The 256637-nt window shown below is 50.6% G+C and overlaps 8 protein-coding genes and 2 long non-coding RNA genes across 22 annotated transcripts in view; 7 read left to right on the forward strand and 3 right to left on the reverse strand.

Annotated features, from left to right (window-relative positions):
- LOC129197330 (acidic leucine-rich nuclear phosphoprotein 32 family member B) overlaps positions 1-2452 on the reverse strand; it is an 8165-nt gene extending 5713 nt beyond the window's left edge. The window contains exon 1 of the mRNA XM_054805660.1: positions 2297-2452. Within this exon, the coding sequence (XP_054661635.1) occupies positions 2297-2350 (54 nt within the window). The 5' untranslated portion in view covers positions 2351-2452. The remainder of the gene's footprint in view (positions 1-2296) is intronic.
- Positions 2453-14200: 11748 nt separating this feature from the next.
- Positions 14201-26675, forward strand: ACER1 (alkaline ceramidase 1). Its single transcript, XM_054805542.1, has 7 exons — positions 14201-14623; positions 16589-16692; positions 23090-23204; positions 23571-23709; positions 24820-24957; positions 25543-25680; positions 26507-26675. The coding sequence occupies exons 2-7, from the start codon at positions 16600-16602 to the stop codon at positions 26673-26675; spliced, it is 792 nt and encodes a 263-aa protein (XP_054661517.1). The 5' UTR covers positions 14201-14623; positions 16589-16599.
- A 13336-nt stretch (positions 26676-40011) lies between these two features.
- Positions 40012-74907, forward strand: MLLT1 (MLLT1 super elongation complex subunit). Of its 2 annotated transcripts, none has more exons than XM_054805503.1 (12): positions 40012-40147; positions 43188-43368; positions 46096-46178; positions 54973-55116; positions 56724-56849; positions 61223-61768; positions 65502-65589; positions 66397-66508; positions 67783-67882; positions 68108-68179; positions 69853-69924; positions 70442-74907. In XM_054805503.1, the coding sequence occupies exons 1-12, from the start codon at positions 40136-40138 to the stop codon at positions 70568-70570; spliced, it is 1665 nt and encodes a 554-aa protein (XP_054661478.1). In that variant the 5' UTR covers positions 40012-40135; the 3' UTR covers positions 70571-74907. The 2 variants fall into 2 exon arrangements, with proteins under 2 accessions (XP_054661478.1, XP_054661477.1); XM_054805502.1 differs by having other exon boundaries at positions 61223-61767; positions 65492-65589.
- A 656-nt stretch (positions 74908-75563) lies between these two features.
- Positions 75564-93589, reverse strand: ACSBG2 (acyl-CoA synthetase bubblegum family member 2). 3 transcript variants are annotated; one of them, XM_054805552.1, is made up of 15 exons: positions 93452-93589; positions 88726-88855; positions 86186-86250; positions 85385-85626; positions 84279-84367; positions 83578-83698; positions 83028-83108; positions 82367-82516; positions 81994-82170; positions 81214-81395; positions 80716-80949; positions 79824-80041; positions 78754-78893; positions 77570-77816; positions 75564-77170 (listed from the first exon to the last, which is right to left on the reverse strand). In XM_054805552.1, the coding sequence occupies exons 2-15, from the start codon at positions 88848-88850 to the stop codon at positions 77055-77057; spliced, it is 2187 nt and encodes a 728-aa protein (XP_054661527.1). In that variant the 5' UTR covers positions 88851-88855; positions 93452-93589; the 3' UTR covers positions 75564-77054. The 3 variants fall into 3 exon arrangements, with proteins under 3 accessions (XP_054661527.1, XP_054661528.1, XP_054661526.1); XM_054805553.1 differs by lacking the exon at positions 93452-93589 and adding an exon at positions 93086-93201; XM_054805551.1 differs by lacking the exon at positions 93452-93589 and adding an exon at positions 89231-89314.
- A 1246-nt stretch (positions 93590-94835) lies between these two features.
- Positions 94836-104497, forward strand: LOC129197278 (uncharacterized). Of its 2 annotated transcripts, XR_008574286.1 has the most exons (4): positions 94836-94959; positions 96506-96587; positions 102877-102976; positions 104357-104497. It is a non-coding gene; the product is annotated as an uncharacterized LOC129197278 (long non-coding RNA). The 2 variants fall into 2 exon arrangements; XR_008574285.1 differs by having other exon boundaries at positions 102877-104497.
- Positions 104498-106367: 1870 nt separating this feature from the next.
- On the forward strand, positions 106368-165511 carry RFX2 (regulatory factor X2). 6 transcript variants are annotated; one of them, XM_054805580.1, is made up of 18 exons: positions 106368-106472; positions 136778-136890; positions 139525-139614; positions 140595-140674; positions 141280-141544; positions 145784-145858; positions 151464-151645; positions 153926-154045; positions 154804-154919; positions 155689-155807; positions 156131-156243; positions 158308-158459; positions 159356-159453; positions 160103-160252; positions 160813-161021; positions 161364-161517; positions 163198-163240; positions 163395-165511. In XM_054805580.1, exons 2-18 carry the CDS (start codon positions 136786-136788, stop codon positions 163502-163504), a joined length of 2181 nt encoding a protein of 726 aa, XP_054661555.1. In that variant the 5' UTR covers positions 106368-106472; positions 136778-136785; the 3' UTR covers positions 163505-165511. The 6 variants fall into 6 exon arrangements, with proteins under 6 accessions (XP_054661555.1, XP_054661559.1, XP_054661558.1 ...); XM_054805584.1 differs by having other exon boundaries at positions 141280-141370; XM_054805581.1 differs by having other exon boundaries at positions 106422-106472; positions 136781-136890.
- A 2303-nt stretch (positions 165512-167814) lies between these two features.
- Positions 167815-170004, forward strand: LOC129197468 (la-related protein 6-like). The gene is made up of 3 exons (XM_054805965.1): positions 167815-167978; positions 168249-168456; positions 169003-170004. The coding sequence occupies exons 1-3, from the start codon at positions 167815-167817 to the stop codon at positions 170002-170004; spliced, it is 1374 nt and encodes a 457-aa protein (XP_054661940.1).
- A 3477-nt stretch (positions 170005-173481) lies between these two features.
- Positions 173482-181016, reverse strand: DUS3L (dihydrouridine synthase 3 like). Of its 2 annotated transcripts, none has more exons than XM_054805809.1 (13): positions 180958-181016; positions 179832-180141; positions 178781-179341; positions 178091-178132; positions 177840-177992; positions 177627-177743; positions 177208-177273; positions 177010-177120; positions 176652-176748; positions 176016-176091; positions 175515-175703; positions 175301-175429; positions 173482-173673 (listed from the first exon to the last, which is right to left on the reverse strand). In XM_054805809.1, the coding sequence occupies exons 1-13, from the start codon at positions 180999-181001 to the stop codon at positions 173601-173603; spliced, it is 1968 nt and encodes a 655-aa protein (XP_054661784.1). In that variant the 5' UTR covers positions 181002-181016; the 3' UTR covers positions 173482-173600. The 2 variants fall into 2 exon arrangements, with proteins under 2 accessions (XP_054661784.1, XP_054661785.1); XM_054805810.1 differs by lacking the exon at positions 180958-181016 and adding an exon at positions 180883-180940.
- Positions 181017-181973: 957 nt separating this feature from the next.
- Positions 181974-205219, forward strand: LOC129197257 (uncharacterized). The gene is made up of 5 exons (XR_008574284.1): positions 181974-182311; positions 186019-186151; positions 200082-200302; positions 203302-203428; positions 204054-205219. It is a non-coding gene; the product is annotated as an uncharacterized LOC129197257 (long non-coding RNA).
- A 21363-nt stretch (positions 205220-226582) lies between these two features.
- NRTN (neurturin) lies at positions 226583-250910 on the forward strand. Of its 3 annotated transcripts, none has more exons than XM_054805512.1 (3): positions 226583-226848; positions 244024-244182; positions 245759-250910. In XM_054805512.1, exons 2-3 carry the CDS (start codon positions 244035-244037, stop codon positions 246205-246207), a joined length of 597 nt encoding a protein of 198 aa, XP_054661487.1. In that variant the 5' UTR covers positions 226583-226848; positions 244024-244034; the 3' UTR covers positions 246208-250910. The 3 variants fall into 3 exon arrangements, with proteins under 3 accessions (XP_054661487.1, XP_054661486.1, XP_054661488.1); XM_054805511.1 differs by having other exon boundaries at positions 226709-226848; positions 243933-244182; XM_054805513.1 differs by lacking the exon at positions 226583-226848 and adding an exon at positions 227474-227635 and having other exon boundaries at positions 243933-244182.
- The last annotated feature ends 5727 nt before the right edge of the window (positions 250911-256637 follow it).

Here is a 256637-nt window from a genome sequence, read left to right on the forward strand (position 1 = left end):
ACACCCAGCAGCTGTCAGCACACCCGGCTAAGTCTCACCTCGAGGCTGTCAAGCCGCCATCAGGCAGACTGACCGACATTTCAAAGCAGCAGGCGTGTGTCGGACGGTCCTCCTTACTTGGATTCAAAATCTTAAAGCCAAGTAACTTTTGCGAGGGCGCAAGCTGAGAATCCCTCATGGTGGTGAAGGCTTCACCCATTAAGGGCAAGCCGTGCAACACACGACCCTGCAGCTCCAACCAAGATCTACCTTCTCCACTAAGAAGCACTAAGCGGTTGAACCATGAGGTTGCATCAAAACATTTCATGCACAAGACATCAAAAAGCTTTCAGAAAGTCACACTTCAGGCTTCGCTAACAAGAGGCCAAACAAGGTCATCTGGTCTGGTTTTGTCCCCTTCAACTTTCTCCCCCACACCACTGGGGTGCTGGAAAACCTGCCTCCAGAGGATTTTTCCTTGTGACAGTCTCCACGAAGAGGTGACACATCTGCCTTGGCAGGTCTCTAAGCAGATGAGCTCAACCTCAGGCTCATAGTGCAGGACCACTGATGACATCTAATATTTTGCCCAGCACAGACTACACACACAGAAGCCATCGCTACCCGCTAATTCAGCACAGAAATCAACCTCCCCTGTGGCCACAGGACCGTGAAACATCAGCTCAGAACTGTCCCCCCCCCCAGGCAGCTGGAGGGTAAGCATACCTGGCACTCCCCTCTCCCCTAAAGCCAGGTGAGCCCTCAAGCCCCAGCTCTCACAGGCCACTTCCAAAACTTGCTTTTACCCCACACATACTTCACAGCAAGACACAAAAATCAGCCTTGGCCAGAAGGCTCGTGATGCTCTCCAAATTCCTCCTTCGCAGCACTCCCACTTCACCTCTCTCGCTCAGATCAGCCAAGTATTAGGGAATCATTTTAAAATCACTTCGCTTTACCAGCAGCAGTTTCGGGGCTGCCACGCCACCTTGGCGGCATGAGCTCCGAAGAAATTAACGCTTAAAAGAGGCATCGCTGATCAGGACTCTGAGTTGAGCAGCAAACAGGCTCAGCCAGGAGTTTCGTCGCTGAGATTTTGCTCCCAGCACCCCAGAGGAGCCTCAAGCAGGCTCTGACCCTGCTCAGCTCTGCAGCGTGCCGGTCGCTCCAGTCCCTGGTGTCAAACTAGAGGAGCCCCGCAGCTCGCAGCCTCACAGGGACGCTTCTGCTCCTCAAACCGCTCTCATCCTGCAAATCCCTTTACCATCCGCAAAGCGTCTTTAATCTCTACCAAAAGCTCCCCTTAAAACCCATTTTCCTCACGCTCCCGGCTTGGTTTTAAGCTGCCCACGGCAGCACGCTGCCACGACACGGCGGACCCGTCCCCGAGCCGAGTGACAGTCACCAGCTATCTCCCTGCGCGGCGGGAGCGGGGCCGCCCGCCTTTCCGAGGGGCAGCCCGCTCCGGGAGCTCAGCCCTGAGGGAACGTGCGAAGCCGCGGGCCCGGCCCCATGGCGGCCGGCTGAGGGGAGCAGGCGGCTCCGTTTCCACCGCCGGGCCGGACGGCGAGTTGAGGGGAAACGGCAGCGGCGGGGCCCGGGGACCCTAAAGCCCCTTCCCCCGGCGAGGGGGTGCCGCAGCCCCGCTCTTCGTGCCCGCGCCCCGGTACCCTGTTCCCCGCCCCGGGGCTCCGGGGGAGGCGGGAGGCCCCGCTCGGCCTCGCACCGCCGGAACACCCGGTGCCCGCCAGGCGCTGAGGCGGCTCTGACAGCGCGGCAGCCGGAGTCTCCCGGGGCGGGGGCGAGCCCCGGGCCCGGCCCGTCGCCCCCGGCCCGAGCAGGCCCCGCGGGGAGCCCAGGCCCCCGGCGGGGCGGGCCGGGGCAGGCCCAGGCGGCCGCTAACATGGCCGAGCCGCCATGGCTGCGCGGGGCCGCACCGGCCTTGCCCGGCGGCCTCAGCGCGGCCAGAGACGGCGCGGCGCGGCCCAGCCCAGCCCAGCCCGGCCGCCCCCGCTCCGCCGCCCCCCGCCCTCTGCTTCGGGACGGGCCGGGCCCGGCCGCCGCCACCGCCCCGGGCCGGGCCCCGCCGCGCACGTGCGCGCCGCCATGCCGGGAGGGGATGGGGGGAGGGCAGCCCCGCCGCCGTGCTCCGCACCCCCCAACCGCCTTCCTCCCCCCCCCCGCCTCAACCCGGCCCCCCCCCCCCCCCTCGCCGCTCAGGACCCCCGGGCGACCCCCTCTCCCCCCCCCCCACCGCCGCCCCGGCAGCACGTGCCCGCCCGGTCCTCCCCGCCAACGCGCTCTAGGGCCGCGGTACCTCGCCCGGCTTCTTGTTGCGCAGCTCCAGCGTCAGCCGCTTCTTCATCTCCATCCTCCCGCCGCCCCGAGCCGAGCTCCCCGCGCCGCTCCGAGCTCCCCGCTCCGCTCCGTCCCGCCGCCCCGCCCCGCTCCGCTCCCGCCGCCTCCCGCCCGAGCCCGCGCGCGCCGCCGCCGCCCCGGCAGAGGAAGGCGCCAACGGCAACAAAGGCGGCGCGCGCCGCGCCCCCTGCCGGCCGCGCGCAGCGCCGCGCCCCCCCCCCCCCCCCCCACCACCACCGGCAGCGCCCCCTGTCGGCCCCGCCGCGGCAGCGCTGAGCCCGGGGACGCCGCGAGCTGGGGGGGTCCCGCGGGGCAGAGCCCGGGGCCGGGGGACAGACACCACGGTCCCGTCCCCGAGAACCACGTCCCCATCCCCAGCACCACGGTCCCATCCGCAGGCACCACGGTCCCATCCCTGGCACCACGGTCCCATTCCCAGCACCACGGTCCTGTCCCCTGGCACCATGTTCGTCCCCATCCCCAGACACCACGGTCCCATCCCCAGGCACCACGGTCCCATCCGCAGGCACCACAGTCCCATTCCCAGACACCACGTCACCATCCCCAGTACCACGTCCCCATCCCCAGGCACCAAATTCCCATCCCCAGGCACCACGTCCCCATCCCCAGGCACCACGTTCTCATTCCCAGCACCACGGTCCTATCCCCTGGCACCATGTTCGTCCCCATCCCCAGACACCGCGTCCCCGTCTCCAGACACCACGGTCCCATCCCCATGCCAGGCCTCCTCTTTCGGCTGCTGCCGAGGCTACGCCTGCCACCGGTGCCGCAGCCGGGGAGCCTGATAAAGCCGGGGTGTTGGTCAGGCTTTCTGATAACCAGGGGAACTCCCTCATTACTCCGAGGGTTACGACGATGTTTTTCCCTTCCCTCATCTGACGGGCAGCCCGCAGAGGCCAACGGCTCGCCCTGGCCAGGGCCGTGCTCCGGGTGCGAACACCGTGAGCCGGGAATCCTGCCGTCATGAGATGGGCGAGGTGAGGGTGAGCGGGGCGGCCGCAGCCTGTGAGTTCACGGCTGCGGGAGCGCCTGGCCCAGGAGGTGCTGTCGGGCCCAGCTGCGTCTAAAGGGTGCGATGGAGCTGGCGGGACTCGCTGCGCGGGGCTCGGGAAGGTCCCCCGCCGTGACACGGTGCCACCGTTCCCGAGGATCTCGCGCAGGAGGAGGATTCCTGCAGGATGTGGGCGCTGCTGGCCATGACTTCGTTAAAAATTATCTTAAAAAATATCCAGAGAAATCTCTCTGATCAATGACCAAGCCTCCGAGTAAACAGGAACACGAGGGCTCGCAGGACCAGCCTCATCGTCCCTCATTGTCCCCTTTGGCAGCAGGCCACTGGCCTGCCTTGTATGGGAGGAAATGGCTTTCTGGGACATTGCTGTTAATTTTTGCCAGTTGGCTCTAACGTGAACCTTATTTTATTAGGAGAAGCAGCAGAGGGGTTTAAGCTCCAAAGGGGCCAAACCCGGGGTCTGTTAGGGTTTTTTTAAGAGCAGTTAAGGGACATCTACATGAAGCAAAACTGCATTTAACATCGGTGCGTTTTTTGCGTCTCTGTGATCTCCCCCACTCCCTCCCCGATCCCGGCTCAGCTTCTGCAGCACAGCTGCATGCCAGAGAGCTGCCGGTGCTCCGCCGTGGGGCGAGCAGCCCGCGGCGCACCTCACCCGTCACCCCTCTCCTCCGCGTGCACCTAAGGAGCTCCCCAAAAAACGCCCAGCACCGAGGCCGTGCGGAGGTGGGCAGCCCTGGGGTGGGGGCTCTAAGAGCAGCCCCGGGTCCGGCCACAAGGCCCACAGCATCCTCTTACTGCCCTATCCGGACATCACATCCCCACGGGTGAAGCAGCGAGTGGGTTGTAGAATCACCGAATCATTTAGGTTGGAAAAGACCTTTAAGATCCCGGGAATCCGACCGTAACAGGGTCCCTCCTTTGCAGGCTGAACCCAGGTTCATCTGGCCTTTTTATGCTTCCTCGAGACCTGCCCGGGAGGGATGAGCAGGTCCCAGCACCCGAGGGGTCCCCGGATCTCCCCCCTCCGAGGCACCCCCCACCCCACCCCCCCCGGCTGGCAGGTTCTGCAGGGCAGAGCAGCTGGGAGATGAGCGGAGAGGTCCCCCCTTTGCTGATCTGCATTTGTTTTAAGGTCTCTTTCATGAGGCTCGTTTCCTGTTCTTTGTAGAAAACAATGCTCCCCCCCCTCCCCGCCCGTCCCAGGGTGGCTTTATCTCCCCTCCCGTGGGCTGCACTCCCTCGGGAACTGAGCTTCACGTTTGTCCTAAAACACAAAACCCTGCTCTGATTTAACCGAATCGATTTTAAAGCTGCGTCTGGTATTTGATGTCTGCTAGATGCATTTAAACCGATCTAGATTTTCTATGGTCGGGCAGATTAACGTGAAGCCGGTAATTTACTGCGCGAGTGACGGCAACTGGAAGGCTGGACGGTAAATGCTGACCCGGGTTAAAAAAAATCAGGGCTGCAGCTTTATCACTCAAGCTGGAGCACAGATGCTCGGAATAACGTATTATCTGTCCGTTATACAACACAATATTATCTGCCTGCGTTTTGCACTGCTTTAACTGCTTCGTTCCTCCTGAGAGCAAATCCTGTGTAAAAGGGCCCTCGCTGCCTGCGCCGCAAGGATCTTCTCACCACACTGTACTTTCCCGTCCCCAAAACAGCGACAAGCTTCCCCCCCTGATCTCCTGGCGGCTGTAAATCCCCAGCAGTGGGTCCTGCTGGGACATACTGGGATCCAGCTGCAGGAGAGCGATGGGGTCACCAAATCAGCAGCACCGGCTTCTCCTGCGCAAACCCCCAACGAGAGCTGGTGCCTGCACCGCTGAGCTGTCCCACCAAGGGGACTTGCTCCAGAGAATTTCAGGGCGGTTTGGGGATATCCAGTGATGGGTGGAAGATGCGGTCAGGCAATTTCACTGAAGATTTACAAGCCAATAAGGCATCGACTACGAGACCAAAAAAAACAGTGCCCACCTGCACCTCAACGACCCCCCCCCCCCCCAAGGAGGCGGCGCAGGAGGTGCACACAGTCCTCGGTAGCCTTCGGAAGAAATTCCCAGGATTTTTGTTTGTTCGTTTCGCTGGTGGAAATCGGGAATCTAAAACTTGCGGGGCCTGACGTGCTGGGCCCCCGGGCACCTCCTCTCCCCTCCGCTTCCCCGCCGGACCGTGCCCCGCCGGCTCTCGCCGCTGCAGAACCGCTCCGGTGCCGGCAGAGGGAAGCATCCCCCCGGCGATGAGGGCAGCGGTGCCCCGGCAGCCCGGCCAGAGCCCCCGGGGGGGGGGGGCTGGAGCCGGGCCCTGCAGGGTCCTGGGGAGCACCCGGGGCGGGGGGGGGCAGCGGGACCAGGGGCAAACACCTCTGCGGAAGGAGAACCTGAGCGTGGCTGGAGCTCCCGAGGTGCAGCCGGGCAAAGTGGTTCTGATCCGGGGTAAAGGCAGCGCTGGTGCCTCCCACCTGGGCTTTGCAACCTCTGTTCACGCCATGGCCAGACAGCTTTCCGTATTTTTGGGCAAAACGGAGGTGCCCAAAGGGTTTGGATGTCACCAACCTCCCTCCAAGCGTCTAGCAGAAGTGCCTGAGACAGGAGTTTCCCAAAAGGCAGGAGGGAGAAGGAGGCACTTCCAGAAAGAGCTGGCAGGGTTTGCCTCTGACCTGAACAGTCTTCCTGAGAGTGCGCAGGATTGGCACCCAAGCAGAGAACGATGCGTGGGGCTGGCACTCCAGTTTACGCGCAGTGTTTCCCCAGCGTAGGATAAAGTCACGATTCTCTCATACTTGCGGTGGCGATCCTCTTAACGGTGCGGCGGGGATATCGGCCTGTCTCCCTTGAGCTTTCTGCACCACTGGGTCCTTGCAAGCTGTGTGGTTTGCACCTTAATATTTGATCAGCCGGTCAGGGGTTGAAAAAGAAAATCCAGCCATTTTCCCTGGAACTTACCTGTCGTGTCCCGTCCCTCACGACAGTCTGTACTGGTTTAAAACACCCAGGCAGCAGTCAGGTTCCTTCGGACTCTCTGAATATGGCGTTCACTATCCCAGTCCAGGGGCTCCTCAGCCCGGGATGGTTTGTTCTCCCTGCTCTGCAGTAATTAGCTTTGCTCTGCAGTAATTAGCTGGGGATACTGGCATCTTTACACAGCGTACCCGTAGAACAACACCCAGCTCCTATCTCAAAGCAGATCTAGAGGCGCCTTGCAGATCGCTATTCGAACTTTCCAGTAGGGAAGCTGAGCCGCGTAGCGGGGAAGGTGTTTCTCCACCATCGCGCTGTAGAGACCCAGTGGCCTTCGGACCAACAAATACGCTCAGCATCATTTCCATCGCAATCAGCGCCTTGGAAATGCAGGGTGGGAATGGGTCCGGCTACCGCCCCAGGGAGAAGAGAGAGAGGCAGGGGGGTTGTACCTGGGTGGGATTTGGGGAGATGGGGCTGCCTTCGGCCAGGCGGGCACTGTCCCCGCCTCACCCCGCACGAGGAGTTAGCACCTCCGAGCTGCCCCAGCAGCTCCTGGCTGTTTGCAGTGCTTAGTAAAAAAAAAGAAGGAGCATGGCGGATAATTACTGGTTTTACCAACTCTGCAATGTCTCCCAGGTGGACCAAGCACCAACAACGCCAGGAACTATCGTCACGGCTATTACCGCTTCGTGCTGCCGCAGGATTTTGGATCCCCTATAAAGGAGCCAAGACCCAGAGAGACCACAGAGAAAAACCTGTCCCGAAGAGCTTACAAAAGGCATGTGGCGCCGGCGGGAAATGGACTTCAGGTGCCTCAGGCCCCAAGATGCACCCCTGATGTTAGGGGTAAGTAACGCCGTGTCTGTTGGGACGGACACCGCCCCGGAACCCTGTGAAACACCCTTCATACCCCGCCAAGAGCTGCGGCGGACACTTCAGTCCACGAGGACTTGCGACACGCAAGCAAACAGGCATGAGGTCTGCATGTAGGATTCTCAAATGCCACCACTTTTTGGTTTAGATCTCAAAAATGCACGGTTGAAACAATACCCGCCTCCTCCTTCGGAATATCACCAAGGTCATGTCCTGTCCCTGCACCATTTCCCAGCCACCTGGATTATGCTTTTACCGCTTCAGGTCTCAGCCAGCTCATGATATTTCTGTGCAGCGTGGGCACCGATGGGTGAACCCTGAGGTCTTTCCCTTCCCTAGCCCAGGCTTACACACCTCGCTACCCACCCCCTAAACTCCGATGCTGCAAAACTTCCTGCTTCCAGGCTTAAAAATCCTGCCCCTCCACCGATTTGTCTTGTCTGGAGAATTTCTGTGAACGGGTAGGGAAAAATCAGGATTTCCCAGTTTGTTATCACACTGCCGCTCAGTCAGAGCTGCACTTGCCCCTAATTTGCAAAGTTTGTGCTAATATTCTGGTTCCTCGCAGGAGTAACATCGCATAAGAGCATCCCCGGACAAACCGGAGTTCCTCCTCATCACCTCCGCAATGGCAGAGCATGAGGAGGGCTGCTCTGCTCCGCTCACTCTCTGCAGTGAGATTTCAGGACAATGAAAGTAGGATTTGGGAAACACTGCTCTGGGAAACAGTGTCCCGCAGGTGCCACGGGGAGAGGCACGCTGCGGGTGGGATGGCTCCGTCTCCCGGTTCCCATCCCAGTTTCCCGGTCTCAACAACGGGGCTGTGCTGGGGAGATAGGCAAGGACCTAGCCTGGAGGCCGGGTTCCCAGAGCAGCCGCCTCCTCCTCCTCCATCCCCGACCGTTGTGCAACCCTCTCGCCCTCCCTGCGAAGGGTGTGAGCAGAAACCCTCACAGGCGGGTGCCGCTCGGGGTGCAGCCGAGCTTGGGAAACAGCTCCGCACCAGCACCAAAGCACTGGAGAGCCCTGCGGGCTCCCTGGCTCGCACCATGCCGTGCAACACGTGCTCCGGCCTCGTGCGCCCCAGCTGCGGCTGAACGACGGCACGGCGTTGGCCCCTCACACGCCCTGCATGCCTTCGGAGATGGGATGGGGCGGCCAGATCAGGCCGGAGGGAGGCAGGGCTGATTTTACACCTCAGAGCTATTTCAGAACCAAACTCAGCCCTGATGCAAGCAGGAAGTCAAGTGAATTGCACCAACCCAGGGTAATTCTGGGCCCTTCAGATTTACCTCTGAGTTGGCTGCAGACTCTTAAACTCTCAGGACTAGTCGGTGGTATTATTTAGAGATGGTTCTCAGTCCCTCTGTGTTCCCAGGGAAAGCTGGAAATTAAAAAAGCAAACAACATAGTCAAGAAACGGGGAGTTATTAAAGGAATAAAGGCAATGTCTATGCTGGTGAGGGTCGGCATGGGAAGGGATGGATGTTCAATGGAAGGTGCGTTCCCAACCAGCTTCTCCCCAGAGTTTGGCCCGTCAGTTGCCGGTGTTTGGTGGCTGCCAGCAGTGTCCCTGTGGCAGCCACTTGCCAACAGATCAGCGCTGGCACAACCCATGGCACAACCCATGGCACAATTCACGGCACAACTCATGGCACAACCCACTGCACAACCCATGGCACAACCCATGGCACAACCCATGGCACAACTCATGGCACAACCCATGGCACAACTCATGGCACAACCCATGGCACAACCCATGGCACAACCCATGGCACAACCCATGGCAAACGGCATCAGGAGCTTCCTACAGGGTGTGCACAGAGGGGGAGCCATCTTCAGGGACGCATCCAGCTCTGCATTAAGGCCACCAAGAGCGGGATCTGCAGGACAGCGGTGTGGTCATGACGTGAACGTGTTTTATGTTGCAGGCAGCTGGGCTCACGCCACCGCCTGGGCACAGGCACACACAGAGGCCGTTAAATAGCTCGCAGGAAGACACAAGCGTTGCTCGTTATCTGTCGGGGCTGAGCATGCTCTCTGCTATGGGGGGATCTCATTGCTTTTGGAAGTAAGAGGGAGGTTTGTGCCAGGCGGTGGTTGCAGGGAGGGTGGAGGGGGTTTTTCTCGTGGTCTCGGAGCCCAGGCACCAATCTGAGAATGAGGAGAGTGGGACGTGGCCCCTGCACACATTCCTGACAGATCTGCTGCTAGTGGCATTTCTGTGCCCTTCTCGGGCTTTGCTATTTCAGGTGACAAACTCTTCCAAGAGGTTTATCTAGTGGTGCTTCAAAGTGTCACCGTGTCCTCGTTATAACAAGCCCTCTTCTCTGCCCGTGAGGCACTCACATCAAATTCCTGTTTTCAAAATAATGCACAGAGAGACCGTGTTAAATATTGGTCTCCCTTTATTTTTGTAGGCAGACAGAGGTTTCAAAGCATCTGGGATGGGATGTGCTGCTTTGAATTGAGATGGGAAACTAGACAAGGCACAGGAATGTTCACTGGGAACAACTGGGGTGGGACAGGGAGGCTGTGGGAAGATGCACCGAAGGGGCCTGGAGGATGGGAGCAGGGATTAACTACCTGTGATTTCCCACTCCAGAAGTGATCCAGCTGGAGGACACCCAATGCAGCCACCAGGCAGCAAAGAGGCAAAAGGAGGTATTTTTTTCACCGAGCACATAATTAAACTGGACCTCATTGCCATAGGATATGACTTCAAGACATAACCTTTAAAAGCTTGAGATAAGCGTATGCAGGATGGGTCTGTTCCGACCGGTTAAACATGATGGTCCAGGACCTCCAGCTAAGGAAGTATTAAGTCACTGACCACCAGAAGACGGGGCAGGATTATTTCCTGCTTGCCTTCCTTCTTATATTCCTTCCAACAGACTGATACCGCCACGGACAGGGTCAGAGGCAAACCTGTGATCTGCCCTCTTAGGTGCTTACAGAGTTTTAACGAAGGCGTTCATTCCTCAGGCCTTACCCCGTCCTTCGCCACGGAGCTTCTCCCTTCCCAAACCAGAGACGGCAGCTCCTGCTTTCTGCCCAGTGGGGAGCAGAGAGTAAAGAGGGGCCTGGGGGGGCGGGGGGCTCCCCCTTGAGTACTCAGAGACAGCCCTGGATGAAGAAGCCTCTGGTTCCCAGGGCTTATTGCAGGCTCTGCTACTAAGTCTCTCGCAGACCTTGCACAAACCGTCGCTGTTTCCTGCCAAAGCTTTGCGCCACTCTGAGAAAGGATTGCGACGGTAGATAACCACGTCTACCTGGGGGCAAAGCAGTGCCAACTTCTGCCGGCTGCGACGGAAAGCTGCAGGCTCAGCCCAAGCCAAGAGGAACTTTCTCTTCGCTTCCTTCCATTTTCGCATCTCTTCATAGTTGAGATTCCCGCAAGTCAGAAAGGGTGAAAAGCTGCTAGATGCAGGGGTTTGATTTGGGAAGAGGTGCCTCCCTGCGTCTGCTGAATTCCAAACCTTCCGAGACTTGAGGCAGCCTTCGCTGTGCCTGTGGCCCGCACCTAAGTGGGACAGCACCGGTTGTGCTGTTACAGCCCTGCCAAGAATAAGGTGATTTTTTTTTTTTTCTCTCCCCTGAAGTTTATATTTTCATCTACAAGAAGGGGAGAGTGAGAAAAGTCCCTGCGCACCCAGCAGCTCCTGCTGAGTTACGTAAGCCAAAGTCTCTGCAGCGTACACACGACTGCGCCGAGAGGCGCGCGTGACAGATGACAGCGCTGAGAGAACTTCCTTTAATTATTACTGTTACTGCTGTTACTATTAGCAATTAAGGCATTTGTTTTAAACCCGTCCGTATTTCAAAACAAGCATGGGGTGGTCAGATTGGCAAAGAATATTGGGTTGACTGGTCCGGCATCTTGCCTAGAGTAAAGATAACAGAGTGCCTGGGTGATTGCTCAATGATGATAGATTGGCGGGGGAATTTCTCCTGGACCCTGAGACAAAGCCTCTGGGGCCTGGCAAGGTTTGTGCTCTGCTCCTCTGGAGGCTGACTTGCACAAGTACCGGGGCCACGATGTTGTAAAGAGCAGGTGTTTCAGACGTTTGAGGCTTTAAAGCCACACCTCGCGTGGGGTGCGATCTGTCTTTGCTGTTGCTACCGATGCTTTTTGGTTGCCTGGAGCCCCTGCCCTACCTGGTGAAGAAACGCAGATATTTACAGCTCTGCAGACGTGAATAAGAACGGGTACATTGCTCCCGGTGGGCTATAGAGCAGCAATGGAGACGAATGCTTTCATCTGGCTGCGTAAAGCACATTCAGCTTTAACACGTCTCCTGCTGCTGTTGTTATTTCTTCCAGACCGCAATTTGCTAAACAGCTTCCAAACCAAGCAGAGGACACGATTCCTGCTCTGTGGAGCCATGAGTGACGGGGATTAGCTAACTGTTCAGCGTTAGCAAGGCTCCCAGGTCATCTGCCCGTGTTTTTATATCTGGAAGCATGAAATTGCAGCCCTGGAGCTGAAGTCATGTACCAAAAGCAAAGAGCTGGGCAGCAGGATGGAGCCCGTCCGGGTTGCTCCAGGGCCTTCCTGGACACAGGCAGAGTGATGCAGAGGGCACCGGTGATCCGAAACGCCAAGGTTCCCTTCCCGACTCACTGCGAGAACAGAGCTAAGTCATTTAGTCTCCTTCCACCCCGGGGCTCTGACTCACGCTTGCTGAGCAAACAGCAGCGGGGATGTGGGATGCCAGCGCTCCCACCTCACCCTCCCTGTCCGGCTGTTTGTTACTGCCCCTCTGCCGAGAGCCGCAGCCCCACGCCAGCCAAGGCAATAAATAAAGACGCGTGCCTTTGAGCCACAGATTCTCCAAATGGGCTCCAAAAAACCGACTCCCCCATCATCAGCAGTTCCGTCCGAGGTGCCATAGGACAAGGGAGGGGAGGACCAGCCTCAAGTTAAGCAACTGGCTTCTCCCACATTTGCCTGCCAGGGTCCCCACTTCCCTGTTTTGGGGGGACCGGCAGCAGAACTGCTTCCTCACCACGGCGTGTGAGCACAAAATGCTTGCAGTTGGGTCCTGAGGCTGCGGGCTCAGCTCCTGTGAAAGCCCTCACCCTTTCCACTGCCTGCTCTCAGCTGTCTCGGTGCAATACCCTCGGACTCTGCTGCCCACCCGAGGGACAACAGAGGGGCAGAGGAGCCGGGATGAGGCTCTCCAGACTAAGCAAGTGCCGTACCACAAAGCCTGGGATGTTGCCTGGGATGTGGGATCGTACAAGATGGCATCAGTCCCAGGGAGCGGGAAGGGAACAGCTAAGGGAAGAGGACGAGGAACAAATGTGGTCCATGAGATTTCCCTGCAGATCCTGGTGCAGAAGTGACACAGCTGAACGAGCCAAGATGCCACGTGTTAGAAGAAAGGTGGAGGGGAGGCAGCAAGTCTCAGCGAGGAGATGAGGACTTTGGGTGAAGCTTTGAGAGAAAGAAGTCTCAATTACAGGGAGGATTCGGGGACTCTCTCTGTAACTTTCACACGAGGCCCAGAAAGCTTCACCCCTAGGCACCCCCATCTCCCCAGCCCACCCCCAAGTCAGCATCCTCAGCATCCCAGGCCCTTGTGACCACAGGCAGGAGGATGTAACCATTAGGAGGAGCCGGGAAGGAGGACTCACCGGGAAATCAGCCTCTCTCTTTATGACCTGAATGCTACTTATTGATGAATCAGGGAAGATGCGGATTTGTGACATCCTCCCCAGTTATTCACTGTGTGGCACAGGATATACCAGTGATTCTTGGGTGCGTTGCTCATGACAAGGATGCCAGAGGTTTTGGGATGGGAAAACTCATTCTTTTCAAAGATATTCATATATATTTCATATATGTGATTGCATCACGTGTGTGGGCAACGATCTGTCTTATTTTCAAATCCACCTCTGCCACCTTCCCTGGCTGACGCTGTTCCTCACCTGCCTCTCTTTGCAGCGGGATGGGCAAGCCACCACTTGCTTCTCACTGAGATCCCCTGGGGAACCAGGCACCTTTTTTCAGCATGTGAACTCAGCCTCCCATTCCTACAGTCCGTTCAGGAGTTGTAAGCGAATAAGAAGCAAATTCACCCCAGACTTCCTCAACGCGGACACCGCAGTGCAGCCATCCCAGGAGTGAGAGCAGCTCGCTGGGGATCGCCTCTGAGCTTCTGCTTCAAGCCGCATCGTCTGTCCTCGAAAGACACCCAGCCTTGACTTAGTTGCACGTAACGGAGGCTCCACCATGTTGTAATATAAGCAGCTTCAGCGGTTAATTACCCTCTCATTTCAAAATGCATGTGGATTTGTGAGGCTTTTGTAAGCCCTGATATCTTTAGGAGGTGTTGCACAGCTCAGGTCTCCCAGGTATGCTCCTTTTTATAGAAGTATCAAAATAAATGGCCAAGCTTCCCAAAGAGCCAGTCCCCAGGGCAAATCTGAAGTGGCACAGCAAAGGCTGCTGTTTGATCCCTACTCTTCAGGGACATGGACATGGGACAGGGACACCTTGGATCTCAGTCTGACCCTGCCCTGTGATGCTGAATGTGGTGACTCCCCTGCTCCAACAGGAAGAACCGACCAAATAATAAGCTTTTATGTTTAAGAAAGCAACACATTTCTTCTTTTCCCAACCCTACATGGAGGAAAAAAATGTTGATTTTGAGGAAAAGTTTAATTGCTGCCAATTTTCTTGACATTTTGAATGGGATTCAGGAGGAAAATGTTTGCAAAGCAGTCACCCTAAAGGCTCCTATTCAGCCAGTTCTTTAACTAAGTAACAAAGTAAACTAGCTAGAAGTGTGATTTGATAATAAATTTATTGTTGATAATAAAACAGTAGTTGGGGAAAAGTTGAAAAGTGGCTCAAATTTAACCCCTGAAAACAAGGCAGCATCAGCTTGCTGCGTGCTTTTTGGTGAAAACTGTTTTATTATTTTTTAACCACCTCTGCAAGGGAGGCTGTATGGATCAGTCCCTCCCCTGGGAAAAACAAGGTTAGGATCGGGGTGTGTGCGCCTGCGCGGGTAACCTGCCTAGGGGCACACCGATGATTTCAGACTGCATTTCTACCCACTCTTCCAACCTTTCCAGCTCACGCTTCTCTGCCCTCCCTCTCTGCCCCTGCCCATTTGGGTGCACAGATATAAACCCTCCAGCCAATATGTTTCCTTTGGGGGACTGGAAGGTTTGCCTGGAGGGTTCGCATGGCTCCTGTCTCATCCCAACGCTTTCCCTAGAGACGGAGCAAGGGTATTTCCTGGCGGCTGCTCCCGGTGAGCTCACACCGTGGGCACTCCTTCAGAGCTAGAGCGGCAGGGCAGGTTACTGCTCCAGCTTTGCTAGAAACCTCGGAGCTCCCGACGCTTCGCCTCACCGCGTGGAAGTGGTGCTGGTCCGTCTCAGGGGAACACAGGTAAGCCAGGCTAGGATGAGAGGTGCGCAGCAAGTCAGCGGCCGCTGGGCACTCTGGTCACTGCTTTGATTTTTCTGTTGCCTTTTTCTTCTCTCTTGTGTCTCCTCCATCCCTTCACCATCTCTCGACTGAGGTCTGCTCGGCTAGGAGATGGGATTTACCATCTTGGGTCTGATTCTTTTTTTTACCCTTCGCGACCACCTGCATCGCTGCAAAAGCGTAATGCGGAGCACCAGGGATGAGGAGAGAATCCCTGTGGTGCGAATGAGCACATGGAAACCCAAGATCTTGAAGAGTCAGACCTCAAACCAATCTGCCTGCCATCTATTTTATTTTTCTTCTGTAGCTGTGATCTCACCTGCTGTGGGGAACCTGCTAGCCTGGATTAAAGGGAGGGCATCATTAACCTGCAACTGTAAGAGAATGGTGGAGGTTTATCCACAAGTCAGTTTATCTGGTTGGAGCAGGAGGTTACAGAAGAGCTTGTCTGTATTAGAGTCACACTCCTGTGTTTTCTCCCTTTGAACTTCTTCTTGGGAAGAGAAGCAGAGGAAGCTGTGGTAGCTTCACACCACTGCACACCTACAGTAACTGGCTGACCTCGGCGGGGTTGCTCAGCTGACGCTGTGTAGACAGGGACTTGACTGTTTCTTCGCAAGAACACGATCAGCTGATGGGTGGCTTTGAGATAAACTTCCCTTCCTTGCGTTAGACAGCTGAAAGGATTTTCAAAGAAAAGCAAGGTCTGTTTTCCACCCCTTACTACCAGTGCCTCGGGAGCTCAGAGATGCTGCTGAAGTGTTTGGTGTCACCCCGGTACCTGCTCATTCTGCAGAGCTAGAGAAGCACAGCCGGATGGGTTAGTTCAACACTGCAATAAAGTCCAGGGACTTAACTGCTTAGCTCCAGGGAATTTCTGTGGCTCTCTTGTACCAAATACTCAGCTGCTAGGGTTTGGATGGTGCTTCCAAACACCTCTAAAGTTGGCATCCATCTATCAGCTTCTAAAATAGCTCCAAAGTCTTAAGGATCTGAAACAAAATACACCCAACAGAAAACTTGATCAGAACTTTTACTTTTTCAGATGAATAAAAGAGGGCTGAGAAATGATGCTCGCACTGAGGATAGGAAAGTCTTTAGCGTGGGGAAGAAAAACAGAGAAAAGGTTAGATTGTTTTTAGATTCCCACTTGTAACTGCAGCTTCTGCCACTATCAGCGGCCAGGCTGGGGACCTGGCAGTGAGGAGCCCACTCAAGGTGTGAAGCTCTGGTGCCTTTCACTGGGAAACGAGGACAGAGCTTGCACGAGAGCACATTCAAAGTGAAATCACTGCCGCTGCAGAGACGCCTCCCCGTGCCTTTGCTCTGTGCCCCCAGGACTCTGGTCTGTGCTGGTGCTCCGGGGCTGAGCTTGCATAAGGTGAGCTCCAGCCCTCAGGAAGATGCTGAGAAACGACTACGGAGAACAGAGCCAATGAGCAGTAAACCCTGTGGAGTTGTCCACTCCCAAAAGGTAGCTCACAGCCCACGAAGTACAGGGAAGTCCTCTTGACGGAAAGATCTGAGTCATAAAGAAAGCGAAGAGAAGGGAGAAGACAGGGTGACAAGGACAGGGCTGAAATGGGGAAGCACCGCGACCCCCGATGAGAGGTGTTAATGCCATGGACGGGGCTGCGGCAACCATTCCCAAGCTCAGAGTTCAAGAACATTTCCTAGGGCGATTTGTCACTCCTGCGTCGTGGGGAGAGAGGAGGAAATATTCTGCGACATGACGCATGCTGGGAAAAGGATGAGTCTTTCATAGGAGGGTAAGGATGCTGTGCCTGAGCAGGCTGGTGCAACGCGAGCACGCGTGTGTGTGCAAGAGGCAGGCAGGCAGGGTGTGCTTTTCCGCTTTCCCTTGAGGTGTGCAGCACACTCCTTCCCCACGTGCAAAACTAACCCGCTCCTCTCCCTTTTGCAAAGGTGGCCCGACAATGCCGAGCATATTTTCCTACCAGAGCGCCGAAGTCGACTGGTGCGAAGGCAACTTTGAGCGCTCGACGATCATTGCGGAGTACTACAACACCGTGAGTGCGGGCGCATCCGAAGGGCAGGCTGGGGCGCGAAGGCAGCCGGCTCCGGGCACCCAGGAGCTGCTTTTGGGAGACGAGATGGGACAACCTTATTTTCCTTCCTCCTGCTCCCTCCTTTGAACTTCCTGGTGTTGGATGGTGCTGGTATGGGGAACATTTTCTGAGTTTCAGGTAAATCGCGGGACTTTTACCGCTTACAACAGCCAGTTGCTCACAAAGCGAGCTGGGGTCAGGGGTACTTCTGGCACGTGTGGGGCTGAGTTCCCAGTGAGAAAACTCTGGCGCTGCTCCTTAGCCCAGATTTGTGAGATCCTGTTATACCAGTCCTGCAGCTCTCCTGCCAACTGGGGTAAGTCCCACACAGGGCTCATATATTCCAGCTAAATGTACAGGAGTGGCAAAATAAGAGACAGCACTTGCATGAACCGTGTCAGGCAGGTTGGGAATCCGGAACTCAAGAGAGAGGAAAGCTGATGCATGAGCCAGTTTCACCTCCTGTGATCTTTTATAATTCAGGCTCCATCCAGCGCCAGTCCCTTGACTGCAGCCTCCTGGCTTAAGCATGGCTAGAAGCATCCGTATCTGTCTGCAGAGGACTCGGTAGACAACCGGTCTTTGCAAGCGTGTCCGTCTACCTCAGTGCAATTACAGGCTAGCAGGGGTGTAAGGCATGTGGATTTACAACCTTCCAAAGGCCTTGTTTACAACTTTTGGCAATTACCATCTAACACTAGAAGTTCTTGTTCTCATGGAAATGTCTCTTCCTCTTTTTTTTTAACAGCATTTCCTGCTTTTAATAAATTGCCTATAATAACGATAATTCTTTCACCCGAGTCCCACAGCTCCCTGGCTGTAATTGCCCCACCAGGGTCTCAGAGGAGGGATGCTCAGGCTGTATATAGTCGCTTCTCTTTGAGACAGTGAACAAACAAAGATCTGCCAGTCCAGACCAAATCCTGCTTCCCTCTGGCACCCAACTGACTGTTGCCTGTTTACTGGCACTGCATCCCTGTCGGATGGGCTCAGAGCTGCGGAGCAAGGCATAACGAGCAAGGAGGTACGGAAATCACTTATGCTCGGATCAGCATTTCAAATGTAGCTGGAGATGCCAATGCCTCTGTGTTTTGAAGTGTCACTGGCAACACTGGAGAGGGGCTGATTTTCACGAAGAGCAGGAAGTCTGAAAGTTATGTTTTTAATCAGAATTCATTCTGGAAGATAAATTTGCCTAACCTCCTAGTTTAGTACATAGGCAGCATTTTTCAAATGTGTTGTTGGAGCTGAGACCCCATTATCACAAGGATCCTGATTTACACCCAGACTGTCAAAGGCTCAGGATCCTTAACACACCAAGAAGTATCTCAGGAGCTCTCCAAAAGCACTTACGTGTCTAACTTCTCTGCGGCACACTGCTAGACACCAGTTGGTGTGGCCAGATGCCTAACTCTGTTTCTTAGGACCCAAAGCCCTCTAATTCCCATAAAATGTTAACTCTTAGCTGCCTAGGTTGCTTTGTGGCACAGGTTTCTAAATTATGTGGCTATTCCTGAAAATCTTACCCAGGTGCCCAGTTCTGGACTGAGGTCCCTGCTAGCCACAGCCATCTCCTGTGTTTCCGTACTCCACCACCTTCGAGGCACCGGGCTTGTCGGCATGAATTTTCACTGGGCAGGACTGAAACACAGCTTTCCTCCAGGAGAGGAAAACTCCAACGCATGTTTCAGCACAAACGGAAACTAGTGCAATACCAAGGAACACAGAGAGATGTGGGCAGAGCAAACCCCGCAGGATTTTTTCCAGTGATTAAACTAGCCCTTGTTTCCATATGTGAACACAGGGCACCTCTTTCCCGGCAGAGAAAGAGCTTTTTTTGGTCCCTGCACTGATCTCCTTCTTGCCAGGCTTGCTTTTACCAGTCCACGGGGCTCAGCAGAGTGCCCGTGCAGGCAGAGGGTACCGCTTACGCAGTTTCTGTCTTTAAGATGCAATTCCTGTTTAGAGAAAGCAGCAGAGATCTAAACCTGCCTTGACAGCTGCCTGCATCAGTGCTGCATGTAATGTCCTGTCCAAAGAAGGGGAGACAAAAGAGCAAACCCTCCTAAGAAATGCTGCTGTCTCAGCATCCGACAACAGCCCCAAAGGCTGCACCACGCTCGGGGCCAGACCTCATAACTAAAACTGGGCAGGAGCATCACTTAGATGGGCATCACCCCTCCGTCAGCCTGCACCCGCTGGCTGGCATTGCCTGGCTCTCAGCCCTTGCAGCAGCACCAGGGGACCCTCTTCATGCTCTGGGCTCTCCCGCAGGATCAGGCTCCTTGTGATGTGCCTTACAGTGGGGACTATAGAAATCGGACCAGACTGAGATCCCCCGCTTTCCCTCCTGGCTGGCAGGATGTTGCAGATCCAGCCGGGGTTCAGGGCACTATCTCAGATGTGATCCTAACAGCCTGGATCTCTTTCTCTTCTCTCCTCCATTCATTTGTTCCCCATATTCAGATTGGTTCCTCCCTGCGGCAAGCCTTACGGGCCTTATCTCCCAGGCCTGCCCTGAGATAATTATATCAATATTGACTTCAGCGTTAGTTTGCCAGCGTTTTAGACTAGCTGGGAATCCAGCCAGCTCCCACCCAAGACTCCTGCACCACTAAATCAGCAGGGCTTCCTCATGGAGCATCCTTTTCAACGTCTTCTTCCCAACACTGCCCGGGGCTCAAGCGGGGTAGTTTTGTGCCAGCAGCAGCAACGTGCTGCTGAGAATTCCTCTGTGCCAGCCTCACTCTCTCTCAGGTCTGCTTGGGTTGGATGCTTTTTATTAGAAATAAGCACCAAGGGTATGAGCAAAGAATGTAAACAGTACCTTTAAGTACCTAATAATACGTGGTGACTCGTGATTGGATGCGGTTCAGCAGCAAAGCGCTAACTATTTATAGTGACTCAGTGACCCAGAAATTTATTGTCTTCTGGCTGTTCTTAGGATAACAGTATTGTGCGGCATGAGGGTCATCAGTCAGGGAGTTGTCTTTCTACCCTCAGTTCTTTCCTGAAATCTGAAATGACTGATCCAGGATGCTGGCAATGACACCCAAATCCTCAGCAGTCTCTCTGGCAAAGCAGCAGGAGTTTTGACACTGCCGTATATCCAGAGCTCCCAGATGCTTCATCGTGATCGGTGGAGATAAGCTCAACTGCAGGTGCAAATTACCTAGATACGCCCAGAGAAGCACTCACTTTCAGAGTGTGTCAGAGCCGTGGCGTGCGCCCTGGCCCTCCGCACGGGCTCAGTGACCCTGCGGCATTGCAGACACATCGCTTTCTCGCCCGCCCGGAAAGTCCCGTGCAGGAGTACGGCAGCTCCTTGCCCCGCGCTCTGCAAACACTAGACAAACAGCTGTTTCCTACCCCAAAGCACTGGCGTGACATTGTGATGTCAGGACACGCAGCATCATCTTCTGCTACACAGGTCTGGCTATTAGGAACTTGCTATACGGGTCTGGAGAGCCTCCGAGGTATTCCATTCTGTCTTTGACCCTGTGGGCTCTTCTGTCAGCTAAAGCTGGTTCGCTGGCCTTTAAGTGAATGAATGCATTCCAATGAGTCTTGCAGAAATCTCCTTTCACTGCAGAAAATGACTGTCTTGAGTAAAGACTAGCACATGCCTCGGCTGCTATTGCGCTGTTGCCGTGCTCACGGAGCCAGGCAGAGCTCTGCAAACCAGCGTCTCCCATCTCAGTTCCTACTGGAGGCTCGTTCTCACCCTGTCGTGGATGGAGATGAAACAAGTTCTCTGTAGGTCTCTCCCTCCATCTTAGGCTGCAAAGGGCCGAGTTGCAGAAGCCCTGGGGCCTTTCCCATGATCCTGCTGATGCACCAGGATTAGAGCCATGTCTCGCTTTTCTCCTAGTGAAAGAAGTAAATACCAATATAGGTGGGCTTGGTGTAGGCACCTGGAGTGATAACTCACACTTGTTAGGAAGTGGGATGTTGCTGTGAGCTCACACAGTGGAAAACCACAGGGCTGAGTCACTCTCACAGGTCAAATCTCATCTCAGCTCCATCACCACTCTCTTATCTCCCTGGCATCCCGGGCAGAGGGAGCTGGTGCCTCCTGGCCGGTACAACCCAGGTAGCTATAAGTAGGAGCCATGCTGGTGGGACTCAGAGTGAGCAGAGACTCTGGAAAAAACTTCCTAATGGGAGTAGTGGGAGCAAAACCCTCCTAACCACATCTGAGACGGAGCGTGCCACATCCTAGAGGGAAGATGTAAGACAGCACTTACAAATCAGGGCTTGGATCCAACGACTGATGAAGACCCTGTGTCCCCCACAGATGCGGTTTTTGTAGCTGCTCTCCCCTAAGCTCTGAGTTTGGCTGCTCTGCAAGGAATCACTCTATCTTTTCGACCCTATTGGCACGGTTCCCCTGATTATCCCTCCCCTCTGATATCTGATCTTGCACATCTCATACTGAATTAATGAAGCGATAACGTTGCTATCGTGTAATTAATGGCACTGTCGCAATGCCCACTGCAGCAGGGATTCAGACCTCTCTATATGCAATCTCAAAGTCTTGCATTTCCTCACTTTGACGTGCATGCTGATGCTTGCATACTGTTGCCTTTTCTACGAGACTCTTCTCTCTCCTTGCTACCCCTGCTTGTCTTCCAAAAGCCTCTTTAACCATTTCACAGGAAAAGAAATGTTTGCAATACAGTTGTTACTTTAACACCCAGGTTGGTTTCTCGATCGTTTCCGAACAGTTTGACCTCAAGTGTGCAAGTGGGACCAGCACTTCTCTTTTCATAGCTGGAATGGGAGCAGGCCTGGATTTGGCTCTAAGCACCTATAGAAAACCGATACATCTGGCCTGAGAATTGCTGTTAATAGGAGCATCAACTCGTTTCATGAAAGCCTTAGTAAAATTCAAGATTAATCTCCAGGTATTGAAGGGAATAGAGACCTTACATTAAGCGTGAATTGTGTTTCCCTCTGCAATATGAGAGGGCGTGTTTCATATACATGACAACATCCCGGTGATTTGCAGCCCTGTTACCAGAAACTCGGATCCCATGGGACATCGCAAGCCAAGCGTCGATTTTGCAGTTTACCTGGTGCGTGTAAGGGCTGCTGAGGGGTGAGACTCCAGCTGGGGAGGTCAGATTCCAGGCTTGGGGTCTGGGTCAGCATCTAGCTGGACAATGAAAGGAAAAGGATTGACGGGATGAGATAAAAGTCACCGTGGTGGCTTACCAAATGGCATATTGGCAGATGGCTCTGCCCTGCTCTTCCAAAGCCCCAAAGAGCTGTCTGGCAGGTAATACGTAGCACCACAGTCCCAACTTTTCATAAGCAAGAAAGACTTTCCCTGGGGAGGCTGTGCTTCCCCGCGATATCCCTTTACCGAGTTTGCAATATCAGGTGAAAAAGCCAGGGTAAGACCCATAGAGGGTAAGGATTATTTCAAACTTCACTCCTCCGCAGCTGCAGGGTGGAGTGGGCTTGACCCAGCAGACAGGTCCAGGCTTTGGGCACTCGCTGCTCCTCCCCAGCACCCACATTTTACCCATCAGCATCTGCCATTTCCCGAAGCACTGGCACCTTCAACCGCCCCGGACAGCAGCAACAGGCTGAGCCCCAGTACCATCCCCTCCTCCGCAGGCAAATCAAAGGCTGTCAATGAAGCGATTTTGCAGAGTTGGAAATCAGGGCAGAATAATTTCACGGTATTCATTTGCCAGTCATGTTTAAAGGAAGTTTATGACTTCATTTAATTACTAGTGTCCAGAGTACCTTTCCCCCCCCAGGCCAGGTGGCTTCACACATGACTCTACAGGATGTCACCTCAATTCTGTTCCCACCTACCAACGTCCTGCTTGTCCTGCTGCTCTCCACCGCACCCACTCCCAGTTAACGATGGTTTTCCTGCCTGTGGCTTGCTGTGGTAGCCCAGCTCCTCACACCCACCCAGCCCCTCACAGGGGGCTGGCTGCAGGCCAGAAGGTGCAGGAGCCATCTGGGGAGTTTTTGGCAGGTCTGGGTTGACCTGAGAGGGAGATGGCTGCAAACAGAAGAGCTTTGGCAGCTTGCTTGAAGAAACTGGGCAACTGAAGCTAAACCATCACCCAAAAGGGGCACACCAGCTTACCCTGGGCTTGCTGGCCCAGATGTCTGCAGCCATTGCTGTCACAGCAATAGCTGTCCTTCCAGTTCCAGCCTCGCTTCTCGAGAAACGCCTCTGCCCTCTCCCTGTGCCAAGAGTGATACCTGCCTCCACGCAATGCTTTCCACTAGCGATCAGTATCCTCTTTGCACATGGAGATACTGAGGCACGTGTTGGGATGGGACTTGCCCAAGATCATGCAATAAGCTAAATGTGCCTCTTGTTTTTCAGATCAGCAATGTAAGCTTCTTTGTCCTTTCTCCTGCTCTGGTCTACCTGAACCGGCAGTACTGTCAGCAACGCGCCTTGCCCTTGTATTTTGTCTCTGGCCTGCTCTTCTGCGTAGGTGGGTGCCCAGGTTGTGAGAAGATCAGACAGGTTGCCAGAGTACCCAACTGTTCATTCATGATACCTTTGGCTTTAGAGGCTGGTTCTTAGTGGCCAAAGCACAGGGGCAAGCCGGGGTGGGAAACCAGCCACGTCTGTTTGAAGCCCTGCAGCGCGTGGTTCCTGCTGGCCGTGGATGCACAGCTTCCAGCCCAGTAAATCCCTGTGGTGCTGTGTGGACTGACTCACTGAAGTCTCCATTAACGCCAAGGTCCATGCCCTGCTCTTCAGGAACAGTGCGTCTTTAGGAATGGCCCCCAGGAACTTCCAAGGGCTTGTGCGAGGATGGAGCTTTGCTGACACAAGCTGTCCTTGCTCCTTGCAGGTATCTTCTCCATGTACTTTCACATGACCCTGAGCTATGTGGGACAACTCTTGGATGAGCTCTCCATCCTCTGGACGCTGGCTGTGGCATATTCCTTTTGGTACCCAAAGGTTTACTTCCCCAGGTGCATCAAGAGCAGGTATGACTCAGAGGGACATACGGTTGCAGGCTCTGAGGGGAGGGATGGGACATTGGCATCGATGCTCCGCTGCAAGGGGTCAGCATTGAAGTTACTGCAGTTTGCTTTGGGATCAGACCCTCCATCACTCAACGGTGGATGTGCTGACAGAGGAAGAGTAAAAAACTCTCCCAGGGGAAAGGGTTGTGCTGGGCTCCTGTCGACTGGAGCATGGAGCTGTTTGTCTTTGCTAAACTGCGGAGGAAAATTTGCATGGAGAATTTCAGAATTAATTAGGAAATTAAATGTTCCTGAGCGCTGACATTCAATTACCCATGCTGTCAAACTGTCATAGCATCCCCTGCCATCCACAGAGAGCTTTCCCTGAAGGCTGATGGGGTTTCCCGTAGGACAAGCCGGTGCAAGTTAACACCCCACATTTCAAAGGTTGTTTGCAGAAGGGCTGGGGGAGCTCAGCAGAAAGGATGGGGAGACGGGGTGAGCATGGATCAGCAGAAACAGGAACCCAGCAGGGCTTTGCTCAAAGGATGGTCCCACCCTGGCAGGTTTGCTGGAGCCCTCTGAGCCAGCCCTGTTAGAAGCCTTGCAAAGGCTTGCTCCAAGTCTGCTCTTCCCATGCCAAAGACGAGGTCACCAGGAGTTCACTGTGGAGGCATGGTTGGGGGAGTGGGGAAGGGACTTGGGAAGGGATTTGCATGTGAAAGGCCCCTCGGCCCTATTGTTGTTCGGTCAGCCCAAATCTGCATGTTTGCACGGCTCAAGCCCCTGCCTGCCACTGCTGGGACTCCCGCTTTGCAGCCCTTCCCTGTGCAAAGCTCCTGATGCCTCTCCATGCTCTGGCATCACCATCAAAGGCACAAGTTACCTTCCGGGCTGTGGTCCCCGCTCTGTCATGGACTAACTGGGGGACTTTTGGCAGATTACAGATGTAGAGTTACCTCAGCCTTCCTGCCAGGACCACTGCAGAGACTGAGGTCAGCCATGTGCAAACAGATTGGAGGTGCTGGAGAAAGATTCCCTCTCTCAGTCAATGAGCAGGACCTCTCCCATCCTTATCCTTCCATACTGTGAACCTAGGGGGCACTGACATTCACTCCCAACTCCCTTTAGGAAGCATTTCTTCTGGTTGAGTGGTGTCACCACCGTGATCAGTACCTTGATGTCCTTCATCAAACCAGCCTTCAATGCCTACGCGCTCAACTGCATCGCCTTCCACCTCCTGTACCTGACGTGGTGTGAGCTGAAAAAGTAAGGAGGGGGCTGAGAGGAGTTATCTTCAGGTCCATTGCACGCTCCTGGCAGGCTCACACGTGGCAGAGTCTCTGTGCACAACAGTGAATGGAGCCCAAGACTTGTCAGTCACATACTGGACAATCAGTTCTGCAAAGATTTGGGGGGGACCCAGGAAGAGGCACAGGCAGGACTGTGGGCACTGGGGTACAAAAAAGGCATCTGGCCCAGGTGCTATGCAGAATGGGGACAATCCATGGGACAAGTGCATCTTCTCTGCCCCAGTTGCCATCTCTGCAGCTCTTTCCCCTTTGTGGGGGATTTGGGAAGCAGTGTGGGGTTGGGAGAACCCCCCCAGGATCTGGGGAGAAAGACAGGAATGCCCTGGCATCTCCTAGTATCATCCTCATCCACAGAAGGTCAGAAACCCCCCTAGAGAGCCACACTTCTCCAGTTCTTGTGATCTGATGAATACCCTCCGGAAGAAACTTGCTGGGTTTTGCTCTTTCGCATTAGCACTTGCAAACAGGAACCAGCCCTCTTTAAAACTCTCTTTCCTTCCAACACAATACTCCGCTCCCTCTCCCTCACTGTGTCTTCCAGGTGCAATGACAAAAGGGTTCACCGGATGGCTGCAGCCATGGTCGTGTGGTGGGTACTGGCCATCAGCAGCTGGATAAGCGATAGGTGGCTCTGCGGGCTCTGGCAGGCGATCAACTTCCCCTACTTCCACAGCTTCTGGTAAGGGCTCCAGCACAGAGGCAGGAACCCCAGCCCAAACATTTCAGGAGCTGAAGGGCCACAGCTAAGGGGAGATGGCAGCAGGGATGTGACACTCGTTGAGGGAGCAGTCACATCTCTGGCCAACCCTCTCCCCCTTTCCTCTGTCGCTATTGATGCTGCTCCTCACCCTGGCTCCAGCCCGAGGATTTGGTCCTAGTCACTGCTTAATATCCCTTACCTCCTCTGTGCTAGCCAAACGGTGTTTTGCAAGTGAAATTGTTCGAAAAGTCCCTCCAGGTAAGCATCTTGCTTTCAAAGGGCTGCATCTGCTCCCAGGAAGCTGCATGAAGTGCTATGTTTTTGGAGTTATTTTAATAGCCAAACTGAAAGACAGCGATTTGCTTGGGCAAGACATTTAGTGCTTGCCCGAGTGTGGCTGTAAGCGCTGCCCACAGGGCACATTCTCAGATTCACCCTCACAAATCGCTGGGATGACCGGGACAGATACCCAGTGCTGCCGGGCTAGGCCAGGCAGGGTGGAATGGGTGGTTTGGTTTGGGGCTTAAGTCCCCTAGATCAGCCCATCCCCTCTGCGCAAGGAATTGCCCCCATGCCAGCTTACAGAGCTCTTCCAGGATTTCCCCACAGGCACAAACCCTGCAGGACCCAGCACTCCCTGCAGCCCTCGTGGATCACGGGATTGGGACCTTTGCCTGCCACTGCCGTACCCCTGGGCTCCAGCCTCACGGTGGCAATGCCCGCTGCACACTGCTACAAGGTGCAGGAGGAGCAGATGGAGTTACCCCTGTCCAACACACGCTGGCTTTTTTTGTTTCCTTGCCAGGCATGTGCTGATAGCCATGTCCCTCCTATACTGCTGCCCACTGGTCATCTACTTTGACGTCAACTACGAGATGCCGTCGTTCAAGCCAAAGCTCGGATATTGGCCCAGCGACTCTTGGCCTGTTGTGGTGCCTTACATTACTCTGGAGGAACCCCACAAGCAGTGCTAGAGCCGGTTGCCCTCAGGCATCCCTCGGGCACGGGGTGCGTGATGCACACGTGTGCGTCTGTGTGGGGAACACCTCGGCTGCGCGCCTGTTCCTCGGACAAGGGCAATGTGGCTAGTGGAAGGGGCAGGGAGCAGCTGAGGCCTCGTGACGCCGGGCATGAAGCAGGGTGGGAGCCCACAGGTGCCTTGGAAGATTCTGCCCAGACTGGCGTCCAGGGAACCAAAGATCTCCTCCTCTAGCAGATCCCCACTGAGAAGGGGAGGGAGACGGTGCTTCTTCTGTGTCTTCTGCGTTAGTCAAGCGGCGGCACCCCTTGCTGACAAGGGCACAGCGGAGAACACAGAAGCCAAACTGGTGACAGCTGGGTTTGTTGGGGCTGCTCTGATTATTATTATTAATTTTATTTATTGATGTATGTGGTCTTGCTCAGGAGAGCTGTGCATTAAAGCTATGGACACTGACTTACACCGAGCTCCTTTCTTTCCTCTGACTGTACCACGTCCCCCATTATCTGCAGTCACTCCCGCAGACAGGATGGCCAAAGCTCTCTCTGACATGGAGAAACCTGTTTATAAAGAGAAATCCTCCAGAGTGACAGCCCAAAAGAGTCTCTGCTGACCCAGGTCCTGGGGTGCTCTACCCCAGGCTCTCCCCCTTCTTCAACCGCCAGCGGCCCTCGTTCCCCCCCACCAGCTCTGACAGTCTCCAATGTGTAACTTGGAGACTTCTCTGCTTACTGAAAAGGCTGGCTGGTGGCAGAGAGTGAGGTAAGGAGTCCATACGTTAGATAAACACGTCGGTACCTTTGCAAGAACAAAGAGAAGATGTAAAGCCTCGGAGAACGACCGCTGCTGTGCCGCGGGTACAGAGCGATGCCTTCCAGGTTCTCCCCACAGTGTAACAGCAAAAAAGTTGCTCTCACGGCCACAGGACATGTCCTGTTCTCGGAGTGATGAGTTGAACCATGTCGTGGGTCTGGGTCCTCACACAACCAGTGGGGACTGTCTCTGGAGAGCACCAAGAGGCTGGCAGAGCGGCTGAGGTCGGCTCCCTGCAACACAGCCAGTACAAGGTAATGTCACTCCAGGGACCACGGGCTTTTTGGGCCCTGTGAGTAAAGCAAAAGCAGAAGCACTCTGGGCTTAACCTCTGAGGCAGAAGATGCTGCACAGCGTGCCACGCAAAGCCCGTGCCGTGGCCCTCCCGTGGCCGCTGCTGCCTCGTGGGTCCCTCTGCAATGGTCCCCAGAGCCACTAGATGGCAAATTTGGCTCATGAACCCCGAGCAATATTTCATCTTGGGAAAGGGATGCCTTGCACAAGGACCGAACCCCCAGGCCGGGTCCCCCTGCCTTCTCCATCCCCCCGCACCGGGGTCAGATGCCTCTCTGCCAGCACGGCCACCGATGAGACACCCGCACAAGGTGCAGGACAAGGGGGACTCGGAGCTGCAGCCTTTGTACGCCCTTGTCTCCCCGTGCCGGTGCCCATCTCCTCCTCTGTTTGCCCCTTTGTCTCTCCCGCATGCCATCACTCTTGCCTCTCTCCCCATCACCCCTTCTCCTTTTTGCTGACCCTCCCCGTTTCACTCCCTCTTGCTCTCCCCCCCCCCGCCTCACCCCTTCCCCGGCCCATCACATTCTTCTACAGCCTATTAATAACTTCTGGGCAATTGCACCGGGTCCCCGCTGGGCTCAGCCCCTCCGTCGGCGCGGCCCTGCGCAGCCACTGAGCACGCCGGCAGCAAGTTCAAAAGTGCAGCGGGGCTTTCACAGCCCCTCTCCCCGTCAGGGGGTGGAGGAGGCTGCTCGCAAAGAAAGGCCGCGTTGCCAGGGAGCCTGGCACAGGAAAAGGGGGTCACCTTCACCTCCGAGGGGACCGCCGGAGATGGACAGGCGCCAACAACCCTGTGGACCGGAGATGCTGAGAGAGTCACGAAGGGATGGAGGCTGGGGCGTGGGCGAGGAGGGCTAATTGGCCGCCTCCGGTCGCGGAGATGGTGTGATGCTCGGCGGAGAAACTCAGCGGCAAAATCTCCCGTGCCGTATGGTAATAAGGGAGGTGTCGCGGGCGCCGCTGCCTTGAGAACAATGTTGCTGCAGTTGAGTGACTGTAACAGGCCCTGATGACAGCCGGGGCCGCGTTAAAAATGCCTATTCAAGCAGATCAAGACACTGAGAGGCCTCGTGGGGATCTGAAACCCTCAGGGATTTCTGGATGAAGCCAGAAGCTGAATCCCCAGCCCTGGGAACCTGGGGGGAAAAAAAAAAAAAAAGAAAAAAAAAAGAAAAGAAAGAGAGAAAAGAAACCCACAAAGCAGCTTTAAAAGGACCGCGGCGCCCGAGGCAGGGCCTCCTGCTCCAAGCGGGGCTGTAGCCTGAGAGAGCGAAGCAGCCCTGACACCAGTGCGTGATGCTGCTCTGGGTGTCCCCGGGGCCGCACGGGGTTATGTGAGCCTGGGGTCGGACCTCTGAAAGGTCCCTGAGCTGCTGGGGATGGTCCCTCCTTCCTGCCAGCGAGCCATGGCTCCAGCTTGCGGGGTGCAGCCTGCACCGCGGCGCTGGCAAACACCCCCACAAAAACGAGCGGGGCTGTCAAAGGGACGAGCCAGGGCATTTTCACCTTGAGCTGGAAGGGGTTCTGCAGGGATGACCAGCACGCTGAACTGGTAAAGCTGGGAGCCCTCAAAGGGCGAAAGGCAGCAGTGGCCCCTTCTCGACTGCCCAGGCCATGGGGAGCTCTGACGGTACCTTCTGCGCCGGGACCCTTGGCCGCGTGAGCACCGCTGCGGGTGTAACTGGCCAGCTCGCTCCGCAGAGCAACACAGGAAAACAGGCAGGAAGAGCCGCAAACCCCACGCTCAGGGATCTGAGTTAGGCCTGGTCAAAATTAAACGTTTCCTTATTTTTGCCAGATGAGGCTTAACCCGGATCATTTCCCTGATTTGGTTCGCCATGTGGCTGCCTAAACCACAAGAAAAGAGGCAAGAGAAGGAGCTGGAATGAGGAAGAGGATAGAGGCTGCTGCTTTCAACTGATGCCAGATTAAAGAGGTTATGAAACAATGGCATCGGTTGACTCTATTTGGTGCGATTGCAACACAAATGAAATAATAATGTTGATAACGCACCAGACCTGCAGCATCAAGGATTAACACTTACCTGTTCTGCTGCACCGAATTGCCTCCTGCTGTTACAGGTTTACACTGCAGGATTTGGCTCACGGACTGGAAACTTTTCAAGGCAGAGTGATTTATCTGTAAAGGCCATTGCACATTCATAGACCTGCATAAATAATGCAAAAGTAATTAATAATAACCCAGTCTCTGCTCTTAACAATGCCAGGAGAAGAAATTGCTTCACTGGAGTGTCTCTTACGCCTTTTGCAAAAGATCTGTATTTGTTAACTGTCTCAAAGAGAAAGGAAGATAATAGTTTTGAACACAGAATGGATTTTGCTAGGTCCCGGGATTTTATTGCCAGTCTGGCAATCTTTACGATTGATTTAAAGATCCCTCTGCTGGAGTCATGTTAAAACAACATTGATTCAGCTTTGATTTTTTTTTTTTTTTTTTTAATTTCCTAGCTCTGCAGTCAAAAGTTTGAAACCATGAACACAAAGGGCTAAGAAACCCAGGAAGGAAAGGGACAAGCTCCAAGAATTATTACCTCTAAAAGTCTTGCCCTTTCAACTCAAAGTGCTACTTTTGAGGTTTAACACAGCATTTCCAACTCAGGGGCTGGCAATTCTGTTACACCCACCTCACAACTGCTAGGAAAGCTGTTTCATCTTTTTTTTTTTTTCCCCCCACTCTTTTACCTACATCCTTGCTATCCACTTTTCATATAAGACAAAATTAGCTGTAGGGACATAAACAAATGCCAGGATTTTCCAGATATCGATGGCTGTTCCGGACAGATGAAAGGTTTCAGGTCCTGATTAGCCGAAAGTTGTATTTTGGCGAATACTCTGTCACCGTGTTTGCAGCAGTCAGGGTCCTGAGATCCCCTGCCTATGTCTTTCTGTGTTAGCTCACACGGTGGCTGCACACATAATCAGGGCCGGTTTTGACCAGCGATCATAGCGGAGACGTGGGTAAAAGTCGCTTCTCAGTAAGGAGAAGCACGGCCGTTACAGGGCCAAATAAACCAGTTGACAAAAAAACAATTTTTCATCAAATGATCAGCTGATCTCTTCAGCTGTTTCTATAAAACCCCATGATTTGGTTCCACTTGGTAAGACATTCTCACTGCTGTTTTCAGAAGAAAAACAAGGAGTTCGCATATGTCTGACAAAGTGGTTCAAATAACTTCAATTCTCTAGTAATGGCTGCTATCAAAATACCTAAAATGGAAGGATTAATTTTTCTGTGCCTTCACATTACAGCTCAGAACGTGGTTTCAATTAGGACTGTTCTCCACTTTTTACATATTCACTTTCTATGAACATTCAGCCACTTGGATCCCAATTCATGAGCTCACTTAAGCACATGTTTTCTTATAAATGTGTTTAAACATAAAACTGAATCATGTTGTTCTCCTGAAATAGCGCACTTAGTTTCAGTGTCTCAAACATTTAACAAAAGGCAAAGATTTATCTGAAATGCTGGAGTATTCACCAAAAGCAACATTCAGTTGTGCGTCAGGTTATAAAATTCACAATCTGCAATCGATGCTGCATTGATTTAGATAGGCTTTCCATAACAGACCAGCTGTCTCAGTTCACTAAAATGCTTAAGCATATGTTTAATTTTAAGAATATGAATAATTCCATTTATATCAATGGCACTTGCTTACACTTAAGAATATATTTTGCTGGGCTGGAGCCAGAAATAGTGCCATGTAATGCCAATAAAGTGCAAACTGCAATATTTCTCTAAGTGCTTTCTGGGATCAATTTAAAAACTAATCAATGAAGAACTGTAATGTGAAAATGCAAAAATTAATATATGTGAGATTTTGCTGTTTACTATCCTAATATTGCCAAGTATTAACATCCACCAGAGCGCTGCCAAGTGAAATCAAAACCAAATCTGTGAAACAGAGCAAAAATGGCAACAAGTTGAATTTGTTATTCATCATGAATCATCCTATCAGACTTAAAGATTTACTCATGTAACATTGAATAACATTTGCCATCCTTACAGAAAGACATACATATAGATTAAAGTCAGGGTCTGACCCCATTTGTACCATGCCCAGTGCATACGAACTCTGTTCAGCCCAGAGAGCCGGTCCAGTCCGGAGTGGATGCTTGAAAGAGAGAACAGGATCCGGTATGTAACAGCAGAAAAGTGCCTTGAATGAGGATGATTTTAATGATCAAAATATCAGAGAGCAAAGGGTCACTAAAAACATGATTTTCCTCTCCCGCTTACTGTGACTTACCTTCCACAAAACTCTGCGAATTGCTCTGTCATGAGGAACGGATGAAAATTTCCAGGCACCAAACACTTTAGCTATTTGTATTTGTTCTCCTGAATTTACTCATCACGAGTCTAACAGTACTGACGTTGCCAGTGACCTACATGGACCTGGGACATACCCCTTATTCCCCTACCATGGCATCATCATATAAACAGCTATATATCCATATGCAAATGATTGCTGTTTTCAAGCTGTTCACGAGCGACCTTATACACTGCCCATACGGTACAGGAATATGTTTTCCACATATGTCAGATGTTTCATGACACATTTCACGCATCTATTTAAAATAGATTTCGTAGCGTATAAAAATGCACAGGCAACGGAAGAAAATGGCCCGCATCTGCAGTGTTTACATAATGCATTTCAAAATTGTATTAAATGTGTCCAAATTGATTGTATTCTTCATCTATCTAAAATATTGATGGCATATCAAATGGCTGTGTAATGAATTCACTCATGAGCATGTATTACACACCTTATTTTGATGCCTGAGTAACAAAGGGAAAGAACTTGTTACAGCTCTGCCTCCACAGTGTAGCTACAGAGACAATTCTCAATTCTCCCTGTGTTGGTCAAAATGGTATTTTTTGTGTGCGTGTGTGTGTGTGTGTCGCTTTATATTCCAACCTGGCTCTCTTGAAACTGCCCTGGCTGGGCCTTTATGCAACAAAATCAAACTCCAAGGCACTTGAGACATGCTGCAATGCTAAGATATGACCCTGCTGCAATCAGATGCATTTTTGTCTCACAGGTAGCGATATCAGCAATAACGATTAAGTTTCAGTGGGACAAATTTCAGCATGGTAGGGCCAGCCAAATTCCCTGAGTCACAGGCAAGTTTGCATAGCCCATGCTGCAGCATGGGAGATTATCTGAACTGCTATCGTACCTGAGCGAGCTAGATTATGGTTTGCATACATTTACATATGTGGCAACCCCGCCTCCAGTTGCTGTATAGACAGGTGAAAGCTCATTTCCTATCATCCCAGCAAAACAGCTTAGTTTTGCTGGAATCTGTCATGAGAACAGCTGACCCAGAATCCACAGAAAATCAGAAATTCACACTAATTTGAATGTTACAGGCTCTGAAACATTGCTCCGCCAGCTCTGGGATGTCTGACAATCTGCTCTGAGTATAGAGAGGATCGAATCACCAGGCTGGGTATATGCTGGTGTTGGAAACGGCCAGTTGCTCTGAAAACGACCAAGCTGACTTACTGGGGCTGGAAATAGCAGAAACATCAGTCCCAAGAGGAGAAGGCACCACACAACGTGAGCCAGAGCTCAAGATGCTCAGAAACACAGCAAGTATGAGTGTGCGGCCACTGCACTGCTACATTAGAGCCCTAGGAAACTCCAAACACTGGGAATGCCCTGGAAGATGTTATATCTCACAGTATATTTATCTGGGATAGCAATTCCTGCTTGCTTTTTGGACCCTTCTATCCAGAAAACAATTCAGAGCAGGCTTTATGGTGCTGGTCAGACTCCTCTACTGAACTCCTCCTGCCACGTCTTATTTTTCAAGCTATTTTTTTCCCCCATCTGGTATTTTTCAGTGGTCTAAAGTTTATCCTGTCTAGGGTGACAGTCACCAGTGGAAGGCGGCCTCTCTCTGAGCATGCAGATGAGCACCTTTCCATGACTTTGGCATCAACCAAAAGAAGCCCCATGCAAAGCAGACACAAATTTCAGCAGTGAATCTCATTCCCTCCTATTATACCATGATTGTGTTTGCTCCAATGGGCACATAAGGTGCCTGGGCCCGTCTTCTCCAGCCTGCACTTCTGCCAGCAGCTCGTATTCAGTGTTGGACAAATCCAGCCTGTGAAACGCTCTTCGTGGCAGGTCCAGCCGGCTGGCGGGTTTGGCACAACACAGACCGTTACATCACTTGGCCAAACCTGACCTCTCTCTGTAGAGTACAAGAGAAAGGTACCGTGATCCGACGGCCGCTCAATAACCAGGCGAAACGAATTGATAGGTGTCAATTCAGCCTGCAGTGGACCAGTAGCTACATAATAATGCCAAGCTCACCTTCGGTGTTAATGAGGCCCCTTCATTAACAGCCTTGAGCAGAAGGGTCAGGGACTGAATAGAGACAGACTCCTTTCTCACCCAGAAAGCTGGTCCTTCTCATTCAGAATTGAAGCACGTTGGCGGGGCAGTTTGAGGACGCTTGTGCTGCCCATGTTGCATCTGCAAGGGACATGACGTATTTGTGACTATTCATCTAGCTCTTTTCACCAGCACTAAATACACAGAAAGAATAAAATAAATTCTCATTGTGTTCCCGCTTACTAAGAAAATTTTCCCTCTTCCTTCTGGTTTGGAGGGTTATTGTACGTTAAAAGCCTTTTGCATTTTTCAGTAGCTATAGTACGCTGTAATTTAGATTTTCCTCAGGCACAAAAGAACTTAGTTAAGCTAAACTGTATTACAGTGTGGGTTGGTTTTTTTTTTTTCTACTAAGTCCTTCATTAATAAGAGAACTAAAGAATTTCCAAGCTGTCTGTAATTTTTCCCAGATGCAGCTAGTAGTTGCTAGGAGTATCTTTTTGGCAATCAGTTTTTGGCTATTAACAATCCGGACTTTCGCTATACTACCCTGGTGTTAAATATGCGCCACGAAGACTGGAGCGTGGAGCGTGAATTGGAGAAGGAGGGGAAGGCAGAGAACAGGCAAAGCAAAATCATTTTTAGAAGAATAAATATTACTAGGATTAACAGCTGATTTGAACGAACACGCTTCCCTGCAGAGATCCCAGTGCTGATTAGCAAACCAGGAGCGCTGCTACACCAGAACAAGCATCGCTGCAGAACTGACTCTCTCCCTCTCACTCACAGCTTCTCTCTCCATCGCTACCTGTTCTGTTTTCTCCCTGGCAGCTGACACGGCCAAGTCCTGCAGTGAGCTTGTGCCATGAACTAAAGACAACAAAGGCCACAGACAATAATACACAAACCAAAGGAACACCCAGCTCCCCTCAGTGCCGCCAGAGAAACCAAATGCTCTCTTGACTTCGGGTTCAGGACATTTTCTGAGGCTGTACCTAAGGACTGTTGTTTGCAAAGCTGTGGTAAGTACCAGGAGAAAGATACCTGCCCCTTATTATCTAAAATATCATCAGTTCTTTGTTTCGACTGCAGGTATATTCATCTTGGAAACACCACAGAGTATTTGGCTTATTGAATGTGCTTCATGAAAGTAGACAAAGATCACTATAACTGTTTTGCAGCTGATAAGAGAAGGCGGTGAAGTGATTTACACGTGCCCAGGAGAGAACTTAGGGGTCTTTCCACTCAGGTTGCATACAGGCACAAAGTGGAGGCATATATTTTCTCAGAGAAACCCCGCTCAAATGCAAGATTTGTGTCTTGATCTTTAAGTCTGTGGGACTATTAAAAGATCATCATTTTTCTACACCGCCTGACTCTTTAAGTGCTGGAGACAGCCTTGCTTGTTGGCTGGCCAGTGTCCATGCCCCTCAAAGCACAGACTGACCCCAAAACTTGCGGGCAGTTCAGACTGAAAAAAGGGAAGATGCAACTAAATCAGTAATGAGAAGATAATAACGAATGACGACAAACAGTGAAACAAACGTGTTTCTCCCGGGATAGGAAGGGCAAGCCACAAACACACAGGCGCGTGCATATAAATTAACGATAGGGCCTTACAGCGGACGTACAGCCAACCATCCCAATGAGCGATGCTAAGGCTACAGGGAAGTACTTTTGCTGCAAAAGGCTGGCGAGGAAGCAATTTGGGCACCTTGGCTTGCACGGCAATTGGGATTGTCACGGGGGGGGTGTGCTCAGGGGTCAATGTTGTGTTCCCTGCAGAGAGGGGGAGCCGAGGAGGGAGGAGAGGTGCCTCAAGGAGCAGTTCTGACGGCTGTTGCCTGCTCCCCAGACAGAGCCTCGGAGAAGCTGGAGGAAGCCTCTGTGGCGGTTCAGTGCCTGCCAACCAGTCCTCTCCAAGGAGGGGTCTGTGGATGCCTGAGCGTGGGCTGTGCTGTCCCAACTCGCACATGATGCGACTTTCCCCACCAAAGCGCTGGGACTCATCTCCTCCCAAACACCGCAGTCATCGCCTCCGTCGCTCACGCTCCCCAAGACCAGCCAGGTTTGGCCAGTGAAGCAGCCATGGTGGGTAAGGCAGGAAAGAGAAAGGTTGCATTGTACCTTCCCAGGACTGTACCTTAGCCTGTGCTAGGGGAAACACCTCAGAAATCTTTCCCATCCCTGGGTTTACCTGGGCAAGGCAGGGTCAAGTGCAGTGCAAAGTCTTTTTTCCACTTTATTTTCCACCATCCCCAACTCTCAGGGGACAGAACCAGTCCTCGGCATAGTCCCCTACCGTGGGCCAAGCCAGATTAAACACACACCTTTCAGTCCAAGACAAGGATCTTTGAAACAAGGCTCTGGAAAGAAAAATAAAAAGCCCAAACAACAATTAGGGAGAGCTGTCATGTTTCATTTGCATATCTGAATATGCAAATAAGATCTGTTTCTTATCCATTGGCACTGGCCCTACTGTAGATGGCAGCAACACAGCAGATCTCTGCCAGCATAGAGTGCCACAAAGAAAGACGCTAATTGGATTTGCAGACGCTTATTGCAAAACCCAGAAGTTGCTGGAATAGATATAAAGAAACAGGAGCTCAGCCCACGGCTGCCTTGGGTGCGAAGGCGCTCAGCTGACAGCTCGTTAGCTTGAGACGTCCCTGCAGAATTAGAAGTTTGGAGGAGCCTGGATGGCTGCTGGCTCCACCATCCCCAGCACTACCCGGCACCTGAAACTCCCAACGCGATCCCATAGAGCCTGGCAAATTTTCTGCCCTTGGCTGTGGTGGGGTTTGGTGGGGTTTTTTTTTTTGGAGCTTGAAAATAAAATCGGGGGAAAGCTTGATCAGTCGCTGGGGCTGGAAACTGTTCAGAACCGGGAACTGCTAGTGGGGCAAAAGCTGGTCATAGGAATTTCTCTCCTTGAGTATTTTCGCAGTTGGATGTAAAGAGCTACCCTAGCACATTTTAAATTAATCCATTCACGGTACTTGTCCCAGCGCAGAGCCCTGAGGTGCTGGCTTGGAGCAGGTGTCAATACAACGATGTGCTTACTCTGAATGCGGCACCTCAACTTCTTCAATGTAGCTTAATGGCCATGTCGGACTGCCCACTTGAGGTGCTGGGGAAGCTGAGGCAAAAATAAAGGCAGAGAAATACTGTCATCGATGGGAATTAAAATATAAAGCAAATTCTAATGATGTTTCAGAGGAAGTAACAAAGGGAACAGTTCAGCATCTTGTGTGTCTGAGCAACATCTCCAGCACAAGGAGGAAACTCAACAGAGCAAGAGTGGAGTCAAACTTGGGAAAGATGGAGACACTTCCAGAAAAGATTCAGGCCTGGGAGCGTGTAACCACCAAGGACTGTGATGAGGCTGTGAGTGAATAGCTAGGATTGGGAGTTAGAAAATAAAAGATTTAGACCTAAGAGTCACGTGCATGGGAATAATGTCCACAATTAAAGATACCAGTGAGAACTCCCAGAGAAAGAGGCCCTGTCTCAAGGGAGAAGAAAGGGGACTGTCCGAGGAGATGTCTCTTGGGACTGCATCAGACAGAAACATGGAAAATTAAAACTGGAGCACCTAAAAGGATCCAAATCGGGCTCTTTTCTGTTGTTGTTGTTGTTAACTGAAGCGATTAAGCATTTTGCTTTACTAATATCCTCTATCAGGTTGATGAGGTAAACTGGCTCTTTAGAATGATTTGGGAACCGATTAATCCTTGCCTGTGGCTATCAGTTAGCAGCACACACAGCGTTATTGGCTAACACACATTTTTCTGCTGCCTTACAGAGATCAACAAACTATTTCAAACAAGAAACTCGCACGAAGAAAAATTCTGCCTCGCATCTGAAAGAAAATTCGCTCAGAAACAGTCACAAATTGCACTTTGTAACGACAGTCCCGCGTTAATTTAAGGCTCACAAAATCGAGCGCAATAACTTGTCATTTAGAGCCTTAAGAAAAGGTAAACAAAACCCCGCTTTTCAGATGCAAATGTCACGCTCGGAGTCAGCAGCGGTGCTGAGAAAACCGCGTTTGCAGGGCGGGCGGCTTTTAATGATGCCTCCGCCGCAGCCAGCAGCTCCTTTCTCAGCCAGGACAGTGACCTCCGGGCTCGTCACCCAGCTGAGCCCGGGGCCGATAACCACCGAAGGAATCCCTGGGTGCATTTGCATTGTAAATACCACCACCACCACCCCCCCCCCCCCCGGTACAGACCAGAAAACGAGATATTGTTTCCCCTGCCGCGAACACCCCTCTCCCCCGTCGTCTCCATCGCGGCACGGAAGGCGCCGCTGGGCGGGCAGGGCGGGCGGCCCGCGGGGCCCGGGCCGGAGGGCGGCGGCGGCGGCGGCCGCGGCGGGGAGGTGGGGGAGAACCGGGCGGCAGGGGGGAAGAAGGGGGGGGGAACGCGGGAGAAACAGCGGGAGAATGAGGGGAAGGTGAGGGACAAAGAGGGAAAATGAGAGAAACCGAGGGAACGGGAACTGAGAGAAAATGAGGGGGAAATGAGGGAAACGGAGGGAAAATTAGGGAGACTGAGGGGGGGAATTGAAAATGAGGGGGACTGAGGGGGACTGAGGGGGAAATGAGGGGCACTGAAGGAAAAACGTGGGAGAATGGGGGGGGGAATCGAAAGTGGGGGAGAATGAGGGAGACTTGAAGGGGAAAATTGAAAACGAGAGGAAAATGTAGGAGGCTGAGGGGGAAAATGTGGGAGACTGAGGGGGGAATTGAAAATGAGGGGGAAATGAGAGAAACAGAGGGAAAATGAGGGGGAAATTAGGGAAACCGAGGGCGAAAATTGAAACTGAGAGAAAATGAGGGCAAAACGAGGGAGAGCAAGGGAAAAATGATGGAGACAAGGGAGCATGAAGGAGAGTGAGGGGACGTGGGAGAAAATGGGAGAAACTGAGGAGAAATGAGGGATAAAGAGAAAAAAAGGAGAGGCATTGAGGGAAAATGGACAGCGAGGGGGAAAATGAGACCGAGGGGAAATGAAGGGGGAAGAGATGGAGGGAAATGAGAAGGAAGGAGAGGGGCTGAAGGAGAACAAGGAGAACCGAGGGCCAGCAGAGCCGCGGCTTCCTCCACAGCCAGGGCTCAGCCCTGCCCAGCCATTCTGGAGTGTCCGCTGTACTGAGAGCTGTGGTTTCCCTTGTTCTCAGCTCATTTGTGTAGGAAATTAATAAACGGGTGAGATTCGCTGCCGCCAGCGGCGGGGAAGCGTGGGCCGAGGGAGGGAAAAGGGGCGGGTTGGTACAGCGGGGCGCACAACAAGGCCCAAGCGCTTGATGCCGGTGCCGGTGCCGGTTGGCGGCCGTGCTGCGGCCGTCCTGGGAGGCTGGGGATGGGCCTGGGAAAGGCGCCCGGGAACGGAGCGCGGGCCCGGGCACGCCACAGGACAGGAACGCGCCGCAGCGCCGCGCCCGCCGCGGGGAAGGGGGGGGGGGGGCACAAGGGGGGCAGCGAAGCCCCGCTCCCTCCCACTCCCCGCTTGACCCAGCGCGGGCCACGCCTCTACCCCCGCCCCCTCGGCAGCTCGCCGCCGCCGATTGGATCTAGCGGCTGCCCGTCAGACGGAGGCGGGGCAGGCTGGCGGCGCCCGGGCGGAAGCCCCGCCTCCAGGCGTGAGACGACGCAGCTATTGGCGGCGGGCGGGTGCCTCTCTGGTGGCGTCGGTTTCCGGTTCCGCGGGGCGGGCGCCGGGGGGTGGCGGGGCTGCTGCCTGTGAGTGACACACAATGAGGCGAGCGGCGGCGGCGGGGCCGTGAGGGGCCGCGACCGAGGAGGCGGCGGCCGAGGCGGCGGGGAGGGGGGTGGGGGGGACGGAGAGCGGCTGCGCTCGTAGAGGGGGGGAAGAGAAGGGGGAGAAGAGACCCCCCCCCGCCGACCGGCCAGCGAAACCGCCGCGGCGGGAGCGAGCGGGCGAGAGGGGCCCGCGGTGCTGCGCCCAGCCATGGACAATCAGGTGAGGGGAGCGGCGGCGCCCGCCCTGCCGCGCCGCCGTGGGGGTGGGGCCCCTCGGCGCTGCCCCTCCCCCCCGCGCGGGGGGCACGCGTGGGGAGGGGCCGGGGCCCCCCCCTGCACCGGGGAGGGGGGGGCTGCACTGGGTGGGCCCCCATCCTGGAGGGGGGGGGGGAGTTGATTCCCCCCGGCGGGGTTGGGGGGCATCGCCCCCCGCTCTGAGCAGGCACACCCCACTTTTTGGGGAGGGGTGATGCTTGGCGCTCGCCCCTTCATGGGCGGCCGCGCTGCAGCCTCGCCCGCGGCGGGGGGTGGCAGCAGCAGCAGCAGCATTTCCCGCAAATTCCTGCCCGGGCTCATTTACGGGGAGGGGTGGTGCCGGCGTTACTACCCCCCACCAGCCGCGGTGCAAGGGGTTAATGCCACCGAGAGAGTTACGACCGCTCCGGGGAGGCGGTGGGAAGCCGCCCGTTAGCGGACGGGTCGCTGCGGTGCTGCAGCGGGCGGGGATGGAGGCTGGAAGTTTACCTGAGGTGATCTGGAGCCGGGTGGCTCAGGCCTTTTGTGTGCGAGTGCATGCGAGCTGGGAACAGGTTACCTACGAGCCTGAGGTTCAGGAGGTGAGCCCCGCTATCCTTTGAATAATCAGCCGAAGGAGAGCGAATGGAAACTCGTTATGGCTTTCAGGCAATTAGCACATCAAACAAAAAACCAGAGCAGCCTTCAGAATGTTTATTGAGAAGTTGAAAAGCGGACTCCTTTGTATTATTACAAATTGTTTGAATAGGATCCTGGTTTCCCTTTGTTGAGAGACACGCTTGGGGAAAAAAAAAAAAAAAACCCTCCATTTTCAGTGGAGCAACTTTGGATGTTTGTTATGTTAGGAGATCTTATTTTCAAATGTGTTTCAACTTCTGTCTTAATTCATAGCGATTGTTAATTGGACCGATATGTGAGAAGTATAGCAAGTACAACTTTCACTCTCAGTTAAACAGTTCTCTTTTATGTTTAATTTTGTTCTCTTCCACATAGTCCCATCTGTTTCTCAGCTAAAATTCCTCAGCCGTTTCAACTAGAACGGCAAATTTTGTAGACTGACAGTCATTTGCACCTCTCTGGAGAGGGGTAGTAACTGGCAACAGTAGCACGATTTAAAGGGTAATTATGGAATCGATAACGTGAAGCTGCAGAGCAGACTGGATCAGTTGATGTGAACACTGTGGGAAGTATCCCAGATAAAGCAGGCCTGCAAGCACCCTCCTCTGCAGACTTGGGATTTAGGCAGACAGTCTCCACAAAATGGTCTTCCACCGTAGGAGAGATTGCTGTGCTTTGAGTGAAACACACCTTGCCTTTTTTCTTATTCCTTAATGTGACATGAAAGAACAGATGGCCGTGTAACTTCATTTTTAGTGCAGGAGCGAGATGGAGCCAGTGTAGATAAGCCCTACAGCACAGGACGAGAAAAAATGGCCTGCCAAGAGAACTTGCAGAGGAAGGTAACCTAAAGAAATGTTGTAGTGATACAGGTGAAGCAATTAATTAGATGAGTTTGTCCCTCAGTCTTAGAATTGATGTGTTGGATGGCAGCTGATGGTATTTTGCTATAAAGATAACCGCCTGAAAGACTGCGTTAAGGCTTATAGTTGAAATTAGAACTGGACTGCAATTTGGGAGGTCGAGCTTTGATGCCTGGTACTCTGTAGACCTCCTGTGCGATCGTTTTACAAAGAAAAGAATACTGAGATTGAGTGACTTATGCTTTTTCAGAAAGTATTAACCATACTCTGAAAAATCACATTCCCATAAAATGTCAGGTTGGATATGCAAAATATTTTTTGAGCATTAATCGTGGTTATACTCCTTGTTGCAGTTCCTCAATGGGAAAATGAGGATAATACTTCTCCTAAATGTTTGTCTAGAGCTCAGGAAGCTTTCTCTTTCCATGTTCATTGTCTAACATCAGTTTGGCTCTGTGTCCACCTGTAATATAGGTAATGACAAATAATGTTGCCTCTCCCAGTGGTAATTGAGAACTGCCAGAAACAACAAGACGCTTATTTTCAAGTCTTAGGTGATGAAGGGGGCATAAGGACTAAAAACTACCCCATTTTTTAATAAGCTTCCAGTTGCTTCCTGGGTTTAGTTTGAGATTGCTAATCTGGTTTGTATAGCATATATTCACAAAATTAGTAAGTAGTTGGATAGCTTAGGTTTATTCCCTGTCTCTACAAATCTTGCCCTAAGATTTGCTTGCTTTAACTTGTGTCTGAACCGTGTTGGCCTTTCCTCTGTTACATCTGTTTAATTCATTTGCTTGCTTCTGACTGTGAAGTCTGCAATAATATGTGGATCTTCACAATTAATTTAATCTGGTTTTTAAGGCATTTACTGGGATTTTTGTGCTTTGAGCGAGACACTGAATACACCTTCTCTGTTAGCCAGTGATCAGAGTAGGATTCGGGAGTGCAAATCAGAATTAAGACATTTTAGTGTTGGATATTGTGCAGACATGCTACATGTTAACTTGGTCTTTCAAAGTGCGTTAATGTATTTAAAAGAATACAAGGAGCATCATAATTTTATTCTAGTGGATTACGTATTCTAGAGAATATCATAAACCACCAATGATCTAATTTTTCCTGTTTTAAGATTAGTTTTCTGTCAGTGCTTTGAATTCTGTAAGCTGTGAACATCAAGTTCTGTCTCTGACGCTTTCTAGAAATAAAGATTCCACAATTAGGACTTTGCTGACAATTTAGTTGATAAGTGAAGCAGATAAACCTATCCCTCTTCTAAAGCTGTTTTCCGTGCAATGCTAATATTAGGAAGAAAATAGGTATGAAATGGTGGTAGGAGCTATTTTTATGATACCTTTTCTGTTGACAACACTGTAGTTTGTAGAATTAGACTAATCTCTCTGTGGAAGCTGTTGTATTCCTCCCTTGCGGTGATCTAGCATCTTCTGTCTGTGGGGCTCAGCGTTCTGCATAATGTGTAAGCTGTTTCATTTTGCTTATGGTCTTACCTCTGTCCTAAAACAGTGCACGGTTCAAGTAAAATTGGAGCTGGGGCACCGAGCCCAACTGCGGAAAAAGCCCACCACCGAAGGGTTTACTCATGACTGGATGGTGTTTGTCCGTGGCCCGGAGCAGTGCGACATCCAGCATTTTGTGGAAAGGGTGGTCTTTCGGCTACACGAGAGCTTCCCAAAACCCAAGCGAGGTGAGTGTCGTTTTGAAGATGTGTTATTAGGTCTTCTCTGTATGAAAGAGCATTGTGCAAGTCAAGGTTGTCTTGGACTGTCCCTTTTCTGTAAAATATCTTCTTAAAGAGGAGCAAAATGTACGTTGTGTGCACTTCAGCTTTAACCTTTACTGTCTTTGTTTGAGGAAGGTCAGGGAGAATGGGACCTTTCTTCTGATGAAAGGGCTGGCTCCTTTTATTTAAGCATTAGTACATGCAGGTTCGCAAGACACTTAGTGATAGCAGAAGATAATTTATGTTACAAAACGGGAAAGATGGGTTTGATTTAATACTATTACCAACACAAGCTGGCAGTGTGTGATTGGTGAGAGATGCTCGTATACATACTGGAGCATGTAGGCTTTTGCATCGGTCATTAAGTAGCCATCAGGATTCTTGCAATTTCTAGTCTCTGGTGCCAGTTCAGGTAGCATTAAACCCAGCAGAAATCAATGATCCCAAAGGTGTGGTGGTCTCTTTGCCACTGGCTGTACGTTTCAGCTGCATGTATGTGTGCAAGCACTGTGCAGTCAGCATGGTTGGCAAGAGTATACAAATTGTAGTGTTATTGTCTGCTGGATCTGTTCATTGCTCTTTCTGACTGTGCAGCAACGTGAACCTTATCCTTGGCACGGGGCAGCAGGAACGCATGGTTGAGGTGGAGGAGCAGGAATTGCCCTTTTCAGCAGCAGCAGCAAAGACTTAGATCTGCTTAAGATTGTGTGACTGCATCTGCAGTATTGTTATAGTGTACTACAAGGGATGCTGGCTGCCTAAGAGTATTGCTGTAAATTACTTCCTAATGCGCATTCTTTGAAATGTTTCTTTGGAAGTCTGCTGGTCACGCAGGATGTCTTAGGATTACCTGCTACATTGGTTATTTGTGGGAGTCCACAGCGGAAAGTAACTCAAAGGTGTTCAGCTCATAAGGATGTAAGTCTAGTCTGTATGTTAATATCTCCTTCAAACTGATGTAGTAAAACTGATGTATGATAAGCAAGTGCAATACTGACCTGAAAGCTAATTTACAGAATAAAAGTTACAATCCGCTGTGCTACAATTCTTGTCATCTGGTGTAATTACTTTATACAAACCACTGCATTGGGATAGTATGTGGTCTTTGCCAGTCGGTTGCCGTATTATCTACCTTTAAAGAGAGTTTTTTCTGATCTCTGGGCTTTGCATGCTTTCCTAAGCTTGCTTATAATGCCGGCTTGCTTTTGACCAAAGTGTGTCTGGGTTGTACAGAAACGGTGTGGCAGATGCATACTATTTCTAGATTTGTTTGAAGGGTTTCTTCGGATGGTTCACTCTTGGAGCAAAATCTACTGGTGAAGGTAGGCTTGTGCTGCTAGCAGATTGCTTGTGTACTAATTTTAATTTGTTAGAATAGAGCGGCTAAGGAACAAAGGCTGCTTGGCAGATAGTCTTAAGAATCCTGCTGCCGTATTGACACTGTTCTTTGGTTTGGGGCTTTTTCACCTAAATGATAGGGTTCTTGGATGAAATTCAAGTGAAAGCAAGTCTAAAGATTTTTATTATTTTTAGATATGCTATTTTTCACAGTTGAATTTTGAGTACTGCTTGCTAGCACCATAATGATGGTAGAAGTGCTTAGAGCTGGGGATAATATATCTACATTGAAGGAAAATAATTTGTGTGCTTTTTAGGTTTGAGGTACTGTTTCCTAATCATATTAATTACTTGGAATTATTTAGAGAAAGTAAAAAGATTTGCACTGATTTTCCCTAATTACTTAATTGACTTTATTTACATATATTGTGCATAAATTTTATATGCAAGTGAATCCAGTTCCTGAGAGGAGAATATCTGCGTTGGTCTTGCGTTTCTTCTGGCAGCTGTTACGTATAGCTATGTCGTGGCCAAATAAATGAGCCTAGAATCCTTCGAGTCGGCCATCACTGTACTGAAACGCAGTGGTAGATGACAGGAAGGATTCAGTAGCACGAAGATAAAACAGGTAGCAGGCCAGGGGAAACTGAGGCAGGAAGCAGGTAGATTAATTTCTGAGAAGCGATTAACTTTTGTAATCGATGTTTCTGCGGTAGGCAGCACCGTGACCTTAGCGGCAAACTGTTTAAGCTTTCTCCGTTTCCTTGTATGTGAAATAAATAGCAGTGCTTACCTGCCCTTCAGGTTTGCTCTGAGGTTTGGATGAAGCAGCTTGTAGTATGGCTGTTATGTAATTATGAAGATTCAGCATTGCAGGAGTGCGTTTCAAGGGAAAAAAAACCCCCAAAACCAAACCTGCTCGCATGGTACCATATTTTGATTAATAAATATAGGCATCAAAGTAAATGTTATTTTTCTGTACTGTTCAAATTCCCACCTTTTGGGTCTTCGCCTTTTTTGGCAAGGCAGCTTTAATTGGCAGTTTGCATTGTTGTGGAACAGCGGAGAAATGTAATTGTATCTCACTGCAAAAGGGGGGGCAGAATCTCACAGAGACTCTGGCATGGAATGTTTTATGTTTCCTTTCCATGGGAGGAGCTAAGAACAGATTTTCATGTTCTTAACTAAGCCTGTGACCACCATCTTATTTTGTATGTTTTTTTCCTCACAAAGGTCAGTTTTAAATGTGTCCTGAGGTTGTCAGAGGCCCATTTCTCATCTTGCAACTCCTTTTTTGGCTCAGATTAAGTTTCATTCTACTCAAAGTTAACATTTATCTGTTCTCTTTTTCAGTGTGCAAGGAGCCCCCTTACAAAGTGGAGGAGTCTGGCTATGCAGGCTTCATTATGCCCATTGAAGTGTACTTCAAAAATAAGGTAGAATTTGATTTCTGGTCTTGTAATTGTTTTGAGCTGTGCCAGAGCCTGAAACTGCCTGACAGAAAGACTCTAAATTATGTGACTGTTTTATGTGTGTGTTTTTTATTAGTCTAATAAATAGAATTTAACTGGGAGTTGGAAGCTCCTACCGGACTTCAAAAGAAAGCTTTTGGCAGAAATGGAATTGTATAGAAAGGTAATATCAGGACAGTGCGGTGGTCCTAGAGATTTGGAACAGAGATTGTACCGCTTGTAACGAGCTTCTCTAGTGTGGATAATATTAAAGCAGTTTAAAGTGTTTTATGCAAATAGAGAATTAAATAAACATAAACCACTGATTTTTATAAACATTTGTAAATACAGTGTTGACTGGCAATATATTAAAAAATCCATTTTTTTTACTTGCGATCTTATTAAATTAACTGTACAGGTATAAAATTTGTATAGGCCCAAGACAAACGTGAATATATAGGACAGGTGTTTACAGCTATGTTGAAAATATTGTCGTTCTGATTCAGTACTCTTCCAAAAAGAAAATGGTAAATATTTTAAATCCTAAGATGCAATGCCAACAAGTGTATGAAAGTTAAAATTTGGGATTTATTGCTTGCTTTAAGTCTTACCACAGAGATCACATGCTGCATGGCTTGAAGAATGTTATGACAATAGAGATTTGGGCATTTGCGTTCATATTAACGCAGTTTCAGTTAAGTTGTTTTGTTAAACATAAATACTGAATCTTTCTGGTTTTGATTGCTAATTAAATTAAATTTAAAAAAAAAATCTGCTTATTATCCCTAAGAGGGAGCCTAGATAAACTAAAATTTGACCATTAAGCCACATCTCTCTAATATATGCTCTTACCCCCAGCCCCTGACCCTCCAAGCACAAGCCATTACCCAGGTTTTGTTGACAGCAGACCACATATAACCACCTAATTCTCTTTAGCTTCCCAGCATCCTTTCAGTTGTACCTCCCACAAACGTATCTGTCTATCATTTCCTTCTTGCCCCAGCCTAGCACAGTATACTCTCCTGGCGGTGTCATTTGTGAATAATTAACGGTTTAGTTTGGTTTTTTGGCCTACCACATTGCTCTTACTCCAGTTTATGAGTCTGAGTAATAAGCCAAATAATGAGACTGAACCACACGAAGACTTGTCTTTTAAACCTGGGAACGTTTTGCCCACAACTTTCTTTTGGGTGGGTGGAGTAAGCCAAAAGGATGTGAAGAGAAATGGCAGTTAGAGGGTAAGGGATGAAAGTTGTTGATAGAAGCAGCTTTTTTGGCAAATGCTGAAAACTATGACTTGAATGCAAAAAAACCCCAAAACCTCAAAAGCTTAAAAGTAGTTTGACTTCTGGTGGCTTTTCTGAGGTTTTGGATGGAAATCAGGAAACTCTTCATCTGCGCTGTATGTTGGCTTAATTCAAGTTCAAAATCTACCTTTACATTCCTGACCAAAAAAAAAGTCAACTTTTCCATGCCGATTTCTTGTAAGGGGAATCTCGAATGATTGTGATGAGCGAACTATGTATTCTTTCTACTCTTACCTTTTATCTTTCCTTCCTTTCTTCACCTAGTCTTTTCACACATTTGCCTTTTCCCTGCAGGTCTCTGATGGCTTTGTCTTTCACAAATCCTCATGGATCTTTCTCTCTCATTTCTACCTCTCCTGTATTTTTTTGTTGGTGCATTTGTTTGCTCTGACCTCTGCATTCGTATGCTTTTTTTTCCTCTCTGTCCCTTACAGTCGTATGCTCCTCACAGAATATGGAACTGGCAGCTTTTCTGAATATAACTTGGTTTCACACCCACTGGGGTCATCACTTCTCATTGTTTATCTATAAACACGTGACTGCATAGTTGCTCTTTCTAGCATTAGGGATAGGATGGCTTTTATAAATAAGGGAAATAGGTGGTCTCTGTTCTTAGTGGAAACAATGGAAGTAGCAGTTAATTTAGGAAAAGGCGGTTTGTTTTTGGCATTTTGGTCTTTAGAAACATGAAAAATTAATAGGAAAAAAGGTTTAGTTGCAGACTTGTTTTCAGAACTACAAATCTTCAAAATACACATCTTTGCCCTGTTTTTTTAGATGTATGCATTATGGAGAAGTTCTTTTCCGCTTTTAAGCTGATTGACAAATCGACTAATTAAGGAGTTTTGGGCAGCACCCCCCATTATTAAATTGGGGCAAGTGGTGGTTGAGGGAAAACATGATAGCTTCTGCCTTCCAGCATGTCATTTGAACGTGTTCCTAGGTTCAACCAGGAACTTCAAATACGTGAGCAATACTGAAGTTTTTTGAAATTTTCATTTACTACTTAAAAGTAAATTTTCAGTCCTTATGTCAGGAAATGTTCTCTACGCATTTGGAAGTTAAGCTTGCTACTTATGATTGCTGGAAGCTTAGAAGCTGCCTGAGGATGTGAAAAATTTGGCTCCTCTGACCACTCTTGCCTGGTGATAATGCCATCTTGAAATATGAAGAGCTTTGATTATTTTCAGTAAGTGGAGTTGGGGGAAATGTAAGAGGTAAATACTTCTGCAAAGATAGAAATGCAAACACAAAAGATAAGCAAAAACTGGGATATAGTAGAAATTAAAAAGATTGGGAAAGAGGCGGAATGGCAGAGGCTTAGAACACAGCCTATTTTCTCCTGCATTAAAGAATATGACATTAAAGCACCAAATAAAAAAAAAAAGTCTTCGCTGCTTTGAGACCATATGTTCACTCTGAGCTCTGTAAACCTGTTGACTGTGGTGGGCATCAGCTGTTGTGTGTGGAGCATATATTGTTCTGAATTTGCCTGAATTGATTACAGCATTTGGGACTCATCCTTGAATAACTCTTTTCAAGTAGATGTTATGGATTGATTCTGGGATTGAGTAGAAAATGCTGTTCGGTAGGTGGCTGGGCAGGAGGAGTCGGGTGGGTCTTTCTGGCCATATGCTCCCTACATTCTAGCACGTTTTTGTTGATGTGTGTCCTCTCAGTTGAAACAAGAGTTGCAAAGGCTTTGGGATTTGTTTATCGATGCATATTTAGCTTTGTGAAGGTGAGAAGAGAAAGGATTTAAAGAGGGAGCGAGCTAATCTGTGGAGCTTGATCTTTGCCATGGTTGGCTGATTTTTTTTTTTTCCACAGTTCAAGCCTCCTTTCTTAGTCGTTTCCTTTCCCTGTTCTAATTTGTTACTAGGATGATAAATAGTGGTTGTCAGAGCCAGTGTACTCTTTGCTTTGGCTAAAGAAACATGGGCCTGTTCACTGCTAAGGAACAGTTTTACTAAGGATGGCTTAAGAATGTTTTTAATGAACTTCATCAGGGATTTTTTAAGGCAACTTTACATAAAACTGGCCATTAACTCTTTGTGTTGGAGTACTCTCTTTTTGTTGTCTGTTTGGAGTAGGAGAGTCAGTGCTCTTGGCCTCGCTGAAGCTTTTGGTGGCTTTCTGACAGACAAGGAGGTGTCAGCAGAGAATTAAAAAAGGTGCAAGGGCCCGTTCTTATCCTCTACGAACACAGTTATGCCTTGTTGGCATGTGTTTGACCTTCCTGTGCTGTAATTCAGTTCCTCAATACATAGGTGCGTTGCCATGTCATTTGAATTACAGAAGATTTATTCTGAATATTGCTGTGAGCCTGGACAGTTTGTATATCAGCTTTCTAGAGAGCTGCAGTGATCTATACAGGCCACAGGACTTGCGGTCTCATTTGATATTGGTGGCCTGCTAGAGCCTTTGCCTCTGTAACTGAACCTGAAAAACAAACGGCGGGGTCTCAGCGGGTTGAATGATAAAGCTTTTGAAAGCACAGTTGACTAATGATAGTGGATCATTTGGGATTGTTGGACTGAAAATGTTAGTATGCTATTTTTGGTTTTAAATCCTTTGTGTTCCTTCCTGTAATGAGGGCTGCTGTTAGTGGCTTCTGGTGCTTGAATCAATACAAACTGGGTACAATAAATGTGTTGCTGTTTTTCTACTGCTCTTCCCCTTCCCTCTCCCCCACTCAATTTCAAAAGTCTCGAGGCTTTTTTCATGGCCTCATTGTTGTCTCCAAATACATCTCTCTCGGTGGCATACGTTGTAATCTGGAGGCTGTAATACAGGTATGATTTTGGTACTCATCCCCTGTTACCTTTTTTGCATCCTAATTGAATTGGATCAATCTGGTCCCGTCCCGTCCCCCCCCAAAGCTAAAGGTCTGGTATACTTTCATGCTATTCCAATATATGGCAGATGATGTTAATGCACCATGGATAAGATGCTGTATTGAAGTCTGTTTAAAAATACTACCTCCCAATTTCAGTGCTAGAGATAAAAGGCTTCCAGTATTTACATAATGGTTACATGTAACTTGGGCTTTTTCTATTACTGAAAAGGGAGATAAGCAAAGAAAGCAGAGAAATCCGTTTGATTTTTCCAGTTAGGTTCAAATTAAAAACATGTATCTTTTACCCTTTCTGCAATGTTTATAGGTGTGATATATAAAATACATAGAAAAATATTGGAGAAGGGAAAAATTATTTGTGTTTCAAAGTAGGAACTCAGTGGAGACGTATGTGGGCTGCACATACGGCAGGGTAGGTGAAACTGGAGATCAGTTAGAACTACGTGTCAGGACTGTGTCGTCAGGAAGGTATCGGCTTGTGAAACACGCCTAAGGAAGGTTGCTGAAGAGCCCATGTTTGTGTGAGACATTTGATTTTTACTTAAGAAATGGCTTTGTTATTGGGCCAGGGTCTGCACAGGTTTGAGGAAAGGAGGAGTAGGTTTAGCCTGTTAATATTTACTCGGTGTCGCTGAAAGTTGTGGAAGGCGGAGTAAAATGTGTAATTTTGTCTAGCTTTAAGTGGAAGCATTTCTGCTCACATTTTTTTAGGTCTGTTCTGTATTGTCTTACCAAATCTGCATCACTTTTTGTGCTTCGGATGAGTGATGAATCTTCTTTTACCTTTTTCTGTCATAAATGAATACATATTATCAGTTTACCCATTCTTCTATCTGAGCAGGCTGTTTTCCTGGCCAAAACACCCAGGCTGTGTGTTTCAGTAGCCGTTCAATGTGGCACAATAGATTGCAGTGCCTGGCAAGGAAACCTTGTTGAACATAGCAGCTTTACTAGCCATGCCAGCATCATATCACGTATTTGTAAGAGCTAGTAGATGATTAAATGCTTGTCTTTGAGCTGTGGGTCTATTTTCCTAATTTTCAAAGTGATAGGCTTCAAATGGGGGAATGCTGTTCTCTGTTGTTTTACTTAACCCTGTAGAATCTCAAAAAAGCTAAGGGTGTTTCATGGACTTGTTAGCAGAGTGTAACATAAGGCTACTTGCTTCAAAAAAATGAATATTGGGCTATTCACTTTTAAACGTCCTGTCTGGAAGCGAGGTGGAAGACTAGTCAAACGGGTTGTGCAGGCCTGGAAAGGGGGTTTCATTTATACAGACGTTATGCACCGGTTACGGATAAATGACTCTGTCAGGCTGGATCTATGGCAAAAGGGAAGTAGTGTTAGATGTTGTAGTTATTGAATAACCATGAGTCTGCTTCCTTGGTGTGCTAGATTTTTGTAGATAATTTTGTTTTATGGCTTTCTAAAAGTGATTTATGAGCTTTATGCGCACGCTACCAGTGAAATTCTTCTGATTTGTGTTAAGTGGCAAAGGGCACGCCCTGCCTTAAAAACAGGACAAGGAAATTTTAACAAAAGACTTTGAAAAATTCCTTCTCTTAAGAAAAGTGCCAAAAGAACTTTAACCCATTACTTCAGAACCCAGAAGAAAAATAAAGCAACTTCAGTGTTCATAACAGTGCAGTGGCAGTCAGTGCAGACGGGAAGCTGGAAAACAGTAAAAATAAAGTGTAATGTACTCAGTGTTGGAAACTGGAGGTGGAGTAGGGGGATTCACTGTATGGAGGGAAACTTACAGCGGCTGCAAATAAAAGCTTGGCCCTAGCTTTGTGGTACACGCTTCTAGTTTACTTCTCTGGCATCCTGAGATTTAAGGGGCAGATATAAACTGAGTTTCTAAGGTGACTTGCTGAGAGATCCCATACCAGGTTAACCATTGCATGTCCAAACTGACAATTGAATTTTAATCTGAGTAACCAAAATATCTACCTGTTAGAAATGGACGTGATCCATCCTTTCTAAAGCCTTTTGTGGAAGTAAAGATCTTTACAAAAGTGTATGGTCTTGCAGAGCAACAAAATATCCACAAAGTAAGTCTCTCCCTTTTCAGTTTTACTTTTTAACATCAAGGGTTGAGTATCAGAAGGTGGAATCATCTTAAGAGTTAAGCCTAGCTTGCAGGTATAGTTGCTACTGAGACAGGAGTATGTAAAGTGGTGTTACAGTATGAAAACAGACTGCCTGGACCTAAGTTCGTAGGGTGAGAAAGCACCTACGCTCTGTTGCAACGGCAGGCAGTGGGATGTGTAGATACCAAGGTGTTGTTTAGAAAAGCTTTGAAGTGTGGCACTGTGGATTCAGAGTGGCTTTCCATTTAAAGCTAGATGATGTGTAGGTCCAGGCCAATTGAGAAAGATTTTCCTTAGTTTTCTTTCTTCTTTTTTTCCTCCCCCCCTTCCCCTTGATGGTTGTTTGGAGGGAAGAACCTTTTAGGGAGGACCGGATGGGTTAAGCTTTGGAGTATCTTGAGCTGTAATCATTAGCTGTCAGTGAAGGCAGTAAAGGAAAGAATGTTTATTTGCAGCTTTTTGCTTTGAGACTTTTGTACTCGTTCTTTTAGGAGTGCTGTAATCTTAACTATTCACTTGGGGCAGGGGGCTTCTGATGGCCTGAGCTGATACAAAGGATATTTTAATGATCATGGTACTTGGCTAGGGCTCGGTTCCCAGGGTGGTTGTGATCTCTGAGTTGGAGAAAAGTCACATTGAAAAACTGTCTTAATTTTACAAAAAGTGGAAGCTCGTCAACAGAGGTACAATAAATATTTCGAGGTTCTCTGACGCTTTTAAGTCTGTATAAAAAAAAAAGGGGGGATACCAAAGATAAAAGGGAAATGAATCTGCTGCCCCTTTCCTGCTCCAAAAGCAAACAGGCAAATGACGAATCAGAGCTCTGATAATGTGATGGCATAACAGCTTTTGACTGAGTCCTGCTTTGCTAATATATCCAAGATCAATTTATTCTATGTTGTAAACCAGGAAAAACATTTTTAGAAGCAATTCTTAGGCCACATTTGGATTTCTAGTCATCCTTCATTTAAGTTTATTAGACTTTGAGGGACCCTCTACAGCTGCTGTTTTAACTCTAGCGTAAGCACACACATGCAGAGCTCACTAATGATTCAGTTAATGAGAATGGTTGTAGCAAAAGAGGAAAATGACGATGCAGTGTATTTTACAAGTACTTTTCTTCTTACCGTTCATCTGTTTTAGTAGACATTGAACCCTTTCCAGTGTGCGTGGATTCTTCAGGACTTTTCCAAAAGAGGGTCTGAAGACTCTTGTGTTGGTGGCATGTTCTTGCTTGTTGATGGGAGACAATTCTATTGTATGTGTCTGCTTAGATGTCTGCCTTCCCCTGTTTAGGGAGTTAGGACCCAAGACCTCGACTCCCGGGTGAGCTTAGGGTACTGATTTTGTTGTAAACCAGGTGTGGTTACTACACTTTGTATTATTAGAGGTATAGTTTGTACAAGAAGAAGCTTCTTTAGCATTGTTAGTATCCACCAAGCAAACAGCAGGAATCAGTGTGGTCTGAAGTCGTTTGATGCTTCAACCTATTTTCAGCAAATCTAATGGCTTGGGCTAGAAGCCTGCGGCGTCTGTTCCCATACAACAATGCAACTACACCAGGAAATCAAGCTGCTGGATATGAATTGTGGAAAAGACTGCTGTGCAGCTGCTTGATGTTGCACATTGAATGAGGCATGTGGGATGCATTCATGTAAATACTGAATGTACTGTAAGGCTCCGTGTGGTTTGCAGGAGCGTCTCTTTTGCCACATTTTGAATTTTCATCTAGAAATGCAGAATCCCAGATAATACCAGAAAATGTCATCTTGATATTTGTAATACATAAGTAGTATGCAATATCTGCAATTGGGGGGGGGGGGGCGGGGAGGAAGAGATTTCTTCCATTCTGTACTGCAAATGCAGAATGTTCGCTGTGCTTCTGTAGCAGGTGGAACAAAACCAGTGAGGCGCAGATGATCCCCAACATGCATACAAACTCCGGATTTCTTCAGTCAAAGTGCCATTGGAAAGTTCAAAAGCCTAGGATATCTTCCCATTCAGCCCCTGCAATATGCATATTGAAAAGGATTTTACAAAACAAGTCATCCTTTTACCATTGCGTTTAATCTTTTCTCAGTAGCCACAGAGATCCTGTGAGTTCAGAAGTTGTTCCTTCCCTAAAGGATTATACTTTTCTTAATATTGATACTTATAGTTCAGTTGCTTCCCAAAGCAGATAGGATCTGAATTTCAGTGAAAACAGAATAGTGGGTAAAGCTTGTGAATTTGCTTTCCTAGGATGACTTGAACGGCTTTAAATAGAGAATTGTCAGTCAGTATCCTTGTCCATGCGTTTCTTTTGCAGTGAAAAGCCATGCCTGAGTTTCTTTTGAACAGTATGTTAACCTCAGGCACAAGTAATTTATTTCCAAGCTCTCTGATCTCATGATGAAAAACTCTGTGAATGCAGCACTTACTCAGTGGTTTATTTGGGATTTTCAGGAATGACTATTTGAACCCCCTGCCTTAGTGTGCTTGCCAAACTTCTTCCGTTTTCCCAAAGTCTTTCTTGTTTTTAGGAGGAGCCGAAAAAGGTTTGTTTCACATACGACCTGTTCTTAAATTTGGAGGGAAATCCACCCGTGAACCACCTTCGATGTGAGAAACTGACTTTCAACAACCCCACCAAGGAATTCAGACGCAAACTCATTAGGGCTGGAGGGGTAAGTGCCAAAGGGATTGGAGATTTGAAGAGGTTCTGCTAAAATGGATAATGATCTTGTTTTGCTCTGGGGTTTCTTTTCAGCTGCAACCCAGCAGGCTGCAGTTTTCCACGTTCATCTAAAGGATGACCCAGCCAATTTTTACTTCTGGTTATACGACTGCAGCACTTGAAGCAGAACTAAAACCATTGCTGGTGTGATTGGTGGCACTTCATTTTCAATTTAAATGTGACTATTAATATCAAAGCACTAAAACCCCTCTGGAAATGGAGATCATCTGTGGATGTTGCATGCTGTCCATCAGGCAGTTACAGATACCTGTGACCTTCCTGTGTTGTGAGCTGTATCAGTATAGAAAAGCTCAAGAAAAGGGAGAGGCTTCCAGTCTGTTCCTTACTCATTTTTGCTATAGGAAAGCTTAATACTTAATGCTTCCTTGTCAGTAAGTGTCCTCTAAACCTGAGGTTGGCTGCTTGTGGCTTAGATAATAAAAGATTAAGGAAAAGTTTTAGAATATAGAGTGAAAATGGGTGTGGGAGGAAAACACAGATATACTCTTCAAGGCATGGTAAGATATGGGTGGCTACAGTGGATGAACTCTTACTTCTGGGAAGGTCATATGCGGTGATAGACTAAAGAAATGATCTTCAAATAGCTACAAGATGTAGGCAAATTAGTACAACCACAAAGTGCATGAAGTTTTTAGCCAGACAGAGCATGTCTGTATTCTGAGACACCCCAATATATAGTAATGTATAATTATGTTCTGTTCAAGGACTTTATTCAAGATGGTCCTAATTGCTAGCAAAATTTTCTTCTTCTGAAGAAAAAATGTGTTTCTAGCCTGATTGTGGGGAAGTTTGTCAATAGTAAATCTCAGGAGTGACAAGTGGCTTTTCTGTATTGGGCACAAAGAGGAAGGTGCTTACTTCAGCCAAAGGATGGCTAGAACATAATTTGCTTTCTCAGATTTTCATAGTACATTATCGTATACCTTATGTATTGAGGCCTTTCATCTGTCAGTCACTTTTGATGCTGTTCATCTAGTGGAAATTTTCAACAGGATTATTCTGACAGAAAATATAGGGGAGGTAAGAAGGAAAGCGTTGCGTGGAGCTCGGTGTTTCGTGTTAAGATCTTGTCAAGGGAGAGACCCAAGGCCTCCTTTTTTTTTTTTTTGCCTTTTTTTTTTTTTTCCTTCCCCGAATGAGTGAATTCAGCTTTTCCTAAATTGAAGTCCTGCTCATTCCTTCCAGATTTGTCTTCCTACCCTTTTGCAGGATAAGAGCATTTGCAGCAGAACACTCAGTTCTTGTCCAGAGCTTTATTGCCTGCTTGTGCTCAGAATATTGGAGTTCCCTTTGGGAAAGATACTTGATATTGAATGTTGCCTTTCATTTTTTTGTGGTTTAAATGTTCTGTATTTGAGGGGTTGCCTTGAAACTGAGTACTACCTAGACAATATCTTTTTATGGCCTTTAAGTAGGGGAAAAAACATCCAAAACATGAATAATAGGGTGTTAATTGAGCAAGTGACTTAACATAATCATGTGTTAATAGTCCATGCGGCTTTAGTCATACATAATTTTTCTCCTCTTTATTACTAGGTGATGGTAATGCCAGAAGGAGCAGAAACTGTTTCAAGGCCAAGTCCTGATTATCCAATGTTACCCACAATACCACTCTCTGCCTTCTCTGATCCCAAGAAGACCAAACCATCCCATGGGTCAAAGGTCAGTGAGAAATGCTTTTGTGTCATCCTGAGGTGAAGAAGTTTTTCAGGGCTTGCTACTGAGAGCTTGTTTAGCAGCTGTTTCTGGCTTCTAATTCTGAAAACATCATCCTTGTACTCTGTAGTTCACTAGTTAATGGTATGGAACTTATCAGAATGGATGAGGAGCCAAGCGAGAGCCTATGGGTCAGGATTAAAGGGAGGGTGGGGGCAGGGGACATCATAGTGGGGGTCTGCTACAGGCCACTTGGCCAGGGGGACCGAGCAGATGAAGCCCTCCATAGGCAGATAGGAGCAGCCTCGTGCTCACAAGCCCTGGTCCTTATGGGGGACTTCAACCACCCCGACATCTGTTGGAGGGGCAACGCAGCTGAGTGCAAGCAATCCAGGAAGTTCCTGGAATGTGTCGATGACAACTTTCTCCCCCAAGTGATAGAGGAGCCCACGAGGAGAGGTGCCATGCTGGACCTTATTCTCACCAATAAGGGGGGCCTGGTAGGGGACGTCAAGCTCAAGGGCAGCCTTGGCTGCAGTGACCACAAAATGGTGGAATTCAGGATCCTCAGGGCAGTGAGGAGGGCGCGCAGCAAGCTCACTACCCTGGACTTCAGGACAGCAGACTTGGGCCTCTTCAGGGATCTGCTTGGTAGAATACCGTGGGACAAAGCCCTGGAAGGAAGAGGGGCCCAAGACAGCTGGCTAATATTCAGGGGTCACCTCCACCAAGCTCAGGAGCGATGCATCCCAACAAAGAGGAAGTCAAGCAAAAACACCAAGAGGCCCCCATGGATGAACAAGGAGCTCCCGGGCAAAGTCAAACACAAAAAGGAAGCCTACAGAGGGTGGAAGCAAGGGCAGGTAGCCTGGGAGAAATACAGAGAAACTCTCCGAGCAGCCAGGGATCAGGTTAGGAAAGCCAAAGCCCTGATAGAAATTAGTCTGGCCAGGGACGTCAAGGACAACAAGAAAAGCTTCTATAGGTATGTTAGTGAGAAAAGGAGGACGAGGGAAAATGTGGGTCCCCTCCGGAATGAAACGGGTGACCTGGTTACCCAGGATATGGAGAAGGCTGAGGTACTCAACTTCTTTGCCTCAGTCTTCACTGGCAAATGCTTGAGCCACACTGCCCAGGTCACAGAAGGCAGGGACTGGGAGAATGCAGAACCGCCCACTGTAGGAGACGGTCAGGTTCGAGAATATCTAAGGAACCTGAAGGTGCACAAGTCCATGGGACCTGATGAGTTGCATCTGCGGGTCTTGAGGGAACTGGCGGATGAAGTGGCCAGGCCACACTCCATCATATTTGAGAAGTCCTGGCAGTTCGGCGAAGTTCCCACTGACTGGAAGAGGGGAAACATAACCCCCATTTTTAAGAAGGGAAAAAAAAAAAAAGACCCAGGGAACTACAGGCCAGTCAGTCTCGCCTCCGTGCCTGGCAAGATTATGGAGCAGACCCTCCTGGAGACTATGCTCAGGCACACGGAAAATAAGGAGGTGATTGGTGACAGCCAACACGGCTTCACTAAGGGCAAATCGTACCTGACGAATTTGGTGGCCTTCTATGATGGGGTTACAGTGTTGGTGGATAAGGGAAGGACAACTGATGTCATCTACCTGGACTTGTGCAAGGCATTTGACACTGTCCCGCACGACATCCTTGTGTCTAAATTGGAGAGACATGGATTTGATGGATGGACCACTCGGCAGATAAGGAATTGGCTGGATGGTCGCACTCAAAGAGTTGTGGTCAACGGCTCGATGTCCAAGTGGAGAACGGTGATGAGTGGTGTTCCTCAGGGATCGGTACTGGGACCAGCACTCTTCAACATCTTTGTCGGCGACATGGACAATGGGATCGAGTGCACCCTCAGGAAGTTCGCCGACGACACCAAGCTGTGCGGTGTGGTCGACACACTGGAGGGAAGGGATGCCATCCAGAGGGACCTTGACAGGCTGGAGAGGTGGGCCCGTGCGGACCGCATGAAGTTCAACAAGGCCAAGTGCAAGGTCCTGTACGTGGGTTAGCGCAGTCCCAAGCACGACTACAGGCTGGGGGAGGAATGGATTGAAAGCAGCCCCGAGGAGAAGGACTTGGGGATGTTGGTGGATGAGAAGCTCAACATGAGCTGGCAGTGTGCGCTTGCAGCCCAGAAAGCCAACCGTGTCCTGGGCTGCATCAAAAGAGGTGAGACCAGCAGGTCGAGGGAGGTGATCCTGCCCCTCTACTCCGCTCTGGTGAGACCCCACCTGGAGTACTGCGTCCAGCTCTGGGGGCCCCAGTACAGAAGAGACATGGAGCTGTTGGAGCGAGTCCAGAGGAGGCCACGAAGCTGATCAGAGGGCTGGAGCACCTCTGCTATGAGGACAGGCTGAGAGAGTTGGGATTGTTCAGCCTGAAGAAAAGAAGGCTCCGGGGAGATCTAATCACAGCTTACCAGTACCTGAAGGGGCCTCCAGGACAGATGGTGAGGGACTGTTTATCAGGGAGTGTAGTGACAGGACAAGGGGTAACGGGTTCAAGCTGAAGGAGGGTCGATTTAGATTAGATGTTAGAAAGAAATTCTTTACTGTTAGAGTGGTGAGGTACTGGAACAGGTTGCCCAGAGAGGTTGTGGATGCCCCATCCCTGGCAGTGTTTAAGACCAGGTTGGATGAGGCTTTGGGCAACGGGGTCTAGTGGAGGGTGTCCCTGCCCACAGCAGGGGGTTGGAACTAGATGATCTTTAAGGTCCCTTCCAACCCAAACCATTCTATGATCCTATAATTTAGGAGGCCTTTTTATGATTTGTTAGACTTCTCCACAGGGAAGTTTTGAAAAGAAAATTAAATGTCCAAGACTGGGATTTCTTTGGTGAGCCATATCTTCCTCCTGATCTGCTGTAGCACATAAAGTTGACTGAAATCCTCTCTGATTGTTCTGACTTGTATCGTTGATACTGAGGATGAGTGAGGTGGATCTTTTACTGCCTGTCATGTAAAGCTGTACTCTTAAGTCCTTGCATCTCTTTGCAACAAGGCTGAGTAGAGAGTCAGAACTTCCCCTATCGTTAGGACTATGTAGCGTAGTGGTGTAAAGACCTTCTGGTAGAAGGTCCAGAACATAAAATACGCTGTAGTTGGTCAAACTAGTGATTTCAAGATTTGATGTTTGCATCTAGCAGTATCTAGTTCTTGAGACTTCAGAAGAAGCTTAAGTTTTCTTTTTTCACTTGTCTGATGAAGCTATTTTTATGTAATTCTACATAGGAGAAACAATCCACAGGCAATGTGTTTTGAAGCAGATTACACGCGCTTTATCAGCCGGAACAGTCACAAATATTAACAGCAGTTCAATTTATGCTGTAATTCAGTTTTGATATCCATTTTGTTCAGGGCTCTAAACACTTCTGGCACTTTTGTCATGTCTTCTGATGTTGATGTTATGAAACAGAATAAAGATGACTTGTCTGTCAGCGGCTGATCTAATTTTGGTCAGGAATTAAGCATTAGAACACAGAGACAACAGAAGTAAAGGGCTCTGACACATGCACTGGTGAAAATTGCCAGTAGCTATAGAGACGATAGTCTCCTGCTTTTCCCTTCCTCAGGTTGCCATCAGAGATGCGTATGTGTTTGCATCTCTGCCTGTCCAGGTCTTACTCCGGTGTCCCCCAAGACCCGCTTCTCTGAAGTGTTTTGACTTCATGTATAATTTGCAAAGGGAAGTACTCCTTTGCCTTCACACATACCTGACTTTTAAGATAGGCAGGGTTCTAAGGAGTGGTGCCTTAAAGCTCTTATTAGAGGTGATAAAATGCCTGCTGATATCAGAGAGTTTGGCTCTCTTATGGTTGTGGGGACATGCAGTATGTTTGTCAAGTTGCTGTGTTGTTGATGTGGTGAGTTGGGGGCTAGGCTGCGAACATAACTTGCATTTGCCATGGGTGTGATTTAACCTTAAAAATTGCTTTAGTTGCTGGTTTGTTGGGGTTTTTTCCCCCAAATGCGGTGTGAAGTACAACTTTGTGTAACGCAGCCTGAGTAGGTTTCCTCTTACCTGGCTACAGATATTAACCCTGCAGATTAAATCAGAACTGAACATCTATGGATGTTTATAGACCTCCTTTTATTGATGATGGAAAGGAACAGGCATTTGTGAAACACGTTTCATCCTGTCCTAATGTAGATGTTTAAGTGCCTCCTGTCAATCTCTGTCCATCAGTTTTTGGGAAATCTAGATTTCTACCTCAGAGGTAGATAAGTACATTAGGCGTGTGTGGGTGGATGTCTACATGAAACAAATGCTTCAATGTGATTTATGAAAATGTGTTTTATAATTCTGTGCAGAGCTTCAGTTTCATACCTAGCTTGCATGTTTCTGTTGCGGAATTTTAGGATGCAAACAAGGAAAGTAGCAAGGCATCTAAGCCACACAAGGTAACCAAGGAGCACAGAGAGAGGCCAAGAAAAGACTCTGAGAGTAAAAACTCCTCCAAAGACCTTGAAAGAGAACAAAACAAGCCTTTGAAGGACTCTTCCAGAAAACCAACTGAGAACAAACTGCCTAAGGAGGAGAAGGCACCTCCAAAAGCTGCTTTCAAGGAACCAAAACTGGCCGTGAAGGAGACCAAACTGGAGAACACTTCTCCAAAGGGTGGGCCACAGCCGGAGTTAAAGTCTTCCAGCAAGAGGCCCTCCAATGTGGAGTCACCAAAGCCTAGTGCCAAAAAACAAAAAAAGAGTAGCTCCAAAGGGGTAAAGAATATCCTAGGGACATCTCCCAGAACCTCGTCTTCCTCATATCCAGAGAAGAAACAAACCAAGGAGAAGATGAATGCCAAAGTGGAAAAGGTAAAATCTGAAAGTGAGGCCAAGGAGATCAAAAAGCCTGTGGAAATGGAGGAGTCAAATTCGGAGGATGAAACTTCTTTCAAGTCAGAGGTGAGTAGGGATTTGTCCTTTACCAGAATTTTTAAGCATGCTGCTTAAATCCCTGCATGAAAAAGGTGTTAAAAAATTGTCCCTTAAATAAGATAGAGAACCAGACTGGCAAATGCTTAGGCTGGGTTGTATCTCAAAACTCTCTTTTGAAAATCCTGTCAGTATTAATTGTTACTGCTACCTGGTTTGCCTCCTGTTTCAGATATGCAGTTCTATTTAGGTTTATCTGCTGGCAGAATTACCTAAAAGTCAGAGTTTAAGGTTATGATGTCTAGTTCATCTCTTGCAATAACGTTTATAGACCTAGAGTATAGTGGGTGTAGATACACTTTGTACCTGCTTATAACAGCATAATGGTTTTGAATGTCATCTTAATTCAGAAAAGGAGGAAATAATTTCAGTTGTGTTTCTGAAAAACACAGTATTAAAATGTAAATAAAACCAAACCCCCTATTCCTGACATGGCCTATAAGAAATGTGCTGTTGGCTAAAGCTCGAAATGGAACCACATGCCACTAGACCTAAGTAAGTTGCGTTGTAAAACATAAAACAAATGATGTTGTTATACTACTGTTTTTAAAAGCTATCTAAATATTTTTATCTTTTTTACAACTAAGAACATTTCTCTTCCTCTGTCTTCTAAAAATTGTTTTCCAAAAGAAGGCAAAAAATACAAAAAAGGGAAAGATACAACTTAAATCCAAACTCTCACTATGTTTTGCTTGCATATTTTGTATTTGCTATAAAGAAGCCATATCACCTAATGGGATTCACAGGATATCACATGAACTTTTGAATTGCTTCCTACTGACCACTTTTAGAAAGATCTGCTTTACTAGAATAAATCTTCTAGGGACAATTCATGTTATGATTTAATCACCACCATGATACAGTAAGTATTGATGTGTTTATTTCAGAAAGGATTTTTTTTTTTCAAAGATTCCCAGTAGAAGAGTTTATTGGGGAAGTGTTAATTCAAGTTACTCCACAAAGATATATTTTTTTTTTCCAGACTGATTAAATGTGTAGCTTGTGCATTAAAAAGAGGCAGCTCCTCTCCACTCTTCACCTTATACCTGAAGTGCGTCAGTGTGTAGCAAGCCCGTTGTTTCTGTACCGGATACGTGGCCCTCGCTGCGAGCTTCTGAACTGTGCTGGTGTCTCTTAGGTCCTGAGTGTCTTGTACTTCATTCTTTCTTAGGTGTCATCCATCCCCTTGGGACTTGCCATGCAGCTGATAGTGCTGTCTAGAGTGTTCCGTGAAACCACAAACTGTGGTTGTGGTTCCACAGCGGCTGCGGCAGTCCTGTCCTGCCACACACACCCCCCCCAGCTCTGTATGCTTCCGTGTCCTCTCTTGCACCAATTCTTGTGTCTGTTGGATGCTTGACAGAGGTATTTGAGTGCTAGCCCAGAAGGAGGGTAGGAATACTCAGTGCGATGGAGGGGGAACTGCAGCAGCCGCCAGTCAGATCAGCTTAGGTTTCTGTGGAACTTGAAGCTTCAGGGTATAACTGCATAATGCATTGGCATCAGCAGAGGAGACTGAGTTCCTTTTCCACCCTGGGGGTTCTTTTTGCTCCCAGTGCTGCAGTTTGCTACTCCATCGTTCGTACTGGTACAGCTGTTTGTGGATCTGTGTGGTAAGCCACATCACTAAAGCGAATGAACAGCTGGAGGTGGACCGGGGCCCGGAAACTCTTAAATCAGCTTTGCTGCTGCAGCCAACGTATTGTGCAACATGCTCTGAGGCTGCAACTCCACGATTGCTTTGAGTTGACATCTTTGCAGGCTGCTGTTGAAAGGAACAGTCCTGCTCTCATTTGTACTGTTGGCCTGAGAGCTCGTGTGACTTCGCAATGGGGTAGAGGAGTTTCTCCTTCCATTTCAGCTCCTGCTGAAAGTTAGTCGTCCGTCCTTTTTTTTTTTTTTTTTTGCCTCCTTTTTTTTTTTTTTCCTTCCCCCATCAAGTCCAGATCCCTGAACTGGCCTCATGCTTGGCTGCCTAAATGCTAGCGCTGACAAAAGGGAGAGGCTGAGATGTGAGGGCAGGCTTGCTTTTTTCCATTGTCGGCGTGTGCTTTTGTCATATCACGGTGACAGTAACTGCAGCCTGAGCGTGCAGAGCGTATCCAGCTGTATGCCTCCTAAACGGTTGAAATAGCTGATAGAGTTAATGGCAAAAGGAGAGACAGGGAGTCTGAACAACTTCCAGCTTGTGCTTCTTAGGTCCTGTTAAGTCATTTTAAGGCAATACCTGCCAGATTATCAGGAGTAAAGGATGATGGGATTAAATTGTGGGTAAGATACAAGAGGTGTGCTCCCCTATCTTGAGAATATTGCTCTTTGTTTCCTTGTTGTAATTTTTCTAAAAAAAATTGGGCTGCTGCAATGTGCCAATACATCAGATATTGGCATTGTTAAATTATTCTCCTTTGCTACTGAATAATTTCCAAGGGTCGTGATACCCCTTTTTGACATTTTTCCCTGCCTTCTTACAGTTGAATAAATGAAAGTCTAACAATACTTGGGTGATAAATTCTAGGGAAGGGTGGTATAGGGATGAAAGTCATGCCACTGCTTTCACTTATTAATGTCGAAAGCTGCTGATGTGCCTCATTCTACCTGTTTATAATGTTTATAGTATTAACGCTTTCTGTAATAAAGTTTATTGATCAGTGGGAATGTGTGATTTTTCTAGCATTGGGATTTGGTAATGGAAGCAATAGGTGGATTCCCAGGGATGGTGCAAGGAAATCGAAATGCTGAATTTCCAGAGAATTACTTTTAAAAAAGCAAGATAATATTACAGTACATCGACAATCTCGAAACTAGATTCTACTGAGTAACAAAAAAACCCCCTTTAAGATACTGTAGTAGTCCCTGCTGCTCTTGGGGATGAAACAGTTGATTTAACCTTCACTGCCACCTCGTGGTCCTTTGAGCTAAAGCATGTGATTGCTACACCACACCTGGATCTCTATTAAAAACCCCATATATAGCACAAAAACTTTGTTTCTGGATGCTGTTATTAGCAGCAGTTTATTATACCTTTTTATTCACTCTTACTACAGCATGCTCCTGGCATTTCTGCTGAATACTGACAGTCGGTGGAGTTGGTTTCACAAGAGTTTAGCTGGCTCCTGTTATATTTTCACAGTAAAGTGGAAACAGCACAGTGGATCACTCAGATTTGTGTAGAAGCAGCTGTTTTGAGGGTATAGTAATAAATTAGAAGTAATTTTGGAGTCAAGTTGAGCTAGTTAGGATAGACATCCTTTCCATGTTTAACGATCAATGCGAGGTGTTCAGGGAATGTTTGTGGGTTACAATAAATACACTTTTTAAGAGGGCTTTGATAATTATTCTAGGCTGTATGCTAGTCATCCTTCACATTTCAAAGTAAGGGTTTTTTCACTTTGACGTTTTTCAGATGCTACATTTCACCACTTGTGGCTATTTGAAACTAGTGGTGTGAAGGGTTTTGGTGGGAGCTGTTGATGCCGCTGCCCAGGAGCGCTGAGCTACAGCGTGCCAAAGTTTTCATAAACGTTGCTTTTATCCACCTTGCATTTTGTATGTTTTCTGTAGTTCCAAGAACTGCACTCGGTTATGTATGATGTTGTAAAGTGTTCAAATGCTTCTGTCTCACTGTGCTTTGTGCTCTGCGCTGGTTTTCTGGATTAGAAAGGTTAAGATTCTTTTTCTTTTTTCCCTTTTATGGGGGGTTAAGTCTGTCCAGTCCAGCCCTTCCAACTCCAGCTCCAGCTCCGACTCCAGCTCTGACTCTGATTTCGAGCCATCTCAGAACCACAGTCAAGGTGTGTTGCAAGAAATAAAAATTGTTAAAATCTTCCTTGCATAACCTTAAAGGCTCATTAGATCTGTTTTCCCAGCACCATATATAAGTTTAATGTGGTTTCTTGTGTGCAACCATGTGTTGAAGCTGTGACGCTTCAGCAAGAAAAGGCGATAATATTATAGTGTAATCATGAACAAGTATTTTTCTTGTTTTGACAGTTAATTTATGACTAGGGTATCTCTCTGGATTTGGTTCTTTCCCTGTTGACTTTGGTTTCTGCCTCGGTTTATAAATGTGTTTGCTGCTGCTTGATCTATAGTGTCACCAGAATATTTCTCCTCCAATCTCATATATACTTTATTAAAAATTATAAATCTGACATTCATCACTTTGCCAGTGCATAACATAGCTTCTTTTTCAGATTCATCCACTGATAATCCAAAGAGATACACTGCGGCAATAGTAAATATTCTAACCTCAGCAAATGCTGTGTTGCTACAAATACTGTCTCAAGAGATGTTTAAAATAGTCCCCAAACGTGTGAAAAATGTGTCCTTTTGTTTTCATTTCAGAAGAGAGTAGGAGGATTTGGGGGCGGGTAGGGGAACTTTACAGCAGTTATGGGGTTTGTCAACTCCACTTGAGTTTTGAGGCTAGAATACAGCATCTTTTAGCAATATCCTTGTGCAAAATTAAAATACCAGTGACATCTTACTGAGGAATCTTGATGTATCTTAATGATAACTAATCCAGTTTGGATCAGATAGCTCAGATGGGGTTTTGCATGTGTCCTAGCGTTGAATTGCTTTCTCCCCTCTGATCCCAGGCCCGCTGCGCTCCATGGTGGAAGATCTGCAGTCAGAGGAGTCGGATGATGATGACAGCTCCTCTGGAGAAGAGGCAGCAGTCAAAGCAAACCCAGTCAGCCGGGATTCCAGGTGGTAACAAATCGGGAAGAAAGATGTTTGTTGTCTTTTTGTCCTCCACGTTTGGTATTTTTGTGTGCCTTCCGTTTGGAGGGAGGGATCAAAGCGATGGGGTTGTGTGGAGAGGAAAGTGTGAGACAAGGAGAGAAGGGGCAGATGTGCGGAGTACTTAGCATGGGGTAGGGACACAGAGTCCATGAGAACAGTAGGGTGAGAACAGAATTAGGTGAGTAGAGATCACCAGAGCTCAAAGAGAGGCAGCCGCTGGGAAGTGTGTGTGTTGAGCTTGCAGGTGTTAGTGACTGAGCCCTGTAAAATAGTCACCTAATTGTCATCTTCAGATCTCTGCTGAGCTGAATGGTGAGTGGCACCTTTGATCTGCAGAGATTAGAGAAGTGTTCTGGAGGCTGTCAGCATGTGTGCTCTTCTTACTGCGTTTTACTGATACAAAACTGGGAAATCTTAGTCTTTGCTGTTAGTGTGTGCTGACAGTTGGTTACTTGACTCCTAAGGGACTTGGTTAACAGCTGTTTCCTGCTTTAGTCAATGGAAGTAGTTGAATTTCATTCTTCTGTCCTCAGGAAACGCTGTTGTCTCAGGCTGAATATTTGAAACCAAACGCTTGGCCCAGATTGCAGCTGCAAATTTCAAATGGTGCTTGTGTTTACCAAAAACAAACAAAAAAAATCTGTTGTTGCACTCTGTCATTATCAACTAAACAGGAATGGAGACAGTTTGAAGGATGGTTTTTTAATACCTTTAGGGGATAGGTAACAAACAATTTTTTCAAGCTCATCAAAAGTAGGATACCTGCTATAATACATCTGTAGGGCCACAAGAAGAATGAGAATAAGTAGGAAATCTCAAAGGTCACGAAGCACATTTTTCTGCCTGTGTTCTCAGGGGGGGTGTTGGTAAGCATCTTGCACAGGTACTCGGTGATCTTGGAATTAATCCCCAAAATGATCAGTTGTTGTTTGTGAAAATCAGCTGTTGTTGTAGAACTCCTCAGTTGTTCTAAGGGGACTTTTGTATGAAAGAGTTGAACTGCTAGCTGTAATGCATAAACTAAAACTTCCTACTCCACCTGCCCAGGGAATGGAAAATGGCAAAGGTGACGTCAGCTGGGAAAGATTCTTGGAAACTACAGACTGAGAGTTTCTCCCAGACAATTTAGTAGTCTAGAATAAAGAAGAGAATGTCACTTAACTCTGTGCGGTTCAGTTGACAGCTAAGTAAGCTTCCTGTTACCTAGTGGTGCTAATTCTCTGCTGCTTGTTTTTCAGACTGAGCCTTAGTGACAGTGACAGTGATAATAGTGCAGATTCCTGCCTGCCAAGTCGAGAGCCACCTCCTGGTCAGAAACTGCCCCCAGCAAATAATAAGGTACAGCATCCTACATGCCCATACCATGCTACTTTCCGCCACTCTTGGTTCCTGCATTCTGTGCAGTCCACGGTGTTAGTTCTGTTTTGCACCAAATTTCCCCTATTTCACTGTCTTCATCAGATGGGTAATTTCTCTCTGTTCACTGCTCTGCATCCAAACCATTAAACCACCATGTTGTCTGAACTAATTTTGGTCCCTAATGTTGATTTGGTTTACCCTCAGGCATCTGGAAGAAAAAGCCCAGAGTCTTGTAACAAGCCAGAGAAGATCCTGAAGAAGGGAACATATGACAAGGTATGTTTGAGGATTTGCGTATCGTAGAACTGTTGGATATTCACTAATGTTTCTGTGTGGAAAAGAATTTGAAGCAGCCTAGCTTGTTCACATTGTTCTGAGTATAGTGAAAAACAGATGTTGAAAGGACAGAATTTGGAGAGTGACACTGCAGAAACTGTGTATGTTAAATAGATGGACCCCCAGGTTGTCTCCATATGCAAAATGTTAAAATTGTTCTGTTTGTTTGCCCTTTGTGTGAACCAATGATCTGGCCACTGCTGCAGTGCTGACTGCCTCTTCATTAAAAGGCTGTTTTCGTCTGGTCTTTGATCTTACAAATTAAAGATTGTTGGATGCTCTGCTTTGCTGGTTTAGTTGAAACCTTTGTTCAATGAAATTCCCTTCTTTCTTGCCTCCAAGGAAAGCAGAGCAGCGTACGTGGCCAACTCACAAGCAAATAGCCAAACCCAAGTTGTCCAGCAAGATCTCCCACTGTGACTTTTTCATAAAGAATTCAATCAAGTGGGAACTTAATGCTTCTCCTTAGCCTAATCATTGAGGGCTTTACAGTAATCAGAGAATCAGTCTGTAGCTCTCACTTGCGTGTGTTAACACTTTTTCCAACAGGAGAATACAGCACAGGTTAATCACGATCTAGGAGATACTCGCATCTGAGTCTCCTACTAGCTACAAAATCTTCCACAGTTAGCCATAGCTGAGATGGCTTATCTGGGGTAAGGTCTGTAGGGAATAATATCTTTTATTAGATTACTTAATATAGATAGAAGGGGACACCCTTGAGACCCATTGAAGAGAGGGCCTAAAATACCATCAGGTTTTATAAAAGATGCTAGCTCTCACAGCAAGCACAGCATGCAGTACTGTTTGGGTGTTTTATTAGGAAAAAGGCTTTTTTCTGCATGAATGTGCTGGGGAGGGGGGTATATTTCCCAAATGTTTTGGGAGGAGTTTGGGATTTTTTAATTTTTTTTTGTCTTGGTACAATTACTTAAATGAGTTCAGTTCTCCTGAGACAGACATGAACAACTCTGGGACAGCTTTACACATTAAGAATCTGTCCCCTGTGAGCAATAGTGTGCCAACAGAAACTTGTCTTGTTGGCTGCTTAAATAAAAAATAAGTAAAGAAAAAAAAACATCCTGATATAAGAACAATTAAAATGTTGAGCTTGTAAACAATCCTGCATTTCCCATTGTGGTATATGTAAAACTAACTGGGAATAGACTGCATTCAAGTAATTTTTTTCCTCACGTAAACACAAATCATTGTTCAGTAGATTGCTGGGGTGTTGGTCACTGAGCATTGATGCAGGTATTTTTAGGTAATTGAAGAACTCTCACTGAAGTTCAGTGAGCTGAATTTCACCTTGTTGAGGTCCTCTAAGCACAATGGTTCTGACCTCTTCTTAAAGCTGGTTACATGTGTGTGTTTGATGGTGTCATGAAATAGTCTTGCTGACGGTCTTCAGACCATCTGTATGTACGTGAAGTCTTTAGTCTCCCAGTACTTGATAAGGATGGAGGAGGCAGGAAAAAATTTAGGGAAAAATTTGGAATAGGAACATGTCTGAAAGGGCCTCATGTTCCTCTGATATTCACTAGGAAAATCACTTTGGCAGTCATACAAACATGCCACATATGTCACTGTTTCTGTTCATGCCTCCTTTACAGGCCTACACTGATGAATTAGTGGAGCTTCACAGGCGACTAATGGCACTACGAGAGCGCAACGTGCTACAGCAGGTAGAGATCATTTGTCAGCTTTCTGGCAAGCTGTTGTACTCTGGTAATCTTCGTGTCCAAGGGTCTCAGCCAGACCCCTTTGATGCCTGACCTTTCACTGCCTCTCCTTCGTTGAGAGGGTCTGGTTCACTCTGAAAGCAAAGATACTTAGAAAAAAAATAAAATCAGATGTGCATGCAATGTTTGTGTTGGAAAAGATACAGAGGTGTGGATTGTGCATCCTTCCTCAGCCATCCTGGTAGCGGTCCCAAAGCTGGGCTCTTTTGGTCTAATTGAAAAGGAAAGAAATGTGCCCACGTTGCTTTCTGGACTGAGCAGAGTCAGGCATGCGGGAGGAGCTGGTTTGCTTTTTTGGGAGAGGATTCCCTTCATGTTGTGCGACATTCTCATCTCTGAGGCTGTTCCAAAGGGATGAGAAAAGGACTGCATGGGTTGCTCTGTATCTGCTGGCCTTTCTGCTGTACTTAATCTTTACAGGGTCTCTGTATACATCCTTGCTTGTCTCCTTTCTGTACAGATTGTAAATCTCATTGAGGAAACTGGGCATTTCAATGTTACCAACACAACCTTTGACTTTGACCTCTTCTCCTTGGATGAGACGACCGTCCGTAAGCTGCAGAGCTACTTGGAAGCAGTAGCAACATGACGCTTGGCCTTAGAAGCAGGCTGCTTTTGAAACCAGAAATCCCGTTTATTGGTACCAGGAAATGAACCCATGGAACTAGGCCTTCTTATTCTCTTGATTCACCCGAAGCACTGCCTTAGAGAACAGCCATGCTCTATGAATGCACAGCCAGCTGCACTTTCTTGTAGGCTTCAAACAAGCACCCATATTGCTGAGTCTGTCCTCCCTAGCTTCATAAGTATGCTTGGGCACAGGTCCTGAGTAGAGCAAAAGACGTGCTGCACTTAGCTGCACAGTGTGACCTTTTTGGTTTTACTTCAAGTAACTGTGTTTTAAGAGCACATTTTCAGGTGTCTCTGAGATCTGAAGAAGTGTGGATGATGTTTTCTTCACCAAATCTAGGGACCGGCCTGCCTGCGGAGAGCTCTAGCGAGTCCCGTTTCCTCCAGCTCTGTGAAGAAGCGTTCGTGCTGCGTAAGCAAGATTGGCTTTTACAAAGCTAGCCTAGAGACTGATGACCGAGGAGGCTTCCCAGGGGTCCTGCTGGTCCGCTGCAGAGCAAAGCGGCCAGATTCCAGTTTTGATCACTTGCAAGTTAGTTCTGCCGCGGTTTGGTACAGAGCACTGCTGTAGTTTTGGCTCCTGATTCCTACAGGGCATCATTCCACACGCAGGACCTTCAGCTTCCTGCAGAGACAGTTTGTGCTCTTTGAAGAGGCCTCTAGAATCTGCTGTCTCCCGCTGGGGTTTTGAGATGTCGTGTTTGTTGATCTGAGCTCCTAAACAAAGTCTCACTCCTTTCAGTCTGCTTTAACTGTAATAGGACTACAAAACTGTAAGCTGTATATTTTATATATATATTATATATATGTATGTACTGTATGTATAAGAAGGGCCTAGTTGGGTCTTATGATCTTAAGGGTGTGTTTTTCTGTTATGTTTTTTAATGGCTATGGCAGGGGAAGGGCGCTTAATAAGATTTGACTTGTTTGTTAAAATGCCTCTTGTGGACAATTTTTAGTGTATGAAAGCTGAACAGCAATCTTCAAAGCATTTTGTGCTCTGGAAGGGACTCACCTGTCGTCTTTTCATTTGTCAGTGTTTAATAACTTTGCCAAAATACGTGATTGGTTTTTGTTCTATGTTCTCAAAGAGGAATCTCCTACAGTGGCCCCTATAGTAGTGGCTGTACTTTGGGAAAACCAAAACAAGGGAGAATTTTATCTTGGGACACACCTGGAAAACGCTGATGTAAAAACCAAGTGAAGTCTGGTTTGTTTCCTCCTCCTCCCTCTCCCGCCCCACTGCCTGCTTGAGAAATGGCAGGAAACAGTGAACACTAATCCAGAATCTTTTATATATTTCTAGTTAAACTAGTATTGACTTCCAAGTGTTGTCTAGGTGGCTGTGAGGAAAGTCCTGTAGCTTTTGTCAAAACTGTATTACACTCCTGTTCCCTAAATTCAGGTGGTTTGTTTTTGGTTTGTTTTTTGTTTTGTTGTGGGGGTTTTTTTGTTTGTTTTTAAGAATTGCTCGGTTTTTCCAATCAGTGTGTAAGCTTTTGCCAAATGTTAAGTGGGCTGCCAGCAGCAAGGAGGAGAGCAGCGGTCCAGAGGAGCCCTCTGCTCACGAGTGGACCTCCCGTATCTGTGAAAGCCCCGCGTGGGAGCTGGGGGGTGGTATCACTCCAGGGTTTGCCGTCCCTTCTCCATGATGAAATTGCAGTCCCTTGTTTTGGGTTACCCCTTTCTTTATCATGGAAATGTTGCAACTAATCAACTTAAGTGGCAATATGATGATAAGCTTGTTTGAGTTGGGTCATGTTGACCCGATTCCCATTAATTTTGTCTTTGTACCATCTTTCATGTGTCGTGTGTGTGTGTATATATATATATATATATATATATAAAATCAAGCTCATGCCAGGTGCAAACCCTGTCACGACAGTGATCTCGGCTGTTTTCTTTCTTGATGGACAATGCCAAGCCTGGATAGAAACCCTGTGAGCAAATGTACACTGAGAAGGCAGAGGACAGCAGGAAGAGGAGGAGCTGCAGTTCTGTCTTGGTTGGCAGTGGGACGCACCGCGGCGGAGGATGGCAGACGTAGTCCACGAGCGTCACAGATTCGCCCGTGTGCGGTGTTAGGTGTGGTGGGTACGTGCGAACTACTCATGGTCTCTGTTGGGTCTGTGGCATGGAGGAGGCAAGCCTTGTGCGGTCACTACGGCCCCAAACTTGGCTCCCTGGGCGTGCGGAGTGGCCCTGGCACACAGTGCCTCCTGCACGTGGCCCCCAGTGACGGGTGGGGTTGGTGACATCATCCCGTCCCTGAAGCAGCGGTGGTGGCCAGCCTGAGACCTCCCGAGGTCTTTGCCTCCTCTTTCCACCCCGGGTAACTTACTCCCACAGCCATTGCATCTGTGTCGCCCATCCTGGCAGCGTTTCTCCTGGGACTATGAGTAGCCTCCAGAGTTTACCCCACGAGGGATCGGAGGCGTTGCCTCCCTTCTGCCTCCTCCTCCTCCTCGTGTGAAGGTCTGACTGGTCACGCTGCTCCCAGCCAGTCCAAGAACACGTGTGGGACGGTGTTCCTGAACTTGGCTGGAAGTGCCCGGGGCTCCCGCCCGCGGCTGTGGCATCGTCCTGTCCTGGAACCGACTTTGTTCGTGAAGTCTAATGAGCATTGGTAGGAATTTTGTTTGGTTTTTATAATAAGTATTTTACACATGGATTTTTTTAGACTGTTTATAATCTCCTTGAAAACCTGAAATAGGATTGTTCCCCCAGCAATAGTTCTTTTCCATTGTGTGCACATGCTGATTTGTTACTAAAAGGTTTCTTGCAAGTACTTAGTTGTTCTACAGAGTTGTTGTTTTTTGGGGTATGTGGTAGCGTCGGGGACCACAGGAGGAATGACTCTGCAAACAAAGAATGGTCAAATTTGGGCCTCGTCTTGTGTCCCCTTCTAGTTACATATGAACGAGTTCCCTGTGTAGATTCTCTATAGGCTGGCTGAATGCTGTTCTGAACATGCCGTGTACAGGTATTTGTGGATAAAGTGTTTGTTCTTGTGTCACTCTTGAGAGCATGGATGGATTATTGTACTATAGGAAGGAGGTGGCAGTGCTGCTGTCGGCATTGCTTCAGGTCTTTGAGGATGTGTAGTAGCTTGCATTGTTTAAAAAAAAAGGAAAAAAAAAATCCAAAATCGACTTCTAGCCATAATGGTTTTTCCAAGGAAAATGGACAGAACTCTGTTACTTTTCAGTGTCCTTCATCTCGGTACTGAAGGCACGAACGAGTGCTGATCAGTCTGAAGGCTTTCAGAGTTGCTTTGAATTGAATCGTGTTGGAGGTGAGATCAGGACACAGCTTTTCCTTTGTCCTTGGCCTTTGTATTAAAGGGCAAAAGAGGGGTCAGGAGTATTTTCCTGTTGTCTTGGTCTGCGTATGTATTAAGCCTTGAGGCTTTGATTACTGACATTTACTATTAAAAAAAAAAATAAAAATGAAAAAAAAAAAAGGATAGTAAGGCTGGCTGGATCCCAAAACACCAGCTGAGGAATCTTGGACAGAGGTAACGAGACTGGCTGTGCTGTGGTCAGGCTGAATACATGGAAGTGCAATGATTTTGCCACCAGTTCTATTGCTCTGTGCGGTGGTAGCATCAGAACTAGCAAAGCGATTGATGCAACAATCCAGAAGCAGTTTTTTGTCAGATCTTGACACGTATTTGATGGTGAGAGAGGTTTAAACTTCCCTTACGGAGCTTGCCCTGTCACGGTCTCTGCTTGCAGAGACCCGAGTCACTCTGGTTCTGCACGTTTCAGGTGTCGTGTTGGCGAAAGCACTGGAGCATGGGCGCCGTTCTCAGACGAAGCTTCTCTCTGCTCGCCCAGGTGCCTGGCACTCGCTAGTTGGCACGCTCGTGTCGATGCTGTAGACAACCGTTGTGCACCTTGTATGAGTATTACTCCTAAAACGACAAAAATCCATCGGTATTGCTTTCCGGGGGGTGGGGTGTGAAATAGCCATCAAAAACTGACAAGATGAGTTTGCACTCCTAAAGAAAAATGTAAGTACTTCAACTTCTAGATAATTTTTAATTGTATTTCTGCCTAGAGCCGAGGTATTAAATACCTTGTCACTTGAGGATTTTAAAAGTTGTGTTGGGAAATGAATTCTTCACTCAGCTGTAAGAAATTCAGCTGGCCCAAGACTAACTTCAAGATTAAAAAAAAAAAAACAAACATGTTTGTAATACGTTACAGGATTGTTTGTCCTGAATTTTAAACTTTTTGTTAAATTTGTGGAACCATGGAGGAATTTTCTAGAAAAAGTGAAATAAAGTAAGATGGAAAAGTAAAACTTCAAGCGTTTTTTTGTTTGTTGTATTGCTTCTCCATGGACAGCAACGAGGCTTTCCTGCAGCGCCTTGTTATGGAGAGTGTTTTCCCTTAGAACACAGAAGCCAGCGAGGCAGTCGGCTGCTCTGCAGCTCTGCCAGTTCCCTGCCTGCAGGCAGCAAAACATGAAGGAAGAGGAAACTTGTTTCAAGCGGAGTCAGTCTGGGGGATGACTCCGATGTCTGTTAATACAATGGAGTTTTAAGTTGGTTGTTTAAATCCTGCTGCAGCTTCACCTTTGGGTCCCCTGCGCCTACCAGCAGCGGCAGGAAGGAGCTGTGAGCGCTAGGTGGAGCGAGCAGGGCAGAGCCCAGCTTTGCCCAAGGTGGGTGCAAGTGTTCCCTCTGCTTCCCTGGGGGCTGAAGAGGTTGTTGGGACTTGTCACAACCCAAGAAGAGCGAGGGCAGAGCCCTGGCCCAGGCATTCCTGGGCCACCAGCTGTGCGTGTTGTTCCCTGTGTGTTTTGTACACACAGGTCTCCTCCCTCAACCCTGATAACGATCAAGGAGGCTCTGGCTGCAGCTCTCCCCATGATAATGAACCTTTTTGCTGCTCACCGCCCTGTCACCTTGGACCCTGACCCTTATTTTGCAGAAATTACTGGTGTTAAGAGACACAAACTGCAGAGTTTATTTATTAGGCATTTCTCTGAACACTGGAGACACTTCAAATTCATACAGCTGAGAACACAGACATTTGCACGAGATCAGCAGCAGTTACAATAGTGCATTGCTCACCCTTCCATACGGGGCTGTAGGCACATGTGCAAGTGGAATTTCACTGAGCCCAGAGCAGATACAAAGGTTTAGGTTTAAACCCCGCCTAAGGTGCCCAGTTCCATGTTAACACCCACCACAGCGAGGCTCCAAGAGGGAGCAGCGCTGGAGGTACAGAGCTGCTGTGCTAGTTGCGTTATTAATGGTACAGCACCTGCTTCCCCTCACAGGTGCTGGCTGCTCCGCCTTTGGCCGTGGGCTGCTGCCCAGAACCACTGGTGTTCAGGGAATGATTTCTAGTTTGAAATTTTACATTTCCAAGCACTCCTTCATTCGCTGTTGGGAGGAGCAGTCCAGTCCCTCCAGGTGCTGGGCAGACCAGAATAACCCCTGCAGAACCATTTAGAGACTTTCAGGAGCAACTGGTACCAGGTGCTTTCCCACAGCACTGGAGAAGGCTCCTGTGTGTCCCAACGCTCCATGAATTCAACATCAAGGGCCTTTACAGTTGCTGGAAGGGTCACAGACCTTCAGAAGAACCAACCTTTGAACAACTGGGTTCCTAACGTAGTCTCCTCTCTACCAGTGCAGGTACAAAGCCTCAGCCCCCCCGCTCCAGTGTCCCACTCCACTCAGGAAGCTCCGGGCAACGTTTCTATGATTGTAAAACTACAGCCAGCTGTCACACACATTTGTACACAGCCTCAGAAATAATCCCTTTGCATAAAACACTTCTCACAGTGCAGGCTGTGTATACTATTATAACAATACAATTTATGGCTTCATTATAACTCAAGAAGATAAAACACTCAAAAATATTGCACAAACCAACCCAGCAAACATGAGGTTCCAGGTACACACTGAGCCAGGGTGTGTGGTCACACAGCATTCGGTGTCTTTGACAGAAGACAGTTTGTGGGTAAAGAGATTTAAAATAATTCAGATGTCATCAGCATGCAGTTAAATGTGCATCAGGGGGAGTGAAGTACACCGCTATAAAAAGAAATCTGCCTTTCTACCTCAGCAGGAAAATTGCAGTTCCTGATTGTTTTACATTCAGCCCAGGAAAAGAAAACTTTGGTTAAAACATAACTTGTACAATGGATTTAAGGTAAACATTGTATTGCCCTTATAAAAATGGAAAGACAAAAAACACGAAGCAGAGATATTCGGGAATACCTCAGCGTTACAACAGACACAGGAAAACACCGGGCACAAACACGCTCACCACACTGCAGTACGACGGCCAAGAACTGTACAGTTAAGCGATTCAGAAGGGCTGCGGGATGACCGAGCCTCATTTATTTCAGCAGAACCAGGGAATCCTCCCTGGGGAATCATCCTCTAGGCTTGCTTCAGTCCACGGCACAAAGCCTCCGGGCTACTGCCGAAGAGCGTTCTCCATTGCAGTAGGTGCGTCCATGTTGGCATAAAACTGAGCGATTTGGTCTTTGTACTTCTGTGCCACCACAGATCTCTTCAGTTTCATTGTTGGGCCTGCAGGAAAAACACAGCGCACTGTTTTAATGGTGATGGTGCTACAGCTGGTGTCGGTTTTGAGACAGAAATCAGTGTTAGAGTGAAGCAGCCTGGAGGAGGAACATGAACAGACCTGGACTTCTAAATTACTCTGATTACTAAAACCTCCCCCCCTTCCCCTGTGCATAGGAACAGCACAACCACCCTGCAAGAGACAACGCAGAACCGAGGGCGAGCGCTGCTCAGCTCAGTGGAAGTGGGAATTCATCCCACCCTCCCCAAAACTACACGGTGGAAAAGCCACAGCGAGGAAGGGCCAGGGATAGCTCTGTGCGTCGGGGGTCCTTGGTATGCTGCCTGGTCAACATCCAGGGAAGGGGTGACGGGGAGACCCCAAATGCCCCACCCACCACTCACCAAGCTCCCCACCAAAGAGAGAAAAGTCCTTCTCCAGAAGAACCCACTTCTGGACTTTCTGAGCATTTGAGACAGCTCGCTCATTGACCGCCGAAATTCCCTTCTGGATAGCCGCGTAGACAGCCTTGTCTTTGCTGCTGATGATTTCGGAGACTTTGGTCGCCTTGCTGCCCAGTTTTTGACAGTATTCGATAGCTTCTGCAGTGAGATCATCTCCTGGCTCACCAGTTTCCACATCCACATTGCACTGCGAGACAAGTTCGAACAGGTAACTTCATATTGCTCAACACTCGACTCCTGTCATACTAACAAGCCTCACAGCCATGGGAAGCCATCCCATCTCCTTCCCCACCCCAGTACCAATTGTCCAATTAATCAACCACTGCAATTTTCATATGCTTGCTGCAACCACTGCTTCAAATGAAAACACCTTGAGGCAAAAAGCAGATGAAACCCCTCTAGATGCGCACGCTCCACAGCTGGGTCAATACCAAGGAACAAGCTGGGTACAGAGCTCATCTTCCACCGTCCCCCTGTGCTATCCCAAGTTGATCACTTTTTTCTGGACCACAGTTTATTTCCTTACATCCCACAGCAGCAGAAGGGGCCTGTTGGAAGTCACCACATGTGGCACCCATCCCAGACGAGCACAGCACCACCACCTCCAGGGCCTGGCACCAGGACGAGGAGGCTGGCAGGCAGTCTCGCTAATGAGCAATTAGCGCCATCCTGAAAAACCACCAGCCTGTGAGGTCTCGGGACAGAAGTCAGTGCAGGCCACCACAGATGCATCACTGTGGAGTTTAAAGCCGGTGTCTTAAAAAGAAATCACTGACAATCCTGTCCTGTCCAGACTGCTCTGGGAAGCTACTAAATAGGCAAGCAAAGCAGAAGGGTTTCTTTTGTCAGTCTCCCTTGTAGCTCTTTTACTTCTGTTTCTTTCTGCCCTATGTGGTACAGAGAGAAACAGTTGCCCCGAACAGAAGAACCCAATTGTCTGATCAAGTGGCAGTGCTTGTTTTTCTGTAGTTACAACTGCTGTTTGCAACTCAGCTACAAGAAGTCATACTCCATGCTGCCTCCTGTCTCTACAAGACACTGTAAAAATGTGTAACAATTATCTTCCCCACTGGAATTAAATGCATTCAGCAATATCAGTGGATCCCCATCCTGTTTTCCATTACCTTTAGTGTTAGAAGCATAGCAAGGAATTTTGCTTTGTCTCCAACCAACATTGCATTGCTGATGATGGGAACAGCTTCTTTCACAGCATCCTCGATTGGAACAGGAGGAACGTTCTCACCCCCTGCAGTGATGATGAGCTCTGGAAAACAGTCAAAGCTTGATTAATGCTTAGACCTTGCCCCACTTCCTTCACAAATAACTTTATAGCTCCTTTGTGTCTACCGGATCAATACTGAGTCTGGCCCCCGAGAGCCAGAGAAGGCAGCAAACCAGGATGACTCCAGTCAGACCAGGAGAGACAGGACAGAGGTGTGCAGCGACCAGCGGTGCAAAAGCTGCTTTAACACACTGGAGAGGTCTGCAGTTTGGGAACACGAGGTGTGGCGTACAAGCGCCTCAGTATCCAGCCACAGTCACCTCAGACTCTTAAGGTGTGTGAGTTGGTAGGCAAGTTGTTCAGAAACTGAAGTAAAAAATTTGCTGAGGCAGAGCAGAGTGTTTGAAGTTAGGCAGTGTGATGTGGAGCAGAGGAGAGCCTGCCTGGCTTGGCCATCTTTCATAGATTTCTTAGAGCAGCTCCTTTGCGTGACCGTTTATCTCTTTTTGATGATTGAAGTCTTGCATAAAATTGGGTTTGTTTGGGGTTGGTCAAAGCGGTGTCCCAAGAACCGCATTGCTGCAAGCTGTTTGCACAACTGTGCTAAGCTGGTGTTTTCTCTTGGAGGTAACTAGCTGGAACTGGAGGGAGCTGGTGGTACCCACAGCTGGACCTGGACCTGTCCAGCACCGTAAAACAAGCCAACAAAGCATTTACTGCTGAAATCAGAGGATTTCTTCCTTGCTCTGCAAACACACAGCGGTTTCAGAGGTCATTCCTCTCCTCCCATCGCATACCATGTCACACACTCAGTGGCAGGACACGCTGTGGCTGTATTCACATTCAAAACTTCAGGAGAAGCATTTTAAACTTCCTTCTGTGCAAGCCACAGCCACGTAACTAGCAGGGTGCAAACACATCGTATCACAGTACTGCGTAACCTCAAGACAACAAAGTCAGGGGATGCGTTACCTTTAATCCTGCCAGTGATGTAGAGGAATCCATCTTTATCATGCTTGCCAAGGTCACCCGAATGCAGCCAGCCATCTTCATCAATCGCCTCTTTGGTTTTTTCTTCCATGTTCAAGTAGCCCATGAAGATGTGCCTTCCCGAGAAGCAGATCTCCCCAGTGCCATCTCCATCTGGCTTATGAATCAGTGTCCGGCAGCCTGTGACTTCCTTTCCACAGCTTAAAGAAAACACAAACAAACCATGGCTTTTTTTTTTTTTTTTTTTAATTCAACAGCTGAGCAGCAGTGACATTATAGCAGCACCCTCTCAAGCTAAAGTGTTTGAACAAAGCCAGGCAGCTGTTTATTACAACTGCTTGAGCAAGGAACTTACTTACAAACTTAAAAGGCATGTGCTTATGTACGGGGAACTACAGAAGTTGTTACTGCAGAGGGATCAGTGCTCACACACCTGGTGTTTTCCACTCATTGTTCTCAAACACCTGAGCTTTGAATTAGAAGATTTATGTCCTTGGCAGCAAACTTCTACTGATGATGGTATTTACTCTGCAGACTGAACCCACAGGGACTGAACAAGCCATTCAAAGCAACAGCACGGTCTTACTGCATTTATTCATTTGACATTGAAGTGAACTGTAGGCTAGAGTTAGTAATTCCTCCTTCTCCCTATCAATCCCTTGCTTCCTCCTCAGTTCCTAGAGAATCCAGGCCAAGTTAAATTTAACTAACACGGCTGTTGCCCTTGGCAGATCTCTTCATCTGCAAGATGTGGCCAAAGCAACCGGCTCCCTGGTGACTTTTTTTACTGGCAGCAGAACTCTGGGGATGAGGATGGAGATGCCAGATGCAAGAGAAACGTTAAAGCAACTCTTCCTCCCAGAAAGATATTTACCTGGTAAGCTTGAAAGCATGAGGTAGAGAGATTGTGTGAGGCCCAGAGCTCTCGCTCATGCCGTACAGCTCAAACACAGGAATGTTCAGACTTAAAAAAAATTCCAGCGTCTCTCTGGTAATGGGAGCAGCCCCCGTGTAGCACTTTGTGCACCGGTCCAGCCCGATGGCCTTTCGCACTTTCTTGTACACCAAGTGCTTGGCCAAGCAGAAGTTCACTGGGACTTCAGAATACCTGTAAGAGAAAAATGGTTACTAGCTCTCAGTCACCAAGTAAAACTTTTCCCCCTTCCTCCTTTCATCTTCAACCTATTTTACTTTATTCAGTAAAAAAATAATGATTCCCCCTCCAAGCCCTTGCTGCTCACCCTCTGGTCCAAGCACTACGTTTGGCTTTTACTGTCCATAAGTCTGGCCTGTTACATGGGACATAATTCCTGATCCGATAGTAAAGTTCTCCTAATATTTGTGACATTCCTTACATGTGGTTCATAATTACCCATTCATTCGCTTCAGGTTTGTCTGCAGCCCGACTCCCTTGGCCCACGACGCCACTTTTCTTCTGAACGCTGATGACTTTGCGCCTATGGATTTCATTTTTTCTTCCATTTTTTCCCAAACACGAGGAACTCCCAGAAAAGCAGTTGGTCTCACTTCCCGCAGGGTGTCTACCAAGGTGCCCTGAGCGAAGCAGAATTTAATACAGCTTTTCAAACGTGCGTCACTATAGGCTTCATGTCAGCACTGGTCACTAGCCGAGGTTTAGGACTCTGCCATCAATTTTTGGGGAATTGCTCCTTTTCAACTGCCACCAAGAGAAAGGAACCCTGGGAGCATCCAAATGCCACAGTGGTTTTGAGAAGACAGCAAGGGTCAATGCTTCCGGTGCCAACGCTGACACAGTGCCAAGAGAAGAATTGTTCTCAGGACACAGATTTAATGGTGGTGGCATTTTGCAATGTGGACAGAGCAAATACAAAGCCATTGCTCAACCAAGCTGTTGGGGCGGAGAACTGGTGTCAGGTGAGACACCAAGAAGCTCCTAGTTGTGAAGTGCTTGGTCAGCTCATCCCAGCTTGCAATACGGAGTCAAAAGACAAAGGTCGGAGTGGCTATTCTCGTCAAACCAACAGACCGTTAAACAGGTCACTCCACAAATAAACCGAGTGAGCACAGCTTTCAGAATCATGAGATAAGTCAGCCACGTTTGTTTTAAAGCACCCACCCCAGCTACAAGCAGGTGGATGGGTGTAGAATTGTTATTATCTTCTGGTTTTACCTTTAATGCATCTGGCTGAGCAAAGAAAACTTGCACACCGAATGTCATTGCCGACCAAATATCTGACATCTGTGCCGCGATATGACTGAGGGGCAGATAGCTGACCACCAGTTCCTGCTTTACTTTAGCATCTACCAGCATTATGAAACGCCCAGCTGCCGATGCCGTCCACGTCAACTGTAACGAGAACCCACACCAGTATGAAGCGACAGCTCTTCCGAGCAGGCTCAACACAGAACACACAGCTCACAAAACAAGTCTCCAACCTCCCGTGATCCTACCAGGCACGTTTTTCAGCTGATCTCTACCCTCCCTCAGCACCCACCCAAGGTCACAGTTCTCAGAATGGGCATTTATACAAAAAGATACTTACGTTGTCATGACTGAGCATTACTCCCTTGGGCTGTCCAGTTGTCCCCGAGGTATATATTAGCGTACAGCACTGGTTAGGCTTCTGCGACTCAATGATTTCACGGAGCTGGGTATCTGGAACGTCTCTGCCAAGGTCCATGAACTCGCTCCACTGTATAAGAAGAGAAGAGCTCAGTCACTTTGTAGGCTATCACTCACATGCCAAATTAAACCCTTTGCTACACATGAAGAGAAGGAAACCGTTTCCTATGTCCAAACCTCTGGCAGAATCTGGAAGAGGTTGTAAACATGCGCTGTCAGCCCCGCACTGTTTTCTGGCTGCCACAGGAGGGATCGTGAGAAGCAGAAAAGGAGACTGATCCATCCTGAGAAGCTTACTAGCTCTGCAGCAACCCTGGTATTCACTGGGAGCGCCAAGCTGGAGTAACTGCGGGACCTGAGGCTGCCTTGCAGAGGTTGGCACACTAACACCCTCCCTTGCAACGTGGATTATCGAGGTCTGAACAACAGCAAACATCTACTGCTTCATCAAGGCGAGCAATCCCTCACTAAAACCAACACAAGCTCACATGATGACCGTCCCATGGGAGGCGATGGTTCCTTGCAAGCAGTCAGCTAAACACAGCCAGTATTTACAAGCCACTAAGATTCCCAGTACTTACAGAGTACAGATTTGGTCTCTTCTCTTTCAGCTCTTCCCCATACAGGATAATAGCTTTCAGATGAGGTAGTTTATGCTGAATCTGTGTTAAAAAGGGAGATTCATGAGAAGGAGCGAATCCTGCTTGTCCCTTTTAAGCTAAAGTAACCCACTACTTAACATGCTACTGCTACTTGTCATACTAAGTAAAGCTGAGAGCATCGCATCTGTGTTACTGAAAGAGAACAGGGAAGCCTCGGTAGAGACAGTAATCATTTGGACTGGGACACTGCCAGACAACCTAGGGGATGCTTAATTGTTCGTTTTGGCTTCTCGTATTTTTAAGCTTGAGGCTTTGCTGAGCTGCAGAACCACCATTTAACCTCTCGTGAGATTTAGCACTAATGACTGCTCATCTGGCTTGAGCAGGGAGCACACCAAGGAGGCTCGATCAGTTCACCTCTGCTTTCAGATACAGCATTTCCCTCAGGCATTGCCCTCCCACAGCATTTCCCCTCTCACATCTGTCAATAGGATGCTGTAGATTCCAGCCATTTAAAAAGTGTACTTACTTCTAAGATTTTCTGCAGCTGTTTATGGTTTTCCACAACCAGAACGTTAGCACTACAGTTCTCTGCTACATAATGACAGGCCTCGGGAGAGTTTGTAGTGTAGATACCAACAGCAAATCCACTACAAAAGAAAAAGGGAAAAAAAAAACAGAAAAGCAAAACACAGAATTAGAGGATAAGCAGAGTTGCTGGCAAAAGTCAGACCATTTCAAACTTTAACAGAGGAAAAACTTTAGGAAGAATATACCATAAAACAACAACAAAAAGCAGAGGGCTTAATTCCAAGAGCAAAGGCTCAGTTCTGGGGCATGGGAAATGTCAGAATGGTGTAAGGGACCAAAATGGCTCAGGTGGAAGAAAGCTATCAAAATCCAGTTCTGTGATTTGCTGGCATTTCCCATCATATTTTTAATCACAGTGTAAGAAAGCATGCCTTTGGATTAACCTACTGTTCATATTATTTTTAAGAGAACCACCTGGCTAAAAAAAAAAATTTGTCTCATTAATTCATCATGAATTAAAGAGAAAATTTAGCTTCTAGCTATCTTCATTAAATTCAAAATATAAGCAGTTGCTTTTGTTCTGCGTTTTTGTGGTTTTGTTGTGTTTTTTTAATCAACAACTGCTTCTTACATGAATACTGATATTACTATCTGAATGCTAAAGCAAAGGGTATGTCAAGAGACAACACTCATTCTTACCCTGCAAGGATAGCGCCAATGTCAGCAATAAACCACTCTGCAGAATTAAATCCCAAGATGCACACTCCATGGAAACGCTCTAGTCCCAGCTGAAAACAAGAGATGAGATTACAGCAATCTTGTTTTTCCTTTGAAGAACGCTTAGAGTTAATTTACAGATCTCTGCCATGAGCACAATGTAAAGGGAAAAGTTCATGCTATTATATACGGTAATTCACATTGAAAAACTTCCCAAGACCTAATATGGAACCAGTTAAGTTTCACAGCAGACACTGTCTCATTTTATCAGCTCATTTTATCAGTAGTCAGGGAAAAAAAAAGGATTTCCTTAGGTCTGCACTTGATATGACCAGCTCACTGACGCTAAGGGTATTATAAAACTGCAGTCCAGGGAGTTACCAGTTCCCTTTTTGGGCTGGGAATGAGAAGGTAAGAGGTGAAGTTAGACAACACCTACTGAGACACTTAGTAATTTAGTACAAGTTAGATATGTCAGATGTCAGTAATGACAAGAGCGACAAGCTCCAGTGACACTTTGCTATGAAATTCTAGCTGCTGAAGTCCCAGTTTTCACATCTCCTTCAGCCAGGCCCTGGTTTTTGTCCCAGAGTGGAAGGATGCAGACTGGAAGGTCCTACCGTAGGAATAAAAACCGAGTGGCCTTAACTTCAAGAAATAAGACTTTATAATGGTAACAGGAACTCCGTGGAATGTTGGTTTCTCTCTCTGAGTACAGGCAAAAGGCTCAGCCACTTTGGACATTTAAGTCCAATTCAGAAGCATCCCCTCCAGTTTTTTCTTAAAAAGAGCAAAATTTACATGCCTCATGAGGGGCCCTGTCCAGGTTTGCCACATACCTCAAACACCTTGCTTTAAGTGTTTCCTTATGCGCTTTTTTCCAGTTGAACGTGGAAGCAACTTGCAAGACATTCAAACAAAACCACTGTGGTAATTACCAAGCTGTTCATGGCACGTTCAGGTATTTCCCTGTCACTTTAAGACTCACCTACACTCAGAGAATTTGCAGATTTGAGATAGAGTTGACCACAGCCATTTCAGCAGTGAAACTAAACATGAAGGAGGAGCAGAATTCAACAAAAACTTACCTTCAGAAAGCTTTTCGCTGCTTTCCAGCACTCATCATAGTACATCTTATATGTTAGTTTTATCCACTGGCCACGCTTCTTGGATGCAAGGGCATAATAATCACCGTATTTCCTAACAGCTTCCTGGAATAGCTCATGAACTGTCTTCGGTGCCTCACTGCCTATGCCCTGTTCATCCATCCTCAGTCTGACTTCTCCATCACGTCGTGTTGTCCACACACTGGAGGCAGCAGGTGAAGAGGCTGGTTTGAAAGAAAAGCGTTCAGCATCATTGTTTAGAAATTGCTTGCTGCCGTAACAGAAATATAAACATAAATATCTCACATATGAAAGCAAATGCTATTATGCCCCTCTCCCACCCCCCTTTTTTGACCCTTGGCAAGTTTGCCATACAACTCCCAGTATTTTAGAGCAGGACTAATAGATGAAACCTCTAAAGCACTTTCAAAATTTTCTCATTTACATCGCCCTCTAACCCATTTTGCTGCCCTAAAGCTCTTGTACTGGTAAGGTGGCAGCTTCCTGCAACAATCATATACACCATGCTTTTTTTTTTTTTATTTCCCCAAGGAGGACTGAAAGTAGCACATCATTACCTGGTAGGTAAGCACTAGGCAGTGACACTACCTATTCTAGTCCTTGAAGCACACCCGTGCTTTAAAGTCTAATTTCAAGAGGCTTCTGGACAGACCGACCTGCAATTTGAGTTTCTTCTTCCATTGTTATGGTTTGATAAATTCCTCTCCAATTTCAATAATAATTCTATGCACACTGCAGGAACTAAAGATTCTTTCCACTTACCTTTCAAACCAAGCGTGTCTATCTGACATCCCTCTGTCTTCGTATCTTCAACCGCCTCGACAGTTCTGCAAGGCAAAGGCAGTTAGCCCTGGATAGGTTTTGTACGCTGGCAGAAGAACGCCTTAGGCATTCTTGCTCCATCACCTAATTATATTAGTCCTTGGATGTCAAAATGGTTCCTGATGCTCTGCAAGCGACTTCATTTTACTAGCCTGCATGGCTATGGCAATGAAACAGGTCCCTCTCAGTGTGCAAGCTTTGCCTGCACCGCTTTTAAACACGTGTATGTTGTCCTAATCGTAGCTACCATTTCAGATAAGCTGCAGAAGAATCCATGAACGCCACACCCAGAAAAGAGCAATAATTTAATGCCACGGGTCTGCTCTAGATGCCTGAGTCTACAGCAGTGAGAAAGAAGGGGCAGGAAGGGGCACACGGATCCGGTGCTTATCTCCTGTCTGTAAAATGTGAGCCTAAGGCAGGGGAGGCCGCAGCGGGCTCAGCCCACGCAGGGCAGCAGTCCCCCTGGCTAGTCACCCTGTGGGGAACCCACGGAGATTTCCTGCATGAGGCCAGGCCAGCTGAACAGCAGGAAATTGATTTAACAGGATATCTTGTTCTTAGGTATTCCTAATAAAGTTAGGGCATCAGGCTTCCACCAGATGTTTGTGGGGAAATGGAGACAGGCACATCCCCTGTCTGCATCAGCCCCGTCCTCACCAGGAACTTGTCCTGCGGTGCCAGCTCAAAGTTGCCCCTTTTACTTTCAACTTTGCAAGACCTGGTGAAATGCCACCTGCCCGCGTTTGTAGAACAGTGTTCTTCATCCCTTTCCAGGACAGACTTTCTCACACCCGTAAGTGATGAGGATAAGGAATAATCAAGTCTCATCTCTCACTTCAGACCACGAGTTGGAAGCCAGACCCTGTGAGATTCAGTACTGGAGTCCCTGTGCTCTGCTCCCCAGAAGACATCCCACCCTCCAAACTACAGGCAGATGATGCTTGTACCCCTACCCTGGGCAATACCCCACTGGTACCATCAGCAGAGGTTTTAGTTGACACACGATTATATTCCAGAGAACCAAAATTTCCCTCTTGCCTTGCCAAGCAGCCCTCCCGGGGCCCTTCGCTGCAGGCCATCACGAAGGTGTTTGTCTCTTCACGCCAGTGCTAGGTGTTTACCCTTTCCCACAGCCATGTTCGGTGCAAGGTTTCTCTCTAGCACCAGCTCCCGGGTCTTCTAGAAGGGCTGCGCACCCCTGACATCACAACGGCCCCAGCCGCTCGCAGGGGCAGCTCTGGGGCAGAAAGAAGCCCCGACAGCTCTGTCCATCATGGTCAGAGCTCACCTGCAGACAGGCAGGAGCTCCCCCGTCCCATGCAAACTCCAGGCTGGTTCCCCCCAGCCCCATGTTTTTTTCCCTTCCTACTAGACCAAAGAGAAGAGAAGTCAGCACAAGGCACTGTGCTAATTCCAGTGTAAGGGGTAAATTGCTTCCCTCTGGTTTAACTTTTCTCTGAATTTCTAGGGGATAGTCAACTATTACCACTTTGAGCGTATGATACGGTTTGAGCATAGAGACGATTTGTCACAGCTCCTCCTACATGCTGTCCAAAAGCAGAACTGCTTCTCCTAACGAGCCTGCAAGCCAGAAACCAGAGGGAAGTAAATAATATTTTTTTCTTTATTTCCCCCAAAGTGATTACTAGATATTCCCTACTACACATTTCCTCATTATTGAGAGCATTTTCAGCACAAATTAATGCTTGGTTGCAATAGTTCTACACCATTTCTCCACCATCTTTTATGATCAAAGTATGCAAATGATCCAATAACATGAGCAAAAGAGCCCCAGCTACTTCCCTTCCAGTGAATCAAGTCATCTTTTTCTCCCCCCTTACTGAATTACTACACAATTCAAACGCAACCTGAGAAAAATGAGGTAATGAGGTTTTTGCCAGCTATATCCCATTACACTGTGGTGAGATACAGACCCTTAACCACTCATCTGCTCTTCAGTAAGAGGCTGCTCAGATTTACAGAGACTAACAGGAGTTTGATGAAATTCAAAGCGTAGGTACTGCACACAAAATATCCCCCACAGAGGCACGCCTCTCTGTTTACAGCAACACTTCACAAACAATATAGCACTTGCTAAGTATCCCAAGGATTTGATCAGTGCCCTCCCAGTTACACAGAATTAACAATTACGCAAAGTTCCTTTATAAGAGGTGATCTTTCTGACTATGCAGAATATTCTACCATTCCTGCACTTTAAATTTATATTAAATACACACTACTTCAGGCTCCATATGCTGTGTGGTAGCTATGTACAGCAAATTTAATTCTGTTCCATTTCTTTTGAGAGGGCGAGGTTGTAGATTCAGCTTTTGGATTTTGGAAGTAGTAACAAATGTTTGAAATTTCTTCCAAAAAAACCCAAAACTTAATTAATCTAAGTAAACATGATAGAATACAAACTATATCCTATGTATACAGGTCAGCGCAGAGAAAATAAAATCTTAAATTAGACAAACCTAGTTGAAGAGTTGAGCAGTACATCATCCAGTGACACCTCACAGTTCCCTTGAGGATCCGAATTAAAATAAGCCACGGGGTCTGGTTCCGCAAGCGCCATACGTGCATCTGACTCACACAGCATTGTCCCTGTAAAAACAGGTTTTAAAAATTAAAACACTAATTGAACACTGCAGTAAAATCAGCTTCCATTGATGTAGCTATCTGAGCAAGGCAATCCCAAAGCAGGCATGACTCGGGACTGCTGTATTTGCATGAAATACAGTACATTTTCACAGCAGACGCAGCGCACACCGCATCATGCTCAGTTCATTCAAAAAACCCAAATGGCAGTAGATGATACATCCATTCCTGCATCCGAAAAGGAGCGTGACAATTACAGCTTTAAAAGAGCACCGCGAGCCTAACAATTCAAATTTTACACTCCCTTTGCCCCAAACGTTCCCACTCGGCTCTCAGTCTCCCCCCAAACCCGTCACCGCGGGGCTCTGGGTCCAGCCTTACAACGCATCGCCTCCGCCTTTGTGCAGCCTCTCCTCCCGCAGCCGCTCCAGACCAGCGCGGAAGAGGACGCGTAATATCCTTTATTTTTAAACTAGCGCCCAGGAGGCAGATCTGGAGCATCTTATGTCATGTGCTGCCTGCCTCGCAATTGGAAGCGGCTCGTCACCCCACACCGCCGCCTCTTAAGGAAGCTCTGGTCCCGCGCCTGCCCACCAGCCTCCGCACGCCGGGGCTTTGGGGTCCCCCTCAGGGGATGCAGCCCCAGGACACCCCAGAGATTTAACTTGTTCTCATAAAAAAAAAAAAAAAAAATCAATGCTTTTGCAGCCGTTGTGTTCACACAGCTTTCAGCACTTTGGCGTTAGGGGATTTCGTCACCAAAACGACACATTTGTTAACGCGGAAAGCAGCCTTGGTTTTATTTAAGGGTTACATTGGTCAAAAGCCTTTGATGCTTATGACTTGGCAGGGTGAGCTTTAGTTGTTTGAAGCTATTTCTAACTGATTGGAGATGAATCTCATTACCCTTGATCTTTTTTTTAAAAAAGTGGATTTCATCATCCTGTTTTGCACCTGCATTAGACAGACGCATTTTAAAGCGGGGAGCGTGAAAAGCGCGTTTGTCTGAATGACGACAGACAGGAGCAAAAGGAAAGAGCCCTTTTATCTAACGAATCCAACACAGCCAAGCTGCAGCAAGGAAAGCCATGGCCAGCCACAATTCACTGCAGGCAGACCTGCCTCCAGCCCAGAAAAGCACATGTAGTCCCCCCCCCCTTCCGCTTCCTCATCGACGCAAGGACACGTTGCTGCTCACGCCACACTCTGCTACAGGCTATCATTCACAGTGCAAAAATAGTTTAATTCACAAGCAGCTGACAAAGCTATGTGTCCAAAAATCCGATCTCTGAAGCTCCAAGATAATTGGCAGACATCACCCAATGCCCCATTCTAGGCTGAAGAGAGTGGTTTATTCTGTTGGGGTTTTTTGGTTGGTTTTTTTTTTTTTTTTTTTTAATAAGACAGCTGTGAGAAAAGAGGCATTATCTCTACAGAGCAGCCCAGTGCTGGGAGCAGCCGGCCAGACCTGCGAAACCTGGGTGTAGCTCCCTCCCCAGCCTGGAGGAACTCAAACCCACATCCAGAAGAGCACGCCGGTCACCAGACTGCACGGTGCCTGCTGGAGACGTCACCACCGCCCCTCTTGCTCAAGGAGAGTCCTGGGCACGAGGCGAAGGGGAACGTACCGTAAAAGCTGACATCAGCCCCGACCCCCTTTCACAAGACTGTCTGTACCCACGTTCCTTCCCAGCGCCCCACGACGAGGAGTTTAAGGCTTCCCTGCGACCCTGAAGGAAGCTTTTCTCTCTGCACTAGTTACAGCCTTTCTCTTGCCACCGGCTCTGCAACACAGGGCGGAGGTGTCCTCCCGCCAGCTACCTCACAGCACAGCCGGGCAAGCGGTGGAGGTTGGTTGGAAACACGTTGGACAAAGAAAGGCACTAGCCTTGCCACCCAGACAAGCGTTTCGGCTGGTAGGCTGAGGGTTTGTGGCTCTTCACCAAGGTCCCCCTGCACGGGGCACAACCCTGACCACAGGGCCTCCTGCTGATGGGTGCTCAGTTCCTGAGTCTGGGCACACCAAGCGTGGCACAAAGATCACGGACATGAGGCTGCACGGACTTGAAAGTCCAGGGAGACACAGCAGGACATCGCCGTCACCATCACATCTAGCGGGATGGGTTCCTCAAGGGGAACAGAGATGTTAACGCCACACGGGCCACAACCTGGAGAGCGGCAGCACGTCCCTGCACAAGCAGCAGCAGAAGTCCTGGCGTGCCCAGGTACGCTTGCCCCGTGGAACAGAAGCATGCAAGCAGAAAGCTGCAGTGCAGCCTGGTTGTGTCCTCGTGAATGCAGGCCACTGGAACCCCAAGTCAGTCGTGCATTTTATGTAACAAATTTAGGTTAGAATCAGAAATTTGACCAGATATCTACTGTCACCAGCTCTGCCAAGCACTGAGCCAGCCCCTTCCTTCTCTGGAGCTGTTACAAGCACAGCTACGTACACGAGCCACTGGAAAACGCGCTCACCAGAGCCAGGCTTACGCTCCCAGTAGCTCACCAGGGGTGAACGGGATCACCAGTGACCCGCTCCTGCCCCGCACTGTTTCCAGAGGAGTCGCGCACTGCGAGGCACCACAGTTGCTCAGGACCACGAAGAACACACAGCCAAACAAAAACCTGCTGAAAGAAACCTCCCTTGTAATTAAGCCTGCGTGACAGCGTAACTCATTTAAATACAAAGCATCTCCTGCTTTGAGGGAGCACCGTGCCCTGGAAGAACTGGAAGCAGGTGAGCGATTCCATTGAAAGCCCTGCGGAGCTTCGCCGACAAAACAGAATGGGAGTTTGGCTCCGTGCAAAGTCCTGACAGTCAACGGGACAGGAGCGAAGGTTTCTGAAACCTGTTTTTTAGCTTAAAACACACATAGTGCTTCAAAAACATCAGTTCGAATTCAAATCACTGACTATGCTCACGAACCAGCCTGACATTTCCAGCACAGCCCACTGATTCCTGTCACCGACTTATTTTTACCGGTAAAGACGCCGCGTCCGATCGGGTCCAGTTTTCACTCTGCTGATGGCTTTAGGCGGTTGCCGTGTTATCTCACCGCCTTTCCACATTTCCACCAAAAGTGAAACTTGGCCTTTTTGTTCCTTTGTCTTCCTTAAAGATTTATTGAGGAAACAGAAACCGAGTGACCCGCTCTTCCTCTTTTAGATAAATTCCTTTTTTAAAAGGGCGCTGATAAAAACTTCCTAAGCACTCAAGGTTTTTTCCTCAGCACGGGTTGGCCTACAGAAAATTATCTGATGCCCTCCTGATGCAAGAGCAGAGAGAGCACGAGGAAAAACCACCTCAACCCCCGTCAGGATGACATCACACCAAAGATCTTGAACGGACAGCGGATATGTGGCTCTGCAGCAGCCTTCAGAGCTGAGTTTTGGCGGAACAAAGCTTGCCCACAGACCACCGCTGTCGGCTGGACCCACGGCTCGCCGCTCCCAGGCGTGGGCCAACGCCAGCGGCACGGGCACCGTTCCTCAGCCACGCAGGTCACCACGTATCTCCTCGGATTCTGCACGGATCGCTGGGGAATTCACCTCAAAGATCCCGGCGTCCTGGCAGAGCGACGCGACTCACCGGGAGGTTGTTTCGCCTTCCACTCTTGGCACACGTCACCACGCCACCTGCGCGTGGGAAATCCCCTCAGGCCGAGGGGGAGCACGGGGTGTTCTCCGAGACACCCCACCCACGGTGCCGCCGGCCCCCACACCACGCCGGCCTCTATCTTGAAGCCGGCGCGGCCGGTACCACAGCACCCCTGAGCGCCCGAATCGCCCCACGGCCGGGGTGGGGGGCAGCTGCCCACGGGGACGGACAGGCCGGCTGCCGTCCCGGCGCTGCTCCCCCTCACGGGACGGGGCGGCCCCCACGGTTTATTTCACCCCAAAGCCACTGGGCTGGGGGAACCGCTCGGGCCCGGGGTTAACAGCCGCACCAGCCCCACGGCCCTCCCGCTCGGGACGCCCAGGGACACCGCGTGGGCACGGTCAGGGCCGGGGCTCGTGGCGCTGCTCCCCGCCGCGGCGCGTGGGCGGGGCTGTCACGGCTCGCGTGGCCGCCGGCGGGTTTCCCGCGTGGGGAGGGGACGATGAACGTGAAACAACACACACACACACACACACACACACAGAGAGAGAGACACCCCCCCCCCCCCCCCGCGAGGGGCAGGCGTGACGACACGCGTGATTCGCCGCCCCGCTCCCCCCGCGCGCACGCGCCGTTACCTCAGAACCGGCTGGCGGGCGGCAAACCCCCACGCGGCGCGACAGCAGCTGCCGCGCGCCGCCACGCGGGGCCCTTTAGAGCGCTAGCGGCGGGGGGCGTGGCCACAGCCCAGAAAGGGCGGGTCTCTCCGCTCCGCTCCGCCCGCGCCTCCGCTCGAAAGACCCGCGCGGCCGCGCCATTGGACGAGGAGGCCGTCGGAAGGCTGCAAGGCTCCGCCCCCTCGCCTCGCCCCGCCTCCCCCCCCGGCGGAGGTCACCCGCGGTCGTTGCCCCGTCCGCCGGGTCGGGCCGCTCCTGTTCCTCAGCCCGGGCATCGAGCGTCGGCCCCGGGTCGGGCACCGTGACTCCCTCCGAGCACAACCTCACCTCCCGCGGGCCGAAGGCAGGACGGGCTGAGCCGGTGCCGCGCTTGCGAGGCGCTGGGAGAAGCGTGGAGTCGCCTCACAGTCACCCCGGAACCGGTGAGGGCGGCCGCGCCTCAGGAGCCGACGGGTCGCTGCGAGCCTGAGGTGTTCTGCGTGCAGCGCGCTGCTCTGCCGCCTTCTCTGCCCAGCGCGGGGAAGCCAGAGGAAGAGAAATGCTGTGATGGTTGCTCAGAGCTGAGGTGCTGCAGCGCAGGAGGAAGCTTGTCCCGAAACAGCCGGCCCCGCGGCCCCGCGGCGGTGTTTTCCCGTCAGCGCAAGGGAAGGAAACGGGCTGGATCTGCCGAGCGGTGTTACGGGCACAGGCGTTGGGCGGTTCTGGCCGTTACCAGGCCTGGGGCAGAGCCTGTGGTCTGGTGCCAGCCCCAGGGCCTCCTGCCCTCCCCGCGTGTTGGTTATTTCAACTGAAATCCAGCTGCACGTTTTTAAATTTACTTTTATTGAAGGTTATGGCCAGTTAGATCATCTAACTGTTCTCAGTTGTTTCTAGCTGATAAAGTTCCAGAAAAGCCAGAATTTTGTTTATCCTCTTAGCAAAACAGGTGTTTCCGTCAAGTGAATTATTGCTGCTATTTTGCTAGTGCAGACCAAGAATTCCTAAACATTGGAGTTTTCCTGCAAAGTCTTTCCTCCCTCCCCCACTGCCCGGAGATACTCCCCACTCACACAGGGTGGGGAGTGTATGGTTCACGCCATTTAGTTGATGAGCAAACCAAAGGAATATGTCACGAGAAAAGCTCCTGCCTGAAGGTCAGGGCCACAGCTGGAGCAGCTGCAGGTCCAGGGACAGAACAGCGCCGAGGATATTGCAGCTGCAAAACAGCAGCAGCACAGTGAGACGGTCGGTGACTGCCAAGTCAGCCCCAGGAGCCCTGCGCTGCGCCGTCTGCAGGTCCAGGCACCCACGAGTTCTTGCTTTGTCGGCTGTTTGCCGTCTCTTGCAGCCTGAGCCTTCCCTTGCAGCTCCACCATGCTCCCCGCCCTGACCCGGCTATCTCATCTGCTCCTCTCTGCAGCCTGGCCAAATCCCTTGCGTGGCTCCAATTCGATTCAGATGGCAAATTTAGTCTGAAGAGTGAGGATACAAGCAGCATCTGGGAAGTCGGAGAGATCTCTAAACTTAGCAGACCACTAACCCTTTTACTCCAGTCATGCCGTGGTCGTTAGCCAGTACCTGCTGTGCTGACAAGGGGCATGTAATTCTCAGTGAACCAAGAAAAGGTTCGGTGGCACAACCCAAAGGTTAACTGAAGTGGCAGAACTAACCAGTTCTATTTTTGGCAATAACCTGAGCCAACAAATTGCCTTGGGCAAGCTGCTTTTTTGTGCTCCCAGCGTCCTTGTCTATCAAACTGAGGTTGCATCAGTACAGAGGTAGATGTCACGGTGTTTGCAAAACTTCTGGGACCAAAGGAGACCACGTTACTGGTGAAGGACCAGACAAGAGCAAAGGTAATTGCAGATGGACCTCGGGCAACTCTGCCACAGGCAGGAGAGGGAGATCAGCTTAATACCTTGGCCTAACTGCAAGAACCGTTATTATTTATTGGTGATAGCACAGCACAGCCCTTTATGAACAAATGTGGAGCAGTTAAGCTTGACCTAGCAAATGTACCAGAGTGACTGCACCCCTTCTCAAGTATCGCCTTTGCTGGCTCTATATTTACTAGCAATTAACTTGAGTGGAGTCCCAGGGTTCTCACTTTCTGAGGCACCAAGTGCAGGGTGGCCCGAGCAGCTCCAGGAAATATTAGCACAGTACAGAATCGCTCGCCTGGGGTGAATTTTAGCAGCAGCTGGCTAGGCCAGGAAAGACTGGAAGGGCTTTGCAGGTATCAGTTGTTCCAATCACCGGCTTGTGATTGCTCTTTTTGAATTTTCATGCCATGAAAATTGCAGCCAGCATGAGTTATATACAGTGGCATGTGGGAAAAGAAAAAAGCAAAAAAAAAAAGCATTAAATGCATGTCTTAGTCCTGCATTTGTTGGCTACAGGGAGGAGAGAGGCAAGTGAAGAAAAGTATAATAGTATCTACTGTCTGCATAGACATTTTTAGTCTCTGAGGGAAGAAAGGCCAGTTTCTCATCTGATACCGATCAACACCGACATCCGAAGCAAAGCTGTGTGTTTTACAGTAAAGGAGCAGATAAGCAAGTGTAGTGTCTTGGTGTTCAGCTCTGTAAAGCAGACCTAACAGTTGAAATGCGGTGTCTAAATGATCAGCCCACGTTAGAGTGTTAATATAGATTATCCAAATAAAATAAGTTGTCAAATACTGGTGAAAAGTTATAATTTTAGTGTGAAAGAAGTTTGAAGAACTGTCACATCTGCTGCCCTTAGAAAAGGCAGGTGGCGAAGTGTGAGAGCTGGGGAATAGTTCTCGGTTAGAGTCTGACTGTGCACCAAGCTTCCAGAAGATACTGGGCAAATGTGGAATAGTCAAGAAATGCCTAAAAAACCTTCCCCTTTGAAGATACCTTTCCATTCTAGAGTCACTCTTAACAATCAGAATTTGACGTTGCCTTTAAATTGCGCTTGTGACGCGAGATTGTGGGAGAGGGGGAGATGGCTGCAGGTTAAACAGCCTCGAGCTCTGTTGATAACACAGGCTCGACCTCGAAGGGAGGACCAAAAACTGTTCCCCGTGGTAAATTTTATGGTGAGGACAGCCAGATATTGCAGCAAGTTGAAAATGCAGATACATGCGTGATTTCGATAAAACCTCCAGTTAGCGGTCTGCTTGGATGACTTACAGTAGGACAGCAGCATCTTAGTTGTCCGTGCTTGGGACGTTGCAGCTTGTTGACTACTGCGACGTAAAGTCGCCTTTTGCTGGAGGTATTTAAAAGACGTGCAGACGTGGCGCTTAGGGACATGGTTTAGTGGTGGCCTTGGTAGTGTGAGGTTAATGGTCGGGCTCGATGATCTTAAGGGTCTTTTCCGACCTCAGTGATTCTCTGATTCCTTCATGTTTCTATCCTGCCTTGACATTTGCAGGTGTTTAACATGCTGCAGCAGAAGGCTAAGGTGGAGGGAGATGCCATCAGGACAGAGGTGTCCCTCACAAGACAAGATAAGGGTGAGTGCCTTTACAAGGTCCAGGATAAATGCAGATTGGGGCCCGGGGTACTTTGGGCTTGTACATGTCAAATCACCCAACTGTGGTTAGAAAGGCTGGTTTACAGACAGCATGCTTCTTCCTGAGAGGGATTAGTTTGTCGGTGAGGCACAGGCTGGCTTCTGCCGAGAGCTGCATTCTTCATCTGGGCCACAGGTTTCCTGTGACCTACAGAACATCGCTCTGCTTTCTGGTGAAACAGAAGAAATTATGGTTGCAAGTTCTTTCCTATCTCAAGCAAAGAATTGTCTCTTCATACAGCTGTGGAGACAGAGTGGAAATAAGTTTCTTTTTCAGCTTCATCATTCCCCACATGGAACAGGTCATATCTGTCCACCTAAATGACCCAAGACAAAAGTTTACACAACTTTTCACATTTATCATCCTTCCCTTCCAGCCCTGGCATTGGATCTGTAAGCTATTCTGGGCTAGCATTTCTCTGATAACGCTCACAAATTTCCAACTGCAGAATCACTGGGAGCAAGTGACTCAACCCGAGATGTAGTTGCACCTCAGGACATTGACTCGAAAGATAACGGGGTGAGGGGGGGGGTACAATATGCTAGTTCAGAAATTTCACATGAATCACAACAAGAGGAGAATGCACTGAGAAAATATGCTGGTAAACATGCGGTCACAAGGAAAAAAAGGAGACTAATGAGTCTGTTTATAGCATAGTCATTTCTAAACCTAAACGGGTCACGTTACCTTTCCCACCAAGGACTCGCAGCATCTTTCTGGTTGTGTGAAACGGTCTACAGCAAATGGGTGTAGGGGTGTCTGGAAAAAAAAAAAAGAATGAACCCAAAACAAACACTCCCCCCCCCACGCTATAAAAAAAGGCGCGCACACACATTAAAATCCCACAGCAAATTAAGTTCTAGATTCATATCCGACTCTCAGCTGTCACAAACCAACACAGCTTCACCAAAGCCGAGGAATCTTCCCCAGAAGGTAACTGACCTTTATCTGCCTCAGTCTGTAATAACATGACTCTTAGGCAGTTTTGTTCTCATAAATAAAACTGGAGCAAACAGTATTTGCTCTGTCATAGGCACAAACACCTTTTCATTTTTTTTAATACTCATTAAAACCTGCACACTAGTGGATTTTGAAACGACGCAGTATAGGCAAAGGCTGACCGTTGTTTTACACAACATGCAGAGTATAGTATGTGGCATACACATTTATAAAGCATGAAAGGCAGTGGAGAATTAGAATTTCTAGCCTATATAATAATTTAGTTTGATGCTAGATATCACCTTTCTTTGTAGGTCTTGCCTATATCCTCTGAACATTAAAGCTAAAACCAAATCGCAGTGCTATTTATGCCCACAGGTAATTCCACTTTTGAAAAAGAATTTGATGGAAAGCCATTTGCTCCAAAATGAGATGCGTACCAAAGTTACATGTAGAAGAGTAGTTTCCAGCAGCTCAGAAAAAAAAAAAACCACCAACAATTGCATCTCTGGAACTTCAGTAAACAAAAGAATGCTATCTTTTCCCTCGCTGCTGTAGGACGAGAACAGCAGGCTTGCTTCCCCATTCCCAAGCCAAGTGACTTTGTTTACCATGTCACAATATTTACCAGGCAGATCTTGCTTGGAGAACAAGGCTGCGCCCTGTCTGTCCTCCCCGTTGCAACTGTGTTGTAACCAGGAAAGGGATGAATGTGTAACCAGAGTAAGAGATAGCAACACGGAAACATGCTCTATCACTTGATTGCACAGAGTCCAGATGCCATTCTGTGTGCTGGGAGGCAATACAAGCAGAGAAGTTGCTAATGATGGCTGACTGTAGTTGGAGTGCTGTGCCAGACCTATGCACCTGTAATTCAGTCTGAAATGTTAATAATCCACAGGGCTACTTAATCTTTTTCTGTGTTTTTTAAACATAAACTCACTGTAGTAAAAAAGTTACAGAACTTTAAAATGCTCACAGTCACGAGCATGTTGAACTTCCCTGTAAGAACAAGCTGAACCTTTCTGTTTAATATTCAGGTTCCAAACTTCCATAAGACTTCAACTTTCTGTCCCAGTTCAGGATGGAAGAAGTGACCTGAAGCATTGAAAACATTCCCAAGGCAGGCAGAGAGAAAGCGGTTGTCCTCCCGCGGTCTGGTTTTCACAATAATTCCTCCCCGGCTTTCCAGGGCAGCCTGCGAGTTACAGCCACAAGGTCTTTGCCTTCTTGCTCATTCTTCCCGCAGGACAGCGAGCTATCCCCATACAGCACAATCCCCAAAGCTGGCTTTATTTTTTTTGTAGAGGAAACTTGTCCCTCATCCGATAGCTCGAGGAAATCGTGCTATAGCAGTTGTAGTAGTTACTGCCTCTCATTGCCCTGCCTTTACCTTAGCTGCTGCAGTTCACAGTGTCGCAGCTCAGACTCGCTTTGCTGCTGGTTGAGGGTACAAAGCCAGGTTTTGCATGGAGGTGGCCAAAGCAAAATCACAGGTACCTTTCTCTGGGCACTGATGGCTTTTGGCAGAGAGTTGGCGTGGAAGGGTGAGGACAGACATGACATTTCACTACAGCCTGTGCATCAAAACCTTAAAAGACTCCGCTACACCTCCCTTAACTACAGCCCAAGCTGTTTGCTGCCATCCTTCATCCAGCAGGCCACTGGTCCAGAAACCCAACAGCTCTTCCCACCTACCTCAGTGCATGCTCAGGCGCCTTAAACAGCAGAGCACACCGCTGGCAGATCCAGAAGATGAGGAACGAAGTTCTCATCCCACGCCACTACCCACGCCTGCTGGTTATCAGCCTTGTAGATTTGCTGATGCACAAACATTTGCTAAATCATTGCAGGCAAAAGCAACCGATACGGCTTAAATCACGTAAAGAGCTTGTCTAAATTAGCGTAGCTGATTTCGCCTGATAGCAATTTCAGTGATCATTTCTCCGCTTCGCTGCTGGTAACATTCACCTCCAAAACGCATGAGAAGTTGGTGTGAATTTAGGGCAGTGATCTTTCCATCAGTATATCTGTATCTGGGAGACAGTCAGCCTCAGCGTAAAGCACAGAAGGAGGTGGCTCGAGCTAGTGACTGGCTTTGCATGGCTGCAGAGTGAGCAGCGGTCACGCATGCTGCTCTGCCAGGACAAGCATGGGGAAATAACCCTATCGATTAGGAAACAACAAACCGATGAAGGTGTAACTTCTTCAGCCAGTTGTCTGTTGCTAACGTTAACTAGAAAAGAACTCTAAAACAGGACTTTTTTGCCAATGTAGTTGCATTCACACAGTGCGCTTTTGGAAGCAGTGACAGTGACAGCTTGGAGGTACGGGGTTTGTTTGTGGGGTTTCTTTTTCTGCACTCCCAGAGAATGTTACTGCACTTTCTAAACATGGAAATACAAACTCGGTCCTCCTTGGCCTTACCCCTAGCGGGTATCATTGATGGTCTCCAGGAACCTCCTGGATTGCTTGTGCCCTGCTGCGCTATCCCTCCAGCAGCTCTCAGGACAGCTGAAGCCCCCCATGAGGACCAGGACCTGCGAACACAAGGCTGCTCCTACCTGTCTGTAGAGATCCTCAGCCGCTTGTTCCTCCTGGTCAGGGAACCTGTAACAAACACCTACCACAATGCCACCCTTACCTGTTTCCTCTTTATTCCTCACCATCTGCAGGTGAGGTCCCTCCTGAAGGAAGGAGCTGCGTTCCCATGCAGCAGCACTCTGGTCACGGGAGCCATCCCACCACATCTCCATGATCCCGACCAGATGGCAGCCCTGCTGCTGCACGTGGGTTTCCACCTCCTCAAGGTCATTCCCTGCGCTGCTGGCACGAGTGCACAGGCACTTCAGAGAGGCACCACAGCGCGTTGTCTTCCTAGAAATGGTTTTGAGGATTTCTCCTTGATGGTGCCTTATAAGCAGTTTCGTTGATTTTACGATCCCTTCCCGTCACATCACCCAAACCCTTTGCTTGTTGAGGGCTTGTTGAGGGAAGGAGAGCCTGTCTGTCACTCCTTCCCAGGCTGCTGGTTACTCTGTCCCTCCCCATCATTCTTAGTGCCTGTGGTTTTCCGGGAAACAGGGAGATTTATTTAAACTCACTGCACTAGAAGAGAAATGCTGCGTTGTACAGAACTTCAGCTGAAGCCTTATGCCAGGGCTATTCAGTCATTGAGAGTTTAATTACACAGATGTTGCCTCCATACAAAAGTTGTGTTGACATAAGCTATATTGATTTACTTATATCAATATGACTGTCTTTGATTACATCCAAGTTGCGGACACATCCTCCTCTAGCTTCTGCGAGCTGAGAAGGCTACAGCTCCCTGCAGGGAGTGGCACACAAAAACCCACAAACACTGTTTTTTCCATGACCGTACCCAGTGTTTTTTGCAGAATTTCCAGACAGCTGCAGCCAAACCAAACAGATAACTCCCCAGATAAATGCCTGGTCCTTTAATTCTCCTGAAAGGAAATTTCCAGGGTGGGGGAGAAAGAGAGCATTTGAGTTTCAAGCTGCGCTAAAAACCTGTTAGAGGGAAGACACGAGGTTGAGAAGAGTAACCTCTTCAAAGTCCACGTCATCAAAACAGCGAGCTGGGAAGCTTTTGCCGGGAACCATTGCGATACTTGCTGCCACCCAAGGGAGGCAGAAGAAAGGGCAAGGGCAGGGCTGAACGCCCCTTCTTCTTTCTCTGGTCTCCAGCACTCACCTGTTTGCTTTCAGGCTGGGTAAGGCTGGAAGGAAAGCAGTGCTGCGGTATGCCATCAGCGCAGGACAGAGCACCCCGTAACACTGGGGCAGCGACAGCCTGGATTTCATTTTGCGTGGGCAGAGGAGAACATGTGCTGCAATGCCACTGGGAAATTCCAGCATGGCCTTGGCACAACCACACTCAACAGGTTTATCCTCTTAAGCCCAGCCAACAAGCACTGAAGAGGGCTGCTGTCTGACCAGCAGCAAATTCAGAAATTTATGATGCAGAAGACAAGACTCCTGGGGCCAAGGCTAGAGCAGGCTCTCACCCAGCGTTTTCGATACACTGCAGTGCTCGAGGGACGTGGCAGGAAAAACCATCGCTTCAGTCTGCTGTCCATCCCTCTGACGAAGTTTCCTCCTGGTGTGGAGATTTACGCTGTTCTCATGTGCTTCTCCTGAGCAACTACCTGCCTACAAACCCAGAACCTGTCCCATCTGCATCACAATTTAAAATGATTGCGAAGTTAAATTTTATCGCTGATATATTAAAAGAAAATTTGTTATCGCAGTTTAGACTATCTTCTTAGCATGCATGGGATGATGCTGTTTATACTGCGGTAAAGTGGACACCAAGAGCTGCTGGTTCAGGCTCCTTATATTTTGCACCAGATGCACTGGGATCACTCGGCAGTAAAATACAGCATGGACAGGGGGAACCTACACAGAAAGCTTTCAGGTAGGAAAGTTCTGTGTGGGTTGGTACCTGTATAAAAATAGGGATTATCCCATTAAAACTGGCTGAACACAAGCAAACTTTTTTTTAAGCAAAAAAACCCCAAAGGCAGTTTTTTTGGTTTGGTTTGGTTTTAATTGTCTGGGAATTTTGTTCATTTTTTCAGTAAAACAATTGAAGGGAATAGCTTCATTTAAGGTTTCATTACCAGCAACCAATATTTTTCACAGATAAACATGACATTTCAAAGGATCGCCGCTATCCTTACAGGGCATTTGCTTCCATCAAAAGCTTAGTTTTTGTCAAAATCTCCCTTTAGTAAAATCAAGTGAAACGGATCCTTTGGGCGGGATTGGATTTTAGCTGAATTCCAGTTTGCTTTGAGGAACATGCCCTCATGTGGGTATCTGTTACAGCTGCAGCAAATGCAATCCTTTGCAGGCAGGCTTAGTTTCTTCTCTTTCATTACCAGCAGCTTTCTTAACTAAACTTGCTTTCTCCCAGACCCACCCAGGTATTGTACAGGCGGAGAGGGATGAGATCTGGTTTATGCAACAGGTTGCAAGAAAGAAGGAAAAATTAATTCCAGTGATCAGCTTGACACGAGAGGTGACAGAAATGTCCCTAATTAAAAGTAACAGCCCTGTGATTACTCCCCAGGTTCCCAGGAGGGAACTGGCTAACTTCCAAGGTTTGTAGGACTTTATCGAAGGTTTCGTGGTGGGCATTATCAAGAATTTCAGGATGTTGTTGGGTGCAACAAGACAGGGAACCTCGGCTTTGGGTTTCACACAATGATCGACGCTTCGGAAAGAATAAGAGCACATCCAAATGCGTTTTACATTTCTTTTGCAGAGGTACAGATGCCGTGCAGGGGAGAATCGTGCCCTAAAAACTTAACCTGGTAACAGATCTGCTACAACACGTTGCAGGTGATACTAAACTGGCAAGGACTGTAAGTACTTCTGAAGGATTTCATTAAGCTCTTAGTAAATTTAAGTGATGACTCAAAATAAACATGATGCAATTCAATATGGCCAAATGCAAAGTACGGTGCTTAAGCAGGAATAAGTGACCACAGTATTGCAGGATCGAATGTAACTGTTTATGTAGCACTTCTGTAGGAAAGGTCTGGATTTTTCTTAGAGAAAAAAACATTTCATGTTTCATTTAGAAAAGCAAGAGATTGAGAGCAATCTTCCAACACATCAGCAGGTGCTATTAAGAAAAAGACATGAATCTGGTCTCCATTTCCCATGGTAAAGGTGAATGTTTATGTGCATTAGATGACTTCTCAAAAACTATTCCATCTCTATTTTCTATTTTCCTGTTTATTAAGCAATGAGACCATCACATAAAAGTTGATCTCTTTAAATATTCTTGCCTTAAGCATCTACAAGCCATGAAGAAAGCGACTCATTTTTCTTCGGAGCGTCTCAAAATCGCACCCGGTGTGTCCTTGGTGCTCAGACGCGCAACTGTGAATTTTTCCAGTCTATCTCTCGTAGTAACCTATGGAAAGCAGGTCTACTAACCCCAAATCTGCGGAGAGACCAAATGCCAACCGGCAAGTCCAGTCTCTCCAATTTATATTGCCTCACTCAGTCACTTTCTCTCCGTCTCTCCCTGTTCCAGTAACTCCTTTCCTGATAGGTTAGGTAAGAAAACTAATAATCTTGCGGCGTTTGGAGCTGGCTGTGTTATTAGAGTCTCCATGGGTACTAATTCCACACACTTCCTTGGCTTAGGCCAGGACATACTTTTCATAAAACGTTACAGAAAAATACATCATAAAAGCTTTTTATTGCATGTCAATAAGGTGATTCTTGAAATCTTGAAATGTCTGATGGGGATTTTTCAAAGCAATTGAAAAGCGCACGTGGTGATTCTGCTGGGTTTAACTGGAGGGGGGGAACCAAACAAAACCCCCACAAACAAAAATATTCCGTAAAGCTTTATAAAAAACGCAGCTTTTCTTAGCAGCACCTGCCTTCAAAAACCGTAGAGAAGAACTGAGACTGAGCTGGAGCACGTACTGGTTTTCATTATGCAGCCCTTACTACTAGAATTAAAATAAACGGGAGGATGTGGGGAGAGGAGCACCTTCCGCTGCTGTGACTAAAGCGTCTTAAGCCACCTCAGATCCTATCGGTCTTTTGAAACTTAAGAGAAATGCCCAAGATATAGGACTGGGTTAACTCTGCACGAGCCAGGCCGGCTCCGAAGCAGCGAGGTTGATGTGTGTTGGTGGGAGATGTAATTACCCGCAATAAGAGGAAGGACACATCCGCACTTGTTTTTAAAGCTATCCCTCCATTCATAATTTCTTCTTTAGGAGCAAAACTGTGTTTAACCTTCACCACAAAGCCATGACCAGGCTCATCATCAGCATAATAATATCAAGACCCTTTGGTTGCAAAGAGAAACCTCTTAGAATTTAAACGACGGAACCGTCTTAACTTTCAAATATGTTTAAATTATGTCACCTATTACAAATGCAAGGTAAAAAAGAGAAAAATCACATTAATAGCAGTGTCAGTGTTTCCTTCACTGTGTCTTTCTTAGGGACAGACACAAAACTCAGCCTGTGTGAAATGCCAGCAAACAGGAGAATTTGGCCGTTCTTTGCAAAAAAAAAAACGGGACAAGATGGCTCAGCATGAGCTGGGATTTTTGCAGCTACTTAATTTCTGAGGGAGTTGCTTTAGCTGCCTGGAAAGGTTTGAACATGCTGATTTGTTTTTATAGGAATCTGTATCCAGAGGAGCATCCCAACCCTGTAGGGGCAGAATTTGTGATGCCCACTACCAAAAAGCCTTCTTTTCCCCCCGAGAAAAGAAGGAATAAAGGTCACCCTTAGGGATAGATTTTAGCCTGCATGCATTCAGGACACCTGCAGTCATGTCCAGACTGGAAATGTAAGCCTCAGCCTACAAATCCCCTTCTCCACACAGCACAACCTTTGAGTCTCTTCTGGTCGCTCAGGGAAGGGATTTCAAGGAAACTCCACCTGAAATCTGCTGAGTTTCCAGCCTGGACCGCTCCCAGGAGGGCAGAGAGGACGTCCGTGCTGGATGACACCGATTCTCACCGCAGCGGGGATGCTCATTTAAGGGGAGAACGAGCAGAGCCAAGGTAGCTGCTGCTTTGGCAGTTCTCTGCGACCAGAGACTCGAGGCTTCGTTTTTCTCTCCCCCGGCAAGAAACCCCCACCGGTTCCGAAGTCTTCCCACCCACGGGCAGGCGCTCCGTGGGTCTCCCAGTGCAGTACCCCAAAGCCTTGCCCGTGCAAATACATCGACGGGGTGGCCAGATTCTGCACATTTTCCGGCCGAGCGCGGACGCTGGGAGCCGTTCCCGAGTTGCCGGCAGCTGGCAGACATCTCCTCCGGATGCGTTCAGAGCTCACCAGAAATCACGCTTGGCTGCTGCAGCCGTTTGGGGTTCGAGCCCAGTATTTTGTGGGCTTACCCCATTCTTTAAAACCCACGACGGATGCTCCGTCAGGAAGCGTTTGCTGTGAAGATGGATACTTGTGCGTCGTGGGAGAACGATGCCGCTCCGTCGCATCCCCCAACCTCGTTTCACCCGCGCTGGGGCGGGAAGCGGGAGCGCGTACCTGTGCGTAAGGACGCTGCGCAGCAATTCACTTGTGTTTCTAAAATTTGCACTAAACCAGGGCCCCCGTCTCTGTCGGCTCCTGTGTGTGTGTGTGTGTGTGTGTGTGTCTCTCTCCCTTGGCTTTGTTGGTTGTGACTTCACAGCCGGTCGCTATGGAAACGGTTTGATGTCACGGGGAACTGAGAGCTCAGGTAGGGAGAAACCAGCGGCAACTCGGAGAAACCACGCCCGTGTGCGTACCGGATTTGTGCCGTTGCCCAGGAGCCGACGGGAACTTTTTAATATTTCATATTCTATATTAATAGTGGAAAAAATTAACTTTTTTTTTTTTTTGGGGGGGGGCAATATCAAAGCGCGGAGCTCACAGGATCGCTGCTTCGTGCCCAGCCACGCCCCGTCTCACGCAGCCAGCCAGCCCGCCTCCGGCCCTCCGTCGCTCCCACGGCCGCCCCACCGCCCACCCGTGCCCGGGGCGGGCCCACGGCGGCCCCACGCCTCCCCCCCCCATCCCACCCCCCCCGCGCTGAAGCGCCAAAGCGCGCGCCAACTCTCCGTCCCGCCCCTTCCCCGCCTCCATTGGTCCATCCCCACCGCGTCCCGCCCCTCCGGCGACCGACAGCCGTTGGGCCAACCGTCGGCGGCGCCCCGCGGCGGGGTGGGCGGGGCCGGGCGGTGACGTGTAGGGAGAGGGTAGCAACAGTTGCCTCGAGACCCGGCGCCAGGCGCCATAGTGACCGTAGCCCTGGAGACTGTTACTTGCCAACGGGAGCAACGCGCGGCCCCGGCGGCCGGAGCCCAGCGCAGCCCGCGGCGCCCGGCGGGGAGGGCAGGTGAGCGGGGGCGCGGCGCCCCGCCGAGGGGGGGGGGGGGGGTGAGCAGCGGGGCCGGCCGCGGGGGTCCCGCCTGCTGAGGGGGCCCTCCCGCTGAGGGGGCCGGCGGCGGGGTGGATAAGGGGCGGACGGGGCGGGGGGGGAGCGGGCGAGGCGCTTCGCGGCCTCCGTGGGGGTCGGTGAGGCGGGGGGCGGCAGCGGACGCGGGGACACCCCCCCCGTTCCCGTCCCGGCCGCAGGCTTCGCGCCCCGGAATGTTCCCCCGGGGTCCGCCGCCCCTCGGTGCCGGCCGGGGCTGAGGGCGCTCCCCGCGCCGCCCCCGGAAAGTTGGGAGCGGCGTCGCGGCCGGGCGGAGCGGGGGAGGCGACACCCTCCCCCACCCCCCCCACCCCACCCCGGTGCCGCTGCCCGGAGGCACCGCCCGGAGCGCCGCGGTCCCCGCTCCGCGCCCTGCCCGGGGAACGGGAATCCAAACCACCCTCCGGCGCGGCGGTGCCGGGGTCCCGGCCGGGGAACCGCATCCCTCCCGCCGTAACGAACTTCTCCCCGGCTCCCTTGGGGTTTTTTTTATTTTCCTTTAACTCCGAGCATCAGGTTTGGTTCGGAACAAGCGTTCAGGAACAAACCTCGGCTGCTACGGACCCCGGCGGGCTCTGTGCCCCCCTCCCGCGGCGGTGTGGGCTTGCAAGTGCCCGGGGAGAGTTGGGAAGAGGGGACAGGGGCCGGCCAAGCCCCTCTGCCTTCTTGCGAAGAAGCTCGTATACCTTTTGTGTTGTCTCCGTTTCCCCCCGGGCGCTCCTCCTCGTCTTACTGGGGCTGGGGGGGTTGATTTCAACTCCAGCTCTGAAATCCCAGCGCTTGCTTTCTTGTTGGCCTTAGAAAGGAGGGTAAATGACAATAAGACCTATTTTTAAGCGTCCGCCGTCTATTCTTGACTTGGTTTCTCCTGTTTGTTTTGAATAAAGTGCGTTGTGAAACGAGACTCATCTCCTGTTAAAGCAGGATTTTGTGTATGGGCCTATTTCAAGCGTGAGTTCCTGCAGTCTGATTAAATCTTTCCATTCTTTGTCTTAGATACTACTCTGAAGTCTTTTTTTGGTTTTGCTATTGAAAGAAGCAAATCTTACTAATTAACGAGCCAAGTGGAATAAATGATAATTTTTAAAAATTTACTTTATGTTTTCAGGCATGGAGTAACCTTAAACTGACCGTGCTCAGCTTCAGATTCATTTGTTAGTCAAGGCTTTTTTTCATCCGCTTCTGCCCAAACTTTTCAAATCTCAATCTCTGTTACAAATCATTTGAAAATAGAGAGTAATTGCTGGCTTAAAAAAAAGAAAAAAGAAAAAAAAAATCAGTCTCAAAATATAAGCCTTAAGCTCCCAAAGACTGGGGTTTCTTCTGTGCCTCTGCTGTTTGATTTTTCAGTGGGAGTTTGCCTCAGTCACTTTAAGATGAATTCAATCTTATCTCAGGTTTTATTTTGAAATTACACGGCTAGTGGAAGGCAGTCAGTACGGAAGGGAAGGCATCTCAGAAGGCCCTCTCATGGTAACATATTTCAAGATGAGTAGAATCAGCCTCTGAAGGTATCTTTTGAGGGAGTCTAGGATGAGCCGAGTTGGACGCTTGACTTCTAGATGGCTGAAGTCAAGTGAGGAAAAAAATCACACTTGTCCAAATTGTGGGTGTTGGATATCTGACGTCAGGACTGGGGTGTGGTGGCTCTGAAAGTGATGCTCATTGTTTCATGTTGAAAAGTCTTAGTTCATATTAAAAAAAACCCGACCAAACAAGCAACTCATCCGTCTGGTTCTTTACCTCTCAATATTGCTGTCCCAAGGAACGTGAAATTTATTTGAATTTTGTGAGATGTTTTGCGTTTGCCTTTCAGTATATACAGATGTGGGCATGCTCCGTTTTTTTGTTTTAAGCCTTTTAGAGTCCCTGTTCTCAAAGCTGTTGCCATGCCAGGGGAGGTTTGGAAATACTCATCTTTTCAAACTGGCTTCTCGAGTAACTGCAGGATCTTGGTCCGCAGGGTAAAAGCACACACAAAAACAAACGAGGGGTTGACAACTGGAATTTCTTTGTCCCACCGGCTTTCTGCAAAATGGGAAAGATCCCAATGCACTCGTGGATGGTGATAAGGACGTCTGCTGCTACAGAGGAATGCAAGAGCCAGGTCCCTCAGACTTCACATGGGGCTCCCACAGACAGTTCCTGCTTTGCATTTCCCTGCTGTGCCATTTGCATCTCATGAATTCCTCTCATAGTACCGTGTCCCTGTCCTGGGGCCCTACGTGCCAGCTCTGTTTGCTGTGGAAGGGTCCGAGTGAGTGCAAAATCCCAACACTGCGCTACAGGAACCAGAGAGGGTGTAAGATGTGCGGGCAACTCACTGGGTGCTGTGGCCGTGGCCCAGGGCAGCAAATTCTCCCTTAGCATCAGATCCACCCTCTCAAAGAGCATTTTGTAGGTTTGGCATATAAATTTGTAGGTTTGGCGTATAAATGGAGGCCCATCTTCATCGAGGGACTCAGCACCACGTGTCCCGTTGAGTCCCCCCCGCAGCAGGGGTAGGAGGGAGGGAGAGGGTCACCCATCTCAAGGCTGAGTGCTGTCTAGAGAGAGTAGCTGTTAAATCATGTGTTATGTTCGTGAAGGTACATTAAAAATACACTTTCTGTATATTTTTGCATGTGTAAATCTGAAACGGTAATTTAAGGCCATCGTTGTTGAAGACATGAGCAGTCAGTACCACTGATGCCGTGTGTCCTGGCTATCTGTAGGGGTAAATTCTTCGGTTGAGAGTATTCATCGTCACTAAAAGTCACCTCCGTACAACTTCTTCAGGGCTGCCATAAATGTAAAGCCTCAGTCAGTGGTTAATAACTGTAGCTTTTCCTAGCTCGATCGCAGTAAAATAGATGGCGCCAGTCATTGTCTTTAAATAGTCTCACGCTTGTAACACCTCAGAGCATTGACAGCTGTTAGGTTTAATCGCAACATGTTTTCGCTTTTAATACAGGCCTGTAAACATAGCTGTTTTAACGTATTCTAGCATATTTTCCTTGTTCAGTTTTAGTACTCTAGAGCTAAAAGCGTCCTGCGGCGTGCAGAGTCACAGCGCAGGGAGGGCAGTGCTGATTCAACAGGCATATCTTACCACTCGGCTTCTCAGCCAAAGTTTCTGCTGGAGGCTGCCGAGTTATATTTAAACCAAGTTTTCTCTGCTTTCCCTCCCTCGAAACAAATGCCAGCGCAGTTAAGGTCTGGACGCCCGCCAGCTGGAGCAAAGCGCTGCCCGGACCAGCGTGCCAGGGCTTGCCGTGGGTGCTGCGGAGAGGAGCGCCTAACCTCCCCCTGTGTCAGCACATGCAGCTCGGTGATCCGGGATTATGTTTCTGATATTTGAAACATATGCAAGGTTTCTTTCTGTAATCTGCGCTTTGAGGCTCGGTATTTTGTCTTATTTGTACTGGCAGTTCTTTATTCCTGTGTTCAAACATTCACAAATCCACCTTATTGTCTAAGAATGTGCTGGCTTTCTCACGTTAGGCTGTTTCTGTCTAAGTAGCATATGAACTAATTATGCCATAAATACATAAATAGATGACAAAACATTCTTCAATGCAAGCCATGTACCCCTTAATACACTGAACAAAGAGGAATCCTTTTGTATGGGGCACTGTCTACAGACAATCACTTTTCTTAGCGCAGAAAGCATGGAGGAAATTATTTCAGGGCGTATCAGTACACAAACTGTTTCCAGTTGAGGGGGGGGAACCAAACCAAAGCCACCTTTAGCTTTGGGTCATGTTTTTATGAAAGATGGCCATGTCTGCATTTCACCCAGCTAAAACAGAAGGACTAGAAACATTTAAATTTCCTAATTCAGCTGACTTGTTAAAACAATACGTAGTTCTGTATAGACGTGTGATTTCATGCCAATGAATGTGAAAATCTTCCTCTTCCGATGATATTCCTGCTTACTTATGACACTAGGGGGTCAGGCAGTATCTATCCAGCATTAAATTTACAAGGAGTATTTCAAATTGCAACAAGCAAGAGTCTTCCCAAACAGAACTTTATAAACTGTTTTGTTTTGTTGATCTGGTATTACATAGGAGTTAAGAGCTGTAGAAATGCCAAATGAAGGCATTTGAAAAGGAATTTAAAGGCAATTGATAAGCTTGCTTTTTTCCTTAAATTAGATTTTTAATAAGAATCTCTTTTTCTGAGCTTAATAAATGCTGAAGAAGTCTCAGCATAGTATAAACATGCTGTAGCAGTGAAGCTTTGAAAGAGATTAGCAGTTGAACATTGCAGTTGCTTTCAAAGAAACAGAGGTCACAGAATGCCGTGCCAATGATGAGTTTTATAGAAAGCAAATGCAAGATAAATCAGATTCTCTGTTTTCTTGTCACAAATCAATTCTCTGCTGAAGGAAATCCTCAATGTCTCTAGCAAGAAGCTGACAGAAATAATAACTGCATTGACTGCAGCGATATTCCTGACGGGTGCATCATTTAGTTCACTGATGTATATGACTATCCAGTCATAACAAATTATTTTTTCTGTTTGAGGTGGTTCTTCTCTGGCTTGAAGTGTGGGAATGTCTGAATGTGTATGAGGACAAAAGACAGCAGGTACCTGTGTGTAGGCTATGATGAAGACCAGCAGTTTGAGACACGTCCCTGTCTTCTGTGGCAGAGTGACTTCATGCTCAGACTTCTTCAGGGCATCTGTAGTTTTTACGAAGTCTGGTCCTTACAAAGAAAATGCAGAACACAACCAGAAACAAAGCAAAAGTGGGAGGCAAGAAGGTTTCTGTGGATGCCACCATCTCCAAGATGCGTGTAGCAGCGTCTCTTTATGGAGATCACCACCTGCTCTTCAGGAGTTGTCCTGTCGCATCTCTTAGGGCAGCCCATGCTGAGCTGACAAAAGCACTTCGCTGTTGCTTGCTGCATCTATGCCGTGAATTCTGCCACCGTAGCTACACGGTGCCGAGGGCATGCATTTCCTTTCTGCGCCCTTGTCTGCTGATGCTGTTCTGCTGTGAGAAATTCACAGTGTGGGTCAGGGTTTCCTGCTCAGCTGCCCTTGTAGGAAAGGACTTGGGTCACACCATGGTACGTGGCAGCAAGCTCCAGGGTTTGGGGCAGGAGACCTGCCTGCAGTCCTGCCGCCCCCTCTCTTAGCCGCCAAGTGGCTCCTGGTGTTGTACACAGATGGAGACGTTTGTATGTGGAATTATATTTTCCCCATCCCTTCTAGAGAAGAGGTTCATGGCTGGATTTACTGTTCTCCCATACAGCTTTCGAGTACTCATTTTGCTTTTCCCATCGGGAACCGAACCTGTGCTTGTACGCACCAGCAGACGTGTGCTGCAAACACGTGCACGCCTCCTTGGCAGTGTGTTACGGACGAGTGAATCCCTGTAAAGTCCAAGTGGTGTGAGTGAATCTGGCTGTGAAGAAAGATGGTTCTGTCTCCATAGCTGAGTTTTCTAAGTGCCCAACTCATTTGGAGGAGCTAGGGTGAAATCAATGCTGAATCTATGCAGTGATGAACCAGTTATTCAGGAGTTTGGGATTACGTGGTTGGTGGCTCTTCGAGGTTAATGCAAGGCAGAGGGCTCCACTGAACTAAGCCCGCAATTAAGGATGCTCCTTCTTTTGGAGATGTCACTAGCTAAGACTGGTGAGAAACATCAGGGGAAGAAGAGAAAACGGAAGAGGTGCAGGTGGAATGATCATAAGCAAACAACCTAAGCATAATAAGCAATTTCCTTAGCTGCCACCTACTTAGTCATTGAGAGACTAATCTTTGGTATCAGCTTAAGATCCCATTGCCACCATGACAACCCTGCAACTATGCTGGATAATTTCTGGCTTAACACACAGCTGATCAAACATTCACCTTGTTTTGGGAATTATATTAGTTATTCTGTTTCTTCTGATTGCTGGTGGAGGGTATCTGGGATGCTGGGACCTCAGCGGGTTTTAGAAGAAGGAACCTCGTGCTGACATGTAAAACCCTTAGACTGGCCTGCCTTTGTGTAGCTGAGCAGGTAGACAGCGGGACACCTTACAAGGACTTTTTTTTTTTTTTTTTTTCCCCTAAAATGGTGCTACAGCAATCAGAGAAACCAAGGCATTGAGCATTTAATTTTTATTATTATCATGTATAGATATCCAGCAGCCCGATGCTATGATGCAGTGATGGCCTGAACACAGCACTGGTTGAAGTTATTCTAGTCACTTGATTTGGAAAGGTTATTTATGGTGGATGCCTGTGCCTTCTAGAATGGCACGCTCCAGATGATCTGAGCATGTTGCATCTGATGATAGCTTTTGCACACAGGATTTTCCATGTTTTGTTGCTCTGGATGCCGGCGTAGTGGAGCTCTAAAAGCTCATGTGAAAAGGCCTTTTTCTTTCTTTTCCCTTCTTGGCTTTCTCCAAGATCTGATCCTGAGCTGAACCAGCACTTTATGATGTGTGGGTTGGATTAGTGCTTCTTGTGCCTAGGAGGGGTTTACTGGCTGGTGTTGGACAATTTCCCTAGTCTTAAGCATCCTCTACTCAGTGTGTAAAGCGAGTGGGAGTGGTTAACAAGGCGCAGGCAAATGGCATTCCTCTCTTCATCGCCCCATGGCCGTGGTGGCAGAGGGTTTCACTAGTGCCCGAGGACAGAGCTGAGTCTCCACCTGGACAAAGCAGGGCTTTGCTGAGAAGGGTGGAGAAGACAGCCTGTCCTTACCAAGCGGTGTATCGAGTGTGCCTGTTCTTCACTGCTCAGCCAAATCTTTCCAATCTGCTGCAATCTGGGCTACAGCTGGAGAAGGGAAGGATTTGGAGAGGTGTGATTAGGTGGACAAATGGCTCGTCTCCATGCAGCTTGGGGATGCTCCTGGGAAATGAGGCTGACGGATGGATTCTGCACAGAGCTGGATATTCCAGCTGGTTCAGCCAGGTCTGGGACCTTTCTGGCAAACAGGCAGTAGTCTCGTATTTTCTCTTACCCAGACCGTGTTCTTGTTTGGGCAGTACAGAGAATTTGTGCGTAGCCTCTGATAAGATGAAGCTTGCAGAAAGCTGGGGGGAAGCGAGTTCTGAGATAAGGCCAACCTCTCAGTGTGTTGTAGGTACGCTGTTTGTCAGTGTTGTCACCTCGCTGCTCTGTACAAGGATATCTTTCTCCTTCCTCCTCCTCCCCCAAGCTGTCTTGGATGGTACAGTCAAAAAAACAACTTGAAATCCATCTCCGGGCTGTGAAACGTGGGGGTAGATGTGAATAAATGCACGTAGACAAGTTCTGTCTAATTTCTATTCAGTTCTTGCATTTAAACAAAATATTTTATGTGCTGTTTAAACCCCCACCCCTTCCCCCCAAAAGATGATGAAATGCAGATCTTTTCAAATATTCATGACCTTAAATGACCAGTCACGGGAGGAAATTTTTCTTTAATAGGTACAGATAATAAGAGAAATAATGGCTTCTGGTCATCAAGCTAATCTTCAGAGCTTCCTTCTTCCTAGCAAATATTTATTCTTCTTAATATGATAGATGCACAGCATGGTTCAGTAGACTTGCACCTGCCAGGAAAGTGAAATATCCCTCACCCAGGTCCTAAAACCCTTGAAGAAACAGGGGCTTGCCTGCAGGCTACCTGTCCTCCACAACTGTTAGAAAAATCTGCATTCTGAGTCCAATTTCAGTTACCTTCCCCCGAACCATAAATATAAAATTCACCCTTCCTGTTCTAGGCACCAGCTCTGTTACATTCACCTCCTGAGGGTGACAACCTGCAGCACTCCCACTTGAGCTGGGCATTGAAAAAGCAAAGGTTGTTGCTACTCATGGCTTAGCCTAGACATCTGTTGGTGTCAACGTTTTCCTTTAGGAATAGCATTTACTATGATAGTTTCCATAAGATTGCTTCCAACACCGTCATCAGATAATATTCACCAGATAGGAGCCACTGGCAGGCAGGAAGCACTTAGATGGTTACAAGTGCTGCTTGCTGTGCTAATAAATGGACTTATTTAAATTTCAGAGTATTGTCTTGTATGCTGCAACCATTAGAGAAAAGTGTGTAAGGTAAGGAGTTGTAGGCTGGATAATTTGTGTTTCAAATTATACTGAAGCAGCAAAAGTGCTTTTTGATTCTTACTACTGCTGTTTTCCACGTTTTCATTCTTCCCAATCTAGATGCTGCTGAGAACTTAAAAATCTTTAAAAAAACCACAACAAACAACACTAAAACCCAACCAAACAACCCAACTTGGTTTTAGATAAAAAATGCAGTCAACATTTCTGTAACATTTAATAAGAAGGTTTACGTGGCTAGTGAAATTTTGAGTCCATTATTTAATCTTTCTTGAGGAAGAGGCACTGAGTAGAAATAGTTTCTTTCAACTTATTTTCTAATATGAGTTAAAAACCGTGAATGTTTGAGCTGTTACAGTGCCGGGAAGCCCCATCGTACCCCGATACTCCGTTATCCTGGGTGCGGTACAGCAGTGCAGTGGGGGCCGATCTCCACCCCAGAGTGCTCACAGTGGTTTCATGGGACAGGCAGAGCAAAGATTGTCTTACGACAAAGATGGGGGTTAATTATTTTGTGCTGGCAGCGTGTTTCATCCGTCACAGAAACCTCCTCTGCAGTCCCCATCCAAGACATTCCAGTGTGGTGCCTCATCAGCTGCTGCTGCGTCATCTCCGTACTGTTGGGAAGGGCTGTAGCCACAGCTTGGCGTTACCAGGGAAGAGCCCGATTGCCTTCAAGTGAAGGATCTGTAAGCTATTTCAGATACATAACCCTTGTAGAGATCAGCTTCACTGAGACTAAAGACCCTCCTGTGCCTTCACAGAGGAAACGCATGGCATGCGAGCTGTTATGTTGGTGCTTAATAAACTACAAACTCCTAATTTTCAGAGTTGACTTTTGGGAGTCAGTATTCTGATTCTTAGCAGGGCATGGGGACAGAGCACACACAAGTATGGGCCAGGCAATGCCTTTCTGTTTATTCCCCTGTGTGTATTGTCATGGGGGATTACAGCTTAGCCGGGTGGTGGATTGCAGGGTAAGTCTCTCCTAAATACAAACCGTGGACCGGGTACTTTCCTGCATCTTTTTCACAGATGCAATTGCTCGTAAAAACATGATTGTAACGCTCAGGAATTTTTAAGTCCCCTGCTGTTGCCCTGTAGGGAAATGTGCTTTGTCTTTACCTCCACAGGTACCATGCAAGCTCCGTCTTCATATCTCATTTGTAAAAAGCACTAATTATCATGTCCTTGATGGGGACTGAAAGGAGACATTCTAATACCAAAACATCTGACGGTGTGTCTGTCGCAATAAAATCTCTCTGTTTATGCAGGCCCTGGGGCTCTATATGTATGTGGTGATACATGTGTATTTTTTTTATATGTATAAAATATACCAGTATATGTACATATACATACATTATGCTAGAGTGTATTTCCAAGAGTACACCATGCCGACGGATGTTCATTCCACATTTCTGATGCACCTCCTTGCCTCCAGACCCGGTCCTTGGGGTTTCCGTGCCACCTTAGACTCTCCTGCGGGACTGTGCTCTGAGGCATAAATTAGTCTCTGATCTAGCAAGTCCCATCTTTTTTTTCTGATCCAGAATCCACATCTATTGGTACTTCTGAGTCTGTTTGGGAAACCCTGCTTTATTTGCTCTGTGCTTTCATTTCCATTTTCCATTAGGGAAAAATTCAATACCTGCCTTTTTTCCAGGAGCCAGAAAGTTGAGATGGGCAGACTTGCAAGGATTAATATTTGTAAAGTGCTTTGAAATCCTCCAGTGATTGCTGCTGTAGTCACTGATCAAAACCACATCTGCATTTTTGGGGAGTGTGTCATTATTAAAGGTCTTTTCCAACCTAACTGAATCTACAATTCTATGATTATCGCTCTGCTTCATGCCCTCTTAGATCACTTTGTGCAGAGACACTTGCCTTTTACCCTCGGGACACTGAGAACGGGGGGGATGTGCTGCACGGCTGTGGCTGCTCTGCGTCCTCTTCAGAGAAGCACTCGATGCGGTTGCTGCCTTCTCTTTGCTCCCCTGGACGTGCATGGGAACGCTCCTCCAGGAGAAGCACCTCCTCGGTGGGTTTTCCTCCCCCAGTTTGCTCTCGCTTCTTCAGAGGGCTGGTAAAGATGTGGAGACCATGCTCAGAGCCATGTTTTGGTCCTAAAAATTGGGAGAGGGAGACCAACCGACCAACCCCTGGAGAAATTATTTAATTAGAGAAATGCTTTTGGGGAAAAGAGTGATTGTGGGATTTCTTGCTGAAGTGACTCCAGTATCATTCTTTGAACTGTTTTACAGTTCAAGTGAACACACATGTGGAGTGGTCTCAAAAAGTGAATTTTGGAACAAAACTATTTGGGAGCATGAACTATAGATGAGCTAAAACTCTGTTGCTCTGTGCTCCTCCGTTTGCAGTAACGACGAGAAGCACAAGATAGCTTCAGTGACGCTCCCTCTCTCTGCACATTTCAAGAGACAATTTATGTTGTGGATTGAATTTTTCCAGCTCTATTCTAACCTCATGTCCTTAAAACTCAAGCTTTTTTCTTAAATGCCACCAAATAACTGAATTACTACATCATACATTGCAATTCTTATTCATGTTCCCTCAAGAATTACTTAATACTTTGGTGATGAGTCTCTTATTAGTCTATCATTAAGGAATTTTTGTGATGGCTTTCATTTTGGCAACTACTTGGTTTAATTTATATTCTGATGTTGGACAACAAAATGTGGTGCAGTGAACATTTTGAATGCATCTCCTGATTTCTAAAACTGCTCTCTTCATATATGAGGGTTGAATTACATGATTAGCCAGAACATTATGCAATATTTCTGCTGGAGAAAAGAAAATTGTCTATGGCTGAATGTCTGCTTTACACTTCTGGCTTATAGCCATCCTAGGCTAATAGTGAACTGAAAGTTGGTAGGAACTGATAGCCTGTGGCCTCTATGCAATAGTTTTTATACCTTTTTCTCTATCAGGTTTATGAAAATTTTACTAATTTTCTTGCATCAGAAAATTAAGACGAGGGTTGAGCTACCGCCTGTTCCCTGGAAGGATGATTCCCCCCCAGCCGGCAGTAACGGATGCTGATCAGTTAAAGAAGTTATGCAGTAATATGGTCCGATAATGTAAATAACAGAAGATTTTCATTTTAAAAGTCTGCCCCCCCCTCCACCCCCCAGTAATCTTACTCAGCTGGGTACAGTGAGTTGACTGGGTTATTCCTTTGAGACAATAGTGTGTTGAAAACCTATTTTGGAAGGTAAACTAATCTCTGTACTGATGCCATTTTATGAGTTGATAACAACAGTGGGCGTTTTCCCACCGCAGAAGCACAAACACTGTTCTCCCTTGGCCACACGTGTACACACACTTGCAGAACTGAGGATCAAGGCTGCAAACACAATTTTTTTTTCTTATTTTTTTTTTATTTTTTTTTTTTCTTCCTTCTCTCTTTGCAGATGGCTTCTGGCTTCATTGCTGTAACTGCCTCTTTCCTAGAGACAACAATGCCTCTTATGAACTTTATATAAACTGCTTGTAGTGCTACTCTGAGTCCATCTTTTTGAATTGTATCCTTGAAAGATCCCTCTGTAGCTTTGTGTCAGTGTTGGAAGGTGAGCTAGCTGACTTTTTTTGGCATATAGTGATTGTGGGAGAAAAAAAAATCTGATGTGAATGCCCAGCTGAACAATGTGCATTATTTCTAGCGGAGTGCTTTTTGCCCGAGCAACATAAGTGCAGATGCAGAGAAGATGATGGTGTTTTCTTTCTTCTCTCCATCTGCAGAAAGTAGAACTTCTCCACTAAGAAAATTAATGTCATACTTGATTTTTAAAAATTGCTGTTAACCTCTTGATTGTATGTACTCCTCGGCCCTATACCACTGACCTCAACCCATTCACTTCTGATTTACAGCCTGCTAAATAAGAACAGAAACTGACCCTTCTGTTTTGGAAGATTCAACTGGAAATTCAGGATTAACAAAATCTACTTTCTTGCCTTTGAAACAGCCAGATGGGATCATTTAACATCATTTGCTGAAGTTTATTTTGACTGAAGTCTAATGTCAAGTAGCATCCCAAGCAAATATTTAAGAATAAAATACCATATTGCTGACTTACAACTCTGTTGCTGTCGGTTTAAACTAACTATGGTTACAAAATCACTCGTATTGGCAAAGGTTGTGTTAGCAGAACAGTAATTGTTTGTGTATAGTATTTTAAACCAGTTGTGTTTTCTGCTATTACGTTAATGGAAAGCATGTTTTGACATCTTCCCCTTAGCTCCCTGACTAAACTGTCTGGATTTGGAATTCAATCTGGCGGCACTGCAGAAACTCTTCCCTCTATTCCTCACCCGAATCTCTTCTCAATACATAAAGGAGCCGCTGAAAAGGTTGACTGTTTTTTAAGGGAACAAATCATTCTGCTTTTAAAATTGGCAATGCAATGGCCTTTACTGGCTACTTGCTGAACTGAGGCTCCCTAGAGGTACTGGAAGCTTTTTTAAAATGTTTTGAGTTGTTTGAAGCACTATTGGCTCTTAAATACCTACAGATCATAGCCCATGAGAGAGCTATGCGTCAGGGAGTAGGAAAGGGTGAAGTATGGATGTTGTAGAAACCCCAGCCCAATACTTCAAGTAACAGAATAAACTGGTGTTTTGTTTGGCAGTGCCAAAACCCATCTGTAATTAATGTTCCTCGACCTATCCTCTCTCCCCTTCATAAATGTCTGCTTTTCCTTCTTTGTCTTTTTGGGGAAGAATGCTGCAAATAGGGGATTTACCTTATGGAATGGTGAGATTAGTGTTAGCACGTCTCTTCTGGCTTTCTTTTTAAAGACTGGTTTATGCAATTCAGTCAATGAAAGGAAAATTAACAGAGAGCAATAATGGATCAATAGCTAAACAATTCATAATTTAAAAAGAAAAAAGAAGTGAATCCCCAGCACCACTGGAAGATACGAATGCTGACTGATTCCTCTGATGCTTTTGAAGCTGCACGGCTCAGACGGGAGAATCAGTTTGAGGTGATTTAGTCAAGCCACCCGTGCAATCCCTCTTACAGAAAAAAAATCCATTGAAAGCTTCACAGCCCTCGCAGAGGAGCAGGGTCTTGGCTCTTAATGTCTCAGACTGGTCTCCCTCTGCTTCATATAATGACAAATCTTCCTTTTCCTTTGCAGTAGAATAAGGGGGAAAGTTGCTGCTGACGGTTCAGAGCAATTCAGTGTTTCTTGCACTGTGCTTTTTGCAAACAACCAGAATGGGTCGACTTAAGGCAATTCTGGAGGATGCTTAAAACAGCAGAATCCAGCTGGTGCTCTTGGAGGCACGGTTGTCCAGGTGCTGCGGCTCAGACAATATCCCTGCATCTCTGTAGCTGTTCCAGAAATAAACCAGCCCTTCCTGGGCTTTGCAGCTTTGATAGAAAAGTCTCAAGTCAGCTGTGGTGTCACTGGGAGGGAGGGTGACCTTGTTTATAACGCCGTGAATTTAGAAACATCTGGGCCCAGGGAGTTCCACGTTCCTCCAGGAACCGGGCAGAAGAGGCCCGATTCCTCCCCGACGACCACCGTCTTGTTCGTATGATTTAGGAAATAAAAGCCGTGCAGCTCTGACTGATGAGGGCCCCAGAGCGCGCGGGTTATCGCCGTGAGATGAACACAAAAGCGCAGCGTGTGCCGGTTTGGGGATGGGGTGGCACACGAGAGACCCTCTGGCCTCTCTGGGAGGGGCTGTTGCCATTTAAACTCAGCCTGAGGGAACAAGTGTGGCGGGCTGTTGCCATTTGAAATGTCTATGGGGGGGGGAAAAATAATAATAAGCAGGTGTCCCAACCGCTGAGCCTTGCGGTCTCTCGCTTTTTGTACCGGCGATTCAGTGTCCCCTGCAATCACGCCGGCGAAGGCGGTGGTGCCTAGGACACTGCTTCTCGCTCTGCCTTTTCTCCTTTGTAAAATGCCGTCTCATATACAATGTGCTCTGTTTCAAAATACTTCTTGACTGCAAGAGTATTCCTGGAAAACTTTTCTCTTTGCTAATGGTGCTGTGCTTTTCTGCCACTATTTGCTTTGCTGATTATTTGGCCTTAGGAGGTAGTTACTTTGTTCTCAGCAGCTGATGGCTTTCCTTTCTAGAGGAGATGGATTTGTTTTTTCCATCCCTGAATAATTTAGATACTATTGATAGCTTAAAAATATTATTTTGCAGAGTAACTAGGTACTTGTATGAGACTGCAAATGAATACTCTTCTGTATTTCCACCTGCAAATTAAAAACTGCTACATGAAGTTTACTGTTACAAAGCTTTAGGGACTCCAATTTAGTTTTCATTTAATCAATTTATTTTGTGGAGGAAAATTTATATCAGACCTAGCAGTCTTTTTAATAGGTATGTTTCAGAAATGAAATGATGTCTGATTCTGGTTCCAAATGTGCTGTGAGATTAGTGTTAAAAAACAAAACAAACCTCCCCACAATTATTGCTTCTCTTAATTGTGAAATGGGCAGAGTCATTGTGTATTAAGAGATTTGTTTTAATTTTAAAAGGTTTTATCATCCTCAGCTGTAGCCCAGTATTGTTGCTTATGAGTGCTGCCCCAACCCAGGAAATGTCTCATAATTTGAAAAACAAATGTTTTCTCGTTGGCCCGTATTATAGAAAACATTTAGCCTGAAAACTAATTAAGATGGTGGCATAAATTAATAGGATGCTCTCAGCTGAGGCAAATGCTAATTTCTTTGGAGCACGGCAGCGTGAGGTGCGATACAGAATGGTACCCCTCTAGTCCCCGATCCGATGGGAGGAGGCGGCCGTACAGATGTAAAATGAAGCATGCCTGACGTTCTCATCGCTTGCTAGCTGGTGGCTCGGCTGAACATTGCCATTGCTTGGCAGCTTGTGTTTTGACTGCAGTGGAGCCTTCAGCACCTGAAGAGAGGTCTGATACCAGGACCTGCTCTGCACCTGGACTCCTTCCCAGGCTCTAGAGGTGTGTGGATGCTCCTCTCTGCTCCGGCTCCTGGTCTTCCTGCTGTTGCTCAGTTTGCAAGTGGAGGCATTCTTAGCATTCTTTCCAGTCTGCATCGTAGCTACACAACATCTAATTACACTTCTCCACAACAACTAGCCAGCAAATTAACATTATAATGGATCTGAAGGGTTTGTAATTACTCAAAAATGTCACTGGGCTGGAAGAGTGCTGGGCTCTGCCTGTCAGCAGCCTTTCCTCCCAGGGCAGTGAGTGCAGCCACTTCCTTCTCCCGCCTTCCTTCGGAGCCTTCCTGCAGGTGAAAAATTTGTCCTTAGCAGCACCTTCCTCCTCTATTGTAAAGGGTTGTTCTCCTATGGATACAGGAGTGTCACCAAAGTTTGGGACCAGGCTGTCAAGGGGAGCTCAATATGTTACTGAATTTCTTTGTGGAGCCGAAGTATCCCTGCCATTTCTAAACACTGGCAGCCGCTGCTTTCTTTTGTCCTGTCCCAATTTTGATTTTTGTTTCTTCAGGCAAAACATCTCCTGAAATTGCTGGAAGAGTTGCCTTTGGCAAAGATGGGGATGCTACTTGCAGAACTGGTTCACGCAGAGGGAGGGGAGCAGAAAGCCTTACACACTGTAGTCTCTCAAATTCTACCTTAGCTTGCCCTTGGGCAGGGCAACTGACTACGTTCTTTCTGCTGTCCTTCTCCCTTGCTTTACAGATTTGTGGCCCGTCCTGGCAAAATCGGGCTTTATTATGCCGGGAGAGTTTACAGCCTCCAAAGGAACACCTCTCACCGTTCCGGGGCTGGATGCAGCGGGAGCAGTTGGGATGTTTGCATTGCTTCACTCTGGGCACTAAACTTCAATCAGGATTTTGGACTCCCTGCATAGGCAGCGCAGAGGCAGTTACCTCCAGAGGTTGGCTCAGAGTAGCTGCATCTCCTGCGATACCAAAAATTAGAGATTCAGCCCCTAATGAGGGTGCTTGGGGTAGGTGGCTAATGCTGGGTGCTGGAAATTCTGTGCATCCCATAGCGCCTGCATCGAGAGCATCCTATAGGTAAACGGGCTAAATTCAACCCTTACACGGCTTTAACTCTGTTTCCAGCTTAGTTCAGCCAGCATTCGCTTTTGGGAAAAGATCTGTCTGCTATGAATTGAGGTTGCTGCCTTTTTGTAGGAAGGGGGGAAGGAATGAAATAATAGTTAATACTTAATGCATATGAGCAGCAATGCTGCTCAGGTTGCCTAGCAGCCAGTTAGACAAGCAAGAGAATAAAAAGAGCTGAGTGAATGTGGTTGGAGCTGGTTTCTCGGTTTGCGGGTGGAATCTGACCCATGCAGTCCGTTTTTTTGGGAGGGGGAGGAGATGGTGGAATTTACCACTAATGGATATTTTAGCTCTGTCAGATCATCTCTATCCGCTCCCCCACCCCCATCTGTTTTTCCTTTTCAGTTTTTCAAGTTGAACTTGGAAAGCTTTAGCCAAAGGGAGGTGTTAAAGTTTTGTATGGTTTCTGGAGATGGAATGGGCAAAAAAATAACTCGCAAAGCGACTTTTTCCTTCTATTTAGGACTGTATCTCCAGCAGTCTGGAGATCATTAGCATTTCACGGTCTCCTCAATATACTGCTCAGCACATGCAGTAAATGCTGTATAGACTGGAAATAGCTCTTGCAGTCACACTTAACGCTCCTAACATCGCTCTCATTCTTGCAAGAAAAGGATGTACGTTTCATTTTCTGGAAAGCAAAAGTAGAAAGATACTTTGGAAAAAAAAAAGGGGGGGGTTTCAGCTGCTATATGATTGCAAATAAACTGCCCTTTTCCCCATGAGGCCAGAAATTCCCCAAAGTATGAGGTTGGATTAAAAACCCCTAGGAGATAAAAATAAGGAAGGCTAACTGTTTAAACAGTGACTTTCTGATATTGCGTGGTTCTTTTTACTTTTTCGGTAAAAGTTGGAAAGCTGGAAGCTCTTTTTCTTGTCAGGCATAGCTCTGTGGGAGTAACAGGACTCCAGCAACTGAAACCCTAAAACCCCCCACTAGCATCCTCACTCGAGATAAGAGAGGTGTCAGCTCTCAATTTTAATGTGTTTTCCTCATCCCAGCAGTAACTTTTTAGCATATTAAAGCAGGAATGAGGGCACTTAGCAGAAAGGAATGGAATGAGAATAATCTTGGACTTAATTTCCTCATCTTAATAGGGAATAAGAATAGTGGTTCTTTCAGGGCAGCCTAGCTTCTGTTACACTCTGAAATGAGTTGATAGGTCTTGGGTCAGTGCCAGCAAAGATATCACTCTATAGTAATTTTGGTGAAAGGACCAAGGAGCAAGGGGGTCTAGACTGAGTTTTGGCTTGCTTTGCAGGCTGGCATTTGAGTGAGACCAGAGTTGTCAAGAGGTTGGTCATGTTCATCTTGTGCTTCTTCTGCTGTCATGGCAGAGATGTTCCCCTTAGCCAGAATTATCTCTTAAAGAAGTCCTTTACTCGGCCAAATGTTGCAATGTTAAAGCATCTTTTAACCACATTTCGCACAGCTTGGAGGCTTCAATGCTGAAGTCTACCGTAAAGCAATAGGTAGGATATGCAGGGATACTGTTAAGTAAAGGAGCCTATTTTGAGTTTACTTTTTTCTGTACTGAGTGCAGATGCTACCAGATCACCTCAAATAGCCTCAAATGATGCGTATTTTATCCCTTTGCTGGTCAGATTCTTCCAAGTTATGACATTTCTTAATTTTCAGTTGTCATTTTTAAGTTGCCAAGCTATGCCAAGCTTTTGGCTGTCTTGCATGAGTGTCTGCTCTCTGTTGAATGCCACTGTGAACATCACAAGAAAAAGATCGGCTGCCTCCTTCAAAATGTTCCTGGGTCTACTGTTCTCATGCAAGAGGCATGTGACTCCCCCTGAGAAGGAGATAAATGTGATCAAATGCTAGAAGACTGAGGAGTAGTTTGGGGGCTGAGGTCAGCAATAGTTTGGGAAAAAAATAATTAAAAAAAAAAAATCCTTAAAGAACAGAATTTTTGAAAGACTGTATTTAAAAAGTGCCCAGTACTATGACTTTTTATTTTTTAATAAATTTGGATGAGTGATTTCTGCTTTTCGTGACATCTGCCTCAGAGAAGTGACCGCCTTAGTGCGATTCTGTTGCAGTGCCCTGGAGGACCATGGCATTAGCAGATAAACACCAGAGAGGAAGCGCTGAAAGCACCCCACGCTTGGAAATTGGCAACTTTAGTTGGAGGGACAAATTCTACTCAAATTCAGCTCCTATTGAATTTGGGAGCCTGTGACAGCACTATGTGGCCTTAATGATGATTAGCAAGCACAGCAGAACTTTTATGTTTTAGATGGTATGGCTGTGCCCAGGACAATGATCCGTTTCCACCAGGCCAACAAAAACCTCTCTCTATTCTTTATTTCCACAGAGAGCAGGCTCTCCCTTAAAATCCTCTGAGTGTTTATAAATTTTTGCTTATGATTAGTTGTCTCAAATTTTAATGTAAAAAATGCAAAGTAGAAAATTTAAATTAGTTTCCCATGTTTATGGAACTAGAAGAAAACATCTTTCTATTGAGTTTCTACTCCTTGTTAAATCAGAGGACACTCAGAACCACACACGCCCTCTCCCAAAAGCTTATTTCCTAGCCGGACTACCTTTCCCCAAACTCATATATACCACAAAGAAAAGCAAACCTGTTTTAAGTAAACTAAATCATGCTTTACAGGGATCTAAATTCTGCTGGGAAACGTCTAGGCATTTACAAATACGTGATGGGGGGGAAAAAAAAAAAGTTGAAGGAGTACTTGCTCGGTTGTTTGTGTGTTTGTGGGTAGCTCTGGCCATGCGATGCTGCTGCTCTGCTGGTGCCTGTGCGCTGCTTCCCTGGGCAGCCAACTGGGGACACGGGGGTTTGTGTAATGACTAGTTACTACCGTCTCCAAAAGTGATTAGCTCCTTAATAATAATTTTTAAAAACAAAGATCTAAAAACAACAATAAAAAAAAAAAAAGTTCCTTTCCTGGGCATCTGCTTTGAAGAACGCTGTCCAGCCTGTTAATCTGTTTATTCTGAAATAACAATTAAATAAAATAAAACGAAAACAAAGCACCAAACCCCACAGTCCTCCCCCCCCCCCCCTCACAGTTACTATAGCAAAGAAATTATTTGTCAGTCCTCCGGGCTGCTGAAAATACCCGCTGACATATTTAGTGTGCGTTCGCGGCGGGGAGCGGGGATGGGGATGTTTGGTTTGGGAAGCGCTCCCCTCGTCACCTAGCAACGCGCCCTGGACACGGGAGTGGACCGCGTCGCCCCTGGCAACCGCTGTTGCTCCCCAAACAGCACGGGCCCCGCATCCTCCCCCAGCATCGGCCTCTTCCTCTGCCTGCACCGTGCTTCGGATGGGCTTGGGCTTGGCGGCTGCGGAGTGCAGGGGGTCCCCCCTGCCCCCAAAACCCCTCAAAGCAGTCTCGAAATTAGAGCATTCCCCCTCCTCCCCCCCCCCCCCCAATTAGTTTATGATTCAGAAGGAATTAAATCTTCCCACTCAGCGTGATAGACTCTAAGCACAATCCCGATCCAGCAGCACAGCGCTGGAGGATGAGGTTTTAAAACTGCAGCTTTGCCTTGCCCACTTTATTGAACAGATAAAAAAACTGTTTTCTGGGTGTTATGTGAACCCGTCTCTGGCCAGGCTACGGACAGAAAGTTTAGTGGGCTGGGATGGCTGTCAGAAAGCCACCCACTCACGTCTCCGAGGCCAAAAATACTGCCTGCAGGAGTTTGTTGCCTGGATAAAAGATACAGCTGGGTTAATTCTAGTTTGGTAACAGTCAATTCTCTTCCTTTGGGAGAGTGCGAACTATTAGAGCAGTGTACAGTTGTTTTTGCAAGCCTTTATTGTCTCCCATTCATCTAGAATACACTTTGTATTCTAGATACAAACTAAAGTTTATATTCTAGATAAAAAAACTCAAGAAAAATACAGCAGTGCCTTTCTCCAAGCGCAGAATATTCAAATACCTCTTCCCAAACTGCATTTCTAGGGCATCTAAAGCAGCCTTCTCATTTTTTTGCCTTTCCAAGAAGAATTGCGTGTCTCTAGATAGTTTGTGTCTTCTGTCAGGGGTCTTGTTTATTCCTGGAGTCTGCAGTACCAGTCACCAATGGCTGCAGGAACCTTACATTTCCACAGGAAAAAACCCAGCTCATTTTCCCCCTTCACTGGTAGCACTGCACTGGTCTGGAAAGCAATTTCTTCTGTCCCATAACTTGCTGAAACATGCACCGAGTACTGCGATGGAACAGATGAATAATGACTGTGAGTTCAGTTTTGGGACCCCCCCCCCATGCCAGCCTGGGGCTCCGATGAGCGCACTTGCAAATGCACTTAGGTAACGCGGATTTGGAACTCGGGGCAGTTTTACTGCACGTGTAGGAGCAGAATCATCAACAAGCAAATCCCAAACTCTCTTGAGAAAAGTTTGCACGTCCCCATGAGGATGTTTCGGTGTGGCGGCAGCACATAAAGGGTGAGACTCCATTTTCTGTGGAGTGCAGGAGCAGAGCCCAGGCTGCCGTGGCGGTTCCTCCCCAGTAACACCAGTCCCTGGTCAGGGCAGTGTTCCCTAGGAGCGTGCCGAGTTAGCACAGCCTGGAAGAGCATCTCGTGTGCAGGTGGAAGGATGGTGGAGTCAGAGCTCATGAGAGGAACAAAGAAACTTGCCCGTAGTGTCAGGAGAAAGCAAACAAGCCCTCCTCCTCCTCATGCCCATCCAGGCACTATTTGCCTTTCAGAGGGAGAGGTGACCGTTTCTTGTTTCTCTCCTTGCTCCAACTCTCCTTTCTGGTTTCTCAAACTACCCAGTACAAACCCACAGCAACACTGACGCTCGTGACCACTTGTTTATCCCCTCGTGCCACGTTTCAGCCCACCCCGTGGTGGAATCTCTCCTGGAGACCTCCAGAGCACTGACTCAGCTGCTGCTATAAATCCGAGATGAAGCTGTCTCTTCTCTGAACAGCCACAGTTTATGTTTGTGGCTTGTTCTGCTTAACTTTGTTAAGTACCACAATGCTTGTGAATGGTGCTATATAAATAAATAACAATATACTGGCCTGCGTTGGCAGCGGTTACTTCTGTATTTGCTGTTCACCGGATAGGCATGATGGAAACAGCTGCTGCTGCCGCCCCACATCTAAATGAAATACTGCAGCAAATCTCCTACTTCACGCTTAAATTGTCAAAAGACTGGCTGGTCTTAAGACCATTGAAAGGATTGTCTAGTCTAAACAAGTAAAAAGCGAGAGCTGATGAACTTACAGGTTTGGATTAAGCTGATCTCTTGGCATTAATTTAAAATAAGTGACATATTCCATAGTTTTCTGCCATAGGACAAGCTATAAAAGCGGGTCTTGCAAAACTGCAGTCGAGTACCAAGGTTTGCAGTTCCTTGTTCCAAAAGGAGCCCAGTTCAGTCGGGGGAGGATTAGCTGTACCCAGGTACCTGGGATCGTCCTGGGAGCATGCAGAAGCAGAGGTCAAGTAACCAGATGTTCTAGTTTGGTTGACAATTGAAACTTTAAGATTTGTCCTAGAAAGGAACCTTCAAAGTGCTTTTGTGCCAGATTTTTGCTTGACGCGCTGTATTTCCCCTGTTGAATCACAGCCCTGGGAAACCACTGCAGTGCGTATTAAAAATATGGGAAAATGATTAATTTGAGCCGAGAGCTTGTGCTTGCTTTCACCAGATGGCACCAATGCCTATGTTGCAGCCGGTATCTGAAACATGGAGTACAACGTGGTGCGCGACCCTCATTCCTCCTTCCAGATGTGAAAGCTTACTTACAGCTCAGCAGATACCAAGACGACGTTTCTTGGGTAGCGTTATTTGCCATCATTGTAGCAAAACTTTTCTGAAATCAAGAATAAGCTAGTTAATAGGAAAGAAATAAGGAGTTCCGAGCAGTTATTGACAGGGTCGTGCTAGGCTAAAAATCTGGAAGCTGTTGGACTTTCTTAAGAACCAACAGCTGAGACTCATGCACGTAAGTCTGTGGGAGACTGAGGGTGCAATGCAGCGTGGCAGTAAATAGCCCGTATGCCGGGCCCTGTATTTGTGAGCCCCAGAAGGGATCATTCAGCTCTGAAGGAATCCAATCCTGGCTGTTGACACTTGGAGAGTGTTCGTATTATTAACCCAGAAAGAAAATGGGACAGGTTTTTGTATGGGAGGGAGGTTCGCAACGTTACTTTGCCCATGTTGAGGTCCGAGTTACGTGCACGTGGGATCTGTCCGCAGGCTGGTGCCAGCAACGTTAAACCATCACAGCTTCTTCTATTCAGTCTCAGCTGGCTCTTAAGGAAACTCCAAATTATCCAGCCAGCACAGATGCATTCCTCACTCGCTTCTGCCTCTCTGAAAGTTACTTTTAAAGAAACAGCAAAGATTAGTGAACTGCTGTTACACAACAATTATGTGTGTGTGTAGATATCTATTACTTGACTTGATTCCGTGAAATCTAATTAAAGACTGAGTGTATATTTCTATTTCGGTATATTATTAACTATTGCTAATAAAAGCCATTTCCAAATTTGTATTTTTCCATGAGGACAGGGTTTCTGAAAAAAACCAGCTATACTGCCTGCTGCCCTTGAAACGCGTGTTTTGGGTTTATCTGTGTTTCCAGGTAACTAGAGCGCTTAGACAAGCAGCGTTTGCTTCTGTTTTAAATTAATTTAACCTAATCAGTGGAAGGCTCTGGTGCCTTCTCTGTTTATAACATTTGGAAGCAATGTAATAAGCAGCCTCTCCAGAATCAGCTTATTATCAAGTTCCTTGTCATGTTTGCTTCCCCTTCCATCCCCTCCACTTACCACTACTTATTAAAAGGTTAAAGGTTATGACACGTGGTTCAGGACACTCTTTAGATGAGCCGGCTCAAGCGCTAGCTCCTGTTAGTCTAGCTGCGAACGGGATGCACGTTCACACCGCTCAGAGTACAGAGATGGCCCGAACCTCTCCCCCATCCTCTGCTGGAAGGGGATGCTGGTTTGGGAGCGGCTGGTTGGGAAAGGTGAATGCTGCTCCAACCCTCGGGCTGCGAACGGTACACGAGTGCTTGTTGCTGCTCGTGGGGATGCCGGGCACCATCCCACAGCATCCCAGGCTCTGTGGGGCGGCTCGGTGTCGCGTGGCTCCGGGCGTTGTGGACTGTCCTCGGTGTGGGATGAGAGGGTTTGGTGTGGAGGCCAAGGTTTGATGAGCCAAGACTCTGTCCAGTCTTAACCTGCTCCCGCATTTCCTGGCTCCTTCTGCAAGCCAGAATAGCAGGCTCTTCTCAGAGCAGTTAAAAAAACCAGGGAACATTGTAGTTCTCCACCATGATTGCCAGTTGTACAACATTTTGGACAAGGATTAAGTTCAGGTGCTAAGCAGCCAGGCTTCCAAATGCTTTGAGCTGCACCCATTGCTAACAGCCACGTTGGGAGCTTTGTTCTCCGAGCATCCCTCCTATGGTCTGAAGGAAAAGAGAACTAAACGTGGATGCTGGTAGAGCAGATTCTCTTTGGCTGAGCCATCCATCCAAAAGCAAAGTTTCTTCTGGTTTCACAGATGGGTAGAGCTGGAATCATGTTTTTCCAAAGAGGGTGCAAAGATGGAGCCATACTTGGCCCTTGGTCTTGGTTCAGAGCCATGTGCAGGTGCCTGCTGCTGTGCTCCTCGGGCTTCTGAGTTTCATGGGCAATGGGGAAAAAAATGAATATTTTCCTGATTGGAATTTCAGGAAAATTCCTATTATTTCTTGCAAATATCATGCTTTGGAGATGGGGGATAAAGGATGCATGTGGAGGTTAGGGAGCAGGCTGGGTTTGGTAGAAGTATTTCCCTTAGTTCTGCTCTAAGGTGATATAACTCACTCGATTGCATTTTCATTCACATCAAATACAAAAGTGTCTTCTCCCAAAGAATGAAACACTTCCTTTCTATGCTCTGGTTAAAACATAACTAATGCCTTTTCAGGGGAAACTTTTAAATAGAGACTAAGCCAAAAATGTTGAATGAAATGGAAAATATTTAGGAAGGTTTTCTTTAGTAAAATAAATGTGGCATAGAGTGTGGTGGATAATGTTGATGGATAGTGTGCATCTGCTAGAAAAGAAAGTCAAAATCTGCTATTCCCTGCATTCCTTTTATTTATTTCAGTCCCTTTTGGGAGCATTGAGGATTCTCAGCAGTGAATCTATTAAATATAAAAAACATAGTTCCTTTTTCTGTAGTCAGGGGAGAAAATACCACTTAGAGCCCATATAGAATGTGATGGTTAAATAGCATTGTTATTTCTTCTAAATTCAGTTATTGCTGTTCTGGTTTTCCTATTTATCTAAGCTCCAAGCCAACTAAACCTGGATAAAAGTTCCAGAAACCAAATAAGCATTTTTAAATGTAAGCCTTCCTTTCAAAGTATGCAAAAAATGCACAAAACCAAACAAAATTAAAAAAAAAGCAAAAACTTGGGTTTGAATTTTGATCCTTGCAGGTTGATGTTATGGATGAGAAATAATTCTTTTTTCTTTTTTTAATTAACCTACACCCTCCCCGTTATTTTCAGTAAAATATCAGATATCAGGAGATTCCTATAAAAAATTCATAGCTATATCATGAACTTGTATATGGAAATGTAACCATATGTGATTCCCTGGTTATTTTACCCCCTGGTCCGCCCCAGATCCGTTCAACAGAAAGAAAACCTGGAGCACAAACTGTGCCCAGCTGAGTGCCCTGGCTGTTGGATACACTAAATCTCATTAGCTCATGATAATATTAAAGATGTGCAAAGGTTACCTACTGCATTAATTTAGGGTAAAGTTTCCTATAAAATGCCATTAGCACTCACATCCAGCTCCCGAGGTTTCCTGCGATTCGGGTGCATCTACCCATACCACCTTTTTAGCTATAAATCTTGGTGTAACTAAGCTTGTCTCTCTCTCCCCGTGACTGCGTGCATTCTAGCTGCAGTTTTTATCTTCAGTTCATGCTATGGGATGTGTCTGACAACGTGTGCAGGTGATGATTAAAAATTCATGATACCTCCTTTTAGCTGGAGCGCTAATGCAGTTGGCATTTGGTTCCTATTTGAAGAACAGGCGCCATCAGAAATAAAAAGGCAAGCGTAATTATAGCAGGTTCACCTGGAAGAAGAAACTTTTTCCGACTTTGTATCGTAATTTGAAATGAAAGACATGAAGCGCATCCTTCAGTCATCAAAAATCTGATTTATCATTGAGTCTTGTACTTCAAGTCAGTCATTTTCCTGGTGGATTTTTATGCCCCACATTTAAATCCCCTTTGAGAAGAAGTTGTTAAGCCCATTTACAAATGGCACATGGAGGGAATAACTTACCCGGTAGAGCTAATAACACCCACCAAGGTTTACTGGGATGCCTAAATATAAGTAGCTGTGAGAAACTTTGTCCCAGAGGTAGAATAATTGACTATTGTTCTTAAACAACAACAACAAATGATTCATCAAAGACATTTTACTTTCCCTCACTTATGTCCCAATATTATATTCTATTTCAAAAGTTCTGACAGAAAAAAAAAAGGATGTAATAAAAGAATTAAAAAAAGATTAAATAAAATCAAAGGATGACCAAGTAAGCTTTGAAAAGCAAATTAAATAAAATAGTTCATGATTTGTCTTCAAATGAGCAAGCGGTTCACTGGAACAGTAACAATTTTAGCATTTCGAAAGCAACACTAGTATGAGTGTTTGACTCTTCAGGATTAAAAAAAAGGTGATTCACTGGTTGCTGGCGTAGGGTAGCTAATATGTTTTACTTTTTCACCTTAGAAAAATAAAGATATGTAAATACACGACCTAAATACCCCACAAGAGCCAAGACTGTGCCAGTCCCACCCCTGCTTTGTGTAAGGCTGCTCTTAAAAAATAAAAATAAGGCAGGGAGGGAGAGTTATATTCACTTCAAATGGTGACATTTTCTCCTTGTATAAAAACACCGAGTAGCTCGGGCCTGAGGAAGGCAGGGACGTAAACCCTACCTGAAGTCTCGGAGCTGCCCGGGACGGCTGCTGGTGCTCAGCTAGCCGTGTGCTTGCACGTCCCGTGGAGCGAGGACCAGAGCACCAGAGACAAATAAACGAAATATTTCCCCGGGGCAGATTCCCTGCTCTGGCTCTAATCAGCAGCGGTTATTAAGACGTTTGAGGTCTCGACGTTTAGCTCCCAAACGTTTTTTGTTTGAGTGTTCAGGAGCTGATCGTTTATATTAAAACATTCTGTGGAAAAATACTTGCAGTTCCTCCTCATCTCCTGGATGGCAGAGCTCGTGGGCTGCAGCACAGACCGAGCACCCAGGGGCACCTTTCTCACTACTGGGGGCTCTCGCATCAGCCCCCCCCTCTTTTCCCAAGCTCTTTTGGGGAGCTTGGGAACCAGCGCAGAGGATGCTGCTGCTTTCCTTTTCTCTGGGTGATACATCCTTCTGCTGCCCCCTCCTTTACTCCCGTGTCTCGCTGCAAACTTGAATGTGAAAAATATTTTGAAATGCTCCTCTTATCTCTGTTTTCCCAGCATTTTGGAGCTGCTTTAGGCAGGAGAGATTAACAAAGGCAAGGCTATTTACATGAATTCAACGTGGCTTATGAATGAAACCGTGACAATTGGAGTTTTTATCAACCCTCAAGGCCTGTAATATTACTACTTGTCTTTCTCAAATGCGTTCAGACTTTGACAGCCCTCTGAGACCAGTGCTCGAAAATTACCTTACCTAGGGGAGTATTGTGGCTTTTTTAGGGGTGGGAAAATTGAAGCAGAGGGAAGGGGAAGCATCCTGTTCAAGGTCACAGAGCAAGCTGGTGGCAGAACCAGAAATAGCACCCAGAAGTTATTAGCTTTTTCTGTATTTCCTTTCCTGTCACCGCTGTTTGCTTGGTTACCGAGGTAGCTGTGTGTAAACAGAAGGTTTCCAGAGCGCGGCAGCCTTGTTATCTGCCTGATTCATTCAGTGATGATGCAACCTGGAATCCAGATTTCTGCAATGCCTTCCACAGTCGTGATGCTGCACGTGACATCACCAGCCGCGTTGAGCAACTGGAGTTTTAAACTTGTCTCTACCTGAAACGCCAATGTCTGAGAAAGGCCCTTCTTGCCGCAGTTTTATTCCTTGTGCGTGGTCAGGTTCCGTCTGCTCATTTCCCTGGCAAAAATAACTGACTCGTCTTTTTGCTCTTCTTTTAACCCGGTAAGGAGCCGTGGAGCTGAGAAAGCCAACTGTGGATGCCGATCCTCTCTGTGACCCACCGGCGGCTTTGTTGACTACTAATTAAGTTCTCAGTTTGTGCAAACTTCCCCAGTACCAGGGGGGCTGTCAGGCTTTCACCGGCTGTCGGCAGCCACGAGACACCTTTTAATAGCTTCTGTCAGTCACTTCTGCTACGAGAGAGCTACAGCATTCTGCCCCTGCCAGGAGTGGGAAGCAAGCATGGCTGGGGTGAAACTCTCTTTCTTAGACCAGATCTAAGAGAAAAGCAGCAAATCTTAGATCTTTGGGAAACAGGAGAGCTTGCTTTTGAGCCACCGAGTGTCTGTTAGGAGAGGATGATCAAGAACACTGTAAAACTTCCTCCTCTGTGGGAGGTGAAAAATGAGATCGAAGGAGAGCAGTGAGTCCTTTCATGGGCATTTGCTTTAGGGATGTGGCAGAACTGCCAAAGAGCTGCACAAACAGACGGCCGAGCTCCGGCAGCCGATGTCCGTTAAGGACCTACAAGAGTGTTCCTTGCTTTGCACACACAACTCACAAGAAGAGGGAAGAGCAAGGCTTCGGATGCCACGTTTCCTCTCCTACTTGAAAGACGATGCTTTATTCATCCTCTGGAGCCTTGGCTCGGGTGCTGGCTCACTTGGTAGCTGTGCTCCCAGGATGTCGGCAGAGCTTTGTAGCACCTTGCGATGGTTTCTCAGAGCGTAGGAATTCTCTTTATGTTGTCAGCTTTTCATCAGTGCAAATTAATGTTAGCAGATGGCGCACGCGTATCTGTCTCTCCAATTCTCAGGAAGCGCAGGATGGCTTTAATGGGGAATGAATTATTCTTTATCCAGGATGTTTCACTGATAAACAAAATACTAATAAGTCTTGTATGTGTGCCTTGGCAGTCCAGAACTTCTGTGTCTGTCTACCTTGTCTGGAAGTACCAGCCGCAGATTTCATCGCGGTCTTTGTGTCTGGCTTGGTTGTCATCATTAACAGAGCCTGTTTTGTAACCAATCTGAAAATAATGTTGATGATTTATTTTGGAGCAGACAATTCATCTTCCACCCTGCCTGCCTCTTTTGGTCACTGAGAGAAACCAGAAGGCAATATTTATCAGCAGAGATGAGTAGGTGGTAATTTTGAGATAGCATCGCTTCTGAGTGTCCTTTTCTGATTATAACTCCGCTTGAAAAGAGACCTTTCTGTAGACCTGAATTGCCAAGATCTGACCCTGCCAGAACCATTCTCAAATAGATAGTTCAAATATATTTGCTAACGTTACCCAACTTTCTTCTGTAACCTCACCATGCCAAATTTTGGCTAAAAACCATGCAGAGGCAGCGATGGGGAGAAGCAGGGGCTGCCTTTATATAGTGGAGCTGCAGGGAAAGGGCTTGGGCACATCTGCTGTGGGTGGATTTGAGGGCTATGAAGGGCCGTGAATGGTGATAAATAGTGACTGAATTTCTTTACCTAGTTTCTGGCTTGTTAAATTAATCTGGTAGTTGTATTTGGAGCAGTGACTGTGTGGGTTTTGTATCTGCTCTTTCTCCTGGATGTAGAAAGATGTGAAAGAGAAAATTACTTGCAAGCTGTGGGGTTTAGGGGAAGTCGGGAGAGTAATTGGTGTATAATTTCTTAACGGGTAGCATGGGAATATGGGGTCAGCACTGACTGGAAAAAAAATCATAATAACCTGTTTTGTGAAGAACCTAAATATTTGGGGGTTTGTTTTCAATATTGGATGGAGAAGGGAAACAAAATGGAAAAACTTTCACGCCGTTATTTGCAGGCTACGTTATGCTCAGCAGTGAGGCTGACAAAGGAGAAATGACACTGCTCAAAATCTGGATGTTTCTGAATCTTTGGTTTATAAGCAACAGCAGAAACCCTCTTAAAATAGTTTATTAAACAGGAACTTTCACAAGAAACTGAGAAAAAAAGGCTCCCCCACCCCTCCATATTACATCAAAAACCCCAAAATGATATTTGTCTGCTCTCAGGAAGCACCATCGCAGCAACCCTCGGTGTCCCTCGGGTGGCTGGGCTTTAACATGCCCCGAGCCCCGCGGGGGACAGACACGGGGTGCCGGGGCAGTGCCGTAAGGGAGCGAGGAGACCCAGGGCAGGAGCTCAGCCCTGCTTTCGTGCCACCTCTGCATCCCCAGGAGATTCCTGCGGGGCCCTTGGGATGCTTCCCAAGGTGGCTGAGCGGTGCTGGGTGAGTGCCGGGACAGGGGAACCTGGCTGGCTTGAAGATGCTGAGGGCATCCCAGCAGGACTGGAGGGTGATGGCGTGTCTGGGTTCGGGGACTTTGGTGAGGCTGATGGGATTTTGGGGCAAGGGCACGGATGGGAGAGTGGAGGTGGTTCTTTGTGGGGGTGATTTGAGGGTTTTAAAATGACGGTCAATCGCTGTTGTTCTGCTATTCGTGTTTGATTATCGGTTGTGATTATAAACCCAAATTGACTGCCCCACTTTCCAAATGAAAGCATTAGCTAAGCTCCAGGCATGTACTTAGATTTGATTAATTTTATTTTTTTTGGCAGTAGTTAAACATGATAAGGCAGAGGGGGAGAAAAAATGATTTTTAAATATGCTCTTACTCTTCCAGATCTGAAGTTATCCTCACTATGACACAATAATTTTCCAACGCTGCTTTTCGGTTATACTTAGAAATGCATTTTCTGTTCCTTCCCTCTCCTTTCTGTGGAACAATTGTGCAACTTTCTTTTTTCTTAATATAATACTGTATTAAAATTAGCTCCAAGACTAAAAAGAGTCCTCTGTGTAGGAAGGTAGCTGCCTTCCTTCCTAGCACTTCCCCTGGGTCTTCCACTGGGATTTTGTTCCTGTTAGCCACGGGTTCCTCGGGCGCTTGCTGCGGTGCGTAGCTGTGCTTTCCCTGGCTGATCTCCCCTCTGCTCTCCCCAGCAGTGAGCATGCAGAGTTCAGAGGGTGGATCAGACTCAGCAGCTTCTGTGGCACTTCACACTTCTGCGTCAACCCAAGCTCCAGTAGTGCAGCCAGTGCCAGCGTCTCAGCAGGTAACGTATGCACAGCTGGGAATGCCGTTTCCATGGAGAAGAGACCTGTTTTATTGGCAGATGTATTTTAATCCAGGGGTTTTATATGGGGGATTGTTAATCAGCTCGTTGAGGTAGTGGGGAGAACCTGTTGCTGGACTTTGTGTTGATAAAGGCGGTAGATATTTCATGTGTTAGCCCTACGAATACACAAGCTTTAAAACATGAGATTTAGATTTTAATTTAGCTACCCAAGGAAGTAATTTAATGCTAGTTTGGTGTTTGCTTCAGTATAATATCCTGTTGTCGTTATTTGGTGTGTCAATAAGAGCAGGAGAAAATGAAACTGTCCTTAAAGGCATCTCTGCAAACAGGGTACCAAGCCCAACAGAGAAGAGGTGGGGGGACTGCTAGTGTGGGGCGGGGGTGAAGGAGCCACATGCTGGTCTCTTCCTTTGGTAGGTGGATCTTGACATTTAAATTGGGGAGCGGGGATTCATGATCCATGTTCATGAATACGATGCACCTGGGAGGTCTCCTGAGAGGAGAGAAATGATAGCTGCAGCTGATGAACAAAAACTATCTAATGCAAAACAGGAAGGGTTAAGTAAAACTGGTTTCTTTTTATGCCATTTGGGGAACTATCAAAAGGAGTTTCTGTCACAGGAAGCTGGAGGGATAAGAGGATGGGTGGGTATAACTTAGCTACACCCTTCTACAACTCCCAAGTGAGCAGAAGTAGCTGCCATTGGATGCTGACGAAAAGAAACAATTAAAAATTGTGAATGGTAGGAGCATTCGATTCATCAGGCTTGGACATTCACATCGTGTGATTCAGTGCGCGGTTGGCCAGCCCTGTCATCTTTCAGCCTTCCCATCTTCGATTTGTCTGGGTGACGTTTCTTGTTCATATTGTGATGATGTGGATACCCCTGATCAATAGTGTCAAGTATCGTAGAGATCGTCGGTCATTAGTGTGAATCTGACTGTGACAACATGTTTAAGAAGTTTAGAAAACCTATCATCGGCTTTGGATTATGAAGTTACCAGCCTTTGCTGGTGCGGGCATCACGACACGTAGATGCGGAGTGGGACCCCATGGATTAAGGAAGACCCAGAGGATTGTGGAAGATTGTTGAAGAGGAGGAGCGTCCAGAGCCTTCCCTTCTCACCAGCAGCACAAAGAAAATACGAGGAATGAATTACTGGCAGCATGACTGGTGTGAGGCTGAAGCCTTTGGTGGTGTTGATCACTGGTCTACCTTTCAGTGTGAACGAAGGCTGTATGAACAGGATGGCCTCATCTTACAGGTTGGGGATGATTAATTTTTTTGCTTGGAAGGTAGTAGGGGCAACCGGACAGGCGGTGACAAATTACACAAGTAGCTGAGCTGGGCAGCTGTGCCAAAGGAGGAGATGTGTCGTTTGGTAAAAGCAATGACAGAGAATGGGTAAAAAGTAGGAGAAAAGGAACGGATCTTTCTGAGCCCTTGATGTAGGTGGCATTGCCGAGGCCTGACTTGAAAAAGGGCTTTTAATGTTCCCATTGTGCACTGGTTACAGCCTCTTTTGGAGAGAAAATGGACTAAGTGATGGATGGCGTAAGTGTGTGTGTCTTTATCGCTAGCTCAGCCGCAGGATCTCCAATGTATCCAGATTTACCGAAGGTTAGCCTGGGGACTGGTCATGTAGAGGCTGCCTAGAAATCTGGGCAATTATCATATTCCTATAATTCTGCTAGAATAGAATTTCTGACTGGTTACAGAGGGCATGTTGGGAGGGCGTCAGAGGGCTAAAAATCATGAATATATACGTATAAGGTAGCCAGTAATTGTCAAGGTCTCTTCTAGGATTCATGTGGGATTGTTTTGCAGCTTTTTGTTCTGTTGGCCCGATCTGCTGGGTATTTGTAAAACCTCAAGCCACAGAGGATGACTGTCTCCTTGGAGAAGGTCCTCATCAGTTTAAAAGGCGATATTGATCTTTGGCTTGAACGTTTCCTTTCTAACTCTCATGCTGGTGTCCCAGGCTCTGTTCCCACGGGCCTCACTGAATGTGTGAGGAGTCGTTCTTGTTTAGCTGCGACTGAACCTCATAGAATCACAGAATCATAGAATCATAGAATGGTTTGGGTTGGAAGGGACCTCAAAGATCATCTAGTTCCAACCCCCTGCTGCGGGCAGGGACACCCTCCACTAGACCACGTTGCCCAAAGCCTCATCCAACCTGGCCTTGAACACTTCCAGGGATGGGGCATCCACAACCTCTCTGGGCAACCTGTGCCAGTACCTCACCACTCTAACAGTAAAGAATTTCTTTCTAACATCTAATCTAAATCGACCCTCCTTCAGCTTCATGTTGAGCTCCTCCCGTCGACCAACTGCTGTTACTTCCTTGCATGGAGACTTAAAGATGGTCTGTGTCAGAAAATGTGGATCCAGCTCTCTGCTTTTCCCAAATTCAGGATACTGAGTTCAGGCTGGTGTCCGGTGCAGGTTACATTGGAAGGATGGGGACTGCAGGGATGCTAAGTAAGGGGTTCTGCTGCCTCTGGAGTAGGAGGCAAGTTTTCCGTGAAAGTTTGAAAGAGAATACCTAACTCACCTCTGTTACAGACTGAAAGTAAGTGTTTGTTACTATATCTTCTTCTTTCAGAGGGTTTTGGTCCAAGCAGCAGGCTCCGCTCCCAAAGGAGCGCAGATGCAGCAAATCTCTGTTCCCAGAGTTCAGCAGGTTCCACAACAGGTAATACCTCCGGGGTGAGACACCACGCAGGGACCCCCGTGTCAACAGGACCCCACGTCCCACACGACATTTGAAACTGTGCCCAAGAGCTGCTTAGAAAAACCCTTAATTAAAGATTTGTGTGCAATTAGAGAGCTGGAGATCACTGTGAGAGCAGCTTTCTCCATCTCTCTCTTCCTTTCTTAGACTGATGGCAAAAGAAACCCAAGATATGTAAAGTTTAGAAAGAACCTTTACTGTAGCAGTTATCTTTCATAGATTTGAAGATTTGATGGATGCTTTTGATTGCCATTTAAAAGCAGTCCTCCTCTGTAAAGATTTTTTTAGAGGCAAAGTGTTTGGGATTTTTTTTAATTACACAAATAAATGTCCTGGCTGCATGTGGCTTCATAGAAAGGTTAGGTGACAGAGAGCCAGGCAAGTGGTTTTATTTATCTGAACTTTGCCTTTTGCAGTCCTGGTTTCCTAAGAAACCAGGCATATGTGGTGCTGCTTCATGTGGACAGTGAGTCTGACTCTCTTGACTTTTTCCTCTAGCAATTTTTTATTTGGTTGCTGAGGTTCAGGAAAAAAAACTTGACAGAGGGCAACTGCGTCCCTCCCAGACCTACGTCTGGGGTGCAGATGGACACTGCCCATCTCCTCTCTGAAGGAAAGGCTGCAGCGTGATCTCACCCTTATTAGCCCGCAGAGAACCAAGCCTGAGACGTGTGCAGAGGAAACCCAGCTCCATTGTTTCCACTGCTCATGGAGCACTTACTTATTTATTTATTTTTATTTGACCTTTTAAAATAAATACGTCCTTTGGGATTACTAAGCATGCAGGGGGGTTTGTTTGTTTTCTTTTTCTTTTTCTTTTAAAAAGAAAGCCTAAATGTCAAGGTAAGGCTGAAAGTTGTTTAAGGATGTAATATGCAATTTCTCCAGCTGTTCCTAGGCAATAACATATCTGTAACTCGATTTTATGACGCTTGTTTCAGGTGCAATCCGTGCAACATGTATATCCATCCCAGGTCCAGTATGTGGAAGGAGGAGAAGCTGTTTATACCAATGGAACCATGTAAGAGTCTCTCGTTGGCTCTAGCAGAGCCCTGTTCCCCTCCCAGCTGATCTGAGCCCTTCGGTCCCCCCAGGCTCCTTCCATCCCAGCGCTGTTGCTGGCACTGCCCGCCGTTAAGAGGAGGAAGAGGAGGAAGTGTTTCACCTGCTACGTTGTGCACACAGGGGTAGTTTCAGCCAGACTCCAGCCTTGGAGGAGGCATTGATCTCACGGAGGGGACTGTTCTCCAGGGAATCCTGCTCTTCCCCATGTAAAAGGGTCCATTATTTTCCTCTGCTCAGCCCATTGTGCGGTGAAGTGGGGCAGCTTTAGGAGCCAGAGCAGAATGCTCTGCTAGAGGAAGAAGGGAATTTTGTAAGGTTTCCTCTTCCTCCTCTCTGCTGTGCCCCCTGCTTTGGTCCTGATGCCCCCACTGCCCTCCGGGATGTTCTCAGCCTTCAATGGCTGCAGAGCGACTCCTGGGTGGCAGGGTTCAATTTCAATGGTACAAATCCCACCGACAACGCAGTCCTTTTAAAAGGTGGTCCACATTTTGGAAACCATTGTCCGTGAGATTAGATCTGCAAGCTCCTCTCCACCTCCTGACCCTATTGTTCCTTTGACAGACGAGCCGCCTACTCCTACAACACCGAAGCTCAGATTTACGCCCCCAGCAGCGCAGCATCCTATTTCGAACCGCAGGGAGGTGGAGCTCAGGTGACTACAGCGGCATCCTCTCCTACAGCCATTCCCTCTCACAACATGGTGGGCATCACCATGGACATTGGGGGAAGTCCGATCCTCTCCGGCTCGGGAGCCTATCTCATTCATGGGGGGATGGAAAACACTAGACATTCTCTGTCACATACTTCACGCTCCTCTCCAGCAACGGTATGTAGCCCTGCAGATGTTGCAGCTCGGGGGCCAGGAATTATTCCAAGGGAACTGAAAAGCCTTCAGAAAATAAAACTTCCTATAGTTATCATTGTGTATATGTCTGTATAACATGCCATGCAAATGCAAGCGAGAGAATAGACACTGGTGTACTACAGATATTTTGCAATGGGAGTTTGGGATGTCTCTCTTGCTGGTGGGCAGAGGCTTGTCAAACTTTCTGAGTGGATCACTGAAATTACACAGCGTGGAGATAAGAGAAAATTCTCAGGGGGGTTGTTTTCTTCCCCCTGAGCAAAATGTTTTGGCTTTCCAATTCAAAAGAATTATCTATATTTACATTTTCTAATAAGTATAACATCTGAACATGGAGCTTGGCTTACCCAAAATAAAGAAATATATAAATATATTTTTAATTATGAAGAGACCTGAAAAATCCATTATTAACGCAGCGGATAATTAGCACATAAGGTATGTCAAGCTGATCATGCCAAACGCACAGTGATTGAAAAGCCTTTGTATATCTCCTACACCATTGTGTATTCTGTCCATGCTGTATGTTGCAGAAAATGTATTTTAGGAGTAATGCTGATCAAACAGAAATGTTTTAAATTTATTATTTTTTTTAATCACGTCCCTCCAACTGTCAATCAAGGCGCCAGGTTGCCTGAAGCACATCTGTACAGTTGTGTGGGACTCAGGGGGATACAACTATTAACCCAAAACAGCCTTGCTGCGCCTAGAAGCTACCAGGGCTTTTATCTGAGAATCTACCAGCCCTTAGTAGCAGCTGCAGCCAGGAGTGGGTTGGAGCTCTGCTCACCTTCTCTTTTCAGACCGACTTACATGTGTTTATACATTTGTATGTAAACATCATTACAAATGTAGGTGTAATTCAGTGTACGTGGCCAGATTTTAAAATGTGAACGGCAGCGCCCAGGGAGGAAAACAGGAGCCGTTTGCTACTGAGAACTCTTGAAGATCTGGCCGGTTAGGTTTTACTTTCTTTTCCCACTGAGTTTTAGAATATACACTTCATGTTTTTTGAATCTCTGTGCCTTGAAAGGTTGCCTTTGATCCTGAAGTAAATGTGCTCTGCCTTAGGTAGAAGTAGGGGAAAGGTGTCTGTAGCTTTGGGTGGAAGAGATGCATCTGGATTAGCTGGGGTTTATTTCTTGTGTGAGAATTGTGTGTGTGTGTATTTTAACGGTTCATAGTTAAAATCTAGCATTGGACCATCTTCTCATTTTTGCTCAAGCTTGTTATTTTGAAGGAAGTAGCTGCTGATCTTGTCACCTGCGTGGGACTGCATCTTGCAAAGCTGCACAAAGTTACTCTTGGCTTTTGGTGGTTTTTTGGTTGTTTTTTTCTTTAATTACCATGGTGATGGGCACAACGTGAAAAGCCCGAGTAGAATATGTGTCAGTAGAAACGTCCCATGAACAGATTTAGTTTGTAGCTGTCTATCACAAAAGATAAATCATCAAAAAAAGAATTTAGGAAGTGACCTTTATGAAAATGCATCTGAAAAAAATTCACTCTGTTGCATGTAGGAATGAGCTTTCTGAAGGTATTTTAACACAAAATGCCTGTGGCTCTCGTGGAGGGGCTCAAGATGGGTGAAATAGCGGATGGAAGACAGAATAAGGATGTGTCTATGTGTGGCTTTCAGTTCTTTCCGCACAGACCAGAGTCGGAGGGGGCCAGAGCAGAGCCGTGATAACTGCTTTGAATTTCACATAATAATGGGTGGACAGGCTTAAGGAGAGCAATGACTAAATCAAATCAATGGGTAGGAATGTTATTTTTCATTGCAGTGTCTTGCTTAAATAGAGAGTAGGAAAGGCTGGTGTTAAAGAGGCCAGAGAGCCTGTAGTTCTGACCAAATGTATTTGGGGCAGGATTAAGAGCTTTGTGGAGAGAGAGAAAAGTACAGCTCAGGCAGGTGTAGACAAGGAAGCCGTAGCATTTGCACGTGGCCTTGGGGGTGTAGTGGAAAGGGGATGGATGTCAAAGTGGCCAGCAATGTGAGGGTCTGGCAACGTGAGAGGCAGCTGCAAGGAGGGTGTTGAATGCTTGAGGCAGAGCCGACACTGAGACCCCGGAGGGGACAGCAAGGAGAGTATCTTCAGAGGAGACCAGGAAGAAGGTAGCGCTTCAGAATTAGCAATGATGTAAGAGGTGCTTCAGGAGATCGAAAGTTGTTTGGTAAGGTTGTTTGGTACACTAAAATAAAATCTTCAAATATTTAAAGAAACCCATCCTCCGTATCTGCTGGAATAAGGATGTTCTGCTCCGCTGAACGGGCTGAAACAGCACATGAAGCAGTCTCATTCAGTGTCTGTGCCCGTAGAGCACTACTAATCTTCCTTTAAACCTTGAGACCTCCCATAAGCGGGTGCTCAGAGCTCCTCCCCTTCGTGCAGGGCTGTTTAAGAGCTTTGTAGTCTTTCCTCTGTCATATTTCTTTTCTGCAGATGGAAGGTGTCCATTCGTATGGGACACCGGAACGCCGAGAGGACAGGCAGTGTTTCTGTGCTTGCGTAAGAGGTGTTGCTCAACTAGCACCGTGCTTCTCCTTGAACAGAGGAAGGAAACGGTGTCTCCCTCTAACACTGACTCATTTCCTGAAGGCTGCATCAGCAATCAGCCTTTGGTTCCTCATGGCACAGCACGGTGTGCAAGACACTTTTCTCAGAAAACACTGACGCACAGTCTTAGACTCACCCTTTTTTGAATTCAGTCATAACTTCTTGAGAAGTGCCCCAGTGGTGGCACTTTTGGCTAGAAACCAAGGGAGATGTACTGGAGGTGCTTGGACAGAATATCGCGATAGACATGGGTACAGCACAGGCTGTGTCTTTGCTTGTGGAACGTTACTTCAGAAGTTAGATCTGTTCTGTTCCCTCACCTTGCAGACAGGGCTTGGTTTTGTAAATGGCTGGTTTTATCTCCACCTTTATCTTTGCTGCGCTATGAGCCGGTGCGAACTGGAGTCCAGGGAGCTAGCTCGTGTGCGAAGGAGGTCGTTGACGGATCACTGTGCAGATGTGATGCTCTGTGCACGTCCCTACAGCTGAGTGCGCGACCATGCACGTTAAATGAGGGCAGATGCTAGAGATAGCTGCTGAGTGAAAGTTTTACCGGCTGATGTGTGCCACCTTGGCCTGCCTACTCTTAACAGGTCACAGATAACAGGGCTTTGAGCACATCTACTAGAGAGAAACTCTAGTTCTGGTTCTGCTCTTGCCAGTCACCTAATGTGGGGGTTTTTTGTTTATTTTGGGGTTTTTTTTCCTTCCTCACTTGCAAAAAAGCCTGTGCTCAGGAGCACTGGAGCTCTGGGTCCGGCAGCCCTCTGTTAAGTAGTTTGCCAGACATTGCCAAGGGAGCCCCAGTAGCAGAAAGGAGAAGACAAGAAGGGTCCAGGAGAGGGTCGGGGCACAAGGCGGCAGCCGTAGCTGGGCTGAGTGTAGGACAGAAGCTAGGCAGAGGGAAGCAAGGTGACTCTTCAGGGGCCTGAATGCCTTGCCATGACTCCGCTTGCGGAAGCTCTGAGGTCAATGGAAATGAGCACAAGCAGCATCGAGATGCACCAGCCTGTCTTTGCAGGAAGAAGATCACTTAACTGAAACCCTTCTTCTTCCTTCAGAGTCCCTTTGCAGGCTCTTCAGTAGCAAAGAGCTCTTATCCGTTCCAGCTTATGCGTTCTGTGTGTCACCCCTCCTCGTGCCCCTGTACTATTTAGTTGCCGTTAGTTTTTTTGTCAAAATGTTAAGAAGTAATAATAACTGAAGTCATCGCTTCCAGTTTTCCTGAAAGATGTGGGTAAAACGCACCTTCTCTGTAACAAATCTCCTTTGACCCGCTGCAGCGTATCTGTCTGCTGGTGTTTTGGTGTAGGCATGAAGGGGAAAGGAGAAGGAAAACTGCTTCTCTTTTATAAATGGGCAATGCATGTGGTGGAAGATCAAAAGCCCCCTGGTCTCGCTCTTTCGCCCTAATAGGGATTCCTGCTGTGGTGTTAGTTTGCATGCCATACAATAACGTCTCTGCAGCTTCATCCCATAAGGACTGTGCCTCATCTGTTTGCCTCTTTTTCACAAGCCTGTGGTTATAAAGCATTAATCATTCAAATATTAATAAAGAAATATTAATCTTGGCTGTTGCTAACTATCTGATTTCCTTTCTTTTTCTTTTTTCCTTTTTTTTCTCCCCTGTGCACATTTTCTTTAGCTTGAAATGGCGATTGAAAACCTACAAAAAAATGAAGGGATTACATCACACAAAAGCAGTTTGCTCAACAGCCATGTAAGTTACAATCGGAATTTACAACCTCTTTCCCGCTTTGGTAGGAGCATTATTTGTAGCCCTTTGGTGTATTCAACAGCACGAGCCACTCAAAGCAGCCTGTGATTCAGCTGTGCTGCCCAACGCAGCCCATTCCCAAGAAACAAGAATCTGCAAATAGTGCCACGATGTTACTGTTAGTTTATGAGATACTCTGGGTTCTGTTAACTGCCTCTACCCTGTGTTTATTTATTTCATCTGCCTTGCAATGGAAATTGCTGGCAATTAGATAAACACATTTGAGGAAGTTCTTTCCTTTCACTGGAATTGAAAGATGGCTGGAAAGTAACTTGCAATTCTACAGCGATAACTTGGCGCGAATCGTGACAGATATCCCTCAGATAGCGCGTACCGAAAGCCTGCTCCTGTGAATGCCTTTATTGCCTCTCTCTGTACCTCAGGAAGACGGTTACTGTTACGATGCTATGCTAAATCCATTTGCTAGACCTCTCTCTTCTCACTACGCCAACAATTTCCCTGCTTTGTGTGAAGTTCCCACTGTTCTACTGGGCCTTCTGCATCGTGGTTTATGGCTCCCGTGCAGTAATGCTTAATGGGGAGTGCATGCTTGTGTGGGATTTGAAGGGTCTAATTCAAGTCCTAATGATGTCATTGGACTTGCTTTGACTTCATTGTGTTTTGGCTGAAGCATGTTCTGCACTGATAAGTCACAGTGCACAAAGTGGTATTTCTTTATTCTAACAGATTTCCTTTTGCTTTGTATTTGGGGGCAGATCTGTTGTCATTATTAGGTCCTGCAAAAAAAATCTTTGCTCTCTTCACCCTAGAGAAATAGCCTGAGAACATGAAAGGAATGTTAACCCTAACGGTCTGATTCTCTTAAGCCGATGCCCAACTCCAAGCCAGGGGTCTTGGATGAGCTCGATCCTTATTTCAGCTTCTACAAATTGAAAGTTGGGGAAACACAAACCTGCAGAATCAGGCTGGTAATTCCTGTCCTGAGCATCTCTGTGCATCCTTCCTGTCCCAGGCTGTGGCCATGCTCACACGCCTGTGCTGTGCCCTGAGTGCCGCGCAGATTTGTCTATGGATGCTGTTGCTCTGCGGAATTTTTCTTGTGCATCCCAGTGCAGAGAGGGACAGAGTGGATAAGGACGGGGTGGGTCGTGGTGTGATACTGAAGGAGGTTTGGAAAAAAAAAAAAAGCAGGAAAAGGGCAGAGGAAAGAAAGCGAAGATAGAAAAGAGATTTTATCTGACTGCAGGCTGTGCAGGATGGCGTTGGAGCCCGATCCATCCTCTGATCAGATCTTCCCCACCCTTGCCTTACAGGGTAGAAACAAAGAACATAATGTCTCTCTTCTTAGGTCACAGTTCATGGTTTGACATAAGGCTTAAGTTCTCTTACAAATTCTAAAGCAAATAAACTACTTCCTGAGCGTGTGTGTACACATCAGCTCTCCGCTCGTCCCCGCTGAAGATGTCGGTCCAGGCACAAGCACCGTGCTGCCCTGGGCAGCTCCAGGGCCGGGGTGGGTAATTCCCTCTGCCAAGGCGCAGAGCCTGAGCCAAGGAAACCTGGGGAACCTTTGCTGCCCCATGCACCTCCGGTGTCCTTGCTCTGCCTTTCCGGAGCGCAGAGCGATGTCTGCAGACGTGTGGGAATAAGGAGGAGAGGATGGTACGAGCAGTGCCCGTAGGAAATGCGGCACGTCCAACCCGACCGTGAATGTTTCCAGGGATGGGGCATCTCCCACCCGGAGACTGCCAGAGGTCGCTCCCAACCGCAATGTGCGGGACAGCCCGGTGAACGTGCAGCGCTGAAACCTCTCTGCGCGTGTTCCCTGGCACGCGTTGTGTTACCAGGGTTTCTGCTATCCGGGATGTTGCAGTTCCCACCTCTTTATGTTAAAAAAACCCCAAAAACCCCAGACAGAGGATTACCTATCCCAAACGCTTGTGTGACTGACACACGATATTGTCAGGCTTGCGCACAAGAACCAGAACGTGAAGCAGCAGGTGACTGGGATTTGTCGAGGCTGAAAGCAAAATATGAGCTTGGCAAAAGCTTGTAGCCGGGGAAGTTGTTAGATAATGCTAATTGCACTATTAGTTGTCACTTAATTGCTTTTAGTCTTAAGGTCGCAGAGTTTTTCATTAAGTGTTCTGTCCCTCGTTTTAAACTTCGCATTTTGCAGATCTGTAAATTCTTGGGATAATGGTTTATTTCGTTGCCGTCAGCAGATGTTTCATGCTAGGAATCTTTGGGGTTTTGGGAGGGTTTTTTTGTTTTTTAAAAAAAAGGAAACCCAAAGGTATCTCAGTCAAGAGGGAATTTTTTACATAATGCTGTTTAAACAAAGTTAATGTGAAATGGAGCCACACTTGATAACTTAATTTACCTTCAAATACTCTCTGAGAGGTTATTTAAGTGCACTTGAAATATCAAATTTAGAAGCCAAAGCTAATGTTAATAGCCAAGTGACACATGAAGTTTCTAATGAAATCATGTCAATCCATTAGTGGTACTGAAAAAGCTCTGCTCACAAGTGTGTTCCAGAGTCGCTGGGTCAGAGGATTACTTCTTCGCCAATCCTGAGCTTGCAGATGATGCGAAGAAATTTGAGAAAAACCACTACAATTTTCATACACGGGTGCCTAAAGCGAGGCGCATAAGGCAGTAGTTGGATGCTACAACCTGCCCTGAGGCCCTGCGGTTCCCAGATGGCCGTAGTGCTCATAGGAGTAGGATATTTTACATATATACATAGAAAATGTCTATTTTCCTCACTGCCTAGAAAACAAAAACCACCAAAAACCCATTGGACTTCTTCCTTGTGGGTGAATGGCTCTTAGGTAAGTGCTGATGGAGTTTTTCCCCTGAGGAAAAAGATCTTATCCCCAAATAGCGTTTAGGTGGAAACACCTAAATTGAGACTGAGCAGAGCAATAGGAAAACTATTAAAGGGAATAATTCTTCCTTGGCCAGGGGAGAAATGTAATGACTTAATGAAGGATGAATCTCCTGCTCGGTGGAGAAAGGCAGGCTAAAGATTATGATTATTTTTTTTTAAATCCAAACAAACAGTCAGTAGAAATATAAAGTAGAAAGGAGATGGAAATGTTCCCCTGTAGTGCCTGTAACAAACAAAGCAGCATTCTGCTGCAGAGGGATTTTATTGGAACCTGATCGCTGTATAAACAATTGAAACTGTAGAATGTCTTGTCATTGTCACAACTGAGCAAAATTCAAAAGGGAAACAGAATAAGGGGTACAAATGGAAAGAATCTTTAATGTTCTCATTTTAAGTGCCTGGCCTGTTATTACTAATGCAGGAAGAGCAAAAACCATGTTTTGAAAATTATTTATATTCTGACAGATTTCTTTTTTAAGCTCTTTTGTGCGTTTCGTAATAGATTTCTAATTCAGGAGTGGGAGTTCATATTGTGAAACTCTGTAATGTTTAAAGGAATATAAAAAGACACTTGCGGAAAAAAGAAAGCTGGAAGATGAAGGGAATATTTTAGAAATATCTGGGATTAGACTAAAAATGTCTAGGATCAAACTTAAATGAGAGGATTTTACCTATATCTGAATTTTCCATAGTAACATGTAACTATAAAGCTTGCAGTTGGAACAGGTTTAGAAAATAAATAGCTAACCCACGTTCAGTATCTTCCATAGGATAAATAAAATAAATGGTTTAAGGAAAAAAAAAGAAAAAAGAAGCTTCTTAATCATTAATCTTTTAAATACAAGGGATGGGCCAAAATTAGCACAGATGTGGACTACCTAAAATCTGAGCTCCTGCTGGTCTTTTATGACCAAAACACTGATTTGTTTTTGTTAGAGATAGCTTAATGGGTGGGGGAAGCTCAGAGGTCCAGAACAGCTCTTTGGGACTTCCCAGGGACGTCTCTTCTGCAGATGAGGGCACGAAGGGATGCGGCTCATGAGCAACCACCACCCGTTAGGACTGTAGGGTTTGGAGGTCAGAAAGATCTTCGTTGGTGGAAAATCACATCAAACAGCACCCTAGGTGATGTGTCGCTGGAGGAAGGTGGGAAGGTGACGAGCAGCTCTGTGGAAAGAGGGGAAAATGGCCAAGAGGTTTTTCTTCTTCCAGCTGTGGCAGCCCATGTTCTGCTCCAAAGGCCACCAAAACTGATGGATCCAGTCATTTGAACTTGTGGTTGCTTTGGATCAAACCCAATGAATGAAATAGTTTTAACTGTACAGCTTTGGACGCAGCTCTGTTTACGTAGCAGAAGTTGAAATTTGGATATGTGAACGATAACCGCAGAGCAGACATTCATAGGCGCTGAAAAGCCTTGGTGTGAGAGCACACTTGGAGATGAAATACATCATAAACTGCAAATAACTCCGTGGAGTGAGGAGTCAGAGATGTCATTGCACATTTCAGGTTGTGTTTTCACAGAGTTACCGTTATAAAACTCGAGTAATATAATGGTGAGTTGGGACCCCAAAGATTCACCAAGAGAAAACAGTAGGAAAGAGCCAGATACTGGAGTAGGAGGAGAGGACTAAAGCATGGGACAGCTTGTACATCCATGTCCATGGTTAAATCCCGCTGATTTCTAGACTGAGTTCATACTTCATTACAATATGTGCTTGAACTATTTGTTGCAAGGAGGTGACGTGGCCGATATTTTGGCATCCGTAACCTGAGTCTGGTTTGCCATTGATCTGGTGCAAACGCAGCTGCTTCTGGTGGAGCTGTGCCTCCTAGGCGTGCAGGGATGGAGGTCTGGACGGAGAGGGAAGTCTTGAAAATGTGAATCCCAAATGTCCCCAATGACAACGAAAAGGTTCTTACCAAAGACATGGATTTTAATCCATTTGTACATCTAGTTCCCTCAAAAATTCGCTTAATGTAACACTTATTTTATTGATGCTGAAGTCATTTAGCCAATTAAAGGAGACTGGGGTTTTTGTCTTTTTGCATTTTAATTCCTGTGCTGGCATTGTGTCCTAGGCCTGCCCTTTCAGACCGGCTGGGTATAAAGAATTTATATCTAATTGCAAGCTTTAATCAACAGAAATGGCAGAAGAAGTTCAGACAGTACATTTTGAAAAATAGATGGAACTCCCTCAGATTTTTAAGGTTGCTTTGGTAAATACTAATTTTATTGTTAGGAGAAGAGTTGCAGACATGCCAATCTTCAAATTAATAAAGACTTTGCAGCATATTTGTTTCCTCTAAGACTTATTTCTCTTAGACAATATCTTAACATCTTTATTCTTGGAAAACACAACTTCTTATGGCTTTGTTTTGGCTCTGCAGGATTTCATCCAAATCCGAGGTGGACACTGAGATGGCAGGTGGACTGTGGTTTAATGCTCTTGCAAAATCTGACAGCGGTTTTGTTGGCTTTGGGTTGAGGGTCCTTTTACTTTTTTAAAAATGCAGCTGGCATAAGTACTGATTATACGAATTAACTACCCGGCTTTAAGTTCTCTTTAACTCTTAATGTCAGATGGGCTCTCCTGACATTTAAGCGTTGACGTTGTTTTACGCAGCCCGTTCCAGCCCTCTTTAGACTTTCATGTGTTCTTTATTTATTTATGTTTTCCACGCATAAAGCTCCAGTGGTTGTTGGACAACTACGAGACGGCGGAAGGCGTCAGCCTTCCCAGGAGCTCTCTCTACAACCATTACCTGCGGCACTGTCAGGAGCACAAATTGGATCCGGTGAACGCCGCTTCCTTCGGCAAACTGATCCGCTCGGTGTTCATGGGGCTGAGGACTCGCCGCCTGGGAACCAGGTTGGTATGAATCTACATTTTAAAAAAAAAAAAAGCTCCTACAACTTTAGCAGGTGCAAGTCTTTCTTCTGAGATCTACGGAAACAACCTGCCATGATGTTGTGGGGAAAAAAAATTGCTGTTCTGAGGCACAGAAGTAATTTCCATGTGTCGTGAGGCAAAGCTGCTTTCTCACCGTGAATCAGCGGTGTGAGAGGCTTGACAATACAGTTAATTTCAGACACGCTTCAGGTCTCTGGTGACAGTGTCTTGTCCAGCTACACAGTGGAATTTGGTCTAAGTCCATTTCCTAAGAAGTCTGAGAGTATTTTATTAGAACCTAAGCTTCTTCTCTTTCCATGTCTCAAAAAGACGAAGTAACTTGTCTTCACCATTGCTGCTGTCAGCTGCTGAGCTTGAAATTCTGATGCAGTGAAACGGTTTCTCCCTTTGGGTCCAGTAAAGTTCCTCCATCATGGATGACAACAGAACCTGTGCCCACATCTTTGATGCAGACAAGCTGTACGGATGTAAATGGTTTATTTCTTAAATTCCCAAAGTGGCAGGCTGAATCTTGTGACAGAATTTTTTCTTTTAAAACATCAAAGGTCCATATGATGTGACAACAATAGCGTAACATAAGAAATTATACTTGCTGTGATTACATATGTGTCCTTCAAGGGAGCATCCAGACTATCTGCACAGCTGAGTTTGCATTTTATCCCAGCTTCTAGTTAAAAAAAGTAGTTAATGCACTAGAGAAACAGTGATTGCTCTGATTGTGTAAGATTTTTATAATAAAACTCAAGCTTAGATATTTGGGCTTCTAAACAAGAGCAAAACCAGATGTGTCTGGGGCATTCCACAGCTGGAATGCGATGGCAACAGTCGTAGGAAGAGCAGGCGCGAGTTTGGATTTCTGCGGACTGGTCCAAGTGCAAGAGCTCTGAAATTATTTCTTTAGAAGAGAGAAATTCTTTAATCCCATCACAGATTAAAGAAAAAACAAGCAAGGAAAAAACCCACCTAAAATTGCAAATGTGCAGGCTGGGAAGGATACAATAAACCGCAATAAATATGGAAATAGCTGTCCACCATTATTTTCTTACTCATTCATTTAGATTATAAGTGCAGGTGTTATTTAATTTGCAGGCACCTAAAGTCCCTTAAGACATGGCCAAAACGTACTTCACACCTGAGCACTCAGTGTGTGTAAACCCCTTTGGCACGGTGACAAAGACTGAGCAATTCAACCATCCCCTTGAAAAGAGAAGATTCCCCCAACAAGGAAGAAGGGCTTAATTCTTTGACAAATATACCTCTCTGAAATTTCTCTGTGTAATTTTCCAACGGGAAGCATTGTTGGATTTAAGGTGCCTTCAGACCCGGTCACAGTGACACAGCAAATTAATTTTAAGCAACCCCGGTAAGAAGGCTCTGGAGACACTGCTGCTGCTCCCCTGGCTCGGGCTCCTCTCCCACCGAGGACTCAGCTCAACCGTTGTCAGCAACAAATTGGCTAAAGCCAAGGTGGACATTCTGTCGTCATGTATCCATGGCTGCATAATTGTCCTTCTCGCTCCCAAAAGCAGATGCTTGATGACTGAAAAATTCCAGTTTGGTGGAAAAACCTTTAACTGACACATCTGTCTAATGTGATGGAAAGACATTCTCCTAAGGAGCATCACAGCAGCTTTACTGACCAGCAAAGGAAAAAGAATTGCAGCCTCTTTTGCTTGCAAACAGCTTTCAGTTTTTACAGAACTACAGAAATGAGCAACTCCAAGAACAAAGCCACATCAAAGCCCGTTGCCGTTGCTGTGAAAGTGCTGGCAACAGAAAGACTTTTTTCTTATCGTAGTTGACCATTCAGTCAGGCTTGTTTTATCCAAGTCTAGATAAAGATGGAAGTTTGTTTTTATGGAAAAAACAAATCCTTAAACGCTAATCAAATGGCAAAGTGTCCCTTGAGGTCTTTCTGTTACTCTGTTTAATAACACTTTGTATTGTAACTCTTGTCTCTTCTTCTCCAGTTACCATGGGTTACTTGGAACAAACCTTGCCGGGTTTTAAATGTGGATGTCACTGAACTTTGCGACATGTGGTTTTAAATTTTATAGGGGATGATGGCATTCATTAGTTCGTTAGTTCAGCCATTCGAATAGCGCTTGGCAGCAAACCAGCGTGTGCTGTAAGAAGTAGGGTGTATTGTCCAAACAAGCCTAAGAGTAAATTGCCGGGCTACGATGTCCCTTCCATTCACTGGTTTACACTGAGCAATTTCAACGCTGGTACTTCCAGGGGAAACTCCAAATATCATTATTATGGGATCCGTCTAAAACCAGAGTCTCCGCTGAACCGCTTGCAGGAGGACACTCAGTACATGGCAATGAGGCAGCAGCCCATCCACCAGAAGCAAAGGTAGGTGCTCCCAGCGTCTCGGAGCTCACCGGCGGTGCCTCCGATGCCGCCGTGGGCATGGGTCCTTTCCCAAAGAACGCAGCAGACCCCATCTTGGGACCTGGCTTTGCCTGGGAGCAAAGGGAGCACGTTGGGACAGTTCAAACCCAAGAGTTGCTGAAGTGCCAGGGCTGAGCTGTGGAAGAGGGGGCTGCAAGTCACTGGCCACTCCGAGTAGTGGACAGGTTCCAAAACCATTTCTGGTAGACGCCCCATCCCTGGAAACGTTCAAGGTTAGGTTGGACTGTGGTTAGTCCTGTGTCTGAGTAATTTTGAATATAAAACACAATGTGCAAAGGAATTTGGAATTGCCTCCTGGAAGCGCAGATGCTTCTAGTTCTTGCTGGAGTGAAGAAGGAGCAGAAGAATTTATTTCTTCAGCTCCCAAACAGACAGTAAGTGCAAAAGCCAATTCTCAAGCAAAGTCTGCACCCATTCCAGCTCTGCTGCTCATTTTCTTTTTTTTTTTTTTTTTATGTCACCCTGAGCAAACATCTTAACCCCTTTAATCCTGTCTTGGGGAGTGCTTTTCAAAAGGAGGTTCTCATTTTCCGCCTCCACTTGAGTAGATGATATAAATGGTCAGCCCTCAAAATGCTGGCCTTGAATGTAGCCTCATGTATTATATGACGAACGCAAAAGTCTGCATGACTGGGTTGCAGAAACCGTGTACGTGTTTGCTTGTGCCTGTGTAAATCCCAACCACACTCTAAATTTAGGTACAGACCAGCGCAGAAGATGGATGGCATGGCAGAGAGTGGGTCCAACAGTAACCTGCACACGACGCCAGAGCAATCGGTTGCTGCTCAAAGTCAACATCATCAGCAATTCATAGGTGAGGAGACTGCTTTAATGTGTTAGATATCTCGCATCTAGGCTTACAACTTTAAGAGGAAGGAGGGTCTTGTCCAGCAAGGCTTTTTCCTTGTACTGTCAGGTCGCTCAGTTCCCTCTAACTATGGTTTTAATCCAGCTGATTTTATCCAAATTGGATGGAAGGAGTGGAGGTCCTGAAGAGCCTTGCTAAGACAGGCTGCCAGAGGGAGAAGAGCATTTCTCTTCACTGCAAAGGCTGCAATATGTATCCGACTGCACGGATCCGTACGGACCTTCTCCTTGTGAGACAAGCTCTCTGGCTTTGCTGGTCGTGGATCTACGTGTCTCCATCACTCAAGCAGAGATACCAAACCCCAGCCAGCTCTGAAACACAATTGTTCCTGATACGTCTGCTGTCCAATTATATTTTCCATTGTACTCTCAAAATACTAGAGAGACATTTTTCAGGCTTCAGAGAAAATCTAATGGGAAGCGTGGTAGATGAGGGCAATGTATTCCTGTTTCTTTTATTATAGAAAGGAAACATTTTCCTTTCCACGCTGAATAAATGGGCTGTGGTGGTTTGCTTTTTTGCCCAGTACAACAGCATGAATCAGAGAAAGTACCAGATTATGGATCTCATTTCTCCTGTTTCATCCCAACTGAAACGTGAAAGACAGCCACCAGCAACGGCAGCACCTTGCACTCATCTGTAGACCTGCGTAACTGAGTGCTCCTAACTCTCACCATCTTTCCCAATCTTTTTTTTTTTTTTTTCCTTTTCCTAGATGTAACCCATGTCTTTCCTGAGTTCCCAGACCCCGATCTAGGTAACGTCCTCTTACAGGAAGGGGTCACCATGAATGATGTGAAAACTCTGCAGATTCTTTACAGGCGACACTGCGAGGTGATTATTTTGAATATTTTCAGTTGATTTAGTAATTGATGTGGGACGTAATTCATGGGCTCATCTCATATCCTGCTCTTAGGAAAAGCTAGAATGTAATAGGGAATGCTTCATTTGCTAGGTATTACAACTCAAATATTGCACTTTATGTTATTTTTTCATTGCTTGACCTGTTTTATGTTATGTTTGTTAGTAAAACAGTGCCCTTTTTGTTATTTTTCTTGTAAATTATTTAATCTCAATGGCTGCACATGAGATTTCTGCTTACACTGTGTGACAAGATGCTAGCAGAGCAGCTAATGAGTTACGTTCTTTGTTGTTAGGTGACTTTGGATGTTGTAATGAATCTTCAGTTTCATTATATTGAGAAACTGTGGCAATCCTTCTGGAGTCCTAAAACACCATCTAGTGATGGCTCTGCTGCTCTGCCATCCAGGTACACTGCTGTGCTTTGATTATTTCCAAATGCTCCATTCTATAGTGGCATTTTATCTTTTAAAAATGCATAAAGCATTTTCAGCTTCATTAGGCATTTTGAGGGCTTTGTAGGACTTGAAAGTATTTACTTCCCTGCAGAATCCTTACAAAGAGTGTCAGAAGTGGTTAATATCGTATTGACTGCACAAAGTTCAGACCTCCGAGGAAAGCATCTGCTCTGATTACGTACGTCTATGTGCCTTGTACCTCCTGTGACAAGTGCTAATCCAAAATACAGTCAGCATTTGGATGGATGAGAACGGGACGGTGCTTTCGGAAACGGTCAGGAGGAGACAGTAACGATTCCATGTCATTAGATATCAGGCTTGAGTGACATCTCAAGCTCTGAGGTTTTAGTGACATCTAGACTGACTTGCTTATTTGGATGGCTATCCAAATCTTTAAGTGCCTCGTGTTTTGAGGCGGATAATGGCAAATGAAGCTGCTCTGATCTTTGTACTCCTGCCTGGCTCGTTGTTATTGCCTTTTCTTCATCCTTTATGCGTTGGTAGTCTGCTGCCGAGAGACAGGGGAATGGAAATAAGTGAAAATAGAGAAATTGAAAAGGTGAAGGTTTCTTGTTAAAATTTGTATTCAAAGTCTGTATTGTCCACTTCTACTGATTATATAAGGACTCCAGATACTGACATGTTATATTCAGAAGAAAAACGGCAAAAGTTTCAGTAATAACCAAATACCCCATAATAATCTGTAGAATATGGCCCTGTTGTCCTCAGGAGATGTTACCCAATGGATATTTTCCCACAAAGAATCACTGCAGCTTTGATCGTTTCGAAATCTCTTGTACTTAAGGGTATATCTCCAGGCATATTGCAACGCCGCAGAGAGCTGTGCTAGGTATGAATGGGCTCACTGGACACCGGAGGCAGCATTTCTGCAGGGCTCTGTCTAAACTAGCGTATCTTGCTAAGGCTCTGTGCTCTAGAACCTCTCCGTACCACTGCTAATAATCAGGATAAGGAAATAAAGCACTCCCTCCCCATGCTTCATATACAAATGTAAACAAAAAGTATTATCAAAGTGGCAAACTGGAAGCGGGATAAAATGCAGAATATGGTTCCACTTAACAGAAAGTTTAGGTATTTGATGGCCAGTTTCTCCGTGTGAGTGTTCTAGGAGTATGCCTGTGGAGTTCAGTTACTCAAACTGCTCAGGCAGAGGCTGAGTACCTCGTTATAGGATGTCCAAGGCTTGGCTTTAATGGTTTCGATGTAATGCACGGGGAAAGTCCCTCGCAAATTCCCAGTTCCCAGTGTAGTGCCTTTGTAGCTCTGCTTTGATGCTCTGGCAGTGCGTTAAGGCTTCAGTTTTCTCTAATTGCTGTATAACGAACTATCTTACGCCTGAATCATGCAGGAAAAAATTCCATACATCTATAAAGTGAAAATAATGCAGGCTTGATTGACCTCATTCAGTTAGAGACAATATGCTCTGTTCTCCCCAACACACCAAATCTTTTTCCTTCTGAAAACATGCAGCGTTGGCAGGTGTTAAACACCTTGAAGCCATTTGTAGAATCTGTCAATACCAGCTAATCTGCTCAAAAAACATTTGCTGCAAACATTTTGTCCCCACTGCCACAGCTGAGGAGGTTTAGAGCAGAGGAGAGAGGTGTGAAGGTTTTGGAAATAGCTGGGTCTGTAAGGAGGCACCAGTGAAGGCTTTGCTTGCTGAAATAACCGTGCTGAAGTACAATTCCCACCAACGCACGAACACGAGTGTGTGAAAGGCAACTGAGGCTAAAGATGGAAGAAGTCCAAGGCCAAGCACCGGGAGATACGGATTTGAGGGAAAACTGTGGTCAGAGCTCTGGCCCCATGGACAGAGAGGCGCTTGCAGAGTCGGTGAAGACTTGTACAAATGATCAAACATTTCCTTTTGAAAGAAACATGAATGGCTTTTTTCTGCTGAAAACTGGGGGTTAGAAATTGAGAGGGAGAGTGAATGCACTGAATGCAAACCTGCTGCTAATGCTGCCTCCCTCCTCCTCCTGCTCCCACAGCGATGAAGAACACGAAGGCACCCTCCCAAAAGATAAGCTGATCACTCTGTGCAAATACGAACCCATCCTCAAATGGATGAGAAGCTGCGATCACATCCTGTACCAGGCCCTGGTGGAGATTCTCATCCCAGACGTGCTCAGACCGGTGCCCAGTGAGTATCCTGCGGCGTGAGCAGGAGAGCACGAGTGGTCCCGACTCCCGCTCAGCTCCTGCTCCTCACCGGGCTGAGTCACGGGATGTTGTGTCTGACAGCGATCCATGACTCACTCGGCCTGGCTACCACTTGCCACAAAGATTTCCATTGTAAAAGCTGATTTAGACGGTTTTGTTTTGAATACAAGCTAAAATATTATGGCAACAGCAATATTCCTCCTGCAGCATTGCTCTGCGTCAACGGTATTTGTGGCCCCTGGAAATTCCCATGCTTTTTAAAATTGGTTTTATTGCATATCGCATCTCCTGACTTTGGCTAGGAGTCAAGGTAAAAGCATAGACTTAGTGCACGAGTAAGCACACCTAATCCTTGTGAGATGTTTCCTTGGAGATAGTATCTTTGTTTACATAGGACCATCCCGCCCCCTACTACACCTCCTGGAAATTTGGGGTCAGCCTCTGTTTGGGAGATTAGTGGTGCGATATTGAGGGTTTTCTCTCCGATTTGGCTCCTCGGTGAAGTGCGTGTGTCAGTCTCCCCGAGGCCTCGACTCGGACGTAGACTGGAGAAGTACTGGAAAGCCACGTCCCTCTGAGCTGTTGTCAGTCTACATGCTGGGACACGTACGTGGCTTTAAAGAGCATATTTCAACATTTGGAAAACGCTCAGAAGGACCATGAATAAGAAAAGGATAAGGAATAATTAAGTTTGAGTAACAACATTAGAGAATAAGTTTGAGTGCATCTCAGGCCCCAGCTGATTCCCTTGATGCTGAGTTGAGATCACAGCTAACCAGATCAGAGGCTGTGCTTTCCACAGCAGTCCTCAGCTGGAAAGCGATGTCCGAAAGACGATACAGAGCAGCCTTTCTAACTCTGCAGATTTCTTTGCAGGCACGCTTACACAGGCGATTCGTAATTTTGCCAAGAGTTTGGAAGGGTGGCTCATGAACGCAATGAGCGAATTTCCCCCCCAGATTGTCCAGACTAAGGTAAGCAGAGGGAGCACGTCGCAGGTCAAGGGTATGAACCCAGTGTGTGCATGCGTTGCGGTTTTCCGCAGGGATTGGAAATCACTGGTGGGGTTTGGCCACATGTACTCCAGACAAGCACGGTGTAATGAATAATTGTGAACCAAAATCAGCAAGGAGTGGGAGGACAAGTAGGGCAATTCTTTCGTACCAGAAGCTGGTGATGCTCTGTCCATTGAGCCATTCCCGTGTCCTGAAACTGCAGATAAAGCTTTGTGGAAGAAAAATCTCTGCAGTGGAATGAGGCCGTCCTGCTAGAAAGCGCAGGGTGCCTCATGGACTGAATGGCATTGCAGAGGCTCCTACCCTCCCTCTCCCAAAGCCATGGATTCTTGCAGCTTGTTCTCACCTTGCTGGTCTCTGCTGGAGGCAGAGCGTGAAAACCTGTTAGTTTAAAGAAAAGAAATGCAGAGGCTGTTTGCAAGATGCAATAGATGCTGCAAAAGTGCTGCTCTGGAGCGGTCGCGTGTGCTTTGGCCAGCAGCACGGGTGGGACTGTGCAGGTTTACCCCAGCCGACGCGTGCTGCGTGCTTGAGCTCAGCATCGAGAAGAGTTTGCCTTCCAGCCCCGTGGCCTCCTGCTCACGGTGCCCTGCGTGTTGTGTTCCAGGTCGGGGTAGTGAGTGCCTTTGCGCAGACGTTACGGAGATACACATCCCTGAACCACCTGGCTCAGGCGGCCCGTGCGGTGCTGCAGAACACTTCCCAGATAAACCAGATGCTCAGCGATCTCAATCGGGTTGACTTTGCCAATGTGCAGGTAACTTACTTTTCCTAGGTCATGTTGTCTCAAACTGGGACTCTATAATGAGGATGGTAACCAGCATCTTATTTCCAATACTAAAAAGCAATTAAATGAACAATTTAATGGTATTGGTGTTAATTCTCCAGGTAAGTCTGCCATCTCACTATGAATAGTGGAGAATCATAAAATCGTAGAATCTTAAGGTTGGAAAAGACCTCTAAGATCATCAAGTCCAACCGTCGACCCAACCCCACCATGTCTACTAAACCCTGTCCCGAAGTGCCACTTCTACACATTTTTTGAACACCTCCAGGGACGGTGACTCCACCGCTTCTCTGGGCAGCCTGTTCCAACGCCTGAGAAGGTACTAAGGAACTTCTGTAAGGAGTAGTGCTGCCAACAATAACGTAGCTCTAATACTAATATTGTACTGTGGTCTGGACGGATCGGAGGAGACATGATTCAGAGCTGGTTTGGAGTCCTTGTCTACTTGAAATGAAGTTGAATTCCTGGGTTGGGATGCACCAACCATGCAGGCTTGGCATGAGTAACTGTCAGCCCTTCTTTCCGAGCAGGAGCAAGCCTCGTGGGTGTGCCAGTGCGAGGAAGGCATGGTACAGAAGCTGGAGCAGGATTTCAAGCTCACTCTGCAGCAACAGAGTTCTCTGGACCAGTGGGCTAGTTGGCTGGATAATGTTGTTACTCAAGTCCTGAAGCATCACGAGGGCAGTCCCAGCTTCCCCAAGGCAGCCAGGCAGTTCCTGTTGAAATGGTCTTTCTACAGGTACATTTTCTTTCTCATTTTGAAGATATTTCTGCGTCAGGCTTAGGGCGTGTAAATAGCTCCTTGAAAAGCCAAGGCCAGGTTCTTTACTCCCCTGCAACTCTGGTTAACTGCTGCTCTGCCCTGGTACAGAAGGGAGCCTGGTGTCTCCTATATCCTTTCAGGATGGGGATAGGATGCTCCACCAATTAATTTCTTAAAGTGCTTTGATACTCTTGGGTTAGAGGTAGAAACAAAGCACTGCGTCCCACAGTACCTTCAAGATGATGTCAAGAGTTCCCATCAGCCTCGACGCAAGTGTAAAACACAACCCAAATATGTTGTTTCCCGGCCATTTTCCAGCTCCATGGTGATCCGTGACCTCACTTTGCGCAGTGCTGCCAGCTTTGGTTCCTTCCACCTGATTCGCCTGCTCTATGATGAATACATGTTTTATCTGGTAGAGCATCGTGTTGCCCAGGCAACGGGGGAGACGCCGATTGCTGTAATGGGAGAGGTGAGAATTATTTATTCCCTAGAAACAAACCCAAACTAAGCAGCGCTTAAAGAGACACGAGTGGTTCACAAGCCGCACTGTGTCCTGAATGTGTTTTTAGAACCATCTTTGCTAAAGGACCAGAGAGTTTACTGAGTTGCTTTGAGTGCCTGGCACAAGGATCCAGCTCCTCGAGCACCTTCTTCCCTCCTGGCTCGCTAATACCTGAGCTGGTGGGGTTTGGGGCAGCTGAGCATCGGAGGCCTGGAGGTGGGAGGAAAAGGATCTCCCCGCTTCTCTCCATAACCTGTGGGTACCAACCCTGACTCTGGGGTTCCTGCCAGAGCAAAGTCTCATCAAACACAAAAACTAAACCAAGCGAAAAAAGGTCCAAAAGTTACTTTCCCTGCAGCTTTCAGTGGTACCATTCACTGAACTTCTTCAGGCTTCTGCGAGCTCCAGAGTTACATGTGCCGTCAGCCACTTTCTCCGTTTCTGACTCAGAGAAGAGAAATGATGGGCTGTTTGTGTTGTTTGGGGGGGGGGGGGGGTGGAATTTTTTTAACAAAACAGCGAATCTGGTGCCTGGTTTGCAGGCAGGTCTTGTCCTGCCTAGCTGAAGCCACTTTCAATTTTTCACTCCCAAATGCCCAGATTTAAAAGGCCCCGATCAACCCGTGACAGCAATATAGAAACTGCTGTTAGATCAAAACTGATTTCATTTGCTTCTTGAAGCTCACGCTGTTTTCTTCCTTCCACAGAGCTCATGTAGGGAAGCCAGACAAATCAACTGCGTGCCTTTTGCTTTCCCATCCCCTCCCGTTAGACCCATGCTGTCGCCCCAAGTCAGCAGCGCTGCAAGTTCCCACTATTCCCTGCAAAACCTCAGTCTTATTACAGGAAACCTGAAAGGCAGCGAGTGGCTTCCAGCAAAACCTAGCTGTGGGAGGCTCTCAGCCTTCAGGTTTTGCCTTTCCTTCTTTAAACTCTTGCAATATTTCTGTCCTCCAGGAGGAGGCTGATTTTTTCTAGAAGAGAGGATGAATCGTGTCCTTCCATTTCCGTTGCTCGCTTTATAACTCCTGCTCTCCTCACTTCCTGCTGCTGCCCAACTTTGCATGACTTTTCAGCGTTATTGTTGCAGTAATTTACTGGTTTAGACCTTGTCACAGAGGGAGACAGCACATCTTCAGAACCCAGTATATCCCCAGCTCTCTGGTTACACTCGGCACCGTGGCGTTGCAAGCCAAAGCACTTTCCTGACGTGAATGCAAAGGCTTTACAGAGAGTTGCAGAGCGGTAGGGTCCCGGGAGAGGTGAATAGCCGACATGTCTGAGCAGTTGCCCGACAGATGCAGAGGGCTGGAGAAAAGGCACCGTCCTTTGGTCTGTGGCAGCACTTGGTCCGTGATCTGGGAGATGGAAAAATTTCTCCCTTCGTTCCAGAGCTCGATCCTGCCCTGGATGTTTGTTGTGTGTGACGTTTGCCTAGAGGTTTAAATGGCAGTGACAGACTTTTCCCCGAAACACGTGCTTGGTTTTACTTTCTGCTCTTCACCGCCGGCACTGCTGATGCTTGTGGTTTCTCCTGAGCGCGTAAGCTGCTTGTTAGAATTGCGTGGAAATAGATGCCAACTTGCAGGTCTGGCGCCTTGGGTCTCCAACAAGCCTCACTTACCTTGTAACTCCTTTTTCTTTCAGTTTGGTGACCTCACATCCCTGTCCCCAACACTGCTGGACAAAGGTACCTCCTCTCCCTCAAGGGAAGTCCTGCTGGGTCAGGGTTGAATCGCTGTGGGAGGGGGAACCTCGTGCTGGCTCTTCTACCCTGCTCCGGTGGGAGAAAGAACCTCCTCCCCTCCGGTCGCCACTCTCATGCTGAGACCTGTCCTTTGCAGATGACATTAGTGACCTGGGCAGCGAGGTGGACACGGACTCCCGGAGTGTGGGGGAGCCGCTGGTGAAACGGGAACGCAGCGACCCCGGCCAGTCGCTGCAGGAGATCTGAAACGGGGACTCAGCTTTTCTCCAGCTGGACGAAGACATCTGGAGCCAGGTTTGACGGTCGCAAGCCTGAGTCTCCCCGTATCTGCGTTATTAGTGCCTCGTAGTTTCTCTTTATGTTTACTTTTGTTTGAGGAAGGGCTCCAGGGGTAAGCCTGGGCGGACGGTGGGATGGGGCTGGTTTGCCTGCCCGCTTTCCTCCAGCGCGGCTGCTGGCCAGAGGGCGAAGGTCCAAAGTCTACTACTGAGCGATGGAAGCCTCCGTGGTCAGCTGCGGATCGGATCTGCGTGGCTAGGAGAGGCAGTCCTCTCCAGCCTGAGCGAGGCAGGCAGACGAGGCTTTCTCTTTCAGGGAAGGTGGTTTGGGTTTCTTCCCCACTTCTCAGACTTCACTGTGATACAAACTTGAACCAATCAGTGCCCAAGAGGAAGGAAAAATACCTGACCCTTCTCCTCCAGCCTTTCGAGACGAGCTGTCCTGGCCCTGACTTTGCCAAATAATTTGTGCTGGGGAGCGCAGGACAGCGCAGCTCTCTCGTACCTGCCTGGGGACAGGGCTGCGGGCTGCGCATCCAGCTGGTCCCGGCGGAGTGGTGCACATGCTCGCTCTGGGACGGACACGTACTTGCTCTGGGACTATGGGACGTGAGTTCCCACCCGCTCCTGCGTCTCCCCAGCTTGGCGTCTCATCGCTGATCCACGAACGCTCCTGGGATGCTGTCAGGCCAACTCAAGATACCAAAGGACTCTGAGGAAGCAGCAGCCGGTCACAAAGCGTGTCCGTTGCCCCCTGCGCTCCGATGCCCATGGGCAATCGCACGGGCAGTCCCGTTGCCCGAGCAATCCCCAGCCTCGCCAGGGTACTCAGGCGGAGGGGAACTGGTGCTGCGTCCTGGGTTTTGTAAAATTCTCGCTTGATGTCCTGCTAACGTGTCGAAGGTAGGGTGCAGGTGCCTGCGGGGCTGCATCCGGAGCATGGGCGAGGGTGTGCGACTGCAGTGCCTTAGGGTGGGCCGGCGTGCCCGCTTCCCCCCGGCTCTGGGCGAGCCGGCGCAGCTCAGACTCTGATAAAACAGCCCGTCCCGTGTAGCAGCGAGGGGCTGTCACGGGCCCCGGGTATGCTCGACACTACGGTGGCATTTCCCCTTGCTGTATCGCTTCGCCTTCTCCTGCGGCGTCATTGCGGTGGTGGCTCCCGCGGGGCTGAGCTGGGGGAGCTTCTGCCCCGGGGGGGTTTTATTCTCCCTTTCCGTGTCCTGGGGGGTCTGGGCTGACGTGGACTACAGGGCAGAGTGGGGGGGGGAATCTGTTATCAAGCCAAACTGCAAAAACAAAGCCCCAGGGCAAATCTTTCTGTGAATAAAGGCTGTGTCATAAATAGCTTTTATTATTATTATTTCTAATGATAAAGTATTTGATGTGAGCTTTTCCAGGGGTCTCGTGTACATTCGCATATCAGAGTATATTCTATCCAAATATATTATTTACTCATTCCGAATGGTACTAAGGTAGCTGTGACACTTTAAAAAATATTCCCAATGGCGAGTAAAAAGGAAGTGAGTGTAGTGGCACGTCTTTCCCTCTTACTGTCCCGTGCTGTTGTCTGTCAGGGTGATGTTTGTCTGTAAATGTCTCATGTCAAAGTAGCAGGAGCCAAGTGAGAAAGGTGGATTTATTTGTAAATAACGACAAGGAATGCTCCCCTGGGTCAGAGTCCGCACTTCAGATCCTGCTGCTAAGATGGTCTAAAAAAAACAACTGAGCAACCAACTCTTAAACTCCCCTGCTCCCACTGAGTGTGATATTAACTTTAGCTGGCGCGTTGGCTCTTCTTTGCAGCCGCTACCGACCGAACCCAGCCACCTTCTGCTTACCACGGACGTGCGAACGAGATGCTCTGGAGCTCTGCAGCACTGTGCAAGGAGTCTGGATAACCACCTAAACCCGATATGCACAAAATTCCCAGCTAAACCTGAATAGCAATAAACTATATATCGAGTGCTCAGGCCTGTACAATAATTGTCGTGGTCCCATTTCTTCTTTAATCACTGAAAGGAGATGTCAGGCTCACGCTGCAGCCTTGCAGTGTCGGGGGGGAGATGCAGGATCTGCCTGGTGCAGTCTAATTAAAGCAAGTTTTTGCCAGGGAACCGGTGTCTGCAGGGAGGCAGATTCACCACAAAACGGTGGCCGATACGTAGGGGTAATATTGCCTGTTACACCAGAATTCACGGAGGGGAGAAGAGGCTGAAAGATCAGGCTGCTGCTAAGCATGGGACCGCAAGAAGCATTTGCTAATTATGCTTCCAGTCTAATTATGGAGGATGGGAGCAGTGGGAGAGGGACGTGACGAGTGACAGATCCTTCCTGCTCCGACCCCTCAGGAAGGGGAAGGTTTAGCTTCAGCCTCTCTCCCTGTGTCCCCCTTGCTCGCTTCACTCGCCCTCTGGATTTTGCCTGGACCAGCCTGAGCCTCTTCCTCGGACACCGAGCCTCAGGGCCGGAGCACGGGGGTTATTTCCCCCTGGGGAGCCGGGCAGCACCTCCTGAGCCCGAGCATACCCGCCTGCAAGTGGGAAGCAGAGCGCAGCTCAAAATACTCCTGGTAGAACCCCCCCCCCCCAGCCTCGCCGTGCCACTGGCTCCATCGCCTCTCCTAGACGGGCGAGTCCCCGCAGGGATTTCGGTGCCAGCGTCGCTGCGGGGCTGGGCTGGCCGGCTGGGGAGCGGCCGGGCTCGGGCGATGGGACCCCCGCGAAGGACGGGGACGGCAGGACAGGGACAGGCAGCACCCGCACCTGGGGGTTCGCAGCAGCGTCACCACGCGTGATTCCAGGCGAGAGACGACTGAGATGGGAGTGTTGGGGGGGGGGGGTGTTCAGCCCTGTAGCGTCCTGACTGGCAGCGGATCTGCCTTCCGCCACAAATTCAGGTGAGGTGTGTCCTCCTTGTCACCTGCCACCAAGTGCCACCACCCTCCAGGGACCGTGGCTGTTCCCAGCTCCCCTGCCTGGCCACTCGGCCACCTCTGTCACCCCAGGACTTTCTTTTCCACCCACATCTCACCACCGTGCAGTTCCACACCAGCAGAGAAAGCCGGGAGGTGGCAGGGGGGTGACACCAAGCCCAGGGAAACCAGGGGACTGCGACATCCCAAAAGCGGTTTGGCATCGGTGGTCCCCGTGACTCGTCCCAGGCTGAGCTTTGAGCTGGACAGCGCGACCCAGCCCAGGGATTCATCCGGAGCAGCCCTGCGCGGCTGGGGCAAGGTGCTCAGCGGGGGACATGGCAGCTCTGGTTCTCGGCCACCTCCGCAGCCCCCCCCGTGCCCTGGCATCGCCCCCAGCCTGGCACAGCCGCCCCCCCCTGCCCTGCCCCCCCGCCCTGCCAGAAGCATCCCCATCTCCACGTTGCCCTCCTGCTGCTGCCCAACGCGGGGCTCGAGCAGCCGGGATGAGTTTCATCCCCCACCTCCTTCCCCGTCTCGCACTGAAGCCGTGGGCCGTCCTGCCCCGCAGCATCACCCCCTCCCGGGGGGCCGTGCCCTTCCCTGGGCTTCACCCCGTTCTTGGGGCTCTTCCGCTCCCTCTCACTGGGGCGGAGGGTATTTCTGCAGCAAGAAGGACCTTTGCCTGCCACTCTGGCAGCACCAGGAGCCCAAACAGTGCCCGGGACTGAACCTTCCCTCCACCTCCACGTGCCTGTTACCGTCCCTGCGCAAGACAGAGAAACTGAGGCACGGACCGAGGTGCCTCATGGCAGCAGCTCACTGCCCCGCTGGGTACCAGTACCGGTACCAGTACCAGTCCCAGTACCTCTGCCCCTCCTGCCTGGCCTGGCTCCGCAGTGGTGGCAGGAGGAGCCCGGCTGCTCCCGGGGCTCAGCTGGGGCTGTTTAACCTGCAGAGAGGTTTCACCTGGAGCCTGCTGGGTCTCGGTGGGGGCAGGTCCATAACCACCCACTGGGGCTTTCTGGGTGGCTGCTCTTATAAACCAGCTGCCTTGCTTGTCCCAGGGGCTTTTTCTTTCTTGCTTTCTTTCTTTCCCTTTTTTTTTTTTCCCCCTTTGTTTTTTTAGAAGCCTTAGTTTGGCATTGAGGAGGGTTGGGGTTTGCTGCCTGCGGGTCTCTAGGATGTAGTGCCAGGACTCTCTACCCGCCCAGCGCTGCCAAGCAGGTAAGGACACAGCAACGAGCTGCCTCTGCTCCCCCATCCCGGGGCTGGCGCCCAGAGCTGGGCTCTGCCCTGGGACTGGCTGTGGTCAGGAAGCGTCCCAGCACTGCCCTTCTCCTCTGTAACGTCCCAGATGAAGGATGATGTCATCTCGTAGCTCTGGGGTGGCCTTAGGGCTGGGTTCCCAGCCCAGCTGCAGCACCTCTCTGCCCGTGCAAAGAAATTCCTTCCCGGCGTCGCATCTCCTTCCGCCGCGGAGCCGCTCGCTCGCCCTGCTCCGCCAGGAAGACTTCGAGAGCTTCAACGGGTACGTGGCCAGTGGGATGCGTGTGGGGGCTGAGCCCTGATCTTGCCTTGTGTTTGTCCCCAGTGGAACGTGTCCCTTGTCTGGGATGGGTTTAGGTTTGTGGTGTAGTGCTGGCGCTCGCAGCGTGCAGGCTGGCGTTGCTCCCCTGGAGCCAGGGCAGAGCCGATGGCCCTGGGTCTGCCCAGGGTCTCACGGCTGTGGCTGAGACCAGGCGGTGCTGTGCATCCCAAAGGTCACCAACTGATACCTGTGTCCCTGCTGCTCTGCCAGGAGCTTCTGTGACGTGAGCGATGCTCTGGAGGCTGATCCCCCATGCAACTGCTCCGTCCCTGACCCGCAGCTGGTCCAGAGGATCGTGTCCCAAGTGGAGTTCTACCTCTCTGATGAGAACCTGGCCAAGGACGCTTTCCTCCTGAAACACGTCCAGAAGAACAAGATGGGCTTTGTCAGCATCAAACTGCTGACGTCCTTCAAGAAGGTAGGCAGCCCGTGGCGCTGGCCAGCTGGGGTGGGAAGTGGCCCTTCATGTGGAGGATCTGTGGGTGTCTGGGTGTGCTCTGGCTGTCTCCGGTGGGGTGTAGGGGAGGTCCAGACTCTGCTCAAGCTGTCTGTGTCCTGGTGCAGTGCTGGTGGTGCAGGGCTCTGCTCTTTGCCTTCAATGTTGCTGCAGCAGTTCCCCAGCCACCCTCTCTGGTTGGAGAAGCAGTGAACAGTCCTCAAACCACCCCCAGGGCTGGATTCACCTCTTTGGGATTCACCCATGGTCGCCCTGGGCTGCTTTGAGAGATATTACCTTAAGCAAAACACTGCAGGGAAGCGCTGGTGATGTGATGTACAGGGAAGCTGTAGCTTGTTGCCACAGTCCGGGGGGCACTGGGGACCCCGACGGTGCTCACGTGAAAGGGGGACATTGCCTTGCCGTGACTTCAGGTTGATGGGGTGGCAGCCTGCCTGGATGATGGGTTTAGGGTGGCCCCTGCCTGGGGAGACACACGGGGATGCAGCGGCCCCCTCTCTCCCGCAGGTGAAATACCTGACGCGCGACTGGCGGCTCACGCTCTATGCCCTGCAGTTCTCAGAGCTGCTGGAAGTGAACGAGGAAGGCACCAAAGTGCGGCGGCGGGTCCCAGTCCCCGAGTCCCTGCTGAGCATCCCCCCCAGCAAACTGCTGCTGGCCTGGGAGCTGCTGCCCCAGGAGCAGAACGTGCTGCCACCGCTCCAGAAAAACTTCCTTGAGACCATCACGAGGATGTTCAGCCCCTTCGGCGCCATCGCCTCCATCCGCATCCTGCGGCCGGGCCGCAAGCTGCCCTCGGATGTGCGGAAATACACGTCGCGCTTCCCCGAGCTGCTGAGCAAGTGCTGCGCGCTGGTGGAGTACGAGAGCCTGGAGAGCGCCCGCAGGGCCTTCGAGAACCTCGGCCGCCAAAACCGCCCGGGCAGCGAGAGCATCATGGTGGTCCGGCTCTGCGGGAAGGGCTCCAAGAAGAAACCTGGGGCTGAGAGGGAGGCAGCGGAGGAGCTGGTGGACCGGATGGGTTGGAAGGCACAGGAGGCAGCCGCGACCTTCCCCTATGGCATCGGGGACTCCCTGCTCTGCAGCTCCCCGGAGTCAGACGGTGCCCCGGCGTCACCGCCCCTCTGCCTGAGCAAGGACCCCTTGGCATCCACCTGGCCCAGCGGCGACTTCAAGCCTGGCGACTTCGGCAATGCCTTCACCGGGTCGCTCCTCACCAGCAAAGTCTTCCCTCCGCTCGGGGCTGGCTTGGGCACCGGCAGCTGCTACGGCTTCTGCTCCAGCACCGAGAGCTGCTGCGGCTGGGGGAGCAGGATGGGTGCCTGGGCGCCCTGGCGTAACAGCTCCTCTCCCGATGCCAAACGTCCTCTCGGCAATCCCCCGGCAGCGAAGTGGGGGACCGAGCCCCTCAGCCTGCGGGACGGGGTGCTTCGCCTGCCCCATGGCCCCGATGGCACCAAGGGCTTCTGCAGCAGCATCGGGAGAGGAGAGCTCGTCCTCCGGCCCTGAGGCTCCTTTATGTTTGGGTTTGGGGATTTTTCTTTTCTTTTGTTTTCCTCCTTCTCTCGAGCAGAATAATTCTCCGTGGCCCCCGAGAGCTGCAGGCGGTGGCGGTGCAGCTGCTCCAGGGGACGGGAGTTTTGGGGTGAGGACGATGCTCAGGGCAGGTCAGCGTGCGAGGTAGGACAGGACTGTGCCTGCCTCGGGTCCAGAGCGGCTCCCGCTGCCCCAGCGGCATCACTGGGACTGCCCTGAGGAAGGGGCTCAGCCCCCCCAGCCCCAGCGCTGGGGAACTGCCACTCTGTGCTTTCCACAAGCCAGACCCGGAAAGGTGACGCCGCTTCCCGAAGGTGCCGTTGGCTGCACTGGCCCCAGGTTGTGGAGCTCGGATGGGAAATGGGCAATAAAGAGAGATGAAGTTACCAGGCACTTTCTGGCCAGTGCAGTATTTTTTTTTTTCTTATTACTTCCCCCCCCCCCCCCGGTTTCCTGGTCTTGCAGCTGCCCAAGGTGCAGCCAGGCAAGGGGCGATGGGTCCCTGCCCGGCCTGCGGCTCCCCCCTTGCCACACTCGGGGTGCTTTGGGGTTATTTTGCTGCGGCAGTGAGGCAAAGCCAGGCTCCGGAGCTGAGCGTGGCGAGACCTGAGGAAGGGGTGATTGTCCTGAGGCTGTGAAGGGCTTTGCACCGAGCCCTGTCGATGCTGGTCGTGGGCAAGACGAAGCCCTTGTTTTGTGTGTCTGTCCTGCAGGGACCTGTCTGTCCTGGCTGCTTCCCCTGGGGACGGGGGAGTTGGTGACTCGCCCTGGGGTGGCTCGGTGCCCTTTGGGGCTCGCCGGCCCTGGTCTGGGGCTCAGCGGGGGCTTTGGCACCTCTTGGGTGCCGTTTCCCGGGGCCCCCTGTGCTCCCTCCCACGCAGGCACCGAGCGGTTCTGGAGAAACAGCTTTTAATGGGAAAAACAAAGAGAAAAGGCCCCAGCAAAGCTACTTTAAGCCTGCCCCCCTCCTTCCTACCACCCCTGCTCCCCCAGCCCCCCACTCCCCCCACCTCCATCCCATACCTGTTGTGGCTCTTCTCCCCGCCTGCCCCCCCCACCCCGGGGTGCTGCCTGCCAGAGCCCCGCGCTTGCCGGCTGTGCTGGGTGGCTTTGGCCAGGCGCTTCTGCCCCCGCTTCTCGCAGACGGCAGGCCGGGACGGTGGCAGGGCCATCCCTGTGTCCCCCCACGGCTCCTGGGGCTCCATCCTCATGGTGTTGAATTCCTCGGGGCTCAGGATGGCGTCGGGGGTGGGCAGCTCCTCGGGCAGCGAGAGTGAGGAGAAGTTGCGGGGGGGGATGGCTGCGCCGGTGCCACCAAGCTCCCCAGGCACGGGGCCGCTGCCGGGGCTGTCCCGGCTGACCCCCACCATGTCCGGGGAGCAGCCGAAGAGCCTCAGGGCCTGTTCGAGAAGCTCCTCCTGGGACACGGGGAGGTCGCCTGCCGGGTCCCCAAGGGCTTGGTCGTGGGGGGCAGCAGAGGGGCAGGGGTGGTCATGGCTGCCCCAGTGTGCCTGTGCAGGGGTGGCCGTGCCGCGGGCGTTGGGGTGGCCGGGCTGCCCCTCGACGTGCTGGTAGCTGGGGATGTTCGTTGGCAGTGCCGGGGGGGCTGGGGCCTCCGCTCTCCCCTGAGGGTGGTAGGGTGCGAGGTGTGGCGGCTGTGCCTGGGGGGTCAGAGGGGCTGCCCAGGCCGGGAGGGTCCTGCATCCCCGGGGCCCCCCCACAGGGCAGCACCCGGCAGAGCAGCGGTGCCATGGCTGAGCGTGGAGCTGGCCGGGGGAGGCAGGTTGGCGACCGTCCGCTGGATGTGGAAGACGCGGGGGTCGAAGAAGCAGCAGCCGCATGGAGCCCTCTGCAGACCTGTGTGGGTGAGAGGGAGCCGTGCTGGGCCAGGGGGTTGGGGCCCTCAAGGACAGCCACCGAGCTGGCCCCGATGGCCGCCATCCCCCAGCTCTGTGCTGGGCACGTGGGGAGCTTGTGGCCGGGGTGCTCCGCGCGGGGTGAGCTGCTGTGCTGGTGGGACAGGGTTGCAAAGCAGGGAGGAGACTGGCTTCTAGGAGGTGAAGCGGGAGAGATGGCCCCAAGCATTGGGGAAATGCTCTGGGACTTGGATTTCCTGGGCACGCATGAGCCAGGCGAGAGCAGGGACGCTTGCCTGGGCTTGCTGAAGCCCTGCGCCAAAAGTGCCCTGGGGACAGGGCTGATGGGGATGGTGAAGGCGGCGGGGTGGCAGAGCAGCCAGGGGTGCCGTACCTGGTGGTGGTAGTGCCTGGGGGCCCTGGGGTGCCACGTGCAGTGAGGGTGCCCAGGCTGCGGGGAAGGGCTGCTGCTGGCGGGGCAGTGGGCACAGGTTGGCTGCGCCTGGAAGAGAGACAGGAGCGATGGCCGGCGGTCACCTCCGCTCTTGCCCCCAAGAGCGTCCCCGGGCTGCAGGGGTCGGGGTGGGTGCCTACCTTGGGGGTAGAAGGTTTGGGGAAGGAGAAAAGTCTGCGGGAGCTGGGGTGCCGGGGGGTCCCGGGTGCCGCACGGTGGGAGCCGCAGTGGTGGTGGCGCCGTGCTGCGTTCTGGCTGTTGGCTGCTAAGGACTCTCTGGCGTCTCCCAGGAGGGAATGTGGGGTCTCCGCGTGTTCCACCCCAACAGCCTCCCCAGCCCCTCCTGCCTGGGGAGGGAAAGGGTTCGGGGGGGGCTGGGGTGCCCCTACAGGCAGCTCTCGGGGGTTGTGGATGAAAAATTATTTTTGCTTTAGTGTTTTTCAGAGGGAAAAGAACAAGTTGATTCAGCAGAGTGGTGCGGGGACCAAGCTCCATCCGCAGCCTCCACGGCAAATCCATTTGAGTATCGCCTGTGCGTCTGCATGCGGCGATGGCCGGGGTGATGCAGAGGTAGGAAAAAGGACCTCGAGGGAGCGAGGGAAGGTCGTGCAGTGTCACTCCGTGGCACGTCTTCCCCCAGCCCTCTCTCAAGTAGCGCTGTCGGGTCTTTTAGTCTCCTGATCAGGAAACAAGTTCTGGGTCTCCCTCAGAGGGGGCCATGCTTTCCCCGGGTGCGTGACCCCCAGGAGGAGACTGTACCCGCTGCTGCGTGCTCCCAGAAAAGGACTGGATTCTGCACAACACCCGACAATGGGGTGCTGGGGCTGTTTGTGCTCTACAGGACCCCAGGGACTGGGTTAGTACAGCCCCTCCTCATACTTGGGGGATTTGGCACTACCAAGGACATCCTGGTAGGAAAAGAAGAGAGGCTTCTCGCTACGTGAACAGCGTGTGGTATGGGGGAGTCGGGACAACTCCTGCCGTGAACTGCGAGGCCAAAGATTTCTCCTGGCCCATGTGTTGTTAATTAAACCGATCGCGCTCTGTTAGCGAGGCACCTCTGGCTGGGAGATTGTGCGAGGCCATCTGCTGCGTAACTTGTGGCAGGGACCGATGCTGGGGGCGTGAAGGCAACTGCGCTTCTAAAAAGGTAAAACTTTATTTCATTTCAGAGCACAGCTGAGCAACCCCGCTCCTTGACACGCAGCACCCCAACGCCTCCTCTTGACTCGATGCCATGGGAAAGGGCCTCAGCGGCCCTATCTGTAGGAATTTGCCTTGTGTTTAGGCAGGAAGGTGAAACTGGTAGGTACGGGTCCCAGAAGCAGCTCACTGAAAGAAAAAAAAAAAAAAGAACAAACCCAAAATAACCCACCCCCCCCAAGAGGTTTGTATTCAGTACAACAGAGCCACCAAGCTGTCACGTGGCCCTGTGGCTCTACAGCGATGGTGAGCGCAGTCAGATGTGTCAAACCAAGCCTGTACCCTCCCAAAAATTGAGGGCCGCTGCACAAACCCACCTCCGGTGTTGAGCTTTAACCCTGAACCACAGTACTGGGGGGATGCAGCCTCCAGGTAAAGGCAATGCTGCCCTTGCTGGGGAGTCACCGAGAGTCGATGCCGAAATGGGTTCCTAAGTTTGGTGACCTGAATGCCAGCCTCACTGCTGGCAACGATATGCCTAAAATCAACCCGAGCCTCTGAAAAGCTCCTCCCCACCTCTCTCTCTGCTTGTGCAGAGCCAAAACCCTGTTAGTGCCAAAAAGCATTAAGGTCAGATCCTAAAATGATGTAAGCCAGTTCTATTGCAATCAGATTTATCCTAGCCTAAGACTGTAACTATTTCACACTTTGAAACACAGATTGTACTTTCAGTGCAGAGTAATTTTTCTTGATAATCAAGGAGACTTATTTCCTGGATGCTGGTTCAATACAGCATCGCTAAAACTTTCCATAGGACATGACAGAGAGACTATCCCAGCAGGGCACAGAATTGCACAGCAAGAGCCTGAATCTACAGCACAAACCAGAAATAGAATGTGCCCAGAGAACCCTGCTTCTGGTTAGCGTCGCCTTAAAATGAGCTTTAAAGAATAAACCTAAATTGCTTTAGAATTTTGAGTTCTTATGGTGATAAACGTCCACTACGCAGCACTGCCAAGACCACAGGTTACAAAGCTTTGTGCAGCCTAATGCGGGCAGGTTCCGCCTGAAAAAAAAAAATGGCATTTAAAAATTCTGATCAAAACTTGGTGTACTTGTAACATGGGTTTAGGCAGCTGTTCAGAGTACCAACAAAATGGATGAGGATTAGCAAAACCAGAGAAGGCTGTAGCCGTGCTCTATTTTTGCTAATCTCTGTTTCCATGAGATGGGAAATAGCAGCTGGCTGCTCCAGCTCTGGTTTCAGCTGGCTTTGATCTTGCAAAATCATTTCCAGCCAGTGCCTGAGGACTCATAGATGTGGGGAAAACCAGTTTCCTGCACTTTGTTGCATGAACTCAGAAAACTGATAATGAAAAAATGGGGAAAATGCTCAGCTCTCCTAACTTGGAGATGGGGACTGCTTTCCTGCTTGGGCCTGGCAGGGTGGGACCATCCGGGCAGAGCACGGAGGGATCTGATACCAAAAGCCTGAGACATCCCATCATTTCGCCCTCCTCTGTTGGTTCCTACAACTGTCCTGGGATGAGCAGCGTGTCATGAGAGAAGGCAGATCTGCAGCGGGTACTGCTGGAGCAGATACAGGGACCGAGCGAGCTCTTTATGGGCCATGTCAAGCTCAGCTCAAACCCTGAAGTAAAGCCCTGCTTAACCCTTGCTGCCTTCTTACAGCCTCTTAAGCTGATGGGGAAGCGTCATCACCCCCTCTTTGGGGGGTGCACACAGGCACAGTGACTTTGTTGGGCTCTGTGACATCCCTTCCTAGCAATTTAAATTAAATTCAATGCTTCATTACCTTATTTTAATCCAATTGTCCACGTTTTGGCTTGCCATCAGCGTCTCCAGATAGTCTCTGCCCATGTAGTAAGGTGGCCGCTCGTTAATTTTCTGAGGTAGGTGTTCTAATAAGCCAACTGGAATATACCTGCAATGAAACGCAACGGCATCGTGTGCCGTTCAAATGGCGCAGGCTTGCTGCGGTACAGATCCTCTCGGCTGGGGAGAATTACCTGCAGAGGAAGGAGAGCCATTCCAGCAGGAACTTCCTGGTCTTCTCCACTCCCTGAGTATCTGACCCCCAGTGCTCAAGGCCGTAGTTGGTGAAGTCTTTGAGGATATCAAATCTCTCGCTGGAGGAGATATCCCAGTGTCTCTGTTCCTTAATTTCAGTGAAAAGCCACGGTTTGATGAGTGCCCCTCTGGAGCCAATTAAAAAAAAAAAAAAAAAGGTGTGTTGTTATTCCCATGACTGATGCTTCTGAAGATGCCAACTAATTTAAGAGACTTTCCAGCATTTACTTGCCAGCCAATGCTGCTTTTTTTTTTTTTTCCAATTTCAACAGGAAGCTGCTGTATGTTCCCACAGATTTTACCAATTTTTCAAAGAGTAGTTTCACCAAGAGGAAACTTCTCATGTTTTGGGTTTGTTTAGGCATTTTCTTTTTTTTAATTCCTTGTCTTACTCTTGCACCAATAGAGCTCAGAAGTGAAGGGGAAACACAGGCACTTGCCTTGCAATCATAATTCCCGAAACACCCATCTGCATGGCTCGATTAGCATCTTCGTAAGACAAAATGTCACCGTTTCCTGTCCAGAAGGAAGGGAGAAGCCAAAGGTCAAAATGATACACGAGGGCAAGTCAAAATGAGTTAATCCAGGCATGGGATAAAATTAAAAATGGACACAGGGTCCAAGAGCTGGATTGTCCAAAGAGGCTCTGGGGTGCATGTTCAGAGACTCCCAGGGATGTTTCTGATTAACGTTCCCCTTACAAGGAAAAAGAAAGCCTTCTCCTCTCTTCTTCTCCACCCCCAACTCCCACTCCGAAGGTCTAAGCTGGGTCTGTCTGTGCCACGGTGCCCAAGGCAGAAAACACCTGCTAAAACCAAGTGGTTTGTGTCCTGCCTGTCCCTTCTCCTCCTCCTCTGCTCAGCGCTCATCACGCCTGACCCCACGCACACAGGCGGATCCGGGCTGCACAAGAGCTGCTGGTGACTCGCTCCATCGTGCCAGCAGCAGCAGGGATACTCCAACCCTCCTCCCAGGCTGAACGTCCTCGGGAGCCTGATTTTTTTCTTTTTTAAAGATATTTCGAGTCATACATGCAGCACTTTCAGTCCACGTGACAAAACAACAGAAACACCTACCAAAAAGAGGCATGGGGCTTGCTATTTTAGCACATTCTGCTATGTAGTCCCAGTCAGCACCCCTCGTGTACCGCTGTTCCCTGGATCGACCGTGAAGCTGGGGAAAAAAAGGGCAGAACAGGAGTGCTGGAGAAATGTGGAAGGAAAATCTAGGAAAATGCTCTCTGCATCTGCATTTTTATCTGTTATTAGCAGAAAACACTAAAAGGTAGTACACAGCTGGTCAAAGGTGTTGGAAAGAGCTGCTCGGCTGCGGGGAAGGCGAAGGTCACCCCTGTATCGTGCTCTAGGCTGACATGCAAGCAGAGTTCCCCAGGCACCGGCCAACAATCCCACGCCACAACAAATATCCCCGTACCGTGACCATGGATGCTCCCCACTCCCGGATCTTGGGGATTATTTTATGAGCCATGTTAATCTTTTCTTGCACCCCCGTCCGTATCTTCACAGTCAGTGGAACGTCCAGCACCTGCAGAAACGGGAGAGTGAGGCCAGGCTGAGGCAGGAGTCGGCTCCACCAGCTCATCTCCCGCTGCCGGCAGGTGCTTTGACTCACCAAATTCATCCCTCGGACGATCTGTTCAAACTTGTTGGACCGAGTCATGAGAGCACAGCCTCCTCCCTGGGGGACAAAAAGTGGCACAGTCAAGACTTTCTGCCTCCCTGCATAGCAAAGAGGGTCCTTGGAGCTGCTCAACAGCAGCCCTCCACTCAGGGAATGCAGGTAAGACTGGGAGCAGCTCAAGACTTGGAGAAAGGGGACTCTGCAACAAAAATAAACCCACAGCCAGGCAGAGACGGCTAACCATTCCCTGCTCTTCAACAGCTTATTTGACTTCTCGCTGAAGTCTAGTGCCCATAAATGAACTGGGAGCTCTGGATCAGACTGGCAGGAGCAGAGCAGGTAGCGGGGGATGCGGCAAAAGACAAGCATCTGTTGAAGGAAGCAAAATGTGCTGCAGAACATCTTCTTACCTTCTTGTAGACCAGGTCAATGGGACACCCGACATTGATGTCTACAAAGTCCACTTCAATTGTCTGGTTCAGGAGCTCTGCACATTTGGTCATTGTGTCTGGAAATGCTCCCTCCAGCTATCAAAAAGGGACAGTTTGCATGAACATAAAAAGCAGCTTTTCTCCCCAGAAGTGAGTTATCATTTGTTTGGTTATCAAGATGACAGCACTCACCTGCACCCCAAAAATATCTTCGGTATGATGCCGTTTGAGGAGGGCCCACTCGGAGGACTGGCCCTGAAGCAGGTTTGTGCACACAGCCATCTCTCCACAGGTGACATCTGCCCCGAAGCGCTTGCATATCCTTCGGAAAGGGAGGTTACCACACTGAAAGAGACAGCAGAGAGGTGGTTTGTCAGGAAATTTGCTCTGTTCCAAATGTGGCAACAGCAAATTTTGACAAAAGGAGAGAATTATCTACCTACCGTGGTCAGTGGAGCCAAGTAGAGCTTGCCTTGGATTTCCAACTGGAAAACAAGGATGGAGCAGCACGTAAGCATAGCTGAACCAGCAGTGGTTAAACAGAAAGATATCCCAGTTAGCAATTTCATCATTCACCTTGGGTAAAACTCAGTGGGAAACCCGGGAAATCACCGGTTTTGTTCGAGAACCTCAGCTATTCTAAGAGACCGTATCGTTTGGAACCGCTCAATTTGTTTTCACTGCTCAGCTTGGAGAAAACCCAAAGCAGTGACAGATACAGAGGGATGCAAGACTGGCTAATGGATGCAAGGATGGAGGTGACGAGGAGAGGAAGGAAGCAATGCTCTGACCCCAGGAGAGCACTGCGCGGTGCACACAGACCAACCAGCCCAGCCTCGGCTCTCCTCGCAGATCATTTCCACCCTCGCTGACAGCTCAGCCCCTGCTCTCCTTCACACGCAAGGGGCTGCAGCTGCTCTTGGTTCTCACCCCTCCAAGGACACCACCACAGCCCCAAGAGCTCACCTTCCTGCATCCTTCCCCTCATGACAGTAACGCGGTCCCCAGGCAGCTCTGTCCTCTGCCCGCCTCTCACCCAGCTAAGAGGTCTCTTCGGTCTTCCCAAGCACAATCTCAACCACTTGACAGGTACACGAGAGATGGCAGCACTTGACCAAACTCTCCCTGCTCACCTTCTTCTTCTCACACGACCGCAGCTTTATAATGTCTTCATCTGTCACCGGGCCTGCTGTTTTGATGGGGCTGGGACTCTGCAAGGCGTCTGGTTTGGGATCTTCTCCCTGCTCTGGTAGCACAGCACATTCAGGGCTGTCTCCCAGGCCCTCCTGGGGTGTTGCGCAGTTGGACGCCTCTTGCTCCTCCGTAGAGCACCCTGTGGCTTTGCCTCCCTTCCCACCATCGCGATGGGGCTTGGCCAGACCACGGAGGTACTCATCAGCCTTCTTGAAGCTAAATTTCCTCTTGCGCAGCTGGTGCTGGAGGTCCTTGGAGAGGTTGTTCTTCACCGGCAACTTCCCTTCCCACTGCTTGGCCAAGTCCGTGTTGACGACGTTCTGGAAGCCATCCCCGAGGTGGGCCTGGGCAAAGCGGCAGGTGACGCCGTAAATGCACTTGCCGAAGGTTTCAAAGAGCACGCAGCTGCGCCCCAGGTCGGTTGGCTTCGTGGCCATGTACTCGCTGACGTCGTGAAGGAAGCGGCACCGTGGGCCAAAGTAGCACTTCTCTGCGCACCCCTTAAAACAAGGAGGAGGAGGTGAAAACCTCTGCTTGCCTGCCCGGGCGCGCCTGGGCCTTCCAGCACAAGGGAGCTGAGCCTGGGTCTGCCCCGGCCCAGAACCGCTCCGAGCACCCACCACGCCCCGAGGGCCGTCGGGTGCCCCGTGAAACGCTCCCAGGAAGCCGACTGCCGGAACGTGCCATAGAAGGGCAGTGATGTACCCGCTTGAGGGGACATTTTAGCACTACCGCTTCACGGAAGCTGACACTTCACGTGTCCCACTTAGCTCATCCCGCTTCACCCTCTCCCGGCCGGGCGACGGAGGCGGTTTTGCCGGCACAGCCCCCTGCTACACCATCCCTGCCGGGAGTTCGCCCTGGTGCAGCTCTCTCTTGACCACGCTTTCCTAGACTTAAAAACAAATGCAGCCCTTGAGCAGGAAGAGCCCACCGGGGTCCCAAACCCCCCGCCCCAGCGCGGCGCGGAGCAGGGCCCTTGCACCCTACCTGCGTTACCGACGGGCACAGCCTGCTCTGCTCGTAGCGGGTGGGTTTCATACACGGCCTGCTCTTGTTCTGCCCCCGGGCCCGCTTCCGCTCCAGGGGCTCCTTCTCCTCCGCTCCGGCATCCTCTCGGTTTTCCCCATCCTGACTGAGGTCCTCCGACCTCGCCCGTTTGGCGGGGGGCTCGCTCTGCCAGCTGCCGTCCTCCTCCTCCTCCTTCTCGACCTCCTCCTCACCGCTGCCGCCCGCCTGGGCGCCAGGCTCGCCCCTGGCCCGCAGGTAGGCATGGAACTGCTCCTTGGAGGCAAGGAACCTGCGGAGCCGCAGCACCCGTGTGACCCCAGTGAGGGTGGGAATGGGGTGCCCGGGACCGGGGGAGAGGGGGGTGCCGGTGGGGTGGGGGGTGCCGGGGGATGGAGGGGCCGGGTACATACCGGGGGTGTGGGGGGGTGTATGGCGGGGCTGGACACACACCGGGGAGGGGTATGGCGGGGCTGGCACATCCCGGGGGGTTATGGAGGGGCCGGGCATGTACCGGGGGGTTATGGACAGGCCCGACATGTACCGGGGGGTTATGGAGGGGCCGGACATGTACCGGGGGGTTATGGACAGGCCCGACATGTACCCGGGGGGTTATGGAGAGGCCGGGCATGTACCGGGGGGGTTATGGAGGGGCCGGACACGTCCCGGGGGGGTTATGGAGGGGCCGGACATGTACCGGGGGGGTTATGGAGGGGCTGGCACGTCCCGGGGGGGTTATGGAGGGGCCGGACATGTACCGGGGGGGTTATGGAGGGGCTGGCACGTCCCGGGGGGTTATGGACAGGCCCGACATGTACCGGGGGGGTTATGGAGGGACCGGGCATGTACCGGGGGGTTATGGAGGGGCCGGACACGTCCCGGGGGGGTTATGGACAGGCCCGACATGTACCGGGGGGGTTATGGAGGGGCTGGCACGTACCGAGGGGGTTATGGACAGGCCAGGCATGTACCGGGGGGGTTATGGAGGGGCCGGGCACGCACCCGGGGGGTTACGGACAGGTCGGAAACGCACCGGGGGTTATGGCGGGGGGGCGCGTCCCGGGGGGCCGGAGGGGCGGGGGCGGGGCAGCCCCAGGCCCGCACTCACCGGGCGCGGACCGGCGCCACCCCCGCGGCCACAGCCGCCGCCATGCTGCCGCACGCGGTGATGACGCGGAGGCGGGGCGGGACCACGTGACGGGGGCGCGAGTCTCTCGGGGCGAGTATAAAAGGCCCGGCCGAGGCCAGGCCGCCTCACAGCGGCGGGAGGGCGGGCGAGAGAACGGTGTGTTTGCTGCGCTCCGCTTCCCGGGCCGGGCTCCGTGCGGGGCAGCAGCGCCGCCGAGGGCTGTGTCTGTCTGGCTGTGGGGGGCCCTGAGCCCGCTGGCTCGCAGGTGGGGGACCCGGGGCCTGTCTGCTGGGGGAGGCCCCCAGGAAGGGCCTGGCCGTGGGGTCAGGGCTGGCTGAGGGGCTGCCTGCAGCGCCCCCCCCCCCCCCCCGTGTCACGGCTGCTCTAGTGGGGAGGGGAGCCTGGCGTGTGGCCCTCACACCCGGGAGAGGCGTCATCCCCTGTGGTGGCTCCTTTCTGTTGTGGAGCACGTCCTGGGTGGCATCCTGTGAGGGATGGGGGTTATCAGGGATTAACAGCCGCTGCTGTCCCAGGGCTCGTCGTGGCTGGAGGGCTGGGGACAGAGCACCCCTGGGCTCTGGTGACTCCTGAGGGCTTCCCTGATTTTGGGGAGAGGGTTTGGCTCTTCCGCCTCTTCATGGCTGTCAGTTGGAGAAGGTGGAGCTCCCTGCAGAGATGCAGAGCATTTGGTGTGGGGTTTTTTGGTGTCTTTGGGATATTTTTAATCACTAAATGCAAGCCCAGTTGCTAGGTGCTCAGCCTAAACTGAGGGGATGGGCCATCTCCTGTTGCGCAGAGCTGTAAATCTGCCTCGGACCTGTCCTGTGGGCACTGCGGTTGTTCCAGCAATGGGCTTTTCCCTTTGGAAATATTTTCAAGCCTAACCCAGCCGAGGCACAGGAGGGCTTCATCTTTCCACCACCGATGGCCCGTGGGAAGAGCTGGTCTGTGCTCGTGGTTAACGAGGCTGTCCCGCTAACGCAGCGAGCGAGGGCTGGTGCTCGTGGGGCTGGCTGGAGCACAAAGCCTGCCCTTGCGTTTGGTCTGTGGGTGGAAGTTGAGGCTGAAAAAACAAACTGACGTGTCAAGTGTGGAGTGTATGGTGTGAGTCAGCACATGCTGACCTCTGCTCCCTCCTCTGTAGCTGCCACGTCTTCCCCGCGTATTTGGGACGCTCGTTATAGTCTTTCCTGGTCCATGGTCCCTGCGCCCCAAAAAGAGCCGTCTGTGATCCTCTGAGCCCATGCCTGGTGCGTGTGGGCATCGAGCAAGAAGGACCTTGTAGCAGGGGGGCTTGATGCCTCGTGGGGTGACGTATTCGGAGCGTTCCTGGGTGAGGCTTCCTTTCCAGCTTCGGCTTGCGTCCCTTCCTTTGCAGTTATGCTCTGTCATCTGCACAGCCTTGTCGTTTGACTCGTGCTTGGCCTGGGCTACTGAGAGGGTGAGAAATAACTGTAAAGTCCAAATGAAGACAGACCCATGCTCCATCTTCTTTTCTGTCCCCTACCCTGCACTGACTCTGAGGGCTTTGCCAGCCCCTTGTATCCAAATAAAAAAAATTGCCTCTTTGTTTCCAAGAGCCCAGGAAAGCAGGCTGGAGTGTGGTTTCAGCCCTGCATGGTAGCACAGGTACTGACGAGAGGAGGCAGGAGGTAACTTGTGGGGTTTTGCCTTTAGGGGCTGCTAGAAGCTGGTGAAGAGCAGCCGTGCTTACAGCGTCAGGGAATTACCGCAGCGTGAGTTTGTTTGTGGGCACGTAAGAGTTGTGTGTGCACGTGGGACAGAGGAAAGACTGCACGTGGGGCTTTAATTTCACTGTTTTCCTGTTTTCTGCTGCCTTAGTGCAGATCTCTCCAGATGCTCCACCAGAAGCATCTTTTGGGAGGAACTGGGAGCCTTTTGCTGTTGCCAAGGGTGGGCAGGTTGCACGATCAAGCCAGGCTGCTGTGAGGAGAGCTTTTGGCTGATTGAGTATTAATTAGTTTTGGAGTGAAATACGAGGAATGCAAAATACTATTTTAAGCTTCAGCTTGGCTGAGGGAAGGAAGGAAGGAAATGAGACCCTGGGGATTAATGAAATGATTTCACTGATGTTTTTGTGGGGCAATAAGCCTGAAGTCAGAGTGCTTTTGACTCCCTGTACTCAGTTGAGGTCATAGACTTTTGCATCTAATCCCTTCTCAGGGCACTGGCTCGGCAATTTTATGAGGCTGAGCCTCGGGCAAGCTTCCCAACAGACCCTGGCAAAGGGTCTGAGAGCGGAGCATGAAGCCCCTGGGACTGTCAGCTCTGCCACGGCCTCTCGGGCACCAAATCGGAGCCCGCTGCAGTTTGCGTGGCGTGCCTCTGCACGGCTGCCCCTGCCCGACGTGATGGGGGCTTTAACCGCACGCAGGCGAGCAGCTTGCTGTTCACCCGTGGTTGCTGGAGGATGTATATGAAGGAAGTTGGGGGTACAGAGGGGTGCTGCTCTTGTGGGCTGCTTTGGATTTTTAGCTGTGATCAGGTCATACTGAGGTTGGAAGCGGGGCCAGGGGAGCGAGGAGCTGTGAAGCCCGCATTGCGGCTGCCTGAGCTGGACAGCTTTAGAGGGTGAGTATAGCGCTGGGATTGCCAGAGCTGTCACTTCAACATCCTTCAGCAGCACTAAAGCAGCTTTGAAGAAAATCAATACCCAAGAACTCACTGGGAAAGGCCAAGTCAGGAAAAAAGGAAAAGTTGATTACAGGAAAGTGTGATATATAGGGAGGAGCGAGTCAGAAAAAGTTCAGCTACTTCAATGTCCAAGTTAAACAAGACGCATGTATTAGTGAAAATACCCCTTCCGTGGGCTCCTGCACAAACGTTGGATGTGTCAAGCCCCTGGTTCTGGCTACTACACCCAGGTGTTAGCTGAAAAATGAGGTTCTGTAGCAGCCCCAAGAGGTCATCTCCACAGCTGCAGCGGGGTGAGAGCAGGGATAGAAATTTGGGCTGGTCACATTTGTTTGGATGCCTTTCACAGCAGTGCAGTAATGTTCTGATGACCTTTGCTGGCTAATTGTGTAAATGGGCAAGTGCCGCAGAAGGCAGGTGTGAGATTTGCTGCTGATGATGTATGGGCAGGGTAGCTAGAGCTGGAAGTGAACTGTCAGGTCCTCTCCATCTTCTGGTCAAAGCAAAATCCCTCATGTCTATTGTCTAATCTCTTATCCGGTCTTGTTTTTTAAAGCCCTGTGCAACAGCGACGGAGACTATTCCCATTGCTCATAAATCTACTATCAGGAAGCTGTTTCCAAGATTAAAGCTTAAATGTTTCCCCTCTCTAGTTTCATGCCCCAGCTCCCAGTTCCCTCCCTGCTGTAATCACCAGGTCTCAGTCTCCTCCCAGCAGCTGGCGGTTCATGTGGACACACGCTGGGGTCTCCATACCCCACACCAAGACCCTGAAAGCCACCGTTGCCGTGTCTGCCCCAAGACGACCTGTGGTGGGATGCTTTGGGAATGTGGCGTGTGCTCCTCAAAATGCTTGTAAATGGCTGAGCCAGGCTTTGGGCAGGCAGTTGTGTAATGGCGTTTAAAAAAAATATCTCTTGCCGTAGTTCCCTCTTGGCTAGTTTAAAAGCTGCTCGGAGCACTGACTTAGCATTTGGCCCGTGGATGGAGTTGTTAAAGGTCAGTATTTGGGCAAAGTCTGCCTGGCTTTGGGACAAGCTGTCAGAGCACTGGAAGTAGACTGGAGTTCAGAATCTGTATCGTACCAGCTATGGCAGGGGCGATCCGGAAACTGTGAGAGTGAGCCGTGGTGGTGAGCCCTTGGACCTGCAAAATCTACGTGGTGCACGGGCAGAGATTTCTGATAGAGGGAGCGAGGGGAGGAAACGCGCAGGACATCTGGGCTCGCGTGGGAGGGAGCAGTGCGGGATCCCGAGTCGCTTGGCTGTGGCACTCAGCCCTTCATTAGCAAAGCTTGGAGAAGACCCCAAGTCTTTTCATCAGACCCTAAAATAAGACAAAGCCAAGGCACCAGTCATGGGAGGGGCTGAGTTCTTGGCAGAGGCCGCTCTGCGTGACGGAAGAGGCAGGATGTGGCCTTTCCCCAGTGCCCCTGGGCACGAGAGCGGGGGGAAGGCCCTGGTTCTCCCATTTGGGGAGCTCTGGGGGGCTTTTCGTACCAGCCTTCATCGCCCTTGACCCTGCTGTCCCCAGGGCCGTTTTGGGGCAGCTCCTTGGGTTGGTAGGGGGAGATGCTCCTGAGTGGGACCCTCCTCTGACCTCCCCCCTCCCCGGAGGTCACCCCATCGCTTTTCCATGCAGGTTGGCTGATCCTGCCCCCCCCCCCCCCTCGGCTGCATCCTCTGTTGGGACTTTAGAGGAGTCAAGGATCTGGACAGGAAGGGTGCTTGCCTTTAGCTAGCCTCTTCTAATGGCCTGTACCACCAGATAAAATCTTCTGTACATTTTTATTTTTACATGAAAAAGCAACACTGAGATTTCCTCCTGACATTTAACTCAGTCAATAAGTGACAAACCGAATAAACATTCCTGTTTCACTGGGACAAAGGCTCTGAGATCCTGCTGCGACTAAAATGTTTCATCATTTCCGAAGTGAAATGTTTTAGTTAGAAAAAAGAAATAAGAAAATTAAGAACTAAAAATGACATGTTTCAATGTTTTTCTAATTATTTTCTCAATTTTGGCTGAAGCTATTAGTCAAATTTGGCCCCACTTCACAAATAGTTTTGGAACCTTCCAAAACTTCTATTTTGGTAACTTTTCCTGTCACTGATGAATAATAGTTTGATCTCTGCCCTGCTCGCCAGCACGGTGCGTGTTCCCGTTCACCCCTAGGCGCTTTCCTTTCAGGTTTGCTGCTGGGACCTGCTTTGGCACCCCAGCACCATGACTCCCGCGGGTGCACAGCCGCCTGTCTTCCCCCAGGCAGACTGGGGCTGCCTCTACCCTTTCCCACACTGGATGTATGTCGAAATGCGCGTGTTGGGTGTTCTTGCGTGCTCAGGCCATAAGGCTCTTGCTCATCTGTCTCTCTCTCTCTTACAGGTGATGGAGCAGGATCTTTTTCGGAAGACAGATCCCGTGCTATCCTAGCAGTTGCACCCCATGACATACCTGGGCTGATCCTCTGTGCCAAGTTCTTCCCAGTCGCTGGCACAACATGTTTGTTGGATTCCAGGTGAGCAATGTTTTTTGTACCCAAAACCTGGCCGCTATGAGCGTGTTGCCTCTGCAGCTCAGCAGCAGTCCGGGAGATGAGCTGGGGAGGTTGCAAACTGAGAAACGTTGAACGAGCTGAGATCTCCGCTGTTGCCTCTGTTTGTCCTCATGCCTGCTCTGCCTGCATGAGTCAGAGGAACAACATCTGTTGATTTTTAGGGTCACAGATGGCTTTGTTTAGCTTGTTGATCGTGATAGCGTGGCCTGTGACTGACACATGGCTGCTGTCAGCAGTGGGTACTGAGGCTCAGAAACAAAAGGCTAAAGCATGTTCTTCTGTTCAGTTCTGGACCTTACCTCACCTCAACCATGGTTCACTCCACATAGTGGCCCAGAGAACTGCCCTGCTCAAGAATCATAGGATCTTTAAGGTTGGAAAAGACCTCTAAGACCAAGTCCAGCTGTCAGCCCAACACCACCATGTCTACTAAACCATGTCCCAAAGTGCCACATCTACATGTTTTTTGAACGCTTCCAGGGATGGTGACTCCACCACCTCTCTGGGCAGCCTGTTCCAATACCTGACCACTCCTTCGGTGAAGAAATTTTTCCTAATATCCAGTCTAAACCTCCCCTGATGCAACTTGAAACCATGTCCTCTTGTCCTTTTGCTAGTTATTTGGGAGAAGAGACCAACACCCCACTCACTACAACCTCCTTTGAGATAGTTGTAGAGCGATAAGGTCTCCCTTCAGCCTCCTCTTCTCCAGGCTAAACAACCCCAGTTCCCTCAGCTGGTCCTCATAAGACTTGTGCTCCCTTTACCAGCTTCGTTGCCCTTCTCTGGACGTCCTCCAGCAGCTCAATGGATGGATGTTGCTCCAGGACTGGTGGAGAGGTGGCAGAGCCTTGTCTCTCTCTTCATGCTTGTGCACTGCTCAGCCTCAGGAGGAGGGCTCTGCAGCACAGTCTAAAAACACAGTGCTTTTCAGAGCTCCTGTATGTTGAATTTTGGAGCCAATTGTTTCTTAGTGTCCTTCTGCACCCTTTTGTTCACCTTTCTTCCTGAGGCACCTGAATGAAGGGGCTGCTTTGAATTGCCTCTCTCCTGTTCATAGGAGTTTGCTGAGCCTGTAACTGCAGGACAAGCAGAGACTGCTAACGATAAGCAGGGTGGGTCACTCGTGCCATTCCCTTTACTCATTCCTCTTCAGCGTCCTGCTGGACATACAAATTTACAAGAAAAAAACCCCTGCAATTAGTTTGGGCAAAATAAAATCTCAGTGCTAGTTTTATCCCAAGCCATTCCTAGCATGTGATTTTTTGCAGACTAGAGTAGATGTATTTTTTTATTCCTCCTGACTAAAAGGTAGAGAGGACTGATGCAATGTCATCTAAACTTGGAGCAGCCTGTGCTGCAGCAGCTGATGAGGTTTTGCAAAATTAGAACCATCCCCAGTTTTCCCCTGTCTCTTGGTATGATGGTATGCCAGTTTTTCATCCTGTCTTTGCTCTGGAAGAGTCACTTAAAAAAAACCCCAAGTATTTGAGGCAGTTGCCGTTGCCTGCCTTGAGTGGGGGATAGTCCTGCGTGTGTCAAGGACCTTGCCCAGGTGTGGTGGGTCCCCTTTGTCTCAAGGGATTTGTAGCCAGACGGTTTCGGTTCTGTGCCCCGCGTAGCTCTGCTGTTCCAGGCTGCTCAGAGGTGCCTCGGGGATCACACTAGTGCAGGGACTGCAGCGTTCCTGCACCGGTTGCTTCAACTCAACTGCAGAGCACATGCTTGGCCAGTATCGCTGTAACTTAAAGGCTGGCTCAGGCCTTTTGTGTGAAAGAGGCAACCGTCCCGGTACTGCAGGCATGATCCCATGCAAATGAGTGGGAAAAGAGGCAACAGAACAGGCAGTATTGTCCCTAGAAAATCTTACTGCTTTTGAGATGGAAAGATGTCACTTCACTCTTCCTTCTCACAGCACAAGGGAGAGTGAGTGAACCAGCCTTGGTTTAGCAGTCCTAATAAATATCATATGTGAGCTTTAGGGTGCTTATGTGGGACAAACCATCCTTTCTGGCTTTTTGCTGCACTTGAACAGCTGCTGGAGGCTCTGCACATGCTGTTGGAGGGTGAAGGAATAGCAGCACTGAGAGCAGCCATTAGCTTTTTCCAAGTAGACCTTGGCAGTCCCTGAGATGTGAGAAGTCCAGAAGAAAGCAAATGGGCTTTGGCTGGGGTCTTGGAGCTGGAACGTGAGCTGCGCTACCAGAACTCACTGTACTGGTAGGGAAGCGAGGAGATTGCAATGCTTGCACTGAGCATTGACACTCCCCTTCCTGAATTGGAAAACTTCCTGCCCATTTGTTTCTCCCCCTCTACCCCCATATCCCTTCTCAGCGGGGACTAATACACTTGCTTTCTAGGCTGGCTTAGTACTGACACGAGATTGCATCTGCGTGTATCCGTATGCACGCTCCCTCCCCTTGCAGCCTTCCCCCTGCTAACGACAGTTGAATCCCTTGGCTAATTTCAGCAGCGTTTGGCAGAGAGGAAATGTCTCACAAGCACTGAATTCCTGCGAGTTTCACAGAGGCGGGTGGTTTGGTTTAGTACCCAAATTTGTGCCCCGTTTAAGGGCTGGCCGGCTGACAGAGTGGGAGCTCAGCGGCCAGACGGCACATACAGCTCCGAAGCCAGCTGCAGCATACGCAGTTCCTGCATAGCAAGGTGGGGAGCAGATACAGGGTCGTGGGGTACACTGCAGGGAAGAGTAGGGGATACCTGGGAGCGTATGAGTCTGCGCCTATGAGGTCTGGCATTACTGCAGCGCGGGGGCTATAACAGGTACGGGAAGGAACTGTGATTATTGATGTACGAGGAGAGATACAGGAGCTGTAAGGCATCAGTCCAGTCCAGCCCATGCAAAGCAGTAGAAGACAGGTTCCATGTTAAAATGTGCAAACAGCTGTGGCAACACTAAGAATATAACCTTGCTTTAAATAAATCTCCGAAAGCCAGCCTAAAGTGAGTCAGGGATAGGTAGCCAGAGCCTGTGCCTGCTGGTTTTGACCTACGAGGCAGGGTTGCTAACGCAAGCACTCAAGCGATGCAAGTCTGTCCAGCTGTGAAACTGCTGTTCCATCGAGTCGTTCAGTTTTCAGAACAGGTGAAGCTTTTTCCAAAGCTTTAATTTAAGGAATGGGGTGCCCTTTCCTGGATAAAGGTAAGATCACAGTCCCCTAAACGCTATTGAAAAGCTCGATCTCTTTCTCCCCACAAAAGCTCCGTGTTTTCCCCTCCTTTTTCCTGCCCCAGGAGGTGTTGCACACCAGGCAGCGTTTGCTGAACTTGGCTCCGGAGGGTCTATCTCCCTGCAGCTGCTTTTTCTGCTGCATCTCTGCAAATCATCAATATTCATGTGCTTCATCAGCAGAGCCTCTGAAGGGCTCTGGAAATCTGGAGCAGGATCCAGTGCTGGAAAACTCTTTCCTGTGTGGGGCCAGGGAGCAGCGGGCTATGTGTTTGCCACGAGAGGGGGTTATGAGCCCACGAGAGCCCAGGAGGAATGGGTGCTGAGGGTGCTATGGCTCGGGGCAGGGTTCCCTGATGGTCCTGGCTGGAATGGGCATCACCTTCCAGCTGCACCAAGCAGCTTTGTTGTGTGTTTTGGTCTGCTGGGGCCACCCTGGTGTGCAGTCTCGCCCTGCGGATGGGTTGCAGAAGGCACCTTTATCTCACTCTGCAGACTTTGCTGCAGCTTCATCCCATTTTCCCTGTGAAGGATGGGATGACAGTGGATTAAGATGCAATAAGGCTTGATAACTGCTGATGGATGGTTAAGCGGGATGGTGTTTCACAGGAGTTGTGGCACCTGCCGCAAGGCAAATGGTGAGACAGAAGCTGGGAGGAGCTCAGTCATCCTTGTTTGCCCACAGGGTCTTGCTCCCAGGTGACCTAGTGTGGGAGAGCTAAAGCAGAAGGTGATTTTTCTTGACTGCAATCTGGGTAAGGAATGCTCCGCACACCCTCCCTCCTCCTCTAGTCTGGTTGAGCATCACTTTCCTTGAACGTGTTTTCCCATGAGCTGCCTCCACTGCCCTGTGCCGTTCTCTCCTTTGCACTGATGCAACTATTTGCGTGATTGCAGAAAACCAGTTTGAGGAATTGATCTGGCTCAGCCTATTTATTTCCCTCCCTCTTTCCCAGGACAGGAATGTTTCCTTTGCCAGTGTTGCTCGAGCGTGTTGTGTTCTGGGGTCTCAGCTAATCTGTCTGCAGCCAACAGAACTGAAACTAAATTATCCTAGCATATTCTCTTGTAGTACCTTTTTCTGCTCTAATATAACAAGGAGTAATTTCTCCTGCTAGGTGACCTCCAAGTCATTGAGGCTGATGCAAAGAGCTTAGAGAAGTTGCTTGGTTTCAGCTTGAATACTGACTGGGAATTGAGAGGTCTGGGGTTTATTCTGTTGTTTTCTGGGTTTTCTCTGTTGCTTTCTTCCACTATTTTGCAGCCTTCATGCCCATGTGCAAACACTAAAATGCTTGAATGGTTGAATATCTTCCTTCATGGGATATTCTCCCACCATCAGAGAAGGTGGGATGGAGAACGTAGAAAAAGACACTAATTAGGAAACCTTCTTCTTTCTTTAGAGGGAAAATACTTAATATTCAGTGGACTTATAATTTTGGACTCAATTTTGTGATTTTCTGTGATATACACCTGTTATGTGCCTTTGTGAGCCCAAAGACTTTTTGGCCAACAAACCACCTCATAGCAAGGGCTAGTCCAGGGAGGACTATCAATGGGATCAAAAACCAGCCTGGCCCATGAACTTCTCATTCTGCGACAGCTCCCCTTTAAACCTCCTATTTCTTCCCGAGGCCACTGCCGATGGCCCCACTGCAGCATTAAGTGTGCACGGCGAACCGGGCTCGTTCGGAAGAACAAGGAACTTGCCACCAGACAGGGATTATTAGCCCCGATAGTGCCCAGCCTCGGTCATCAGGCAGCAGCGCAGACAGTTGTACTGAGGGGGGGAGCACAGGCATGAGATGCTCCATCAGGTGTGAAGAACCCATAGAGGCTTTTTGAGTATTCACAGTGGAACAGGAATTGGGCAGCCTTGGTTTTATTCAAAGACCTGTTTTTCCCTCCTTTGCTGCAGCCTCAGTTGTCTTTTGGCTCCTGTGTTTAATTTGCTCCTGCTCCAGAGCCTAGGTCACCTCCAACAATGCCTTACTCTGTGGCCAGGCAGTTCCTGCCACAGCAAGGTCCTGGTCTCATTTTGGAGGTGAGGACACTAATTTGGTATTTTCCCTTCCCACTCCATGGCTTTTTGCTCAGGATTTGAAGCCTTGGGAATGGTAGAGGTTCTGGGTCAGTGCACTCAGGCCGGGTACATGCTGTGCAGTTGCAGTATTTGCAGTTGAATTCTTCTGTGAAGTATCCTTTGTGGTCCATCTGCTGCACAGAGATGAGTAATAGTCCCCAGTCCCCATCCATCAAACATAATTAGGTTCATTTCCTAACGAGCCCTTGGACTGCTCAAGTGGGAGCTGAGAGGAAGACGGAGTGCCTTGTCAACGGGTGTTACTTCCAGGAAAGAGAAGAACCAACAGCATCTTCCTCAGTGCTGGGGCTGGCTCCCGGGGCAGGTTGCAAAATCCCACTTCCTGGACCAACAAACATCAGGAGCTCAAACATCTGCTCAAAAAGGAGAAAAGCCCCAAGTGATGTAAAACCTTCAGAATCAGGATGAAATCAGGTACTCGCTGACGCTTCGTGCTCTTCTGTGCCCACGTGCTCAGTGTTGTGGTCCTGACAGTGACCTGGATTCCTGCCTCTGCCTCCCGTACCCTGGGGGATCCTGGGCAACTCTTAGAATGTTTTTCCCTGAAGTGACTAGGGTTTATTTTTCCCTAAGAAAGGATTTGTTTTTTAGAAGATATCAATTAAAATAGAATCTGGATCTGTTCCAGAGAGGGTGTTGGTTGGATGAGTGTCTCGATTTATTTATTTTATTAGTTTTTGTTGGTTTTTTACACTGTTGACACATCCATTAGGCCACATACCAAGGAGAATGTGGAGGGGAGGGGTTAGGCTAAAGCAACTGTGTCTTTTGAAATGTCCATTAATCTCCATTTATACAAGGAAATTTTTTTTCCAAAGGTTGCAATTAAAACATGTTCCAGTTGACCTGGTAAGTTGTCCTCCACTCTCTGCACCTTGACAAAATGCCCTGAATTTTACTTTTCCTGTGATTTGGGGTTTGGTGAGTTGTTGGGGTTTTTTTTTTACATTAGAGACCTTGAAACATCTTGCAGGGTGACAATTGTGTCCCTTCATGAGTGGACATGTGGTAGCTCAGTACTGTTAAGGTCTCTGCGTGTTCTCTACATGTGCTTCAGATCTGAAGTCTTTTGTCTCTCGTTCATCACCATCACGTCCTGGCCAAGGCTCGTCCCCTAATGCACATACCGTGTTCTCACTGAGCAGGTCCATACAGGCTCTGCAGAATATACCCTTTTTGGAATAAAGTTTTTGCTGAACTGCACGGAAGCCAAAGGGAATTGTTTTGCTGGTTTAGCTTGCTGAAATGGTTCGGCACAGGGTGTGATGAGTGCGTGGGCCAGGGCGGATGTTCAGCCAAGAGGGCAGGGCTGGGGCAGCCAGCGGTTGCGCTGGTTTAGGGTTCTGTGGAATCGATGCTGTAGCTGCTCGGGTTTGAGCACCCTGCTTTGACCTCCCTCGGTGCCCAAACGAGTCAATGCCGCATGTGGCATAAGAACCAAGGAGTCCTGGTCCTTCAGGTGTTGCTTTTTTTTCTTAGGACAAGTTATTAGCGAGCCTGACTTTCTTCTTTGGCTTTGCTGTCTTGGGACTCTGGCTGGCAAGCATAATTAACAAGGGCCGGGGTTTGTAATTCCTGGCACAGGAACGGCATTAATGGATTTGTTCAGTTCCCTTTTATCAGCCTTTCCAGCCTGCCTCTTATCTCATTACTTTGGGGAGGGCTGAGGTGGGATTAAAAGAATGCGAAGGCCTGATAAATGGAGATAGAAACCTAAGAGCTGGGGCAGATCAATACAGGTCCATCATGAAGACTTGCGGAGAGCTTGCAGGGCTGACTAATTGAATGGGCCCAAGCCCCAGGGAACGGTGGGGCCATGGGACGGTGCTGGAGCCCAGGGACCCCAAAGGAATATGTCACAGCAGTCATGAAGCCTGTTGGGCTGGGTGAAAGCGCAGCACATGTGAAGGCATCTGGCACTTCGCTTCCTGCAAATCAATCCTGTGCTTCTGTTTTCCTGACTCAGCACTTTGCCGTAGTGCTGATTAGCATCTTGGCTGGATGAAACTTTCCCAGGCTTCACAGCACTGCAAAGAGTTACTGGTGCCTCCTGCATCTAAAGAAACCACTTATGTTGTTTGTGCTCTTCTCCGCCCAGAGGTGAACCGTGATATGTGGAACGTATTAGTCACTGTCTGCAGAGGGCTCTGGATGGAGCTGGGATCGGGAGGAAAGGGAGGCAAATGGAGTGCCGCTGTTTGGTGTGGGGATAAGGATGCAGAGTTTGGAAACTCCAGCACCCCAAGCCATCTCACGCACCTGAGGTTGCCGAGGGAGTGGAGAACAGGTCTTGTGGGAGCAGGTTTCTCTGCACCTGGAGCAATACCATGAGAGTGACCTTCGTCCTGCAAGCCGGTGCCTCCTTAGGTGTCCTTCTTTTGTCTTATCCTCACAGGCTGAAGGGGAGTATGTGCTTATGGTGGGGTCTGTAGGCAGCCTTGTTGTCTTCCTGTTCAGATGGAGGCCAGGAGGAAGTCTCCCTGTTCAGCACAGAGCCACCGGCCTGCCCACGTTGTGGTTTTGGGAATTTTGCTTCAGCAGCCGGGTTCTAGCCTGGCCACTGATATGAAAACTGGCTTGTTGTCTACGAGCAGGAGAGGGCTGGAGGGTCCTTTCCCTGCAGGACTGCTCTCTGTCTTGCCTTGCTGGGTTCGTGAGGCTCCTAGCCTGTAGAAAGGTGGGGAAGGGGGAGTTCTGTCTTCCCTCCATGCCTGCTGGGATCAACGTGGCGAGGACTTTGTGGTGGATGTGGACACTGAGTAATTTCATGTGATGGTGCTACGTTCCAGGTGAGCTTTGACACAAATTCAGCCAGGAATCAAGACCCAGCTTCTGAAATTGGCTCCTGGGGCATAGCCCTTGTCCCTGTCTTCCTTTAAACCAGTTCCTTCACTTCTGCTTGGAAGCTCTGAAAAACATCCCAGGACTCTCCTGTGGACCCCTCTTTTTGACGCCAGCTCTGCCATCCCTCACTCGTTTCACACACTTTCTCAGGCTTCTGCTCCCCATGCATCTCCAGCAAGAACCTGGGAAGAGCTTTCTCTTCACCTGGCACTGGTCACAGATCTCCGCTCAGTCTCTCTCTCCTCCCTGCTGTCTTTCCCTTCCCCTGATTCCCTCCTTTAATTTGCCTTTGCTTATTTTGAATACAAAGCTCCTCCATCAGAGTGTTTATAGTTTGTAAAGCCTTGGGCCCATTGCTTATTCTCCTCCTTATATCCCTACTTAACCGCCTTGGCTCCCTGTGCCCTTTCTCTGCTTCCAAAGTATCCAGGATGAATCACAGTCCCTGTCCCCAGCTGTCTGCCGCATAGTTCCCATATCCCAGCAACCCAGTTCCCAGACACTGCAGCAGTTCAGTCACAAAGTCCTCCTCTTTCTCATCCCTTAAAAATTGCTTTCTCTGGAGTCAGCAGCAGACATCTTTGCCTCTCTCCCGAGCTAGGAGCAGCCTTGAGTGAGATCTCTGTCATCTGCACGATGCCCAGGACATACCCAGCGTGGGCTGGATGAATGGTGCTGGCATCCCCTCGCCCAGCCGGTGCTCAGAGCATCCCCACCTGCCTCGGAAGCTGCGGAGTCGGTGCTGGCTGGCACATGCTGGCAATGGGCTTATCTCCCTGGCACCAAGTAAATGTCATCAGCTTGCTTCGTATCCACTTTTCCATATCAGCTTTTGTCATGGTTTCCCTTCGTCTCTTCCCAAAATAGGCTGGTCTGCTCGAAAGCACAAATGCCCTGGTTCCCATCTTTGCAAGGGTGTGGTGAGGAATGAGCGTTGGCCGAATCCCAGCTCTGTTCCCCTCCAAGAGCTCCTGGATCAGGATTTTTTTTTTTTAAGTGAACTGAATTTTCAAGCCACGTTTTGTGTCCAAACAAGCAAAGTGAAGCCGATGTGGGGACCGAAGCAATTAGGGAGCAAGCGTACAGTGCCCGGAAGACGAGCGGGACAAGGATGTGGGATGCTTTGATCCGAGACTGAGCCAGAGCAAATCACGGAGCCTGGTGTCGGGAAGACAGACCCACGTCCTCGAGTGAGGGCTGGCAGAGAGGAGGAGCAGCAGAGCCGTGCGGTTAGCCCGTCGGAGCAGGGCTGGAGCTGCAAGGAGCCAGGGATGCAGATGTGCCAAGGCGACGCTGCGGAGCAGGGGTGAGGCCAGCCAAAGGGCAGGGAGCACTGAGCGTGCAAACGGCGAGGCGGGGGCCGGCGGGGGAGGCTGAGGGGGTGGCTCACAGCACCCAAGCCCTCCTTGGTCAGGGCACTGCGGTGGGACCCGAGCAGGTCCCGGTGGGTGAGGACAGCTCTGCTTTTGCTTTGGGTGGCCTCTGGATGAGAGAGCACCTCTGCCACCAAGGTGGAGCCTGGGAAGAGGGAGCTCAGGCCCGTTTGTTCCTCTCCGGAGCAGGATGCCCAGAGTTTACATTTCCAGACTCTCAAGCTTTTCCTGCCTGGGACCTGGGTCCTCCTCCCCTTCCCCAGGCAAAAGCATCTGAACTGAAATAATTCTGCAGACGGCGACCAGGACACCGCACCACTTGAAGCCCATCCTGTCAGGCCAGGGTCACCCTGGGAACCTGGGACTCCAAGCAGCCTGCAGTGTGGGTGAAGGCTGCGAAGCCAGCGGTGCGCGGCCGCGCACTGGCTCCGGATGCTTTTCCGTGGTGGAAACGTTCTCACGCACGTCAGAGCCCGCTGCTGCCGCCGTCGCTCGCCTCCGTCGAAGGGGACAGCTCGCTCCCCTGACATGTCCTCCAGAGACACGAGGTCCGGCTCGTCCCAGGCCTGCGCATGAGAAGCGGGGAGAGCAGCCGGCAGGAAAAGCGAGCCAGGCTGGCTCAAAATAGACTGCTTGTCGGAGTTTTCCACGAGACCTTTGAGACTCCTTATCTCCCTGCTGCCGTTCTGGCGCAGGACGAGTTGCAGATGGAGCAGCCTCCATGAGCAACATTACCTCGGTCACCCCAAGGCTTCCTGCCGCCGCGGCAGGACACGAGGCCGTTGTCCGACGGGATAACGGCTGCTGCAGGGTGCAGAGCGGCCTCTCGTTTAGCAGGACTAATTGGGTGGAAGCAAAACCTGCCTGGTGTCACAGGGACAGGGGATACTGAGAAGCCTGGCTTTGGTGACAGCAGCTTTAGCAGAGTTTGGGCATACAGGCTTGGTAAGCTGTTAAAAAGATGCCAGCAGTCGGAGCGTGGTCTCATACCTCTCCTGCCGTAATATCTGCCCTGCTTTCAGCAATGCAAGAGGCAGCAGGGGCAGCCCGAGCCACCCTAGGGTCTGTGATCCTCCTTCTCTGTAAAAATACGTATATTCCTGCTAGGAAGCAGGCAGAGCTGCTGCTTTGCTTGGTGGGAGGTTGCTCCCACTTGCCAGGCTCCTCCCGCACGAGCCGTGGCTTCGTGGTTCTGTGCTCAGGTGTCACAAGCCCTGGGCTTGTTTGTAGCCTCAGGGAAGGTTTGGCAGGGTGACCTCCTGGTGCTTTCCACAAGTGCTTTCCTGACCCTGTAGGATTTTCTTGTGGCCTTAATGAGACATCTGGGGGCGATTAGTTTTCTGTTTTATGACATGCCTGGCTTTTCTCATTGAATGTGGCATGGTGGGGCTGTGCTGGTTCTCCAGCCACATCTGGGAAGAAGGGAGGGAAGGCAGGAGGTGCTGAGTCAAGCTTTGCATCCATCCTTCTCCTTCCTGGTGCTGGCTGCTGCTCTGTGTCTGTACAGGGTCCGGGTTTAGACATAATCCTGCACAAACCCTGATGCACAGCGATGGAGGATCAGTCCTGCCATGACCTGTTGCTCTCCTGTAAGTCCTGAGATTAAGGTTGAGCCTGGTTCCCACCCGCAGTATCCTGGAGTTTCCTAGAGTAAGAGATTACAGACAGGATTAGATAGAAACCTTTGCTGCTGCAGTAAATCATGTTTTTCACTGCTGCCAACTATGCAGAGAGGAGAGACAGCGTAGACTGGTGTTTCCCATGGACCATGGCAGTATTGCTGACCCCAATTATTTCAAAGTGATAAATCACCACCCGTCCCTGATCTATCATAAACTACTATATTGTATTGAAAACCGAGCAGGTTAAAGAGGAAATAACGAGCATCCTTTTTACTTTTAGGGCTTTTGGGGTGATGTTCCTGAGGGCATAGAGAAAAACCTCAAGAGTGTATAAACTTCACCTAGAGGTGTGGGATCGCTCCAGGAACTGAGGCTTTGAGATTGGCACTAAAACTCATCAGACCTACAGAGTTTTGTAAGGGCTTCCGTCACCAGCGTGGACCGGCTAACGGGGACCCTCCACTGTGGCGCTTGAATGATTACTTTGGACAGAGTTCCCATCATTTTTATTTTACAGAGGGAGGAAACCGAGGCACAGAAAAGTGTTCCTTACCGCTAGAAGCAAGGATTTCTGGGGCTTCGTGTGATGTTTGGCCCATAAGGTCTCCCACCCTGACCAGTACCTATGCTGGAGAGGATGCTGGCGTTCCTGATGCAGGTGCTGGATTTGTAGCAGAGGTGAGCCCATACTTGGTGCTAGGAAAAAACAAAAGGAGAAGCTGATTAAGTAGCTGGGCAGCTACTTAATTGTGATTTTGGAAAATGAGGTTCACTTTAGACAAGTTCTTATGATCCGTCCCTTTAATAGACCAACACATGTGCAGACCTGCAGAAAACACTCTAAGAAATCTATTAGAAATCCTGCTTGGAGGAAAAGGCTATTGAGCAGTTCCACTGGGAATGGCAGGGCTTTTTTGTCTTTTATTTTCCCCTTGTAGTTCACTTAATCAGCTAATGGCTTTTGCTGACAGATATTTATCAGCCTGAACATGCTTTCCCTGCTCTTGGAAAAATAGAAGTCTTTACTCCTGACTCCAATAAAAAAATCAGCCCAATATCCCTGAACAAGCAAGTCTGAATATCAATCCTTCTCTTGGCACCTCAGCTCTGGGAGTCGTTAAGAGGAGAATGGCAAAAGCAGAAAGCAAAGCCACCCAAGGTTAGAAACACGCCTGACTATTATTATTAATTTTTTTTCAGCCAGAAATTTCGTATGTTTAATGTGCTAGCAGCTATCCCCAGGGCTGGAACCAAAGCTGCCCCAGCACGGCTCACTGCGATGTGTGAAACAGCCCCGTTCCGACACGCGAGAGGATTTGTGGAGCAAGGACCTGGCTGTGCGATGCGGCACTGGCGCTGCCGCGTCCCCGCAAACCAGTGCCGGGATCTGGCTCCAGCATCCCTCACTCTGTTGCCTATCAGCAGTCATTTCACTGAAAAAAGAGGTCTCAGCACCCTGTTACTTGCTGACTGCTCTTGCTCTGCGTGTCTATATCTACAGAGCTAATCCTCCTCTCCTTTACACCCTGTTTGCCACCCTGTAGTGATTTACTCCTCTCTTACACCACTTTAGGATGTTGAAATCTCCTTTCAGCCCTGTCTGCAGCAAGTGAAAATCGACGGAGGCACCTCTGTTGTGATTAACCAAGTCTGGCCTTACAAAAATATCTGTTAAGCACTGCTCAGCAAAGCAGAACACCCAAGATACGTTAGATCGTGATGTTAGATTTATTATCAAGGAAACAACCCGTAACTTGTGAGATGCTGCTCTCCATCATAAATGCAGTTAGACATTCTTTCCAGGGCTAATGGGAATGAAGATTGATGTCCTTGCCTGTCCTCTCTGGTGGTGCCAGCAAATGCCGGGGTCTTCCCTTTTTTTCTTCTTGAAGCACTTCTGTTCTGAAAATTACCAAAGTGAATTTTTACAATGAGTGCCTGCTGGTTTGTGACTTTTGTACATCTAGGGAGTCCGAATAGGTTTGTAAAAGCTCTCTTGCTCTCTGTATATACGAATGTATGTATATACATATATATATTTATATTTTATATATATATGTGCATATGTGTGTGTATAGACTAAAGGAAATCAGCTCCTATTCTGCTGCTCAGGGCTGGGATCTGCATATTCTCTTTTGAGTATTTCATGCCAGATATTAGCTGTGACTTATATTTTGAATAAAAATTTTAATTAAATTGGTGTTTGTGAGCTGCTGGGGGGCTTTGGCCACTATCTTCCTCAGGAAATAAAATGACCTCATTTGGGAGAGTTGCAAGGTGAAGGAAACCAGCTTCCATCCCTGTTGGGTAGTGAGGAATACGTGGAAGAAGGCAGCATTCCCCGTGGAAAGGGAGGTTAACCAGGAAGAGGTAGCTCCAAAGCTCCTTTTCAGCGGGGATCAGAGGGATGTCCTGGACCAGGCTTTGCAGACACCTCCAGTGCACGGCGGGGCTTTGACCTCAGTCTGGTGGTTCAGTTTCTGGGAGGAAAACATCTCGCGCACAGCCCCAGCGCAGCGCTTGGGGCCTTTTGCGTGGCTAATGTAATCCAAACCATAATGAGCCCAGTAGAGGAAGAGAGCTCTTGTGTTTTCAGCCAGCTCAGAGCCATTTGCCCAGGTGCTGGGCTGAGTCTGGCCGCTGCAGAGTCTCGTGAGCTGTGCGGTGCTTGCCAGCCCTCTGCCTGGAAGCAGACAGCTCTGCAAACCTTCGTGCATTCTCATTGCTTAAAACGTAACGCGCTTCATTTGTTTCTGTCCAGGCACGAGGTTTCAGAATGTGAGAAGATTTGAGGAAAGATTTATCCTGGCTGATTGGAAGCAGGGGAAAGTTTTCCAGTCCCACGTTTCCCCACCGCCGTCAGAGCCTGCTTGAGAGGTACCTCACCATCACCGTGCTGCTGAAGATCGTCTCTTGTGCTGTGCGTAAATGGGAAAAACGTTGGCCTCGGGTGACAGCCCTGTGACCCTGGTCTGGGAACAGGTAGGAATGACTGGAACCAAGAAGGATCTCCCTGGAGATGATGATAGTCCTCTAGTAACACCCAAGTCATCACCGCGCTGTGTTTGCTGTTAAGGATGGGCAGTTGTAGCTGGACAGATAGCTCTAACGCAGATGTTTCTGTCCTAGCGATGAAACCGGGCCCTCAGTGTGGGGTGAATCAGGGAATCTCATCCGGAACTAAGCTCTGGCAATTTATACCTGCCCAGGATCTCTGCTGTTGTCCTGGGAGATGATAAAAACGATGCAGACCCTTCCAGCTCTGCTCTGCAGTGATTGCAGCCTGGCTGTAAATACGAAACAGTCCCAGCAGTGCTTCCACTTACCCAGCGTTTCTCTCTCACAGATCTCTGTGCGTTTTGCACTGGCTTGGGAGTGTTATGAACTGGGAAACCTTTAGTGATGTGTTACTCAAAACACACTGGCTTTCCCTGAAAAGTTTCAATTGTGGTTTGTGGGGTTGGGCTGAGATTATTGCATTTAAATTCAAGGCAGATTTCATTCACTCATGGGGAATGAATGCTAGATCCTTACTTCCCTGCTAGGAAATAAGCTCCGGCCGAACAGATCTGCACAGAGGCCCCGGCTTCAGGTCACCTGGCTGCTCTTGCGCTGCTCAGATAACGGCTCTGCCCCTCGGCTGGGTGGCCATGTGCTCCAGAAACCTGCTGAGATGTTGACATGTTGCATTCATAGTAGCTTCTGGATGTGGGAGAAGGACAAAAGGTGAGGGAACGCAGAGCGAAGGAGAGGTTTGTCCGTTGTGCAAGTAGCCTCTGGTTTTGGCAGGGTGACAAAGGTCCATCCCTCAGCAGAGGGAACCACCACAAAGTCCTGTCCCCAGGGTCTACATGACCAACGTGAGGCCCTCGTGGCTATTTATCCATGCACTTGGACTCAGGGCCCGCCATGCAATCTAATCCTGACTTTTGTTTATTGTTTAAACTGCTGCAGCCTCAATGTATGGTGGAGGCTGAGCAAACCTCAGATCTTGTTTCAACTGAAACAGGAACCTCTGCACAGCCATTGACACCAGATGGTCTCAGCTGGGTTGAAGTCCAAGTGGATGAGGAAAAGCAGTATAAAATCCGTCATGTAGACGTGGCCTTAGAGTCTCCTAAAGGGAACAAGGGAACCTCAGGGCTTGAAGTGCTTAAAATGAGACTAGACAAACTTTTGGGGAACTCGTGGAGTGAAACCTTGCTGCTGTGGCCCTGGAGTTTGCTGTTTGACAGCGATGGGGGAAGGACTTCCCCAAGTTGCTCTGCAGTTACACCAGTAAAATGTCCAGGAGAGCTGATGTTTGCTCCTGACCTTCACAAACACACCAGGAGGTCTGTGCTCTCTCGTTGCTTATCTTTCCTGACGAGAGGAGAAAGTGGACCCATCTTTCACCGGGGGGTGTGTGCAGCACTTTGCATGCTGCGGCTTTGAGCTCACTTGGGACCGTCACGCTGTGAAATGGAAGCAGAGAACGGGAGAGTCGCTGGGCACGCCTGGGCACAGGCGAGGAGCAACGCGGGTGCCAGGCTGCCTGCAATCTCATTGCCGCAGGACTGCAAGGCAGGAGCGGGGAAAGTAGCCGTGGGGCTGGAGGTGACAGAACGCTGGGACCCTGCCACCCCTGCCTGATCCCTCTGAGCAGCAGCCCCAGGCAGCAGCAGGTCCGGAAACCCTGGCAGATGCTGTTTGTGACACCGATTAGCAAGGCTCTGAGCTGTTGTAATAGGACAGGCCCCTTGCCGGCAAGCCTTGGTGGTGATTTCTGCTTTGGTTTCTATTAACAAATCTCTGCGGTTATGTGCTCATGCTGCGCAGTGAGGGGCGGAGGGTTCAAAGCCAAGATAAATAGTCTTGGGGTCTGGCCGGGGCTCTAGGAAAACAGAGAGCGCAGCGAGTAATTTGGTTAATACGTTCAAACACAACCATTAGCCCGTCAGTGCTTCCTGTGAGGGAGGCTCAGCCGGAGAAAGCTGGACCACAGCGGGATGGGCACAACCAGCGCGGCTTTGACAAGCTGCCGTGCTGTGGTGCAAGGGCTGGCCTGGCACCGGGACGGCCGCGTGTCCCCGTGCTCTGTCCTGGAGCCAGCTGTGGTGGGGATGGGAATGCAAAATCCCTGCCCTGTCTTTGCTCCCAGGGACGCGGGTGATTCGCAGTGGCCTGGCGTATCGTGGAGGACAGAGGCTGTGCCTGTCCCTCTTCCCAGCTTCCCGCTCGCCCGTGCAGGAGAGCAACCTTGGCCACTGGAACCCAGTGGGTGGGATGGGAGAGGTCTGTCCCACTCAGGGCTGCAACTGGGTCCCTTTCACCGGCAGTGATTTGTCTTTGGCTGTGAGGGGTCTGGATCAGGCTCGTTCAGCACATCGATATCTGCGAGCTGTGATGGGGAGGGGAGCCCAGAGCTCCCACAGACATTCAAACCCTCTGCTGGGTTCTGCTTGGTGAAGGATGTTGGTTTTTCCATTGTGGCATTAATATTCCTCCTTCCCGCTTGATTTCCAGGTGTGCCAAGGTGTATTTACGCTCCCCTGGCTACATATGTAGGTACAAAACTGGATGTGAGCAGGGTCTACAGCTAAGAGTGCTCGTAGCCTTTGGCCAAACAAGCCCTGGGGCAGTTCTGGAGGTCTGGCGTTGTGGGGCTCCACTCTGCACACAAGTTCGGCCTGAAAGGTCCCAGGAAAGAGGCTGGTTTCTGTGTCCTGGTGCCCAGGCGTTCTGCGAGGCTGTGTCTTTTAGTGTGGGTCCGAGAGAGTAACAGCTCTGTCAGTCCTTGGAGCGAGAGCTTGTGATGAGTAAGAAAGCCGGATAATCTGCCATCACCTTGAGAAGCACTGCTGAGGTCTTTGGTTCCTTTGATTGTCTCCTTTTGGCAGAGGAGAGGGAATAATCCCAGAAACAGCAGGCTTCTCTGAGAATCTAGAGTCCATCCATTACAGCACCTTTTCATTACTTATTTATGCTTTTTCTTCTCTTAGCAAATGTCTTCAGCCATCCTGGTCTGTCCCGTTGACACCAGAAGAATGAGAGGGAGGGAAACCTCACAGGCAGAAGACCCTCCTGCCTGCTTGCTGCCTCTTTACTGGCTCCAGGAAGCGAGAGCAGGTGGGTGCCAGCCAGCAGCCAGCGCGGTAAGATTGGATTCTTGGGAGGCTTCTGCAGTGGCAACTGATTTTGAGGATGCCAAGACGAGTCCCTTCGACTCTGATTCCATAAAAACCAGCCGGCTTCGGCACCAAAACAGCTGCAGAGCAACTCGCCCTGCAGGTGTCCGAACAGTTCAGCTCTGAACCTCTTGGCCCTCAGCATACTGTCATCCCTCTGTCCATCAGCAGCTCCAAAATCTGTGTGCTGTGCTGCATCGCTACCTCACGTAAGGTTTGTTGCATGCCAAAGGATGCCTTTCGCTTGTAGAGCGATGCAGCCTTGTCGGGTCTCTTTCTATAAGGTCCAACCCGCAGGTGCGTGTTTGCAGCCTTGCAGGCTACCGGCGCTCGGAGGACCACACGTTGGGGAGCTGGGCTGTGTGTGCTGGAAGCCTGCTGGGCTATGGAGAGCACGGAGTCCAGCTTCAAAACACACAGAGGGAAGTATCCAGCTGGGAAAAGACAAACTCACGCTGTTGAATGTTTTAGGTCCAATTCCCCAGCTAGTGTGAGCAAACAAGCATCTGCTCACTTTAATCCCCGTCTGTACTAAGCAAGGATGTTGCCGTGTGTTGTCCAAACAGGGTTTTTGCAAAGGAAGGAAAGTAAAACCCAAGATAAATCTATCACTAATGGTGAATCCTCTGAGAAAGCCAAACACCACTCCAGGAGCTGCAGTGGCAGTGAGATTTGGGGAGTGTCTCCCAGCTGCAGGCTCAGGAGCACCCTCAGCTCCAGCGTTACCGCATCCTGCCCGCACACGGCGTCTCCAAATTGGCCAGATACCGACTGCTGTGGATGTGTGAGCAGCCAGGTCCTACCCACGCTGCAGGCTTCCCCCAGCTGCACCCAGGGCTTTGCTTCTGCCTTTCTCATCTGCATCTTCCAGTCCCCGAGCCCCGTCCCGGCATCCAGACCGCCACACTCCAGGGTGGCTGCCAAAAGGGATAGAGAACAGAAGTAAAAAGGTAGTCTGGCTCATCACAAACTGTAAGTAGCCAAGCCACCACCTGCGGCGGATCACGGGCTTGTATTAGATCCATCTCCATGGAGATTAAACCCTGCTGCCACTCCAGAGGATCAGCGGGAGAGCTCTGCTGACGGCGGGGCGCACGAGGATAAGAGGAAGTTTTGCTCGTGCTGCCTGCCAAGTCTAATCGGGATCTTTCCTCACCAGCTTCTATCTGTTGGCGTCTCTCCGGGAGCAGACAGACCTGTTCTTCCTCCTGTGCCCCAGGGAGCAAGAAACATTTCACGAGTCTCCTACGCTGATTTTTAGAGAGTAAAGCAAACCTGTGACAGTGAGTTCCAGTTCCCTGGAGAGGAGGAGGTGTTGGGAGCAGCTCGGTGCCCACCTGGAGCTCACAGAAGCACCGCTTGGCTTGGTTGTCTGCGCCCGAAGCAGCAGGATGCAGCCACCCTCGCATCTCTAGTCCAGCCTGGTGGTCCCTCCCCCGTGTTTCTACCTTGCATGGTTTTCTCTGCTCTTTCCCTAGCCACGACAGCAGAGGATTTCCCTTGTATTTTGCCTGGTGAACTTGCCTGGGGCTGCAGCAGGTTTTCCAGCTGCAAAACACAATAAATTACGGGCGAGCGAGGCTGCCTCCCAGCCGCACGGAGAGGGCTCTAAATCCGGGATCACTTAGCTGTTGCACGGTAGCTCCAGTAGAAGTGATATGTGGATTAAATTTCCAGGAACTGGTGGGGCCCGACTCAGTTTTGAGCCACCAATTCACCCTATTAAAAATAAACACAGAGTTATAGATGGGCTGTGCTCGGTCACAGCTGATTTTTATCGACCCTGGCTGGGCGTTGGGATGGAAAGAGCGCTCGGCTGGAGTCACTCTCTTTCCATTCCCAATCCGTGCTGCCTCGGGAGGATTTGGGAAGCAGAAAGTTCGAGTCGGGGCCTCTGTGAAATTCTGGCTGCTCTGAGATTTTCCCACACGTTCATTAGACATACAGCTCATTCAAGTTTATTTCCAGAGGTTTTAAGGGCTGAAAGGCTCATTGTATCTATCTGGTGTGATAACCGGTTTCTGCGGGAGCTTGAACCTACGGCACGCAAAGCAGACGGGCACTAAGCACCGTGTAGCTGCAGTGGTTAACGACTGGGCGAGGAGACTCTTTTCTGTCCCAGTTTAGAAGGTGCAGGAGCCAGCAGAAAGGTAGAGCTGCCGTGGAGGGACACCTGCCCTGTGCTGCATCCCTTACGGATGCTTTTTAGCTGCGGTGTCCGTCCGGGCAGTTGGAGCCGTGAGATGCTACCACAGCAGAGCTGGGCTGTGCTAGCAGCTCCCAGGGAGCAGGGTGCTCAGCTCCCCCCAGGCCCCTCGCCACAGTGGGAACAGCGGGGTTATCGGAACGGGGTGGCTCCTCTCTAAGATGGAAATTTCTCCCCTGGCCAGAGGCAGCGATCTTGGCTTCAATCCCTGCTCCCTGTCACTGAGCCTCGCCACCTTCCAGGGTTCACTTTGTTCACAAAGAGCCTCAGATAAGCTTCTTGGCAGGGGTGCTCTGTTCTGCTGCGGCATTAGCATCGCTCAAGACAGGGTTTTTTTTAATATTAACCTCTTGTGTCCCTTAGAAGGTGCAGCTCAGACACAGACCCTGGGGCGGGGGCAGCAAGTGGAGGCTCCGCATCAGTGGGAAGCATCGGCATCGCTGCAGAGGTTGGTTTCCTCTGACTGCCGTCACGGTCTGAGACGGCGTCAGCCCGAGATGAGCAACGTGGAGGTAATGGCAGTGCTCGCCTGTGGGCTGAGCCCCGTGCCGGGAGCACCTGGTGAGACCCGGTGAGTAGGAGGAACCTTCTGCCTGGAGAAAACAGGCTTTGGACCCCCCTTCCGTGAGAGCCACGGGAAATCTTGCTGTGGTTATGGGCACGTGTGCCTGAGGTTGAGTCTGTGAAATGCCTAGGGAATGGTTGCAACTTTTTTTACTGAGTTGGAGCGTTTTACATGGAGATGTGTTTTTCCATGGGTGAAATTTTTGCCAGTCTGAGCAACCAGCTTAAAACCCCTGCTCACGCTCTTAAAACAAGCAGTCGGTGATTTGAGGGAGCCATGCTAAGGCATCTCATAAAGCACCTCCTGGAACTCTGTCGTCCCTAACCAAAAGCGTGGCCCTGCAGCGTGCCCTGATTCACCAGGAAGGGCTGGCTGGCAGCCGATGTGCTGCCTTCCCCTGCCACTCAGCCTCGTTTATCTTCGTTACTTGGGCTGTTTACGCAAGCAAGACTTGGCCAGAGGCGCCCGGGACCGCTGCGTGCCAAGGGAGGAAGCAGGCACCAGCGCAAGCTCTTGTGGCTGGCACCCAATTGCCTGCACGCTCTCTTTGGAGAACAAAAGGCCAGGATGCTGCCTCCGTGGCCCAGGGCGAGGGGTGGCTCTGACCCCTCGAACAGCTTGTGTCAGGAGTCCTGGCAAGGGGACTGGCCACCTCGTGCTCTGTGCCGGTGGCCCGAGGGCATCCCGCAAGCAGAGATGCTCAGGCACCTCCACGCAAAGCTCCTGGGAGCGGAACTCCTGAGTACCTTTGCTCCCAAAGCTTGAGGGCTGTCCTTGGGTTTAGTCCTCGCTTAATCCTTTATGGTGTGGGAGCTGCTGCCGAGCTTGTGGTGGAGGAGAGATGTCTTACAAACAAAGCAGCGTCTCCCCTGCTTGCTGAGCTAGCACAGCCTCCGGTGCTTTCCCACTTGCTGCTTTTGCTCAAGCAGCTCCTGGAAATCTCAGCTCACTCCGTGACCCTGCTGCAGGGAGAGGGGCATCTGGCCTGTCCACGGGGCCGGGGGGGCCTGGGGCTCCCCGGGGCTGAGCCGGGGTTCAGCACCCCCCCAGCCAGGCTGTGCTCACCTGGAGAGCTGTCACCTGGCTGCAGGGGCTGTTCACCAGCCTGGAGTGGCTTTGTGAGCTCAGGGTTGGAGATCAGATGAGTGCCAAGCTGCTGACAGCCAGCTGCCACTAAAAAGAGAATGTACGCAATTTTCCAGAGTGTTTGACAGTGTTTCTGTGTAAAAAAATGCATATTTTTTTTCTGCTCCAGCAAACACCATTTGATGTAAAATTGCCGGCGGGAAAACCACTTGCTGCCGTTCTGAAGAAAGGAATGAACAGGATGGTCCAGGAATGGTGTCATCTCAAAAGCTTCGCTAAGCCAGCAGCCGTGAAGAGAAGCCTAGGCATGGCAAACCCCCTTCGACTCCTGCCTCAAGGTAGCCCAGTTCCCCCCCGCCAGCAGCATCCTGTGGTGGGCGGCCGTGCCAGCGCGCGCCCGGCGCCAAGAGGATGTGCGAGACAGAGCACGCTTTGTGTCATGCCTGGCCTGGGCTTGTCTGGCGAGAAGAAACGCAGCAGAAATATGCTGGGGTCTGACACGCCACCTCAACAGTGGTGCTGGCCCTTTGGCCCGTCCTGGGACTTGGTGAGGAGCCCTGATGGAGCCTTAGGAGTGATGATGGTGGGTCCTTCCACTGTTTTGGTTTATTCCAGCTTTGTGTCTCGGCATCTCCACTCAAACAGTGGTCCTCTCCTGTCCGTGCATCGTGCAGGGGAGAATGGGGAAGCAGGAGGTGATAGCGGTGCCCGGGGTGGTTGCAGGTTCGGTTAGCATGCCTAGATGCCTTCAGGGTACTTTGCTTCTGGCTCCTTCCAAAGCCACGGAGGTTGCCCGCTCATGGCAAGATCGGCTGCAGAGTCGCTTGGGGACACTGACTTTTCTTACACCTACTTCCAGGTGATGGGAAACAAAAGAACCCAAGATATTTAAAAGCAGGAAGCCAGATTCTGTAAACTGTCTAAAAATGTATCCTCCGGAGATGGGATTTCATTCTGGCTCCAAGCCCCAAGGAACGATCTGTGCTAATGAGAGCGAGAGAGCGAGGAAGGGATGGCTGTGGGGGGAGTGGGCTGTCCTGCCCGAGCATCCTCGCTGCGTCCCCCTGCCTGGGACACCCCGGACTGGACAGGCACAGAGAGACCTTGGGTCTTACGATGCCTCAGGATGAGGCTGCTGTCTGTGAGTCGAGACGAAATAATTTAGACTCGTTAACCCTGCACATTTTTGGCTTATAGCCCCAGGGAACCAATAAGTACTGTGGGAGGGAACAAAATTCCCAGAAGAGAAACAACTACCTGTGGATTTATAGCTGTTGGTGGCACTTGAGACAAAAAAATCCTCAAGGTATTTGGGCAGTCCAGGTCTTTTGTGGCAGGAAGCCTCGCCTTACTCAAACCCTTTTACAAACCAGCTCTATTGCTGCTGCTGGTGCCCTCTTGACTGGTTTTGGTAGCTGGGAATTGCAGGAATAATGAGCTCTGCTGGTTTATTTCCCGAACGTTGTTTCCTTGAGACTGACACATAATCAATGAAACCAAAACCCTGGAGTGGCTCATCATGCGTGGTTGCTTTCTGCATCTCATCTGTAGGCATCTCATTCGCCCTCCGAGCCTGCCTCACCTGCACGCCGTCTGTCTCTGGGTGATTTATAACATCTCTGCAGTGTAAACAGCTTGTGAAACAAGTATTATTCCGTGATTGATCTCTGCCAGCTATTTGGTAACTCCCGTTGGTCTCAAAGCCGTCCGACTGGGTGCTGGTCCATCTTTAGAGGTGTGATGAGCAGATCAGCAATGCACGGGCTATTGGCCAGGAAGGGCATCTCCTGGAGCAAAGAAGATGTTGCCGGAGAGGAAGGAGAAGTGGGATTTGGGAATGTCTTCCCTTAAAACAAAAATGATGTGACTTCTAGGCAAAACCATCCTCATCTTCCATGACCAGCCTCGGAGCAAATAGCCCTTACCAAGGTGGCTGCCAGGAGCCAGGCAAAGCCTGTCATCACCGCTTTGGACAGAGAACAGATCCCAGAGACCACGGGCTGAGCAGCTGGGAAGCCCAGACAAGTGCTCTCTTGAGGCAGGCACTCAGAGACATCCTCTCCCCTGTGACCGGACTCTTCCTGCCTTGCTGATCCTATTTAAATCCCCAAAAACGCCCTGGGAAAAATAATACCGCAAAAGTAGGAAAGCCAAAGAGCCCCTGGGATCCAGGGGAAGGGTGTGAAGGCAGCAGGGACCCGTCTCACTGTTTCGGCTCTGTGCCCTGGAGAGGGGCGGTGGGCAAACTTGCTTCCGAGATGGCAGAGGCAAGCGAGGAGAGTTTAGGATGGAGAGCAGAGCTGCTGCCGGTGGCTTTTTCAGCTTCCCACCTACTCTGTGCCTGAGCAGGGCTGCAGGATGAGCGGGTGATGCTGGAAGCGGTGCGGGTCTTCTGAGTCGCATAAGTAATTTGCAGTTAGGAGCGGGGAAGCGCTTAAAAAAATCTGGAAATCCTGGGGAAGGGGAAGAAGAGAGAGGACTGAAGAGGTGGGCTTTGCCCTTCCCAGTAATAATAATTATTAGCCCAGACACAAACTCTGGGGATAGTCCATCTCCAGGCAGAGCAGGGCAGCAGACACTCCAGGACAGGCAAGCTCCGGCCAGCCTTGCAGCCTGGCAAAGGGAATAAATCCCTTTTGATTTTGACCAACGTAACCCCAGCACACACGGCGTCTGGGCTCGTGCAGACTTGTCCAGAAAAACAGCCAAGAGACCCGGCTCCCCTCCCAGCACACGACGGCGTGCAGATGTCTTGATGCCAAACCATCCATCCCTGGCATCCACGTGCTCCTGACTTTCATAGATCCACCGAAAACCTGATTAGTTTTCATCTGAAGAGGCAAGGGAAAGAATTGATTAGGATGAGGGTGTGCACAGCAGCAGTATAAAACCTCCAAACACAGCTGCTTTTTAACAGTTCCCCAAATGCTTATCAAACCACCTGATTTTAAAAATTAAATTTTTTAATTGCTGGCTTTATTCTCACACATTGAATTTTGGAAGAGATCAAACAACTTTTGGAGGCTTCTTTTTGTTTTTTTCAACCAAGCCTTGAAAGCACAGAGGAAGCAAATGCAAATATTTTCATCCACAGTTTTTGTGGATGAAGTTTTTCTTCCCTTGCCGCTGTCTTTGGCAGCCCTGAACTGAGTTCGCTCAGAAAACCTGGGTCTTATTTAAAAAGCTCAAATGGGAACTGTTTTGAAAATCAACCTAATACTTACAGACTTTTCTTTGATTTCTCAGGAGTAAAGCCAAGTCAGCTTGCTTCAGGGAAGGAAGAAAATTCAGGAGATGAGCTCGTGTCTCTAGACCTTTTTTTTTTTTCCTTCAACCTGTCCTTAGTTGATGCCTCACGATGCTGCAGACACTCAAAAAGGTGAGTTTTGACCCTGCCCAAATGCCTGATCCAGCATAAAAATGTTTGGGTTTTATAGGTAGCAAGGAGCAAGCACAGGAGCAATCCCCCCACCGGTCTGTACAAACCCATTAATTCCTGGGATGGAGCTGGCTGGTAATTCACAACTAAAAGGTGCAGCGTAGCTGAACCGTTCCCTTTGACAGCGCCTGTAAGCACCGCGGTGCTCCCAGCTTTCCCATCCAGCATCTCATCCAGAGGGGAGCATGGGCCAAGTTGGCTGGGGGGGGGCCCTCGCCCTCCTTCTCTCCTATTTTCCATTTCCCTGGACCTAGTGTCATGTTAATTTTTGCGCTCCCAAGGTTTGTCTTGGCAAGTGGCTCAGAGAGCAGGGGGGCCCAGAAGCCGAGCAAAGTGATTCTTTATGTAAACGAGCACTGATTATAATTACGCTGCTATAATTACTGCTAAGCAAATAAACAATAAAGGGCAGCAGCATCCTGGAGGCATGCAGGGCTTATGCAACCTCTTCAAAACCCCGGGAGCAGATCGTGTGCGTTCCCCCCAGGGCTCACAGCCCAGGGAGACGGGGAATTGGGAAAGTGAAGCGTCTCTGTGTATTTTGCACACTGAGGACACCCTTCTGCTAGGCAAATGGCCTCCTTGCTCCCTTTCTGGGCTACTTGGATCCAAGCGGATCTGCCGGGGGATCTCCAAGCCTGCTGGTGGAGCAGGCAGTGAGTTTCTCATCCCGTGAAAACCAGACAAGCGGCGAGCCACCCTTGCTCTTCCCCTGCGAGGTTCCCGGGGATGCTCCCGCAGCGCTGCTGGCTCTCGGAAGGGAGGGCATCGCCCAGGGATGCGGGACAGGAGCTGGCCTCTCGCCTGCAGCCTGCACGTAGCCAGGTGGAACAGCCCAGCCTGGCGCCCACCCAAGCCTCCCCTCCAGCAGCGTGCCCTCGCCGACAAAGGCCAGACCTTCATACCTTAGAGAGAGACGTGGCTTACACGTTCAGTTACTCTAAAGTCTCACGCCTGGCACCGTGTTGGCGCTTGTGCTTCATCCCTGATTTTATTTGTGTGCTTTAAACGTGGGCAGCGCCCAGCAAAGCCACATTTTGGGAACGTCTGCAGTGCATGTAAAGCAATTACCTCCTCCAGAGCCATCGCCGTGAGCTTCTTTTGATGCCCCTGTGGCGTGGTGGGGCTTAACACCAAGTCCAGGCAGGACTTGTGGACCCGGGTGTGGGGGCTAGGAGCCCTGGCTCTAGCTGCCCCCAGGATGCTGAGGTGGAGGAGGGATCTGCAGGGAGAGATCTGGGCAGCCAAAGGAGGCTAGCTGATGGTGGGGGACAGGGAGGAGGTTTGGGGCTGAGCTGGGGAGGGCAGGGAGCCCCCTGAACCGAATGTGACCCTGAGGAGGGGTGTGCGGCAGGGCTTGCCGGAGTGGTCGCTCTTCTGTCTTCTCAAACCGGTTTTTTTCCAGCCAAGTTGGGACAACGCCGTGCCAGAGAGCAAGAGAAAGGCTGGAGCAAAACCAGGGTGCGCTGGCTGCGGTGGGACAGCTTGGGTGCAGGTACTGCCGCAGGGAAACACGTTGGGGCCAGGCTGTCTATGGGGGGATGCGCAGAGGAACCCACGGAGGCTAAAGGGCCCCTGTACAGAGGTCATACATCGCGTGGCCTTACCCCAAAGCAGCTAGGCTTTTGCCTAGCAAAGCTGTTTCTATCTCCTTCATGACTGGGAGCTGTCCTCCAGGTTTTTATGCAGCCAGCTACTGCCCGTTTACAGCAGAGCAAATGTTCATCTTCTGCCTGAATTGCTCCCCTCTATCTCTGCAGTCTCCCCTGCCTGCAGGGGTGCTTACGGCGCTCCGTCCTACCTCCTCGCTCCTTGGTTTCCCGCAGTAAAAAGACCAGCTCCTGTAGTCCTTGCCTGCAAGCTGGACACTCTATTTCTTTTGATTCCCAGTTCCTCTTCATCCATCCCAGTTTCCCCTTATTTTTCTTGAGCATGAGTGACCACAACCATTCCCCCGAGCTTTCCCAAGGAGTCAGTCCCAGCTCTCCTACCGCTCTTTTCTCCCAACAAGTCTGTACCTGCCGCAGTCTACAATCCTCCCTGCCTGCACACCTGCCTCCATCGGCACGGGGGGCCGGCAGCTGGAGGTGGGAAGCAGCCGGCCCTGTGCAAGAGCAGGGCGTGAGCACTAAACCCTGCCCGTGACACATCGGCGGAGGTGGGAACATCTAACTTGGCCCTGAGTGACAGTCCGGTGCTCTGAGCTGCTGCTACACCTCCGTTCGCTGCCTGCTGTGATAGCTTCCAGCCTTCGAATAACATTTCAGGCGCAGCTGTTCGGTGGAAAATAGGTTTTTCCTCCTGGATTGCTGTGAACGCGCCACATCGTAATTAAAAGCCAGTGAGTTGTGGGTACTGGAATTAGCTCGGGCATTTGCAGCCTGGCGGGCTGCTCGCCGGCTGGAGGCACAGCGTTCGCGTGAGGCTTCTGCTCTGCTTTGTTTCACACGGCTTTCTGTAATAAAATCAGACTTCTAGTGCTAGCAAACCATCTGCTGCTTCCCAAAGGTCTGCAGGGGCATTAACTCCCTGTTTTACCCTCTGCAAAACCCCTGCCATAGTCCCGGATGGTTTCACGGTGGAGGGTTTGAGTCCTTCAGCTCTATAGCTAAAGGAGTTCTGGCTTTCGCGGGAGGTGAGTGTAGCTCCAGAGCCCCGGGGAGACGCTGGGGCAGGAGGAGGCTTGACCCCTGGGAGGGTGAAAGGAGAAAAGCATCAACAGGGAGAGGATATCTCCCTCCGTCCCCTCTCCCCACCAGCTTCTCTGCGCTGCTGAGGCTCTGTGCTCCTCTCCACGGTTCCCCCCACTTTGCGGCTGAGGAGCCGTCTCTGAGTGACAACGGTGAGCGGATTAATTAATCTGCCTGTCAGCCCTTGGCAGCAAGCAGCTCTGCCACGCCAGCTCTAATTAAACCAAACAAAACCTACCTTTATCTCCAAACCTCGCCGCAGGCTGGGATGAGGCAGGAGCCCACCGGGAGCTGAACTCGGGCAGCTTCACGCACCCAAGAGCCTGGCACCCATCCCTGCTTCTCGCTGACCACGGAGGGGCTGGGGAACCTGTATCCCGCAATGGCTGTGCCGCCCTGAAAGGCAGGTCAGGAAAGGGAAAGGTGCGGGCTGGGCTGCTCCAGCCTCTCCCATGACACCAGACCTCACCGGGGCTGTCACCCCTCTGGCAAACCCTCGGACGGGCTCTGGGCATCGCTTGTCGCAGGACCGCTCGTGGTCTGTCCGAAGGGTCCTGGGTGAAACCTGGTACCTGTTGATGCTGCAAACGGCTGGAAAGCAATATCTGAATCAGAATGGGATGTAAAAAAAAAAAATAAATGCAGAGAGGAGACAACCTGCTGGGAGGGCACAGGCCACGCGGGGCACAGCTGCTCGGAGCCCGGCACCGGTGGGGGGTGGCCCCAGCCCTGGAGCTGCCCGTGCTGGGGGTGACCCTGCCTGCCCGTGCCCTGGACCATCAGCCCTGGTTTCCCTGCAGCACTGCCTCCCTTGCATTTCTGTTTCTCCTGGCAGAGGACGACTGATCTTACTTAGCTGAGGAAGGCTGATAAGAGCATTATCTGGAGGTACGGCCAGGATGAAGCAGTTGTTTGCGAGGCAATTGCCTTCTCCCGGTTCCCTAACGAAGGGGAAAGGCAAGGCTAAGCCGGGATGGGTGTTAGACAAATCCATGTACGCATGGGCCTTCAGCCGGTATTTTACCTGGGTGAGCATCGTTCACGACACATGCTGGTGGTCCTGTCCTTCTAGGGGTTGTTTTTTTTTTTCTAGCTACGCAGTTTGGGGAACTTTAATTGCTCTATGATTAAGTGACTTTTAATTTCCCTCTCGTCAAATGTAATCCCATTTGCTCCTTCTTCTTTTCCTTTCTTTCTTTTTCTTTCCCTCTCCTGGAAATTAAATTAACATTCCATCTAATTACTCAGCCACTTCTCTAATTGCTGAGGGGGGACTGTGGTTGTTGTGTTCATTTAATTAATTGAGACCCGCAGTGTTTACTGCAGAAGAGGATTTATTGGCTGTGGAGCTGGTGTGCAGGGCTCATCTGGCAGGAGCAGTGAGCTCCACAGAGAGGGAGGTAGATGCCAGCCCAGAGGGCTAGGAAAGACTGGACTGAAATCTCTTTTTTTTGGAGTATAAATAAGGAGCAAATAGCTTTCCCTGCTGGTTCAGTCACCTTTCTGGGTGCATCCTTTTTAATGGTATTTTAAAACACATGTCCAGAGGCCTTCCTAGAGTCAACAGAGACTTGTCCTCTGAAGGTGACCCTTGGGATGCTCGTCTGTCCCTGCTACAGCACCAGCAATCCCAAGGGCTGCTGCCCGTCTCCCGGCAGGAGCAGCGATGGCGAGAAGCCGAGGAGCAGGAGCAGAACGGACTTGCCCGCGTGCCAGGAGCGGGAAGCGGAGGGCTGGCCGCACGTTGGGGTTTGTGGGCCCTGGGGAAAGACTCTGCCGAGAACAGAGGCACATTCAGGAAGGGAGAGAACAGGCTCCCGCTGTGTTTGTCCTGGGGCGGGTTGCTTTGGCTGTGGTCTGTGCGGGGGATTTAAGCAAATCCATTGTATTTTGCGTTGCTGTTGACTAGGAGCACCCATGCAGCCTGCTCCTGTGTCTCTGCTAAGGGCGGGCAGGATCTCCCGGCATTGCATTTATGCTTCAGGGTTTTTTAAGTGCCTGCAACTCAGCTGCTAGAGATCCGCCTCAAGTCACTGCCTTTGTCTCCCCTCCAGCCCCTGGGACGTGGCTAGGTTCAGCTCAAAGGCTGGGTTATTCCTCCGTCCCGATGCACAAGGTCCATCTCTCCGATGGCTTTGCATCTCTTTGGGGCAAAGCTTGCCTCTGAGCCTGCAGTGCAAGGCTCTGCTCTAAGCTGATGCTTCCATATGTCGCCATAATATCAATACTTAACCTCCCCCCCCAAGCCAGCCAACTGATCTGAATGGTTTATTTGCAGACCTGCCAGGCATCTGTAAATTCCAGGCATCCCCACTTCCGTGGCAAGGGATTTTATAAGAGGCAGAACAGCTTTGAAGTGAACCCCCTCTGCCCCAGCAGCTCTCCCAGCACCGGCAGCAGCGTCGGAAGCCTGACTGCGCAGGCAGCTCCAGCTGCAAACCCTCAGCCGGAGCTGGAGTCGCACAGCGGGTCCGTAATGCAGGATGGCCGCAGGCTGAGACCAGCCACGCGCCTTTTAAAGGATTATACCCACCTGGAAGGTAAAGGAGAGGGAGGAATGAGCGGTGGTCCTGGCCCGAGCCCTCCTGGGCACGACCACCAGCACCCAGGGGCAGGCGAGTCCTTCACGTGCTGCTTTGCCAGGAGGAATTAAACCAATTCCCCAACACCCTCACTTAGCGCTGGAGCGTGGATGTGACCTGCCAAGCTGCCAGGGCTGAGCCACGGGGATCTGTAGTGAGGATACAGCTGGATGTTGAATCTCTCTGGACCTGCAGCTCCCAAGCTGAGCTCCTCAAACTCACCGTGTCCCTTTGCTCTGAGCCCAAGCTGGGCTGAGGGCGTTTCGGAGGTGACTGCCTGCACGAGGGATGTCACCCGGGTACTTGGCAAAAGCAATTCTGCAGCAGAAGCGTTGGGTGGAGGGAGGTAACTCTTTGGTCTGCACCGTGGCAGCACCTGAACATCGGAGCATGTTTCTGTGATGCTCTGCCCTTCCTGACCTGTGTGAGAGCCCTGAACGGTGCCTGCTCCAGACCAAGCTCCCTCCCTCCTGCCACCGGCCACACGCCAGCACCGTGGCTCCTGGGCGCTGTTTCCTCTCCCCAGTCTGTGATTCTCAAAAGAACCGCGTTACTTTCCCCAAAGGAACCCAGGCATCTCTTGCTATGTCTGCCTAAATGGTCCGTCAGGCGCTGGCAGCAGCCCCCTGCTTCGGTGTTCAGCAAAAGCACCTTTTCTTCACACGCCAGCACAAAGCAACAGCTTTGGTATGAGGCTTCTCTGCAAGGAGATAAAGATCCTGGAGCAACTCCTCGCACTTTCTGTAACGGATCCCTCCTCTCTTGGTTTGTCTCGTAGTCAGTGACCGGGCTGTCCGAGCAGGACACGGGTTATTTCTGTGCAGAGCGGAGGAAGCAGGACCCAAACCACCTGCCTTGGCTGAGCCTCGGGCTCGGGGCCGCTCTTTGAGATGTTTCCTGTTAGACTGGTGAGAGCGATACTAATGCAGCCCTCCTCGGAGGGCACGTGTCGTGGAGATTAGGCTATTGTGTTCGACAGCGTTAAGGGCATTAGATAAATCCTCCTGCGGGAGCAGGTCCCCCCCCCATGCCGCCGCTGCTTTCCCTGGGCAGTGCCAGGACAATGTCCTTACGCTGCTCCCTGCGCCGCCGGCGCTGATCCTGTCACGGACCGAATTCTGTTTCATGGTGGTTGACTTGCAGCTCCCAAGCCCGTGACTGCAAATGGGTCTGCGAGGCTGAGGTGTGCTGCTCGAAGCTCCCAACGGGATGTCCTGCTGGGAGCAGCGGCTGCTGGTGTCTGAAGGGATTTTATCTAAAGCTGTTCCTCTCCCCTGGATATGCCCGAGGGTCACAGACCCATCCTCTCCCGCTCTGGTTTGCTGTGGTTCCAGCACCAGGGATGAAGCTGGAAAACCAGATCCCAGGGTCCCCGTGGCTGTGGGTGGCCGGTGGCAGAACAAGGACCGTTCCTGGTGGGGGACCTCCAGCAAGGAGCCCACGTGCAGCCGGGCCATTTCTTGTGGCATCGTGAGAGCTCGGCTCCGCGTCGGTGTGTTGGCAGCTGAACCTCTGAGCATCGCTGCTCTGCCAGGGTGGGCAATGAAACGAGTTTGCTTGCAGTACCCAGTACCCTGAGGTGTGTCGGCCAGTCAGGTCAGCGTCCCGGATGACAGCACGCTCTTCCAGAGCCAGGCATCTCCGGCTGCCAGCAGTGACTTTGGAAGAGACCTCGGGGAGGCAGGCTCTGCTCTGTATCCCAAGGATCGCGCTCCTTGTGCATCAGCGTTCATCCCCTTCCCCTCCCAGCCAAATACTGCTCCAAGAACGAATATCACTTGCCTCTGAGAAAATGAAGGCGATTTGACTGCAGGGCTTAAATCCGGTGTAAAATGTACTAGGATCTGACTGCTGATGGGGAACATCTGGTCTGTGACCTTCACGCCCGAGGAGGTGTGAAACAACTCTTTGGAGATAGCTCTGCAGCAGGCAGGATGCTTTACAGTGGCTCGTTATTGCTCCGGAGCAGAGCCGCGGGCAAGGTCCTGGAGACCTTTGGGGGTTGCTGGGGGCTGCCCGCTGCGGCTTCGCAATGGTCGAGGCGGTCGAAGTTCAGGTAGAGGTGGGAGAAACGCAGGCGTCTGGGACAGTCCTGCTGCCAGGGGCCAAGACAGACCCTACGGGAGCACCAGCGACGTAATGGCACTTCTCTTCATGCTTCGCTTCTCAACGATGCTGCTCAGCCCCTGAGGAGCGACCCACGTGGCTTGTGTCCCCCAGTAGCTCCATACCGGGTCCCTTCCAAGCATCCCATCCGGACTGTCTTACAGGGAGAAGGTGAGGACGCAGCGCAGGGTCCGTGCTGCTGGAAATCGCGGCTGTTTTTCTGCCTGCCCATCGCTGCCCAGCCCGTGGCTGCACCTCGTTTTTGGGGACTCGGTTTATCGCGGTTTGAATTTTTAATCTGTTAATAATCTGACCTGTCACTCAAAGAAGGAGATGGATATGGAAAAAGGCAAAGCCGCCACTCTTCTGCTGCACAGCATGTGCCCAGAGCTCAGCCCGTGCGAGAGGAAAAGGGGCTCATAAAAATATGATTAGATTTACTCTGCCTCATTTCAAACCAGAGCATGCTCGTAATTCACAGTGACAGAGGAGGGTTCACCAGGCGGAGACCCCACCGATAGACATTTCAGTAACCACTTTCAATTAGGAATTTCTTGGCACGTTCCCAACTTTGTGTCAAACTCTTCTGGGCTGCGTTTTGGCCGGGTCAGCTTCATATGTGTAATTGAGTCCCTGCTGAGCAGCAGGCAGGAGGGTTGCCTTTGCTCACGGGGAAGGTGGAGGACTGTCCCTGACAGCTTGCAAAGAAGGAGCGTTTCACACCCAGCACAGAAAACTGCTGAATTTTTCCATGTTAAAAAAAAAAAAAAAAAAATTCTTTTGGAAACCACTGGATTTGGGTTTAAAAGAAAATAGTTTTTCAAGATGTATGCCAAACAAAAAAAATAGGATTAATCCAAGATGTCCCTCTCCCACCTCTCCAGGCCAGTACCAAAGATCCAGCCATCCTTAGGCTGGTGCGGCCGGGATGAGACTGCTCCAGCGCAGGGACTGGTGCGACCACTGCATCCGTGCCGCCTCTCCCGGCGCTGCGGGACGACTGGACAGCCCGTGCCCGTGGCTCCCCCAGCTCTCGCTCCCGGCAGGCTGGGATGTGGCTGAGCTGGAGCAGGCTCTCGCCTTAGCTCTGCTTCAGCATCCGCTGAAAAATTTTAAAGCCTGTTTTATGGCAGGCAGATCTGGCCCGCAGCCTTTCTCCCTCCCTGGAGACTTCAATGAGAAAGTCATTATTTTGCTGATTTTTGTTGACACTCTGTGTAAGAGTTGCCATGGCTCTCGCCCGGCACACCTCTCCTGGCCGGGAAGTCGGGGGACTGGGATGGGGAAGGCTCAAGGCACGGCAGCTGCCACCGCCGGACAGGGCCAGGCGGGGACACGGGGACACGGCTGTGCCCAGGGACCTACCGGGGTGCTGGCATCTCTGCAGCTGTGGCCGGTCCCCTGCACTGTGGGCGAGCCCGGTGCCCCCAAATTCCTGTTTTACTCCTCTCTTCCTGTGATGCGTTTTGCCGTTTCCCGAGCTGTTTCACTCCAGTTTGCCACAAGCTGCACATTTTTTCCATATCTCTTCCCAGACAGGACTCCGGGTATCCTGAGCGTGCTGAAGTTTCACGGCCCATTAGGATAAGGGAACGACGTTCCCATCGGCTGGGTTCACCGCTCCGGGCTGCCGAGCAGCGGAGAGTGAATTACGAGCAGGCTCGGAGCCGGGCTGCAGCCTCTGGCCAGGACGGGATTACTCGGGATACGGCCGGTGAGGAAGCGCAGGGGATGCGGGGTGGATGCAGGGACCCCGATCCCTGGTTGCTGCAGCTCTGTGGCCGCCTGTCCCGGGGGATCATCGCTGCGGAGCCGAAATGGGTGTCTGCTGCTCTCAGAGGGACTGTTCTCCTGCCCACAGGGGCAGCCCCTAAACCCCCCACTGCCGCTGGCACCGCTCAGCACCCTCCTTAATTAATTTTTCAGACTCCACAGCCGGTTTTGATGAAAAACATCCCACAAAAAGCCAATGAGCAGTCACCGAGCAACACTGCGGCCTCTTTTAATGATATTTTCTTTGTGGTTTTGGTTTGGAATATCTTTCTCTTAAATGAAGAAAGAAGCCCCCCTCTTGGGCTGAAATGATTTGACTTTATTCCTTCATTTTCTTGCATTCCTAAATCCTCAGCTCCGGCACCTGGGGCTCAATAGGAGTTTTAAATTGGCCGTAGCAGGGCTAGGATGCTGACCTCTTCACCTGTTTCCTTCCTGCCATCTTCTGCGCTGTCCTTGCTCGTGCCGTCGCATCCTCGATTCCTTTGCCACGCGACGCTCGGGTTTTACGCCCGGCTTGTCTCGCGTGCGGCTGTTTGCAGCGGGCACGGGGGAATTGCTGCTGTCAGCAAGAAGGATTTGTCCCATCTCAGGCTGGGACGTGGCGTTCGTGTTCCCCAGCGCTTTCACCAGGCGTAATCTTTTAGTCGCATCTTCCAGGGAAGGTGTTTTATCCAGCACGATATATAGGAGCCAGCCCCAGGCACGCTCCCTCCCTGGACCGTTCCAGCTCCTTCCAGTATGGTTGTATTTTATCTGTGGAGCTCTGTAAGGATTTTGTTCCGTCATCCTGGAATTTTTATGACTCCTTTGTGTGTATATAATGCGATTGCCCTGGAACAGAGAGAAATTAATCATTGTTCCTTTGTTAGTTTTCAGGAATTTTTAATGTCTATGTTTTTGTTCATCTGTCATGTCCAAATGTGGGGTCCATGGGCTATTTGACATTTAAAATGACTTAATTGCTTAGATTTTCCCCCTCAGTGTTTATGGACACTTGTTCGTATTAGATTTTGAATGTGACATTATGTACCACGTATTTTCCGGCTGGTTCCAATTTTTCACTCCATCCCAGTGGTTCACAACATCTCCTCTTGCTAGAGATCATATCTCTGGACTCTGTCGGCTCCCAACGGGTCGATGGGGTGAGCGAGGCTGCGAGAGGCAGCCCAGAGTAACGCCGACCTGCAGCGCATCCCTCCCTGTGTCGAATGACCTGCGAATCCAGGGCCGTTGATGGCTCTTGTAAGATGTCTGCATGAGGAAGATGTCTGAGATGGCATTGCACAGCGTCCGGTCCCCGTTCTCCAGCCAGGCTGTAGATGCCACGTGGGATCGGGGCGAGGTGCCCGTGGTATCTGGTGGCAGCTGGTTTTGGCCCCAAGCCTGGGAGCAGGCTCGCTCAGCAGCTCTCCTCTTCCAAATCTCTCATTTTGGGGGATTTCTGCTTCTTTCACAAACCTTTGCGGTGGGCAGCCCGGCTGGGTGCTGCTCCTGTCTGTGCCCCCCACCCGCCGCGTGAAGGAGCGCTGCGGGTAACCCTGCTCGGCGCGGCCCGGGTCCGCACTGGGAAGGTGCACGACGCAGGGGCAGGCGTTGCCCTTTGGGACTCCGAACTGCCCCTGGTTTGCCTGGGTCGCTGTCGGCAGGTTGCTTCACCGCGGCAGGCCTTCATCTCCGTAGGGCCGCCGTGCCGGGGCTGGCTTCGGTCGGGACAGACTTGAGGTCACCGGTGATCCTTTCTCACCTTCTAGGGGACGGACAGCGGGATGGGAGGCCAAGCGCGTGTCGGACATGGAGACAAGGCAGAGCTCAGGAGCTGCGAGGCCGGGCCGGGATGGCTGCGCAGCCGTTTCCCTGTGCTCCTGCTCACACAGCTCAACGGCAGCACTGAAAGCTTTCAAGTCCGTGCTGCTACAGGCAACGGTTTTATTCGCATCCCTCCTTGTCCGGGAACATCCCTGTGAGATGTCCAGGTGTGTGCATCCTTTTCAGGTACCCAGATGCGCGTCCCGCTCAGGCTCCTTCCGCAGCTGCACGCGGGAGACGCTGGAAGAGCGAAGGGACGTCTCCGGGCTGTGCTCAGAGCTAGCTGTCAGCCTGCAAGACATCAGCTCGGGGCTGGTCCAAACCCTGGTGGATCAAGGGCAGCTTGACTGGTCAAGAGGAGGCAGCCAAGCCAAACACGAGCAAGTCCCAAACCTCCTCCGTGAGCCAAGGTAATCCCTGTTAGGCTCAGGCTTTCTCTGCCTCGTGAATTTAGGGAGAAGGTGCCGGTACCAAGGCTGTGAGATGGAGCAGGCCTGAGGTGTGGGGACAGGCAGGCGCTGGCGGCGGGGACAACCGGACAGACTGACGTTTGGGCTCTTAGCGGGCACCTCAGGATAGGTGGAAACTATGTATGACTAACCCTGTTACACACGTCATTAGGAAAATGTCAGTTAACACAAAAGATGCAAATTGTACCAGGCTGCGCTTCCTGAGCGCTCTGCAAAGCCTTTGCGACGTCATGTGCTTTTGCTGTGGCTCTGTAATGGTTTCGACGCTTTCTTGGGCACGTTTGCTCCTGCTCCATTGAGGCTGTTTTGCATTAAATTGTTTGTTTAGCAGCTACTGGGGTTTTGGCAGGACAGCTGTTGCCTTCTGCGGGTTGCAGAGCGGGAGGGTGTCATGCAATCCTGCTTTGCAGAGCAGCCAGGCTCGTCAAGGTGGAGTCTTCTCGTTTCACTGCTGCTCACCCCACCGGTCCCACCACCTAGTAGCACCCTGTGGGTTCGGACCAGATGGTCTTTGTGGGAGGGGCACCTCTGCTGGGGCCATGGGGACCTGGGCTGACCATGGGCCAGGGTCCGTAGACGACTCCTGGGAAGGTCTTTTGATGGGGCAAGGTCACCCAGATCCCAGACCCCCAGCAAAACCCTCCAGACCCGACGTGCGCTAAAGAAAACAATCCCAGCATATTAATGCTTGCAAAAACAAACACTAGGAAGACAGGAGAAGGAACAAGCCAGCCATTAAGGGAGAGCTTGAGCCTCTCTAGACCTCCAGTCCCTCCATTTCCTACGGCCGTTGCCTCCCTGAACACCCCATGCCAAGAGCAGTCTCCAGCTGTGCCCTGGCAGGTCTATCTAGCATGGGTTCCTTTCAAAGGGGCACCTCCACCCTTCCCAAAGCCGGATTTGCCTCTTTCTCAGGGGTTCTTCAACATCTCACTTTACAATGCAACGTCCTGATTTCCACCAGGACAAAGCTCTGCTTGGCTGGAAGAGCGCAGAGAGGAACCACAACCAAGGGAGACGTGGCATGGCCACAGGAGACACTGCAGGATCAGCAGCTCAACGTGCCTCCCGGGGCCTTGCAAGGGTTCTCACCTCTCCTTCTCAGCACTTCTCATTTTTTTTAATTTTTTTTTTTTTAAATTTTAGGGGAGGACAGCAACTGATTCTAGGTGGTTCCTGAGCCCAACGAGTAAAATCAGGCTAATATTGCATCTTGCGGTAGCTGGAAGAGGTTAGCCCCAGCACACACGTAGTGGTGTGTTCCTCCACGCAACGGAGGAAGAGGAGGACACGCCAAGGAGGTGTATTCAGTCCACTCGCCCTTGGAGCATTTGTGGACTGGGTCCTGCAGAGAGACACATCTGAGGGTCGCCCTGGGTGTGCAACTCGCCGTGGGACCTGCGTGGGACCTGCGTGGGTGCCCCAGCTGGGACGCAGGGATGGCTGGGGAGGGAGTGAAGGAAATCCCGACACCCCGTGGTAGAGAAAGCAGCCGGTGAGCAGCGCAAAAAGCCGTGCGCTGTAGCCCATGCTTCGTCCTAAGGTAACGCTTCGCCAGAGTTTCCTGCTGAACTGGGTGAGTATTTCGGGGACGGCGGGGTGGTGAAGGTCAGAAGGGACATCTGGAGGTGACGGATCCAAACCCCCGTGCAGGGCAGGGCCTTGCTTAGGTTGCTCAGGGCCTGATTCTGAGGAGCTTTGACCATCTCCATGATTGCCCAGCCTCTGGCAGCCAGCCGGGAAGGAGAGGCTGAGGAAGGGTGAGTTAGCGGCTGCCTGGTCCCTGAGGGACACCCGGGCATGGAGGGAACCCAGGCACCCGAGGGTGCCTGCCCGCAGCTCTGCCTGCTGCTGAGGGCGAAGGACCTGAGGTCCAAGCAGGCAGGAGTCGGGGGCTTCGGCCCCTCCACGCAGGAACCTGCGGGGTGAAAGCCGATGCTGAGCGTACCCCGAGCACGAGCTGCCAGCCCCAGCGCCGCCGGGGCTCCTGGTGCGGGTGTGATGATGGGGAGCACTGGGAGTGATGGGGAGCACTGGGACACCGCCTCCACCCCAGTTTGCGTCGGCAGGTTTAAGGGTATTTAAAGGATACTTAAGGGTGTTCAGGTGGTTTTAAGGGCTCCCCCTTCTCCCTGGGACTAGAGCAGGCAAAGCAGCCCACGTAGGAGAGGCCTGAAAACGCCTTCGAGCCCCAGTCCTGCAAGAGGGGTCCCGGAGACGCACAGCTGGATGAAAGCAAACACATCTGGGTTATATTCCCTGCTCGGCTCCGGCCCCGCTGCCGGGGCTGGGCTCCTTCCTCCCCTCCCTGGGCTGCTCCGTCCCCCGCACTGCGGCCGGAGGACTTTTGGAGGCAGAGACGGGCTCTCTTCCCCCGCCTCGTATACACAGAGCCACCCTGCAGCCCCAGATGTCGGGGATGGCCAGAGGATTCCTGTGGGGCCGTTTCACCCCATTTTGAAATTATCATTTTTTTTCTCTAGGTTGATTAAATCCAAACACAGCTAATGTGCTCACAGCCCTCGCTTGCTGCTTGTTGCCCAGAGCACCGGCGCTACTCAACGTGCCGGTCTCCTCCTTGAGCAATGGGCAGAGCCGGTGGGTCCGATACGGGCCGGGTCCAGCCCCAAAACTGTCCCAGGGGATGGGGGTGGATGTTCCTGCTGCTCCGCTCGGGTCTGGGTCGGACCTGCTACCCCCAGCACGGGACCCACCGGCAGACGGTGGCAGTTTAACTTGGCTTTGCTCTGTCCCCAAACTCGAGCAAGTCCCCCCCCATCCGAGCTACCTCCCCACCTGTCAGTCAAGTAGCTTTACTCTTTGTTTTCTTCCTGGTGCTTTTCCACAAATATCTGTATAAACAGGATTGCTCTTCTGTAGTTTTCCAATCGGAACTATTCTGTTTCAGGTTCTTTGTTTGTTTGTTTGTTCTGTGAAATTTGTAATGGTTTCCAGGAAAGCCAAAACTTTTCCAGCCCGCAGCGAGGTGCCTGGGGTGCCCCAGCTGGGACGCACGTGCCTGCCTCCCCCGGCACCCCGGCCGGCACACGCCGCCTGCCCCGACCTGCACCCCTCCAACTTACACAACAGCGAACGGAAAACACGGATCGCGTTTCTTCCAAAACCTGCCACAAAACAAACCCGATGCCACTTTTGGGGAGCTGGAGAAAGGGAGGGTTTAAGCGAAACGTTTCTGTACGATGGAAAGAAATCATTAAGCCGAGTTTTGCAGCGATGTCTGTCTGCACCTATTGCCAGTTTCCCACATCAGAAGGCGTCACCCAACTCCCAAGCTGGGACTCCAGCATCTGCCGGTGCTTGCAAAGAGGCTGCAAGAGCACAGCGAGGGTAGGAGCTGTCTGTACCCACAAGCTGGCTGTTAACTCTGAAGAGTAATGATGTCAGGGCAAGAACGAACTGTCTTGTTTCTAACCAAGCCCACAAGAAGGAGCAAAGGTATGTTCCACTTCTTTTTTGTAAACTCAAGTGCCTTTCTGTGGCCATCTGCGAGGTGTGACTGCCGTTACCCACCTGCCAGGAGCCAGGGGAGCGGTGGGGACATTTAATAAACCAGTCCCACCGGCCCCAGGGTGAGGATATGGGGATGAACGAGGCTGGGGGAGTGTTTGTCCCATTGGGAGACGGCTGACAAGTGAAAGAGGTGAAGGGGGGGACTCCAGCATCCCCGCCAAGGCCCCCAGGTGCACGAGCATCGGCTGTGGGTGCTGCCACGGCCCGTCCCACCGAGGGGTTCGGTCCCCCCCAGACGGGGCCACCACGGGGCAGCCAGAACAACCCCTCGCATCGTGGCTGGGCTGGGGGGCGGCCGCACTTCAGAGTCACGGATTTGCCTTCAATTAAAAGCTGTTTCTTGCGGATTTAAATTCCTTGATGTTGCTCTCTATAACTGACCTGGATTTATTTATTATTAGAAATAACTTCTCCCAACTTTGCCATATCAGAGCATCACTGCAGCCGGGGCCAGGGACTTGTAGCTTGATGTTTGTCACTCCGGTCCCTCATTGTCCCCAACCCTGTCCAAGCCCTGCGTGGCCAAGACGAATCGTAGGGATCTGTTACATGGTTGTGTGCCAAGGTTGGGAAAGAGCAGCATCTCTGGGCTGCTCCAAGCTGTTTCTCTTCTGCAAACCGAGAAGTTGCCAGAGAAAAGAAACCTTTGGGATGAGATAAATTGATGCAACTGAAAAATAAAACACTTTGCACATGAAGAGCATTAGGTTTTAACCGAAAGTGTAATTTAATACACTTTGGGGAACGTGATGCGCTCCTGCAATTTTTAGCTTTGACCAACATAAACCGCAAAGCTTTAGTTTACCTAAACGCACCCTTTTTTTTTTGATCAGGATTGCAGCAAAGCGGGTGACTCGTGCCGAGAGGCTGGGAGCTGCGGAGCTGTGCAGCCGGGCTCATTTCTGTACCCCCCCCCCCCCCGAGGTGGGCTGTTACCCGGCGAGGGGACCGCGTGTGCGACGTGGGCGAACCCAGTCGAACAGTTTGGTTCTCACAGAGGAAGTACAAGAACACCCCTCTGCTCCGGACAACTCGTTCCACGTGTTCTTCAGCCTGTCCCACGCCTGAGTGGTGATCCTGCCGTGTCCTCGGTCTGCAAAGCCGGTGCGGGAAAAGTCTTGGGGCCGGGGTAGAGTTTATTGTGCGGCGAAGCCGTTGGCAGGCACAGCGTGTCCCTGCGGAGCCCGGTGGGAGAGGTGCCTCGAGTGATGCCCTCGGTCACCGCGGCAGGATGCGCCCGGGACCTCGGGTACCGCTGCCGGGGGACGCTGGGGCCCCGGGGCCGGGCTTGGTCGCTGCCTCCCCGGCGGGTCGAAGCCCCCGGCCCGCACGCCCCCCCCCCCCCCCCCCCCCGCCGCGGGCCAGGGCTCGGGCACCGGGTCCAGGGGCAGCAGCGGGGATGCGGGGGCAGGGAACCGGGGGAGCGGGGCGATGCGGGGAGCAGCACCGGGGCAGGAGCGGGGAGTCTGGGCGGGGCGGGGCGGGGAGGGACCGGGCAGGCTCCGCTGCGAGCAGCGGCCGGTGCCTCCTCGGGGGGAGCCGCGGGCGGGACCGGCACCGGCACCGGGCGGGGCTGCAGCGGGACCGGCGGCGGCACCGGAGCGCGGCCCGGGCGGAGTCGGGGCCGGGCGGGGCGGGGGAACCGGCCCGCTCCAAACCCGCCCCCCGCCTCGGGGAGGAGGCGGTGGCCGAGCCCCTCCGCCGCGCCGAGCCGTGCCGAGCCGAGCCGTGCTCCAGCCGCGCCGTGCCGAGCCCGGCCGTGCCAGACCCGAGCCGTGCCGCGCCGCTCCGCTCCGCTCCGCCTCTCGTCCATGGCGGCCCCCGGCCCCACGCGTGTCCCGGCCCCGGCACGGAGCCGCCGCTGAGCGCTGCGCCCCGGCCCGGCGTCCAGGTAAGCCCCGCGGGCGGCCCCGACCCCCGGCTCGGAGCGGCGGCCCCGAGCACCTGCCCGGGACCGATCCTGCCCCTCGCCCGCCGGTGCGGGGCCGGGGGGCGGCTGCGGGGGTCCCGGCGGAGCCTCTTTACCCCGGGTGTGTGTGTGGGGGGTGTCCCAGCCCCGCGGTGCCCGGTCCCGGGCTTCGCTGGGTTTTTATTTCCCCCGGCCGGGGCCGTGCGTCCCGTCCGAGCCCGGTAGGGTCGGATGCTGTCACCCCCAAACGGGGCAGAACCGGGTCCTCTGGGCTTCCGCGGAGGATGCGAGGGCTGGGGAGAGCCAGGATCCGGCCCCCGGCCGCCCACCTCCCGCTCGGTGTCGGGGCGGCCTTCGCGGCCGAAGGAGTTTGCTTCATATTTGGAGAGCGTCCCGCCACGCAGAAACACAAACACGGCGAGGGACGGCTCAGGGTGCAGTTTGTTCACAGGAGGGGGGGAAAATGCGTGCTGTCTAAATATTAGTTTAAGAAACGGAAGGATCTGTGGCCGGGCTCTGCTTGCATCTGCAACCCCGTCACCTTCTCCTGGCTCCAGCCGCTAGCTTTCGGCCGCCGCCGAGTTGTGGTAATAATATATCCAGAGCTTAGCAGGGGCTGGGAGGCGAATTTCACCCCGGCGTCGAGGGAGGGAATTTCCCACTGTTGCTGCGGTCTGTATGAAGGCTTTAAAAAAACAACCTAGACCTCGGATGTCTTTATTGCACATATATGGTAGCTTGTAGCCAGCACTGATTTAAATCCTATCGTTGCTTTGGGAGCCAATCCACAATTAGGCGCTGGGTCGAGGGCATGGTTTATCGCAGCGGGAGAAGGGACCGATGGCTGTCGGAAGCAGCGCGTGAGTCATGGATGTGTGCTCAAGTCCCAGGTCTGAAGCCAGGATCATCCGTGGATCCCAAATTTAGGCTCCCCCGTTCGCGGGCGCTCCTGGATTTAACGGCAGAAGCGGCTGAGATGCTGCGTGGCGGAGGGCAGAGAAGTCAAGCGGGGAAGGGGGGGAGGTGCCTGTGTGCAAGATTTTAGGAGGCTTGAGCACTTGTTTGGTTTTTAGCTGCTGGTTTTAACTGTGCCTCTGGTTCAGATGCAAATCTGCCCTCTGCAGCGCTGACTCCAGGTCACAAAGCAGAGCTAGCGATGCCGCGCCGGAGGTTTGCTCCGGGCTGTGGCAGTGCCCTGGTGTGAGCATCCTCGGTGTCACCACACAGCCGCCCGTCAGCCGGTGGCAAGCTGTGGGCTCATCCTGCGCCTCCGTCCCCAGCAGGTCCAGGGCTGGGCTGGGCTGGGGGGGGGGTGGGGGGTGCAAACGAGACTTTCCTCCATTTCTACATCTCAACTTTATAAATAGCGATGGATCTCAAAGCGCTTGCTCGATCCTGGTCCGGCTCGTGTCTCTCCTGGAAGAAGGAGCAGAGAGGAGGTGCAGCACATCCCCGTGCCAGCTGCAGGCACCCCGGGGATGCCCGGCTCTCTCTCCTGCTTTGCAATCAGCTACTTCGCAGCAGGACGTGGTGTCAGGGCCGGGCTCCTCCCGGGCTGCACAGCCACAGGATTTGCAAGGGCAAGGGGAGAGCCCAGCACCTCCCAGACCTCGTGGCATCCAGCCCCTGGGCTGTAAATAGGAGCAGCTGGTCCAGTCTGCTGTGACACAGCTCAGGGGCCACACACGCAGGTCCTGGCGCTGCTCCGGTGTCCCCTCTCCCTGGGAAGTGGGCACCCCTGGGTGGGCTGGGTGGTGCTGGGTAACGGAGCGGGCCTGGCTGCGGCTGCACTGGGTGCCCTCCCATGGTGCAGCCGTGAATCACAGCTCTCCACTCGGCCGTCTCCCCGCTTCCCCAGCGCAAGGCTCCTCCTCGGGCTGCCCTTGGGCTGCTCTGCTACGGCCCTGCCAGGCTCGGGGGCTCCAGGGCACGCTTTTAAGGTTGATTTCCACCTTTGGGGGGCTGCAGGGGAGGATCTAAGATTTGCAATATCCACTTTTTTGAGGTCAAGATACCTCTCACGTGGCCCTAAAAACAGCCGAGCCGGTAGCGCGGCCAGAGCAGGCGTCACCTCGGCTGTCCCCGGTGCAGCGTGCCATGCCCGCGCCCGGTGCGGTGGCATTCAGCACGCAGGGCAGGCAGCTTCCCAGCCGGGAGAGCCCCATCCTGTGACATGCTGAGCCACGCCGTGCCCACTCAGGGGTGGCCTTGGTGGGGGGGGGGGGTGTCACAAAGAGCCGACAGCTCCCTGTCGATGTCAGCCCCTTCCTGCAGAGCATCTCGCGGTACCCGGCAGGGCTCAGCCTCAGCCGAGAGGGAGATGCCGAGAAGAGGAAGGCTCCGGGGGCCTCGCGTGGGTGCCCGTTGCAGGAGGTGCAGTAGCGGAGCTCAGGACTGGTGTGTGTTTTACTGGTGTGGTTTTATTTTTTTCCCCCTGGTGCCGCAGGCAATTTCATTGCTGGTCTAAGCTAAAGCACATGTGCACAATCCCGCTTCCAGGACCCTTGCTAAGCCCAGCCGGGGCAGCAGCACGTGGTCCCGCTCCAGCAGCTCTTGGGGCTCGGTGTGCATAGGGAGGGGATGAGGACCCGGGTACCAGCTGACCCCCCCCGCTCCCACCGTGCCGGGGATCACTTGGCATCCCAGGAGCGCTGCCGCAGCGATGCAGCCGCGGGGCAGAGCGGTCCCTCGGTCAGGGTGAGCCGTCTGCTCCAGCTCCGTCGTTAGCTGGTTGGACTGGAGAAATCCCACCCGACCCAGCTTTTTCTGGGATTTGGCCAGTTTGGAGTAGTCTTTCCCCATTAAACTTGAAGGAGAGGAAGGGAAACCCAAACTTGTTCCCTCCCGGTTGCGCCGGGCGTGGTGCAGAGATGCTCTCGTGTGAAGGAGCATCCTGAGAGCGTAGGAACGAAGCAACCCCCTCTGTGATCGCCCTGGGAAGGGAAATGCCACAAGCAGTTTCGTTCCCATCGCTTCTTCGTCACGAAACCCGAAACGGGCTCAGTTTGTAACTCAACATCCAGAGAGCTAAATTGAAACAATCTATTTGCCACCGCGTTGTTCTCGAACGACGACAAAAAAGCATTTCCTTCCGCAGCTGTTCAAAGGCCGCGTCGCCAGCATGTCAGCCCCTTAATAAGAAATGTCAGTCACATCAGCGCTGGGTTTCCTGAAGTGTTTTGATTTTGATGGAACCACCATTTTATTTTTTTTATTTTTTTATTTTTTTTCCAGCAGAAAAGGTTTCTTTTGAACTTTGTCCAAAGCGAGTGTATAAGGGGATGAATGGTGGCTGCCGGGACGGAGGCAGGGCAGAGAAGGCAGCGCTCCGAGGGGCCAGTAGCCCCAGACTGCCCCGGCACAGCGGGAGACGTCCCGAGAGGGGAAGTTCCTCCTTTAGCATCGCTCCCAGGCTGCAATAATCCAGGGCAGGAATTGCATTTTCCTCGGTTTCAGCAGCTTTTTTGGAGTGCAGGGACCTGGCTGCGTGGTGCTCGGGGCGGGGTGATAAATCCCAGCCCTGAGCTCTCCGGGGCGATGCCCAGCGCTGAGCAGGGACGTTCGTGAGCAGCGTCCGGGTTCGCTGTAACACGGCGCCAGGTTTAGGGAGCCCCTTGATTTCACCTGGGCTTGGATTTTTCCAGACAGCGGCAGAGGGGTGAGGTGGTTGGGAGCCCACCCCTGGTCCTTCCTGGGGGGAGAAGCCTGTCCCCGACGGAACCGAATGAACGTCCATTTTCGAAGCTTATTGAAAGCAAGGGAATAGGCCGGGATCTGGGCGATGGATACCGCAAACAGCTGCCATCAGGGGCCGGGGAGGGCTCGCAGCCCACCACCCTTCCCATCTCCAGGCCGTGGCAGCTTCGGGGGCAGCTGGGCATCGACAAACGCGTTTTGGTCAAGACTCAGGGGTGAGAACCGCTTTCCCCCCCCCGTCTTCGCCGTCTCTGGGCCTTGCTTGCGATGGCAGAGCTGTTTGCGAAAGCACCGAGCAGTCGCATCGCTGACCAGGCCGCGGGCTTCCGCACGGCTTGCGGTGGCTTTTTTTGCCTTTAATAATGTTGGGTTTGGCCGCGCTCTGGCGGGGCCGGCTGGGAGCACGGGGTGTATTTATTGCCGGCTGTTGTTGCTCCCTGACCCTCCCCTATAAAACACTGGGGCCGTTGGACTTGGTGATGGCTGATGGTGGCCGAGGATCTCCTGGCACCGTAAAACGGGGCAGAGACCCCGGTCCGGGGAGCCTCGTGCTGCGCTCCCAGAGCAGAGCAGGGTCAGCTCGTCCCTGTGCCACCGATCGCGGGGCTGCAAGCCGAATCCTCCATTCCCGTGGGGTCCGTCCCAGTGGCCGTGGTCCCCGAGCAGCTCTGGGCTGCAGCCGGCAGAGCCGTGCCGGGAGGAACGGGCAGGGAATGGTCCCAGCAAGGTGCTGGCGTGGCCTGTTGGGTTCTCCCTGGGGTTTTCCCTCTCTGCTGCCTTCCCCACGACAGCCAGGGATGCCACGTCCTTGTGCAACGTTGCGGGGGGCAAAGCCGGCCAAAACCTCGGGTGTGAACCAAAACATCCTCATCCCCTCGAGCAGGTGCTGCATCCCACCTGGGGACACCAGTCCCGTCCCCCCAGGGTGTCCCCGAGGAAAGGCTCGCCTCTGATTTAACAGGGCAGCTGCCGTCTTCGTTAAGTGGTGCCGGTTTATTAAGAGCACATTTCTGAGGTTTAGCAGCTCCACGGAGCCGTCTGGGAGGGACGGTGCCAGCGGTGGAGCTGCCGCCCGTGGCAGGAGGACGTGGGAGGCGGCTGCTGGCAGCGACGCTGAGCCGAGCCGGGTGCCGGTGACATCGCCCCGCTGCCCCGAACCAGGGGACACGCGTGCACGTGCGCGCGCACACACACGCGTGTGCCTGTTCAGTGCCCAAGGGCAGTTTGGGGGCGGCGGGGGGGGGGGGCAAAGGAGAGGCTGGAAGGACGCAGCCAGGATTTGGGTGGCACGAGCCCCCTGAGCGCAGGCGGAGGGAGGACGCGTACGCGCGGAGGGACGGTGACGTCAGGCTGTGACGAAGCATCGCTTGCGGTGGGATCTCCCCGGCAGAGGAAGGCGATCGCCCTCGCGCTGGCAGAGGACTGACGAGGGGGGGAGAGGGGGTCTGGCTCCCGCCTGGCTCCAAGAGCGGATCTGAGGGCCGTTGATCTTTTTTTATCCCCGAACACGGACGGGACGGGCTGAGTGGGCCGGAGGCGACGGAGGAGAGGTGGCATCGGCGTGCGGGCCCAGGGCTCCCTGCTGGGAGGGGGACGACGGCGCGATGTAGGGCCGCAGAGGAGATGCACGGCGATCCATCCTCTTGCTGGAGCTCTTCCTCCAGCCACGCCATTACCTTCCAGCGGCGCTTGCTTTAATTTCCTCTTGCTCCGAGCGGCACCAGCGGGTTCTGCTGCAGCACCTGAGCTGGGAAAGGTGGAAAATTCACAGAAAAGGGGCAGATCGTCGCTGCCTGCGTCGCCCCGCGGTCCTGCCCTCACCACGCTGCCGGCGTCGGCTCCTCCGCAGGAGCGCGGGCAGGATTTGGGCAGCCGTGCTCTGACTGCAAAGAACGTTTTACAGCAGTGCGGCGTGCACCGCGCCGTCGGCTGGGGGCAGGAGAAATGATCCCCATCCCTTATCCACAAGCTCATTTTGGATCCGATCCGGAATTGCGGGAGACGGACAGGAAAGGGCAGTGCCTCCGCAGCTCTCCCACACCGGTGTCCTGGGGTCACTCGGGTGTGATCAGAGGGCTCAGAGGGCAAAACTTGGCTTTTTTGGAAGGTGCGTGGTTCTTCCATGCAGAAAGCCCCCAGTCCCTGACGAGCTCCCAAGCGGGTTTTCCCCGCAGTGACGGGAAAGCCCAGGGGACTCGTCCGTCCGTCGCCACGATGCTGCGCCGCCGTATCGGCATCTCTGCGTGCAAAGGCGCCGGCGACTCTGACCTGCTGCCTTTTGGAGACTCTCCAGCTATTCCTGTCGTCTCCAGCCCTCTTCATCCCGAGCATCTCCCCGTTTTGAATTTCCTCCACCCAAAATCTCCGTTCCCAGTCCACCGCTGTCGCTGTCTCGGGAGGAATTTCTCATTTATTCGCTCTGGAGCAGCACTAAGTGCTTCAATATGTCGGCGGTTGCTGCTGGAGTCGGACAGTAAACGCTAATGAGATATTAGTCTGTGCACCATCCAAAACCCACTGGAAGGGTTTAGTGCAAATTGGATTTGCAAACCTCTCTCGGGTCTCTCTGCCCTTAGCAAAGCGCTGTAATCCCCGGCGGGCGCCTCGACAAGCCGGCTCCTTCTGTGCAGAAAGAAATTAAATAGAGAGAGAGAAAAGGGAGGGGTGTGTGGAGATAACGGGGCGGGGGGGTGTGTCCCACTGCCAGGCTGGAGGTGGCATCGGCATCACCCGCGCTTCTCGCCCGGGATGCGGATGGGTGCTCATCCCTCGCTGGGGCTGTAACTTCCCCGTCCTGCCCCCCGGCTCGTTTCTGGTTCATCCTGTCCAGGGATGCTGGGTTAGGGCAGGATCTGACCCGTATTTCTCTGGGGACGATGGCAGGAGTTATTAAGGTGGGAGCTGGAGGGACCGCACCGGAGACACGTGGAAGAGCCAGAGGTGGCCGCTCCGCAAAAACGGGGGGTTAATACACGTCGTCCTTCAAGGGCTGTCGTGCTCCCAGGGCATTTTTTCAAAGGGGAAACCGAGGCACGCTGCAAGCACAGTGACACCCCCCCGGGAATTTGGGGGGGGCCGGAGCGTGCCGCCACACCGGCCAAATCCGCAAAGAAGGAAAACCCCACGCAACGGGGAGGTGACAGTGGGCAAAGCCGCTGTGTGGGAGGAGGTGATGGTTTGACGGCAGCCCTCTTGCCCTCCTGCCTCTGTTGTGTTTTTCCCTCCTGGATCCCACCGAGAGCTTTTTCTTTCTTGGAAAAAAGGAGATTTTTTTTGCCCCCAGCAAACCCGTGGCAGCTCACAGATACCAACGGTGTCGAAACCGGCCCAGAGGAAAGCACATCTGGGGCCTGGGCTCCGTCTCGCTGCCAAAATTTAAGCTTTTAACCCTATTTCCCGAGGCACTGGGATTGTTCAAACAAGCCACAGTAATTAGTTTCCTCTGACAAACCGCCCCTTTTTGGCATCGCGCGGTTATTTAGTGCGCGTGGAGGGGGGTGGTTTGTCACTCCGGGAAAAAAAATAAATTGACGTTCGGACTTCAGGTTTCGGCATGAGGGGGAAATTTTGGGCTGGAGAAACAGCGTCGGGTGCTGGATGAGGCTGCGGGATGCGCAACGCCCTTTGCCAGCACACCAGCACCCATGGGTGCCCGGCGCTGCGGGAGGGATTTTGCTTGTGTAGGGGTTTTTTTTGCTGGAATTATCCCTCATTTCCTGCAGCGCTACAGAAACCGTCCTGGCTTTGGTGGGATTTCAAACAATCTATTTTATTTTCTCTGTCCGTCAGCGAACGGCACTTTTTCACGGGGTTCTGGCTACATCAGTGGGGTGGGGTGGTGGGTTTGTTTTTTTTTTTTCAGTTTTTACTCCCACCTCGTTCCCCGCTATGGCATTATTTCATGCCACGAGCCACGCTCTCTGCTCCAGCTGATGCACCGAGCGATACCATCCTGAAGCGTTTTATTGTAATTTTTATCTCTAATTACTCATCTCTTGTCAGCAAGGGCGGCTCTTGCTGCTGCTTAGAACTGACTGAATCGGCCTGTAAAGGTTTTTGGGTTCCTACAGCCCTGCCGAGCTTGGCGGAGCAGTCGCGCCGCGGCGGGGTCAGCAGGGACGTGCAGTCGCCGGGCTGGGCACCACGCCGCCCGTGTCCAACCAGCTAGGATTTTGAAATGCTTTGGCTTATTTTTACCTAGGAAGAGGAACGCAGGTTCCCCAAATGTGAAGTTTTCAATTATTGTTTGCAGAACCGGGGCGGGAGGTGAGGGGTGCTGGGGTGCAGGTCTCGGCCGGGTGCCCCTGGACCCCCCCCGTGCAGGCACCACCTGGGTGTCCCTGAGCCGGCCGGGCAGGGTGAACACCGCAGTGAGTCGTGCCGCATTTAAACCACCTTTTTTTTTTTTAAAATTTTTTTAATTTTTTTTTTAAATGCTGATTTATATTACGGCCGCGTATCTGCCTCCGTTGTGCCCTGGCGAGCGATGGAGAGCGCAGCAAGGCCGGAATCGGCGGGGTGGGAGACGAGGGCAGCCGAGGCTGGAGGGAAGGTAGCGTCTGTCTTTGCCCTGGCAGGGATGAGCCAAGCGCAGCCGGGGCTGAGCCGGCCCCAACCGCGGGACGTGGCAGGACACCACGGCAGAAATCACCGCGCCGCCACGCTCGGGTCCGCGTCTGCAGCGGGATTCCTCCCCGCCGGGCGCCCGCTGCGTATCCCCTGTTAATTAATGACGTGAAAGCCCACGCAGGACCTCCAGGGAAGGGGTGAAAGGCTCTGGTGCTGCCTCCCAGGGCATGGATGTGTCCCACGGGGCCGCCCGCCTCCCCGCAGCCCCGCGGCGTGTTGGGGTGCACGCCGGACGGTGAGAGCAGAAATCCCGCGGGAGGGACGGGAGACGGTGAGATCGGCCGGCACCATCCCGGCATCCGGCTCCTGAGGACTCCTCGGAGGAGTCCAACCCCAAAATGGGGCTGAGCAGGGCTGGCTCTGCTCCGGGGGGGGGTCGGGGGGGGGCAAGTACGTTGTGGCCCCGGGGTTTCTGGCCTGGGGCACTGGCGTGGAGCGGCGTCAGGCGTTGCACGGGGCGCTGGGTTTTCCATCCTGGCGATTTTGGCTTCTGTCTGTGCGAGCGGCATGGCTCGGGGGGGGCAGGGTGCCGGCCCCCGCCACGCGCTTCAAGGTGCTCCTCGGCCGTGGCCCAAATTGGGCTTTTCCTCCCTGTGCTCCATCCCCTCCGGGGAGAGCTCCCCAGCCCCTGGCTGGCAGCACCTACTCAGTCCCCACCGGCGCCGAGGGCTCCCCGGCTAAGGGACACGGGGCAGGGCACATCCTGCTCGGCGCGGGGCTCCGGCCGCACCGTGGGGGCTGCGGGGGTCCCGTCCCTGCTCGCTCCCAGCTCTGCGGCCCACGGGGAGGAGATGCCGTTTGGGGAGGCACGTCGCCGGAGGAGCCTGGGGATGCGGGACGCGCGTACGGTGGCGGCTGAGTTAACGTACCCGAAATTCCTGCCGCCGCCTGGTGCCATCTCTGCTGCTCAGCCTGGCTGCCTGGGAGCTGGTTTGGCTTCCCGACGTCCGGAACGAGGGAGATGGTGGGAATATGGATGGGGCCAAGAGCGGGGCTGCTCCGTCTGATGGCGACTGCCCGGGCTGAGCTCAGCACGGCTGGAAAGCTGCGCCCCAACCTTGCTGCTCGCACCGAGATGCCGCGTCCCGTCTGCGGCAAAGCCACGAAATCTTCCTTCTCCAGCCACGACCCGGAGCGTGGCGTGGCCGTCACCCCGGCATCGCCTGCAGCACCGCGGCGTGCACGTGCCCCTCGCAAACCCTTCAGCTGGGTCACGGGGGCTTGGTGAGGACTTTTTTTTTTTTATTATTATTATTATTTTTATCATGATGATGGGGTTGTGGGGTTGGATTTTGTGGTTTTGTTTTTTTTTTTCCTTTTTTTACCCTGCTGTTTGGAGAGATATGAACCAAACCCGCCGTAATTCAGCCCGAATGTAAATGTCATGTCAGCGTGGGAACGGCACAGGCGGCCGACGGTTGGCGTGTTCGGCCGAGAGGCTCCCCGCACCACCGGGAACGCTGACACTCCCCATGGGTCCGGTTCCGGCTCCACCGCCACCGTTTCCTCGCCGGGGCCGTGCCGATCGGCCGCAGCCAGGAGCAGCTTCAATGGTCTCCCCAAAAGGCTTTCCCAGAGGAGCCGGGCTGCGGCGGGGAGCCCCGGGATGAGGGTCTGGCTCGTTTGCGGTCGGCCCCTCGGGAGGGGACGGGGGGAAGCTGGGGCTGCGGGAAGAGCTCTGGAGTTTCTCGCGTCGGGCTGGTTTTCACTTCGGCAAAGCAGAACCATGTGTCCCGCGCTCGGCTCTGGTTTTGCTTACGGGGGAGCTGGGGAGGGGAAGGCGGCGGCGCAGGGACAAGCCAACGCTGTGGGGCCGTGGGACGCGCCGGGGCCGTCACCGCTTTTGGCGTTCAAAGCGTGGGGCTGTGCCGCCGTGCCGGTGGCGGGGAGGGGGGGGCGCGGAGAGCCACCGGCGAGGATGTGGGTGCCGCTGCCCCGTGTCCCCAGCCAAGGGGATGTCTGCGCTGAGACGGGACCACTCCGTGTCCCCAGAGCAACCTCCGGAGCAGAGCTGGAGATGGGGACATTGTCCTTCTTCCTCTCCTTTATGCACCCACTCACTGTCAAAAGAGCAGGAAAACCCAACAGTTCAACTCAGATCAGGGTTTGGGGCTTTTTTCCTTTCAATGTTTCCCATTTTGGGGCCAGTTTTGCCACTTTGGGGCTGATTTGACCCTGGGGCGTTGGCCACCCCGCCGCAGGCTCTGGTACTCGGTGCAGCATCCGCCCTGGTCGGGGGTGTCAGACACACCGATGCTCTTCGGCGGGGCGGGGTGGGTGTTCAATTCCCAAAAAAAAGCATGTCAGGAGCTCGCCATAAGTTTTGGGCAAAGCCTGCCCAGACCGTCTCTCCGCCACCTCCGTTCCCTCCGGGACCGGCCGACCGTTCTCCGAGCGGGATCAGGCGTTGAGCCGGAGGCTGCTGCTGGAGAAGCCGCTTTTCAGCAGCCCCTGGAGCTGCTTCACCGTGAGCCTGGATGGAAATATTTAATTCCTGCAGGGTGAGTCATGAGGAGCCGGGATTTCAAAGCAGCTTGGCTCCCATGTAAGGCACTAAAATAAACAGTGTATGGCAGGTGGAAGCTCTCTCTGATGTCCCGTCAAGGCTTTCGTCTTTCCAAGTGTTTCACGTTGCCAAAAAAACCTCGGCCACTCTGTGGCCTCATCCATTCTTGCGGCGTGGCTGAGGCTGAGCGCTTGAAAATAATGAATCAATGCCCGGAAGCATGAATCGACTGAAAATTTATGACACACTTATAATATAATGTCTTTTGGGTTCTCTGCTATCTGGGCTTCGAAACGTCAGGAGTGAAAGTTTTTTTACGTGTCTTCCTTCCCCCTCCAGCAAGGAGGATTTAGGGTAAAAAAAAAAAAAAACAACCCCAAAAGAACACAAAACCAAACCAAACTCTGCTTTTCCCCTCCCCTCATCTCGTGATTCCAGGAGCTGAGGCTTTAAGGAGTCAGCGAATATCAGAAACAAATCCGAAGAGTCTACCTGAAAAATTGGATCTTGCTTAGAAAAAATTGCTATGAGAAAAACTGAAAAGCGTGAAAAGCGAGGGAAGCCCAAGAAACCCCAAATGCTCTGGGTTTGTGAGCGAAGGTGATGCGGGAGGGGGTTGCTGGGGTTCGATTCGGCAGGAAAAGGCAGCGGAAATGCCGACACGCGGGAGCTGAAGCGAAGAAAAATAGAAATGCGGCTCAGTTGATTTGACTTTTTGTTTTGCTGAGCGGTGAGGGTAATCAAGCCTTGGAAAAGTTTACTTAGGGCTGTGGGGTGGATTTGTTGGATCCCCTTTGAAAATAAAGACAAGAGGCGCGAGGAGCTCGCAGAGGGTTTTTGGGGAGGATCTGCAGCGGCGGCGGGGGGGAGCCAAGATAATCAACTCGTTCCCTCCAGACTACGCGATGGGAGTTGGCCGTGCTGGTATTTGTTGTTTTTCCTTAAGATTTCCAATTCTACAGGACGCAAAGTGGTTTTGCCTCTGCCTGGAAAGCAGGAACCGGTTGCAGCGGGGTGAGAGCGGGGCAGGCGACGGGCAGAGGAGGCTCCGGAGCAAAAGGCTTCGTGCCGGAGCGGTTTTAGCGCTGGGCTCCTGCAAAACGGGGCTGATTTTTGGGGGCCGTCCGGTGGGGAACGGTCTTCTCCTGCAGGGCTGAGTTTCCCGCTTGGCAGCAGGCACGGCGTGGCTGGACGGCTGTGATCGCATTAATGGATTATCAGGAGAATGCAGGAAAAGAGGGAGTTTTCGGGCTGTTCTCCAGAAGAAAAGCTGAGCGTAAACTTTGCCTTTCATCAAGCCGAGGAGGATCCCCGGGATGGACCGTGGCCTCCAGCACCAAACCCTGCCAGGACTCGGCCCACAGGCCCCCTCGCAGCAAAGCGGGGGCACGGTCCCACGGATGGCGGGGGGGGGGGGGGGACGCGCTTTGGGGCTGCAGCAAAGGCAGAGCCGCAGCCCGGGGCAGGGGGTGACCCCTGACGCTGTGATGGCTCCCTGTGGGTTTTGGCTCCCAACGACGCACGGGAAGAGCCGAGCAGGGTGCCCGGGACGGTGGTACCTGCCCGTTTGCCCTGGGAAAAGATGGATTTTTGTGCTGGCAGAGGAGGCGGCGTGAGCGTCCCCGGGTGAGACTGCGCCTCTGCCAGCCCCCACGCTCCCCGGCAGTCCCTCGGTGCGCCCTCACGCCCACCTTTCTGCACCTACAGCTCCTGCGGCACCCCGAAGCCGGGGGGTTGCTGGGTTCCTCCATCCCCTCCAGAAAGAGGGGGCGAAGCTGGAACAACCTCGTCGTCCCCCCCCCTTCCCCGCCCGGCATTGCGGCCCCACCGCCCCATCCCCACCCGTGCAATGCACTCTCCTTCTTACGAAATTGCTTTGAGCAAGAGGGACGAGCCACCAGCGAGGATTTAATGGGTGATTTTCCAGGTCTGGGTGCCAGTCGGGATACCCTGAGCGGCACAGCTGCCTCCCGGCCCTGGGGACACGGGATATCCATCCTGCCGAGCCCGGAGCCGGTGACGCAGGGAGATGGCGGCACCTTTGCTTTGTGGAGCAGCTGCCATGAGACCGGAGCAAAAAGCAGCAGCAGCAGCAGGAGACTCAGCAGCGGCCGTGTCCAGCACTGCGTGGTCCGGGCTGGGAAGACCCCGGCGTTTCCTTGGTGGAGGTTCGCTGTGCCAGCAGAAGCAAGACGTGGACGCATCAATGCTCAGACTCAGACTAGATATAAGGAAGAAATTATTTACGCTGAGAAACACTGGCACGGGTTGCCCGGAGAGGTGGGAGATGCCCCATCCCTGGAAACGTTCACGGTCGGGTTGGACGGGGCTCTGAGCACCCTGCTCCGGTTGGAGATGTCCCTGCTCACGGCGGGGCGTTGGACGAGCTGACCTGGGAAGGTCCCTGCCAACCCAAACCGTTCGGTGACTCTGTGACCGCTCGCCCCACCGGCTGCCGAGCGATAGCCACGCGCGGCTTCTCCGCAGCAGCCTGGCGCTGCCGGCAAACGCTCGAGGTTTGGCCCTGGGGCCCCTTTCCCATGGGAGCCCGGCACCGCTCGGCACGGCCGGAGCTGTCATCAGGTCTCGCCGGCTGCCGCCTTCGCCCGTTTCAGCTCCTTGCAAATGCTTTGCACACTCGTGTGCAAACCGCCGCCTCCGGGCAGCTCAGGGTGCATGGCGCATCCCGGGGCATGGGCACCTTTGGGCGCGGGTCTGCGCCCGGGGAGGTTTTGGGGATGCGGGACGGGGCTACCCGATGTGTCCAAACAGAGCGGCGGGAGAGCCCAGCAGCGACGTCTGCAGCGACGGGTCCAGGGGAGCACGTGTCAAGCCCCTTGTGATCATTTATCCTTGCTGGGAGTGGGTTTGAAATACGTGGAAACCAGAAAGAAGGGAGGGCGCAGCTCAGACATCGTCCTGGCTGTGATTCCTGTGGGCATGTGTGTTTTTCCTTCCCCCGCACCCCAAACTCCAGTTTTTCCCGCGCGTTGGCACACGTGATCCGTGGGTTTTTAGAGCAAGAGGAACCAAAGGCAAAGCCTGGAATAATTTTTTTTTTTTTTTTTGATTGTTTTGTACGTTGGAGCTGGGGTTTTTGTCTTTTGCAAGGTCACCGGTGAGCGGGCGGGGACCAAAAATCCTGGCTGCTGAAATGGGAGGCGTTTTTACGGGACGTGCAGCGAGGCTGAAACCGCTCTCCTAAAATTTTATGGGCTTGCAGTAAGCCAGAGGCCCTTTCTCAGGTGGACGGGTCAAGTGTTGTGGCCGTGCTCCGTCGCAGCCATTTGCTCCCCGGCACGGGGCGACCGGGCCGAGCCCCCCGGGAGCAGCTCGGGACGTGACGATGAAGGTTGAGCTCTAGGTCGTGCGTGATCCCATCGCTGGGATCTCTCGAAATGCCCGAACGGCCGCTGCCGAAAGCCGCTTGTCCTGCCGGACAGCCAACCGCTGCCGTCCAACACGCCACCGGAGCGGGGACCCTTCCCCACCCCCAGACCCCCCCCACCGTGTGCCGTTTCATCACGAGTCCTTTCGATCCCCAAATTTTACAAGCTGTCCAAGAACAAACTGCAATTTTTCTCACTCCTTCACCATTTAGCGCTTATCCCCCGCTGCCTCGCTGGGAACCGTTTGACGCCGGTGAGCGGTTTTGGGGCCGGTTCCCTTCTCTTACCTCCAGCGGAGAAATCTGAACTTAAGGCACCTCATTCTGATGATGCGAACGCACCCAGCGGCTGCAGGACAGGGAGGAGAAGCGGCACCGTCCCCCTCCCGCCGCACTTGCCGCTCCCCGCCAGCCGGCTGCAAAACCCTCGACCCGACGCACGTTTTGCTGCCGGCGCTTATCGGCGCGGTGTCTCGGCCAGCTCTGCCGCTTTGTACCCCGGCGGGATTTCATGATCTTGCCTCCTTATATGGTGAAACTATTCTTTTTCTAGCTTGGCATTGTTTATAGCCCAGTTGAAAATATTTAGGCTCTGGCTGGGTTCTACAATTATCTTGTAACCTACAGGGCATATAATTACTGTTAGTTAATGTGCAATTATGTGCGTCGCGTAAAATAGAGGGTTGCTGGCGATGAGGCAGCGTTCACAGCCCTTCTTGGTGTTTTCTACAATAACAATAAAAGTGAACCTGTCAAATTCCATTTTTAAATAAACATTTCCCCCCCCCCGGTAAATTCTATTTGGCAAATATTGCTGAACTGGGGTTGGGTGGTTTGGTTTTTTAGTTGGGGTGGTTTGGTTTTGGTTTTTTTTTCCCTTCTCTCCTTTTTTTTTCCCCCCGTGGAAAATTTATTTCAAAAGGAGAAATGTTTGGAGTTTGCAAGGAGCTGAAATAAAAAAAGGGGCCAGGAGGCGGCTGCAAGTCCGTGCCGCTTTCCAGAGCCTGTCTTTGATGGGGATTTAATGGCTGACAGCCCATTGACGGGAGCACGGACCCGATTCCCCGCCGCCCTGCCTGGCTGCGGGGTCAATTGTAAAATCCCACCAGATCCAATCTGCTTTGGATGGAGAAAATTGAATGGCGTAAGGTAAGGGCCCAGCTCGTCTGCGAGGGAAATGCCAGCGGGGATTTTTTTTTTTTTTTTCTTTTTTAATGCTTTGAGGAACTGCCGGGCTGCAACCACGGATGCTCCGCACGACCGAGGTGCCCGTTCCCATCACAAGCCGGCACGGTCCAGCCGCCCCGTTCATTTGTTCCCGAGTTTTTCATTATTTCGGCTGGTTTCGGTGGAGCTGCCGCGTTGCTGCGCCGGCGGGGAGGGACTCGGGCTCGGGTCGAGCGGTGTGATCCTGCTGGCCGAGGCGGTCGGGGTGAGCGGAGGGCGGGAGCAGCCTCGCGGGGCTCCGTGCGCCTCGCCGAAGGAGAGGACGTGGAACCGCACCGGGGCTCTGCGAGGGACGGGGGAGGACGGTGGAGCTGGGGAGCGGGGAGGGGGGGGCTCCCTCCGCCGCTCATCCCATCCCAAGGAGGGGGTTACGCCTGGCGAAGAGGTGTGCCAGGCTGGCATGGCATGAGTTTGTCCGTCCTTTGCTCACAGCCGCCCACTGCGATATCGGCCCCCGGTGCGAGGAGAGCAGCTGGCGCGAGGGGAGGTGGATACCCACCCGCCCAGCCAGGCTGCGTGCTCTCGGGGATGGATGGGGTGAGGACGTCGACTTGTCCCCATTGCCACCACCGGCCCCGAGCCGCCCTCGCCCGCCGTGGCCCAATTTCCCCTTCGCAGCACAGCCCTGGGCTGCACCGTGTCTCCGTGCCTCAGTTTCCCTATTGCAACACCGGACCAGTCTCGGGAGGGCAGAGGGGATGAGCCGGAGCCAAGGGGATGCTGGTGGTCCCGCGGGAGATGGACAGCCAGCCCGAGCCACAGGGATGGGGGGGGGAGAGGGGGCCGTGGGCGAAGGCCGCGTAATAAGGATATTTGTTTTGCCTGTTTTGCAGAGTTTCAATGTTCTGACTTGCTCTAAGATGAAGGTATGGAAGTTTGCAGCCATTGCATCGATGCTCCTCAGTTCCATGTTATCCATTTTAGTTTGTAGAGACATGTTCAACGGAAGCCGGAAATACAGCCCCTTGCCTTCCTCGCCGTCTTCCTCACGGGCATCCTCCTCCTCCTCCTCCTCCTCGCTGCCGGCGGCTCCGCGGAGATCCCCACGGGCCCTGCAACGCCACAGCTCGCTGCTCTCCCAGTGTAAGCTGCTGCGCCTCTGCCCCGTCCTTCCCGCGCCCGCAGGATCCGGCCCCAACGCGCCGGCGGGGCACGCTTTCGGCTCGCAAGCGAAGCCCGCCGCAGCCCGGCGGGTTTATTCCCCGGTTGCTTTCCCCGCTGCCCTCTCCTGCTTCTGCGCACCCCCTTTATGAGAGGTTAAAGGGGAGCTTGGGGCGCAGCGGGGAGCGCTCGGGGCGGCGAGCGGGGGGTCCTGCAAAAATGCAGCCGCTGGGCACCAAACCTTGGCGCAAGCACGTCAGCTCTCCACGTAGGGAAACCCAATGCAAACGGCTCATCTTAATGCAAAGGAGCTGCTTTTTTAGCTCCAAATTGGCTTTTTTTTTTAATTTTTTTTTTTTTTTTAAATTTCCGCACTATTTTTATAAATGCAAAATGTCAAACAGGAGCTGAAAACGAGGGGGAACGGCTCTGCTCTGCGGGGAGGCAGCGGCTTCCCCCGCAGCGCCGCTCACCCCTTGGCGCTGGCAGCGTGCTGAAAAAATCTCCGGCGTGTTTGTTTTCATTCCAAACCAGAACAACTTCTTTTTGGGTTGAAATTTTGAAATCGATGACAAGCTGTCAAATTACACTTTCCTTCGTCTTTCCTGTGCCTCCCCCGGCGCTGAGCCGGACTAACCCCGGCTGTAGGGTTAGGACCACAGGACTTGGACGTTGCCAGTGGCCAGTTTGCACGTTGGCTGCTGGCCTGGGGGGGTCTGGGGGGGGGGGCAGCCCTTCCTCCCAGGCCACAGGAAAACAGTGCAAATATTAAATTTATCGGTATTTCTCCCCAATCCCATCGTGGCTTTTCTGCAGCATCATCTCTTGGGCGGGATCAAGTGGTTTCCCACTTTTTTTTTTTTTCCGCACGTCGGGGTGATGCCCAAGGAGCATCCTGCCCAGGATGCTCTTTGCAGGCGCTTCGTCCTTTTGATAGCCCAACCGCGGTGCCGGCGTCCAGCCATGCCGGAGAAGCACGGCTGCCCCGTTCCCCGGCAGCAGCCATCCAGAAACCGTGCGCGTGGCAGGAGTTAATTGTGGGTTGGGGTTTTTTTCCCCCCCACCACACTAAATAGTTGACTTTTAACTTGATGTTGTGCACTGGAAGGGGCTGCTCGGGGCAGCAACAGGCAGGGGAGGGCTGGTAGGGAGGAGAAAAGAAAATAAGGCAGAAGAGGGAAAGGGGAGGGAGGGGGTTGGGGTTTTTTTGCCCCCCGCAGCCTTCCTGCCCTCGTGGGCACCACCCCCCCCACCCCCCCACCCCGGGGCTCCCAAGGCCGCGGGGATCTCTGGCCTCGGCGTTTGGTTTTTAAAGCCTTCGGGCGCCTCGTGCGCATCTCAAAGATGGCTTTTGGGATGTGCCGCGGTTCGGCCACGCGTTGTTGGGCTGCGGGGCTGAATTTTTGCGGGTTTTTTGCAATTGCTGCTGGGCGTGGAGGGAGCCGGGAGCCAGCACCGGGGGACAGCCACCACCCCGGGGGACCTCCGTCCTGGGGGGCATCCACCCGCCCCGGGGTGGGACGTGGACCCGTGCTAACGTCTGCCCCTTCTGTTGCAGACAGCAGCTTGCTGGAGAGCTACACGGAGGGGGAGATCCGGCAGCTGATCTCGGCGCTGGTGGAGCGCTACAGCCAGGCCATGAACTCGGGCGGCCACGAGCTGCCGCTTTTCCCCCGGGCGGGCAGCCGCAGGAAGCGTGCCCGCGCTCGCCACAAACCCTGCGCCCTGAAGGAGCTGGAGGTGAGCGTCAGCGAGCTGGGCTTGGGCTACGAGTCGGACGAGACGGTGCTTTTCCGCTACTGCAGCGGCACCTGCGAGGCGGCCGTCCGGAGCTACGACCTCTCGCTGAAAAGCATGAGGAGCAGGAGGAGGATCAAGAAGGAGAAGGTCCGGGCTCGGCCCTGCTGCCGGCCTCTGGCCTACGACGACGACGTCTCCTTCCTGGACGCCTACAACCGCTACTACACCGTCAACGAGCTCTCGGCCAAGGAGTGCGGCTGCGTGTGAAGGGCCGGGCGCCCCCCCCGGGAGGAGCGGGCAGAAGAGGCGATGCCCCGGCCCCAAAACCCCGCTGGCCGCCAGGCAGAGGGACCGGGGGCTGCGGCGGGGGGAGAGGGACGGGCCCCGGACCTCTGGCTGGAGGAGGAGAGACTGAGCTGCTGGTGCGTCCCTCGGCGTTACCGTCCCGCTCGCACGGGACTAGAGACGTGGCTGTCGGTGCCGGCAGAGGCTGCGGTTCGTGGAGCGGTGACGGCTGCTTGCGGCTGTTGTCCCCGCCGAGGGTGGCCCAGGGGTCCCTGTCAGCCTCCCCGGAGGGTGACGGTGGGTGTGCAACATGCACAGGGCGTGTTCTACACCCGGGGCGCGTGGCGCGCACGGGGTGCGTTACGTGTCACACGTACGGGTCGCGTTACCGGCAGAGGGGTGTTGCAAAGCGGGTGTCCCCTGCGCAGGGTGTGCCACACGCAGCAGAGCTGACGGGTCTGGGGTGCAGGCGTTGCGTGTTGGGGGGCGGGGGGGAGCGTTGCACACACCGGTGCGTTGCACAGGCGGTGTGTTGGTGCACAAGGGGTGTTGTGCAGGTGTTGCTGCATATGGCGTGGTGCCGGCGGTGTGTGTTACCAGACAGGGTGTGCTGCGTGCCGGCGGTGTGCGTTACGGGGTGCGTTACAGGTGCGGGGTGCGTTAGATGGCTGCGGGTGCCCTGTGCTGCCCCAGGATGGGGGCTGAGCCCTGCGGTCCGTAGCTGTGGGGGTTTCCCAGGGTTTCGTGACCACCGTGCTGGTGTCTCTGCGCTGCCGGGGGCAATCCAGCACCCCAAATCCCCGTGTTTGGGAGCAGAGATGCACCGGCAGCGGTTTGTGCTCGGGGGACAGGCTCTGGCTCCGCTCCCCTTGCCCGCTCGTGCCCCTTTCACCATCGTCTCGCTCCCCGCAGCCCCAGGCTTTTCTTCTTAAAACTCGGGATAAGCTGAAGTAACTGGATTAACGTCCTGTCCCCCACCGCGGGCAGCTGGGCTGGAGACCTGCCACCGCCACGGAGGTGACAGAGCCTCACGAGGCCACCAGCGACGCCCCGGCACTCGCCGCCCTCCGCCGGGTTTGCAGCACGGGCAGGAGCATCCGCGGTTTGGCATCTCCCGAAAGCCGGACCGTCTCTCCTGGCCACGGCACGCGAGTACTGGCCATCGCCTCTGCGGGGCTTGAATCGTGCGGGAGAGGGGGCTCAGGCCTGGGGTTTGGCTCCGGTTTGCATTTACAGCAGTGTCACTGTTGTTTACTCTGCAGAGAAATAAATGAGACCGCAGACTTTTGCATTCTCTGGGCAGGCTATATTTGTTGCCTGGGATTGATGGGTTTTCTCCCCTTGGCCCTCTTCCCAGAAAAAGCAAATCATAAACAGAAGGAGAATATTGGTGTCATGTCCTGGGCATTAACCAACGTGAGGGAAAATGCTCCGCTTGCCGCCCCCCGATCGCGACGGCGTCCCAGCAACTCGGTTCAGCTAAACGGGGGGGGGGGAAATCCCGTGCACCTCCGTTGCAGCGCGGTAGGAATGAGGAGGAGTGCTTGTATAGGCGGCCACAGGGATGCTGCTGCAGGATTTTGGGGAGCAGGTTGGCATCCCCCCAGGATGGGACAGCCCCATCCCACCACGGGCTGGGAGTCAGCTCTTCCCCCTGCATCTCCCGCGGGCGAGCAGCAGCATTCCCGATCTCTGCAAAGGGCCAGGCTGGGGTTGGTGGGGTTTTTTTGGTTTTTTTTTTTTTCTTTTTTTCCTTTTCATCCAAACGCCGCTCTTGGCTGAGCGGAGCCAGGATGTAGTGAAGCAATATAAACACCATCCTTCAGCAGGGCTGGCCGCGCAGCCGGCGTCCCCGGGAAAGCAGCCTGCACTCTGTAACGCAGAGTTTTCCCCTCGCTGTTGGGAAAGGGAGAAGGCAGCCACGGGTGCAGGGTGCGAAACCCACCCGTGGGGCATCGCACACGCTGGTGAACCCGCACGGGCTGGCGGACCTGCTGGGACCAGGCAAGCTCAAAGCACCTTGCAGGTGCGCGGAGCTCCCAAAACAGGCTTGCAAGGTGCTGCAGAACCTCGAGGGAGAGTTTGCGCCACTGGGTTTGGATGGAAATTCAAAAAGATGGCCCAAAATAAGCAGCCGGGGGATGCGCAGCGGGAGCAGGATGGGGAGAGCAGATGGGCAGCCGTCAGCGTGATCCGTGCCATGCTCACGGCAGATAAGCAGCTCGCTCTTTACTTTAAAAAAAAAAACAAAACAAAACACCAAAACCGCACCCAAAGCTAATAATAATAACTGCACTCTCAAGGGCTTGGGTGCTTTCCAGTTCCCACTACTATAAAACTAAAATTAGTTTTGTTGCAGAAGCCTCCAGTAAAAAAAAAAAAACAAACCAAAAAAAAAAACCCCAAACAGAACTGGAGCAATAAAGCAAGGTAAGGTGTTGCAGAAGCAGTGCAGGACCAGGCACCGTGGGAGGAGGGTTTGGAGCCGAGTTTCCCGGAGTTGCCTCCGCTTGTGTTACCCTGAGCCCAAGGAGGTGGCTGGGCGATGGCGGGGCTCTTGCGTTTCCCCAAGTGGCTGTTTGCACCCTGGTTTGGGAAAGTTTTTTTGCAGTACCTAGGGATTTAAGATGCCTTGATTTGCAGGCACCCCACGGGCTGACGGCTCCCTCCTCTCGCCAGCAGCCAGGGACGTGTGGGGGCGCGGGAGCAGGCGGAGGGCGCTCGGCCACCCCGGACCTCATCCAGCTGCAAAACACCCCCAGGTGCACCCATGTGCAGCGCAAATCCAGTTTGCAACCCCAAAAAAACCCCCAGGCCCACTGGGGAATAAAACCCCCGATGCAAGGCGTGTGTTACAAATCAACCTGAATAGCTCCAATTAATTTTTTTTCCCTCTTTTTTTTTTTTCTTTTCCTTTCACCCTGCCGGCAGCTGAGCACCGGCCTGTGCAGAGGTGTAGGGGAAGGGCCTGACATCTGCCGCTGCGGCGCGGCGGCCGAGCATGCTGCGCCTGCTTTTTTTTTTTTTTTGCTTTTTTTTGCCTTTTTTTTTTTTTTTTTTGGGTGCAGCGGGGTTGCTTGCAGCTGGGATTTGCAGCCGCAAAACTCCCCGACCGGATATCGGGGTTAGCTGGGGCGTCACGGCCGCGGCCGAAGGATGGCTTTTCCTTGCGTGTCTTCTTCCCTGGGTCTCGCTTGGCGCCCGTCTTCTACGTGATGCTCCTCCGGCTCCGCCGCGGGAGCGTTGCTCGACCCGTGCCGTCCTGCGTCGCTTCGCTGCTGCCTGGGCATGGAAATGTGGTTCCAATAGAAAGGCTGATGGTTCCCTAATGCCTTCCGTTTCTACAGCCCTCTCTGCTGTAACAGGAGCCGGAGCTGTCCGGAAGAATGTCTACAATGCAGAAAGGGCAAAAAAACAAAAAAAACAAAAAAAAAAAGGATGGAAAATTCCCTACTCAAAGCTACAGCAAAATCTCATCTGGCTCCTTCCTCATCATCCCGTGCATTATTTATTGGTAATAATGATAAACAGCGTGCAACATCTATCCGGGGGCGGTGGTTTGAGGTTGGGGTTTTTGCAGCTTGCCTGTCTGTCGCTGCAGCTTTGCTGTCCGCAGCGGCACCTCTCCCCAGGACAGGAGGGTCTCTCACAGCGGTTGAAAAATCGGGAGGTTTTGGAAACGCGAGTTGCTGTTTAAAACTATTCTGGCGGTTGTGACAGCGCAAAATATGAGTGTTATGTTATCCCGGCTCTCCGACAATGAGTTATGGGATGTTTCATTGTGCTTTACTATACACATCTCTATACGTACGCGCCTGTGTTTGTGTAACGCTGGCCGGCGCAGGAGGCGGCCGAAGCGCCGCGGCTCCGGCTCTGGCTCGGATCCACCCGTCACTCCCCTCGGTCGGGATCCCATTTGCTGACATGGTCTCACTCCCGATTTGGTATCTGCGAGGGGGGAAAATGGGTCTAACATCATTGTTTCCACTCGATGAAAGCACTGGCAAAGGGAGCGTTCCTTATTTAAACAGGTCCAGAAACTTGCTGGGAAGGAATCACTTTCCCAATTTATCAAGACAAATTATTTTTCGGCGGTATTCAAAACCTCAGCCTTCTTCCCTTCGTAAATAGGGCTACCACATGTTTTCGTTCTTGGTTAAACAAGGCCTAGCCTCAAACTTGAGGCCCAAGAGGAGGGGAGGGGGGGGGAGGAAAAAAATAAAGGAAAAAAAGGAGAAAAAAAAAAAAAAAGGAGACGTTTCACCGCCGTCAGCGGGAGCAGGGTGGGAGCGCACGGTCCAGCCCACGGCTCCGCTCGGCACCGTCCGGATAAACCCGTTCCGGTATTGTCGGGTCTGACCGACCTCTGCAGAAGTTGATGCAATGCATCTATATTTTAGATACTCTCTATTTATTCGAAGTAACTTATGTTATTTATTTAGATACCATAGTGTGCCATCTACGTAATGCGTTCTTTCTCTCTCTCTTTTTTTTTTTTTTTAATTTTATTTATTGATCCAAATGGTGCCAAGTGCAGTTTACATTTATTACATTTTTACCATTTATTCTGAACGTTGGGGGAAAAAAATGCAGTATGATATTATTTTTTTTTAAACAAATGTAAACTCGGGTGTGATGCTGTTACATACTCACGACAAAGTGAAATAAAAGGAGGATTATATTGATTTCTCTCTGGTTAGCTTCTTTCACTGCTGTCTACGGGTAAGCAATGGCAGAGTGACGTTATATCCCCAACCCGGGGATGGGGAATGGCTGGGGAAATGGGAAATTTGGCTTTTCTTTTGGGAGAGCAGAGACGGGCAAAGGATAGCAGGAGCTTGGCTTGATTTTCCAGTTTTCCACAGAAATCTCCACGCACACCTGCAAACAGCCCCGTTTCCTTTGGTTTTAATCTGCTGAAAAACTATATTTATGCAAACCGACGATTTGAGACGTTACCGAGACCTGGGCCGTTGCCTGCGTGGGTCTGGGCTGGTTTAGCTACAGAAATAATCATCTCTGCCCTCTTCTTGTAAAGGCGCTTCCAGTTGGGTTGGCTCAAAGGCATGCCGATTCTGGCAAAATCGGATTATAAAAAAAAAAAAAAAATTAAAAAAAATACAAGGTTTTGATAAGGTCAGCCAGAAAAAAAAGTTTCAGTTGCTCATCTGGGAGCGGTGCTGAGGTTAGAAACATATTTTATTTTATAGGGAGAACGTCTCAAAGTCAGCAGCAGGCATTGGCTGCCGTTTTTTTGCTCTTCTTCTTAGCATGATTATGGTGGTTAATATTTTGTTTTGGGTGAAATGTTGCAATTTGAAAGCCCGGCCAAGTTCAGGATGCAAACGCGTTTCAAAGCTGTGGAAAATGGAAGCGCTGGCACCAACGCCGCCGCCGCACGGGCACCGGTCCCACCCCAGCTCCTTCTCCCCGCTCGCTGGTTCCCCGTAGCTCCGCGGGGGACTCATCCTGCCAGGACTGAGCTGGCTGCCCAGGGACCTGCTGGTTTAAGCCCCATTTTATCCGACATTAACCCCATTTAACAGACGTTGACCCCTTTAAACGTGCATTGCCCCCATTTAACGTGGGCTACGCCCCAGGTAACGCACCGTACCTCCGACTAACCCCCCCCAATTAACCCATTAACCCCGCTGAATGCACATTGCCCCCAATTAACCCGTATTATTCCATCTTAAGACATATTGCCCTTATTTAACACACATCATGGTGTTTAGCGTGTCCTGCGGAGCATCATGGCAATGCCTGCACCCGTGTCCTTTAAAACAGCCCTACTCCCCACCCCAGTCTGTCCAGAAAAATACAATTTTTAATTTTTTTTTTATTTTTTTTTCACTGAAAAATAGGCTGAAACTATCTACCGCCTATGGTGAGAGTGGGTACAAGCTCCTGCATTTCTTTGCAAAACACCCCACCTTGAGCAAAGCCAGCGAGCCGCCCCGCTGCTCTGCCGGGTTTGGCACCAGACAGCGGGGAACAACTGGGGGGAGAGAGAGAAGAAAAAAAAAAAAAAAAAAGCAGCTAAACCGCTTTTGAACCACAAAGGTTTATAGTGTTTTTTTGGGAATGGAAAAAAAGGTCTGTTTATATTCCCCCCTTATGCCACCCAGAGGCCTGACAGCCGTGGACGGCTCGTGGCCGAGTCAAACATTCACGCTCGAAGCTCCACTTTGTAAATATTTTATGAAGCATCTTTTGAGACTCATAAATCTTTGCGTGTGCTCACGCATGCGTGCATGTGTGTATGTGTGCGCGTGCGCGCGCTCCAGAAACTAAGAAAAGCTGCGATCCTGCTGCCAGCCTGTCAAAAAAAAAAAAAAAACCAAAAAAAAAAACCAAAAAAAAAAAACGCAAAAAAAAAAAAGCAAAAAAAAAAAAGGCAAAAAAAAAAAAGCACAAACTGTAGTTTTAATGACCAAATTGGAGAGGGCTGCTTGGAAAATCTGACTCTTCCAAGAGCACAACAAAAAAACAAAAAAAAAAAAAAATAGCAAGAAAACAATGTTTGCAGGCAACAGCGTGAAGCCAAGATGTGCTGCCGGGCTGGGGCCGGGGATGATTTTGGGTGCAATTTTTTGGAGATGAGGTGCATGTTGCCAACTTTCGTAGTGTAAGTGGGAGATTTTTCACTGGCTGGTGCTTGCTTGAAAGCCCCAGCTGAAAAATCCAGCTCTCAAATGACGTTCTGAATTCATGTGTTCATTTTTAAATGGAAATAAGTAACAGGCAGGAAATGGGATGCCGAGAATGCTCAAGCCCACCGCTCAGTTTGAGCTTCTCAAAATTACCTCCCAGTAAGAAAAACCATGGGAAAATAAACCCAGCCCCACTTCAAACTGGAAAACATGAAATAAAAGTGAAGACAAGAGTGTGGAGCTTGCAAGTCTCAAAAAAAAAAAAAAAAAATAAAAAAAAACCAACCCAAAAAACCCAAAACAAATCCCATATATATGGTCATTCCCCCCCCCCCAATATTTGGCCACAAACACGAAGCCCAGGAACAACGATATTCATTGCTTCAGCTGCTGCTGGGGATTTGCCACGAGGGAAGGAGGAAGCTCGGTGGTGCTGGACAGCCGTGGAGAAAACAAGAGTTTTCATGTTCCCCCTCCCAGCCTCACTGGAGAAAACAAGGAACAGGTTTCCGAAGCACGGGGGGTATCTGCCCGCAGGCTCAGGAAAGCTGGAAATAATTGAGTTTACAGGGTTGGTGCAGGCACCTTCACCCACCCAGGAGGACAAACCCAGGCGTGATGAAGGTCTGGTGCTTGTGAGGCTCCAGCTGCTGTGTTTTCAGGGTTTTGGGGTATCTGAGCCTTTTCTCTTCCCTTCCCCAAACGCAAAGCTCTGCTGAGCCAGCCCTGCTGAGGTTTTTCTCTTTCTCCCAAGCTCTGCCTCTCCTCTTGGCTTCCCTCCGGCCCTGGTGTCTCTGCAGAGCAGAAGTCCGACACTGCTCCTAAAACTCCATTTTCAACGTTATCTCCCTGGTTTCCCACGAGGAGCAGCCTCTTTCTCTGCTCTTGGGGAAATACCCCTATACAGCTCTTCCCTCCTCTGCTTTTTCCAACATCTCTGCCCAAAAGCGTCATCTGGGAACACTTCACCCTGCCTCCTACCACCTTTGGGTAAAAAGGCAGGAGGTTTGGGGGTAAAGGGGGTGTTTTCACATCTTCTCTGCGAGGGACTGCAGCAGCCCCTCACGCTGGTATCTCCCAACTGGGTGTGGAGGAGGAAACCCGTTTCGGCAAGGCGGCTGCAAACCCCAGCACCAGAGTTTTGGGAAAAGATGGACTGTGACTTCCCCGCGCCGTCTCCCAGCCCCGGGGCCCCCGTGGCTCAGCCATCCAGATGTTTCCCTCGATGAAGTCCCCCCTTACAGAGTTTCCCAAGTGCGGTGTCAGCTTTCCCATCCCCTAACGAAATCAGCCTGCGTGCGGTTCCACGTCGCCCACAGGCATCCATCCCTTCCCCAGGCCATGGCAGCACCAAGCCGCCGCTCAGAGAAGGGGAAGAATTAATGCGATATTTTGTCCTGCCAACCCCACGTCCCCTCCTCAAGGACCTCAGCTTAATCCTGGCTGGGTGCAAGCTCCTAACACCCCATGGTCTGCCCAGCTCTGAATGCTTCAGCAGAACTAAAATTCATATTTTGGTTGCCCTCTCGCAGTTCTGCAGCACAATGTGAGGGATGAGGGTGAGGACAACATTCATACATCTGCCCTCCACACACACACACTTATTTATTTTGCCTTTGCTCCTGCAGCCTCACCGGCTGGCCGGCCGTGGGGTCAGCAAGACCAAGGCTCACCCAAGTCCCCAAGCAGCCCCCAGACCCAGGAGAAGGATAAGGTTGCCCACCCTGGCTGGCCTTGACCTGCCAAAATAACCCCAGGCTCAAGCACAAAAGGAGAGAGCTGATCCCCCCGGTGCTGCCATTCCCCAGTTAAAAGAGTCCAAAAAACCTGCGGGACTCGTCTCTTTTTAATAGGTGATAAATGACTCCAGGTCTTGGAAGCAAAGGGAATTGAGCTGGGGAGGTTGGCAAGAGAAACCGGGGGATTTCTTGCAGCTGTTTTGCCGAGCGGGTGCTCCCGAAATGCTCCCCGGCCGTGGCTGGAGAGGCTGCAGCAGCAGGAGGCATTAGCAGGGATGGATAAATTATGTTTGACTTTCCCTGTAGGTGGAAAAGCGGTTTTCCACAAGGGTAAATATCCCAAATTTGGGAGAATTGGCCCTCTCTGCATGCAAGATGTCTACGTAATGGATGTGTCACAAGCCCTGTCCCGGTGGCCCCCTATGCCAAGGAGCCCAAGGATTTTTCAGGTGCTCTCCTGCCATTCAACATCCCCCTCCATCCATGTCCCAGCCCCCTGCGTCACAGCACACGGCCACCTCGAGGTGTGCGCGCCTGCTGTCGGCGTGGAAATTGTTCTGCTTTGCAGAAACGCTCTGCGTTCTGCTTGAGAGAAAAACCCTTCCGAGCCTGGGGCTTCGCTTCGGCATTTCCATCAGGGAGCTTTTCAAGTTTGGAAACGCATTTATTTCCACTTAAAAACTACCCTGAGTTTCAATCTGGCTCTTCCCTGCCCCTCAGCATGTGATTTACATGTTTCAGGTTGACCTCAACTGAAAACTTCCAAATTTAACTTTATTTTTGTGCTCCCCTGACAAACCCCTAGCATTCGCCTTGAGTCCAGTCCCTCCCCTTCCCCTCTTCCCCGCAGCCACCTCCCTTCCCAGCCCTACGCCAGAGGGGCTTTCCCCATCCAGCCTCTTCCCAGCACTATGGTGCAAAGACATTGACGTTTCCTCCTTCCCGGAGTGCGTCGTCACCAAAGTCTGGCATTCCCAGAAAAATGCCACCAGTGCCAGCTCTGACTGGGTCCCTTGGCACGGCAAGACGTCTCAGCCGGCGGCGGCTGGGCAAGCTTCAACCGTGCTTCATGCCTTCCTTGGATAGGCTTTGGAGAGGCTTCTTTTTCCCCCTTTTTTTTTTTTTTTTTTTTGCAGAAAAAGACCAGTGGGGATATTTTTCCATTGAATGGTTCTTAGTGAAATTTTCTTCTGGGAATTCATCCTGTCGCTCTTTGAACTGGTGCAAACCTGTAATTTCAGCTGCTCGCGGTGCAACCGTTGCCTCCCTGCCCTGAGCTCCTCTGCAAACCAACCTGAGCGAGGGCCGAAAGCGACCTGCTCCGTGCCGATCTGGGTGGGCTCCCCAAACCTCTGCTACTGCCTAAAGGTTCCTGCTGGATAGACACGTTACAGAAGACCTCTGAGGCAGCTGAAAGGAAGTTTAACCCACAGCCGTTCACAGTCTGTGCGGAACGGAGGGGTGTAAAGCAGCAAAGGCTCTGGCTGTGCCCGGCCACATCTCCTTCCTTGCTTGGCTGTGGCAGCAGTGGTGCTCCTGGATGAGAAAAGGGTCAGTCGTTTCAGGAGTTGCTTCTCTCTCCTTTTTGATATCTAATCTAGCGCCTTCCTCAGAAACAAGAGGGTTTCTTTCTCACCTTTGAAGATGAAATAACGTTGAAGTTAAGAGCACGAGGTACGTGAACTGCACTGCATGCGGATACACATTACACATGCTCTGGTACTCAAAAAGGCTGTTGATAATATTTGCTTGTTGCTAGTGCGTCTATTAAGGAGCGTTTCAGAAAGCCCAGGGTGTGTTTCCTTCCAGGGGACCGTGAGCAGTCTTGAGCCCAACTTAAGTGACACCAAACAGCCTCCTGCTCTGCCAGGTCAGGGGCTGCACAAAAAAAGGTCTTGAGGGGGACGGATTGAAGCTCCTGTTCACGAGCATTTGTTTCCCCAGTGTAAGCCTGCAGATGGCTCAAAGGAATGAGATTCGAGCTGGAATTGAATTGCCTGTTTGTTAAGATGTCTATTTA

Source organism: Grus americana, chromosome 28 (assembly GCF_028858705.1).
Source record: "Grus americana isolate bGruAme1 chromosome 28, bGruAme1.mat, whole genome shotgun sequence".
Lineage (NCBI taxonomy): Eukaryota > Metazoa > Chordata > Aves > Gruiformes > Gruidae > Grus > Grus americana.

Coding starts and splice junctions, on each gene's coding strand:
- NRTN (XM_054805511.1), top strand. CDS start 243,960: ATGAAGGTATGGAAGTTTGCAGCCATTGCATCGATGCTCCTCAGTTCC. Junction 244,183..245,758: donor CAGCTCGCTGCTCTCCCAGT/GTAAGCTGCTGC, acceptor CTTCTGTTGCAG/ACAGCAGCTTGCTGGAGAGC.
- LOC129197468 (XM_054805965.1), top strand. CDS start 167,815: ATGTCATCTCGTAGCTCTGGGGTGGCCTTAGGGCTGGGTTCCCAGCCC. Junction 167,979..168,248: donor GACTTCGAGAGCTTCAACGG/GTACGTGGCCAG, acceptor CTGCTCTGCCAG/GAGCTTCTGTGACGTGAGCG. Junction 168,457..169,002: donor TGCTGACGTCCTTCAAGAAG/GTAGGCAGCCCG, acceptor TCTCTCCCGCAG/GTGAAATACCTGACGCGCGA.
- DUS3L (XM_054805809.1), bottom strand. CDS start 181,001: ATGGCGGCGGCTGTGGCCGCGGGGGTGGCGCCGGTCCGCGCCCG. Junction 177,121..177,207: donor TCGTCCGAGGGATGAATTTG/GTGAGTCAAAGC, acceptor CCGTTTCTGCAG/GTGCTGGACGTTCCACTGAC. Junction 175,704..176,015: donor TCGGGAATTATGATTGCAAG/GCAAGTGCCTGT, acceptor AATTGGCTCCAG/AGGGGCACTCATCAAACCGT.
- MLLT1 (XM_054805502.1), top strand. Junction 46,179..54,972: donor AAGTGTACTTCAAAAATAAG/GTAGAATTTGAT, acceptor TCTTGTTTTTAG/GAGGAGCCGAAAAAGGTTTG. Junction 65,590..66,396: donor ATCTCAGAACCACAGTCAAG/GTGTGTTGCAAG, acceptor CTCTGATCCCAG/GCCCGCTGCGCTCCATGGTG.
- ACER1 (XM_054805542.1), top strand. CDS start 16,600: ATGCCGAGCATATTTTCCTACCAGAGCGCCGAAGTCGACTGGTGCGAA. Junction 24,958..25,542: donor ACGTGGTGTGAGCTGAAAAA/GTAAGGAGGGGG, acceptor TGTGTCTTCCAG/GTGCAATGACAAAAGGGTTC. Junction 25,681..26,506: donor CCCTACTTCCACAGCTTCTG/GTAAGGGCTCCA, acceptor TTTCCTTGCCAG/GCATGTGCTGATAGCCATGT.
- ACSBG2 (XM_054805551.1), bottom strand. Junction 83,109..83,577: donor AGCTGCAGAAAATCTTAGAA/GTAAGTACACTT, acceptor TTTTTAACACAG/ATTCAGCATAAACTACCTCA. Junction 81,396..81,993: donor CTCAGCCAGATGCATTAAAG/GTAAAACCAGAA, acceptor TGCTTCGCTCAG/GGCACCTTGGTAGACACCCT.
- RFX2 (XM_054805586.1), top strand. CDS start 138,067: ATGAATTACTGGCAGCATGACTGGTGTGAGGCTGAAGCCTTTGGTGGT. Junction 156,244..158,307: donor TCTGCTGCTCTGCCATCCAG/GTACACTGCTGT, acceptor CTGCTCCCACAG/CGATGAAGAACACGAAGGCA. Junction 158,460..159,355: donor CGTGCTCAGACCGGTGCCCA/GTGAGTATCCTG, acceptor ATTTCTTTGCAG/GCACGCTTACACAGGCGATT.